This window comes from Ranitomeya variabilis, chromosome 2 (genome assembly GCF_051348905.1).
Source record: "Ranitomeya variabilis isolate aRanVar5 chromosome 2, aRanVar5.hap1, whole genome shotgun sequence".
Taxonomy (NCBI): domain Eukaryota; kingdom Metazoa; phylum Chordata; class Amphibia; order Anura; family Dendrobatidae; genus Ranitomeya; species Ranitomeya variabilis.
In genome coordinates this window covers 426,841,219-427,051,858 of record NC_135233.1, presented here as the reverse complement: position 1 = coordinate 427,051,858, position 210,640 = coordinate 426,841,219, and the positions used below count along the sequence as shown (strand labels likewise).

The 210,640-nt window shown below is 45.3% G+C and overlaps 2 protein-coding genes across 11 annotated transcripts in view; both read left to right on the top strand.

Moving 5' to 3' along the window:
- Nucleotides 1-10,181: 10,181 nt before the first annotated feature.
- Nucleotides 10,182-183,255, top strand: DGKZ (diacylglycerol kinase zeta). Of its 10 annotated transcripts, XM_077286900.1 has the most exons (33): nt 106,661-106,791; nt 117,876-118,443; nt 123,980-124,085; nt 126,917-127,012; nt 130,789-130,866; nt 130,944-131,000; nt 132,146-132,214; nt 134,594-134,665; nt 137,298-137,414; nt 137,491-137,562; nt 139,001-139,096; nt 139,428-139,510; nt 141,454-141,514; nt 141,818-141,931; nt 147,697-147,837; nt 147,978-148,056; nt 152,654-152,709; nt 152,786-152,848; nt 153,885-153,958; nt 155,160-155,271; nt 155,909-156,108; nt 156,467-156,567; nt 157,669-157,748; nt 159,392-159,436; nt 160,325-160,394; nt 163,093-163,133; nt 163,530-163,807; nt 166,092-166,123; nt 166,208-166,251; nt 166,701-166,821; nt 167,480-167,516; nt 176,024-176,123; nt 182,316-182,574. In XM_077286900.1, exons 2-33 carry the CDS (start codon nt 117,929-117,931, stop codon nt 182,430-182,432), a joined length of 3,327 nt encoding a protein of 1,108 aa, XP_077143015.1. In that variant the 5' UTR covers nt 106,661-106,791; nt 117,876-117,928; the 3' UTR covers nt 182,433-182,574. The 10 variants fall into 10 exon arrangements, with proteins under 10 accessions (XP_077143021.1, XP_077143018.1, XP_077143016.1 ...); XM_077286906.1 differs by lacking the exons at nt 106,661-106,791; nt 117,876-118,443 and adding an exon at nt 10,182-10,596; XM_077286903.1 differs by lacking the exons at nt 106,661-106,791; nt 117,876-118,443 and adding an exon at nt 53,985-54,171.
- A 23,854-nt stretch (nt 183,256-207,109) lies between these two features.
- The window catches only part of MDK (midkine), a 10,423-nt gene continuing 6,892 nt past the window's right edge, over nt 207,110-210,640 (top strand). Inside the window, exon 1 of the mRNA XM_077286907.1 lies at nt 207,110-207,253. The gene's annotated coding sequence lies outside the window, so the exon portion shown is untranslated. The remainder of the gene's footprint in view (nt 207,254-210,640) is intronic.

Sequence of the window (210,640 nt, the reverse complement as noted above, 5' to 3'; positions counted from 1 at the left end):
ATACCATCATATAGTGCTGACATAATACTGACATACAGTGCTGAAATAGTGTCATATGATGCACAAATACACACAGTGTTCAAATACCATCATATAGGGCTCACATAATACTGACATACAGTGCTGAAATAGTGTCATATGAAGCACAAATACACACAGTGCTCAAATACCATCATACAGTGCTCACATAATACTGACATACAGTGCTGAAATAGTGTCATATGAAGCACAAATACACACAGTGCTCAAATACCATCATACAGTGCTAAAATAATACCACCATTCAGTCCTGAAATAGTGTCATATGATGCACAAATACCATCATACAGTGCTAAAATAATACCACCATTCAGTGTTGAAAGAGTGTCATATGATGCACAAATATACACAGTGCTCAAATACCATCATACAATGATCAAGTAATACTACCATACAGTGCTGAAATAGTGTAATATGATGCACAAATACACACAGTGCTCAAATACCATCATACAGTGATCAAGTAATGCTACCATACAGTGCTGAAATAGTGTCATATGATGCTCAAATACACACAGTGCTCAAATACCATCATACAGTGCTAAAATAGTACAATCATTCAGTGCTGAAATAGTCATATGATGCACAAATACGCACAGTGCTCAAATACCATCATACAGTGCTAAAATATTATCATACAATGCTCAAGTAATACTACCATACAGTGCTGACAGTGTCATATGATGCACAAATACACACAGTGCTCAAATATTATCATACGGTGCTCAAGTAATACTACCATACAGTGCTGAAATTGTGTCATATGATGCACAAATACACACAGCGCTCAAATACCATCATACAGTGCTCAAGTAATACTACCAGACAGTGCACAAATAACACACACATATTGTGGGAAAATAATACCACCACACAGAGCTCAACTAAATAGCAACATGCAGTGCTGAAATAATGCATAGATTTGAACCACAAATAATAATACCATATGGTGCTCAAATACTTTCATACAGTACTCAAACATACCACCACACAGTGCTTAAATGATTTCAAAGTATATTTCTCAAATAATACAGACATACGTTGCTCAAATAATACCACCATACAGTGCTCGAATAATGCGAACATATGGTGGAAAAAGAATACCACCATGCACTGCTGAAATAATACCACCATACTCTGCTCAATAAATTACCAACATATACTGCAAACGTAATAGACTCTACAATGATTATAATACTTGTTTCACGCCATGCTACCATACAGTGTTTAATTAATGCACCTAATGCACCTATACATTGCTGAAATTATACTATCATACAGTGCTTAAGTACCGTAATACAAATATACAGTGCTCAGGTATTACCACCATGCAGTGCTTAAATAGTACCAACATATAGTGCTGAAGTAATACCACCATGCAGTGCTTAAATACCATCATATAAAACTCAATACCAACTTAGTACTCATCTAATACCACTGAAAAAAACAGTGCTCGGATAATAACCACCATACTGTGCTCAGAGAATACAAATATACAGTGGTCAAATAATACCACTATACTGTTGTGAAGTAATGTGAGTGAACAAAAAACAGTGCTCAGATAATACAAACAACTATCACCACAAAATACTGCAATATACTGAGAAATAGTGTACTTTACACAAGAGGTAGTGCCACACATTGCAACTCCACAGGGCCATACCACCGCACATACCTGTGCCATACCACCGCACATACTTGTGCCATAACCCTGCACATACTTGTGCCATACCACCTCACATAGTTGAGTTGTGCCATACCACCGCACATAGTTGTGCCATACCACCGCACATAGTTGTGCCATAACCCTACACATACTTGTGCCATACCACTGCACATACTTGTGCCATACCATCACACATACTTGTGCCATACCACCACACATACTTGTGCCATACCGCCGCACATACCTGTGCCATACCGCCGCACATACCTGTGCCATACCTCCGCACATACCTGTGCCATACCTCCGCACATACTTGTGCTGTACCGCCACACATACCTGTGCCGTACTGCCGCACTTACGTGTGCCACACCGCCGCACATACCTGTGCCGTACCACCGGACAAAATGTACCGTACCACCGGACATACTTGTGGCATACCACCGAACATACTTGTGCCATACCTCCGTACATACCTGTGCCATACCAATGCACATACTTGTGCCATACCTCCGGACATACTTGTGCCATACCTCCGCACATACCTGTACCAAACCACCGCACATACCTGTATCATACCACCGCACATAGTTGTGCCATACCGCCGCACATTGTTGTGCCATGCCGCCGCACATAGTTGTGCCATACCGCCGCACATACTTGTGCCATACCTCCACACATACCTGTGCCATACCACTGCACATACTTGTGCCATACCACCGCACATACTTGTGCCATACCACCGCACATACCTGTGCCATACCACCACACATACCTGTGCCATACCACCGCACATACCTGTGCCATACCACCGCACATACTTGTGCCATACCACAACACATACCTGTGCCATACCACCGCACATACCTGTGCCATACCACCGCACATACTTGTGCCATACCTCCGCAAATACCCGTGCCATACCACCGCACATACCTGTGCCATACCACCACACATACTTGTGCCATACCACCGCAAATACTTGTACCATACCACCGCACATACCTGTGCCATACCACCGCACATACCTGTGCCATACGCTGCACATACCTGTGCCATACCACCGCACATACCTGTGCCATACCACCGCATATACTTGTGCCATATCACCGCACATACTTATGCCATACCACCGCACATACTTGTGCCATACCACCGCACATACCTGTGCCATACCACCGCACATACCTGTGCCATACCACCGCACATACTTGTGCCATACCACCGCACATACCTGTGCCATACCACCACACATACTTGTGCCATACCACCGCACATACCTGTGCCATACCACCGCACATACTTGTGCGCCATACCACAACACATACCTGTGCCATACCACCGCACATACCTGTGCCATACCACCGCACATACTTGTGCCATACCTCCGCAAATACCCGTGCCATACCACCGCACATACCTGTGCCATACCACCACACATACTTGTGCCATACCACCGCAAATACTTGTACCATACCACCGCACATACCTGTGCCATACCACCGCACATACCTGTGCCATACCACCGCATATACTTGTGCCATACCACCGCACATACTTATGCCATACCACCGCACATACTTGTGCCATACCACCGCACATACCTGTGCCATACCACCGCACATACCTGTGCCATACCACCGCATATACTTGTGCCATACCACCGCACATACCTGTGCCATACCACCGCACATACCTGTGCCATACCACCGCATATACTTGTGCCATACCACCGCACATACCTGTGCCATACCACCGCACATACTTGTGCCATACCACCGCACATGCTTGTGCCATACCACCGCACATGCTTGTGCCATACTACCGCACATACTTGAATAATAGCAATGTACGGTGGTGTAATAACCGCCCCATACACACAGCAGCCTAATACTGGTGCTGCTATACAATGCCTCAGTAGTTGTGCTATACAGTTAATATAAAGGTTCATTATAGGCACAAGCCTCGAGGGTCCTCAGCAGCCACTCACGCTCCAGCTCTTGAAAAAAAATGAATGCACTAGTTGATCCGTTTTTAATAAGTCTCTCCCCATGTGTCTCTCAGCTGCACTCAGCCCCCTGTGTGCACCGGCCGCTCTAATCTTCACCATTGTGAGAAGGATCATAGCAAAAATTCCTACTGTATAACTGCACCCGATGGGGGAGATGCGGAGAACCCCAAACATGTGTATTTACTTCCTCTGGAGGGTCCCCATATTCTCCCCTCGTTTATTATACAAATTGTCACCACCTTGTGACGACCGAGAGTTACTGCAGGTCCAGCCGAAAAGTGTGAATGTATTTATTATCACTTATATATCGCCACTAACGGCCTATCAGTCTGTGATAGATGTGTGGGAGGAAACCCAAGTATTATTATTAATCATTATGCTTTGTTTATACAGCAGCACCATCATATACCGCAGCGCTTTACAGACATCATCATCACCGTTCCCATTGGGGCTCACAATCTTTGTATGTTCTCCCCGTGTTTGTGTGCGTTTCTTCCAGGTTCTCCAGTTTCCTCCCAAACTCCAAAGATTGACAGAGAATCTACAAGTGCTTCTCACAAAATTAGAATATCATCAAAAAGTTAATTTATTTCATTTCTTCGATAGAAAAGGTGAATCTCCTATATTCTATAGAGTCATTACACACAGAGTGATCTATTTCACGTGTTTATTATTTGTGTTAATGTTGATGATTATGGCTTACAGCCAATGAAAACCCAAAAGTCATTATCTCAGTAAATTAGAATACTTTATATCACCAGCTTGAAAAATGATTTTAAAATCTGAAATGTTGGCCTCCTGAAATGTATGTTCAGTAAATGCACTCAAAACTTGGTCGGTCTCCTTTTGCATCAATTACTGCATCAATGCAGCGTGGCATGGAGACGATCAGCCTGTGGCACTGCTGAGGGGTTATGGAAGCCCAGGTTGCTTTGATAGCAGCCTTCAGCTCATCTGCATTGTTGGGTCTGGTGTCTCTGATCTTCCTCTTGACAATACTCCATAGATTCTCTATGGGGTTAGGGTCAGGCGAGTTTGCTGCCAATCAAGCCCAGTGATACTGTTGTTTTTACACCAGGTATTGGTACTTTTGGCAGTGTGGACAGGAGCCAAGTCCTGCTGGAGAATGACATTTCCATCTCCAAAAAGCTTGTCGGCAGAGGGAAGCATGAAGTGCTCTAAAATGTCCTGGTAGACGGCTGCGCTGACTTTGGTCTTGATAAAACACAGTGGACCTACACCAGATGACATGGCTCCCCAAACCATCACTGATTGTGGAGACTTCACACTAGACCTCCAGCAGCTTGGATTGTGGCCTCTCCACTCGTCCTCCAGGCTCTGGGACCTTGATTTCCAAATGAAATGCAAAATGTACTTTCATCTGGAAACAACACCTTGGACCACTGAGCAACAGTCCAGTTCTTCTTCTCCTTGGCCCAGGTAAGACGCGTCTGGTATTGTCTATTGTCATGAGAGGCTGACACAAGGAATGTGACACTTGTAGCCCATGTCCTGGATACGTCTGTGTGTCGTGGCACTTGAAGCAGTGACTCCAGTAGCAGTCCACTCCTTGTCAATCTCCCCCAAATTTTTGAATGGCCCTTTCTTAACCTTTTCAAGACTGCTGTTATCCCAGTTGCTTGTGCACCTTTTTCTACCACACTTTTTCCTTCCACTCCACTTTCCATTAGTAGGCTTGGATACAGCACTCTGTGAACAGCTGGCTTCTTTAGCAATGACCTTTTGTGGCTTACCCTCCTTGTGGAGTGTGTCAACTGCCTTCTAGACATCTGTCAGGTCAGCAGTCTTCCCCATGATTGTGGAGCTACTGAAACAGACTAAGGGACCTTTCTAAATGCTTAGGAAGCCTTTGCAGGTGTTTTTTGTTAATTATTCAAAGTTACTGAGATAATGACTTTTGGGTTTTCATTGGCTGTAAGCCATAATCATCAACATTAACAGAAATAAACACGTGAAATAGATCACTCTGTGTATAATGACTCTATAGAATAGAGAAGATATTCACTTGTATTCAAGAACTGAAATAAATTCACTTTTTGATGATATGCTAATATTGTGAGAAGAACCTGTAGATAAATAGATAATAAAAAGATATATATGTTATCAATAGATATAGATGTAAATAAAAAGATCGATACAGGATATTAACATAAATAGAAATAAGTTAGATAATGGTATATACATAAAATACGTAGATGAGAGAAATAGATATAGGATATAGAGCTAACTAGATAGAATAAATAGAGAATAGATATTACATAGATAATGATGTATACATAAAATATATGAATCCTGAGATATACGATCATTAAATAAGAGAAGCCTTTTTCGGCGTTTTTATGTTTCAACTGTTTATTGACCCATTATGTAATGAGAAGTAGAGAAGCAAATGGAAATGAGGACAGAAGACCTCAGGGCGTAATAAACAGTGACAAATTAGATAGTGACAATGAGCGCGGAGAAAACCATGGTATCAGATCTTCATAATGATGGGAAACAACAGAAAGAAGAGACGTCCAAGACCTTGAAACGAGACTTTATGTTGGATAGAATATGAGGCTTTAAGTATAATGTATGATAGACCGAGGGCAACATCTCTGCCACACAAAGGCGGCCTACGTAATGAGAGTAGCCCGTACACTCCGCTCCACTGACACCAAGTAGGGCAAACGGAGTCTCCAGATAACAATAGAATAAGAACAAATATATATCAGAATATAGAAGAGTGTTTAAAAGAAGAAAAAAAAAGTAGAGAAGAAAGGACTAGGAAGCAAGAAGGAACATTTACAAAGAGTATTCTTCAAGTCCCCAACTCCACTGGGAACAAAACCTGTCCCATCAGTTGTCACATCCTCCGAATATTGCACCCATGGTAGTAACCACGTCTTCTCCAGAGCTTGTGGTTACTGATTAACCATGCTCGCTTCTAATGTTCCTCCTCTTCACAGCTCCTGCAGTAGTAATCCTGGTGACCTATATCAGATCCATAGCATCTCCTGTGTGTAAAGGAGTCATAGGTGACTGTCTGTATCAGGGAAAAACAGCCAATCCAGACCACCAGAAATGTGAGAGCAAACCTGCACCCCCCATAACACCTAAAACAAAGGGGGGAGGATCCTGGAAAAATCTGTGCCAGCCCCCGAGGAGTTTATACCGGGGTTCCTCCAAAGATGTATTTATAAACACGTTTAGCCATATCATGCCAATGCTTCACACAATTAAACGCAATTTTGCCAGTTAGATTTGTTTCTCATTACTGCGTTTACTGATCAGAATAATTTTATATTTTGGTAGATTGGACTTGTACAGACGCGGTGACACCAAATGTTTTTTTATTTATATTTAAAAGGGGAATGAAGGGTCATTCAAATTTTTAGATTTTGGTTATTTTTACAAACGTTTTTTATATTTTTACTTTATTTTAGTAGACTTGAACCTGCGATCGTCCGATTGCTTATAATATATACTGCAATATGATAGTATTGCAGTATATAAGAACAATCTTTGTTTCCTGTGAAGCTAAGCCTGTGAGCTGAGCTTCACAGGAGTACCAAGATGGCAGTGACCGGGGCAGTCCCCTGGCTGACATAGTACTCATTGGCGCCCATGATAGAATCTCGGTGGGCTGATGGTAGCTGTCAGTACGACCAAGTGACAGAGTCAAAGGCTTTTCCTAGAGCCATACTTAATGACATACTCTTTACATGTATTTTTTTCTCTTTATTTTTCACCTCTCCTTTGGATCCATTCACTGAGCTAAACTGATATCAGGTCCACGACGCCATCTGCCCGCTAATACTATGCAACCATCACTGCCATATACTCTGCGGCTACGAATATTGTCCAATCACTAACCATTTTTATTATGATCCAACTACATTGACAGATCCACCATTATTCATTACTCTAATGCTGGTCACTAAATCAGCCCAAATTCTTCCTCACTAAACCAAACGTGGAGCAAGGAGCTTGAACTCGATCTGTTTATCACTATCTACAGGAGATGATTATCTGCTGTGTATTTTATTTTTTTTGCAGCTTTGCTGTTTTATATTAACTCATTACTTTCCAGAGCTGTGATCTATGACTACAGTTTATCTCCGGTGTCTGTAGGGAGTCTGAGGTGATCTGGGACACGCCCCGTCTTTTCATTGGTTCGTACTGCTGTTCTCTGTGCCTGTAGGAAGTCTGAGGTGGTCTTGGACACACCCCCTCACTCATCATAGGTTCGTGCTGCAGTTCTCGTCGGTGTCTGTAGGGAGTCTGAGGTGGTCTGGGACACGCCCCCTCTCTCATCATTGGTTCGTGCTGCTGTTCTCTCTGGTTTCTGTAGGTAGCCTGAGGTGGTCTGGGACACGCCCTCTCTCTCATCATTGGTTCGTGCTGCTGTTCTCTGCAGTGTCTGTAGGGAGTCTGAGGTGGTCTGAGACACGCCCCCTTCTCTCGTTATTGGTTTGGGCTGCTGTTCTCCGAGGTGTCTGTAGGGAGTCTGAGGTGGTCTGGGACACACCCCCTCTCTCGTCATTGGTTCATGCTGCTGTTCTCTCCAGTGCCTGTAGGGAGTCTGAGGTGGTCTGGGACACGCCCACTGTCTCGTTATTGGTTCGTGCTGCTGTTCTCTGCAGTGTCTGTAGGGAGTCTGAGGTGGTCTGAGACACGCCCCCTCTCTCGTTATTGGTTCGTGCTGCTGTTCTCTGCAGTGTCTGTAGGGAGTCTGAGGTGGTCTGAGACACGCCCCCTCTCTCGTTATTGGTTCGTGCTGCTGTTCTCTGCAGTGTCTGTAGGGAGTCTGAGGTAGTCTGAGACACGCCCCCTCTCTCGTTATTGGTTCGTGCTGCTGTTCTCTGCAGTGTCTGTAGGGAGTCTGAGGTGGTCTGAGACACGCCCCCTCTCTCGTTATTGGTTTGGGCTGCTGTTCTCTGCAGCGTCTGTAGGGAGTCTGAGGTGGTCTGAGACACGCCCCTCTCTCGTTATTGGTTCGTGCTGCTGTTCTCTGCAGTGTCTGTAGGGAGTCTGAGGTGGTCTGAGACACGCCCCCTCTCTCGTTATTGGTTTGGGCTGCTGTTCTCTGCAGTGTCTGTAGGGAGTCTGAGGTGGTCTGAGACACGCCCCCTCTCTCGTTATTGGTTTGGGCTGCTGTTCTCTGCAGCGTCTGTAGGGAGTCTGAGGTGGTCTGAGACACGCCCCCTTCTCTTGTCATTGGTTCGTGCTGCTGTTCTCTGCAGTGTCTGTAGGGAGTCTGAGGTGGTCTCGGACACGCCCCCTGTCTAGTCATTGGTTCGGGCTGCTGTTCTCTGCAGTGTCTATAGGGAGTCTGAGGTGGTCTGAGACACGCCCCCGTCTCTCGTTATTGGTTCATGCTGCTGTTCTCTGCAGTGTCTGTAGGGAGTCAGAGGTGGTCTGGGACACACCCCCTCTCGTCATTGCTTCTCTCCCTTTCCTTTGCAGCTCTGCAGTACATAAACACAAGTGGAGGTTTTGATGGAGTCCAGCAAATCGGAAATCTCTTCTGGAAGTCGTAGAGGATCCAGGTCATTCGGCCAGCATGCGCTATGTGTGAACTATCACAGAGCACTCTATTCATGAGGCATCTCTGAGCAGTGGAGTAGCGTGGCGGAGTCACAGGGGTGGTTGACCCATGCAACCAAACTATGGGGGTGCAGAATTTCAGGGCCCATACTCCTTCCCCCACAGCCGCTTCAGTGACTGCTGCCTGGCAGCTGCTTTGTGACCTCAGTCACTGCCTCCAGTGGCCATGCAGAGCAGCAGTTGAGATGAGTTTGTTATCAGCTGCTGCGCTCTGCAGAGACCAAGATGACAACGATGGAGCCAAGCAGTATGGAATGATGTGCATTGCACGTGTTCACGTGTCCACAGTGGGCCGGAAGAAGCCGTGAGTGTTATTTGGCCTCTGTCTCACGTGCAGAGGACAAAAGTCCCGAAATACCACAAAACGTACATTTTTTTTAAAGATGGAAGCCTATTGATGATAAACCTTCTTTTAGACGACATCCATCGCTCTCTGTGTAGCATAAATGCCAGGAGCTGCGAGAAAAAAAAATAGAGCAAACAAAAAAAAAGTCTCCAGGGATGATGATGGTTCATGTATAAGTGCGTGCAATTCTCCCAGTGCAATGTTATATAGCCCCCAGACATGTCCCCACCTCCTCGCATATCTGGCAGCGCAGGGTTAATTACAGTCTCTGCGGTGACACGATGAGCATTATTATATTAGCTGGTCTCCTCCTTCCTCCACAGGGCACAGGCTGACGGTCACACCGCCTCTCACCGCCCTGGCGCTCTTCGTAGCCAGACGTCTATTCCTGCCAGCCTGAACTTAGTCTTGACTTTCGCCTCTTCCTCTGCTCCTGCATCGCCTCTAGTGCACTCCTCTATTTCCCTCTTTCCTTATCTTTGCTGCTCCGCCCCTCGGCTCCATCCTTCCTTCTCTCTCCTCTTTGCTGTACACTTCTCCTTCCTCCCAGATACATTGTATCTTTATTCTTTCCCATTGTTGTCAGTGTATCCAAGTTTTCCTTGTTCCCTTCTCCACTGTCTCACTTCATCCGTCTTCTCTCTCTCCGTCCATCACATTTCCTTCTTCTTTCCTCCCGGTCTCCCTGGTTGAACTTCCGTCATCATTTCCCACCATCCTTACCAGACTGCAGGTAAACCCCAGCATGGCCGAGGGAGGGCACGAAGAAGCGCGCCTGGAGGACGGACGGGTACCCAGCCTGCAAGTCTTGGATGAGGAAGAAGAGCTGAGAGCTGGCACCGCTCCCATGGCACAAAGTAAAGAGGCCACACTGGCAAACGCAGACACCCTGCTGCCGCTGTACATGAAGAAGCAGCTGTCCTACAGGTGAGTGACGACACTTTCTACACATCCGCGGTAACATTATTCCTAGATGGCAGAATTATCGCTACATGAATGGAGGATTGGCTGGAGATGTAGCAGAGCTGATTTCATCACAACTCATGAACGTGTCGCAAAAGTAGAATGTAGAATGTAAGCCCGCAAGGGCAGGGTCCTCGCCCCTCTGTATCAGTCTGTCATTGTAAGTTTACTGTAAGTGATATCTGTAACTTGTATGTAACCCCTTCTCATGTACAGCACCATGGAATCAATGGGGCTATAGAAATAATAATAATAAAAAAGTGCAGGGAAAGGTGGCAAAACCGTGACAGTGAATCCTGACACCAAGTACCGGGATAGGGACTGTCAGTCCTATAGCACTTGTCGCCAGCTGTCACTAAACTACAACTCCCAGCATGCCATGACAGACACATACAGGTACGACCCAGCTGATGGTGATCGATGCCCTATATGAGATTGCTGGATCTTTCTATAGTAATTATTATCAACAGAGTCTGCGCTATTATCTTAATGATCTGTTATCTATCTATGTTATCTATCTATTTATCTATGTATCTATCATCTATCTACAGTAACTACTATCTGTCCATTGTTCATAGTGATCCATCTATCATCTATTACCTATCATCTATCTATTATCTATCATCTATTATAGATCTATTATCTATGTTATCGATCTAGCAATTTATCTATGTATCTATCATCTACAGTAACTATCTGTCCATTGTTCATAGTGATCCATCTATCTATCTATCATCTGTTATCTATTATCTGTTATCTATTATCTATCTACTATCTATTTATTATCTATTATCTATCATCCATCTATCAGTGTATAATCTATTATCTATTATCTATATATGGTCTATCATCTATTATCCATCTATCATCTATGTATAATCTATTATTATCTATCTATTATCTATTTATTATTTAGGTATTTATTAATCTATCATCTTCCTTTTTCCCTTTGCTTATTTAAGGTGTACAATGTTTCTCTCCATAATTCAGATACAATTCCGCCTCTGAGATTGATGTTCGTTCAGTGTCCAGTTATCTAATAGGATTGTCTCAGGCTGATTTTATACCAATGTCATTTTTGGTTTTACCAGCTGGCCCCAATACAGAGGGAATTTCTGTGTCATTATTAAATAATCTACATCTGATGAATTCGACATGAATTCCCATCCTTCAGGCCAGGACTTATTCGTATTGCTGCAGCTCTGGGCATGGTGGTCTGCGGCACCAGCCAGATGGGTTCACATACATGGAAGGGTTAAGGCTGATGATTGTGCTCCATCTCTGAGCTGCAGCCTGGCGCCCCTGCTGCATCTGTGCATGCCTCTAACAATCAATGGCGCTGCAAGAAACTCTCATTCATGGGTAGTCCTGCTTTCCTAAAACCCTGAAAGCAATAAGAGAAAGGGATATAAAGCCTTGTAGCCAGAAGTCAAAGAAGTCAACCCCCACGGGGGCCAGCGGTGCTTGTGCCAACCTGTCCCTCTCGATATTACTTAGGAACTGTATTGCGGTATTATTAGAGCACTACAGCGCACTGTTTTTACATGTTCACTACAAGGCACTATTGTTTACATATATTTGGCCCTATTATATAGAGCGTAACTTGCAGTATTATTGGAGCACTACAGTGGACTGTTTAACACGTTTATTATATAGCACTGTTATTTATTTATATATGCCACTGTTATATAGAGAGTATATGGCAGTATTATTGGAGCACTACAGTGGAGTGTTTTACATGTTTACTATATAGCACTGTTAATTATTTATATATGGCACTATTATATAGCGAGTATATGGCAGTATTATTAGAGCACTACAGCGCACTGTTTTACATGTTCACTACAAGGCACTATTGTTTACATATATTTGGCACTATTATATAGAGTAACTTGCAGTATTATTGGAGCACCACAGTGGACTGTTTAACATGTTTACTATAGTGCACTGTTATTTATATATGGCACTATTATATAGAGAATATATGGAGGTATTATTGGAGTACTATAATTGAGTGTTTTATATGTTTACTATATAGCACTGTTATTTATACATGGCACCATTATATAGCGATTATATGGCAGTATTATTAGAGCACTACAGCGGATTGTTTTACATGTTTACTATATAGCACTGTTATTTATACATGGAACTATTATATAGAGAGTATATGGAGGTATTATTGGAGCACTACAGCGGACTGTTTTATATGTTTACTATATAGCACTGTTATTTATTTATATATGGCACTATTATATAGAGAGTATATGGCGGTATCATTGGAGCAGTACAGTGGACTGTTTTATATGTTTACTATATAGCACTGTTATTTATTTATACATGGCACTATTATATAGAGAGTATATGGAGGTATTATTGGAGCACTACAGCGGACTGTTTTATATGTTTACGGTATGACACTGGTATTTACTCCTATATGATACTGTTATTTTGACACAGTTACAGTGTTTACTATATAGCACTGTTATTTATCTATATATGGCACTATTATATAGAGAGTATATGGCGGTATCATTGGAGCAGTACAGTGGACTGTTTTATATGTTTACTATATAGCACTGTTATTTATTTATACATGGCACTATTATATAGAGAGTATATGGAGGTATTATTGGAGCACTACAGCGGACTGTTTTATATGTTTACTATATAGCACTGTTATTTATCTATATATGGCACTATTATATAGAGAGTATATGGCGGTATCATTGGAGCAGTACAGTGGACTGTTTTACATGTTTACAGTATGACACTGGTATTTACTCCTATATGATACTGTTATTTTGACACAGTTACAGTGTTTACTATATGGCACTATTATTGATGCATATATGGTACTATTCTATAGGAAGCATATGATGGCATTACATGAGCTCTGTGTAGTACCATTTTTTTAACATTGTATCACCTAGATGCTACATAGCATTGCCCTTATGTTCCTTTTTTACAAACCTAATGGCGGGGTGCCCCTTTAGGTTCCCTCAAAGATCTCAGCCCATAATAGGAATGGGTGATAAATTTGGGTCTGCATTTGTCTATTGTCATGTTTACATACATCTATATTCTCGAAGTCTTCCTCGGGCGATTAAAGGGTGCTGGCGTTCTCTCCGCATGGATACATCAGCACAATGCCGCTTACATGGCTGTGTACACAAACTTCAGGGACTATACTTTAACAAGAAAGGCAGAAAACAATGCAAGATTGACTGGGTTGTGCCAGGCTCCTGCCGTGTTAATAACCTGTAAGTGTGCTTAGTATCATTGTATAGACCCAGCTGTGAGTGGCAGTATTACACCAAGTCACGTGTGGCTGCTGAATGCCGCGCTCAGATCTGGATCTTGCAGGAAAGGTTACGTGTCAATTATCAAACAACAATCGGGTCTTAGCGCAATTATAGCTGGGAACAGCTCCTTTATTCTGCGGCCGCCTGTTACAGTTATCTGTAGGTAGTAGTTTGGTATTGTTTCAACCATTGCGTGTGATATGGCATATCTTTCTCTCAAACTTAAAAAAATGTCCATTAAATATATGTAATCAGTTATCAAATTGGTAAAATGGTACTTACTGGGCAAACTGGGTGACAAACAAGATGGTGGCCACTACAACAGCCACAGAAGTAAACAAGGTGATATGGGGATAGTGGATGCTAACTAGTAGTTAATTATATTTGGCGCTATTATAAAGGGAGTATATGGCGGTATTATGTGAGCACTGCGGTACCACTTTTAAGCACTGTATCGTTTAGCACAACCTGCCATTGATACAAGGGTAATATTACACTTCTATGCCTTGTTTTTCCAAGCAAAATGGTTGGCTGCCCCTTTGTATTGGACAGGCCCATGATAGGGAACACATAACGTAATGGTCTTAAATTCCTGGCCGCGTTGTCTATTGGCCCAACAATGGGTGCTTCTGTCCTCGCTTTGATCACTCGCTTAGATGTCTCAATTTTGGTAATTGCCGTGTTGATAAGTGTGCTTCTCTTGGCAGGTTTAGGAAATTCTAATGTAAAACCTTTTGGGAACAGTAATGGGCACCCTGTTTACCACCATTCTTTCCTACTCACCCAGAATAGATTATATAAACCCCCTAGAGAACCTAAGCCTAGGAAGAGAAGGCATTGCCAACTTATCAAAAATTATAAACATTGGACTCGCTGTAATAATCAGAACTGATGGAAGATAGAATCAGCAACGCAACTTTGAGACAGAAGTGAGTTCAGAAAACAGTTCTTTAATGAAGGAATAAAAACAGCTAGAAACCATTCTGTGCAAGGCAAGAGGGACTGCTGATTCACTGAGGGATCAGATTACATCTACCTATAAAGGGGGAATGACTGCTTTATCATACACCAAAGCTGGACTCACAGCTACATTGCCCAGTACTGCTGTATAATGTCTTCCATTTTACTGTTTTCTTGCGTAGATCAAATACACATGCTTCATTTATTAGCACAGACATATGCTTATCTACTTAAAATCCACTTCTTCTGCTCTATCTCCTGAACTCATCATTCACTCTTAAATACTACTAAATAGGAAAAAGGGAACAAATCCGGCACCAACATCAAATAAATAAGTTCCTGTGCAGTCAAATGGGTCCACACCTGTATGTACAAGCGACAGGGTGCGCACCGAGAAAAACACATAATAACAATTCAAGAAAAGGAGAACAAGAAGGTGCCACCTTCTTTTTCTCATTTTCATTAAATACTACTAAAATCTGCCCTGTACAAGGCAAGAGAAACTGAGGTATCAGATTAAAGCTCCCTATTAAAGTATCTGGAGAAGCGGAAGAGTGAGGAGAAAGACACACCAAGATGGTGCAGCTGCTTTCTAGTAAGTATTTTATCTGACACTAGTGCTGGATTCACAGCTACACAGATCAGTACTGCTCTCATTAGTGTCATCCGTGCTCCTGCTTTCTAGTAAGCGTTTATCTCACCCCAGAACTGGATTCACTGCTACACTGTCTAGTACTGCTGTATAATGCTCGTCATGATGCTGCTTTCTGGTATGGGTCTTATCCCACACCAGACCTGGATTCACAGTTATGCTTAGTACTGTTAATGTCTTCCATGCTCAATTTTTTTTTAATTACTGAAAGTTTGCCCACTACGTGTCTTCCTGACTTCCATAGTCTTAGGAGAACATGACTTTTCATAGATTGCTGTGCTGTTAATAAATACACCTGGATAGTCATCAGATTGTTGGGAGAAAGGACTTCATCCTTGGACATCTGTCGGGTTGTGTAAGAGCCAGTTGATGTGTTTTCGTCCTCTCCAATTCTTATCTTGTATCCTAGTTATGAGGAGTGATCAGATCAGCCACATAATGGACATGCAGAATACAATGTTTGCTTTTCTCCATTGTTGCTTCCAGGTGAGTCCTAGCAGCTCAGCACAAGCTCCGAGTGTCATACGCATAGTACTCCCCTTCCTCTGCCTTTGGTACAGGTATAGAAATTGGGTACTGTTGCTATTTTTGGGCATCATGGTGATACCGTTACATGGTCATAATGGACAATGCTATTACATGGGCACTTCCATGTCTGATGTCACATGGGTTGATACATCTTATGACTTTAGTATGGGTCGTATTATATAAGCTGTAGTTTTTATCATTACCATTTTGGTGTACATATGACTTTCTTATCTTTTTCCGTTCCATTTTTTTGGAAGCAAAGTGACCATAAAAAAACCCAATTCTTTTGTTTTATTAATTGTCATTCTCTGTATTTAGATAAATATTATTAGTTCGGACAATTAGGCACAGCAGTATCAAATACAAATATGTTATGTGATTTTTGTAGATTTTATCTGTATTCTAACATATAAACAAAGTATCCCACTGCGCTAAACACACCTAGAGGAAGATGATACAGCAAACTTCACGTGATCCACGTTTCCATCCTACAAATTGTGGCACTTTCATGTGTTCCTATATGTAAATTAAGTTGCCATAGTCAAGAGAAATAGAAATTTTTCCTATATTTATACCATTATTATATTACCTAGTATTATGTAACATTTTATGTAAGAGATTATGTTCAGTTACCAACCACGCTCCCAACAATCAGGGCAGCAGGAAGCCGCCAATGTGAGCAAAGGCCATTGTTCTATGCGTCGAGCTGAAATATGCTTTTTTTTTCAGTTTCAATCACGCACATAATGGCATATATTGTATCTGACATTCAGCTCGTTTTTTTTATTATTATCATTGCTTAAATCACATGAAAATTTCATTATTTTAATGTTATAAAATTGCCGTTTTCCATGCCTCCACATTAAAGAATGAAACTAAATATATGTACTGAAAAAAATACAACCTGACAGTTGATTCAAACAATCAAAACTTCATAGATCGCACAAAAGTGATGCATTCTCCTCCAATAACATCTTTTAATTTAAGAAAAGTACAAAAACATAAAAGACTTCCACCTTCTTATTACTATAGTTAGAAGGTTAAGATGATGTAAAATATATTGCAAGAAAAAAAAAGAACAGGAAAAAAAAAACTAAATTTAAAGAATTAATGGCAGAATTTCTGCTTTATTTTCATTCTCGCTCCCCTCCCAAAAAAATAAAACTATGCTGATAAAAGTAATTTTAAAAATGATAGGTACAAGTGCCTAAATGTGGTACCAATAAAAAGTACAACATGCAAAACTTATTCTCCATTACATGCAGAGGACACTTTTCTCATAGCCGTTTTTATCGCTGGCTAAGATGATAACTGCCCATGATCAGAGATAAGAAGCTGCCACTGAGTGACCTCACGTTGCCTCACTGCTTGGCTTGTGCCCCGATATTACCCATCCTACCTGCTGGCTCACTATAGTCCCTATGCTTTCATATATAATTTTGGGGATCAATATTGGTGCATCAGAGAGCCACATATACAACACCCCTGCAAAAAAATGTGCTAATACAAGGATATTTGGCTACATTTGTGTTACATAGTTGCTGTGGTTTCATGAATCAATTGGGCAAGTGAGTATAAGAAACTTTGTAATATATCTTATAAAAGAAATCTGCTACTCTCTCCAGCTATGGGGTGAGGAAAAACACTTACTTGAAAGCATCTGCAGAATGTAGGACATTATAAAACAGTACTGAGCAGTGTAGTGGTGAATCCAGCTCTGGGACGACATACAACATTTATAGATTGTTCCCTACCTCTTCTCACAACAAAAAAGTTTTATTGTTTATTCATAGGATAGAGGATCATTTGTTGATGAGTGGAATCCCCGGTGATGCCAAGATTGAGACTCTGAAAGCCTGAGAATGCTACATCCTGAGTGGAGCAGAGGTGCGCCGCTCGTCATCTGCTCTATTCATTGTCTACGGGACTGTTGGAAATTATTGAGTTTTACACTTATCCGTCGCATAGACAATGAATGCAACGAAGGTTGAGCTTGTGCACCTCGGCACTTTTCACGACGGGGCTGCTGATACCCTTTCAATTTGCAGCAGAAACTGGTGAAAACTACAGCAGAAATCTACCCCACAACTGGCATAGATTCTTTTTGTGGTGCACCGGGGGCCAAAGATGCTCCAAATCTAATAAGAGGCAATTGCATCTTAATATTTTTGACGGTTTAAGGATTAAGACTGAAGAACTGTATATAACATCTAGTGTATTCCCACCTCCAAACGCTATTGCTCGATGCGATGGTGGGTGCACGGACAACTCTTCATTATATGGGGACAGCTGCGGAGGGAGTGCCTTTTTTATTCATCCTTATCTTATGACAGCTATGTGGTTGCTTTGTGATGAAGACCACGCCATCTTTCTTACACTTCTCCCTTATTCCTTATCCTCCTTTTCCCCATGACATCTCCTCGGCTGCCTCTTACCTACATTATCGTCTAACCTGCTTTTCAGCCTGGATCTAATCAGCCGGCTTCCTGACTTTCTGCTCTCAAAGGCATCGTGCTAATGAATTATGTTTATCAAGTGTCTAAATATAAATCTTGAGGCTGTGCGGCTGACTTGTCATTTAAATACCAACAGGAGGGAAAAGCGAACATTGTGTACCCAATTAGTAAAGAGAGAGACAGAAAAGGGGCTCTGGAGGTGGTCCGCAAGGCAAGTAAGAACCGGGGACTGTTGTCTAGTTCCCTATGTATAAAGGAGGTGGACCGTATTAATGCAGATTGCTCAGGGATTTCTAGACTTTTTTTTTTAAAGTAGCACTCCAGCAATATATTTTTTTGCACTTATAATGTTACTTCTCCAGTAATATTCTATATGTGTCATTTGTTTTATCCCAGCTCTATTGTATCTGCACATTTCACCCTTTACTACAGGCAGCTGGATCATGTGATCTCCTGTCTGACCACCAGTCCAGTACATGCTCTCGTGTGCAGACAGGAAGTCAGTCTGGGACTTCCTGTGAACTACAGGATGACATCATCACCTATCAAATTCCTCCTGGAAGCTTAAACCTCTCCCTAATGAGCCGTACCCTCCTTGTTCTACTACATATCCTCCTGCTTTAACTTTGACCACTGAGTCAACTTGTATAGGAATTGCTTCTTAGCAATCATCCCATTATCTTCGCAGACAGGATTACGATATCAGGTGCATATACATTGTATAGCTCACCTTCTCACCATCCCAGAATAACTATCCCTGCACAGGTGACAAGCATGCCCACAACACTCTCCCATAGAAGTCAATGGACATCTGCACAATATTGCCATTTAGGCTCCAAATGGCTGCAGTAAAGCACATCCCTAAATGCTCTTAAAGGAGACCTTTCAGTAGATTTAGCTATTTTAATGGAGTGCCTCCTCCAATTGCCACTGCTCCACTCATTCTGGAATAATTTTTATTTTTCTTCTGCGCCCCTCTGTTCCAATGGTATGACTCCAGTAATAAAGATACAAATTTTCCCTTTAACCAACTGGGCGTATACCGCTGAACTTCTCTGTGGGTACGGCCATGTTTTGGTTGGCCAGAGTCAGAGTAGAATAAAATAAGAGAAGTTTGATGTTACACACCCACTTGGTTAACGGAAAAATTTACATTTTTATTGCAGAGGAGCATAACATTGGAACACAGGGGCATAGAAAAATAAGAAAAAATGATCCGGAAATAGTGGAGCAGAGGCAATTGGAGAGAGGTACAGAGATTAAATCTTAAAAATCCAGTGAAAAGCCCTCTAAAACAGCAGTGCTGGCAAGATGGCCACCCTTATACTCATGTGCTTGCCACCCTGACCTCTTGCTATACTTTTACACTCGGTTGTATCAATGCCACAGCTAGGAATGCCAATAAGTTCCAAGAACTGCATTGGAATTTCTTTGTCTGTTTTGCTGACACTTCTACATACCTATGGAGTAAGATTCACCTTTAAAAAAAAAAAAATTAAACTTTTTTTTGTACTACATTTCCTAGCCTGTCACTTAGCATTCTCAGCTGAGAAAGAAAGGAGTCCCCAGGGTGGCTCCTCCACCATGATGGAACCATGCATCACAATAAAGCATCGGAGATGTCTCAGCACCGATCTTCCCCCTTTCTGATTACATGCTGTCCCAGGGTACCCTTGAAGGTAGAGGGGTCCGAGTCTCTGACCTTACTATGCTCCTGTTAATGTCCTAAGCTGTCCCATCCCCCTCCCCTAGGAGGCCTGGGACATATATGTTAGCGTATAAACACATAAGACAAACAGGGATAACAAAAAGCAACTTACAAAAACCCTCACCAAGGGTAGAGAGGAATAAAGGGAAGGATAGGAAGGTACAAACCAAATGGGAATAGGATAATGGAGAAAGCATACACCCAAAAAACAGCAGACAACAATCTCCAGCAGCAACTACGAAGTCCAACTTCAGCACACCAACTCCAGCAAGCCAGGAAGTAAACTTTCACAGGCAGGGATGAGAAGGTCTGACTAGGTTTTATAGAGAGGGAAAGTGAGCAGGTCAGGAGGAGCTGTGACATGGAGCTGTATGTCTCTAACCAGCATACAAAGAGTCCTTAACCTCTTCAGTACTAAAGGAAATGAAGTCCATTTAATATGAGCCACGAAACACACAGACTAAATGAAAGACCTGCGATTTCCAATGTGTAATGATCGCCTAACCCCAGATCTCCCAGGAGGACGTGACACACTTGTGACAGCTGGCCAATCAGAGGCCCTGCAGCTGACTTCGGCATGCAAGTCAATGGCAGCACATGGCGCCTACACTCAGCTTTCACCCTGAAGTCATCTGCTGGCTTCTGCGCCAGCTGTGCAAGAAGACGTCACACATCGTGGGAGTAGAATCGTCTAATATTTATTTGTTGGAGAAGAGCTGCAGAACAGGGATATTATTACTGGGGAAAGTCCAGGATGGGAAGCATTATACCAGGATGGGGGACATATATACCAAGAAGGGACTCAGGATGAGGGACATTATACCAGGATGGGGGACATATATTGCTGGAAGCAGCCCAAGATGGGGGGTAATATACCAGGAAGGGGCCTAGGATGGAGACATTATACCAGGATGGGGAACATTATTACTGGGGGAAGCCCAGGATGTGAGGCATTATAAGAAGATGGGGGGCATATATTAATGGAAGGGGCACAGGATGGGAGGCATTATATTAGTATATCATATATACTAGGAAGGGGCCAAAGATGGGAGCATTATACCAGGATGGGGGACAAATATACGAGGAAGGGGCCCTGGATGAAGGCCATTATACCAGGATGGGGGACATATATTACTGGAAAAGGCAGGATCGGAGCATTATATCAGGATGGAGGACATATATACCAAGAAGGGGCTCAGGACTATATTACTATATTACCAGAATGTCACGATCCATGTTTGGATCTGTGGCAGATCTGGTTTCCCCCTGATTTAAACCTTTTTTCCTTTCTGGTCATTGGGGGTTAATGCAGTCCCCCCCCCCCGGTGGCCGCAGTTGTTATTGCATTGCATTGCTGCTGGGTCAGCTGATGTTTGTGACCACTCCCACCATCCTTTATAAGGTCACCTGGTGCATCAGCTGATTGTTGGTTATACAGTTTCTTTCAGGAGACCAACCTCGCAGTAGCAGCTCCCTGGTGTCAGCCAAGTCTGGTGTTTGGAGCTCAGTTGCTGTACTATCTGTGTTGTGGAGTCTGCAGCGGCATGCACAAGCTAAGTTCTGAGTTTTGTTACTTTGTAGTTTGTGCATTCACCTTTTGGTATCGTGTTCCCCTCACTCTCATATTGTTTATTTGCTTTGTGGTGCTGTTTACACTGTTCACCTCCTGGGGTGGGGGTTGGGGGTTTAGTTCAGGGTTTAACAGGAGACAGGGACAGGTCGGTGACTTGGTCCTCCCTACCTTCAAGGGTACCCCCAAGTTAACCCCTTCCCGACCTTTGACGCCACGTAGGCGTCATGAAAGTCGGTGCCAATCCAACCCATGACGCCTATGTGGCGTCATGGAATGATCGCGTCCCTGCAGATCGGGTGAAAGGGTTAACTCCTATTTCACCCGATCTGCAGGGAGAGGGGGAGTTGTACTTCAGCCCAGGGGGGGTGGCTTTGCCCCCACGTGGCTACGATCGCTCTGATTGGCTGTTGAAAGTGCAACAGCCAATCAGAGCAATTTGCAATATTTCACCTATGAAAATGGTGAAATATTGCAATCCAGCCATGGCCGATGCTGCAATAGCATCTGCCATGGCTGGAAATCATGTTCTGCCCCCCCCCCCCACCGCCCCCGATCTCCTCCCCAGTCCTCCGTTCTGTCCGGTACCCCCCTCCATCCCCCTGTCCGCTCCCCCGTGCTCCTGTCCGCTCCCCCCGTCCTCCGATCCCCCCCGTCCTCCGATCCCCCCCCTGTGCTCCGATCCACCCCCCCCACCACCCCCTCATACTTACCGAGCCTCCTGAAGTCGGTCCGTCTTCTCCCTGGGCGCCGCCATCTTCCAAAATGGCGGGCGCATGCGCAGTGCGCCCGCCGAATCTGCCGGCCGGCAGATTCATTACAAAGTACATTTTGATCACTGTGGTAGGTTCTATCACAGCGATCAAAATAAAAAAATAATAAATAAACCCCCCCTTTATCACCCCCATAGGTAGGGACAATAATAAAATAAAGAAAATTTTTCCACTAGGGTTAGGGTTAGAACTAGGGTTAGAACTAGGGTTAGGGTTAGGGGTAGGGTTAGGGGTAGGGTTAGGGTTATGGCATGTGCACACAGTGCGGATTTGGCCGCGGATCTGCAGCGGATTGGCCGCGGATCCGCAGCGGATTGGCCGCTGCGAATTCGTAGCAGTTTTCCATCAGGTTTACAGTACCATGTACACCTATGGAAAACCAAATCCGCTGTGCGCATGGTGCGGAAAATTCTGTGCAGAAACGCTGCGTTGTATTTTCTCCAAACGTGACATGGTGTCTGCTAGCGATGGAGATAATTTTTCATTCAAAAAGTCAAATGGCGCTCCTTCCCTTCCGAGCCTTACCATGTGCCCAAACAGTGGTTTACCCCCACATGTGAGGTATCGGTATACTCAGGAGAAATTGTCCAACAAATATTAGGATCCATTTTATCCTGTTGCCCATGTGAAAATGAAAAAACTGAGGCTAAAATAATTTTTTGGTGAAAAAAAAGTACTGTTTCATTTTTACGGATCGATTTGTGAAGCACCTGGGGGTTTAAAGTGCTCACTATGCTTCTAGATAAGTTCCTTGGGGGGTCTAGTTTCCAAAATGGGGTCACTTGTGGGGGAGCTCCAATGTTTAGGCACACGGGGGCTCTCCAAACGCGACATGGTGTCCGCTAAAGATTGGAGCCAATTTTTCATTGAAAAAGTCAAATGGCGCTCCTTCCCTTCCGAGCCCTGCCGTGCGCCCAAACACTGGTTTACCCCCACATATGAGGTATCAGCGTACTCAGGACAAATTGGACAACAACGTTCGTGGTCCAGTTTCTCCTTTTACCCTTGGGAAAATAAAAAAAATGTCGCTAAAAGATCATTTTTGTGACTAAAAAGTTAAATGTTAATTTGTTACTTCCATGTTGCTTCTGCTGCTGTGAAACACCTGAAGGGTTAATAAACTTCTTGAATGTGGTTTTGAGCACCTTGAGGGGTGCAGTTTTTAGAATGGTGTCACTTTTGGGTATTTTCAGCCATATAGAACCCTCAAACTTACTTCAAATGTGATGTGGTCCCTAAAAAAAATGGTTTTGTAAATTTTGTTGTAAAAATGAGAAATCACTGGTCAAATTTTAACCCTTATAACTTCCTAGCAAAAAAAAAATGTGTTTCCAAAATTGTGCTGATGTAAAGTAGACATGTGGGAAATGTTATTTATTAACTATTTTGTGTCACATAACTCTCTGGTTTAACGGAATAAAAATTAAAAATGTGAAAATTGCGAAATTTTCAAAATTTTTGCCAAATTTCCGTTTTTTTCACAAATAAACTCAGAAATTATCGACTTAAATTTACCACTAACATGAAGCCCAATATGTCACGAAAAAACAATCTCAGAATCGCTAGGATCCGTTGAAGCGTTCCTGAGTTATTACCTCATAAAGGGACACTGGTCAGAATTGCAAAAAACGGCAAGGTCATTAAGGCCAAAATAGGCTGGGTCATGAAGGGGTTAAGGAAATACAGGGCTTCCCCTAGCCTGAGGGGCAGTTAAGGGGCCCAGATTCCACATCTCCTGTTTTCCTATTTTTGCCCCGTGACATAGAAGCTGCCCAGGATGGGGGGACATTATTACTGGAAGGGACCAGGATGGGGAACATTATTAAAGGAAGGGGAAAATTGTTACATGAGAGAGAACAAGTATGTATTCATAGGAATAGAAACACTACAAAGGCCCATACATCTGATTAACATGCAGGGGGGCCCAGGTCCAAATTTTGTACCGGGCTATAGTTATGCCACTGACTAATGGGTATCTAAGAAAACCCAAATATGTTACAAAAACAATACAAATGCCAATTTTATGTTTCCCCTGGCTGTATTTAAAGCCAAAAGCTGATCCCAGTGCTGCGAGGCAAAATGATCACGCATTACACCGCAGTACCACTGACTCTACTGCTTATAAGGTGCTGGAAGTTTAAGTTTATTTGTACCCAAACGTATATAGATGAATGTGTTCCAAATGACTGGATCCATAAACAGGAGCTATAATGCAACACGACCTCCGTTTACTTTGCCGCTTAACACATTGATCCTGCACAGTTAATGGGACTCACTACAAGAAGCCGTTATTAAGGAGAACGCTAATTATTATTAATGCAGCTCCACAAGGCAATAAAGTCAATGTTATTAGTTTGGTCCATTTTCCATGTGAGTCAGAGGATGCAGGCACAAATGTAACTCAATTAGGAGGAAATGTGACCGGGCGCAGTGGTTACTACAGAGATAATGCCGAGATGTGGGGAGAGAGGTCATCGCTCAATTACCAGGGAGATATCAATATCTAACATGTCAGGTCGCCCTCTGCATCTTCAAAGCCAACGGTAAAGACGTAAATGCAGATTATTTTAGATAAATAATAAAAATTCCAGAAAAAAATGTCTGCACCCTCCTCAGAAACTCCTCATATTCTGTATCTCTATTTTTTTTTTAATTTTTAAAACCTTTTTACTCGTGTCTCTTCGATTTCCCAATATCGCTCCAAAATCTCTCAAAAAATACGTTTGACTTGAATTGTCCTAAAATTTCCAAAAAGCAAAGTGGTCGCAATGTGTCATATACATAAATAAAGGGGAACCTCATAAAAAAGGGGTCCCTTTCAGGTTGTTCTAGTCGTCAGTACACCCCTACACATCTTGGACAGGAGGTCATGGTGCCATTATTGAATTTTTCAACTATATTTTGCACCTGCATTGAAAATATCCTTATACAAGATCTTCCCACCCAGTAAAATGGGGACGAGTTCATCCTTAAAGAAGCCTCTTCTCTCTTTCTGGAGGCCCTATAAAAGCCAAAGTTACTGCTGTGGTTGAGTTTTTTTTTTTTTTTTTTAAACAATACATTTTTATTCAATTAAATCTTATAACAGAAACAACTTATTTACACAATTATATCAGTATAACAGTCATGTTCAAATAATCACCACTAGTACTTGTGGTTGAGATTTTGAGAGGACATGGGGCCGACCATTTGAAGATCTCTGGGGGGTTCAATGCAGGGATGTAACCATAGGAGGTGCCTCCGAAGCAGTCGTACCCAAGTGATTTACATTTTTCCATGGGCCTTCTTTCCTCCATTACTAATATATTAGGAATTTGGTTTATATGTAATTACTTATTATACAAGAACAGCCTCAAAGAGTTATTCCCATGTTCATAAGCAGATATTGTCTGATATCGCTTGAAAAAAAACAAAACAAGCAATTTTGCAATGTACTGCTCATTAAAATTAGCACCTGTTATTGACATATTGCTTTTCTTTTGTTTACAGCTCGTTACCTAGGAGACCGACCACCGCAGCTGTCTAGCTTGCACTGAAGTTAGCCAGGATTAGGAGGCAGTAACCGACTCTAGTGATCCCAGCAAGCGTAAAAACAGTGCCCACAAGCTCAATAGAAAAAGAGCTTGCAAGCACTGCGCATGTTCTGCTGTCCAACAGCGGTGGTCGGACTCCAAGGCAACAAGCTATAAAAACAAAAGTAAAGGGTTAATATCTCAAGAACAGCTGACCATTTTAAAAAGCAGTATATTGCAAAATTGCTTTTTTTTTTTTTTTTACCAGCAGTATCTGACATTTATGAAGATGGGAATAGCACTTTAATAAAACGTATGGTAATATACGAGGAAGCGCACAACCAGTAGTTCCCTAAAATAATCTATTAATAGAATCAATATCTTTGCAGGCGAACCGATAGAAGAGCAGATTAACACCATGAAGTCTAATATGTGACATTACCCCATGAAGATGCAGACATTTTCATATTTTTAGTTGTTTTTTTTTGCTTTAGTTTATTGCTCCTCTTTTTATGAAAAGCCATTTTTATTTTCACGTTATCATTGCCACATGAGGATAGTTTTTTTTTTCCGCAGGACGAATTATATTTTTTAGAATGACACCATTCATTTTACCAAATAATGAAAATAAAATATAATAAAGTCCTAGTCAAGTGAATAAAAAAAAACAACACAGTAATTGTACTGTAGTGTTTTGGGTGTTGTGATGATGCTCCAAAAATTGCATATTAGCTTATTTTTATTCTACAGGTCAGTACAGTTATGACGATACAAATTTTAAACAGGTTTTTAAAAAACGGTGAAAATGTCACCACATTCTGAGAGTTAGAACTTTTCTGTTTTACATTTCCGTCGATAAAGGATTAACTTTTTTTTTTTTTTTGCTACATGAGCTGTAGATTTTATTGGGGTCCATAACACTTTCTGATCTCTTTTTAGTCCATTTTTTTTCTAGGGGAGGTAAATGGGATCAAACAACATTAATTGTACCAGCTACTGTAGATTACTTTTTTCTGTTTCTGCATTTCACCATATGGAATAAATATATTAACATTTTATTAGCTTTTACATCATGCAATCGACGATACCAAATAATTAACTTTTCTTTTTTTTTTTTTTAATTTCAGCTATTTGCGGATTTAAATATTTTTTTTATAGTAATTTCTGCTTTTTACATTTTTTTAATTAAATTGTTATTAGTTTTATTAGTTTATGCTGCATATTTTCCTTGCGTGTAAGAGTATGTGTCCATGGGCCGGATTAGCTGCGGATTGAACGCTGCGTTCAACCTGCAGCATCCAGATGTTACAGCATAGTGGAGGGGATTTTATGAAACCCCGTCAATACTATGCGTGCAAACACGCATCCGGCGGCCCTGCGTTTCCGGACATGCGGAGCGTCTATTTAGACTGCAGCATGTCTGTTTACATTGCGGTGACGCTCCGTCTCCACAAGGTAAATAACAGTGTCCTATGTATGGGGTGCGGAGATTCCGGATGTGTGCAATAAACACATCCGGAATCACCGCGTGTACAGAATTGGGCGGCGCTTTGGCGGAGAGGATTTTCTGCTCCGTCGAAAGCGCCGACAATCCGGACCGTGCACACGCACCCTTACAGCTCCAGCAAAGTGGATGGGATTTATAGAGATCTCCCGCCCACTGTTTTTGTTTTTTTTTACTAATTATAAAATCACCTGCCGTGCCTCTTTTAAGTCCACAACATGTCACTTTCTCATGTGGATACGCTGAGTTTTCAGTGAGCGCCAGCACAGGCCACATCTAGCTCTGTCGTGTCTAGAATGGAGTTGCTCCCTTGAGGCATGACGTCAAGGGAAAGGGAGAAACCTCTTGGATTACACTGCTGTGCTCATAACAGGAATGTGCTGTGCACATGTGAGGGGATTAGGAGTGAGGGGAAAATGAGAGGAGTGAGGGGAAAATGAGAGGAGTGAGGGGAAAATGAGAGGAGTGAAGGGAAAATGAGAGTGTAAGAGGGTGAACTGTAGTCCCACTGAGAGAGCACTAGGACCGTGTGGTTTTTGCCTGCTGCAGCAAGGGACAGACACTGCCAGACTCCCGGAGACAATGTGTGCTGGTGGGTGGGGTCTGGTGTCCTGTGTGTAAAGTGTCAGATAAGGAAGTGAGAAAAAAAAGAAGAAAAGGCGGGAAGAGAAGAAGCAGCTGCAGTGATATAGAAAGAGACTGTGTGGATTTACTGCGAGTGTGTTGGAGAAAAAGCTGTTGAGAGGAATTAACTCTGTGAGAGACTTTTGTTGCTAACGTTTTCTGGAGAAGAGCTAACCTTTTATCTAACTCTGTGAGAGACTTTTTGTTGCTAACGTTTTCTGGAGAAGAGCTAACCTTTTATTTTGTAAGACTGAGACTTTACTGAAAACCCAGTACGTATTTGAGAGTCTGTGGATTCTCGGTGCATTGAGTGGAGAAACAAGTTTGGACAGACTGCTGATATAGAGACGGACGGGTTGTTGTGGAGCATTTCTAGGAGCTACAGAAGCAGAGACAACATCGTGAGACCACCAAACTAAGTCCCCGTCGTTTGGGCTCGGCATCGGCCGACAAGACAGAGGAGCTTGCTGTAATTTATTGGCGCTGAAGATATGGACTGGCTGCAGCCTGTGCAGATTCCTGCCTGAGACGAGATCTATCTCAGGATACGGTACCATAGTCATAGATACCCGGGTATCCCTGTTCAGAGTATTTAATCGTTAATATTAGATGTGTATAAGTTATACTCAGTGTGCCATTCCAGGGGCTCCCTTGATTGCATTACAATCAATTTACACTTGTTCTTGTATTGAGTTGTTCTGTTAGGTAAATTGATTATTAGTCTGTTGGAGCATACACTTCTCAGGAGACCTTGGAGTGGCACAGTGATTTCAGCTGATGCTGAATTGGTGTATCTTTGGGGTGCATCTGCCTTGATATTCTCCATACTACCTTAGTTATTTTGCCTTTGAGTAAACAACTGTTGGAGATTTCTGCCTTAGTCTTGGTTTGTGACTCACTGGATCTTATTCGGTTTCCATTAGGATATGGGTGTATCCTATTTAGCCTTGCTGCTCAGTTATTCTAGTGCCGGCCATCAATGTAACCAGAGCCTTTCTGTTGCATGTTCCTGCTTCTAGACTACTATCAGCTAAGTTGGACTCTTAGTCCTATGTTTGTTTTGCATTTTTGTTCCAGTTCACAGTTATGTTATTTTTCTGTAGCTGGAAGCTCTTGTGGGCCGAAATTGCCACTCCGGTGTCATGAGTTGACACATGAGTCTTAAAGTAATTTCGGGATGGTATTTTAATAGGGTTTTCAGCTGACCTTGAAGTTCCCTATTGTATCTTCTTGCTATCTAGTAAGCGGACCTCGCTTTGCTGAACCTACCTTCATACTGCGTATGTCTTTTCCTCTGAACTCACCGTCAATATATGTGGGGGGCTTCTGTCTCCTTTTTGGGGGAATTTCCCTAGAGGTAAGCCAGGTCTGTCTTTTCCTCTATTAGGGTTAGTTAGTCCTCCGGCTGGCGCTAGGCGTCTAGGGATAAAACGTAGGTACGCCACCCGGCCACTGTTAGTTGTGTGGTAGGTTTAGCTCACGGTCAGCTCGAGATTCCATCACCCAAGAGCTGTTCTGTTATTTATGTTCTCTGACGTTTCCTTGCCATTGGGAACCATGACAGTATGGCCGGCCCAGTGTTAAAACCGTTGGCAGAAGAAAGGAGAGAAAAAGAAGTCTGCAGATTTTTTTTTTTTTTTTTTTCCTCTGAGCTTGCGCTATAGTGGACTTAGTTGCATTTCTGCTCTAATTGCAGCCTTTGTCTCTCTCTCTCCTTCTAATCCTTGAATGGCTCTGATCTCACCTGATTAAAATGGATCCTCAGAGTTTGGCTACAGGTTTGAATAATCTTGCTACGAAGGTTCAAAATTTACAGGATTTTGTTATTCATGCTCCTATATCTGAACCTAGAATTCCTATACCAGAATTTTTCTCCGGGGATAGATCTCGTTTCCTGAATTTCAAAAATAATTGTAAATTATTTCTTTCCCTGAGATCTCGCTCCGTTGGAGATCCCGCACAGCAGGTTAGGATAGTAATTTCCTTGCTGCGGGGTGACCCTCAAGACTGGGCATTTGCATTGGCACCCGGGGATCCTGCGTTGCTCAATGTGGATGCGTTTTTTCTGGCTTTGGGGTTGCTTTATGAGGAACCTAACTTAGAGATTCAGGCTGAAAAAGCCTTGATGGCCCTATCTCAAGGGCAAGATGAAGCTGAAATATACTGCCAAAAATTTCGTAAATGGTCTGTGCTTACTCAGTGGAATGAGTGCGCCCTGGCGGCGAATTTCAGAGAGGGTCTCTCTGATGCCGTTAAAGATGTTATGGTGGGGTTCCCTGCACCTACAGGTCTGAATGAGTCCATGACAATGGCTGTTCAGATTGATCGGCGTTTGCGGGAGCGCAAACCTGTGCACCATTTGGCGGTGTCTTCTAAGAAGGCTCCAGAAAATATGCAATGTGATAGAATTCTGTCCAGAAGCGAACGGCAGAATTTTAGGCGAAAAAATGGGTTGTGCTTCTATTGTGGTGATTCAACTCATGTTATATCAGCATGCTCTAAACGTACAAAAAAGGTTGATAAGTCTATTTCAATTTGCACTTTACAGTCTAAGTTTATTCTGTCTGTGACCTTGATTTGTTCATTATCGTCAATTACCGCGGATGCCTATGTCGACTCTGGCGCCGCTTTGAGTCTAATGGATTGGTCCTTTGCCAGGCGCTGTGGGTTTGATCTAGAGCCTCTGGAAGTTCCTATACCTCTGAAGGGTATTGACTCTACACCATTGGCTAGTAATAAACCACAATACTGGACACAAGTGACTATGCGTATGAATCCAGACCATCAGGAGATGATTCGCTTCCTTGTGTTGTACAATCTACATGACGTTTTGGTGCTCGGATTACCATGGTTACAATCTCATAACCCAGTCCTGGACTGGAAAGCAATGTCTGTGTTAAGCTGGGGATGTCAGGGGGCTCATGGGGACGTACCTTTGGTTTCCATTTCGTCATCTATTCCCTCTGAGATTCCGGAATTTTTATCTGATTATCGTGATGTTTTTGAGGAGCCTAAGCTTGGTTCACTACCTCCTCACAGAGATTGCGATTGTACCATAGATCTGATTCCGGGCAGTAAATTTCCAAAGGGTCGTTTATTTAATCTATCTGTACCTGAACATGCTGCTATGCGAGAATATATTAAGGAGTCCCTGGAAAAGGGACATATTCGTCCTTCTTCATCTCCCTTAGGAGCTGGTTTTTTCTTTGTATCTAAAAAAGATGGCTCTTTGAGGCCGTGTATTGATTATCGACTCTTGAATAAAATTACAGTCAAATATCAGTATCCTCTGCCACTGCTGACTGATTTGTTTGCTCGAATAAAAGGGGCTAAGTGGTTCTCTAAGATTGATCTCCGTGGGGCGTATAATTTGGTGCGAATTAAGCAGGGGGATGAGTGGAAAACCGCATTTAATACGCCCGAGGGCCATTTTGAGTATTTAGTAATGCCTTTTGGTCTTTCAAATGCCCCTTCAGTCTTTCAGTCCTTTATGCATGACATTTTCCGTGAATATTTGGATAAATTTATGATCGTGTATCTGGATGATATTTTGATTTTTTCGGATGACTGGGATTCTCATGTCCAACAGGTCAGGAGGGTTTTTCAGGTTTTGCGGGCTAATTCCTTGTGTGTGAAGGGTTCTAAGTGTATTTTTGGGGTTCAAAAGATTTTTTTTTTGGGGTACATTTTTTCCCCCTCTTCCATTGAGATGGATCCTGTCAAGGTTCGGGCTATTTGTGATTGGACGCAGCCTTCTTCTCTTAAGAGCCTTCAGAAATTTTTGGGCTTTGCTAATTTTTATCGTCGATTTATAACTGGTTTTTCTGATGTTGCTAAACCTTTGACTGATTTGACCAAAAAGGGTGCTGATGTTGCTGATTGGTCCCCTGCTGCTGTGGAGGCCTTTCGGGAGCTTAAGCGCCGCTTTTCTTCCGCCCCTGTGTTGCGTCAGCCTGATGTTACTCTTCCTTTTCAGGTTGAGGTCGATGCTTCCGAGATCGGAGCTGGGGCGGTCTTGTCGCAGAAAAGTTCCGACTGCTCCGTGATGAGACCTTGTGCGTTCTTTTCTCGAAAATTTTCGCCCGCCGAGCGAAATTATGATATTGGTAATCGGGAGCTTTTGGCTATGAAGTGGGCTTTTGAGGAGTGGCGTCATTGGCTTGAGGGGGCTAGACATCAGGTGGTGGTATTGACCGATCACAAGAATTTGATTTATCTTGAGTCTGCCAGGCGCCTGAATCCTAGACAGGCGCGCTGGTCGTTGTTTTTCTCTCGGTTTAATTTTGTGGTCTCATACTTACCAGGTTCTAAAAATGTGAAGGCGGATGCCCTTTCTAGGAGTTTTGAGCCTGATTCCCCTGGTGATTCGGAACCTACAGGTATCCTTAAGGATGGGGTGATATTATCTGCTGTTTCCCCAGACCTGCGACGGGCTTTGCAGGAGTTTCAGGCGGATAGACCTGATCGTTGCCCGCCTGGTAGACTGTTTGTTCCTGATGATTGGACCAGTAGAGTCATCTCGGAGGTTCATTCTTCTGTGTTGGCGGGTCATCCCGGGATCTTTGGTACCAGGGATTTGGTGGCTAGGTCCTTCTGGTGGCCTTCCCTGTCTCGAGATGTACAAGTTTTTGTGCAGTCTTGTGATGTTTGTGCTCGGGCCAAACCTTGTTGTTCTCGGGCTAGCGGATTGTTGTTATCTTTGCCTATTCCGAAGAGGCCTTGGACTCACATCTCTATGGATTTTATTTCTGATCTCCCTGTTTCTCAGAAAATGTCTGTCATCTGGGTGGTGTGTGACCGTTTTTCAAAGATGGTTCATTTGGTGCCCTTGCCTAAGTTGCCTTCCTCATCCGAGTTGGTTCCTCTGTTTTTTCAAAATGTGGTTCGCTTGCATGGTATTCCGGAGAATATCGTTTCTGACAGGGGGACCCAGTTCGTGTCTAGATTTTGGCGGGCGTTCTGTGCTAGGATGGGCATTGATTTGTCTTTTTCGTCTGCGTTCCATCCTCAGACTAATGGCCAGACTGAGCGAACTAATCAGACCTTGGAGACTTATTTGAGGTGCTTTGTGTCTGCGGATCAGGATGACTGGGTTGCCTTTTTGCCGTTGGCGGAGTTTGCCCTCAATAATCGGGCTAGTTCTGCCACTTTGGTTTCTCCTTTCTTTTGCAATTCGGGGTTTCATCCTCGTTTTTCTTCCGGTCAGGTGGAGTCTTCGGATTGTCCTGGAGTGGATACTGTGGTGGATAGGTTGCATCGGATTTGGGGACAGGTGGTGGACAATTTGGAGTTGTCCCAGGAGAAGACTCGGCATTTTGCTAACCGCCGTCGTCGTGTTGGTCCTCGTCTTCGTGTTGGGGACTTGGTGTGGTTGTCTTCTCGTTTTGTCCCTATGAGGGTTTCTTCTCCTAAGTTTAAGCCTCGGTTCATCGGCCCGTATAAGATTTTGGAGATTCTTAACCCCGTGTCCTTTCGATTGGACCTCCCAGCATCTTTTTCTATCCATAATGTCTTCCATCGGTCATTATTGCGCAGGTATGAGGTACCGGTTGTGCCTTCCGTTGAGCCTCCCGCTCCGGTGTTGGTTGAGGGTGAATTGGAGTACGTTGTGGAGAAGATCTTGGACTCCCGTGTTTCCAGACGGAAACTTCAGTATCTGGTCAAGTGGAAGGGCTACGGTCAAGAGGATAATTCTTGGGTGACAGCCTCTGATGTTCATGCCTCTGATTTGGTCCGTGCCTTTCATAGGGCTCATCCTGATCGCCCTGGTGGTTCTTGTGAGGGTTCGGTGCCCCCTCCTTGAGGGGGGGGTACTGTTGTGAATTTGGTTTTTGGGCTCCCCCGGTGGTCACTGGTGGTACTGGACTTGTGTGCTTCACTTTCTCTGTTCACCTGTTTCCATTAGGATATGGGTGTATCCTATTTAGCCTTGCTGCTCAGTTATTCTAGTGCCGGCCATCAATGTAACCAGAGCCTTTCTGTTGCATGTTCCTGCTTCTAGACTACTATCAGCTAAGTTGGACTCTTAGTCCTATGTTTGTTTTGCATTTTTGTTCCAGTTCACAGTTATGTTATTTTTCTGTAGCTGGAAGCTCTTGTGGGCCGAAATTGCCACTCCGGTGTCATGAGTTGACACATGAGTCTTAAAGTAATTTCGGGATGGTATTTTAATAGGGTTTTCAGCTGACCTTGAAGTTCCCTATTGTATCTTCTTGCTATCTAGTAAGCGGACCTCGCTTTGCTGAACCTACCTTCATACTGCGTATGTCTTTTCCTCTGAACTCACCGTCAATATATGTGGGGGCTTCTGTCTCCTTTTTGGGGGAATTTCCCTAGAGGTAAGCCAGGTCTGTCTTTTCCTCTATTAGGGTTAGTTAGTCCTCCGGCTGGCGCTAGGCGTCTAGGGATAAAACGTAGGTACGCCACCCGGCCACTGTTAGTTGTGTGGTAGGTTTAGCTCACGGTCAGCTCGAGATTCCATCACCCAAGAGCTGTTCTGTTATTTATGTTCTCTGACGTTTCCTTGCCATTGGGAACCATGACACACATCTCTCGTTACTGCCGGACGCTTGCAGCCCCAGAAACCCCGTCGCCGGCTTTAAACTTCCGGCCGCTGCCATGAGAGGGCAAGCAGCAGCGTCCCCACCCGCACAAAGCCCTCAACGGGATGAGCAAGACTTGTTTGCATGTAGTCCAGTGATAGAAGCAGAGTTTGAAGGGCGGAAGATGAGGTGCTTGGTTGACACGGGATCCGAATGTACTATAATGCCTCTAGAAGTATATGAGAGATACTTCAGTCGCCTAGTGATTCCAGAGGATGGCCGAGTGATACGACTGACCGTCGCAAATAATGGTCAACTTTCAGTCAAGGGGATCGTGTGGATGCAACTAAAAATGTTTGGTCAAGAGCTGGGGCAGAAAGGGGTAGTACTGGTGGATCACTCCCCTAGAAGAGGGATGGAGGTGACGCTCGGAATGAACGTGCTGCGAGACTTGAATCACCAGATGTATGCCAGTGAAGGACCCCGATACTGGGCCCGTGCGACAAGACACCGACCCACACAGAGAAATCTACACCGTCTAGTGCTGAGTTGCGACTTGCTGAAAAGTGCGGTCCCAGGTGGCCGGGTGGGCCGGGTCCGAGTGCCATCGTGGGCCCCGATCCTGCTGGGACCCAGACAAGAGGAACTCTTAATGCTGCCGGTGGGAGCTGCACAGAGATTGAATGGGCTTGAAGTGCTACTTGAACCCGCCCAAGAGAGTTCCTCATTTGCCAAGGTACATGTGGCCCGGTCTTTGGCGATTGTGAAGAATGGACGAGTGCCGGTCCGATGCATCAATGTTTTAGATGAAGCTGTTGCAATTCCCGCTGGAACCATACTGGCTGAACTGTTTGTGCCGGCAGAGAAGGTGCCGGAAAATGCAGGATTCGAACTGCGACCAGACCAACAGTCATCCTGGACATTTGCGGTCGAGGTAGGCCGGACTGAGCCCCCTACGGAGGAATGGAATGGTCATGTGATCATGGAGCAGATGGGAGTGGATCGGGAGAAGCTGACCCCCGTACAGTTGGAGCAGTTGGAGAGAGTTTTGTGGGAACATCAAGAGACCTTTTCCCGACATGGAGAGGACTTCGGGTGTACCCAGACGATTGAGCATGAGATTCCAACGGGGGATACTCCACCCATTAGAGAAAGATATCGTCAAATTCCTCCGGCGCTCTATCAAGAGGTGAAGAGCATGGTGGCCAGTATGCTGGACAACCAAGTGATCCGAGAGAGCCGGAGTCCCTGGGCGGCCCCTGTAGTCTTGGTCCGCAAGAAGGATGGGACACTCCGATTTTGTGTGGACTATCGAAAATTGAATGCCCACACCGTACGGGACGCATATCCTTTACCCCGTATTGAAGAATCCCTGTCGGCCCTGGGTCGGGCCAAGTATTTCTCAACGTTGGATTTGGCAAGCGGGTACTGGCAGGTCCCAATGGCTGAAAAAGATCGGGCCAAGACGGCGTTTGTCTTGCCAATGGGGCTCTTTGAGTTCAACCGGATGCCCTTTGGCCTCGCTACCGCCCCGGGAACCTTCCAATGCCTGATGGAACATTGCTTAGGCGATCTAAATTTTGAATCAGTCCTGATATATCTAGACGACATTGTGGTGTTCGGAACCTCATTTGAAGATCATCTGGAGAAGCTGCGTCAAGTTCTCCGGCGGCTAAAGAGCTACGGCCTGAAAATAAAGCCAAAAAAATGTCAACTGTTACGAAACCAGATTGAATATTTGGGGCATCTGGTGACTCTGGACGGGGTACTACCGATAGCCAGTAAGATTAAGGTGGTACAAGAGTGGCCACCTCCTTGTGACCTGCGAGAAGTGCGGGCCTTCCTGGGCCTAGCAGGATACTATCGGCGGTTTGTGCCTAAATTCTCACAAGTGGTGAGTCCCTTGAACGAACTTTTGAGAGGGACAGCGCTGGGTCCTCGAAACCACCCCATTCCATGGGGACCCCTACAGAAAAAGGCATTTGATGAAGTGAAAACCGCCCTAACAAGTGCCCCATTGCTGGCATACGCCCGGTTTGACACCCCTTTTTTGTTATATACCGATGGTAGTCTTCATGGGTTGGGGGCAGTACTAGCACAGGTGCAGGACGGCCGAGAGCGAGTGATTTCTTATGGCAGCAGGTCTTTAAGAGACTCCGAGCGAAATCCGGCTAACTACAGCTCATTCCGGCTGGAATTGCTGGCCCTGGTGTGGGCAATGACAGAACGCTTCGCCGAGTATCTTACCGGGGCTGAGGTGCTAGTCATGACAGATAACCCGCTAGCTCACTTTGAGAATGCAAAGCTGGGAGCGTTGGAGCAGCGGTGGGTAGCCAGGCTAGCCAAGTTCAATTACCGCATTAAATTTCGCTCTGGTCGAGAAAACGGCAATGCAGATGCATTGTCAAGAGTGCCCCTTGGGTCATCAGGGGAAGATGTTGGCGAGCAACTTGAGGACACTGAAACTCCAGCTTTGGGGCAGATACCTATCTTCCAAAGTGTGGTACACTCAAGTGGGGTGGCCACCGGGATGCCCTGTGTCATGGGTAAAACACCCTCAGATTGGACAAAAGTCCAGGATGAGTGTCCGGACGTTGCACTTGTGCGCCGTTGGGTACAAAACAAGGTCTGGCCCAGTGCAGAGGACAAGGCTCAGTTGTCCATGGAAGGAATGAAACTCCTTCGACAATGGGATAAATTGTGTGTGGAACAAGGTCTTTTGTATCGTAAGGTGTACCTGCCATCGGAGCTGCAGCATCGGTACCAACTGATAATTCCTGTGGGGATGGGTCCAGTGGTCGCTCGTGAGGCGCATGAGAAGGGTGCCCATTTTGGAAGTGAAAAGACACTTCAGTGGTTGCAGCGAGTCCTCTACTGCCCTGAGTTGGGAGGGATGGTGGCCGACGCGTGTCGGCAGTGCCGAATTTGTGGGCTCAACAAAAGCCCTGAGCAGCGGGCTCCCACACAGTCTATTAAGACTTCAGCTCCGCCGGAGCTACTCATGATTGACTACGTGTTGATAGGGTACTCTACGTCAGGGTACTCCTATTGCCTGGTGATGACAGATCACTTTACCAAGTATGCTGTAGCGGTGCCGACAAGAGATCAGATGGCCAAGTCGGCGGCTGAGGCCGTGTGCCGACATTTCTTCCAAGTGTTCGGGTGTCCGCAGAGAGTACATTCAGATCAAGGGGCCTGCTTTCAGGGGACGCTGATGAAGGAGTTGCACCAGCTCTATGGTATCGAGCAGTCGAGAACAACGCCTTACCACCCTCAGGGTAACGGGGCGTGTGAGCGTTTTAATCGGACCTTGTTGCAAATGTTGAGGTCCTTAGAGAGTCAGCAACAGCCACGCTGGCCTGAGTATCTCCCCGAATTGATGTGGGCTTACAATAACAGGGTGCACAGTACTACTGGTTATTCGTCACACATGTTGATGTTTGGTAGACCTGGCTGAGACATTGAGGATTTGAACATGCCAGATCCCTCCTCCATCCCCCTTCGGACTGCATCCGAGTGGGTACGAGAGCATCGGCGGCGGTTGAGGGTGGTGCATCAGGTGGTGGGCGACCGCCTTCGCCAGGTGGTTCATAGGGACACGCGACCCGTACAAACAGAATTGTTCTCTCCGGGAGACAGACTGTTGGTGAGGACAAAACGACGGTCAGGAAAGCTGAGTGACCGATGGGAGGCGATACCGTATCTGATAAAAAAACAGGTGAATCCTGAGATTCCAGTGTACGAGGTCGAACCGGTGGGGACAGGGGGGCCAACCCGTAATTTACACCGTAACATGCTACAACGGTGCTGGTTTGAAGATTCAGCGCCTATCCCCCTAGAGCCAGAGGCCATGTCCCAAGGGGCGGGAACTCTGAATGATCTTTAATTTGATGGTGTGCTTACTCCTGCGCCTGCTTATTTGCCCCCTGTGACCAATCTGGCCTTGTGTGATGAGAATGTTGGGAATGTGGAGGATGCTGTTGAGGAGAGCGCATCAGGCCAACTGCTGGGTCCTGACGAGCCGCAGGAGGAGACAACTCCACTTGCGTCCACTAACACGACCACGGAAGAGACTTTAGCTCCCTCTAGGGTTGCACCTGCTGATGTAGGACTCAGGAGAACTACACGATCTACGGCAGGAATACCGCCTCAGCGATATGCTCAGGATGAATTTGAGTGGGAAGGTGTGTCGAGGACGCCAACCTCTAGTGGGGTGCCATGTAAGAGGGTGAACTGTAGTCCCACTGAGAGAGCACTAGGACCCTGTGGTTTTTGCCTGCTGCAGCAAGGGACAGACACTGCCAGACTACCGGAGACAATGTGTGCTGGTGGGTGGGGTCTGGTGTCCTGTGTGTAAAGTGTCAGATAAGGAAGTGAGAAAAAAAAGAAGAAAAGGCGGGAAGAGAAGAAGCAGCTGCAGTGGTATAGAAAGAGACTGTGTGGATTTACTGCGAGTGTGTTGGAGAAAAAGCTGTTGAGAGGAATTAACTCTGTGAGAGACTTTTGTTGCTAACGTTTTCTGGAGAAGAGCTAACCTTTTATCTAACTCTGTGAGAGACTTTTTGTTGCTAACGTTTTCTGGAGAAGAGCTAACCTTTTATTTTGTAAGACTGAGACTTTACTGAAAACCCAGTACGTATTTGAGAGTCTGTGGAGTCTCGGTGCATTGAGTGGAGAAACAAGTTTGGACAGACTGCTGATATAGAGACGGACGGGTTGTTGTGGAGCATTTCTAGGAGCTACAGAAGCAGAGACAACATCGTGAGACCACCAAACTAAGTCCCCGTCGTTTGGGCTCGGCATCGGCCGACAAGACAGAGGAGCTTGCTGTAATTTATTGGTGCTGAAGATATGGACTGGCTGCAGCCTGTGCAGATTCCTGCCTGAGACGAGATCTATCTCAGGATACGGTACCATAGTCATAGATACCCGGGTATCACTGTTCAGAGTGTTTAAAGGGAACCTGTCACCTGAATTTGGCGGGACCAGTTTTGGGTCATATGGGCGGGGTTTTCGGGTGTTTGATTCACCCTTTCCTTACACGCTGGCTGCATGCTGGCCGCAATATTGGATTGAAGTTCATTCTCTGTCCTCCGGAGTACATGCCAGCGCAAGGCAATATTGCCTTGCGCTGGCGTGTACTCCAGGGGACAGAGAATGAACTTCAAAACAATATTGCGGCCAGCATGCAGCCAGCGGGTAAGGAAAGGGTGAATCAAACACCCGAAAACCCCGCCCATATGACCCAAAACTGGTCCCGCCAAATTCAGGTGACAGGTTCCCTTTAATCGTTAATATTAGATGTGTATACGTTATACTCAGTGTGCCATTCCAGGGTCTCCCTTGATTGCATTACAATCAATTTACACTTGTTCTTGTATTGAGTTGTTCTGTTAGGTAAATTGATTATTAGTCTGTTGGAGCATACACTTCTCAGGAGACCTTGGAGTGGCACAGTGATTTCAGCTGATGCTGAATTGGTGTATCTTTGGGGTGCATCTGCCTTGATATTCTCCATACTACCTTAGTTATTTTGCCTTTGAGTAAACAACTGTTGGAGATTTCTGCCTTAGTCTTGGTTTGTGACTCACTGGATCTTATTCGGACCTCTGGTCATTACAAGAGGAGTGAGGGGAAAATGAGAGGAGTGATGGAAAAATAGTGGAGTGAGGTGAAAATGAGAGGTGTGAGGTGAAAATGAGAGGAGTGAGGTGAAAATGAGAGGAGTGAGGTGAAAATGAGGGGAAAATAGTGGAGTAAGGGGAAAATGAGAGGAGGGGAAAATGAGAGAAGTGAGGTGAAAATGAGAGGAGTGATGGTAAAATGAGAAGAATGAGGGGAAAATGAGAGGAGTGAGGGGAAAATGAGAGGAGGGAGAGGAAAATGAGAGGAGTGAGGGAGGGGAAAATGAGAGGAGTGAGGGAGGGGAAAATGAGAGGAGTGAGGGAGGGGAAAATGAGAGGAGTGAGGGAGGGGAAAATGAGAGGAGTGAGGAAGGGGAAAATGAGAGGAGTGAGGAAGGGGAAAATGAGAGGAGTGAGGAGAAAATAGTGGAGTGAGGTGAAAACGAGAGGAGTGAGGAGAAAATAGGAGTGAGGTGAAAATGAGAGTGCTGTATATAAAGGAGGAGCGTGAGGTGCAGCAGAATTACAGGCAATGTTATACACTAAAGAGAACTGCATACACCACAGACAACTGCTTAACAAGGCAATGCTATACTCCAAAAACAACTGCTTAACCCCTTCATGACCCAGCCTATTTTGACCTTAATGACATGGCCGTGTTTTGCAATTCTGTGTCCCTTTATGAGGTAATAGCTCAGGAACGCTTCAACGGATCCTAGCGGTTCTGAGATTGTTTTTTTCGTGACATATTGGGCTTCATGTTAGTGGTAAATTTAGGTCGATAATTTTTGCATTTATTTGTGAAAAAAATGGAAATTTAGAGAAAAATTTGAAAATTTTGCAATTTTCATATTTTGAATTTTTATTCTGTTAAACGAGAGAGTTATGTGACACAAAACAGTTAATAAATAACATTACCCACATGTCTACTTTACATCAGAACAATTTTGAAAACAAGATTTTTTTTTTTGCTAGGAAGTTATAAGGGTTAAAATTTGACCAGCGATTTCTCATTTTTACAACGAAATTTACAAAACCATTTTTTTTAGGGACCACCTCACATTTGAAGTCAGTTTGAGGGTTCTATATGGCTGAAAATACCCAAAAGTGACACCATTCTAAAAACTGCACCCCTCAAGGTGCTCAAAACCACATTCAAAAAGTTTATTAACCCTTCAGGTGCTTCACAGCAGCAGAAGCAACATGGAAGGAAAAAATGAACATTTAACTTTTTAGTCACAAAAATGATCTTTTAGCAACAATTTTTTTTATTTTCCCAAGGGTAAAAAGAGAAACTGGAACCCAAAAGGTATTGTACAATATGTCCTGAGTACGCCGATACCCCATATGGGGGGGAACCACTGTTTGGGCGCACAACAGGGCTCGGAAGGGAAGGAGCCATTTGACTTTTTCAATGAAAAATTGGCTCCAATCTTTAGCGGACACCATGTCGCGTTTGGAGAGCCCCTGTGTGCCTAAACATTGGAGCTCCCACACAAGTGACCCCATTTTGGAAACTAGACCCCCCAAGGAGCTTATCTAGATGCATAGTGAGCACTTTGAACCCCCAGGTGATTCACAAATTGATCCGTAAAAATGAAAAAGTACTTTTTTTTCACAAAAAAATTCTTTTAGCCTCAATTTTTTCATTTTCACATGGGCAACAGGATAAAATGGATCCTAAAATGTGTTGGGCAATTTCTCCTGAGTACACTGATACCTCATATGTGGTCACAAACCACTGCTGGTGCACACGGCAAGGCTCGGAAGGGAAGGAGCGCCATTTGACTTTTTGAATGACAAATTAGCTCCAATCGTTAGCGGACACCATGTCGCGTTTGGAGAGCCCCTGTGTGCCTAAACATTGGAGCTCCCCCACATTTGACCCCATTTTGGAAACTAGACCTCCCATGGAACTAATCTAGATGTGCGGTGACAACTTTATACCCCCAAGTGCTTCACAGAAGTTTATAACGCAGAGCCGTGAAAATAAAAAATCATTTTTCTTTCCTCAAAAATTATGGTTCAGTAAGCAATTTTTTATTTTCACAAGGGTAACAGGAGAAATTAGACCCCAATAGTTGCTGCCCAGTTTGTCCTGAGTATGCTGGTACCCCACATGTGGGGGTAAAACACTGTTTTGGAATACGTCGGGGCTCAGAAGGGAAGTAGTGACGTTTTGAAATGCAGACTTTGATGGAATGGTCTGCGGGCGTCACGTTGCGTTTGCAGAGCCCCTGATGTGCCTAAACAGTAGAAACCCCCCACAAGTGACCCCATTTTGGAAACTAGACCCCCCCCCAAGGAACTTATCTAGACATGTGGTGAGCACTTTGAACCCCCAAGTGCTTCACAGAAGTTTACAATGCAGAGCCGTGAAAATAAAAAATCATTTTTCTTTCCTCAAAAATTATGTTTTAGTAAGTAATTTTTTATTTTCACAAGGGTAAGAGGAGAAGTGGACCCCAATATTTGTTGCCCTTTTTGTCCTGAGTATGCTGATACCCCATATGTGGGGGTAAACCACTGCTTGGGCACACGTTGGGGCTCGGAAGGGAAGTAGTGACGTTTTGAAATGCAGACTTTGATGGAATGGTCTGCGGGCGTCACGTTGTGTTTGCAGAGCCCCTGATCTGCCTAAACAGTAGAAACTCCCCACAAGTGACCCCATTTTGGAAACTAGACCCCCCAAGGAACTTATCCAGATGTGTGGTGAGCACTTTGAACCCCCAAGTGCTTCACAGAAGTTTATAACGCAGAGCCATGAAAATAAAAAATAATTTTTCTTTCCTCAAAAATTGTTTTAACAAGCAATTTTTTGTTTTTGCAAGGGTAACAGGAGAAATTGGACCCCAATAGTTGTTGCCCAGTTTGTCCTGAGTATGTTGGTACCTCATATGTGGGGGTAAACCACTGTTTGGGCGCACATCAAAGCTCGGAAGGGAGGGAGCACCATTTGACTTTTTGAACGCAAGATTGGCTGGAATCAATGGTGGCGCCATGTTGCGTTTGGAGACCCCTGATGTGCCTAAACAGTGGAAACCCCTCAATTCTAACTCCAACACTAACCCCAACACACCCCTAACCCCAACTCTAGCCATAACCCTAATCACAACCCTAACCCCAACACACCCCTAACCACAACCCTAACCCTGACACACCCCTAACCCTATTCCCAACCCTAATCCTAATCCCAACCCTAACCACAACCCTAACCCCAACACACCCCTAATAACTCTAACCACAAGCCTAATCTTAACCCTATTTCTAACCCTAGTCCTAATTCCAACCCTAACTCTAATTCCAACCCTAACCCTAAGGCTATGTGCCCACGTTGCAGATTCGTGTGAGATTTTTCCGCACCATTTTTGAAAAATCCGCAGGTAAAATGCACTGTGTTTTACCTGCGGATTTACAGCGGATTTCCAGTGTTTTTTTGTGCGGATTTCACCTGCGGATTCCTGTTGAGGAACAGGTGTAAAACGCTGCGGAATCCGCACAAAGAATTGACATGCTGCGGAAAATACAATGCAGCGTTTCTGTGCGGTATTTTCCACACCATGGGCACAGCGGATTTGGTTTTCCATAGGTTTACATGGTACTGTAAACCTGATAGAAAACTGCTACGAATCCGCAGCGGCCAATCCGCTGCGGATCCACAGCCAAATCCGCACCGTGTGCACATAGCCTTAGGGTATGTGCCCACGCTGCGGATTCCATTGCAGAATTTTCCGCAGCGGAATTGATAAATCCGCAGTGCAAAACCGCTGCGGATTTTACTGCGGACTTATCGCGGTTTAGTGCGGTTTCCGCTGCGGGTTTACACCTGCAGTTTTCTATTGGAGCAGGTGTAAACCCGCAGCGGAATCTGCACAAAGAATTGACATGCTGCGGAATATAAACCGCTGCGTTTCCGCGCATTTTTTTTCCGCAGCATGTGCACTGCGGATTTCGTTTCCCATAGGTTTACATTGTACTGTAAACTTATGGGAAACCGCTGCGGACCCGCAGCTGCGGAAACGCTGCGGTTCCGCAGCGAAATCCGCAGCATTTGCACATGCCCTAACCCTAACCCTAATTCTAACCCTAACCCTAGTGTAAAAATAAAAGTAAATATATTTTCTTTATTTTTATTATTGTCCCTACCTATGGGGGTGATAAAGGGGGGGTTCATTTACTATTTTTTTTTATTTTGATCACTGTGATAGGTTTTATCACAGTGATCAAAATGTACCTAGAACAAATCTGCCGGCCAGCAGATTCAGCGGGCGCACTGCGCATGCGCCCGCCATTTTGGAAGATGGCGGCGCCCATGGAACAGACGGACGGACACCGGGAGGCTCGGTAAGTATGAGGGGGGGATCGGAGCACGGGAGGGATCGGAGCACGGGGGGTGGGATCGGAGCACGGGGGAGCGGACAGGAGGACGGGAGAGCGGACAGGCGGACGGAGGGGAGCGGAGCACAGGACGGAGGACTGAGGAGGCGATCGGTGGCTGTGGGCAGATCAGGGTTTCCAGCCATGGCCGATGATATTGCAGCATCGGCCATGGCTGGATTGTAATATTTCACCATTTTCATAGGTGAAATATTACAAATCGCTCTGATTGGCTGTTGAAAGTTAAACAGCCAATCAGAACGATCGTAGCCACGAGGAGGTGAAGCCACCCCCCCTGGGCTGAAGTACCACTCCCCCTGTCCCTGCAGATCGGGTGAAATTGGAGTTAACCCTTTCACCCGATCTGCAGGGACGCGATCCATCCATGACGCCACATAGGCGTCACAGGTCGGAATGGCACCGACTTTCATGACGCCTACGTGGCGTCACAGGTTGGGAAGGGGTTAATAGACAATGCCATACACCAAAGACAACTGCTTAATAGGCAATGCTATACTCCAAAGACAACTGCTTAATAGGCAATGCCATACACCAAGGACAATTGCTTAATAGGCAATGTTCATCTTTGCACCGGAGGGAAAAGCAAAAAAAATGTTTACCAAAAGGTTCTTGAATTAGTTGAAAATAACATACTATCTCATTTAGTTAATTTGTGTTGCAAATCTGTAGTGTTGAATATATGATGTGAAATGTTTTTATGTGCAATATAATCATTATAATTTGTTATAACTAACCACAGTTAGTTACTATGCCCAGGCAACGCCGTGCTCTTCAGCTAGTTGTTATATTAATTTGTGATTGAGGATAATGTCACATTTGCATGTAACTGAAAAGTGGGGCCCGGAGTTTGTTACTGGTGGGCCCTTGGCATCCCAGTCCTACACTGATTTCATTCACATGTGGACGGATAGTTCGTGCTGACACTGATGCCCCCTGAGCCTGCAGGACAGCTTGAATTTCTTTGGAAATTGGGGCTGCTTATCCATCATCCGGACTGTCCTGCATTGCAACCTTTCATCAATTTTTCTCTGCCGTCCACGTCCAGGGAGATTAGCTATGGGTTGTAAACTTCTTGATTATGTTGCCCACCATGGACAAAGCAACATGAAGATCTCTGGAGATGGACTTGTAACCTTGAGATTGTTGATATTTGTCAACAATTTTGGTTCTCCAGTCCTCAGACTGTTTTCTTCTCCTCTTTCTGTTCTCCATGCTTATTGTGACACACAGACACACAATGCAAAGATTTAGTAAACTTCTCCACTTTTATTCTGGTTTCAGGTGTCATTTTCATATTGCCCACACCTGTTACTTGCCACAGGTGAGTGTGATCGAGCATCATATGCTGGAAACAAAGTTGTTTACCCACAATTTTTGAAAGGTGCCAACAATTTTGTCAGGCCCATCTTTGATATTGTGTGTGAAATTATGTCCAATTTACCTTTTTTTCTCTGTTTTTTTGTTGTTGTTCCAATATGAGCAATGTAAATAAATGTGTGTAATTTACCCTCATAAAATCCAATCCAGTAAATGGCTACACATATAAAACAATCCACCCACTTTCTAAGAATATAAACCAATTGGTTCAAGTGCCGCAACTTTGTCAGCAATACAACAAATAAATTTAAATATAATGGCTACACATATAAAACAATCTTCTGAGGATATGGACCAATTAGTTCAAGTACCGCAAGTTTGTCAGCAGTTCAATATGATAAGGTGCATAGTGCCGGCAGGTACCTTATTAAGCGATGATGTCAGTCTCACAAACGGAGGTGCAGTCTCAAATGGTGTCCAGATGAAGTCTGTGGTAAGAAGATTATGGAGATCTCTTCAGGAGTGTAGTCCCAGCCGGTGACATACACCCCCTAGGCGTCCTCACTGATGGTACGCAACAGAAGCCAATACACGCTTGAAGCCTGTGGTGCTGCAGATGCCGAACAGGACCTTGCGTGACGTAGGTAGTCACGTGACCAACCGGAGTAAGGAACGCTGTGTGGACCAGTTCCTACGCGTTTCGAAGATCACGGTCTTCAGGGGATCTTGCTGATCCCAACACTATTACCGAATGGGACACACTTTTTAAGGATTTTTCTAAACGTACTGTTTGCTTTATTATTGAAAAAAGAAAGGAGCAATTATTAAAGGGTAAAACACAAATTTCAAAACTCTTTAAAGAAATTGAACCGTACCAGTTACATCCTGATATTGTAAGATTATCTACCAATATTCAGAAAAGAATCCAATCAAAAGAAAAAGAGATTATTGAAAGAAAACGTCATAAATTTGGTAGAGATGCTATACCGGAGGGCCATTTTGAAAATTTACCCATTAGGGAATCACAATTAGAAATAATTGATGGAACTCTAGGGTGTCCTATCTCAACCACCCCCTCTGAGGATAGATTCTCCATTCACCCTGTGTCAGATGTAGAATGCTTTTCCCTTGACCAAAGTATTGTCAATATAAATGAGATTAATGAAAGTGATGAATTTAATAGAGAGACTGTCAGGACTCTGAACATTTTTTATTACCTTTTTGTGCATTACTGCCCTTTTCCAAGATGGCGTCTTTGGTCTCATGTGCACTGTGTCTTCCTGCTATAAAACTCCACCCCAGCCTTCAGTCTGTGCTAGAGTACTCTGCCTTGCATCCAGCTCCTGACTCTGGTGACTCCCTGGCTATATACCTGCTCCTGTGAACCTGTGTGGTGATCCTGCTACTCTGCTCTGAGTTCCTGCTGCATACACCAGTTCCAGTAATCCTCCTTCATCTGCTGCTCATGTTTACTTCCATCTGCATTTGCTGGACATGTAAGCTGTTTCTGCTCTGCAAGAACCTGAGACTATTACCCAGACCTCCCTGGTTGAGCTAAGATATTATTTGAACTGCCTTATAAGCATATCTATCTGTGTTTTGGACTAAGCAAGGACTTATTCGTGTCAAGTATCCTCAAGAATAATTGTGCTTCATAGACTTTCTGCGTGATTGCATTTTCCTCTGAAGTTTCCTATAGACTGCTGAGCTGCATTTGATATTTGCACCAAGTGTTGTGGACTTGAGTTTCTCTCTGCACCTGTTTATATCACCGTGTGATAATATAGACTTTACCACTTATAAAACTGTGTCCTGTAGTTGTCATCTTCCACGCAAAGAGTCTCCTGAGTTATCTCCTATAATTATTACAGAGACATTAAACGACCAGGGGGATCCTCCACCCCCACAAGTAACATCAACCATCACACAAAATAGATTCAAATGTCTCAGTGATTTAGACAATCTGCTATCTACAAGTGACACTAATGTGACAAATCCGGTGCAGGGAACTAGGAAAAATACAGGTAGATGTAAACAAATCCGCAAAAGAGTAAGTAACATTCCGTTTTTTCAAGTTGCTTCACGAAAAAATGACGGATGGGCTGTAGGGGGGGGGGGGGCAACTCACCCAAAAAAAGAATAGGAAAAAGCAACAAAAAAACATAACGAATGATGAACAAAAATTTTTTTTATTTAAGTAATTATACCCTTGATCAAAATGAAACAAACCTATTAAACAAAGAATTAAAATTTGCTCCGGCCGCAAAATTTAACAAATTCCAGGCTTTCATCGGTATTAAACTGTTCATGAGGAAATTGGCAATGAAAAAATATTTTCAGAAAAAGAGTGCTATCATATCTAATCATGAAGAAAATGAAGCCCTTAAGGGTATGTGCACACGATGCAGATTTAGTGCAGAATTGGTGCAGAACTGCAGCAGATTTTTCTGCTGCAGAAATGCTGCAGAACTGCACTGTGATTTACAGTACAATGTAAATCAATGTGAAAAAAAAAGCTGGGCAGAAAAATCTGCGCAGAAACGCTGCAGATTTCAAAGAAGTGCATGTCACTACTTTTGTGCGTTTTTGCAGTGTTTCTGCACCCCTCCATTAATAGAAATCTGCAGTGATAAAATCTGCACAAAAACTGCACAAAAAACACACTAAAAAACGCACCTACGGATTCTGCCAGGAGATGCAGATTTAGTGCAGAAAATTCTGCACCACATTTCCTACGTGTGCACATAGCCTAAATATACTCATACTAATTTACAAAATAAATCCAATTTTAATCCATTAAGTGAATACTCGGAATCATTTGAGGCCTTCCAGAAAAATGTTATAAGAGACATTAGAAAAACTAGTGAGAAAAAGTGCTCAAATGTTAGATACAATCTAAATTTTAATGAGCGAAAAGCTATAAAAACTCTCCAAGCGAATAAAAATATAGTGATTCGACCGGCCGATAAAGGCGGCGGAATAGTTATTCTAAATACATTTGACTACCAGGAAGAAGCCATGAGGCTCCTCAATGATGGACAGACTTATAAAAAGCTAGAAGGGGACCCAACATTATCCTTTACGAAAGAAATGCAGACTCTGATTAAAATGGACTAGATGTGGGAATATTAAATAAACGTGAGTATGATTTAATTAATACTCCACACCCTAGGATTGCCATCTTTTACTACCTACCAAAGGTACACACAAATCTAATCAACCCTCCCGGCTGGCCGATAATTTCAGGCATTCAATGCCTAACAGCAAATCTTTCTAAATATGTTGATACTCACTTGCAAGATATCGTACCCTCATTGCCTTCCTATTTGAAAGATAGTGCCCATATTTTGAAAATTCTGGAGGAGGTTCAATGGCAGGAGCATTACATTTTGGGTACATTAGATATAACCTCACTCTATACCGCGATTCAGCATACGAAAGGTTGCGAGGCAGTAACGTATTTTTTAAATAAAACAGGATCTTTTCCTCAAGAACAAGTGATGTTCATTAAAGATTGTATTTATTTTATTTTAACTCATAATTATTTTTATTTCGAGGCGAACTACTACTCCCAGCAGTGGGGTACTGCTATGGGGACCAGGTTCGCGCCCAGCTACGCCAATCTTTATGTTGGCAAATGGGAGGACTCTACCATCTACACGGATGGTGAGCTGCACGAGAACCTGGTCCTCTGGCATCATTTTATTGACGATATTATGTTTATTTGATCTGGAGGTTTAGACTCCTTGAACGACTTTTTAGTTGAGATAAATACAAATTCATTTTTTTAAAATTTTACTGCGGTTACCAGCAAAGAATCAATCAACTTTTTGGATTTAAATGTTTTTGTCCAAGATGGTACTATTCATACCCGCACATATTTTAAACCCACGGACTCTAAGAATTATATATCTAGGGAGAGCTGCCACCTTCCTAGTTGGCTTTTAAATATACCAAAAAGCCAGTTCACTCGTTTGCATAGAAACTGTTCACGCCCACAGGACTTTGAGCTAGAGGCGGACATATTAACCACCAAATTTCTAAAAAGGGGCTATGACGAGTCCCATCTCTCAAATATGAGAGAAACAGTAAGGGTACTGTCACACAGTGCCATTTTCATCGCTACGACGGCACGATCCGTGACGTCGCAGCGTCGTATGATTATCGCTCCAGCGTCGTAGACTGTGGTCACACTTTGCAATCACGGCGCTGGAGCGATGCCGAAGTCCCCGGGTAACCAGGGTAAACATCGGGTTACTAAGCGCAGGGCCGCGCTTAGTAACCCGATGTTTACCCTGGTTACCAGCGTAAACGTAAAAAAAACAAACAGTACATACTTACATTCCGGTGTCTGTCCCCCGGCGTTCTGCTTCTCTCCACTGTGTAAGCACCATAGCCGGAAAGCAGAGCGGTGACGTCACCGCGTCACCGCTGTGCTCGCTTTCCGGCCGGCAGGCGCTCACAGTGCAGAGAAGCTGAGACGCCGGAGGACAGACACCGGAATGTGAGTATGTACTGTTTGGTTTTTTTTACGTTTACGCTGGTAACCAGGGTAAACATCGGGTTACTAAGCGCGGCCCTGCGCTTAGTTACCCGATGTTTACCCTGGTTACAAGCGAACACATCGCTGGATCGGTGTCACACACAACGATCCAGCGATGTCAGCGGGTGATCAAGCGACGAAAGAAAGTTCCAAACGATCTGCTACGACGTACGATTCTCAGCAGGGTCCCTGATCGCTGCTGCGTGTCAGACACTGCGATATCGTAACGATATCGCTAGAACGTCACGAATCGTACCGTCGTAGCGATGAAAATGGCACTGTGTGACAGTACCCTAAGGTGTAAACCACGAGCAGAGTTGCTTCAGGGCAACAGGAGCAACAGAGATAATAACAATGTCCTAAATGATATTCCCATTATCACCCAGTACAACACCAATGTACACATTTAAAAAAAAAAAATTGTTGGAAAACACTGGGATTTGCTTAAAGGGGATAAAATAATTGGGGACCAGATACCACCTAACCCCAGGTTTATTTTCACTAAAAGTCAAAATCTGGGGAATGCAATTGCTCCCTCAATACCTACCTATAATCAAAAAGTAGGTTCCATCTTTTCCACTGGGAGTAAGAAACCTGGCTTTGTCCCATGTTATAATTGCGGAATGTGTAAAGTACTAAAATTCATAAAACAATATACCATCTCAAACGGTAAGATACGTAGAATTTAAAATCCGCGATTTTATCACCTGTACCACTATGGGGGTGATTTACTCTCTGAAATGCCCTTGCGGTAAATTGTACGTGGGGCGCACGAAACGCCCACTGAAATTAAGAGTGAACGAACACCTTAGAAATATTCAAAAAATTTTTTGTGGACATCCATTATCTAAGCATTATATTAATCATCATGATGGACGGGTTAAAGGTACTATAATTCCTGGCTTAGACATCATTAAACAAGATTGGCGGAAAAGTGATTTTATTAAAAAAAAGCTGAGAGCAAGTGGATCTTCAATCTAGACAGTTTGAGGCCAATGGGCTTAAACAGTGAGGTTGAACTGTTTGCATTCACTTAAATTCTGCTGCTTGAATTCTTGTTTGAAGTGGATAAAGAAACTGTATATAAGAAAGCCTTTGCTGATAGTGGACCATCCCTGACGAAGAAGACCGTGATCTTCGAAACACGTAGGAACTGGTCCACACAGCGTTCCTTACTCCGGTTGGTCACGTGACTACCTACGTCACGCAAGGTCCTGTTCGGCATCTGCAGCACCACAGGCTTCAAGCGTGTATCGGCTTCTGTTGCGTACCATCAGTGAGGACGCCTAGGGGGTGTATGTCACAGGCTGGGACTACACTCCTGAAGAGATCCCCATAATCTTCTTACCACAGACTTCATCTGGACACCATTTGAGACTGCACCTGCAGGCACTATGCACCTTATCATATTGAACTGCTGACAAACTTGCGGTACTTGAACTAATTGGTCCATATCCTCAGAAGATTGTTTTATATGTGTAGCCATTATATTTATATTTATTTGTTGTATTGCTGACAAACTTGCGGCACTTGAACCAATTGGTTTATATTCTTAGAAAGTGGGTGGATTGTTTTATATGTGTAGCCATTTAATGGATTGGATTTTATGAGGGTGGATTTCCTGTTATTTGTTGTATGTTATTTGTATTAAAGAAGTAGTAGGTCCTATTGAACATAGGGAGTCATGTCATCCTAAGGTGGAGATTGCATGCATAGCGCGAGACAACCTAAGGTTTTATATATTTAATTGTTGACAACATTTGTGGTTTTTCTCCTGTTTTGCAACTGCATTTTTCTCCCCCAATACTGTTGCTTCTGCGCCAACCGCTATATACTTGTAAAATGTGTGTAATTGCAATAAATACTTAGGCTACTTTCACACTAGCGTCGGTACGGGGCCGTCGCGCTGCATCGGCCCGACGTACCGACGCATACTGTGCAAGCGCCGCACAACGGGGGCAGCGGATGGTGTTTTTCCACGCATCCGCTGCCCCATTGTGAGGTGCGGGGAGGTGGGGGCGGAGTTCCGGCCGCGCATGCGCGGTCGGAAATGGCGGACCGTCGGCACTAAAAAACGTTACATGTAACGTTTTTTGCGGCCGGCGGTCCGTGCGACGGTTGCGACGTGTGTCAATACGTCGCAATTTGTCGCTAATGTTATTCTATGGGGAAAAAACGCATCCTGCAGACGACTTTGCAGGATGCGTATTTTCACCAAAACGACGCATTGCGACGTATGCAAAAAAACGCTAGTGTGAAAGTAGCCTTAATCTTCTGGAACAATTTTAAGGGTGCCAACACTTTCAGCTATATATATATATATATATATATATATATATATATATATATATATATATATATATATATATATATATTGCTTTGAAGTTTTAGAAAGGTGAATACCGTACTTCTGAAAGGCACTGTCTTTTCCAAGCCTGTATGAAAGGAGATCTAGAAAGCATCTTGAGATTCACTTAATAAAGCCCTAAATAAAATACACTGAATTTCCGTTGTTTTTCACACATGGTAAATGACTGTTTTCACATCGTATCATTGCACTGCAACATTGCAAACATTGCACTGCTCAGAAGTTTCATACAAAGACTGGCATGGCCGTACCAGAGTCAAAGACCCCCCCCCCCAGGTGGCACCCTTTTGGTTATGATTGAATATAGGTGCTGTCTCCATGTACTGGTGCTGAAGTCTGACATCCTGTCATCTCACACTTTGAGCACCCTGTTAACCCGCTCTGTTGGGGGTGGAGGGGTGGCCGGAGAAAGCGACGTAGAGAAACAAGACAAATTCAAGAAGGAAGTATTTAAAAACAGGAAGGATCTACAAAAATATCAGTCGTAGAAGAGCCGGGAACATCGAAGCTAAAGAGGGAAAAGGCATGCAGGGTCAAGGTAGGATGAGCTGTCAGGAAAAAGGCTAAGTGAAGTGGAGAGGGCCGCATCGAGAAGAGATAGAGCAGCGAGGAAAAGGAGGACACAGTCTCCGAGAGGAAGGGACATCCCTGAGAGGAAAGAAGGCCACAACTGCAAGGAGACACGGGCACAGCTGTGAAGAGAAGGGAAACGGACAGAGGGTGGGCCTCGAAAGGAATACTGCAAAAAACATAGATGTCAAAACTGCTTCAAGGCTTGCAAAAAAAATAAAAAGAATGCAGTAAGTCGAGAAAAGTGAAGTGTGGTTGAGGTGGTGAAGAAAAGCTAGGGTGCGAGAGGTTAGGAGAACGTTGCAGGAGGTGGTCGAGAAAAGAGAAGTGACATGTTTTTAAGAAGAGTGGTGGATACATATGTGAGAAAAGAGAGAAGTGAAGTGTGCTCAGAAGTGACTATGAGGCGCTGGGTGTGAGCATGTAAGACCACAGATCAGTGAAGACCACCTTAATGGGGACCACATATGAGTAAGAAACCAGAGACATCAACTACATAAAAGACCTGCGGAGACAGAAAGCAGGACCCATGTGGAAGAGACATTCCTGGGATGTGCCACAGATTCTGCCGGAGAATGTGCCAAGGTCAGTGGGTATCAGTGCCATATTACCATGCTGCATTTATCGCTCTCCATTACGCCGTGGTCACACGTGGCAGATTTACGCTGTAGAATTTACTGGAGCGTTCTGCAGTACAATAATAATTGATGGGACTTTTAAGATCCCATCTATATGAAGCAGAAAGAAATTTGCAGAGAATTCAAAGCACGTATGTAATAATGTGGAAAACAGAACCTGGGGATTCCCAGGCAGTCACCCATGCTGGTACAGGCCCGGCCTTAAGCTGCATAATGGCTGCCGTCTGATGAGGGCAAGAACACTCAGTTTAGCAGGCCGTCGTACTATGTGGAAAAGCAGATTTCAACTTCTGCAATACAATCAGGTGAAATCTGCTGTGAATCCACAGACAATTCTGCATGCAGATTCTGCAGCACAAATATTCTGCAGCATCTGAACGTACTGAGAGCTTTATCCTGGTGGAAAAAAAAGGGGAACAGGGGTCTTGTATAATGTGATTTTGTTGTGCAGAACATAGTAGAATATGTCAGTGTTATAATCCTATAAAGACGGGGCCTAATGGAATAGCTGTGGGGCCCCTTCAGGTTTCAGAACCTTTGCACTTCCTACAGTATATTTGCACCGCTGTTGATTCATGTCATTATAATAATAATTTTTATTTATATAGCGCCAACATATTCCGCAGCACTTTACAATTAAGCGGGACCAGGGATCAGGGAGAGCGAAGGGTCCCAGGTGCTGAGTGCTTTGCCAAATCAGCGCGGATATATCTGCAGATCCCCGGACCAATGCTGATGGTGCCAATACACCGTCAAAAGTCTCCCTCTCCCCACTGAACTAAGCATGCATGCTCAGCTGATAGGAGTATGCATGTCTTATGAGCAGGTTTGAGATCTCGTCGTGGCCAGCATTTTTGTGCAGTTCTAAGAAACTTTCACAATACAGTATATAAGTCAGACGGTTCAAAATGCTTAATAAATTCTTATTGCAAAAATGCTTTTTTTATACCCCAAAAATACCCACAAAAGCGTCCAAATCTTTTAAATACAATTTACGCAATTTTTATATATTAATCGTTCTCCTATCATACTCCTCTTGTGCGCTCAGCGTTATTGCCTATCTCCAGAATACATCACACATTCCTACTGAGCTCATCGGTGACCTTATAATAAAGTAGTCATCTATTTTTCCTTTGTTCTGAAAATATGTTCTACAATGGAAGAAAGCGGACTTTGTCTGAAAGTGTATAATTTAAAGGTTTTGATGCTTTGTATTTTCACATCACAAAATACGCAGCGTCTTATAGTTCCAGCTTAGTTCATTGGATTTATAAAAATCTCATGGCTATTAAACTTTTTTTTTCTAAGCAGTGTAAAGTGACCTGCAGTGTCTGCTGGAAATCCGCAGCATGTCAAATCTCTTGTGGGTACGCTGAGTTTTATGTGTGGAATTTCTGGAGCGCCCTCAGACGCAGGGCCGCGGGGTACTCGATGCCGGGCCTCTCTGTCTCAGTCCTGGGGTTGTCACGGTGGCTAGACCCGGTCCGTGACCCTGCTAAGGGGCGTCCAATGAAAGGTGTGATGGTGGTGCGTGGTGCAAGTCGCGTTGAATAACAAGGACACAGGGTTGCAGTCTCTTTACCTCTTTACTGAAGGCTTCAGGGTCCGCAATCCAGAGCACTGCTAACAGGGCTGGCTGAGACCGGCCGGTCCGAAGGCACATCCAGAGTTCCCTTTGCAGGTGGAAATCAGTGCCTACCTTCTAGCGCCTGTGTGTTGTAGTACCTCCCTGCTGAGCACCACGGGATAGTCCTCACAACTGTTGTGTCTGTTTCTGATGTTCTTTCTCACAACTCTCGTATCTGTTCTGATGTTCTTCTCCGTCCCCCAGATGATATGGCTAGGACGCACCCGTATGACGGGTAGACCTGGAGTTCTTCCGGGACCCTAGAGTCGCCCCCTCTCCCACAATTGCCTCCTATGTCTGCTTAGGTGATTTAGGTGAGACAGCCAACCTAAAGTCAACTGCCCTGCCGCTGTTTGAAGTACTGCTTGGAGCCCAATACTTCCTCGGCGTTCCGGCCACCGGCTACGCGCCTCAGTAGGATGTTGCCACGATCTTAAGGCACGACTCCTACTGGTTCTATTCTCCTTTGTGCTGTGATCTCGTTTCTCACTTCTCCACAATAAACCTCACTTCTTATCCTTTCTTAAGATACCGCCGCAATCAGGTGCAGGCGCGGTTCCGTAACGATCTGTCCTTTTCGCTAGGCCTCTGTCAGGGTCCCACCCCTGACAGGGACCCCCCTGAATCTTCCCCTGCAACACCCTCTGCCACAGGATGTTGCCTGGATCAAACCCAGTCAGCTTCTCTTTGTATTATGTGCGTAAAATCCACAGGTTGACAAAACTTTATTGATACAGTCATGTGCGGATTACATGTGTTTTTTTAAATACCAGGAAGGATCAACAGCAAAGCAGCTATGTTTAAAATATAACATACCAAAAAGAGTCAAAAAGCTCAGTGTCAAAAATGTGATAAAAATGCAAGTAACCAAGTTTACCTAATAAGTTTAGAAATGTAACAGAAAATCTGCAACATCAAAAACTCACCATATTCTCATTGTGGGAAATTTGCTGAGTTTTCAGCGCAGAAGCTGAGCACAGCCTCCATAGGGGAATAGTTTTGGTCCTTATTTGTCCATTTGTGAACCTTTCAACATTTTTAAATAGGAAACAGTTGCACCCCCACAGGATACAAAGTAACTGTTGTAAGATCCCCATAATGGATTTCTTCATATGTGCTTGTTCTCGATGACACAGATCCTTCCATAAAACCTCTAGCCTCTATTAACCTCTTGCATTGGGCTAGGGGCATCAGTGACAATGAGTAGTCTGAGGAGGCCATTTCTCAAAATTAGCTGGAATTTTTGTTAAGGTTTTCCAGTTTAGCCACTAAATTCAGCAGCGTTGCAGAAAATGACAAACTGCTCTACTTTTCAAGTTCACTTGGAGGATCACATTGGTTGAATACACATGTCAGTGGGGAATTGTAGAAGATATCCATATGTCAGTGGGGAATTGTAGAAGATATCCGTATGTCAGTGGGGAATTGGAGAAGATATCCATATGTCAGTGGGGAATTGGAGAAGATATCCGTATGTCAGTGGGGAATTGGAGAAGATATCCATGTCAGTGGGGAATTGGAGAAGATATCCATATGTCAGTGGGGAATTGGAGAAGATATCCGTATGTCAGTGGGGAATTGGAGAAGATATCCATATGTCAGTGGGGAATTGGAGAAGATATCCATATGTCAGTGGGGAATTGGAGAAGATATCCATATGTCAGTGGGGAATTGGAGAAGATATCAGTATATCAGTGGGGAATTGGAGAAGATATCAGTATATCAGTGGGGAATTGGAGAAGATATCAGTATGTCAGTGGGAAATTGGAGAAGATATCCGTATGTCAGTGGGGAATTGGAGAAGATATCCATATATCAGTGGGGGATTGGAGAAGATATCCGTATGTCAGTGGGAAATTGGAGAAGATATCCATATGTCATTGGGAAATTGGAGAAGATATCCATATGTCAGTGGGGAATTGGAGAAGATATCCGTATGTCAGTGGGAAATTGGAGAAGATATCCATATGTCATTGGGAAATTGGAGAAGATATCCATATGTCAGTGGGGAATTGGAGAAGATATCCGTATGTCAGTGGGGAATTGGAGAAGATGTCCGTATGTCAGTGGGGAATTGGAGAAGATATCAGTATATCAGTGGGGAATTGGAGAAGATATCAGTATGTCAGTGGGAAATTGGAGAAGATATCCGTATGTCAGAGGGAAATTGGAGAAGATATCCATATATCAGTGGGGAATTGGAGAAGATATCCGTATGTCAGTGGGAAATTGGAGAAGATATCCATATGTCATTGGGAAATTGGAGAAGATATCCATATGTCAGTGGGAAATTGGAGAAAATATCCATATGTCAGTGGGAAATTGGAGAAGATATCCATATATCAGTGGGGAATTGGAGAAGATATCCGTATGTCAGTGGGGAATTGGAGAAGATATCCATATGTCAGTGGGGAATTGTAGAAGATATCCATATGTCAGTGGGGAATTGGAGAAGATGTCCGTATGTCAGTGGGGAATTGGAGAAGATATCCATATGTCAGTGGGGAATTGGAGAAGATATCCATATGTCAGTGGGGAATTGTAGAAGATATCCGTATGTCAGTGGGGAATTGGAGAAGATATCCATATGTCAGTGGGGAATTGTAGAAGATATCCATATGTCAGTGGGGAATTGGAGAAGATATCCATATGTCAGTGGGGAATTGGAGAAGATGTCCGTATGTCAGTGGGGAATTGGAGAAGATATCAGTGTATCAGTGGGGAATTGGAGAAGATATCAGTATGTCAGTGGGAAATTGGAGAAGATATCCGTATGTCAGAGGGAAATTGGAGAAGATATCCATATATCAGTGGGGAATTGGAGAAGATATCCATATATGTCAGTGGGGAATTGTAGAAGATATCCATATGTCAGTGGGGAATTGTAGAAGATGTCCGTATGTCAGTGGGAAATTGTAGAAGATATCTGAATGTCAGTGGGGAATTGGAGATGATCAATGGAAGCCTCAGATTTTAAGTTTCATAACACAGACTGAAATAAAACAGTCATGTAAAGGTGACGGTTCCACAGATGCAACAAATTTTTTAAGCAAAGACCTGTGAAAAACATTATGGATATTGAGAGTCGGCAGAAGCTTGAGATGAAAAGCTACCGGGTTGATTACGGCGACCAACTTATAAGGACTAGTGATGAGCAAATCTACTCGTCACTCGAGATTTCTCGAGCACGCTCGGGGGTCCTCCGAGTATTTTTTAGTGCTTGGAAATTTAGTTTTTCTTGCCGCAGCTGAAGGATTTACATCTGTTAGCCAGCATAAGTACATGTGGGGGTTGCCTGGTTGCTAGAGAACCCCCACATGTACTTATGCTGGCTAACAGATGTAAATCATTTAGCTGAGGCAAGAAAAACTAAATCTCCGAGCACTAAAAAAAACTCGGAGGACACCCGACCGTGCTCGAGAAATCTCGAGTAACGAGTATATTCGCTCATCACTAATAAGGACCAATAAACCTCGGACATAATTTCCAAGAAGGAACCTTTAGTTTAATATAGTGATAAAATATAGACAGATTAAGTCACAGAGAAGTGAATGCAGGGAAGTTTATAGTTCCTCCCATTAGTAAGGAGAAGTTTGAGTAAATGTCAGCTGTGAATTTGCTACCCAAAATTACTATGCTAAAACTGTGTCATTACCAGGATAGGCTGACAAATTCTGAGATCCTAAACAGATATGGCCGCACTTTCTATAGTTATTTTTTGCAACAATGGCCAAAATGACAAAACTGAAAAATTCCAATATGTCAAAGGCCGGGATCACACATACGCGAGATACGGCCGAGTCTCGCAGGTGAAAACCCAGCTCTGGCGCCGGCACTCCGGAGCGGAGCGTGCAGCTGCACAGCAATACATGGAGCTGCACGATCCGCTCCAGAGCTGGGTTTTCACCTGCGAGACTCGGCCGTATCTCGCGTATGTGTGATCCCGGCCTAAACAAAATAAATCTTAGACATTGATGACAGGTAACATAGCTGAGATCTGTGCCATCAGCTGAAATATGTAGGAAATCCAGAAGTAAGTGTTCAATTTCCCTGCAGCACCCCCCTCAGGGGATAAATAGCATTACCGAAGCAAATAGCATCACTGCATGTCTGTAAAGGCATCTTTAGACGAGCATTAATTAATTCCACGCGTTGTTCATACTCTATTCTGGTCAACAATAGCATATGCTGCACTAGCACATAGGCTACAATTGGTCTGTTTGCTGTCCGTCTGCAGTCTGGTGTGTGCACAGACCAAAAATACGTTTGAGCATATGTAAGCCTTGGTTGGGATCATCAGACGGGCATATGAAATGTTGGCCAAGGCAGACAGGAGCATACACTAGATTTTTTTCCATGCAGACCACCGTCCGTAGAGAGAAACTCTCATGCACTAGCACTTACACACTGCTTAGTGAGCTGTGCATGTGTGGTCCGTCACTTACAGCGCTGTACGACGGATAGCAAAATGGTGAAGCGGTAACAGGTGTAGGGTGGCATTACAGAACGGTGGGACGTGTCACAATACTGCAATGTCCTCCTAGGGGATCCCAAACAAAATCCCAACATAAATTTATGCTAAAATAAAGTGAATATGGTGCAAATATTTATAGCAATAAGATGAATACAAAAGAATTCTCAGTTGCGGAAAATCACATCATTATCAAGGATCGTAAAGCAGCTGAATGTCAGGAAATCTGGTCTCATAGTAGTTGAAATCCCTCCGTCATGCAATGGAGCTGGGCCATGGGCTCACTATCCTTCCCCTTCCTTAGCCCTCACAATGCGCCTCATAGTTTTCCTAGCCAGTGTGAGTGACATCCCCAATGCGTCTGCGCCGTCCTCTGCTATGGCCGTCTACCAAATCTGAAAATGACAAAAATGTCCCGTCAGACAATTACATTTTTAACATTCTCATTTACATGCGGCATAGAAAATTTGCAGCTTTTCCCGCTGTGGCTTTTGGTACGTCACTTCCGCTGTGGGGCGATTGTGTTTTTGTTCATTTTTTTTATGGTAAGAAAAAGAAACTGCAGTCAGATGTTTGCCGAGAATGAAAGAAACTATAAAACGCCAGAGACCCCTGCATTTACATTCGGGCAGCGTTTATTTTTGTACAAAACTGCAGAATTTTTTTCTCTGCAATTTTGGGGTGTTTTTTTTTTCTACAATAGAACTCTATTTTTAATTGTTAAAAAAAATACAGGCGATGATTTGACTTTTTTGTTGCTTTTTAGCATTAAAACCAAAGCACAATTACTAAAATAAACTTCGGGACAATTAAATTTTTTTATTGTCTTGTGGTATTTGTTGTGTTTTTTTGCATCAAATTCTTCAAGATGGTGCCATCTGAAAAAAATAATTTTTTAGTGGAAAACCTGGAAAGCAAAAATACTGCTCAGAGCAAGAATGAAAAACAGGCTAAAAAGCACCTAAATCTAAACATGAAAGCAGGCATAAATGCAATAATGAATGAGCTTTTTTTTTTTTTTACATGCAAATTTTTCTACCTTAATTTTGGAAAAGATTATATTGAAATCAATTGGAAAAACTGGCCGGAGAGCACATGGTGTTATTTTTCATGAATATTCTCGAGACATTTCTGCTTCAAAGTTGGAATGGATTTAAGCAGAAAAAAAAAATCTCATCTACAAAAAAAAAACCACACACAAAAAAAAGACTCTTTTTTTCCCAGCCAGAAAAATCAACAACTTAAAACTTTGTGAACCCAGCGAGACACTGTTAGGGTTGGCTGATTGCACTAAATAAATATAATAATAAAGTGCAATCGCAAGCCGAGGCCACCGTGCAGAGATGTTAAACTGCTGCTAGTGTGAGCAAGGACCTAACACACAGCGAGCAAATGCTTGCACACACTGAGTTAAACGCCACTCAGTGTGAACGGGAAGCTGAATTTCAAGCTCTTACTCCACAGAGAGGAACAGTACTAAAGTGTACTAAGTGCTATGCCCTGTTAATCATCTCAAGACAAGCACATGGAATGTGTTGGCGTTATATAAATAAAATTATTATTATTATTATTATTATGGACTGAACACGCACTGCAACTGAATTGTGTCACTTGCCCACAGGATCAAAACAAATGCTCTGCAACTGAGGTGTGTCATTCGCACACAGAAATGAAAAACAGATGCTCTGCAACTGAGCTGAGTCAATTGCACACAGATACAAAACAAATGCTCAGCATCTGTGCTGTGTCATTCGCACACAGAAACGAAACAGATGCTCAGCAACTGAGCCGTGTCATTCGCACACAAACAAAACAGATGCTCAGCAACTGAGTTGTGTCATTCGCACACAGAAATTAAACAGATGCTCAGCAACGGAGCTGTGTCATTCGCACAGAGAAACAAAACAGATGCTCTGCAACTGAGCTGAGTCATTCACACTCAGAAACAAAACAGATGCTCAGCAACTGAGCTGTGTCACTCGCACACAAAAATGAAACATGCTCAGCAACTGAGCTGTGTCATTCGCACAGAGAAACAAAACAAATGCTCTGCATCTGAGCTGTCATTCGCACACAGAAACGAAACAGATGATGGACATAATACCCTGACTAGGGTTGTGCTTGCTCTGAGACTCTACTGTGCTAACCGCACACATGTAGGTAACAGATGCTAAGCCAAACGGTTAACTGACCCCACTGATGCTAGTTGCCTGGGTGTACAGTCCCAAGATTAGACAGACACACAACACATGCAGAAAGAGTGGCCACGTCTCACTCACATAGCCACACATAAAGGATACTAACACATCGGCGTGCACCTCAGAGAGCCTTTTATACACTAGGCTCATGTCCAGTCGGACAGGAACTTGCCTGTGGACCAATCCGGCACTGTCACATCCCCAGAGCAGCTGACGTCCGACCACCAATGAGAAGACCCCCACCTCACAGACATGCTCAGTATGGTGATTTCTGGACTTAGGCTCCAGAGCACAAGACTGCACCGATGCAACACTGGTTACTATAGGTTTGGCTGGAGAGCAAGCAGTAACCAAGCACATACCAGGAGCCTGAGCAAGACGCTGGGAATGACGTCTATGCTGATCGGTCGAAGCTGAATGGAAGACCGCAGAGGCAGATAAGGCTTGGGATCTCTCCCGTACAGTGGGAGAACCCTGACGCCTAACAGACACTTAGGCTATGTGCACGCGTTGCGGATTCATGTGCGAATTTTTTTGTGAAGAATCTGAAAAATCTGCAGGTAAAACGCCCTGTGTTTAACCGCGGTTTTTGTGTGGTTTTCACATGCAGATTCCAATTATGGAGCAGGTGTAAAACGCTGCGGAATCAGCAAAAAGAATTGACATGCTGCGGAAGATACAGCGTTTCCATGCGGTATTTTCTGCAGCATGTGCACTGCGGATTTGGTTTTCCATACGTTTACATGGTACTGTACAATGCATGGAAAACTGCTGCGAATCCGCAGCATCGAATCCACAATCCACATCCAAGAAAATTCGTCTGATTGTTTGTGATCAGAGAGTGATTCGATTTTCTTGGAGGTGGAGAGAAAAAAAAGTTTCTCCACCTTCTCCAATAGGAAAATCAGACTTGATCACACTTGGGTCCAATTTTTTCCATGGACCCATAAAGTTGAATGTGCCATCCAATTATCAAAGGCAAATTGTGCACACTGCGATTTTTTTTCCTTGGACTGCTCGATCACATGCATAGCCCCATAGGATAACATTAGTACGAGTGCTATCCATCAAAACCATAGATAGCATTCGTCTGAGTTATACGGTCGTCTGCACATGTTGCTGTACATTTTGCTTTTTTTGCACTTGTTTCCCTGGTCACACTGCTCCTTCCTCCCATCACACACGTTGCTGTACATTTTCCTTTTTTTGCACTTGTTTCCCTGGTCACACTGCTCCTTCATCCCATTACACATGTTGCTGTACATTTTCCTTTTTTTGCACTTGTTTCCCTGGTCACTCTGCTCCTTCCTCCCATCACACATGTTGCTGTATTTTTCCTTTTTTTGCACTTGTTTCCCTGGTCACACTGCTCCTTCCTCCCATCACACATGTTGCTGTACATTTTCCTTTTTTGCACTTATTTCCCTGGTCACTCTGCTCCTTCCTCCCATCACACATGTTGCTGTACATTTTCCTTTTTTTGCACTTGTTTCCCTGGTCACTCTGCTCCTTCCTCCCATCACACATGTTGCTGTACTTTTCCTTTTTTTGCACTTGTTTCCCTGGTCACACTGCTCCTTCCTCCCATCACACATGTTGCTGTACTTTTCCTTTATTTTGCACTTGTTTCCCTGGTCACACTGCTCCATCCTCCCATCACACATGTTGCTGCACATTTTCCTTTTTTTTGCACTTGTTTCCCTGGTCACTCTGCTCCTTCCTCCCATCACACATGTTGCTGTATTTTTCCTTTTTTTGCACTTGTTTCCCTGGTCACACTGCTCCTTCCTCCCATCACACATGTTGCTGCACATTTTCCTTTTTTTTGCACTTGTTTCCCTGGTCACTCTGCTCCTTCCTCCCATCACACATGTTGCTGTATTTTTCCTTTTTTTGCACTTGTTTCCCTGGTCACTCTGCTCCTTCCTCCCATCACACATGTTGCTGTATTTTTCCTTTTTTTGCACTTGTTTCCTTGGTCACACTGCTCCTTCCTCCCATCACACATGTTGCTGCACATTTTCCTTTTTTGCACTTGTTTCCCTGGTCACACTGCTCCTTCCTCCCATCACACATGTTGCTGCACATTTTCCTTTTTTGCACTTGTTTCCCTGGTCACACTGCTCCTTCCTCCCATCACACATGTTGCTGTACTTTTCCTTTATTTTGCACTTGTTTCCCTGGTCACACTGCTCCTTCCTGCCATCACACATGTTGCTGCACATTTTCCTTTTTTTTGCACTTGTTTCCCTGGTCACTCTGCTCCTTCCTCCCATCACACATGTTGCTGTATTTTTCCTTTTTTTGCACTTGTTTCCCTGGTCACACTGCTCCTTCCTCCCATCACACATGTTGCTGCACATTTTCCTTTTTTTTGCACTTGTTTCCCTGGTCACTCTGCTCCTTCCTCCCATCACACATGTTGCTGTATTTTTCCTTTTTTTGCACTTGTTTCCCTGGTCACTCTGCTCCTTCCTCCCATCACACATGTTGCTGTATTTTTCCTTTTTTTGCACTTGTTTCCCTGGTCACTCTGCTCCTTCCTCCCATCACACATGTTGCTGCACATTTTCCTTTTTTGCACTTGTTTCCCTGGTCACACTGCTCCTTCCTCCCATCACACATGTTGCTGTACTTTTCCTTTATTTTGCACTTGTTTCCCTGGTCACACTGCTCCTTCCTCCCATCACACATGTTGCTGCACATTTTCCTTTTTTTGCACTTGTTTCCCTGGTCACTCTGCTCCTTCCTCCCATCACACATGTTGCTGTATTTTTCCTTTTTTTGCACTTGTTTCCCTGGTCACACTGCTCCTTCCTCCCATCACACATGTTGCTGCACATTTTCCTTTTTTTGCACTTGTTTCCCTGGTCACTCTGCTCCTTCCTCCCATCACACATGTTGCTGTATTTTTCCTTTTTTTGCACTTGTTTCCCTGGTCACTCTGCTCCTTCTTCCCATCACACATGTTGCTGTATTTTTCCTTTTTTTGCACTTGTTTCCCTGGTCACACTGCTCCTTCCTCCCATCACACATGTTGCTGTATTTTTCCTTTTTTTGCACTTGTTTCCCTGGTCACACTGCTCCTTCCTCCCATCACACATGTTGCTGCACATTTTCCTTTTTTTTGCACTTGTTTCCCTGGTCACTCTGCTCCTTCCTCCCATCACACATGTTGCTGTATTTTTCCTTTTTTTGCACTTGTTTCCCTGGTCACACTGCTCCTTCCTCCCATCACACATGTTGCTGCACATTTTCCTTTTTTTGCACTTGTTTCCCTGGTCACTCTGCTCCTTCCTCCCATCACACATGTTGCTGTATTTTTCCTTATTTTGCACTTGTTTCCCTGGTCACTCTGCTCCTTCCTCCCATCACACATGTTGCTGTATTTTTCCTTTTTTTGCACTTGTTTCCCTGGTCACTCTGCTCCTTCCTCCCATCACACATGTTGCTGTATTTTTCCTTTTTTTGCACTTGTTTCCCTGGTCACTCTGCTCCTTCCTCCCATCACACATGTTGCTGTATTTTTCCTTTTTTTGCACTTGTTTCCCTGGTCACTCTGCTCCTTCCTCCCATCACACATGTTGCTGTATTTTTCCTTTTTTTGCACTTGTTTCCCTGGTCACTCTGCTCCTTCCTCCCATCACACATGTTGCTGTATTTTTCCTTTTTTTGCACTTGTTTCCCTGGTCACTCTGCTCCTTCCTCCCATCACACATGTTGCTGTATTTTTCCTTTTTTTGCACTTGTTTCCCTGGTCACTCTGCTCCTTCCTCCCATCACACATGTTGCTGTATTTTTCCTTTTTTTGCACTTGTTTCCCTGGTCACACTGCTCCTTCCTCCCATCACACATGTTGCTGTACTTTTCCTTTTTTTGCACTTGTTTCCCTGGTCACACTGCTCCTTCCTCCCATCACACATGTTGCTGCACATTTTCCTTTTTTTGCACTTGTTTCCCTGGTCACTCTGCTCCTTCCTCCCATCACACATGTTGCTGTATTTTTCCTTTTTTTGCACTTGTTTCCCTGGTCACTCTGCTCCTTCCTCCCATCACACATGTTGCTGTATTTTTCCTTTTTTTGCACTTGTTTCCCTGGTCACACTGCTCCTTCCTCCCATCACACATGTTGCTGTACTTTTCCTTTTTTTGCACTTGTTTCCCTGGTCACACTGCTCCTTCCTCCCATCACACATGTTGCTGCACATTTTCCTTTTTTTGCACTTGTTTCCCTGGTCACTCTGCTCCTTCCTCCCATCACACATGTTGCTGTATTTTTCCTTTTTTTGCACTTGTTTCCCTGGTCACACTGCTCCTTCCTCCCATCACACATGTTGCTGTATTTTTCCTTTTTTTGCACTTGTTTCCCTGGTCACTCTGCTCCTTCCTCCCATCACACATGTTGCTGTATTTTTCCTTTTTTTGCACTTGTTTCCCTGGTCACACTGCTCCTTCCTCCCATCACACATGTTGCTGTATTTTTCCTTTTTTTGCACTTGTTTCCCTGGTCACACTGCTCCTTCCTCCCATCACACATGTTGCTGTATTTTTCCTTTTTTTGCACTTGTTTCCCTGGTCACACTGCTCCTTCCTCCCATCACACATGTTGCTGTATTTTTCCTTTTTTTGCACTTGTTTCCCTGGTCACTCTGCTCCTTCCTCCTATTACACATGTTGCTGCACATTTTCCTTTTTTTGCACTTGTTTCCCTGGTCACTCTGCTCCTTCCTCCCAGCACACATGTTGCTGTATTTTTCCTTTTTTTGCACTTGTTTCCCTGGTCACTCTGCTCCTTCCTCCTATTACACATGTTGCTGCACATTTTCCTTTTTTGCACTTGTTTCCCTGGTCACACTGCTCCTTCCTCCCATCACACATGTTGCTGCACATTTTCCTTTTTTTGCACTTGTTTCCCTGGTCACTCTGCTCCTTCCTCCCATCACACATGTTGCTGTATTTTTCCTTTTTTTGCACTTGTTTCCCTGGTCACACTGCTCCTTCCTCCCATCACACATGTTGCTGTATTTTTCCTTTTTTTGCACTTGTTTCCCTGGTCACTCTGCTCCTTCCTCCCATCACACATGTTGCTGTATTTTTCCTTTTTTTGCACTTGTTTCCCTGGTCACACTGCTCCTTCCTCCCATCACACATGTTGCTGTATTTTTCCTTTTTTTGCACTTGTTTCCCTGGTCACACTGCTCCTTCCTCCCATCACACATGTTGCTGTATTTTTCCTTTTTTTGCACTTGTTTCCCTGGTCACTCTGCTCCTTCCTCCTATTACACATGTTGCTGCACATTTTCCTTTTTTTGCACTTGTTTCCCTGGTCACTCTGCTCCTTCCTCCCATCACACATGTTGCTGCACATTTTCCTTTTTTGCACTTGTTTCCCTGGTCACACTGCTCCTTCCTCCCATCACACATGTTGCTGTACTTTTCCTTTATTTTGCACTTGTTTCCCTGGTCACACTGCTCCTTCCTCCCATCACACATGTTGCTGCACATTTTCCTTTTTTTTGCACTTGTTTCCCCGGTCACTCTGCTCCTTCCTCCCATCACACATGTTGCTGTATTTTTCCTTTTTTTGCACTTGTTTCCCTGGTCACTCTGCTCCTTCCTCCCATCACACATGTTGCTGTATTTTTCCTTTTTTTGCACTTGTTTCCCTGGTCACTCTGCTCCTTCCTCCCATCACACATGTTGCTGTATTTTTCCTTTTTTTGCACTTGTTTCCCTGGTCACACTGCTCCTTCCTCCCATCACACATGTTGCTGCACATTTTCCTTTTTTTTGCACTTGTTTCCCTGGTCACTCTGCTCCTTCCTCCCATCACACATGTTGCTGTATTTTTCCTTTTTTTGCACTTGTTTCCCTGGTCACTCTGCTCCTTCCTCCCATCACACATGTTGCTGTACTTTTCCTTTTTTTGCACTTGTTTCCCTGGTCACACTGCTCCTTCCTCCCATCACACATGTTGCTGTACTTTTCCTTTATTTTGCACTTGTTTCCCTGGTCACACTGCTCCTTCCTCCCATCACACATGTTGCTGCACATTTTCCCTTTTTTTGCACTTGTTTCCCTGGTCACTCTGCTCCTTCCTCCCATCACACATGTTGCTGTATTTTTCCTTTTTTTGCACTTGTTTCCCTGGTCACACTGCTCCTTCCTCCCATCACACATGTTGCTGCACATTTTCCTTTTTTTTGCACTTGTTTCCCTGGTCACTCTGCTCCTTCCTCCCATCACACATGTTGCTGTATTTTTCCTTTTTTTGCACTTGTTTCCCTGGTCACTCTGCTCCTTCCTCCCATCACACATGTTGCTGTATTTTTCCTTTTTTTGCACTTGTTTCCTTGGTCACACTGCTCCTTCCTCCCATCACACATGTTGCTGCACATTTTCCTTTTTTGCACTTGTTTCCCTGGTCACACTGCTCCTTCCTCCCATCACACATGTTGCTGCACATTTTCCTTTTTTGCACTTGTTTCCCTGGTCACACTGCTCCTTCCTCCCATCACACATGTTGCTGTACTTTTCCTTTATTTTGCACTTGTTTCCCTGGTCACACTGCTCCTTCCTGCCATCACACATGTTGCTGCACATTTTCCTTTTTTTTGCACTTGTTTCCCTGGTCACTCTGCTCCTTCCTCCCATCACACATGTTGCTGTATTTTTCCTTTTTTTGCACTTGTTTCCCTGGTCACACTGCTCCTTCCTCCCATCACACATGTTGCTGCACATTTTCCTTTTTTTTGCACTTGTTTCCCTGGTCACTCTGCTCCTTCCTCCCATCACACATGTTGCTGTATTTTTCCTTTTTTTGCACTTGTTTCCCTGGTCACTCTGCTCCTTCCTCCCATCACACATGTTGCTGTATTTTTCCTTTTTTTGCACTTGTTTCCCTGGTCACTCTGCTCCTTCCTCCCATCACACATGTTGCTGCACATTTTCCTTTTTTGCACTTGTTTCCCTGGTCACACTGCTCCTTCCTCCCATCACACATGTTGCTGTACTTTTCCTTTATTTTGCACTTGTTTCCCTGGTCACACTGCTCCTTCCTCCCATCACACATGTTGCTGCACATTTTCCTTTTTTTGCACTTGTTTCCCTGGTCACTCTGCTCCTTCCTCCCATCACACATGTTGCTGTATTTTTCCTTTTTTTGCACTTGTTTCCCTGGTCACACTGCTCCTTCCTCCCATCACACATGTTGCTGCACATTTTCCTTTTTTTGCACTTGTTTCCCTGGTCACTCTGCTCCTTCCTCCCATCACACATGTTGCTGTATTTTTCCTTTTTTTGCACTTGTTTCCCTGGTCACTCTGCTCCTTCTTCCCATCACACATGTTGCTGTATTTTTCCTTTTTTTGCACTTGTTTCCCTGGTCACACTGCTCCTTCCTCCCATCACACATGTTGCTGTATTTTTCCTTTTTTTGCACTTGTTTCCCTGGTCACACTGCTCCTTCCTCCCATCACACATGTTGCTGCACATTTTCCTTTTTTTTGCACTTGTTTCCCTGGTCACTCTGCTCCTTCCTCCCATCACACATGTTGCTGTATTTTTCCTTTTTTTGCACTTGTTTCCCTGGTCACACTGCTCCTTCCTCCCATCACACATGTTGCTGCACATTTTCCTTTTTTTGCACTTGTTTCCCTGGTCACTCTGCTCCTTCCTCCCATCACACATGTTGCTGTATTTTTCCTTATTTTGCACTTGTTTCCCTGGTCACTCTGCTCCTTCCTCCCATCACACATGTTGCTGTATTTTTCCTTTTTTTGCACTTGTTTCCCTGGTCACTCTGCTCCTTCCTCCCATCACACATGTTGCTGTATTTTTCCTTTTTTTGCACTTGTTTCCCTGGTCACTCTGCTCCTTCCTCCCATCACACATGTTGCTGTATTTTTCCTTTTTTTGCACTTGTTTCCCTGGTCACTCTGCTCCTTCCTCCCATCACACATGTTGCTGTATTTTTCCTTATTTTGCACTTGTTTCCCTGGTCACTCTGCTCCTTCCTCCCATCACACATGTTGCTGCACATTTTCCTTTTTTGCACTTGTTTCCCTGGTCACACTGCTCCTTCCTCCCATCACACATGTTGCTGCACATTTTCCTTTTTTGCACTTGTTTCCCTGGTCACACTGCTCCTTCCTCCCATCACACATGTTGCTGTACTTTTCCTTTATTTTGCACTTGTTTCCCTGGTCACACTGCTCCTTCCTGCCATCACACATGTTGCTGCACATTTTCCTTTTTTTTGCACTTGTTTCCCTGGTCACTCTGCTCCTTCCTCCCATCACACATGTTGCTGTATTTTTCCTTTTTTTGCACTTGTTTCCCTGGTCACACTGCTCCTTCCTCCCATCACACATGTTGCTGCACATTTTCCTTTTTTTTGCACTTGTTTCCCTGGTCACTCTGCTCCTTCCTCCCATCACACATGTTGCTGTATTTTTCCTTTTTTTGCACTTGTTTCCCTGGTCACTCTGCTCCTTCCTCCCATCACACATGTTGCTGTATTTTTCCTTTTTTTGCACTTGTTTCCCTGGTCACTCTGCTCCTTCCTCCCATCACACATGTTGCTGCACATTTTCCTTTTTTGCACTTGTTTCCCTGGTCACACTGCTCCTTCCTCCCATCACACATGTTGCTGTACTTTTCCTTTATTTTGCACTTGTTTCCCTGGTCACACTGCTCCTTCCTCCCATCACACATGTTGCTGCACATTTTCCTTTTTTTGCACTTGTTTCCCTGGTCACTCTGCTCCTTCCTCCCATCACACATGTTGCTGTATTTTTCCTTTTTTTGCACTTGTTTCCCTGGTCACACTGCTCCTTCCTCCCATCACACATGTTGCTGCACATTTTCCTTTTTTTGCACTTGTTTCCCTGGTCACTCTGCTCCTTCCTCCCATCACACATGTTGCTGTATTTTTCCTTTTTTTGCACTTGTTTCCCTGGTCACTCTGCTCCTTCTTCCCATCACACATGTTGCTGTATTTTTCCTTTTTTTGCACTTGTTTCCCTGGTCACACTGCTCCTTCCTCCCATCACACATGTTGCTGTATTTTTCCTTTTTTTGCACTTGTTTCCCTGGTCACACTGCTCCTTCCTCCCATCACACATGTTGCTGCACATTTTCCTTTTTTTTGCACTTGTTTCCCTGGTCACTCTGCTCCTTCCTCCCATCACACATGTTGCTGTATTTTTCCTTTTTTTGCACTTGTTTCCCTGGTCACACTGCTCCTTCCTCCCATCACACATGTTGCTGCACATTTTCCTTTTTTTGCACTTGTTTCCCTGGTCACTCTGCTCCTTCCTCCCATCACACATGTTGCTGTATTTTTCCTTATTTTGCACTTGTTTCCCTGGTCACTCTGCTCCTTCCTCCCATCACACATGTTGCTGTATTTTTCCTTTTTTTGCACTTGTTTCCCTGGTCACTCTGCTCCTTCCTCCCATCACACATGTTGCTGTATTTTTCCTTTTTTTGCACTTGTTTCCCTGGTCACTCTGCTCCTTCCTCCCATCACACATGTTGCTGTATTTTTCCTTTTTTTGCACTTGTTTCCCTGGTCACTCTGCTCCTTCCTCCCATCACACATGTTGCTGTATTTTATCTTTTTTTGCACTTGTTTCCCTGGTCACTCTGCTCCTTCCTCCCATCACACATGTTGCTGTATTTTTCCTTTTTTTGCACTTGTTTCCCTGGTCACTCTGCTCCTTCCTCCCATCACACATGTTGCTGTATTTTTCCTTTTTTTGCACTTGTTTCCCTGGTCACTCTGCTCCTTCCTCCCATCACACATGTTGCTGTATTTTTCCTTTTTTTGCACTTGTTTCCCTGGTCACACTGCTCCTTCCTCCCATCACACATGTTGCTGCACATTTTCCTTTTTTTGCACTTGTTTCCCTGGTCACTCTGCTCCTTCCTCCCATCACACATGTTGCTGTATTTTTCCTTTTTTTGCACTTGTTTCCCTGGTCACTCTGCTCCTTCTTCCCATCACACATGTTGCTGTATTTTTCCTTTTTTTGCACTTGTTTCCCTGGTCACACTGCTCCTTCCTCCCATCACACATGTTGCTGTATTTTTCCTTTTTTTGCACTTGTTTCCCTGGTCACACTGCTCCTTCCTCCCATCACACATGTTGCTGCACATTTTCCTTTTTTTTGCACTTGTTTCCCTGGTCACTCTGCTCCTTCCTCCCATCACACATGTTGCTGTATTTTTCCTTTTTTTGCACTTGTTTCCCTGGTCACACTGCTCCTTCCTCCCATCACACATGTTGCTGCACATTTTCCTTTTTTTGCACTTGTTTCCCTGGTCACTCTGCTCCTTCCTCCCATCACACATGTTGCTGTATTTTTCCTTATTTTGCACTTGTTTCCCTGGTCACTCTGCTCCTTCCTCCCATCACACATGTTGCTGTATTTTTCCTTTTTTTGCACTTGTTTCCCTGGTCACTCTGCTCCTTCCTCCCATCACACATGTTGCTGTATTTTTCCTTTTTTTGCACTTGTTTCCCTGGTCACTCTGCTCCTTCCTCCCATCACACATGTTGCTGTATTTTTCCTTTTTTTGCACTTGTTTCCCTGGTCACTCTGCTCCTTCCTCCCATCACACATGTTGCTGTATTTTTCCTTTTTTTGCACTTGTTTCCCTGGTCACTCTGCTCCTTCCTCCCATCACACATGTTGCTGTATTTTTCCTTTTTTTGCACTTGTTTCCCTGGTCACTCTGCTCCTTCCTCCCATCACACATGTTGCTGTATTTTTCCTTTTTTTGCACTTGTTTCCCTGGTCACTCTGCTCCTTCCTCCCATCACACATGTTGCTGTATTTTTCCTTTTTTTGCACTTGTTTCCCTGGTCACTCTGCTCCTTCCTCCCATCACACATGTTGCTGTATTTTTCCTTTTTTTGCACTTGTTTCCCTGGTCACTCTGCTCCTTCCTCCCATCACACATGTTGCTGTATTTTTCCTTTTTTTGCACTTGTTTCCCTGGTCACTCTGCTCCTTCCTCCCATCACACATGTTGCTGTATTTTTCCTTTTTTTGCACTTGTTTCCCTGGTCACACTGCTCCTTCCTCCCATCACACATGTTGCTGTACTTTTCCTTTTTTTGCACTTGTTTCCCTGGTCACACTGCTCCTTCCTCCCATCACACATGTTGCTGCACATTTTCCTTTTTTTGCACTTGTTTCCCTGGTCACTCTGCTCCTTCCTCCCATCACACATGTTGCTGTATTTTTCCTTTTTTTGCACTTGTTTCCCTGGTCACTCTGCTCCTTCCTCCCATCACACATGTTGCTGTATTTTTCCTTTTTTTGCACTTGTTTCCCTGGTCACACTGCTCCTTCCTCCCAGCACACATGTTGCTGCCTGCTCCAGTGCAGTATCAGTCTGCACCAACAGGTGGCTCCCCAGGACCCTGTGCTGGGCCACCTCCGAGCAGGCAGCGGCGCAGACACCTAGGCGGGGGTCCTGAGAGGACACACTGCTCTGCAGACACTTCCTGGTGGGGAAGAGTCCTGTTGTTGTGAGCTGGGAAGTGACAGCCAGGAAGGAAGAGCTGAGAGCATTGTGCTGCTGCCCGGCACTGTGAGGCAGGCTGCTGTGCCAGCTACAGGTGAGGGTGTGCATGGCTGCCCCTGATACTTGTGAGGCACCACATTCTCTACCTGGGCATTGCTTGCTGCTACTTTGTCCACTGGATGTTCTAATGGGGCTTAGACTTGTGCAGTAAGGCATCCATTATAGTAATATGCTGCCTGTATTGTGCCTGGGCAGGTGGTGACAGCTACACTGTGTATACTAATGCAATCTCCTGCATGAAGTGCTGGTGGGCGTCTGTGTAGCAATTTTTGCTCTGCTGTTTGCAAAATACAGAGTGTAGACTTGTGCAACTCCCCACAGAGTCACTGTGTAAAGTTCTCTCTTTGGCCTGGTATAATTTAGCTTGTGTGCATATGTTTGCACACAGTAGTCATTAGGGGGTGCATATACTTGTTTTGCCCTGGGTATTATCAATATGGAGTACATATATATTGTTTACAGGTTATTGTCATGAGAGGGTGCATATACTTGTGCACAGGGTGTTATTAGGGGGTGCGTATATTTATTTTGCACTGTATATTGTCATGATGGATGCATGTACTTGATTATACTGCGATTAGGGGGTGCATATACTTGTTCTATGGTTAGGGGGTGCATACACTTGTCTTCCCAGGACATTTGCCATTAGGGGGTGCATACACTTGTTCTGTGGTTAGGGGGTGCATACACTTGTTCTGTGGTTAGGGGGTGCATACACTTGTTCTGTGGTTAGGGGGTGCATACGCTTGTTCTGTGGTTAGGGGGTGCATACGCTTGTTCTGTGGTTAGGGGGTGCATACGCTTGTTCTGTGGTTAGGGGGTGCATACACTTGTTCTGTGGTTAGGGGGTGCATACGCTTGTTCTGTGGTTAGGGGGTGCATACGCTTGTTCTGTGGTTAGGGGGTGCATACGCTTGTTCTGTGGTTAGGGGGTGCATACGCTTGTTCTGTGGTTAGGGGGTGCATACGCTTGTTCTGTGGTTAGGGGGTGCATACGCTTGTTCTGTGGTTAGGGGGTGCATACGCTTGTTCTGTGGTTAGGGGGTGCATACGCTTGTTCTGTGGTTAGGGGGTACACATACTTGTCCGCCTAGGACATTTGCCATTAGGGGGTGCAGTTCCCTCATTGTATAAAGTGCATGTATAGTGGATTGTCAGAGGCAGTAGAAGTTGTCAGGCTGCTCTATCCTATAGGCTTGAGCAATGCGTGGGTGTGTACACATGTGCCACATTTGAATACATTGACGGTAATGTTTGCATAGTCATTGCAATGCTTGCTGTCCTGTGTAGGAATCCTTGCTTCTTCATTAGTAGTATAGGCAGGAGAGTAGCATTCAGTCAATTACCTCGGGAGCATGACTTGAGGAAGCCCTGAGCTGCCTGGATTTTGGGGGTCCGGCTGGGATGGACGGGGAAGTGGAGTTTGCCAACACCAGCTCGGCAGCCTCCAGCGGCTCGGAGAGGACCCCTGAATCTGACAGAGCCGTCATCAGCCGGAGACACAGCGTCAAGACCTTCAGTGGGCTCCGCTTCTTCAGACGCAGGTGAGATGATAACTATTGATTGTCCGACCATGCTGACTGTCTCCATCTCCCATAGCAGTGTATGGAGCAGCAGGCCAGCGCTTTGCACTGATGTGGCAGCAGGTGACTGGGATCTAGGCAGGCGATGAATGTTTTCCGCTGAAATCCCCTTTCATGTATTTTTTCCGCACAGTGGCGCCCCACGGTGATTTTTGTAGAGTACACAGAACTGAGCCGGCATTGCACCTTCTTCATTTTTAGGACTGTTGGGATCCAATGATCATAAAGTGATGGAATATTGTAGCATTTTTATAAAAATAGGACTACCCCTTATACCTTTACAAGATCTCTGCTTGTTGTAAGTAAATGGAAACGTTGGAGGCTGGAAACCTTGTCTTGTTCGGAGAGTAATTAAGTGCTATCCAAATACTTCAGCAGCGCAGATCATGGTTTGCTACGTGGTATCAGTTATCTAACATAATAGTATTGAAGCAAACATGCCAGCCATATAGAAAAAGGATACATTTTTCCTCAATGGAGAAACATAACAAGCATGTATAAAGGACTAATAGAGACCAGCTGCCAGTAGCAATAACCCAGACTAAAGAAAAGAAAAAGCAGCCATATAGTCCTATAAAATATAAACTTTATTAAACAGTATTAAAACCACCAAATAGGAACACAATGGTACAAAATGGGGGAATAAACATGTGCTAAATGACCATAGCTGAATGGTAGGAACACCATGAAACCCTGCTATACCATACTAATCAGTCTCAATAAAGTGAATACCCATAGCTGTACAGATAAATAATGGACCAGTGCCACAGGGTTCGGGTCTGGTCATCTGCTTATCCTGCATTTACCTGGTATGTACTGAGGCCTGATGGCCGATACTATTTCCATCAAAGCGGTGGCAGTGGTCCATTATTTATCTGTACAGCTATGGGTATTCGCTTTATTGAGACTGATTAGTATGGTATAGCAGGGTTTCATGGTGTTCCTACCCGTCAGCTATGGTCATTTAGCACATGTTTATTCCCCCATTTTGTACCATTGTGTTCCTATTTGGTGGTTTTAATACTGTTTAATAAAGTTTATATTTTATGGGACTATATGGCTGCTTTTTCTTTTCTTTAGTCTTGGTTACATTGTATCAGTGCAGCAGAAATGTATTCTGGAGATTCACAGGGGATAGCCTCCAGATGTGTCAGGGCTGTAGCCATGCCTTGTTTCAATGCCAGCAAGAGGAAATTGGGGAAATAATTTCATGTTCTCCTCCCACATCTTAAAGGGGATTTCCAGGAACAATGAAAATTAGCCCAAAGGAAGTAAAAGGCATAAAATAGCAAAATATGCATTACTTAACTGAAAAATCCGCTGTGGCTCTAGGGCTGCTCCGTGCCGGTCTCACATGCCGTCTAATGGCCTCTGCAGCAGTCTCCACTATAGCAACACGGCAGAGAGGCGAAAAGCACAGTAGAGCATTAATCAGATAAGTTATGTCTGTTCTTTTATGGTATTTATTGCTCTAATTAAATGTTTTCATCCCCCAGACTCTATAGGAAAAGACCTGTCTTCTCTCCTGCCATATCCGTAAACACTTGTATGTTCGATATGTATCAGTTCTAAAGCATCCATTATAGCTCTGCTGTTCCTCCTGGAAATGCATGAATAAATTGACAACTGGGCGTTACAAGTTGGAGGCGTGTCCAAGGACAATATCCCATTGTCTAGTCAGAGCGGATAGTGCTGGATTGTGTAGAACTCGCCCCTGTGACCAGAGGAACGGGAATACCCTCTTGGAAATGTATCAAGCAGAATTCTAGGAAAAGAGGCTCCAGAATTTTTATATTAGGGGGGTGCAAGATTTTAGTAAAATGATCTTGTCAGGAGAGTGGACAGGGCCCCTTTAATAGTAGTAGCATTAATGACACTGCTCCCTGTTGATCACAGTGGGTGCACAGATTTCTGCAAGCTCCATTTAGATAAATATTACAACTTTCTGTAATAAAACTGACGATAAGAAACGCTCAATACTGCGCTTAGTTTTCTTTGAAATCTCGGTGCAATGACCCGATCCTTCCATCTTCTTCACACCCTGGAACATTGGACTTCTGTCTTCAGAGGAAATTCCCTGAGGCTTTTTATTGTATTTCTATTCTGTGCAGAGCGATTGCTACAACAGACACTTTACAGATTCTCTTACAGAATTGCATAAATCATTATGCCTTAAAGGGGTTGTCCATTACTCAGACAACCACCGCTTAAATACTATAAAAAATACCTTATACTCCCCTCCGCACCCACGTTCCAGGGGTGTCTGCACCTCGTTTCCCAAGGTTTGTGTGACATTATGCCATGTGAGCCCGGAACCACACCGACGTCCTTGATCGGGCTGCTGTGCAATTAGGAAACATGGCGCCGACGTCGCTGGAATGGCGCCTGTATAGGGTATTTTTATTTTACAATGGGGAATATAGTACTTAAGAAGGGGTTGTCCAAATAGTTTACAATCCATTTTAATCCCTTTAAAACAAAAGAAAGAGAAAACGTTCCTGAACATTCTTGACACAGGCTCGTAATTGAATGATATCAGATTGATGCCGTTATAACCAGAAGTGTATGATATAATCAAGGAATTGTTTAGTCAAACCTAAAAAATAAGGATTTATTGGCCTTAAAGGAAACTTGTGATTTGCATTAAATTATTAATTTTTGTGCCTGATGTAAATGCTGCTGTTCTCCTGAATCTGGCGATGTTTTTCTTCCTGCGCCTCTCCGTTCCTGAGATCCGGCCCTCTTATCTCGGTTTATAAATCTAGTCTTCTTAGCTAAGTGGGTGTGGTCTTCAGTGGTTTATTGTTGACCACGCCCTTTTGACTAACAAGACTAGATTTATATACAGGGAAGAGAGGACCATATCTCAGGAACACAGAGGCGCAGGAAGAAAAGAAAAACATTGCCGGATTCTGGAGATTATTGACATTTACACTAGGTAAAAAAACCCATATTTATGACAAGTGACAGGTCTTCTCTATAGCGGTTATTCATAGATAGCTTGTTTCCTTTCCGTAGAGTAATTCTAAATGTGTGGTTGCTGAGAATCTGACTGCTCAGACCGCTACCAATCCTATGATTGAGGATCGCAAAGTCCGCTATGCGAAAGGAGCAGCAGTGAACGTGTGCAATGACCGCGGCTGTTTTCCATCCTGACTTGCTGTTTTAGATTTGTCACTCTCTCTAGTGACCATCTTGGTCATTCCATGTCATGCACGTTGAAGTATCCTTGGCCTCCGCTTCCCTTTCTGAATATAAGATTGGTGAATGTGAGCTTGTAATTCAGAAAGACAAATCATGATCTTGGCCGATTGCTCCTGATCTATCGCTCGGATGCGTTTTATAAGTGTTTTGCACTTTACAAGATGTAAAAAAAAAAAAAGACCATCACGCCGAAACGCGCGCCGGGGCGGGTGCACTCGGTGGGTGTTTGATTCCCTAACCTGCTCAGGTAATTATTCAATTAATAAATTTGATATGAATTGATTGTATTGAAAATTTATACCTTTGATTGCGTATAATAGGGTTGGACTTGTAATATGATTATACATGGTTGGACTCACACTGCCAGTATTTTACAGGCTGTGATACCCATCCAATTTATGCGTATACTGTCACCCATGGACGTGCACCCTTGCGTTTCCCACATGTGTAACATGGCATGAACCTTGTTTCCCTATGCTCTATACCCTGGAAATATTTAATAACGTTTTTCACCTTTTATGATCTTGGGTGTTGTTTGATCGCTTTTTGCTGCGGTTTGTATATAAGATGTAAAAAAAAAAATGTAGAGTTCAATGTAACAAAACCCGGGAAGTAAATGACCTCTCATAAGTAATAATGGAAGATCTGACAATCGGCAAAGTGTGTCTGCAGCAAACTCCAGCGCTCCCTTTCTATCGCTGATCACTTCTGCAGGAGTCCAGGTAGCTGAGATTTAAGGTGCTGTTTGTTGGGGTTCTTAGATGTCTAAAGAGGTTGTATGGGATGGGCTGAACATGGCTTTTTTTTTTGTTGTTGTTGAAACCTCACCACCCCTGTTTCTGGAATTGCACCCCAGCTCCATTGAAGCGAAATGCCACATGCAACCTTAAAACAGTCATTTTTATTGTTTTCTATGCAACACCTTTATAAGAGCCCGTAGCGTTAAGGTGACTTTTTTTTACCTTACACTTTAGAATATGTTTCTGGCCTTCCCAACAAACTCTTCTAATTGTGTAGAGCGACTGCAAAATGTTTCTGTAGTTTGGAGGACCTGTCATGTTTATGCATTACACAGGCAGTCTGTTTTTATAATTGGACAGGGTGTAATGCTTTATTTTCCCTGTGGGGGCACTGTAGGCTGAATAACCAGTGACATACTGCGATCTGATCGTCTCTTCTCACGGGCTGTTACAAGAATATCTGTCTAAGGCCATGTTCACACGTTCAGTATATGGACAGTATTTTATCCCAGTATTTGTAAGCCAAAACCAGGAGTGGACCAGTCAGAGGAAAAGTATAATAGAAACACGTCACCACTCCTGGTTTTGGCTTATAAATACTGATGTAAAATACTGACCAAATACTGATAGTGTGACGGCAGCCTAAAGTGAAGTCTGTCTTTGTGGGTGAATTTTCTTCTCCTATTACTTTGGCGCCCCGAGTCTTGGGACAGTTTCTTGGTCGGCTCCATTGTATGTTGATGGTGCTCAGTCCTTGACGTTTCCCGATATTAATTGTCTTTACGCTGGACCTGAAAAAGTCCCAAGATTTCTGCCCTTTAGGGGCAGGAACAAAGAAATAGACTGTGGTATTCTGATTTAGTAAAATCGTGGCTTATTGCTATGATATGCCACCACTTTACTATGGGGGTCTAACATCTGGAACCCCCACCGATCCTGGGATCAAAGGATCGACAGTGATGTTTCTCTTCCTAGTCTGTTCCTGCAGATTGGGGCCTGGATTTCCTGCTGTGTGGGTGGAACTATAGCACGGCTCTACTCGAGAGCCATTTTTCAATATGGCCTCTTGAACCCGGCCTAAGTGGTGGTTAGGAGTGATGGCTGACATGTCTCAGGGGCACCTTTTACACAACATTGCAGGCAGGATTCGACTACATAAGTTTGGATTGTAGTCTGTTACCATGCAGACAGATAACTGCATAGAAACTGTAAGCACAAAAGATAGGAGTTTTTTTTTTTTTTTCAATGGAGGAAATAATAAAAAAAAAGTTTAAAAAGGAACATACCCTTTTACACCCGTCAAAGGGATTGTATACCTCTAAATATAAACATTTTTGTACATGTGTTTGAAATCATCACTGAGTCAGCCCCCTTTTCTAATCATGGGACAGGATGGAGAAGGGGGCTGGTTTGGCTATTGAAGCGATAAGCCAGCCCCTTCTCTATTCACAGGACAGAAAAGGGGGCTTCTTTGTCTATAGAAATGAAGTCAGACAGCCCCCATTTATGTTACTGGCCAGAATGGAAAAGGGGTCTTGCTTGGCTATGGAAATAAAGTCAGCCCCCTTCATCACTAGACAGGACAGAGAAGGGGGCTGGTTTGGGCGTTGATAAGGGCAGCCATCCCCATTCTCTATTCACAGGACAGAAAAGAGGGAAGGTTTGGCTGTAGAAATGAAGTCAGCTAGCCCCCATTTATGTTACTGGCCAGGATGGAAAAGGGGGCTGGCTTGGCTATTGAAATAATCAGTCAGCCCTTTCACATACACAGAACTGATGATGTTGTGATTCAGGAAACGCTGGGACTTGTAGTTTTGCAAAGGATTGGCTTGTCACTCCCTTGCTTTTGGGCTTCTTTCTTAATAAGTTGGTCCTTTGGTTCAGGTCCAGTGATATTCACGGTGATCTCTAGACATGTTACTGAATTTTTCCAGGTATCTTTGTAGAATTTCGGAGGCGGCAGCACATTGAGTTTAGTATTTAGTGTTTCAGAACTTGACTTTTTAGGGGGTTGCTGAAACTTTTGCAAGCACAGACATGTCTGGTGATCCGTCACGGGGTCAGGTGTGTAGGAATCATGTTTTCTTGTTCAGCGATCACTCATAAAGCCTGATGTGAATTAGTCAGTCTCTCCAACGACTTCTATTGTTCCGCCTGTCACGGCGCTTCCTGTTTCTTCAGGGCGACACACGTGGGGGTCGGAATGACCCTGTTTACTCTGCACAGACCTCTCGTCTCCTCTGTCTTTTTAGGAGAACAGGTGCATGTGAGAGGTCGTCCTAGTTCCCTTCCACAAAACCTCTCCAGCCCAGGACTTCCTCATGGGCAGTGTCTTTAGGTATATTTAGGGAACTGGTACTGATCATGGGGGAAGGACATTTGCTGGATGGCTGGCCTCCATCCCAGAGCAAACTTTCTTTTAACTCTATAACTTTGAAATAAACTTTTTTTTTCATATTCTGCATCTAAAACAAAATAACAAAAAAATTGTAAATAGTTTTCATAAAACATATCCTTTTGTTTTGTGTATACAGCTCCTGCGCATAATTATGTGTCTCCATGGGAGCAGACTACGAGCGGATGTTGTGTAGTCTGAGTCTGCAGTCATCCTCTCCCCAGATATCTTCTATAGCGAGCTCATGGAATATGTTGGCGGGAGTCTGACTACACGAGGTTTGTTTGTAGTCTGTCACCCCCGGAGACGCACAGGTCTGCTTAGGAACTGAAGGCACAAAACGTTTATTTTTTTTAGGTGCATCGAAGCAATAAAATGATTGCAAATGACCTGTAAATTGTAATTATTTCTTTATCTGAGAAGTCTGTCTGACAACCTTTCTGTAATGGCGGCCACGTGCGTTGTCACCCAGTCTTCCTATTTGTGCCGCTGCCCCGTGGATACATCCACATGGGACTGAGATATGCCGAGCAGCGTGGAACTGGCACAAGCTGTTGCTGTACAGTGGAGTCCTCGCTTGCCCCCGCGCCGTCACAACTCAGGCTCAGCTCATCTGTTCCTTTACTTCTGTGCTTTTAGGGATTTTTATTTTGCACGACTTTTTTTCTTTCTACCCTACTATTAGCAGTCTATACGAAAACACAGAAACAACGCATCATCCCCTGTGGCGACCCACGTGGCGATATTTCGTCAGCTCGCTGTATGTGCCTGATCTGTGGGTTTTCTTTGTGGTTTTTTTTTGGCTTAGGACCTACATTACAATAAAGAGGAGGGTCTGGCTTCACATTTGCCAAGCTGTGTCTTAGGCCGGCGTCACACTGGCGTTTTAAACGGCCGAGTGCAATGCGATAAAAAATCGCATTGCACTCGGACCAATGTTCAGCTATGGGGCAGCTCCCACCAGCCGACTTTTTGTCAGCCGTTTTCCTCGGTCCGAGACAATCGCAGCATGCTCTCGGCTCACTCGCACCCATATAAGCCTATGGGTGCGAGTGAGACAGCGCACACCACTCGGATATCATCCAAGTGCTGTGCGTTATAAGCTGTGATGAGGGAACAGCCGCCATCTTGGATGGGCATACTAACACAGATAGGCTTGACTCCATTTTGTCTCCTGGCCACAGGTCTGCAGAGAGGAGTGCTCCTGGCCCCCACCTTTTCTAATGAACATAGTGCCTATTAGTATGGTAATCGGCTGACCTCAGTGTAGATTGCAGAAGGTACTTCAAAGCTCAGGGAGGAAGCCACACCAGCAGGGGGCTTGGAAATGCCTGGGGGCTTAATTAAACCACGCATGTCAAGTGGCCACTGGATACACATCTCTTATGGCTGTCCAGTCAAACCGTCTCAAACATGGAATCGTGAATTATGGACGCATCGTCCGAGGTACCGGCTCATAAAAAATATTCCCCTCGTCCTAAAGAAATTGTGCATCTAATAGTGCGACTCCTGTGTCTGTGGGAGGTCTGAAACCCGAGATATAGAGATCCGCCTCCCACAGGGACCGAATGGGTCCAGGTTTGATCCCTGTACGACCGGCAGAACAAACCACAGGCGCTGGTACTGCCCGGGTACTGATCCGATCATCCTGAGAGAAGTTATCCCATTTATTAGATATTGGAATAAATCTTGCAGGGAGGCAGAGGGGTGGAGATTGCTAAGCCCACCCAGCTACAGGGGGAGGGACACGGCAGGGTTAAGAGCTGGAACATGTGGAGAGTGGGACACACAGAAGATGACCACTTAAGAAACAGGGCATGCCAGCCAGAGGGGGGCAAGCACACGCTTTCTGGGGGCTGCCCGGCAACTAAAGTTTTGGACCTGCGGAACGCTGCGCCCCCCGGCTTCCACAAGCGACCTCTAACCTGGTAAAGTGACCTCCAGCTTTATACCTTAAGCCTTGTATCATTGTTGTTATATTGTACTCTGACTGTAACTCTTGGTATATTGTGATTGTATATTTTTTGTAATTACCTAGTGCGCCCTTAAGGCAATTAAATCATAAATTAATTTTGGGCTGATCCTTTTACTCTGATTGCGAATCCTAGAATACCCAGCGTGGGTAACAGGGCAGTCTCCCCGGCGGCCATTTGCTCTAGGTGCCGTTCCCTTACTGACCTGAGAGACAAAGGGGGCGCCGGAGAGCTGTGCCTGTGTAGTGACGTCACGGATTGGTGACGTGGGAGGAACAGGGGCTTCCTTCACAGTGGTGGCAGCGTACGTGGGATCAGAGTAATAGTGTGCGTGGGACTCCTACTCCCAGACACTAAAGACTACCAGTGGTAACTTTCACTCCTGGGGTCTTAAGGTCAGCCCAGCACTAGACGGTCAGAGTGTAAATATAATAAGTTGTGTGCAAGGTCAGGGTTACAGCTGTGTCAGTAACCAGAGGTTCCAAAGATGGCGGAGGGCACCAGGAGTGCAGTGAGGGCGCAGGCCAGTGCTATGGTCGATGAGGAGGTGGTGGTGGACTTTACTGTTCAAGGCGAGGGGGAGCTCAGCCCAGACTCCCCAAGGAGCCAGCCACCTGTGCTTAGTCCGGCAAGGGACTACCCACCACCTACCCGCCCCAGCCTGTCCACATCAGAGGCCCTTGTTGCAGCGGCAGTGGCACGTCTCGAGGCGGGTAATGAAGACGCCTATATGAGACTCATGGCAGCTGCAGAGAAGGCAGCGGAGGCCGAGCGTGCAGAACGCCGTGAAGCGGCGGAGCAAGAGCGTGCAGAACGCCGTGAGGCAGCGGAGCGGGCCGAGAAAGCTGCAGAGCGGGCCGAGAAAGCTGCAGAGCGGGCAGCAGAGCAAGCAGCGGCAGAGAGAGCAGCGGAGCGCCAGCACCGACTGGAGATGGCTCAACACGGGCTCCTTCTGGACGCCCCAGCATCACCCTAGTCCAGGGTTTCCAAAGTCCGGGCCGAGGACTTCCCTCTGCTTGAGAAGGATGGAGACCTGGATTCCTTCTTGCTGGCCTTTGAAAGGACCTGCCTTCAACACCATCTGGCCCCGGCTCAGTGGGCAAGATACCTGACCCCCCGTTTGAGGGGTAAGTCCCTGGAAGTTTTGGGGGACTTACCTGCCGGGGCGGAGCAGGACTACAGCAGCATCAAGCGGGCCCTGATCCAACACTACAACCTCACCCTGGAGTCCTACCGCAAGAAGTTCCGGAGCCTGCAGCGGGGCCCAAAGGACACCTGGACCGACCACATGCGGGCGTTGCTGAGAGCTGCAGAGCACTGGACCTCCGGTCTAGCGCTCACCACCCGCCAGGAGGTCCAGGAACTGTTCGTCACGGAGCAGTTCTTGTGGAACTGCTCAGAGGACCTCCAGCAGTTCCTTCGTGACCGGAACCCGAAGGGGGCTTCTGCTACAGCCGCCCTGGCAGATGAGTATGCCAATAACAGGGCGCCTGAGCCGAAGAAGCCTGCCAGCTGCACCTGGAGAGGGGGTAAGCCCAATCCTGCCCCTGTTTCCCCAGCCCCCAGAGTGCAAGGGGTGTACCCCCCTGCTGCCCTCTCCAGGCCAGGCGCAGAACCCAGACGTTGTCATCACTGCAACCAGCTGGGACACTTCAAGTCTGCATGTCCCCAGCGTCTTAAGGCCCCATCCCTGTCCCTGGAACCGTCCACTGTTTTATGTGTGGGAGGGGGTGGTGGGAGGTCCCTGGACAATTACCAACCCGTCACTATCGGCCGCTCAGCGGTCATGGGACTGCGGGACACAGGCGCTGAACGAACCCTGGTACGTCCTGAGGTGGTGTCCCCTCAAGACTTGGTGCCGGGGAGAACCCTTTCCGTCTCCGGAATTGGAGGCGTGGAACCGGCGCTGCCTGTCGCCAAGGTGTTTTTGGACTGGGGTGCCGGGAGGGGAGTGCGGGAGGTGGGAGTAACGTCAAATATTCCTGCCAATGTATTACTTGGGACCGATTTGGGGCGGATAGTGTCTCAGTATGTGGCCACTGAACCCCCAAGTTCGGCTCCCCAAGAATGTCATGACTCTACTGTGGATGTTGATGTGTTGAATGTGCCTCCAACAGTGGAGGAGGGATTGAAACCTGAGGGTAATCCATACACTGACACCACACACACAGGGCTCACAGGGAGGACAGGTGAGGAGACTGTAGGGGAGAGCTCAGAGGTGGAGGGAGGGGCTGCTATGGGCAGTGTAGGGCCCCTAAGTGAATCCAGCCTGCTGAGTCTAGGGCCCCTGCAGGAAGAGGAACAGGCCATGGGGGGAGGAGGCGTCCCGGGAGAGGAGCCACCAGGTAAGACCCCAGGGCAGGAGTTCCCCACACCCGGGATGTCAGGAGGGCAGGGAAGTCTGCCTGACCCGGCGACTTGGTCAGGAGCCGGGGGGAAGCAGGCGCTACCCATGGGCACAGCGGTCGTGGCCGCTGTCACCAGGAGTGGGAGCGCCGGAGCCCAAGGAGCCTTGCAGAGGTCTGAAGGCTTCCCCCCTCTCTGACCAAGTGGCGGCCGAGTCAGACAGCGGCCAGGAGACAGATCCCGGGGAGCTGACAGCGGATGTGGCAGTGTCGTCCATTCTCGCCACATCGAGTCAGGGATTTCAGGCAGCGTTGGAAGCTGATGCTAGCCTGAAAGCTCTCAAGGAGCAGGCGGCACAGCCTCCTGGGGAGTCAGACCGCGAGCGGGTGGTCTGGGACCAGGGATGGCTGTTCCAGGTAACGGTCCAGCAGGGTTCACCGGAGGCGTGGCCCAGGGACCGACAGTTAGGGGTACCCTATCCGCTCAGAGACAGAGGAGGAGGCAGGGACAGCCTCAGAGAGAGAGAGAGGAGGGGGCAGGGACAGCCTCAGAAAGAGAGAGGGAGAGGCAGAGACAGCCTCAGAGAGAGAGGGAGAGGCAGAGACAGCCTCAGAGAGAGACAGAGGAGGAGGCAGAGACTGCCTCAGAGAGACAGAGGAGGAGGCAGAGACAGCCTCGGAGAGAGACAGAGGAGGGGGCAGAGACCATGGTAATGCTGATGGGTTGTCCCGGCAAGGAGAAGGTGCGGAAGGGCGCACGGGGGAACACAGGAATGTGATGCCCCCTAGCGCCCTCTAAAGCAGGGAGGTGTGATGAGGGAACAGCCGCCATCTTGGATGGGCATACTAACACAGATTGGCTTGACTCCATTTTGTCTCCTGGTCACAGGTCTGCAGAGAGGAGTGCTCCTGGCCGCCACCTTTTCTAATGAACATAGTGCCTATTAGTATGGTAATCGGCTGACCTCAGTGTAGATTGCAGAAGGTACTTCAGAGCTCAGGGAGGAAGCCACACCAGCAGGGGGCTTGGAAATGCCTGGGGGCTTAATTAAACCACGCATGTCAAGTGGCCACTGGATACACATCTCTTATGGCTGTCCAGTCAAACCGTCTCAAACATGGAATCGTGAATTATGGACGCATCGTCCGAGGTACCGGCTCATAAAAAATATTCCCCTCGTCCTAAAGAAATTGTGCATCTAATAGTGCGACTCCTGTGTCTGTGGGAGGTCTGAAACCCGAGATATAGAGATCCGCCTCCCACAGGGACCGAATGGGTCCAGGTTTGATCCCTGTACGACCGGCAGAACAAACCACAGGCGCTGGTACTGCCCGGGTACTGATCCGATCATCCTGAGAGAAGTTATCCCATTTATTAGATATTGGAATAAATCTTGCAGGGAGGCAGAGGGGTGGAGATTGCTAAGCCCACCCAGCTACAGGGGGAGGGACACGGCAGGGTTAAGAGCTGGAACATGTGGAGAGTGGGACACACAGAAGATGACCACTTAAGAAACAGGGCATGCCAGCCAGAGGGGGGCAAGCACACGCTTTCTGGGGGCTGCCCGGCAACTAAAGTTTTGGACCTGCGGAACGCTGCGCCCCCCGGCTTCCACAAGCGACCTCTAACCTGGTAAAGTGACCTCCAGCTTTATACCTTAAGCCTTGTATCATTGTTGTTATATTGTACTCTGACTGTAACTCTTGGTATATTGTGATTGTATATTTTTTGTAATTACCTAGTGCGCCCTTAAGGCAATTAAATCATAAATTAATTTTGGGCTGATCCTTTTACTCTGATTGCGAATCCTAGAATACCCAGCGTGGGTAACAGGGCAGTCTCCCCGGCGGCCATTTGCTCTAGGTGCCGTTCCCTTACTGACCTGAGAGACAAAGGGGGCGCCGGAGAGCTGTGCCTGTGTAGTGACGTCACGGATTAGTGACGTCACGGATTGGTGACGTGGGAGGAACAGGGGCTTCCTTCACATAAGCGGACCCCAGCAAAGGAGGAGATGGAGAAATTCATTTTGTCATTAACATATCGCATCCGATGCTCTCCCATCGGATGCAATACGCCAGTGTGACGCCAACCTTAAAGGGGTTGACCTTCATGGCATCTGGAAGCCATATAATGGGGTTATGGTGGATCATCTCTCCGGAGAACTACAAGGGCGGCCATTCATCCTTTCTTCTGGATGCCACATGTATGCTGCAGCGGCACCCATCGCTTCGCCCAGCATGTCAATGTATTACCTATTCACAGGATAGTATCTCCGACAACTGGGACCAGCACAGATTCCCACTCCCCTTTTTTGATGGTCGAGCATGCTCTCTTTTGCTCCGTTCATGGTCTACAGGACTAGTGACCGGTTCCACGTATTTAAAGGTGTATTCCTGTCCTAGTAAATGATGGCGTTTCGTCAAGCTTTAACATCCCTTCCAATCTTCGGTCACATGCTGACTAGTCTCACACGGCTTCTCTCAAAACAAGAGAATTAAAGAGAAGTTTCCGGGTTCAGATTTTTCTTCTGAAACTGGACAGCCCCTTTAAGAATCACTGGGAGTTCTTCTTTGCTGGCCAAAACTTTAAGGCTGTGTGCACACGTTGCAGATTTTTCACCTTTTTTGTGTTTTTTTTTCGCTATAAAAACACGAAAAAACGCATACATTATGCATCCCATCATTTAGAATGCATTCTGCAATTTTTGTGCACATGATGCGTTTTTTTTCATGAAAAAAACGCATCGCGGTAAAAAATGCAGCATGTTCATTAATTTTGCTGATTTTTTGCGAATTTCTCACTATATTATTGCATTGGGAACCTCCGGAAAAATCTGCAAAAAAAACCGCACCAAAAAAACGCGGTAAAACGCATGCGGATTTCTTGCAGAAAATGTCCGGTTTTGCTCAGGAAATTTCTGCAAGAAATCCTGAACTTGTGCACATAGCCTAAAGAGGACACAGTGTTAGACTTAAAGCTGGGTCCGATTCATTCTTAGGATTTGCGGGGTCTGAAATCTCAGACACTGTCAACGATCATTAGGGGTGAACGCCCCTTTAATTTGCCCTAATTTTGAGTTTGTCACTTGGGAATATGTACAGGAGAAGAAATTTCTCCTACCGCCAGCTACATTTCCCCCTCAATTTTTTTTTTTTGCCTGCAGTAACCAACATCGGTGATGTCTGCATGTAGCAATAGTTGTTACATTTATTTCACAGAGAATGCGATGACTATCAAAAAATCTAAGTCAAGCCGGAGTTAAAAATGGCGCTATATGTTTGGTGCACCCTTACATATTAATAAATGGGGGCACCCATCACCTATCACGCCCGGACCCCAAATAGGACACATTGGAAATCGGTAATTAGCCCGTATGTTTACTGCGGCTTCGTTAAAGGGGTATTCCAACCATGGATGGTTATGGTACCAGATATCCCAGAAATGTCTGATAGACACAAGTCATCTCTCTTTTTATTTCAATGGGGGTTGCGGAAATAAAAATGGATGCCCCTCCAGCAGGATTGGTGGTCTGGAGACCCTCATTTTCTGCATAGGTGTGACTTGCAGCTATGGATATGCCATGAATTGTCCAAGGTGGTTGAATTCTGCCAGAAATTTAACTTATGATGGGCACCAACATTTTTGCTTTCCTTCTTTTATCCAGACACTTTTCAAAAAGGTGTTTTCCTGTCTCACAATATGACACCAAGTTTTGTAAGGTGCGGGCGGTGTAACGCGTGCACACAGTTTGCGCCATTATTGCCGTCTACTACAATATCGATCATCCTTGCTACAGAAGCTTTTCATTCTCCAATGTTACGTGATGCGTTTCCAGGTGTCGGGCATTGCGCCATTGTCTCGCTTCAGCCTCAGCACCAATCTGAAAGCCGCTGCGTGTGGTTTGCGTGTAAGATCTGTCCTGTGTGATGAGTTATGATGTGTGAGGATCCACCGGTGTTTACACCACATTCCTGCATGTCCTGGCAGCGCGGATTCACTTGCAGATTGGGTTACGCTATTACTCAGCGTTCTCCTCTGGTTACACACCGTACCAGTCACTACTCCTCTACCCTTCATCAGGACGATGCTTGTGCATGGAGCAGCCGCCGTCAGTCCTGATCCAGGACACAACACTTGAGGAGCTTTCATCTAAGAAATGCTGGAAGGCTTCAGAGTTTGCTCTGTCTATATAGGCGGTGCTCAGACCCCTCCATAAACATCATTTTGCCGGAGGGGAGCCGCCCAGCGGACACTTCTCGCTGCACTTAATGCAACCTGTCCTGGTCTACATGCCATCTCATCTGCGGGCAAGAGAAGATGAGCTTTTCTTGTTAGATAAGATTTAGGAGTCCAGTGGGCGGTCTTACTAGTGTATGATAGCCATCCCTGTAGGAGGGTGCAGCGATGGGTGTCATGGACCGCAGTCGGTCTCTCTCGGATTTCTATCCTCCGTGTTTATCTGATACATTGTCTTACATATAGTGATGCTCCGTAGCAAATAAACAACTTTCTATTTCCCATCCGTACGACGTCTTGTTTAGTCGGGGACCCATTGGTGATGGTCTGATCCTCGGCGATCAGCGGTCATTGCTTCCTATGTCTCTGAATCCTATTGCTCGTCTTCAGGTTTGCAGTCTTACGCCTTGAAGGGCTCTTCGAGTCTTGATGCGATTTGTACATCTTGGCGACATTTCCCCATAGATTGTGTAAAGGAACCGTTGCTGTAAGGGAACTCCGCTTGGAATGGCCACACAACATCATGTAATTTCCTGCTGTATGGGTGAATGCTACAGCTGTAGTACCATCGGTGGGGGCAGGGATCCCATTATGTAGGTCAGAGGAAGCTAAGCTGTACAATGTGCAATATTATCCTAGCCATATTCAGAAGGAGCAGTATATGATCACTGCAGGCCGATGTATTGGCCCCGGAAAGGCCAGCGTTGCATCTGAAGGCTGATTATCGCAAGTCCTGCAGTAATATATGGGCCAGGTGCTGCGGGCACACTGACAATGCAGCACAGCAATGGTGTGTCTGCTCTGCGGAGCCTTCTCCTCTTCTTTGTTACAGACCCAGGAGCTGCTGGTTTTGCAAAAACAAGGAAGCGCTAATCCCTATAGAGATGCAGAATGGGCAATAAAAAAAAAAAAAACGGCTCCGGATTTCCTGCACATTTCACCCTTTACTTTGTAGAAGGGGGAAAAAAAAAAAACAGGTGGTGAAATCTGTCTTCATCTGCGGTTCTTAAATCTGCAGCTCAGGTCAATTTCCCCTGCAAGTTTTCTCTTCAGCGTGTGGATGAGATTTCTTGAAATATTATCAGCATTAATGGAAAATGTGCTGCCGATGCGTCCCTTGTGCACGTCCCTAAAAGTATCTGGCAAAAACAGTGTGAAGCCAGATCCTGTTGTCTTTAACGTGGATGACGCCTGTTAAATTCTCCCCAGGCTGCAGTGCAGGGTGGATAAAAATCAATGTTTTTTTAAAAAAATCAAAAAAATCGGATTTTTTTGATTTAAATCGGATTTTTTTCAATAAACTGCTTTTTGAGGAAAATATTTTACCATCCAAAGGTTCTTCCATCATGAGATAAAGCTGAGTTGTTTAACTCAGTAGAATAAAGGCTGTATATGTGTAACATTCACAATGCCATGCTCTTCCAGAGGTTTCTGTAGGATGCTGACTATCCAACAAGTTTGGGCATGTCAACTGAATGGAAAAAGAAACTAAACCAAAAGTGAAACCAAGCTAGAAGTGTGGAATTAAAGGGGCAGTATGAACAAAATGTGGAGGCTATTAATAGTTTATACAATTAAGACATGCTGCTTTTAAACACCTACCTATTGCCATATAGTAAAACAAAAAAGATTTTTACTTACTTTGGGGTCCCCCCCTCACCCTGGCGTTAGATCGTTGCCCCTAGTTTCGTCCGTGTAACTATGGGCGCACATGCGCACTGCTCTCACTTCTCATTTTAATCGTGATTTATATTAAAAAAAACCTTTTGATTTAAATCAGTGATTTAAATCATGATTAAAATCATGATTTAAATCGATCCGATTTAAATAGAAAAAAATCTTTTGATTTAAATCGTGATTTAAATCGGCGTGATTTAAATCAATCCACCCTGCTGCAGTGCGGACGTCGCCGCTCTCCATCTCACTTTAGGGGATCCTTATCCTGAAATATCAGTGATTAAAACTAATGGCTGAGGGTCAGGTGAAGACTGGGGCATGTGCAGCACAAAATGATTCCTCCGTCCACAACGGCGCGTTGCACATGTGCTGGTGACTAATGTAGTGGGGATCAATAACTAAAGGTTTAGAAAGACTTTTCCAAAATTATAAATGTGATCTGTCAGGTTGGAAAAATGTCTGCTGTGGTTGGTTTAAATTGATCTTGGTGAATCAAGCCCGTAGTGACCCGGCGCATGCGCCTTGTCTTTTTCACTTTTATTGGCGCAGAAGTACATTTTGTTAAGGTTCCCATCTAACTTTTGGGAATCATTATCCTGACTCTATAATAAAGCTGATGACCTTGGAAATTTGATGGAGGCTGGTGCATGTGCAGCAGGAAGGACACTGCAAAAAAGTCTCTGTGCGTGTGTAGCACGTAGGACACTGAAAAAAAAGACTCAGTGCATGTGCAGCACAAAGGACACTGCGAAAAAGACTCTCTGCATGCGCAGCACGAAGGACACTGTGAAAGACTCTCTGCATGCGCAGCACAAAGGACACTGAAAAAGACTCTCTGCAAGCGCAGCACGAAGGACACTGTGAAAAGGACTCTCTGCATGCGCAGCACGAAGGACACTGTGAAAAGGACTCTGGGCATGTGCAGCACAAAGGACACTCTCACGATCCATGTTTGGATCTGTGGCAGATCTGGCCTCTCAGATTAAAACCTTTTTCATTTCAGGCTATCGGGGGTTAATGCAGTTTTTTCCCCCGGTGACCGCTGGTGTAATTGCATTGCTGCTAGTTCTGCTGATGTGGGTGGTGACCACTCCAACCTTCCTTTAAAAGGTCACCTTATGCATCTGCTGACTGTTGGTTATACAGGTCCTTTTGGAGACCAACCTAGCTGGAGCAGGAGCTTGCTGAGTGCAGTGTTTCTTCAGCTGATTACTGAAATCTGGTGCCTAACTCAGCTGTTCGGTGCATTGCAGCAGAGAAAGCTAAGTGTGGTGTTTATTGCTGCTTTGTCGCTTTTTTGTCTGTAACTTTCCCCTGTGTTGTATTAGTGTAGCGGTGGAAACATTGCTCTCACCTGCCAGTTCCCAACGTAGGGATAGGAGCAGGGTGAGTGAGGAATTAGGTATCCTGCTCGGCGACGGGGTGAAAGAACTCATACAGGTACACTAGTAAGAGCAGGGCACATCCTCAGGTGAGTGCAGGAGGTGTCCATTCACCGTTCCCTTTCGCAGGGCCCATCGTTATTAAAGTGTCCCCAGTGTACCCTTGTGTGTTTCGCTGTTTGGTGACCGACCACTCATCGGGTTGTGTCACGCTAGGACAGTCACTTCGTGACAGACACTGTGAAAAGGACTCCATGCATGTGCAGCACGAAGGACACTGCGAAAAAGACTCTGCATGTGCAGCACGAAGGACACTACGAAAAGGACTCAGTGCATGTGCAGCACGAAGGACACAGCGAAAAGGACTGTGCTTGTGCAGCACAAAGGACACTACGAAAAGGACTGTGCATGTGCAGCACAAAGGACACTACGAAAAGGACTGTGCATGTGCAGCACAAAGGATACTACGAAAAGGACTCAGTGCATGTGCAGCACGAAAGACACAGCGAAAAAGACTCTGCATGTGCAGCACGAAGGACACTACGAAAAGGACTGTGCATGTGCAGCACAAAGGACACTACGAAAAGGACTGTGCATGTGCAGCACAAAGGACACCGCGAAAAGGACTGTGCATGCGCAGCACAAAGGACACTGCGAAAAGGACTCAGAGCATTTGCAGCATGAAGAACACTGCGAAAAAGACTGTGCATGCGCAGCACGAAGGACGAAAGACACTGCATGCACAGAATGAAGAACAACTGCGAAAAAGACTCCATTCAAGCAATGTATACTGCTTGTAGTTTGGATTGATAAATATACCGTAAGTTTAAAAAATATATTTGCATGTCATTGTGGAAGAGTTTTATTGGGTAACATCCAGTGACAGGTTTTGAGGTCTGCCGGTTACGGCATGCGTGGCTGTGCCCCGAGTGATCTCTGTTTTACGTCCCTTCACTCCTCCATCAACTCTTGCAACCATTTGATCATTGAAGTGTTTGGGTCGTATTCTACCTTTGCCTCACTAGGGGTAGCAGCTTCCAAACCTAGATATAAGAAGAAATCACTGCTCAGATGTAGACCAGCGGCCCTTGCCCCCTTCTTCTATAGCCGCCATCTCTAGCCAGGTCTCATCCATTAGATTGCAGCGGAGAAATAAATCTCCGGATGTTTTTACAATTACGGACGTTTCATGGCTCAGAATAGATTCTTCCCAGAGTACATGACGTTAATGTAAAACCTGAGTAATTGACTGAGTGCGGCCTTTGCATACCGCTGATGGATTTGGATGTAATTTCCATAACTGCTTGCATTTTCGTGATCGCCCGCAGGGGTTACCTCTTATCCAGCTGTTCTGGTTTCTTTCCCGGATTCCCGCTCGCACCTGTCTCTTGCTCCTCGTGACTCTGGTGCGGCTCGCGGCCATTCTTCATATTGCCGTCATTGTTTCTGGTGAAATATGCCTTTATGTGATGGAACAATGGAGTCTATAGAGGATCTGCCCGCTCTGCTGACGCTTCTGTTGTAGTAAATACCTGATACATTGTAACTATTCTGCAACATCTTTTCTTAGAATGTTGTCTTGTTCCGATCCTCTGTTTATTCTTCCTGGAAATGTATGAAGACATTTACAAGTGAAAATTGCCGTTCCCTTAGAGGGTATACTCCAGGAAGAACAAGTTATCACCTAGGATGAGTGATCATTTCTAGGTCAGTAGGAAAGAATCAACCACTGAGACCCCCAGTGATTGCCAGAACTTGGAATTCGAGCCCCAAACTTGAATGGTCAGTGGGCTCGACTAAATTCGGAACTTCCCCTTGCGGCAAATAAAGCGACGCACGTGCGATCATCTCTCCTGTCACTGCAGATCGGGCATCAGTCGGAATGGGATATTGGGGCACCCCCTTAATGGACATGTGTGCCTATCCCATTTATCGGTCATTTATGACATATCCTAATTAAAGGGGAGCTTCAGTGTCAGATTACATTTGGATTTTGCCTTGCTAAAGATAAGGTTTGTCAGCACCTCCTAAAATAAATGTGCAGATGCAAATCTGCTGTAACTGCGATGCAAAAGCAAAAATAGCCACCTGATGTAACAGCCCCCTGCGGGCGTCCGGTAAGGTGCAGGTAGTCATGTATATTTTATATTGCATCATTGCTGCATGATTGTTTGTTTTTTGGTGCAAATTTTGATCAGATTGTATGAGCCCATCTGCCATTTCTGCAAACTCCTAGGGATATTGATAAAGCAGTAATGCAGTGGTAAAGTCTGCGCACATTTGCTTTTGCAGCGGCACATCATGAATCTGATTTTGACATATGGGTCCACATAATTTGATCAAAATGTGCAGTAGGAAGCTCGTATGAAAATAATGCAATGTAAAATACTTAATTTGCACATCTTGGCGTCCTCATGGTGCTGCACTCTTGCATATTTTTGTGTTTTGTGAGTTATTTTTTCTTCCTGCTCAGAAAATTGCTATAAAGCGGACTCATAAAAGGTTTTACCACATTCAAGTAACAAATGTTACCCTATGTATAGTGTTTGTCGTCCTACCAGTTTTACGACTTTACATGTCAGTCCCTTTTTTTTTCCTTGGAAACAACACAGATGTATTTTCTCTTCACTATTTTAGTGACATTTCCCCATTTGGCTGGTCCTGGATGGAGGGGAGTCGTGACGGCCATGTGCTCATACTGTTCAGAGATGTTTGGCTTCTCGGCCAAAGTTTTACTTTAAATGGTCACTGATGTTCCAACAAACTTCACATCAATCCTACAAGCAAATATAATAAACCTTGTAATATATCTCATCAGAGAAATATCCGTCTTTCTCCATTTATCAGGCACGTCTTCTACCCACCCCTCTTTTGCCTCCTGAACTTTTCAGTTTGAAAAACTGCTAAAATCCATCTTTCTCAAAGGAAGATATACTGTCTACTCACTGAGGGATCATATTACAGCTAGTCTGTGAGGAGGGGAAGAGAGACACAGACCATGCTGCTTCTTTCCAGTAAGTGTTTTATCTCTTCCAAAGCTGGATTCAGAGCAACATAACACAGTACTGTTGTATAATGTTTTCCATTTTTCTGCTGCTTTCTAGTAAACATTTGTAGCACCTCAGAGCTGGATTCAAAGCTATGTTGCTCCATAATGATGTATAACGTCCTCTATTCTAATGCTTTCTAGTAAGTGTTTAATCTCACGCAAAGCTGGATTCAAAGCAAGACTGCTCAGTACTGCTGTATAATGTTTTTCATACTGCTGCTACTTTCTAGTAAGTGTTTTATTACAGCCCTGAGCTATCCTGCTTAGTACAGCTGCAATATTTAATCTCTGTTGGTATTACTTTCTAGTAAATATTTCTCTCACACCAGATCTGGATTCACATTTACATTGCTCATTTCTTCATAATGTTCGTTCCTTGGAAGTGTCTACCTCACGTCAGACCCGGATTCACATCTACACTGCTGAGTACGAGATGTGCTGCATCTCACCTACTGTATTCTCACCCATCCCTTGTAGATTGTGAGCCTTCACGGGCAGGGTCCTCACTCCTCCTGTACCAGTTATGACTTGTATTGTTTAAGATTATTGTACTTGTTTTTATTATGTATACCCCTCCTCACTTGTAAAGCGCCATGGAATAAATGGCGCTATAACAATAAATAATAATAATAATAGAGACAGGGGAGCAGGAATCCCTCGTGTCTTTTTGTGCTCTATGCGGTATATATCAAAGCAGACAGTCGTTACTAACTAGGTCAGAGGCAGCTGAAAGTTGGAGATAATGCCTGAAATGGGTAAAACTGAAAATACCGTATAGTCATATAATGGCCGTAAATTGTGTTCTTCCTCATGTGAGCATTTCCTTCATACATTGCACCATTGCTCTGCCACCGCAGATGCCAGAGTACTATCAATATTATTATAGCTGTGTGGAGCATGTAGTCACCTGTTATGACTGGAGACCGCAGGAATGGGCCGCGCCGTGCGGTTAGATGCCATTCGGTCTGCGGAGATCGTCCGCAGCTCGGTGTGAATTTGTAATATTTTCTGTTATTACACTTTATGAAGCTTCTTATAAACAGAATTACTCGCACTTCGTTTTATTACCCAGTGGAAGCTGAATAGGTCGCCGATCCAAGAAGTGACGGGGAGAGCTGCGAACGCTACCTGCTTCTCTCTACCACTTAGCGATTACAGGGTAGCAGCCAATTTTCGGAGTTCCCATTGGCCGTGAGCCAGGGAAGATTTCAGCATTGTCTATGTAGTTTTGCATCGCTAGGAATGTAGTTCATGCCTGACTTTTGATTATTGACGTGGCACTGATTAGAGTTGGCTCCAGAAACACTAGATATGGTGTTTTTTTTTTTTGGATAGATGGATCTGCAAGAAGAACCACCTGCAGGAAAGCGATGCAGTCTGTTAATTCTTACTGCAGCCCTCCTGATAATGGGGTTGTTCTTGGGACATATTATCCTCATTCAGGGGGGATACAAGCTCTACTAACCAAAGTGGAGAGCCCCTAAAAGCGGCCATGCTAGGGATGTCAGCGGCAGGTGGACAGAGGCAAAATGTGGGATGGATAATATCTTATAACACTTATCCACACGCTCAGAAATTAACCTGCCGTGTTGTGGCCATTGCAGATTTGTTTTGCAATTACCATATTTTTTGTTTCAAATTTGTCTATCAAAGCCAGTTGGAAAGTCAAAATCTGCAGCAGATTTTACATCCAAAGACTTTATTGTTTTTCCAATTCAGATTCAGGAGGAAAATCCACAATAGATCTTAAAATCTCAAATTTGTGCGAATTCTTTTTGCAGATTAATTCTACCCTATATGGATGATGGGAGTCGTAGCTGACAGAACGAGCAGCAATGTTGCCAAAAACATTTTACAACTCTTGCATTAAAACTTTCCAGGAGAGGTTTCCAGCGCTATATTGGTTCCTAGTCAGCTGACTTTTTCCCCTTTCGGGATTTGACCGACAGTGACGTAACAGGCGTCCTGTATTCTGCCGACAGTGACGTAACGGGTGTCCTGCATTCTGCCGACAGTGAAGTAACAGGCGTCCTGTATTCTGCCAACAGTGACGTAACTGGCGTCCTGCATTCTGCCGACAGTGATGTAACTGGCGTCCTGCATTCTGCCGACAGTGACGTAACTGGCGTCCTGCATTCTGCCGACAGTGACGTAACTGGCGTCCTGCATTCTGCCGACAGTGACGTAACTGGCGTCCTGCATTCTGCCGACAGTGACGTAACTGGCGTCCTGCATTCTGCCGACAGTGATGTAACTGGCGTCCTGCATTCTGCCGACAGTGACGTAACTGGCGTCCTGCATTCTGCCGACAGTGACGTAACTGGCGTCCTGCATTCTGCCGACAGTGACGTAACTGGCGTCCTGCATTCTGCCGACAGTGACGTAACTGGCGTCCTGCATTCTGCCGACAGTGACGTAACTGGCGTCCTGCATTCTGCCGACAGTGACGTAACTGGCGTCCTGCATTCTGCCGACCGTGACGTAACCGGCGTCCTGGATTCTGCCGACAGTGACGGCATCCAGCAGAGGAAACTTTTCGGTTCAGACTCCTGGGACACACAAAATAATGCTGGTCTGTCAGGACTGGAGATATCAGAGGGGAATCTCCAAATCCACCTGGAACAAGGAAGTAAAACTTTAGATAAACTTTAATAAAGTTTTTCATTCCTCTGTACCACAGGACGGCTCGCTGCTTTTGTAGATACTATTACATGCCTTCACCTTGTTGGGATTTTTTTTTCTTTTTTTTTCCCCACCAGATTTCTTTAAATGGCAGTTTTTTACGTGTCCTATATCAGGGCAGTAGCGGATACTGATACTTACATCATGGCTCAAGTATTCTCTCCTTTAGTTGGAGAAGGGTGAACATTAAAACATCAGCCAGTTCCCCGAACTGCTGACATGTAAAAATGTCTCTTACTTTGAAAGGTTGATGCTGCGGAAAACTATGCAAAAAAAAAAATCTGGGTATGAATCTACTTTTCAGGAATGGTCCTCACAGGATGGAACTTTCCAGTGCAAAATCTGCAAATGTTACATGCTTTTGGCTGCAAATTCACAACATATTTTACCCTGCAATGTCAAATAGAATTGGCTCAGAAGGATCTTCTATTGGCTTACAGCCGTCATGTTATGAAAATGTGTGCATGCGTAGCCAAGATGAGTGTCCATATATATGTATGAGGCAGGCAGGGGTAATATCTAACAGATATAATGGATATCTAAGCGTATGGAGACTTTTATCGGACCTTTGTGGGTAGTTTCATTAAGATCCTAGAAGGCGCAGAAGCAAGTGTAATACCAGGTTCTCACCTGTAGATGTCACCGGTGCTTTCCATGTCATTTTTTGTGCCTTGCAGCAGAGCAAAATCCACAACGGCAGGGAATTACTGCGCAGCGGCACCATGGACTATTCACTGAGCATTTACGTCTCCGGCTGCAAGAAACCTCCACCAAACCCCTAAGTACGAATCACGTCTTCTAGGACTCCTAACGTTTGTCACCTGGGCATTGTCATTTCTCACTTAAAGGGAGTGTATACGTTAAAATAAAAACAAAAAGTAAAACTTTTCTGCTTCTTAACTCTCCCACCCATTCTGCTAAATATACTGGACAGGCCTTATTTATGATGGGGTTGTCTAAAGTAGACTGCCGTGTTCTAAAAGTCAGAATTATTCAGTGTTTTGGATACTATAGTCAGATTGCAAATCCCAGCAGCAAAAAGTAGGGAAATGTTCCTCAAATGCCCCTTTATAATTCAGTTCTTTATAAACAGCCACCTTTAAAAATGGGCCCTTCACTTGGCATAAATACATAATTTATTGTACTTGGTGTAAACGCCGCAGTTCTTCTGAATCCAGCGATGTTTTCCTTTTTTTCCTGCGCCTCTCTGTTCCTGAGATATGGCCTCCTCTTCCCTGTATATAAATCTAGTCTTGTTAGCCAAATGGGTGTGGGCCTCCGCTCTTCTCTATCGGAGTCTTCTCGGGGTCAACGCACACTTGGCTAAAAAAGACTAGATTTTTATACAAGGAAGAGAGGGCAATATCTTAGGAATGGAGAGGCGCAGGAACAAAAGGAAAACATCACCGGATTCAGGAGATCAGCGGCATTTACACCAGGTAAAGTGATTACATATTTATGTCAGACGACAAGTCGTCTTTAACTCTGGCTTCATTTACATTCTGAACAAATCTTGCGTTAATAGAGTAATCCCCTGGTCTATAAAATGAGCATATTTTGCTTGTAGCAGCCAATGTACAGCACCTGTGCGTTACATTGATTTAAATAAAAATGGTGTAATACCTCTTTCTACCTGCGGGGGTGCTGTAATGAAATTAAACACTTACTAAGAGTTTCTCTATATTATAGCTGTTCTCTGGGACCATCTATGATCATCTTATTGTTGGTGACAACAATGAATTGTCCGGAGAGGAAAACCCCCTTCACGTCTCTTTCATAGCATAATCTACAGTTGCGGTTTTGCGACATTTTGTGCAATGTTTAATAGCGCGCTGGCGTACAGTGAATGAATACCTCTCTTATACTCCGTGCACGACTCCGTCAATGGCCGTTATTGTATCGTATGAATGTTTTTGGCAGAGGTCGTTCTGCATTTTAATAGTCACAAAAAACAATGCAGACATAATGGTCTTTTGTTGTCATTGCTCTAAAGAAGGAGTGAAATCCAGGAATGAAAAGATCCGAAGAATAGGAAATAAAGAAGACGACCTTGCGTATTACATATTTCTCGCTGTGATATTTTGGCGCTGAGTCGGGACAGAATTTGTATTTTCACCCTCTAGACGACCTATCACCGGTCAAAAGTGGCCATTTTCTGTTCTTACTTTATTCCTGCTGCTCCTCTGAGTGTGTACTTTTTTTTTTTTTTTTTTTATTCTAATGTACAGTTGTAATTGAATGCTATTTTTCTTGGTGTTTTCCAAGAGGGCGTGGCTCATAGGATCCTCTGGGGCGTGTCTTTAGGCTGCTCTGCATAATTACCCTGTGAGCCACGCCCCTTTGTAAAGACCATAAAATTAGCAGTAAATGGAAGGCTTATATCTCTGCAAGCATATGGCTAATTTAATAAAAAAATAAAACACAAACTCCGGTGAGCAGCGAGAATAAAATAAGAGCAAAAACTGCCCACTAATGACAGGTCCTCTTTAAAGGGCTTCTCCACTTTCTTACTGAGTAGAAGTGTCTGAAAGGGATTTCCCATCCCACCACTGGTGAGTTCTAAAATAATGAAAGAAGCTATAAATAATTTTCCCTTTTAAACTGAGTTGCTACAAAGCTTTTTGCTCTCGTTTTCTCCACCAGAGCCAGAAGTTTGATGTTCCGTTCGTCAGTCACCTGACACCTGAGGTCTGTGATTGGCTGCAGCTGACTGGATGGGTATTGGATGATGTCCCTTATCGGTCACCTGACGCTGGCAACCAATCACAGACCTCAGAAGTCAAATAAAAGATGAGATTTTTATCTCTTCATGCCTGAGAGAACCAGATTGAACGAGGATTCAGCCAAGGATTATAACACTGTTTTTTTTTTTTTTGTTTGTTTTTACTTATTTTAAACAATTACTGTCTTTTAGAAAAAAAATTTAAGACACGAGTAGCTGAGCAGCTCCTTTACAATTAGAAAGTGTCTTAGAATTGTATCAGAGATCAGCTGCAGAAACCTGGCAATAAGTGATCGACTTCCCAGCAGCGCCGCCGCAGGCCAAATGAGGAATTACACAGTGTCCATGTACATCCCATGAGCTGTGCTGCAGGCACACGGGCAGTGCTGTCATGGGGTCGAGTCCGTCATTGTCCCTGATTTCTGGCAGCATGACTTGCTTTGTGCACATATCTAGATGGGAGTAAGTGATGTGAAGATTTGGGATGTAGGGTAGTGATCACGGGGTGAAATGGCTGATAACATGGAATAGTAGAGGTAATGCTCCGGGGCTACACAGGCAGGAGAGGGGCCCTGTGCGAGATCAGATTCCTGGCCCTTCACAGTCCCAGAACGCCTCGTAATGCCCACAACTGTCTGTAACAGAAGCTGATGTGGGGGCAGTTGTGGCCTCTGTTGGACCAGGGCATTGTTCGGTGGGTGTCATTGGCAGAAGTGTCAGCGAGTCTTCTCTCCCCGTGTTTCTCGCTGTCTCTGGGTTCATGACTGTAGTAAAGCCAGGCATTTAGTGACATTTTCAGCCTCAGGCGCCGGGGATGTTACATTGCTGGAGCCGTGTGATTGGCCGAGGGCCGAGGGGGCCCGGGCGACCCTGCATGATAACGGCTTATACACACTGTGCTGCTAATCTCCTTATAGTCTTCTCAACAGCTAACTGGAGCCCCCTCATCCACCGCAGCTGTCCGCCCTACACCAGTGAGATACTATCTATCTATCTTTTATCTATCTTTTATCTATTATCTTTTTTCTATTTTTTTCTATTATCCATTGCATTTCTATTTATCTTTCATACCTACATATCGCCTTTCTTTAGTTCTTTCTTTTTCTTTCTATTTCTTTTGCTTTTTCTTCTTTCCTTCCCTTTTCCTCCCTCTTTCCTTCTCTTCCCTTTCACTTTCCTCCCCATTTTCCTACTTTTCTTTGCCTTTCCCTCCTTCTTTCCTTCCCCTTTCCTTCCCTTTTCCTTCCCTTTTCCTTCCCCTTTCCTTCCCCTTTCCTTCCCTTTTCCTTCCCTTTTCCTTCCCCTTTCCTTCCCTTTTTCTTATCTTTTTCTCCCTCTTTCCTTCCTTTCCCTTTCCTCCCCCTTTTCCTCCCTCGTTCCTTCCCTTTTCCTCCCTCGTTCCTTCCCTTTTCCTCCCTCGTTCCTTCCCATTTCCTACCCCTGTGCAGTTATATATTCAGCTTTCTGTGACACATTCCTGCTTTCTTCTCCTCCTCTGAGCCACCTTCACCTTCCAATGTTTTGTCTCTTCCATTATCTGTTTCTCCATGGCATGGACCCTGCCAATCCCCCCCCCCCTCCCCCCAGGTTATCTAGGAGTTGGGCGCTGCTCTCCCTCTCTATCAGGGCCGTTGCATGGATGATTCTGACAGTGACTCCCTCTTAATGTTGGGGTATGTGAGGTGACTGGCGGGGGGCTTCATAGGTTATGGTTGGTCTAGGGTTACTCTTCCCAGATGCTTCTTGTTCCTGGGTTGGATATTTCGCAGATGATATTTTGCTGATCTCAGCAAAAGTAGTAATGCTGCTGTACTTGTTTGTCTTCCTCCTAACGCCATGTTGTGTTAAGTTCCAAAATCCTGACCTTAGTTTCCTAATCTCAGTGCTGAATCATGAACTCCTTACTACCTGCAGCCACCACTAGAGGGAGCTCCCTGCATATAGTTTATACATTGAGCTTAGTATCTGCGCAGGAGGCAAAGTTGGCTCCCTCTAGTGGCAGCTGCTGGTAACTAGGGGTTTCTAAGGGTCATGTTGGTCTGTTTTCATTTCTTTTTTTCTTTTTTTTTTTTTTCTAAACAGATCCAGTAAAAAAATCAATAAATTTCAATGGGGCTTGAACAGAACCCAGTATAATCAATGCAGTCTGCCAGGTGCCAGTCACCAGCTGGTGGACAATATTCAGGCAGTGAGTGATGACCATTGGTTCAGGTTAAGGTTCCCGGACTGTTTTTGAGCTTATTTTAGGAAGTGATGACCCTCGAGGTGTCACATTATTTAACTCCCCATTGTCTGGATGTTCCTGCGACATAATGTTGTTTTTGGGGACCTGGAAGGATCTGAGGATCGGTGTGTGCCCATCCGGCGCCTCCGCTCACCCCGGTGATGCCCAGCGAGCTCTGCGCTTACAAAGCGTTTTCTTCTGGCAAAGCAGTTCACCCTTGGACTTTGTTCCACCGTAATAGATCCGTTCTGCTGAAGACATTTTCTGCCTCATTGGAAGGTTTTTCTGGCTGCAGCAAAATGCAAATTAACTCAATTTTAACCCCTCCATGATAGGGCGAATCTCCTTGTTTTTGCGCTCTTTCTTTTTACCTCCCCTTTATCATAACTGATCATACTTTTTTCTTCATTTCTGTGCCGGCACAGCCGGACGAGGGCTTGGTTGTTGCAGGACGAGTTCTAGTTTTGAATTTCACCGTTTTTTACCATTAATGAAAAACGGGAAAAAAATGCAATTCTGTTATTCTTGCGTTTTATGTTTAGGTGTAGGTGTTTAGTTTTTGGTAAAAAAATGTCCTGGTGGCAAAATTCTCCAGGATGGAGCCTCATCAGGGCTGATTGTTTTTTATGTGCTAAGCTGTTGCTTACTTCTTTGGGGACCGTACATACGTTGGGGTACGATGATTGAAAAATGGCAATTCTGGCCGTTGCGATTTAAAAAAAAAAAAATTTTTTGTGCCATTTATCATATGGGCTAATTGTATATGGTCACAGATTGGACTTATATTCTAGGGTTACACGGTGACGTGTATCCCAGCCATACTGGAATCGCAGGGACGCTTTGCAACATTGATTGTAATGATTTCCTCTGGTCGCCTATGTGTCGCTGATCACAAGTTGCTCGCTGCCATAGACTCCAATACAACTCACATGCGACTTGTCTACAACTGGGCGGTTTTATTTACAGTGAAATGCCAGTAATATAATGGTCGCAGACAATTAGCACAAATATTCTTGATCGCGTGACTTATTGTGTGACACATGTTGCCCCAGTCTCAGTGATGCAGTGATTTTTTTTTTTCCATTCTTTTTGGCTTTTTGGATTGGGATGAGTCTATTTTTTGTATTTGCTGAAATATATATTTATATATATATTTTTTTTAAAGTCCCGCTAGGGGACTTGAACCTTCCATGATTTGATCACTAGTTCTATTTAGTGTGCAGTAACCATCACAATCTGTTATGACGCCACCTGCTGGCCTCTGTGGGGCAGGACAATGTGATTGGTCGTTATGATATATCTGATATGACGGCTATTTTTTCCCATAGCTCCTTTATTTTGTCCCATTTCTATAGTCCGGTCCTAAATGCCCGAAAACTGACTTTCTCCCCTTTGATCAGTTACTTTTCCAGGGAGTTGCACAGGATTTTAAAAATGTAAAACTATGCTACGTTCTTCCAAGAACAGCGACACCACTGTCTCTAGGTTTTGTCTGGTATTGCAGTTCAGCTCCATTGAAGTGAATGTTGCACTTGACGACTGCAGGACTTTTTGACTTTCTTCTCGTTGCATGGAGCTTAGGGGACTTTGGTCACCGGATGGTTAACAGTTAAGTTGTACTTTGGAGACCCTACGTCGTCCTATTCTTCCTGCAGCAGCACCCCTCGCTGTCCCCTGTCCGGCTATGCTCGCTTTCTTCCTCTCTCGTACCCTGCAGGGTCCTTCCACCTTGCCCTCCAACCTTCCCCGTCCGGTGTTTTGGACCCCTTGGCAGGCGGTTTGGTGTCTGTCGTGCTCACCTGCTCCTTCATCTCCTCCTCCTCCTCCTCCTCCCTTCCATGCTCCTCCTCGCTGTTCTCTCTGTTTCTTACCAATGAGGCTTCTGTGTCCTCCTGCGCTGGAGGGGGGAACCTCATAACCCAAACTCCAAACTAGGATTGAAGTCCGGTGCCTGCGAGCCGGGAGATGGGCAGCGTCCTCCTCTCTCCCCTATACACTCTCACACCGCGCACCTTGTATATACCCTGTATACCCTGCACCCAGGTGCATTGTGGGGAACTTCTATATAACACACTAAACTTTTTTTCAGACCTCACAGTTGGCAAGCTTGACCCCATCTCTGCCCTTCACATCTGACACATCGCCCCACATCACCATCTGTAGTGCCCCCCACCTACGCCCCTATGAACACTTTAGTCATCGTTTGCCGCAGCTTTGCTCCCCGGACGCTGGCTGTTGCACGCCTACATGACACACTCACCTTTCATTTTGACATTGTGGCACAGACATGCTGACGGTTTCCTCGTTCTCACGCTGACACTCGGCGGGGCTCACACGGGTGCACTCGCACACTCGTCTCACTAGCTCACGCTTCCTTATGACTAATCCTCCTCGTCTCTTCTTGCACAGTGGATCGCTCCCGCTCTCTGACTGCGCTGAATCTCCTGCCCAGCGGATCAGGTCACAGACTTTTATTTCTTAACCAGGTTCTTTATTTAGGGGCGGCAGAGCGGGGGTGAGGGGCTTTATGTATATTTAAAAGTAATTGATGAAAGTGCCGGGTAGAGGGGGGATGAGGGGTGTTGGTATTTTGGAGTCGGAAACATTTCTGAAGCAATAGTTTGTAACTATCCAGCATGGAATTGGGAGTCGTTAATGGAGATAAGGATGGGATGGGGATCGTGTCGGTGTGGGGTCACATTGGGAGGACTTTTTGTTTGACCTGAATATTCTGTAAACTCCTTTATTGGTGGAAATCTGTCAATATCCTCTCTGAAAACTGGATGTGCTGATAATGTATGTGTGAACGGTGCATGTATGATTATATGTCTGTGAATGTATGCTGTGATCATGTGTATGTATTTTATGTGTGTACTGTGTATATATACATGCATTTGTGTATATAAAAGGTGCTTACTCTGTGTTTGTACCGTGTGTATGTGTGTTTTTATATAGAAGTGTATATACATGCATTTGTGTATATATGTAAAATTTATTTACTGTGTGTGTGCATTATGTATATATATGGACGTATAACGTGTGCATCTATATAGAAGTGTATATTTTATCTGTTTGTGTATATACATGCATGTATGTATGTATGTAAAATATGTATACTGTGTGAGTATCTATATAGAAGTGTATATTTTATATGTGTGGTAATGGCTAAAAATCCGGCACCAAATATCCAAATCTGCCCAAGTGTCCTGTTACTTATGGACGTGTTTTTCCGACAGACTATTGGAATCTCCGGTGCAGCACCAAAATAAAGTCAATCCAAAATTCGCCAAAGAGAAAAAGAAAGATCGTCACCGTCCCCCCCGAAAGATCCTTTATTTCACTAAAAGATGGCCGCACATGTGCCATGTATATGTATGGATGTATAATGTGTGTGTATCTATATAGAAGTGTATGTGTTGTGTGTACTGTGTATATACATGCATTTGTGTATGTATGTAAAATGTTTATATTGTGTGTGTGTGTGTGTGTGTGTGTGTGTGTGTGTGTGTACATGTGCGTACATGTGCATATATAAATATATATGTCCCACATATATGTATGGGTGTTTGTGTGTGTGTATGTATATATAGTATGCTTTGTATGAGTAAATATATAGTGTGTGTGTGTGTATGTGTGTGTGTATATATGTATATATATATTAATGTATGTATATGTATATAATTTCACAAATGTTACAATCTAGATTTAAAGCGGTCAAGTGTCAATAAATTACAATTTCCAGATTATTTATTCTTCTTTTGGGTTTTTTGCATTTACATTTTTTGGACAATTAAATGCAAGCTATTGCTCCCTGTTATCAGCCATGCCAGGAGAGTCTGGGTACAATACTCTTCGATGCGATTGCTGACCGGTTTGGTCACTGCTTTATCTCCGCTTACAAGTAGGAACCTGAGATTACCAATGGTTGACTTTGGGGTCCAGTGAACCTAAACCAAGAAGACCCCATTCTCAGATCTGCGGCAGCTGAAAAGAATATTCTTTATTCGCTGAGTGGCCTGGACTTCCCCGGCTGCCATACTTCTGTTATACCATCTATACCCTTCTCTCTGCTGCTTTGCATGAATTTTCATGACTTTATCTTGTAGCGCCGATTCCCACCGGCGACGTCATCGTTTTCCATTTATACAAATATTCCTGACGGGGCCTCCTAAGCGTCATTGTGAGCATGACCCAAGTGCAGCGAGACGCTTGATGTCCGTGGCAGTAATGGGCCGAGCCTTTATCTGTTGTATACGGCTCCTGTACTATGTGACCATGTATGTACATTGCGCTTCATGAGTAGAGACACGGAGGAAAATTTGGGGAGTTGCAAAAAGAAAAAGTATTCTCATTTTTGCATTTTTAGTTTGGTGAACTCTCCTTTCTGTTTTGTTTTTTGTTTTGGTTATGACTCAGATGGCATTTGAGGTCCCAAACCAGTGTAACATTTAAAACTATGGGGGGCGGGCGGCAGTATGCAACACTGACTGCTGAAGTCTGCAAATATGGCAATTCTGACTGCTAGGGAACATGAAAATAGCACAATGCTGAAAATTGGGGTCTGCAAAACAATGTTCTGGCTACATAGGGAGAGAATAACTGCTACATCGGTGACCGGGGTCTGCAAGCAGTGCAACACTGACTACTGGAGGGGTAGGGGGCAGCAAGCTGCATCATTATCACCGTACTATGGAAACCTCCTCATCACTGACTACCAGACTCTACAGACCACCTCACTGACTACCGGACCCTACAGACCACCTCACTGACTACCGGACTCTACAGACCACTTCAGTGACTACCAGACTCTACAGACCACCTCACTGACTACTGGACTCTACAGACCACCTCACTGACTACCGTACTCTACAGACCACCTCACTGACTACCAGACTCTACAGACCACCTCACTGACTACCAGACTCTACAGACCACCTCACTGACTACTGGAGGGGTAGGGGACAGCAAGCTGCATCATTATCATCGTGCTATGGAAACATCATCACTGACTACTGGAGGGGTAGGGGGCAGCAAGCTGCATCATTATCACCGCACTATGGAAACCTCCTCATCACTGACTACCAGACTCTACAGACCACCTCACTGACTACCGGACTCTACAGACCACTTCAGTGACTACCAGACTCTACAGACCACGTCACTGACTACTGGACTCTACAGACCACCTCACTGACTACCGTACTCTACAGACCACCTCACTGACTACCAGACTCTACAGACCACCTCACTGACTACCAGACTCTACAGACCACCTCACTGACTACCAGACTCTACAGACCACCTCACTGACTACCAGACTCTACAGACCACCTCACTGACTACCAGACTCTACAGACCACCTCACTGACTACCAGACTCTACAGACCACCTCACTGACTACCGGACTCTACAGACCACCTCAGTGACTACCAGATTCTGCAGACCACCTTACTGTCTACCGGACTCTACAGACCACTTCACTGACTACTGGAGGGGTAGGGGACAGCAAGCTGCATCATTATCATCGTGCTATGGAAACATCATCACTGACTACTAGACTCTACAGACCACCTCACTGACTACCAGACTGCGTCCCCATCAACCGGACTGCGTGGGCAGCTTCCCCATCAACCGGACAGCGTGGGCGGCATCCCCGTCTACTGGACTGCGTGGGCGGCATCCCCGTCTACTGGACTGCGCGGGCGGCGTCCCCTACTACACAGGGGTCAACAAACTTTGCAACACTGACCACAGGGATCTGTGAGAAATACATTGCTAACTCCATTCATTGATCAATTAACAATCGCCATTATGAGGTCTGCGAACAGCGCAAAACAAGGCAACACTGACACTTCTCAATCAGAGAATGCAAATTTTTACATTTAGGACCCCTTTTTCACCCCCAACCTTTGGAAACGGAGATTCCAGCATGTACTGTGGTATGCAAAAGTTTTGGTACCCCTGGTCAAAATTACTGCTATTGTGAACAGCTAGCTGAAAATGAAATAATCTTTTAAAAATGCCTAAAGTTAAAGATGACACATTTCCTTTGTATTTTAGCAAAATATATTTATATTGTTTTCATTTTAAAAATTACTGAAAGGAAAATGGGCTGATGCAGACGTTTGTGCACCCTTGGAGATTTGTGTGCTCAGGTAACTTTGACCAAGGTTTCAGACATTGATCGACCTGTTAGGGTTATGTCTTGTTCACTATCATCATTAGGAAAGGCCAGATGATGCAAATTTCTATTCTAAAAACCCAGCCGCCTCTAGCCTTGTGCCAAAAAACAGCAGCCATGGGTTCTTCTACACTATGTTCCAAATTATTATGCAAATTACATTTTTATCGGATTTTCCTAAATGGTTGGTGCAAATGACAGTCAGTCTAATAAAAGTCATCACCCGTTAGATTATACATCGAATTTTATTGAAGAAACCTCCCAATGATAACAGTATAATCTCCAAAATGAATAAAAACGTAAAATGTACTGTTCCAAATTATTATGCACAGTAGAATTTCTAAACATTTGATATGTTTTAAAGAACTGAAAATGCTCATTTGTGGAATTTGCAGCATTAGGAGGTCACATTCACTGAACAAAAAAGCTATTTGACTCCAAAACCTCCTAACAGGCCAAGTTACATGATAACATAGGACCCTTTCTTTGATATCACCTTCACAATTCTTGCCTCCATTGAACTTGTGAGTTTTTGGAGAGTTTCTGCTTGTATTTCTTTGCATGAAGTCAGAATAGCCTCCCAGAGCTGCTGTTTTGATGTGATCGGCCTCCCACCCTCATAGATCTTTTGCTTGATGATACTCCAAAGGTTCTCTATAGGGTTGAGGTCAGGGGAAGATGGCGGCCGCACCATGAGTTTATCTCCTTTTATGCCCATAGCAGCCAATGACTCAGAGGTATTCTTTGCAGCATGAGATGGTGCATTGTCAGCATGAAGAAGATTTTGCTCCTGAAGGCACGTTTCTGCTTTTTATACCGTGGAAGAACGTTGTCAGTCAGAAACTCTATATACTTTGCAGAGGTCATTTTCACATCTTCAGGAACTTTAAAGGGCCCTACCAGCTGTTTCCCCATGACTCCTTCACATCCTTGCTGACGTCACAGCCCTGTTGGGACATGGTGGCCATCTACCAACCATCCACTACTCCATCCAGGGTTGCTCAACACTTATCAGTAAACAAGACTGTTTGGAAATTAGTCTTCATGTATGTCTGGGTCCACTGCAACCATTTCTGCTTGAGAACACTGTTTAAGGGTGGCCGAATAGCAGGTTTATGCACCACAGCAAGCCTTTGAAGGAGCCTACACCTTGAGGTTCGAGGGACTCCAGAGGCACCAGCAGCTTCAAATATCTGTTTGCTGCTTTGTAATGGCTTTTTAGCAGCTGCTCTCTTAATCCGATGAACTTGCCTGGCAGAAATCTTCCTCATTATGCCTTTATCAGCACAAACACATTTGTGCTCAGATACAGCTACAAATCTCTTAATAGTATGATGATCACGCTTAAATTTTCGGGAAATTTCTAATGTTCTCATCCCTTCACCAAGGCATTGCACTATTTGATGCTTTTCAGCAGCAGAGAGATCCTTTTTCTTTCCCATGTTACTTGAAAACTGTGACCTGCTTAATAATGTGGAACATCATTTATAAGTAGTTTTCCTTTAATTAGAATCACCTGGAAAACCAATTATCCCATGTGTTTAAGATTGATTTCAGTGATCCATTGAGCCCTGAGACACAATACCATCCACGAGTTTATTTGAAAAACAAAACAATTAAATCTTTGACACTTAAATCCAATCTGCATAATAATTTGGAACACAGTGTAAGCAGCTGCCTAGCACTCTGAATATGAAAATGATGGAGGACTACAAAGCAGGAGAAGGCTATAAGAAGATAACCAAGTGTTTTCAAGTTGTCCTTTCCTCAGTTTGAAATGTAATTAAGAAATGGCAATAACCAGGAACAGTGGAGGTCAAGATAAGGTCTGGAAGACCAAGCAAAATTTCAGTGAGAGCTATTCGTAGGATTGCGAGAGAGGCAAATCAGAACCCCAGCTTGACTGCAAAATACCTTCAGAAAGATTTATCAGACTCTGGAGTTGTGGTACATTGTTCTACTATTCAGAGACACCTGCACAAATATGGCCTTCATGGAAGTCATCAGAAGAAAACCTCTCCTGCATCCTCACCATAAAATTGAGTGTCAGAAGTATGTAAAAGAACATCTAAACAAGCCTGATGCATTTTGGAAACAAGTCCTGTGGACTGATGAGGTTAAAATAGAACTCTGTGGCCACTATGATGAAAGGTATGTGTGGGGGAAAAAATGCACAGAATTTCAGGAAAAGAACATCTCGCCAACCATTAAGCCTGGTGGTGGATCAATCATGTCTTGGGGTTGTGTTGCAGCCAATGGCACGGGGAACGTTTCACGGGTAGAGGGAAGAATGGATTCAATTAAATTTCAACAAATTCTTCATGCAAACATAACACCATCTGTAAAAAGGCTGAAGGTGAAAAGAGGAAGAGGATGGCTGCTACACATGGATAATGATCCACGTCACAATCCACAATAAAGGACCTCAAAAGGTGCAAGATGAAGGTTTTACAGTGGCCCTCACAGTGCCCTGATCTGAACATAATTGAAAATTTGTGGGTAGACCTGAAAATAGCAGAGGAAGCAAGACGACCCAGGAATCTCACAGGACTGGAAGAATGGAGGAAAATCCCTCAGAGATTAATTGAAAGACTCTTGTCTGGCTACAAAAAGCATTTACAAGCTGTGACACTTGCATAAGGGGGCAAATGTAAAGATGAACAGAAATAAGCATTTATTGCCTAAAATACAAAGGAAATGTGTCATCTGTAACTTCAGACCTTTTTACAGATCATTTCATCTTCAACTTGCTGTCTTATACCAGCGGTGCCCGGACTTTTCCATGCCACTGTAAATGTATAAGGCTATTCGTGCATACTGCTTGTCACCAGCCGTATCCATCAGTCCCTCAGTAATCCATGATTTTCCGGCTGATTTTAGCTCCGTTAATCTTGTATTTTCTTCTGAAGCATTCTCCCCGTGACTCGGTCCTGTGCGTCTCCCATCAGACGGAGCAGCGGAGTGTGGATGTCGCCGCCGGGTCCTTACTGTTTGTGGTTTTTTTTGGGCAGAGGGGTCGGCCGCGGCGCTGTGTACGCGGTGACTTTTGGCTTTCTGGCGGTTCCGCGTCATCTCGGGCTCTGCACCTGCACTATTAATAGCCGTCCGTGTATCTGAGATCTGCTCCCTATAAATAGCCGGGGTTGCTTTTTTTTTTTTTTCCCCCCCCCCCGCGGCTTCCAGGTTAACCCCTCTCTTGTTCTCCAGCACAAACTCGTTTTTTTCTTGCGGTCGCCAGCATCCGGTTACTCTTCCTCGTCTCCGTGTAATGCAATAAGTGACATTGTATCCCCGGCCGATAGCTGACACTGTGTGTGTGTAGGAGACGTTATCCCGCACGGACGAGACACCAGATTAATGAGATTCCAGCTTATCACGTAACGGTCGGCGAATAATGGAGGATAATTAAAACCGGCGCTGAGATCGAGGAGACCGCGCACAGGAAATGCTTGTTACAAGTGGTTTCCTGCTCATTCTTTGCTGGGAGACGACCTTTGACCTGTGTCCTTTTGGATGTTTCTGGGCTGCAATCCAATATGGCCTTAGGAAAAAAGGCCGAGAACGTCCCTGCAACCCGGACACAGGATTATCCTCCAATACATCGCCGAGTGCCAGGGAGCCGTGACTAGGGAAGGTCACAGCTAATCTATGGCGGCACTATAGTGATACATTGTGTATGTCCAGAGCCCTGCTCATCTATGGTGGCACTATAGTGATACATTGTGTATGTCCAGAGCCCTGCTCATCTATGGCGGCACTATAGTGATACATTGTGTATGTCCAGAGCCCTGCTCATCTATGGCAGCACTATAGTGATACATTGTGTATGTCCGGAGCCCTGCTCATCTATGGCAGCACTATAGTGCTACATTGTGTGTGTCCGGACCCCCTGCTCATCTATGGCAGCACTATAGTGCTACATTGTGTGTGTCCGGACCCCCTGCTCATCTATGACGGCACTATAGTGATACATTGTGTATGTCCAGAGCCCTGCTCATCTATGGCGGCACTATAGTGATACATTGTGTATGTCCAGAGCCCTGCTCATCTATGGCGGCACTATAGTGATACATTGTGTATGTCCAGAGCCCTGCTCATCTATGGCAGCACTATAGTGATACATTGTGTATGTCCAGAGCCCTGCTCATCTATGGCAGCACTATAGTGATACACGGTGTATGTCCGGAGCCCTGCTCATCTATGGCAGCACTATAGTGCTACATTGTGTGTGTCCGGACCCCCTGCTCATCTATGACGGCACTATAGTGCTACATTGTGTATGTACGGACCCCCCTGCTCATCTATGGCAGCACTATAGTGATACATTGTGTATGTCCAGAGCCCTGCTCATCTATGGCAGCACTATAGTGATACACGGTGTATGTCCGGAGCCCTGCTCATCTATGGCGGCACTATAGTGATACATTGTGTATGTCCAGAGCCCTGCTCATCTATGGCGGCACTATAGTGATATAAGGTGTATGTCCAGAGCCCTGCTCATCCATGGCGGCACTATAGTGATACATTGTGTATGTCCGGAGCCCTGCTCATCTGTGACGGCACTATAGTGCTACATTGTGTGTGTCCGGACCCCCTGCTCATCTATGACGGCACTATAGTGCTACATTGTGTATGTACGGAGCCCTGCTCATCTATGACAGCACTATAGTGATACATTGTGTATGTCCAGAGCCCTGCTAATCTATGGCAGCACTATAGTGATACACGGTGTATGTCCGGAGCCCTGCTCATCTATGGCAGCACTATAGTGATACACGGTGTATGTCCAGAGCCCTGCTCATCTATGGCGGCACTATAGTGATACATTGTGTATGTCCGGAGCCCTGCTCATCTATGGCAGCACTATAGTGATACACGGTGTATGTCCGGAGCCCTGCTCATCTATGGCGGCACTATAGTGATACACGGTGTATGTCCAGAGCCCTGCTCATCTATGGCGGCACTATAGTGATACACGGTGTATGTCCAGAGCCCTGCTCATCTATGGCGGCACTATAGTGATACACGGTGTATGTCCAGAGCCCTGCTCATCTATGGCAGCACTATAGTGATACACGGTGTATGTCCGGAGCCCTGCTCATCTATGGCGGCACTATAGTGATACACGGTGTATGTCCGGAGCCCTGCTCATCTATGGCGGCACTATAGTGATACACGGTGTATGTCCGGACCCCCTGCTCATCTATGGCGGCACTATAGTGATACATTGTGTATGTCCGGAGCCCTGCTCATCTATGGCAGCACTATAGTGATACACGGTGTATGTCCAGAGCCCTGCTCATCTATGGCGGCACTATAGTGATACACGGTGTATGTCCAGAGCCCTGCTCATCTATGGCAGCACTATAGTGATACACGGTGTATGTCCAGAGCCCTGCTCATCTATGGCGGCACTATAGTGATACATTGTGTATGTCCAGAGCCCTGCTCATCTATGGCGGCACTATAGTGATACACGGTGTATGTCCGGAGCCCTGCTCATCTATGGCGGCACTATAGTGATACACGGTGTATGTCCGGAGCCCTGCTCATCTATGGCGGCACTATAGTGTATGGCCGGAGCCCTGCTCATCTATGGCGGCACTATAGTGATACACGGTGTATGTCCAGAGCCCTGCTCATCTATTGCGGCACTATAGTGATACATTGTGTATGTCCGGAGCCCTGCTCATCTATGGCGGCACTATAGTGATACATTGTGTATGTACGGACCCCCTGCTCATCTATGACAGCACTATAGCGATACATTGTGTATGTCCGGACCCCCTGCTCATCTATGACAGCACTATAGTGATACATTGTGTATGTCCGGACCCCCTGCTCATCTCTCGCCTGATATTTGGGGAGCTGAACCTAATCCCCCCCCCCCCTCCTCTGCCAGCATGTCGGATTTGGGCACTAGACCCCTCCTCTCCAGATGTTCTGCTTGCAAAAGAGATCCGTGAGATAATGCATGTCACATTAGCGTTGGGCGTTTTATGAGATGGGTGTGAAGATCTTTGCACGCGGTGCCACTTTACCTGGATTTCTTCATGACCTCTGCTCGTCTGACATGGCGGTTTTAGCTAATTCTTGAATCCCCCCCCCCCTTTCAAATTTGCAAAAAAATTGCGGATAATCTTTTCTTTTTGTTCCTCTATTATTCTTCCTGGATACTGATAAGTACATATAGAAGAGGTGCTCCAATAAAACATCATAGGGGAGGTGATGGGTCCTCTTCCCATCATAGACCTGACCACCTGACTGGTGACCCACTTACCCTGCTCAGGAGACCCTGCACGTGATGTAAGTGCACAGCGCGTCTGTTCTGCTGCACTCCCTAAAGTTTTAATTTGGACAGCACTGTTCCTTTAAGAGAACAGCAGCTCTGAAGATCACAGTGAAGACTTTTATAGTTGCAGATTTTTGGAGCCGAACGTTCGATAGTCACGATGTCAGCATAAAATGTGGGTGAGAATCCCCCTCTGGATGCCTCCTCCCTCCCTGCGCAGGCACCGCTGGGGGGTCTCACACTGATTTACCATATGAAAGGCCCTCATTAATATATACATAAATGCATCTCCTCAGGCCACTTATCACCTACATGAAAGGCCCATGAAGCCTGTGCTGACACTCAGAAGCATGAGCGGCAGAGAAGGGTTAACCCTTTCATGACACTTAGGCCAGTTCCTTACCCCCTTACAGTGCAGGTCCTTTTTTGAGGGGAGTCCTACACAGCGGCCAATGGCAATTGTTAGCATGATCATTTGGCCGCCATGCAACATGCGTATTGTCGGCAGCACATTTACAGCGGGAGATATGCTGCTGACAATGATTTCGGTCCTGCATAGAAGTTGTGATCATTTGCTCCATCAGCTGATCGCCATCTTTTTTTACACTGGATAGTGATCGAGAACAATCGGCTTTTACTCCTGCTGAAAGCCATTAGATAAAAGCAGGAGCAATGTATACTGTTAAGTGAAAGAACGGACGTCCCAGCACCTTTGGTGCTGACAGAGTGATGAAGAGCTGTAAGTGTCAGGGACTATAGCTATTACAATGCTGAGCAATGCCATAGGTCCCTGGCACATAAGGGACTGCTTTATTACATGGAGTATGTCTATGAACCAGGAGGCACTGGATAAACAGTACAAGCATTGCTGTAGGTCATTGAATGGTGGTGATGCATCCGTGTTGCTGGATAGTTTACAGATCATTGGTTCATGTAATCCTGACTTTATGGGGTCTTTATATAGTGCGTCTGTATTTGGTATATTTTCTGTGCTTGGGGTTTTACGCTCCTCTGTATAAGTGACAGCTTAGCGTCTTCTGAATTCTAACATGGCGGTTTGTACGTTAACAGCCCCCTCCTCCGCTGACCAGTCCGTACCGTACCCCCTCCACGACGGGAACAATATGGAAACCTTTTTTAAAAGGCACTTCAAGAAGAAACCTGCTCCTCCTCCTTCGGAAACATATTGCCCCCCGGCTTTGCGGAGGAGCAACGTTGTGATAACCACTGGCAAAGCCCGCCGCAGGTCCAGCGCTGGGTCGGCGTCTACCACCCTCTCTATGCAGAGACGTTGCTCTGTGACGCAGCCGCCACCTCTCCCCCTCGGGACTGCCACGCCGGGACACGGGGGAAGAAAGGATGGGCGTCGGAGGTCAAGTACGACCACACCGGGCCTGAGTCCGCGGTTTGCTGTTCAGAAGAGACGTGGGGGGAAGCTACACTGCATAGATCGTCAGCTCTTGGGGCCTTCCATGTTACTTGCAAGCCTTATCCAAATGAAAGAAGGGGCAGAGACCAAAGAGGTAAACTCTGACAAAGAGGAGATGGAAGAGACATCAGAGGAAGGAAGTGACCAGGAAAACATGGAGATCTGTGACCCACCACCCTGCACCAACTCCACCACCGACCAACGAAAACTGTACGCAGGGGACTAGTAAAGGTGGGGTAGGGGGGCAGCGTTTTACATTGTTTTTAAATGATATACCCCCTAGTGATATACAACCATTGAAGGTGATGGTTACGACACTTACCAACATATTATAAAGGGTTGGCACCTACCAACAGGAGAGGTAATAACTAGCTGCTCGCTGGTGGTCCAACAGCTGGGACCCCTGTTGATCCCAGAGAATTGGGCTGTGTTAGAAAGGAGCAATGTGCGCTGTAGTTGCTTTCATTCTCTTTAGGACCGTCGAAGATGGGAGAACTTTGTACTGCACTCTGCAGTCCTATAGAAAGTGAATGGAGCAGAGCTGTGCATGTGTACCATACTCCCATTCATTGTCTATATGATAGGTGAGCGCTGTACTGCACTTAGCAATCTTCAGTCCTATAGACAGTGAATGGAGCAGAGCTGCGCATGCTCGCCATACTCCCATTCATTGTCTATGGGATAGGTGAGCGCTGTATTGCACTTAGCAATCTTCAGTCCTGTAAACAGTGAATGTAGCAGAGCTGCTCATGTGCACCACACTACCATTCATTGTCTATGGGATAGGTGAGCTCTGTACTGCACTCTGAAAACTTCAGTCCCATAGACAGTGAATGGAGAAGAGCTGCGCATGTGCACCATACTCCCATTTATTGTCTATATGATAGGTGAGCGCTGTATTGCACTTAGGAATCATCAGTCCTATAAACAGTGAATGGAGCAGAGCTGCGCATGGGCGCCATACTCCCATTCATTATCTATGGGATTGGTTAGCTCTGTATTGCACTTAGCAATCTTTAGTCCTATAGACAGTGAATGGAGCAGAGCTGTGCATGCACGCCATCCTTCCATTCATTGTCTGTGAGATAGGTGAACTCTGTATTGCACTTGGCAGTCTTCAGTCCTATAGACAGTGAATGGAGCAGAGTTGCGCATGTGTACCATACTCCCATTCATTGTCTATGGGCTAGGCGAGCTCTATACTGCACTTGGTAATATTCAATGCTATAGACAGTGAATGGAGCAGAGTTGCACATGCGCGCCATACTCCCATTCATTGTCTATGGGCTAGGCGAGCTCTATACTCCACTCCGTAATATTCAGTGCTATAGACAGTGAATAGAGCAGAGTTGCGCATGTGCATCATACTCCCATTCATTGTCTATGGACTGGGTGAGTTCTGTACTGCACTCGGTAATATTCAGTGCAATAGACAGTGATTAGAGCAGAGTTGCACATGCGCGCCATACTCCCATTCATTGTCTGTGGGATAGGTGAGCGCTGTACTGCACTTAGCAGTCTTCAGTCCTATAGACAGTGAATGCATAAGAACTTCACGTGTGCGGCAAATACCTCTTTCTAAAAAAAAAAAAACAACTTTGCCATAAATTGTTTGGAGAAACCACTTTGTGTATGCGCAGCCCTGTATATCTCCTTTATAGCTCTGGATAAATCTTTGGAGGTTACTACAGTTTTAGAGCCCCATTACTGAGATCAGGGGGGTCCCAGTGGCTGTCCTGTGGACAGATGACAACAACTTGCCAACTTTGGAATAACGTACTGGACCATACGAATACACTAGATAATTGCTAGAATGTAGCAGCCGTCAGCAGTGGCTGACTACAGGCCACCATAAACCGCAGCCTGTAGTCTGTTAACGGTTTTACAGGCCAGTAACAGAAATTATACTGTGTTTTCTTGTTCATTGTGCAAAAGGGCGTGATTGTAGCAAATAAAGAGAAACATATATCCGCATCGTGTGGCGGATTTTAGGAAGACAAAAAAAACTCAGAATTTTTGGGGGCAGCGCGAACAAAATAAGAATTAAAAAAGGACCGTTTTGACCTCTTTTAAGAGTCAACTGGTCAGGCTGATTTTCTGCTACCCTTACTTGCCAAAAGTTCCAATTTTAGTGATTCAGTCTCAAATAAAACAATTTGTGGCGGCGCTTATGTTAATTTTCATTAAAGGTTTAGTACAACTTTCCTGTTCAATGTGTATGGGGCTTAAATATCCTTTAAGTTGGGATTTAGATACAGTGGGGAAAATAAGTATTTTGAAAGTTTTGCAAGTTCCCCCACCTACAAAGAATGGAGAGGTCTGTATTTTTTTTAGCATAAGTAAACTTAACCTGTGAGAGACCGAATCTTCAAAAAAAATCCAGAAAATCACATTATATTATTTTTTACGTAATTATTTGCATTTTATTGCATGAAATAATTATTTGATACAATAGAAAAACAGAACTTAATATTTGGGTGCAGAAAACTTTGTTTGCAATTACAGAGGTCAGACGTTTCCTGTAGTTCCTGGCCAGGTTTGCAGACACTGCGGCAGTGATTTTGGCCCCCTACTCCATGCAGATCTTCTCCAGATCTTTCAGGTCCTGGGGCTGTCGCTGGGCATTGCTAAATTTCAGCTCCTCAAAGGTTTTTTTATTGGTTTCAAGTCTGGAGATTGACTAGGCCTCTCCAGGTCCTTGAAAAGATTCTTACAGAGCCACTCTTTTGTTGCCCTGGCTGTGTGTTTCGGGTCATTCTCATGCTGGAAGACCCAGCCACGACCCATCTTCAATACTCTTACTGAGGGAAGGAGGTTGTTTTCCAAAATCTCACGTTACATTACCCCATCCATCCTCCCTTCAATACAGTGCAGTCGTCCTGTCCTCTTTACAGAAAAGAACCCCCAAAGTATGTTTCCCCCACCATGCTTTACGGTTGGGATGGTGTTCTTGGGGTTGCACTCATCCTTCTTCCTCCAAACACAGTGAGTGGACTTGATACCAAAAAGTTCTATTTTGGCCTCATCTGACCCCATGACCTTCTCCTATGCCTTCTCTGGATCATCCAGATGGTCATTGGCCAACTTCAAACCAGCCTGGACATGTGCTGGTGTGAGCAGAGGGACCTTGTGTGCCCTGCAGGATTTTAATCCATGACTGCGTGGTGTGTTATTAACGGTAATGTTTGACACTGTGGTCCCAGCTCTCTTCAGGTCATTGACCAGGTCCTCCGTGTAGTTCTGGGCTGATTCCTGACCTTTCTCAGAATTATCCCTACCCCACGAGGCGAGATTTTGCATGGAGCCACAGACCGAGGAAGACTGACAGTCATCTTGTGTTTCTTCCATTTTCTAATAATTGTGCTAACAGTTGTCGCCCTCTCACCAAGCTGCTTGTCTATTGTCCTCTAGCCCATCCCAGCCTTGTGCAGGTCTACAATTTTGTCCCTGTTGTCCTTAGACAGCTCTTTGGTCTTGGCCATGGTGGAGAGGTTGGAGTGTGATTGATTGTGTGGACAGGTGTCTTTTATACAGGTAATGAGTGCAGAGTAAAAGGCTTCTTACAGGAAAACTAACAGGTCTGTGAGAGGCAGAATTCTTGCTGGTTGGTCGCTGATCAAATACTTATTTCATGTAATAAAATGCAAATTAATTATGTAACAATCCTACAATGTGATTTACTGGTTTTAATTTTTAGATTCTGTCTTTCACAGGTGAAGTGTACCTACGCTAAAAAATTACAGGTCTCTCCATTCTTTGTAGGAGGAAAAATGTGCAAATAGGGCATATATCAAATACTTATTTCATGCAATAAAATGCAAATTAATTATGTAAAAATCCTACAATGTGATTTTCTGGATTTTATTTTTAGATTCTGTCTCTCACAGGTGAAGTCTATGTACGATAAAAATTACAGGTCTCTCCATTCCGTGTAGGTGGGAAAACTGGTAAAAATTGTCAGTGCATCAAATACTTACTTTCCCCACTGTATGTGTGAACGTTCTTCTCATTGGCGGTATTTCAAGGGGACATTTATTTAGCACCATTGTACCCACTCGTTACAAGGCTGGACACTAGTGAGGGCCAATTGTGGTGTTCTAGTTGCCCGTCCACTGAGGTGAAAGCCATATTGGCCCCTCTACTGGTCGTATTGGCCCTTCTACTGGTCGTATTGGCACCTGACTCCTCGGTAATGGCAGATTAGTGTACGCGATGATCACCGTTATATAAGGCACCGGCTGTGTGAGAGGTGATACAACCCCTTTAAAGGAAGTGCGATGTGTTCCCCTCTGGGTTCCCGCTCGGGGAGTGCCGATATTTGTGTATACAGAGCGTTCATATTGGGGTTTGGCAAAGCATTTTCTCCGCTCAACCTTTAGCTTTGTTTGGCCTGGTCCTATCTTTAGAAAGTGATATTTGAGCGTGTTTTCCCCCCGCCATGTATAACTCAAGGCAGGGATTGGTGCTTTGTTTATCTTGGCTTCAGAACGTGTTCTGCGCTGGCAGCATTAATGGGCACCTGTGTAATATCTCGTGCAGAAGCAGGAATGTTCTCCCCTGACACCCGCGCTCTGTACACGATACCGAGGTGTCCCGTCACAGAAGGCATCGTATCAATCTCATCGAATGGTGAAAATACCCTCAAGTAATCGGGCCTAGTCCATCAAAAGGGTGAATTTGGTTTGGCTGCCCATAGCAACCAATCACAGAGCAGCTCTCATGTTTCCAAAGCAGTGTTACAAATGAAAGCTCAGCTCTGATTGGTTGCTATGGGAAACACCTTTTTTTTTTTTTTGAGGCCTAGTGGCACACAAGAAAATAAATAATGAAGAATATGGCAGATGTTTGTTTATATGACGATAATTAGATTGGCTTTGTTGTAAGAGTTGTCTCAATATCATTGTAAAGTTATATATATATATTTTGCTTGGGGTCACATCTTTTTTTTTTTTTTCTTCTCCTTATCGGGGCCTGATCCTGATAATGATGGGGATGCAGCATTGTTTTAGCTTTGCGCAGACTTCGCTGAGGAAGGAAATGCAGGAGGGCCACATTCAAGTGCTGCTGTGCACAATGAAGGGCCGCAATGCTATACCAGTGAGAATCAATGGCCGGACCTCTGACTGATCAGGAAGCCATGGCTTCTCCTTACATTGATGGAAGTATTAGCACCATAACTTACATTGTGGCTTCTTTGGCCAAGACATGTGTTACATGGCAGAAGACAGCCCTATGGTGGGGCTGCTGCGTCTCCACGTCATAAGTGAAGGTGGTCCCGTGTTGCTGCTCGCACCCAGACTGCATTCACAGCGCTATGTCGCATCGCTGTTGTGCAATCTTTGGTCGCGTGTAGCAGCCACAGTTGTCGGGGTAAGTCCACCTGATGTGTGGCCCCATCTCTGCAGTCAGCTGAGATCAGGGTCCCTAGTACTTCAACCCAGAGACCCTCAGGCCCAAACTTGAGGCTTCTGAAGTCTGTCCTGGTGGACACATCTGATAAATCACATGTATATTTCCGATCCCTTATGGTCTAATAAATATATGAAGGCCTTAATGGGTCAGCCATGTTTTTGTGATCACCAGGCATCTTGTAAATCTGCCATTGAGATAACTCACTCGATTGTTGGCCTCATGGCCACTTTTGCCCAGCGGAGATCTCCCGTCTGGTCGTTAGACTGTGTAGGCCACGTGAGCCGGACGTTTAGTATCGCTTACACAATCTCAGATGCGTCTTTATGTTTTGCAGAAAAGCTATTGCCAAATCTGGAGCCCAGCATCTCACACCGTCATCGTCATCCAGCGTGGTGCACATCGACTCGGAAACACAAATCCGCAGTACTGTGGACTGGACCGTGAGTATCCGCCATTATATTCCCATCCAATGATATGCCATCACGTGAGTCCTGGATGCCAGAACCCCCACGAATTCTGGGTGTTCGATTCGCAGCATCCACCGGCATTACCGGGAGCATAGTGGATGGCTGGGGTTCGCTGCTGAGCAGGGAGAAACAGACTGCAGCCCCTAAAAGCGCATGGATTGGTGGGCATCTCAGAAGTTAAACCCACATCAAAGTAATGGTATATGTCGTCACTTTGGGCGATGGGGAACCTTTACCAACCTGTCACATATATTTTCTTCACAGACCGGGACCTTTTATATGGTGTGAGTTCAGCGAATACCCAACTCTAACTGGACCAGAACTAGCTTCCATTGCTGCTGTTTAACTAGTTAGATGCTGGTCTCGAGCAGCATTTAATTAAATAGTTGTGAATTTGTGGCGGCCCCATCAGCTGCGCCTCCCTTGACACAATTACAGGGCGCTGATATTTTATCATGGCAGCCGAGAGCCATGTGATGTGTACACCCCCCATTGCTGCCATCCTGGTACACCTATGAACCCCGGCCTCTGCCCACATAGATCATTATTTTGGATATATCTGCAATATATGTATGCTACAACACTGAAGTATAGTAGTATATTGTACAAACAATCAAGTTTTAAGAAAGGTAAAGCAAAAACATTTTTTTAAGTATATTTGGAATCGCTGCAGCTGTAAACGTTGGATATTTGAAAACATAAAATTATTTAACAACATAAACTAAATACGTAAAACAAAAACTAATCAAAAGGCCAAGGAGGGAAAAAATGAGAGTACAAAATGAAAAATTATCCTGGTCTTTAGGTGATTAAATAACCACTCGTACATTTTCCACCTGCTTTGGGCAGAACAGGAGAAATGTGTGCGTAGCCGCACTGCCACAAGGTTGATGTTCAGCCACTCGTAGTTTAAAAAAAAAATTAAAACGTTTTATAATTGTAAAAAATAATAAAGTAAAACTCGCCTTGCCGCTACTCCATTATTCCCGTGCCTTAAATTCCTGCTTCCTCTACACAGAGGCACCTCTGCAGCCAATCACTGGCTGCAGTGGTGACTAATTCAAAGCAGGAAATGCTGGGATCTTCCAGGCAGTGGGGATTGGTGTTATTGCTGTTAGTTTTACACTTTTTAATTATTGATTCACATTCACTGGCACTGGACAGGGGCAAAGATGACATGGAGCAATAGTTTTAATTATTATTATTATATTTTTAATGCCCACAATTGAAAATCTTTCTTATTCCGTTTCCTTTTAGTTCTTGTTTGATCTTGTTTTGATTGTTATCTTGTCCCCTGGAGCAGTTCACACGGTCCATCCTTCCTCCATAGGGAGCATGAGTTCTGTTGTGTGGCTTCTACTGGATACTAATCTTTTGGCTGCTCTTAGACAATCTCGGACTTTGTGTTTTCCCCTCCAGTTCTTCTCTGTTATTTTACTCCTTCCTCTCTGGGGACCGCTGCTGAACGTCTTGTCGTTACCCTGAGTGTTTGGCTGGTGGTGGGCTTCTCTGGGGCAGGATTTTCCTTCCTTATCGGACCAGTGGCCCAGGTTGCCAGGGAGTAACGTTTATCTCCAGACAGCTTCAGGTTGTGGTTTCCTGTGGCGTTTGCTGTTACTCCTATTTCCTGTTTGTATTTTTGCCATAATTTTATTATAAGTTTACACGGTCCCATGTCGGTCGTTCTAACAAAGGAAGCAAAGAGATTTTAATATTCCATTTTTTTTATTCCAATTCTTTAATGTCAAGTGGTTAGTCTCTTGCTGCTTTCTTAATGGTTTCCTTCTCTGGTTCCAGTTATAATTAACAATACTTCCTCTTAGATTGCTTTCTGCATTTTTTAGGTAGCAATGTTTTAAGAAGGGGGATATAGTAACTGTGGATATCTGGCCTGTAATAATGCTGCACTGTAACACTCCAGAGCTGAACTCCTTATTCTTTCAGATAGGTCACACTGTACGTATATTAAATTGCCTATCCTGAACTGATCCTGAGTTACCTCCTGTATTATACTCCAGAGCTGCACTCACTATTCTGCTGGTGCAGTCACTGTGTACATACATTACATTACTGACCCTGAGTTACATCCTGTATTATACTCCAGAGCTGCACTCACTATTCTGTTGGTGCAGTCACTGTGTTACATACATTACATTATTGATCCTGAGTTACATCCGGTATTATACTCCAGAGCTGTGCTCACTATTCTGCTGGTGCAGTCACTGTGTACATACATTACATTACTGATCCTGAGTTACATCTTGTATTATACTCCAGAGCTGCGCTCACTATTCTGCTGGTGCAGTCACTGTGTACATACATTACATTACCTCCTGTATTATACCCCAGAGCTGCACTCACTATTCTGCTGGTGCAGTCACTGTGTACATACATTACATTACTGATCCTGAGTTACATCTTGTATTATACTCCAGAGCTGCGCTCACTATTCTGCTGGTGCAGTCACTGTGTACATACATTACATTACCTCCTGTATTATACCCCAGAGCTGCACTCACTATTCTGCTGGTGCAGTCACTGTGTACATACATTACATTACTGATCCTGAGTTACATGCTGTATTATACTCCAGAGCTGCGCTCACTATTCTGCTGTGTACATACATTATTTACTTTACTGTCATGTGAGGTGTAGCTTACATTTCCGTCTGTCACCATTTTTGTCAGTAGTGTGTGCCTTTGTAAGGTGACCCTGGTCCCATTTGCTCCTCATTACTGGTACAGACCGTTGATATTGGTGATTATTGCCTGGAAGTAATTTCATGATCTCTTCTCTCGTTGCAGGAGGCGGCTTTGTACGGCGATCACCTCTGGTTTGAGACCAGCGTGTCTGGAGATTTCTGTTACGTTGGTGAGCAATATTGCACAGCTAAAATCCAGGTATGTGCACTGCAGGGAGCACTACAGGGGGCACTTTATTCTGGTTGTGGAAAATGAATTGTGAAGGCGCTGTTATTGCTATGATAATGGTCTTCTGATTAGTGACTCCAGCTCATTTATTGTGTGTCTAATGGAATCAGTACTCTGCCTATCCGATAATGTCAGGCGTTCATAAGGTCTCTCTTTTTTTCTGCCCCTTTGCTTTAGGCCCATTTCACACATCAGTTTTTTGCCGTCAGTCACAATCCGTTGGCTTGACGGATCTGTCGCAGATTGTGAAAAACTGATGCGACGGATTCGTTTTTTTCGACGGATCTGACTAGTGGATCTGGCGAATTGGATCGGAGCATGATCAGTTAAATAAATGGAATCCTTCTCTGGATTCCGTCACTTGACGGATCTGGCGCCATAGGCTTCCATTCTAGCAAACGACTGACTGCAGCGCATCTGTCGCTGTCTGTTTTTTTGAACGTACACAAAAAACGTTACTTTGTCCGTTGTCTCCGGCCGCCAGACTAATAATTTTCGACGGATCTGGCGAACGACAGATGAAACGTGAGGACATCCATCACTAACACAAGTCTTTGAGAAAAAAACGGAAACGGTGGCATCAGTTGCCGGATCTGTTTCTTTCAAAATTCGACGAATTGCGACTGATAGCAAAAAGCTGATGTGTGAAAGGGGCCTTACACTGCAGTTCACCTTTTTTCTTTTTTTTTTTTTTCAAATTGCCATCTGTGTCTACACAGTATCCCGATGTAAATACTTTACGGAGCCGAACAACATGACTGTATACTTTGCAGTGGCCTTTTTTATTCTTATTCAAATCAATGGATTCTGTACTGGATCATTTTAGTTACATTTGTATCATCCTAAAAAGGATCCAAAACCGGAAATATCTGCTGTCCGTGTGAACAGAGCCTCAGACTTCTGGATCACCCATAGACTCAGTTCCCGGCTGAGTGGCTCTGAACTAATGTGATAGAGTTAAACCGTCTCAATCCATTTTAGAGAATTCTCTTACACGGATTGTTCTATTACACGGGGTCACGCCCCGGTTAATTCTGTGTTTGATGGATGCATTTAGTCGTAGAACAAGTGCCTGTATTAAAAGCCATTTATCATGAATCCGGCCTCCTAGAAGTGTTTGGTGTGTATTGTAGACACTTGTAAATTATCCTTCTGTGCAGGCAGCGATCTCCGACATCAGTGATCGTCTGTATCTTAACAATACAATGAAATAGTGCGCAAAGCCGCCATATTCCTGTACATTGTCAGATTTGTCAGCCCATGTTCCACTCTGACTTGCTCTCATTTACATTGCCCTTATACCGCTGTGTGGCACAGAGGTCACGCTTCCCCGGAGTCACTTCCCACTGGTCACCTTTCTGTAATGAGAGAGCGACGGTCCACAGTCAGGGTTCATCCCTCCCACTGTGAAGTCTATTTTAGCCCACGCTCCATGGGAAGCCTTTTGATATTTTTTTTCTGTTTGCACAATTGTGTCAGTGGAGAAGTGCAGAACTGAGTTTCTCATTATGCTGCCTCAATGAAGGATGCATGGCAGGGTGGGTGGATGGCAGGGTGGGTGGATGGCAGGGTGGGTGGACGGCAGGGTGGGTGGACGGCAGGGTGGAGGGGCAGTTAAATTGGATGGACGGCAGGGTGGATGGACGGCAGGGTGGATGGACGGCAGGGTGGATGGACGGCAGGGTGGATGGACGGCAGGGTGGGTGGACGGCAGGGTGGGTGGACGGCAGGGTGGGTGGACGGACGGCAGGGTGGACGGACGGCAGGGTGGGTGGACGGCAGGGTGGGTGAACGGCAGGGTGGAGGGGCAGTTAAATTGGATGGACGGCAGGGTGGATGGACGGCAGGGTGGATGGACGGCAGGGTGGATGGACGGCAGGGTGGGTGGACGGCAGGGTGGATGGACGGCAGGGTGGGTGGACGGCAGGGTGGGTGGACGGCAGGGTGGGTGGACGGCAGGGTGGGTGGACGGCAGGGTGGGTGAACGGCAGGGTGGAGGGGCAGTTAAATTGGATGGACGGCAGGGTGGATGGACGGCAGGGTGGATGGACGGCAGGGTGGATGGACGGCAGGGTGGGTGGACGGCAGGGTGGATGGACGGCAGGGTGGGTGGACGGCAGGGTGGGTGGACGGCAGGGTGGGTGGACGGCAGGATGGAGGGGCAGTTAAATTGGATGGACGGCAGGGTGGATGGACGGCAGGGTGGGTGGACGGCAGGGTGGGTGGACGGCAGGGTGGGTGGACGGTTAAATTGGATGGATGGCAGGGTGGAGGGACGGTTAGATTGGATGGATGGATAAATGATAGCATAGATGGATGGATGTTAGAATAGCTTTGCCTGCCTGCTTGCCTGTCTGTATGTCTGCCTATCTGCCTGGCTTTGTCTGCCTGCCTGTCAATTCATCCATCCATCCCATCTGTCACAATTTGTCCTAAACATAGATAAATATATATAAATCTGAATTTTGCTGTTATTACAATAATTGCAGATGACATTAGGCTTCACGCTGTGCCGCAGTAGAACATAGAGTGCCCCTGTGTCCTGTGCCCGGTGCGGCAGAGGGCATATAGTGTCAGCCGTGCTGGAAGCGGCCACTTCACGATAATGACTGCGCCTGATGAGGGGAAACGCACATCCCTTCTGTTCATCCACAAAGCTTCTTCCTCCAATTACATCTTGTGCCTTCTGTTCCTCTGAGAGATATGAGACGAGATGTCTGTGCTGCGCCGTCTCTGTGAGTCCCAATCACTTCTATGGAAGCTATGAAGCGGGGCATAACAACCCTCTGACGTGTATCCAAAGACCTGCCCTCCTGTACCCGGCGCACTGAACAAACAGTCCTGTCTCAGCCAAAATCTGCAGTGGGGTCCGCCCATAACACATGCAGATTTTGGTGTGGATTTTACTACTTTCAGCTTGCTGGGGCGGCGGTGCACACCTGACTGTTCACACTATCGGCAAAACGGCTTCTGCTGATGTTCAGCTACTCCAGGGAGAACGCAGCAGTGGTCGGATACTAGGCAATGAGCCAGAAAGAATAAAACGGTCCTGTTCGCCTTGGCAGCAGCCGCCTGGCACTGGGCGCTTACGTTCACTTTGCACATCTTTTGCTAAACGTCCAAATTCGTTTTTTTGCCAAATGTAGGTTTGTTAAAAATAATTCTGCCTCCCCCCAAGAAAAGTCTTAAGTTCTAATGCAAAATAGTATCCAAAAAACAATGGGCTGCAGCGCTCGCACCTCCACCGGACGTCCGCATTTCATCCTATGTAAGTGACAGTGAGCAGCCCTTTGGGGGCTTCTGATTGGCTGCAGCGCTCACACCTCCACCGGACGTCCACATTTCATCCTATGTAAGTGACAATGAGCAGCCCTTTGGGGGCTTCTGATTGGCTGCAGCGCTCACACCTCCACCTGATGTCCGCATTTCATATGTAAGTGACAGTGAGCAGTCCTTTGGGGCCTGCTGATTGGCTGCAGCGTTCACGCAGCATAACAATGTCAATTAGACGCTTTTTATACAGGCCGATGCAAGGGGCTCGGACGATTCTTATGATGATGCCGGTGACGGAGAGCGATCGGCCCATTGACGGCCGGCACAGAGGCCATTTTTCTGTGCTTTTCCCACACACTGGTTCTTGCTGTGATTTATAGTTCTCTGAGTCTTTACAGTACAGGTATTCTCTGTGGATTCTGCCATTGTGTTGCCTTTTTTTTCCATTAATGATATTTTTGTCTTTTCAACAGCAGAAGTCGGCGTCCCGGAGGAAGTGCGCGGCGTGTAAGATCGTGGTTCACACTCCTTGCATTGAGCAGCTGGAGAAGGTGAGTGGTTTTCTAATTTCTCATCTAATCCCTGCGGAGACTTGTGTCTTTAGCTCAACTTGTGCTTTCCTTTCCAGATAAATTTCCGATGTAAGCCATCATTCCGCGAGTCTGGGTCTCGCAATATACGGGAGGTAAGGGCAACCGCTTATTCTCCTCCTTTCTGTTCTAGGCTGTCAGAAATCCTTTTTAAGAGTGATCATAGCGCTGAGATCCCCAGTGATCATCTGCAATCAGCGGCAAGTGGTCATTTTCCCTGCAGCGCCACCACAGGAGAAATGAAGCATTACACAGTTCTGATGTAAATCAATTGTACTTGTATTGCAGAGACATGTCAGAACCTGCAGCGTATACAAAGTTTTTTTGGGGGGCAACTATATGCCCACTTAAACCTATTGGCAAAATTTGATGTATATCATATATGTCACACATTGAGTTTGGGCGTATGGAGTGGACGCAGAAGCTGAGCCTGCTTCATATGGGCCATGTATCGGCTGTTGCTAACAGATTTGATCACTAAGTACCGATGGGATGCCATTACATCCAGGTATCTACAGAGGACCCCCATTACTGCTATCTTGCAATCCTATCATAGGAGTTAAATCTCCCCTATTGGTACTGAAACATAAACCTAAATGAAAAGTACTGAAAAAAAAAGTTTCAAAAATTAACAATACAAGAAGAAACCTAAAAATGTATCAGTTTTAAAGTAAGGAAAATATTTGGTATCTCCACAGCTGTAAAAGTCTGATGTATCAAAATATATACATTTAATCAACCCATACGTATAGAAAAAAAAAGAATTAAAAGGAGAGAATTGTAGGAATTGATCCTGTTTTTCAGTTCATTCTATGGTAAAATGAATACTGATTCTCATAACTACAATTTGTCCCACAAACAACAAACTGTCGAATTGCTAAATAGATGCAAAAATAAAAACCTTATATCTCTTGGATAAAGGGGTGTGATATAATCTGGGCAGAAGGATTGCATCTGTTTTGTAGTAAAGGCATTTTAATTACAGGTAACTATGAGAAGTCCTTAAAGGGTTAAATCCGTCATTATATATGCTGGGCTATATAAGGGGCAGGGTGTTGGCATGACGGGCACTGTTGGTGGTTGCACCATTTACCATGGAAGCTCCTTCCGCACCCCTCACTGGTCATGGACAACCCCCGATGAGTATGAGCGTAAATATCTGCACCTGAAATACAATGAATATGATCATTTTTATTACTGATAAACATGTTTTTTTCCCCATTTTTTACCTGTCTCGTAGCCAGTGATTGTTCGGCATCATTGGGTGCACCGCAGACGGCAGGCGGGGAAATGCCGGCAGTGCGGGAAGGTGAGCCGCAGCAGCAATATGCACTTGTCTATAGAGATTCAGAGCTGGGGCTGTTTTTTGAGCATACATGTTTCTTAATTTCGTGTTTGAGTAATTAGGACCACGACTTGCTGTCATTGAATAGAGGCATTATTATTATACACATTATTGATATCGGTGTCCTTGTCCTGTTTATGCATTTGACCGTCTGTTGCAATGTATCCGCATAGGTAAGCGTTTTCAGCCAGTGATCTGGCCAGCTGCAGAGCAGCGCTTACATATGGCAAACTGCATGCAAGTGCTGCACTTCTTGCCTCTGCTGATAGACTGCAGAGTTGGCTGGTAACCGAGTGTTGTGGGCGTGCTCTGTGACCCTCATTTATTGAATTCTATAGTGGAGTGTTGTAGGCATGCTCTGTGACCCTCATCCATTGATTTCTATGGTGAAGTGTTGTGAGCATGCTCTGTGACTCTCGTTCACTGATTTCTATGGTGAAGTGTTGTGAGCATGCTCTGTGACCCTCATCCATAGATTTTTATGGTGGATTGTTGTCAGCATGCTCTGTGACCCTCATTTATTGAATTCTATAGTGGAGTGTTGTGAGCATGCTCTGTGACCCTCATCCATTGAATTCTATGGTGGAGTGTTGTAAGCATGCTCTGTGACCCTCATCCGTTCATTTCTATAGTGGAGTGTTGTGGGCATGCTCTGTGATCCTCGTTCACTGATTTCTATGGTGAAGTGTTGTGAGCATGCTCTGTGACTCTCGTTCACTGATTTCTATGGTGAAGTGTTGTGGGCATGCTCTGTGACCCTCATCCGTTCATTTCTATAGTGGAGTGTTGTGGGCATGCTCTGTGACCCTCATCCATTGAATTCTATAGTGGAGTGTTGTAGGCATGCTCTGTGACCCTCATCCATTGATTTCTATGGTGAAGTGTTGTGAGCATGCTCTGTGACTCTCGTTCACTGATTTCTATGGTGAAGTGTTGTGAGCATGCTCTTGACCCTCATTTATTGAACTCTATAGTTGAGTGTTGTGAGCATGCTCTGTGACCCTCATCCATAGATTTTTATGGTGGATTGTTGTCAGCATGCTCTGTGACCCTCATTTATTGAATTCTATAGTGGAGTGTTGTGAGCATGCTCTGTGACCCTCATCCATTGAATTCTATGGTGGAGTGTTGTAAGCATGCTCTGTGACCCTCATCCGTTCATTTCTATAGTGGAGTGTTGTGGGCATGCTCTGTGATCCTCGTTCACTGATTTCTATGGTGAAGTGTTGTGAGCATGCTCTGTGACTCTCGTTCACTGATTTCTATGGTGAAGTGTTGTGGGCATGCTCTGTGACCATCGGCAGAGAGGAGCTCAGAAAAAGTCAGATAAAAGCATTGCGGGATCTCCGTTAACTCCTTCAGGTGCCAGCAATGCACAGAACATCTCGGAGGCCATAGAACACAAGCAGTGCACAATTTTTAATTAAACACAACTGAAAAAAATGATACATTCATTTATGTAGGAAGAAAAATTGTTCCCAAAGTTGGAAACCCCTTTAAATGCTCAGTAATATTGTGCAGGTATACACAGGATTTCCTTTTTTTGCAGTATGTGGTGGCGTGGTAGAGGACAATTTTTACAATGGAAGCCCAGTATCTGTGTTACTTTACATTTCCTGTGCTCGGCTTTTCACTGAACAGATTCATTACGACGACGCTGATGAGAGCGGATCATTTGCTTGTGATGCATTGTTGTTTTCCGGAGTCGCAGGGAGCAGGTGTGAATTTGTCTCACCACTTCCTCCTACACGCGACATTACGACAGTGATGGGATTAATCACATTGTCTCCATGGCGTATTATCTGCAGATGTGTGAAATGTGTGTGAAGGTCAATTATTGCAATGCACTCACCTTGACGGTCTCCTAAATTCCAAAGCCTCGTGCACACATCCGTATTATAGATCCTTGCTATACAGATGTGTAGTATGGAACCTATAGGCAGCCATGGGCCCAGACTGGACCTTTGGGCTCCATTGCATGCTGTACTATCTGTACTATGGAGGTATTGTCTCCTGTACGGATTGCTAGAATATGGTGCATTAGAAGTCATGTGCAGCAGCCGAGGTAAACCTCATGGGGCACACAATAGTTATTGCGATTCCATATAATTTGCAATAACTTTTAGGTCCACGTAAAATATGCGATCAGCTGATGAATGAACTTTTACTTGTTTATACGGGTCAGTTCTTTTGAATAACTTTTCTTGCCAATAGGCCTTTGCCATTTTTTCTCCACAACCACAGAAGCTGGCCAGGAGTAATGGAGCCGCCGCAGTCTTGTAGACGTGATCGGTTTGTTTTTTATGGCATTTCAGCTCACTGAGTTTCCTTTGCTCTTTTCAGGGGTTCCAGCAGAAATTTGCCTTTCACAGCAAAGAGATTGTTGCTATCAGCTGCTCATGGTGCAAATTGGCGGTGAGTATTTCTGTCTCTTGTGTCATCGTTCTAATCTATATTGTAGCATAGCTGGGAAGGACCTGGTTAAATCCTAGCTCTGCAGGGTCTGGATTAGTTGCCCCTGTAGGGTTTTGCTAAGAACCAGATAGTAGCTTCATGGAGTGTCAGTCTGTTGGATGTTGAGTGGTTTAGTGTGCTATTGGTGAGTCACCAGCCAAAATGTGAGCTGTAGCTGAGAGAGAGAGACATGCCAAGGTCTGTCTCTGAATGGAGACTGCATGGGTCCTTTAGGAGAGCTGAGCAGTCTGTGTGTTGGCGCTTCAGAGAAACTTGAGTAAGCCTCAGCCTGTTCGGTGTGAACTGTGCCTGGAGTTGAACACTTCTGTTTAGCGCTGGAAGCTGCTGGAGCTCAGGCTGAAGGTGAAAACGAGACATGGTAGGATTGTACCTGCTCTGTGTGTAAAGTTTGCTCCTGGGCTTTGATTTTGGCTCTGCAGTTGATGAGTGGTTTAAATCCATCTTGTAGAGCCTGGATTGAGCTGGTTAATTCCATTATACCCTATGAGCGAACCTTGTATCAGAATAGAGGGTGCCTGGGGAAGTTTAATAAAATATGGGACGCATGGAATTCATCACATCTTACTATACTAACAAATGCAGTGGTCTGATATCATTTATTAGCGGTGGTATAGAGTACATTGATTCACACTTTATTCCAGTATAAGGGACATCAATAATTTGGTTGTTGGTTCTCGGCAGCAAGGTGGTTGTTGTTTAGTTGTAACTTTAGTTTTTCCTATCTAAGATTTATTGTATCATTCTCTGTTATTCATGACCATACCTGTGTATACACGTATAATTCTGAACCGTGTTTAAAAAATTTTCATGATCATTTTGTATGCAGGATGTGGTTATACGCCAATGTGTGCTTGTTTTCTTTTTTTGATGTTTAATAAACGAATTTAAAAAAAAAGTTTGCTCCTGGGGAAAGGACTGTACTGTGTTCGGGTGAGTCCGCACTGACATAATAGCTGTTTTGTGTGACCGAGCCGGGGCTAGCTCAGCCGTGTATGAGTAGCCAGGGTCTGTTCTGTTTAGTTAACGCCTGGACAAGGCCTGGATTTATGTTTGAGTTTGTTGTTTTGGTGCTGGGCAACCTGTGGAAAGCAGAAGAAACTGCACGTGTTTGGACCAAATCTGTATTGCTTGTGTGAACGCAGCTCAGGGGAGCACTGAGATATGAGAGCCATCTATTTAAATGAAGTTGTGAGAAGGAGAACTGGGCTTCACAATGTCGGGGGCAGGTGGACTGCAGCATTGGCCGACGCTGCTCCTACTTCGCCTGTCCTGAGGGACCTAAGGAACGCCAGGTGACTGTGAACGGTGTCCTAGTCATTCGACTTAGGAAGTTTGGTGACCCTGGAAAGGGCCACACTTCTCCATGTGCTAGTCCCTTGGGTGGGAGTAAGGTGTATCCGATGGAGACGCCAAGAGCTGTCCCATGGCCCCGGGTCAACATATGCACAGACTTCGTTTCTGTGTCCCACCAAGTGTAAATGGTCAAGGACTTGTTGCCTGCTGTGGGCGGAAGTGGTAGTGTCAGGTATGCTTCCAGTAGTCGGCTGTGGTGACAAGGTCACATGATGTGCGGTGATGTACACATGACGTAGCAGTCTGTAGGACTGTGTGCAGTCATTTTGCAGCCTTTGATGTGTCAGCATTGGTAGTGCAGTGTGCACTGTGTGAGGCTGTGTATCTGCAGAGCAGGATGGTGATGTGCAGGTGGCAGAGCTTTATGTGTAGTCTGTATATAGCAGAGCCGTGAGTGAATGTTGTTTCCCAGGATCTGGGAGCCAATAAGTTCTTGTAGAGTGACCCCCTGTTGGCACTGTGGGTTGGCAGATGGTGCCCAATCCTTGGCTTTGGGCAAAGGATGGGGATATGTATCATAGCTGGAAGGACAGGGTTAAATCTGGATTAGATGCCCCTGTAGGGTTTGCTAAGAACCAGGAAGTAGCTTCATGGAGTGTCAGTCTGCTGGATGATGAGCATAGTTGAGTGTGCTATTGCTGACCAGCTAAAATGTGAGCTGTAACTGACAGCCAGAGACATGCTGGGTCTCTCCCTGAATGGAGACTGCATGGGTCAGCTAGGAAAGCTGAGCAGTCTGTGAGAGCAGCAGATGAAGGGGTGGAAGCTGCAGCCTGTTCTGTGTGTCTGTTCTGTTTATTTAGTGCCTGGACAAGGCCAGGATCTATGTTTCAGTTTGTTGTTTTGGTGCATTGCCTGTGTGAACACTACCTAATGCCTACTTGAGAGAGGAATTCCCTTCAAATTATATATATATATGTAAATGTGTGTGTGTATTATATTGGGGGTGATCATATGCACAATGTTGGGGCTTCTACATTGCCAAGATTTGCGTTCAGTTTGGCTAGATTTTCCTGTCCGCATGCTGTGGCACTATTTGTAGAAAGGCCTCATTTTACTCGATAACCATCATAGGCGGCTGTGGCTTTGGCGGTAGTATGGATTTCCAAACTATTAGTATGCAGTACCCTTTCTTTAATGTTATGTCTTAATGGAATTGTCTCAACTTGATAAATGGGTAAAGTTGCAAAGTTCTTACTTGTCTTTTCTCCTCCTGCAGTACCACAACAAGATCTCGTGCTTCATGCTCCACCACATAGAGGAGCCCTGCTCTTTAGGGGCTCACGCTGCTGTCATCGTGCCCCCCACGTGGATAATCCGCGTGCGGCGACCGCAGGTAAGTGACATCGTACTCCCTCCTTCTTGTCCTTTGCATTTCTCCAGTCTTTATGTTGTTCCCCAATTCCTTGCAGAGTTCAATCAAATCAAGTAAGAAAAAGAAGAGGCCATCTTTCAAGAGGAAGCCCAGCAAGAAGGGAGCAGAGGTGGGTTCATACTATAAAATGGGGGTGCACAATCTGCAGAATGGAGGCATTAAGTGTCTCACGGTTCATTTTGTGTGATCCCAACCTTCTGGTCACACATAGCGGCTGTGTCTGGGGGTCTGCTGCTACAGTCATGGCCAAAAGTATTGACACCCCTGCAATTCTGTCAGATAATACTCAGTTTCTTCCTGAAAATGATTGCAAACACAAATTCTTTGGTATTATCTTCATTTAATTTGTCTTAAATGAAAAAACACAAAAAGAATTGTCCTAAAGCCAAATTGGATATAATTCCACACCAAACATAAAAAAGGGAGTGGACAAAAGTATTGGCACTGTTCGAGAAATCATATGATGCTTCTCTAATGTGTGTAATTAACAGCACCTGTAACTTACCTGTGGCACCTAACAGGTGTTGGCAATAACTAAATCACACTTGCAGCCAGTTGACATGGATTAAAGTTGACTCAACCTCTGTCCTGTGTCCTTGTGTGTACCACATTGAGCATGGAGAAAAGAAAGAAGACCAAAGAACTGTCTGAGGACTTTTCAGGAAGAAACTGAGTATTATCTGACAGAATTGCAGGGGTGTCAATACTTTTGGCCATGACTGTACATCGGAAGAGGAGCAGAGACTAATAATAAGTATTACTGCTGCACGGGGGCCATGCATCATCAGAATGGGGGTGTATAACATGTTATGGAGGCCAATCATGAACACGACTATCTTCATTGGAAGTTTTCATGAGAACAGTGAAACTATCGGCTATTTTCAGAATTCCCATAAAGTACAATGGAGGAAGTTGCATGTATATTCTCTACCTGGAGCGTAAATGGGGTGCTCCCAATTGGCTGAAGTTGTGCTGCCACCTGTCTTATGCTTAAGGCATGTGACTTTAAAGTGTCATAAGTGTACTGCGGCCATTGGAATTGGCTATAAGACTATAACTAATGCTATAAAATATAGGGGCGATTCGCAGCAGTCCTCTACTTGAATAACCGTCAAAAAGGAGCAATCATCTCACCTGTCCAGATTCACAACAAAATACTTCAGTAATCGCAACTGTCCAAATGATAGCTGGCACTCAAATCTTATAAGAATTGCTTCATTGATCCAGTAGGTCAAAAGGCTCAAAAAATGGCTGAGCACAACAGCACAAAACTTAAGGCATAAAAGGAATATCCGCAGTGGTTCCAGGCATCATGTGTCAGACCTGCATGGTCCTCAGGATTGACAAAGGACCATACATGTCTGAAACATGTTGCTTGGGAGCACAGCGGACATTTCTTTTCTGCCTTTTTAATTTTTGTGCTGTTGTGCTCAGCCATTTTTTTGTGCTTTTTGTACTACTGGTTAATAAAGCAATAATAAGTTGTGAGTGCCGGCCATCATTTCAACTGTTGTAACTTGAATAACTGTAATACTTTGGTCTTTTAGGAGCCCAGGATGCGACCGTTCATCATCAGACCCGCTCCGTGCCCTCTCATGAAACCTGTGCTGGTATTCGTCAACCCAAAAAGTGGAGGAAATCAAGTGAGGAGCCTTATTATACCATCACAGTACCCCATTGTCCTCTCTGCCAAATCCTTTTTTAAAAATCCTCTCGGGTCATTGTGAATTACCGGTGTGGGGTCCCTCATTCGGGACTCCTACTTGTCTCCCCAGGGTAGAGATAGCGACTACAAAATCTTTGGTTTTGACGTGGTATTGATTTCAGTTTACTTTTAATTCTGGGGGGTCCCGGAGCTGAGACCACCACCGATTAGTATATGACTGGCCAAGCTGCGGGGGGTACGTCCAGGTATCCTGTCAGTCTGGGTGAATAATGTGTGCTGTCTGATGTATTTGGTGTCTATCCCCCTAGGGTGTGAAGATCCTTCAGTCCTTCATGTGGTATCTGAATCCGCGGCAAGTGTTTGACCTCAGTCAGGGTGGTCCTAAGGATGCGTGAGTACACAGATTCGACTTTTGCATATCCTTTTCTTCCCACCGTGTGCAAGTGACTGTCATTTAATATTGAAGGGTAGTTTGTAAGTCACCTTTACCTTTTGTGGGGCACAAGGAATTTGACTATGGAGTGAAAAGTGTATTAGACGTGATCGAGCGATGGAGGAGCATCACGTGTGGTTTGGTCACAATGGACGCTCTCCAGCTGTCTGGGGATTGGATCTGAACCACTCGCTGTTCCTTACATGGAACATTTTGCTCACCAAACACCTCCCCGTTATATAACGAGCTGTTCACCCCTCTGACAACATTTCTTCAGGGTGTGATTTCACTTCCAACTATAGAAATAGGTATTGCTCACTTTACTGCAAAAATAACGTATGACTCAGGCGCCTCTGCGGATAAGCGCTGGGTGTCTGTGCCGCATGCTCGGCTGCGTGACTTCTGGAGGAAGTGTATGTCCCTCTGGGGGGAAGCTCTAGATTGGGGTCACATACCTGCCCGAGATCCAGCTCTGCTTTCCTTTACCCTTTTAAGACCAGCAGGGGGGTTAAACTTTTTATATTCAGCTAAATTTAATTTGCTTTATTTTCTATGCTCAGAATTTTTTTTAAAGGAGATGGTGGTGGGGTAGAACAGGGTAAAGTTTGCAGTCGGGGGTGATTATTTTATGTTCTGCCCGATAGGAATATAAGAATGCCGGAGCATCAGACTTCCATGCAAAATGTATTTGTTCAAAATTGTACCTTGTGGATATGGAGAAGTCTTTTTGTTTTTATTGTTTTGTTATTTGTACTCAAAGGGGCATTCTCAGCACATAAGATTTTCCCCTATCCATAGGATAGGGAGTATACTTGGTGATCTCTTGGCATCCAAATCCTGGGTCCCCCAGCGATCGTAAGCATGGGGCTCAGGTAATCTGGAACCAGGCTACTAGGAGAAAGCCAAACACCGCGCTCTGATATTTCCGCCATCAATCCTGTAGACAATGAATGGAGTGGAAACCGAGGCTATGCTCACCTCTGCTCCATAGAGGATGGGGAACTCCAGAGAGAAGTTCTCCGGATCCAGATCCCCATCGATATATCCCCCTCTGATATATTTATTTGACAAGTAGGACTATCCGCCGGTTGCATGCATGAGCAGACGGTTTCGTTCACTTGAAGTATCTCAATCTAAAGAAAACTCGATTAATAGGGTAATCCGGCTCCGTTCATCTCATCGGAAGGTGACGTCACATGTCCGATTTATTCCGATACGGAACAGATTGGAGCCACTTTACCCCTCGTAAATAGGATTTCATTAGATTTGGATTCTTATACTGTTCCCAATCAGAGCTGAAACATTGAAGTTAAGATGTAGCCACGTAATAGGCGCCCACACACAAAGTGGTGGTATAAAATCACGCAGTGAGTACAGGTGACACAAATGGGTTTATATGCAGAATACTGGAGCAATTTGTGGTAAAACCATGGGCAGTAACTGCCATGGATATCTTGACTTCATAGCCCAAACTGCGCTGTTTCCGGGCGCTCGTATCGCACCTGGTACGGCACTTCAGTGTCACTTTTGAGCTGAGTGCTGCCATTTATGCACATGTGTTTTCCTGCATCCTTAGCCTGTGGTGTCAGGTTATACTGGGAGTTACAATGCCTGGATGGTGCCTCAGGTCCCGACCCTCGGTCCGGGGTATCATTGGCCGATCTGCATGATGTGATAGATCTGAATGAAAAAAAAAATGTCTTTCTTCATAGATGTAGGTTGTCTGGTATTGCATCTCGGCCCAGTTGAGATCAATGTGACAGAGCTGCAATACCGCACACACCGTGATGACTGGGGGGTGCTATGGTTTTATAATGTTGCATAACTCTGTAAATATGGAAACCATACTCCTGTATCATGGCTGCAGCGCGCTCACATCCACCCCATTGTATCTCTGGCAGGTTAGAAATGTTTCGGAAAGTTCCTTCGTTGCGTATCCTGGCGTGTGGAGGTGACGGCACGGTGAGTCTTGTGTTTCTCTCTGGCTAGGGGGCTTTGGTCAGGGACGACATGTGCTGTGGACCATCTTGTTTTCTTCCTCCGGATGTATCTGTGATTCAGGCTGGTAAATGCAGCCGGACAGACGGACTGCGGAGCGAGACACTTCCCGGATCCGCATCTTCTGCCTTCTGCTCCCGGATAAATCATCACTTACAATCAGCATCCTTCATTTTATCTAGAAATTGAACCCCAGCCGCATCATGATGCCACCACTACACTATTATTTTGTCCGTAAGTTTGTAAAGAAATATTTTATTTCTCCAGGTTGGCTGGATTCTCTCTGTACTGGATCAGCTGCACCTTTTTCCTCCTCCGCCTGTCGCCATCCTCCCTCTCGGCACCGGAAATGACCTCGCTCGGACCCTCAACTGGGGTGGGGTAAGTTCTCTTCACAATCAGGAGTGATCGGCATTTAAACTTTTAAAGTTTTAAAATTTCCAAAAATCATATTTACTTGCCTCTTGCGACTCTCCTGCTGCCCGCATGACTTGGTAGTCTGCAGCGGTGATATCACTGCTGCAGCCAATCACTGGCTGATGTTTTCATACCAACTAACTCTGCATGATCGCTGAACCCAGTGATCAGCTTAGACAGTGTTCAGACCTACCACTGTGCTATTCCAGTCACCTGACCGCTGCAGCCGATAACAAAGCCCAGTGGTCACGTGACTGTAAATGGGATGATGCATTTGGAGAACACTGAAGCAGCCTGCACTGGAGTGATGTGGGTTCACCCTGACAAACAAAATTGCATTTGTAATTATATTCCGTTATCTGCTATCACGGCAATTTTTTTAGGTTGTCCCATATCTTCTATGAAGGTTAAGGCTTTGGAGATTATAGTTTAAAAATGGATCATCCCTTTAAATATGTACTCCCAGCTTGAGCATGTATGGCATATCTACTAGATGGTGCCACCCCAATCTTTAGGCTCTGTCGTTATCAGAAGAAGCAGGCCGAGTGTCCGCTATAAATGGCTGCCAGTGACCGTGCTTGCAAACCTACAGATTAGGACTAATCTCAGGAGATCCGTGTTCCAGTAATTGGCTTATGATCAGGAAACACTTCTAAAAGGGATTGTCCAGTTTGGAGCATCCTTTTAAGAGTCGGTCCCCTGTGCTTTTAGTCCATGAGCCGGGCCAGATATCGGTACCACCCGGAGTGACTAATTTTCTTTGGTATTTTTAGGTAGATGCATGTCTGTAGTTTATTTTTTGATATGATAGCCCTTACATATACGTAGCTTATTAACCCCTTCAGCCCTAGGCCTATTTGTACCCAAGTGCCTAAGCCAATCTGACCTGTGCCACTTCATGGGCTAATAACTTTGGAACGCTTTCACCTATCCAAGCCATTCTGAGATTGTTTTCTCGTGACATATTGTACTTCACGTCAGTGCTAAATGGGAGTCAATATATTTTACCTTTCTATATAAAAAAATGCTAAATATTCGGAAATTTTGGAAAAATCGGCAATTTTTTAACTTTGAAATTCTCTGCTTTTTACAAAAATACTGATACCCCCCATAATAGTTATTAATTTACACTCCCCACATGTTTACTTCATATTGGCATCATTTTGAAAATGAAACCTTATTGTTTTACGACGTAATAGGGCTTATAGTTTTATGCGCAATTTTTCACATTTACAGCAAAACCCACTTTTCAAAGGACCAAGTCACTTCTGAAGTCACTTTAAGGGGCTTACATAACAGAAACCACCCATAAATTACCCCATTTTGCAAACTACACCCCTCAAGCTGTTCAAAACTCATTTTTAAAAACTGTTAACCCTTTAGGTGTTCCACAGGAATTTTAGCAGAATGAAGGCGAAATTTCAAAATTTCATTTTTTTTCCAGATATTACATTGTAATCCAATTTTACCTGCAACCTAGCAAGGGTTAACGGCAAACCCAAACTTGGTTACCCTAATTCTGCAGTTTATAGAAACACCCCACATGTACTCGTAAACTAAAGTATGGGCACACAGCACAGCTCAACACGGAAGGAGCGCTATGTGGTTTTTGGGTGGCGGATTCACTGGAAGAAATCTAGGGGGCCATGTCACATTTGAAGGCTGCCTGAGGTACACCCACAGTGGAAACCCCAAAAAGTGACCCTATTTTGGAAACTACACCCCCAAGGAATCTTTTAGGGGGTATAGTGACCACTTTGACCCAACCAGTGTTTCACAGTAGTTGGAAACACTTGGTTGAGAAAATGGAAAAAGTGCATTTTTTACATGAAGGTGTCATTTTAGGCTCATTTTTTTATTTTTAAGAGGTGTACCAGCAAAAAATGCACCCCACTATTTGTTCACCAATCTCTCCCGAACACAACAACACCCGATATGTTGTCGTACACTGCAGTATTGGGGAACGGCAGGCCTCGGAAGGGAAGGAGCGCCAAATGACTTTTGGAGTGCAAATTTTACTGGAAGAAATCTAGGGGGCTATGTCACATTTGAAGACACCCTGAGGTGCCCCAACACACGCACACACACTGACACATACACGTTCTGTGCTGAACAGGACTCTCCGGTCTTCTCTGCAGAGCTCCTATCTCCCTCTGCTTGCATGGAAAAACTTCCTTCCATGGCTAGAAGAAAACCATGCAAGGGACCTTCACCATCTGGATGAAACACTGAAGAACATCACAAACTTTCGCATCAGTGTGTCGCAGGGATCCTTCGAAAAGCTCTTGGATAATGAATCTTGCACACTTACCCTGAAGCTCTTTCAAGTTTATCTTGAGACCCTCAGAAATGAACAACTCTCAGCATTCTGGATGTCATACTTGGACATGGTCGAGACCATGCTGGCCCTGGTTCGAGCTTCAAGAGAAGGCAACTGGATGCTTCACCTAGGAGCAATCCGACAGATGATACCATGGTGTTTTGCCTATGACAAGGTCAACTATGCCCGATACCTAACCTATTACTATGCCACAATGTCTCGGCTGCCCATAGAACACCCAGAGGTCCATGAATACTTCATGCAAGGTGGCTTTTCGGTCCAGATCGGTAGCAAGAATCCTTTTGGACGAATTCCTGTGGACCAGACCATTGAAGAGACAATCAACAAAGACACCCAGACACCAGGGGGCACAAAAGGCTTCAGCCTCAAAGTTGGAGCTGTTTCCAGGTTCTACCTGACATCAGAGTACCGCAGTATGTACTTGAGGCAGCTGAGGGCCCTGGTAGGCCAACAATATACTGACTTCAGCCATTCAGACCTACAGGTGTCTAGGATTAGAAGAGATGAAGCCGATGTCCAATCTTTCGTTCAACTGCTGGAGACAGGTTGGGTGAACCCCTTCAACAAAGAGCATAATGGTGAACTTATCAGTTTGTCAACAGCGACTGTAGCACCACCAGATGTAGCCAAAGACCTTCAAGGGGCATACAGTATAGGAGAGGATGCATATCAAACATTCAAGGATGAGCGTTTGGGTACCGATAAGCCAACTACATTGTTTCATGACAAGATGACGAAGAACAAACTTAAAACGTTCTCTAACATCCAAATGAAGACACGCAGACAAGGTCTTGGCAAGGAGGTAATTTTGAAGGCTGACAGAAACCTATTTGGCCAGATGATACTTGTAGCTGAGAACAGAAAGCTACAAATGAGTGATGTCTTGACTCATCCCCTGGGTCCATTGCCATGGGCACTTGCCAATGGTGATGGGTCTATCCGCAAGACCAACAAGGCTGCCCTCGCAAGGGAGTTGGAGAGGAATGCTCGTCCTGCAGAAGTGATCCCCGAGCCCTCTGCAACCATCATTGATGGGATGAGCCTGGTTCAGAAACTGAAGGGAAACAATGCAACATTTGGCCAGCTAGCAGGCACAGCAATGAGTCGCGCTATCCATGAGGGTGCTAAGAGCAAGCGCATTGATATTGTCTTTGACGTCTACAAGGAGACATCCATCAAAGATACAGAAAGAGTCAACAGATATGAAGGCACAGGGATCCATTTCAAGAACATTCAACATGGGCACAACATCCAGCAGTGGAAAAAGCTTCTAAGTAGTTCCTCCAACAAGGCAAGTCTCATAAAGTTTCTGGTAGAAGAATGGAAGGCGAAACACCACAGGGAGAAGCTTGAGGAGAAGGAGCTGTATGTCACATGTGAGCAGCTCTGCTTTAAGATCACCAAAGAACAGTGGGAAGAGGCTGCTGACCTTAAGTCAAATCAAGAAGAAGCAGACACACGCCTCCTTCTCCATGCTCTTCATGCAGCAGAATCTGGTTACAAGTCGGTCATCATCACTTCGGAGGATACTGATGTCATGGTCCTGTGTCTGGGCATGTGCCACAAAATCCCATCCCACCTGTTCCAGAAATGCGGTACACAGAACCGGACAAGATTCCTGGATATCACCACTCTGAGCCGAACATTGGGAGGCAGCGTATGTGATTCATTGATTGGTATGCATGCATTTACAGGCTGTGACACCGTCAGTGCATTCGCTGGCCGTGGGAAGATGACGACACTCAAGCAGTTGAAGATGAACAAGACATACCAGGATGCCTTTCAGGAAGTTGGTCGTTCATGGGAAGTGTCTACCGAACTTTTTGAGAAGTTACAGGAAATCACCTGCCACATGTACCTGCCAACTACCCAAACAACTGAGGTAAACAGGCTCCGTTATCAGCTGTTCTGTGCCAGACGTGGAGTGGTAGAGTCAAGTCAACTCCCTCCTTGCCAGGACTGCCTTTTCATGCATGCACTGCGTGCAAACTACCAGGCTGCGATCTGGAGGAGAAGTCTGCAGAGCCAGCCATGGGTTGCAAACCCAACAGACTGCGGTTGGATGATAGATAACGACGGAAAGCTTGTTGTCAAGTGGATGCAAGGGGCACCAGCACCAGAAGCTATTATACAGCTACTGTCCTGCAAGTGTGTGCGGTCATGTGAACTTCCTCAGTGTACTTGCCTCAGCAATGGCCTGAAGTGCACAGACATGTGCAGATTACAGACATGCCAGAACAAGGGTACTGAAGACGAGCCAGTAGAACAACAGTCAGATTCAGAGTCCGATGTTGAAGATATTATGGAGTAACATATATATATATATATATATATATATATATATATATATATATATATATATATATATATATATATATATATATGCACATGACATGTTCAGTGTGTATTTACATAACTTGGATTAAATTTTGTTACAAATACTACATCTAGTCACTCCGGGTGGTACCGATATCGTCATATTTGGTTCTTGGCTCATGCTAAAATTCCTGTGGAACACCTAAAGGGTTAACAGTTTTTAAAAATGAGTTTTGAACAGCTTGAGGGGTGTAGTTTGCAAAATGGGGTAATTTATGGGTGGTTTCTGTTATGTAAGCCCCTTAAAGTGACTTCAGAAGTGACTTGGTCCTTTGAAAAGTGGGTTTTGCTGTAAATGTGAAAAATTGCGCATAAAACTATAAGCCCTATTACGTCGTAAAACAATAAGGTTTCATTTTCAAAATGATGCCAATATGAAGTAAACATGTGGGGAGTGTAAATTAATAACTATTATGGGGGGTATCAGTATTTTTGTAAAAAGCAGAGAATTTCAAAGTTAAAAAATTGCCGATTTTTCCAAAATTTCCGAATATTTAGCATTTTTTTATATAGAAAGGTAAAATATATTGACTCCCATTTAGCACTGACGTGAAGTACAATATGTCACGAGAAAACAATCTCAGAATGGCTTGGATAGGTGAAAGCGTTCCAAAGTTATTAGCCCATGAAGTGGCACAGGTCAGATTGGCTTAGGCACTTGGGTACAAATAGGCCTAGGGCTGAAGGGGTTAATAAGCTACGTATATGTAAGGGCTATCATATCAAAAAATAAACTACAGACATGCATCTACCTAAAAATACCAAAGAGAATTAGTCACTCCGCTTGGTACCGATATCGTCAAATTTGGTTCTTGGCTCATGGACTATTTAGGTTGAATTGTGATCCCGCTCTTCCTGAGTCCTGGATCTTTAATCTCTCGACGTTCTCCTATATGTCAGCATCGGCCTTCATCCTGCGCGGTGTTGCGTGCTGGAACGAGCTGCGATCCCACAGATTAAGCTTTGCCTTATTCTTTCTTTTCTTGTTTTGCATGTTCCATCTTCCCTCTAGGGTTACACAGATGAGCCCCTCTCTAAAATCCTGAGCCACGTGGAGGAGGGATCCGTGGTCCAGCTCGACAGGTGGAATTTAGAAGTGGATCGAAACCTTGAAGCCTGCGAAGAGGACCGAGGAGAAGGAGCAACCGATAAAGTGAGTAATGCAGGATAGAGGCCGGGTTACTGAAAGCTAGTCTGTGGGAATCTGTCAGCCCAGCGTATAAGTACAGGCTGTATCCCCTACAAGACCTTATGGAAGTCCTAGAGTTTAACCTTCTGCCTCTTTTCCCGCAGCTGCCTCTAGATGTGTTCAATAATTATTTCAGCCTGGGATTTGACGCTCGGGTCACCTTGGAATTCCACGAGTCCAGAGGTAATTCACCGTTATGTGCATTGTGGGGGAGCGCAGGCTGCATTCGGAGATGTTGCGTACACCGGTGGTCCACAACCTGTTTTACCTTGAGCCACATTTTGCTCTGAGCCGCAATCTGTGTGAAGAAATTTTTTATAAAAAATAACAGATAACTAGTTGTCACTGGTTGTTGAAGGGTTATTCTCGTTATTTTGGGTCAGAGGGTGAGTGTATCTACTATTTTATGTTATGTTCATATTTCGTATAGCCATTGTAAAACTTGGGCCAGTCACATCCACACATGGCGGACGGTCCACATAGCGGATGGTGCAGGAACGGTCTCCTAATGATATGCACTAGTCTGGCCCGTAAATCGGAGCAGACTACAGCGTGCTGACCTTTATTACCCCGCACATGGGCTGACATCTGGCAATACACAGGCTGAAAACAAGTTCCTTTCAGCCTACGCTATAAGATATCCGCATACCACAGTTCCAGCACAGACCATGATTTTTTGGACTGATCCCTGGACTCTCATAGTTGGAGACCTGAAGTCAGTCCTTAAATCGCAGGTTCAGACCCTGATACATAAATGTCTGAATGACACACACACACCGTGATGGACGGAGTTATCGTGGGTCTCCCGAGCCCAGCCTCATAGGGATATACATAGCTCTCAACTATGAAAGACAAGACTGAGGGACACATACTGCGGCGACACTAAGTCAGGACCCTAACTTCACCCTTCTCTATATACACCACACGGGAATATTGCTCCTAGTGAAGCCAGTTAGTATTCCCGCACAGTATGGGGCCATTTTCATGTCTCCACCATGTCCCCACGTACAGTATGATGTCCGCAGAGTTGCACGCACAGCTCTGCTACATCAACACACCTTGAATGTGCCCCCGTCTCTGCTGACAGCCATTGGATCTTTCCACCACTGTTCAGTCTATGCAGAAACTGAAAATGCTGCCAGGACCTTCATGTCACATGGGAACGGAATCCACTGTGAGAAAAGCACAATGCGGATGTTCTGCTTTTGTTTGTTGTTGTTACGTGATAACCAGAGCCGCCAATTTAAATATTTATTTTTTCTGGACGTCTTATCAAAATATTACAGGCAGACAATATTTTTACAGACACATTGGAAAACCATAATAATTATTAATCAATCATTAATCATTCTGATTATCAATGCTCTGTGTCTGCAGCCTATAATTCTGATATGAGGCATCAGCTGCAGTCGAGGTAAAATAATGATAATTTTATAGTAAAAAAAAAAAATAATAATAATAATTTACAGACAGGGCAGAAAAGTGCCTATCCTGGAATTTCTGGATGGTTAGAAACCTTGATTCCAAGCACCAAAAGGCCTGGCAGGCTGCCCAGTCTCTGCATAGACTGAATGGTGGAGTAGGATGTGAGTGGCGTTAACCTTCCCGCGCAGGCAGTGAGTGGCGGTAACCTTCCGTGCAGGCAGTGAGTGGCGTTAACCTCCCCGTGCAGGCAGTGAGTGGCAGTAACCTCCCTGCCCAGGCAGTAAGTGGAAGTAACCTCCCCTCACAGGCAGTAAGTGGAAGTAACCTCCCCTCGCAGGCAGTAAGTGGAAGTAACCTCCCTGCACAGGCAGTAAGTGGAAGTAACCTCCCTGCACAGGCAGTAAGTGGAAGTAACCTCCCTGCACAGGCAGTAAGTGGAAGTAACCTCCCCTCGCAGGCAGTAAGTGGAAGTAACCTCCCTGCACAGGCAGTAAGTGGAAGTAACCTCCCTGCACAGGCAGTAAGTGGAAGTAACCTCCCTGCACAGGCAGTAAGTGGAAGTAACCTCCCTGCACAGGCAGTAAGTGGAAGTAACCTCCCTGCACAGGCAGTAAGTGGAAGTAACCTCCCCTCACAGGCAGTAAGTGGAAGTAACCTCCCTGCACAGGCAGTAAGTGGAAGTAACCTCCCCTCGCAGGCAGTAAGTGGAAGTAACCTCCCTGCACAGGCAGTAAGTGGAAGTAACCTCCCCTCACAGGCAGTAAGTGGAAGTAACCTCCCCTCGCAGGCAGTAAGTGGAAGTAACCTCCCTGCACAGGCAGTAAGTGGAAGTAACCTCCCTGCACAGGCAGTAAGTGGAAGTAACCTCCCTGCACAGGCAGTAAGTGGAAGTAACCTCCCTGCACAGGCAGTAAGTGGAAGTAACCTCCCTGCACAGGCAGTAAGTGGAAGTAACCTCCCTGCACAGGCAGTAAGTGGAAGTAACCTCCCCGCGCAGGCAGTGAGTGGAAGTAAACTCCCTCGTGCATTGTAATGATCTGTGCTTTCCTCTCACTCTGCTGCAATGCTGAGGGGAATCACCAGCAAGAAGGAGGCAGCCTTAACTTCTTCAAGGCTCGTCTTCCTCCTCCTGCACTTCGTCCTGCTCCTGGCTGTCTGCTTTACATCGCAATAACACGCTGATTAAGTAGCTACTGTAGTATGTGACAATAGGGGGCGCCATAACTAGTATGTGACAGTAGGGGGTGCTATAACTAGTATGTGACAGTAGGGGGCGCCATTACTAGCATGTGATTGTAGGGGGCGCCATAACTAGTATGTAACAGTAGGGGCGCCATTACTAGTATATGACAGTAGGGGCACCATTACTAGTATATGACAGTAGGGGCACAATTACTAGTATGTGACAGTAGGGGGCGCCATTACTAGCATGTGATAGTAGGAGCGCAATAACTAGTATGTGACAGTAGGGGCGCCATAACTAGTATGTGACAGTAGGCAGTAGGGGTGCCATAACTAGCATGTGACAGTAGGGGCGCCATAACTAGTATGTGACAGTAGGGGCGCCATAACTAGTATGTGACAGTAGGGGCGCCATAACTAGTATGTGACAGTAGGGGCGCCATTACTAGTATGTGACAGTAGGCAGTAGGGGTGCCATAACTAGCATGTGACAGTAGGGGCGCCATAACTAGTATGTGACAGTAGGGGCGCCATAACTAGTATGTGACAGTAGGGGCGCCATTACTAGTATGTGACAGTAGTGGGTGCCATAACTAGTATGTGACAGTAGGGGTGCCATAACTAGTATGTGACAGTAGGGGCGCCATTACTAGTATGTGACAGTAGTGGGTGCCATAACTAGTATGTGACAGTAGTGGGTGCCATAACTAGTATGTGACAGTAGGGGTGCCATAACTAGTATGTGACCGTAGGGGTGCCATAACTAGTATGTGACCGTAGGGGCACCATAACTAGTATGTGACAGTAGGGGCGCCATAACTAGTATGTGACAGTAGGGGCGCCATTACTAGTATGTGACAGTAGGGGCGCCATAACTAGTATGCGACAGTAGGGGCGCCATAACTAGTATGTGACAGTAGGGGCGCCATTACTAGTATGTGACAGTAGTGGGTGCCATAGCTAGTATGTGACAGTAGGGGCGCCATAACTAGTATGTGACTGTAGGGGCGCCATTACTAGTATGTGACAGTAGGGGCGCCATTACTAGTATGTGACAGTAGGGGCGCCATTACTAGTATGTGACAGTAGTGGGTGCCATAACTAGTATGTGACAGTAGTGGGTGCCATAACTAGTATGTGACAGTAGGGGTGCCATAACTAGTATGTGACCGTAGGGGTGCCATAACTAGTATGTGACCGTAGGGGCACCATAACTAGTATGTGACAGTAGGGGCGCCATAACTAGTATGTGACAGTAGGGGCGCCATTACTAGTATGTGACAGTAGGGGCGCCATAACTAGTATGCGACAGTAGGGGCGCCATAACTAGTATGTGACAGTAGGGGCGCCATTACTAGTATGTGACAGTAGTGGGTGCCATAGCTAGTATGTGACAGTAGGGGCGCCATAACTAGTATGTGACTGTAGGGGCGCCATTACTAGTATGTGACAGTAGGGGCGCCATTACTAGTATGTGACAGTAGTGGGTGCCATAACTAGTATGTGACAGTAGGGGCGCCATAACTAGTATGTGACAGTAGGGGTGCCATAACTAGTATGTGACAGTAGGGGCGCCATTACTAGTATGTGACAGTAGTGGGTGCCATAACTAGTATGTGACAGTAGCGGCGCCATAACTAGTATGTGACAGTAGGGGCGCCATAACTAGTATGTGACAGTAGGGGTGCCATAACTAGTATGTGACAGTAGGGGCGCCATTACTAGTATGTGACAGAAGTGGGTGCTATAACTAGTATGTGACAGTAGGGGTGCCATAACTAGTATGTGACCGTAGGGGTGCCATAACTAGTATGTGACCGTAGGGGCGCCATAACTAGTATGTGACAGTAGGGGCGCCATTACTAGTATGTGACAGTAGGGGCGCCATAACTAGTATGCGACAGTAGGGGCGCCATAACTAGTATGCGACAGTAGGGGCGCCATAACTAGTATGTGACAGTAGGGGCGCCATTACTAGTATGTGACAGTAGGGTCACCATTACTAGTATGTGACTGGAGTACAGGAGTTTTATTTTGTTACTGAATTATTGCAGAAATCTTCCATGTATCACTTTGATGTGACGAGGACCTGTAATGGCCGCACACATTATACATTAACATTAGCTTTCTGCAGAAAAACTGTGACTATTTTTGGTGTTTTTTCTCTCTGCAGAAGCGAACCCCGAGAAGTTTAACAGCCGATTTCGCAATAAGATGTTCTATGCTGGAGTGAGTATCTGTTCACATTGTTTGGTTTTACTCATGTCCTGCAAGTTCTTATCAGCTTTTCCCTCTTTCCACCCAGACCGCATTCTCTGACTTTTTGACCGGCAGCTCCCGAGATTTGGCCAAACACATCCGAGTTGTTGTAAGTAGCCTGATCGTTTCTTGTACTGTGCATTGGCTCATATTAATAGTCATTAAAGGGGAAGCTTCAACAGTGGGAAAAGATGAAACAGTTCTACCAGCAAAAGTGGAAAAAAAAAAGCATCCTGTATTATACTCCAGAGCTGCACTCCCTATTCTGTTGGTGCAGTCACTGTGTAAATACATTACATTACTGATCCTGAGTGACCTCCTGTATTATACTTTAGAGCTGCACTCACTGTTCTGCTGGTGCAGTCACTGTGTACATACATTACATTACTGATCCTGAGTTACATCCTGTATTATACCCCAGAGCTGCACTCCCTATTCTGCTGGTGCAGTCACTGTGTACATACATTACATTACTGATCCTGAGTTACATCCTGTATTATACTCCAGAGCAGCACTCACTATTCTGCTGATGCAGTCACTGTGTACATACATTACATTACTGATCCTGAGTTACCTCCTGTATTATACTCCAGAGCTGCACTCACTATTCTGCTGGTGCAGTCACTGTGTACATACATTACATTACTGATCCTGAGTTACATCCTGTATTATACCCCAGAGCTGCACTCACTATTCTGCTGGTGCAGGCACTGTGTACATACATTACATTACTGATCCTGAGTTACATCCTGTATTATACTCCAGAGCTGCACTCACTATTCTGCTTGTGCAGGCACTGTGTACATACATTACATTACTGATCCTGAGTTACATCCTGTATTATACTCCAGAGCTGCACTCACTATTACTATTCTGCTGGTGTAGTCACTGTGTGCATACATTACTGATCCTGAGTTACATCCTGTATTATACCCCAGAGCTGCACTCACTATTCTGCTGGTGCAGTCACGGTGTACATACATTACATTACTGATCTGGGGTTACCTCCTGTATTATACCCCAGAGCTGCCCTCTCATACATTATTATATATCCTAATTTGCGGTATATTTGCTCTTTGCCAAATTATTACATTTTTATCTTTTTCCATTTTTCGTGACTTGTATTTTTTTTTATATACTTGCAGTGTGACGGCACTGACCTGACTTCTAAAATTCAGGAGCTGAAGTTACAGTGTTTGGTGTTCCTAAACATCCCTCGGTAAGTGGTGATACGTGGCGCCATGTGGCGGCACACGGAGTAACAATGACTGCTGCCTTACAGGGTCCGTGGCTTTGCCATATTCATGTGCCCTTGTGAATAATGACAGTCACACTTACTGGAAGTAGCGCAGTGTAAATCCTTTCGTGGGACTAAATTATTAAAAAAAAGAAATGAAACTTTTGTTAAGTAAAAATCTGCATTTATTGCAAACATTGTGAATAGTGGGGATGGGGATTACATTGATCATTGATGTCTACTATGGACAAAGGGCAAACAAAAGAAGCTGAAACCTTCCCTCCAGGGCAGGCACGCTGTTCCTGTGATGTCAGTGCTGAGTCTTACCGCCAGTGACTGCTGCTGATCAGCAGCCTGTGATTGACTGCAGTGGTCCCATGACACAGCACCATCACATGTTCACTGAGAGACACAAGGCCAGTATTGAAGGAACAGCTCCAGTCCAGGAGTTAAGTATTTACTTTTTTTTTTCATACAGATAAGTGCTCAAAAAGTCCCGTGCACCCCAAAACGGTGGCAAATAATTCCTCTAATTCCTCCTGCAAAATATATGCAAGCCCATTTATAAAGCCATAACAATGTGCAGACTAAACAGAAGCACATTGTTTATTTTAATCTATCTATTTATTTATTTATTTATTTAAAGTTTTTATTTATTTGTTATTGTTCCATAGAAGGAAAACATAAAAAAATGTATTTATTTATTATCGCCATAGTCGTACCGATCTGTAGATTTAATTCCGGAAATCAGTAACATCTTATTATGGCTCTTGGAATATAGTGTCGAAATTAAAAAGCAGAACACAAAGTGTCTGTGTGCGTCTTCAGTTCGGACGTCCCGGGGGTTAGACAGAAGCGGATTTTCTGTGACGTCCTGGGTGGGTTAGACAGAAGCGGATTTTCCGTGACGTCCTGGGGGGATAGACTGAAGCGGATTTTCTGTGACGTCCTGGGTGGGTTAGACAGAAGCGGATTTTCCGTGACGTCCTGGGGGGATAGACTGAAGCGGATTTTCTGTGACGTCCTGGGTGGGTTAGACAGAAGCGGATTTTCCGTGACGTCCTGGGGGGATAGACTGAAGCGGATTTTCTGTGCCGTCCCTCGTTCTTACGTCGTATGGTAATTGCTGCTTTGTACATTTGCGCTCAGTCTGTTGGTTTTGGTGTTTTTTTGCTCCGTCTAGGTACTGTGCTGGCACTATGCCGTGGGGCAACCCTGGTGAGCACCATGACTTTGAACCTCAGAGGCATGATGACGGATGTATTGAAGTGATTGGCTTCACTATGGCATCATTGGTACTGTACATATCCCTGCGACCGTCACCTTGTTATGTTTGTTCCTTCGTGCCTTTTTTGACCTGTAATCTATACTCTCAGCACGTCGTTCAGGTCGCAGCTTGCACGCCTGTAGTGTAATGTAGCGCCCGTGCCTGATATAATGGTGCAGGACCATCCTGCCTGGCTATTACACGTTGTCTCCACAAGGTGGCAGCACAGTCTTACATGGAAACTATTGCATGCCCTTCCTGTGCCCGTCCTCCTGGCTGCAGTGATGGCGGACGTTGCACTGCATGTGTATAGTAGATAATTCTGCCAGTGCATTGTGCTATATAACACTCCTATGTAATCCACATTCTCTAGTAATGCCAGGCATCATTTCAATAATACCCTCTGAATCTATATGCTGCCACCAACAATATAGTCACAGCACTCCTCTATAACTATGCTCTGACATACCCCAGGAGGTTTCATTACTTCCCAGTGTAAGCCATCTTTTCTGGCTTTGCCGTATATCTTGGAGCATGACTACACAGTTGCTTTCTCTGTCTGTACACACACTGTATTCTGTCCTATCTTCGGCCTTTACACTGTGACCTATTCCTTCATTGGCTTTGCTATGCCGCTCACGTCCTTGTGATCCTCTGTGCCGCAGGCTGCTCTCCAGGTTGGAGGACACGGCGAGCGCCTGCACCAGTGTCGGGAGGTCCTGTTACGGACGTACAAGTCGATTCCCATGCAGGTTGACGGTGAACCGTGCAAGTTGGGTCCCTCTGTAGTGAAAATCACTCTGCGCAACCAAGCTAACCTCGTACAGAAAACCAAGCGGCGGACGTCCGTCACTCCGCTGAATGAGTAAGGATTGGTGCATGTTGCATATCTTACATTGGTGCTATGCCCAGACTTTTGGGAATGGCATTATGAGCAGTTTTCCCTATGATGACAGCAGCGGTACTTCTGTAGCAGGTGGAGTGCTGCGGCAGCGAGGTCATCACCCTCATCGTCCTCGCAGATGCTGGTTTTGGCAGCCTGTGATTCGGTATTGCACACATTGACTTTTTCAATGTGCTGCTGAGAAAAACCATGAACCTTAGAGAATCCTTTCCACTTCCTTTTTACACTAGGGGATCGCTCATGATGCCTTATCAGAAGTGCAGTTACTTTCCTTCATGGACGGTCATGTGGTCTTGTAACTTTCGTACTTGTCTTTCAGTCAGCAGACCGTCCCGGACAGATTGCGTCTGCGCGTCAGCCGTATTTCGATGCACGACTACGAGGCTTTGCACTATGACAAGGAGAAGCTGCGGGAAGCCTGTGAGTATTGCATGTACATAACCTGCCATTCTCGTGCTGTAAACCTGACGTTTAAGAGTTGGGGGTTTTATTAACCCTGCTCATTATTAATTTACAGCAGCCATTTACTGTGCAGTTTATATTTATGAGCCGTGAGCGGTCACATAAAACTCTATAGCCGGAGAGCTGTGACCTCATCCCCGCAGTATTCAGTAACAGAAGCAATGAAAAAGTGTGACATAATGTATATGAGACGAAGGTGGAAGGTCCCACAGCTGCTGAGATCACAGAGAAGCCGCAGGTCACAGACGTGATATATCTGTATAATAAATGGCCGATGCACTCGTCAGGTTACATGTGGGATGTGGTGGGCTGGATGAATTGGAGCACAGGCCAGATATCTATAGAAATATGGAGAATTGGGCCAGTCAAGGGTGCATGGCATTATTATTGAAATTAGGGGGGGATAAGTGATTGCCTGTCCTAGTAATCTGGCATCACGGGGCAGGGGTAGTCCATCTTGTAAAGGGTTGTTTCCTGGATTGCTGTTCAGGAGCATATCGCTCTCCTGCCTCCCAAATTGACTATTCGGACCAGGAGCACAGTTCCGGCACCTGTGTGAAAGCTCCATTACAGAGCTCGCAAGCCCCCATGGCAGAGCTTGTAATCACTGTGCTTCTTGTATAGGAGATTGTCAGCCGCTGTTAGATTTCAGAGGTGGCTGGGAATTTATACAGCAAAGAATAAACTATAAAATTAAAAATATCTGTCTTCTTGGGAACGGGGAGAATTTTTAATGACCGGTAAATTGCAAAGTTGCTTAATGTTACAGTCACTTTTCAATTTTAGCCATTTAAGATGATGAAGAGCAACAACTTTAAGGCCTATAAGATTGTTGTGTAATATACCTGTGATTTATTGCACCAGGATCATCTTCTAATCATGCCTCCAATATGCTACATGGAGATTGTGTGTTGACCTCTTATTTTCCGTGCTTTCCCCCTTCTTTATGCCCCCTTTGTCCTCATCATGGACCCCCACCATCACTCCCTGTCCCCTATTTATTCCACCCGCCCCTTCCTTTTCTTCCTCTGTATAATTCTCTCTTTTTGGTGATTGCAGCTCTCCCACTGGGAGTTATTGTGGTCCCTGGAGACAGTGATCTTGAGACGTGTCGTGTACACATACAGCAGCTCCAGGAGGTAAGAACACGCTGTACACACACTAATCAGCCATGCATTTACTGTACGCTCTGGAGTAGGCATTGATGGGTATATATGAGCACCGCTATGTTGGCATCAAGGCTTTTGGCTTAGAGACCTAAGAAATTTTAACTATGTATTGGCCGGATCTAGAGTTTGCAAAAGGCGCTTGTGTGGGCGTCTAATCGGCTCCAACAGGTCAGACAAGTGCCGCTTATACCTCGCACTGAATCCCCCCTCAAATTATTGCACCATGACACTGATCCCTATTGGATTCTCATCTCACCGTGAGGCTGAGAAGGGGTCGCTGGGGTCCATATATACCAGGCTTCCTGTAAAGTAGGAGGCTTCTGCTGGAAAGCAAACTAAAATGCCTAGAAATTGCACTTATTGTGCAGCCGATGCCAGGGCCCCTCCATGCCCAGTAATTTCACAGCAGTGGTTGCAGATTGCGATGGCTGCACATCGGAGCACATAGACACAAACACTACAAGTACTACAACCACTTCTCAACTGCCTGCACCAACTACCCCCATGCACTACTACCTCCCTCATGTATTACCAATGACACCCACTGCCGATACTGCTGCTGCTTACGTTTCCTATTACTCCACCAGTCAGGGGTAATGCCTGGCTCCCTGCAGTGTTCCCCAGCAAAATAGTCTTATCAGGACCTTGGACCATCATCTGATCTCCACAGGGGCCACATTTGTCAGCGGCGTGTGCACAGTTGCATTGCGCGGTGTCTCTGCAGGAGAGAACATAGTGTCCGGGCATGTTCCGCAGCAGCTGTAAAGCCTCTGACCTCTGCTTACATCATTAGACTGCAGCTTCTTTCTGTCCTGCTGTGACACAACTCCCATCATCCCCTGACTGGCTGGTCGTAGTTGTGCTGTCAGTCTTTGGATTTTCCGCTGTGTTCCCGGACACCACACTTGCTTTTGCAGGATGACGTATGCCCCGTAAGCTCTATGTCACCCCCTGCAGGGAGCCGCCGCAGGTTCCTGCTTCCCGAGTTGCGCACATGTCGCTCCGGAACACGTTGACATCATGGAAATACTTTGTATTGCGCGTTATTCCAGACTGAGCTGTTTTATGTGGCAGAATCCCAAAACCGCCACTTTATTTCTGCCATCAATCCCCCCTCTCCCTCCTGAGCGCTGAGGTCATCTCAAAACGGATTTAGATTTATTTGATTTGGCGCCTAATCCCGAGCGCTCGACGGGGAACCGGCTGCAGCGACACCTTCTCCTTCACATCCACGGAAATATGCCCTATAGAAACCATCGCTCTTCTAAGGAAACACTTTTTCCTTTTTTTTCCTGAAAAGCAGATTTTTTTTTTTTTTAAAAGACTTTGACGAACTTTTAAGCGTTGTCTTTCAGACTATTAGACTTCCCATAACCCCCTCTGTGTTCCCCCAAAAGTCTGATTATTTGCTTTATGACATGAAGTTACTGGTTTACCTATAGCCCCAGAGCTGCTACCATATGCACCGACACTATGCGCCCACCGTGCCCCGAAATATGTGAATTCAGCTCTGCTACATCTGTAGTCGATCATCCAAAAGCAGACGTTAAGATTGCTGCAGGTTGTCCTGTCCGGACTCTGAGGGTTAAGGCGACATCACTTTCTGTTCCCAGGACTTTCCCGAGTACCCCACAATCTTGCAGCGTCTCGACCTGAAGGTGTGTGGAGCTGTGCGCCATGTCGTGCATTGTGTACACGTGTCGTGTGTGTCGTGTGTGATATGTGACTAGACGTGGCTAGTGCTGTCTGCATGCTTTTATTCCACCCCCTAGTACTTGGACTTTCCTTATTGTTAGAGGATACGATCATTTACTTAGATATAAAACAGTTACATCTTACATCAGACCTTCAAAGAAAGTCTATTGTAAAGCCCAGAGCTGCATTCATAATTCTGCTTGGTGGATGGATTAGAAGGCTAGAAATGGCGGTCTGCTTTTATTTTATATGGCGCCACTCTTGGGCTAGGTTTTGCACGGTATTGCAGCCAACCCTGCTCACTTGCAATACCAGACCTTACACAACTGCAGGACTTCTATATGGATTGGTGGATGTCCAAGACTCAGTCCTCCCCTAATCGGCTGCTTGTAGCGTCCCGATGTACATATTATGCAGAACAGGAACAGCGCAGCTCAGTGCACCGTGTAGTGGCCGCTCTCCTATTGAAGAGAATGGGATCTGAGCTGCAGTACTGAGAACAGCCACTACTCGGTGTGGCGCTGTGCTGTTCCAGCATTACACCCGGTTACTTGCCGCTGCTGATAACTGATCAGTTGGACTGTCAGCTGCCGGATCCCCACCGATCTGATATAATCAGTCCTAAGTATAATTCCTGGATGGTCTCTATACAAGATGCTTCCGCTGATATTGCAGCTGTCCGTTTTCGTGCAGTCTGTGTCCTGTCTGTCCGATTCCCAGTCTATGGTCATCATACCAATCAGCCTTTCATGTTGGCATCTTCTCGGGACCCCCTTATATACGGGTGACCGTCCTATAGAGAAAGCTACCGGGGCTGCGCTCTTATGACACACTTGTTTTTGATTCTTCAGGAGGATGGAACGAGCCGACCTCAGACCGTGTCCTCGCAGAAACTCTCACCCAAATGGTGCTTCTTGGATTGTGAGTGCCTCGTATATCCGTGCATTATCACACACACAGACACATCCCCTAAGGACTCCTCTGGGGTCACTTTGTTGCCTGTATATTTGGCTAAAATCAGTTTTTTCAATTGGGATTTATTCATTTGTTAATTTAGAACGGAGATTAGATGATCGTTCAGGAGCCATCGTAGGCCGCTGTGTCTGGCGGATCCGGCTAGGATTGTCACTATGTTTTATGGTACATACAGGCTAAACGGAGCAGCATTTTTGTAAAAAAAAATCTATATATATATATATATATATATATATATATATATATATATATATATATATATATATATATATATATATATATATATATATATATATATATATACATACACGGTGTTCCAAATTATTATGCACAAAGAGTTTAGGAGTGATAAGGTTAGAATTTTTTTTGTTTATCATTTAAACTCATTGCTGGTGATGTGTGTCAGGGCTCTTTATATCACTGAAAGCAATTGCAGATACCTGTGCAAATTAGTTTGGCAGGTGTGTGCAAATAAAGGCAAGACGACTTAAGAAGGCTGTTCCACATTATTAAGCAGCCTACATTTTTTGCCAAAATGGGAAAGAAAAAGGATGTGTCGGCTGCTGAGAAGCAACAAATTGTGGAGTATTTTGGTCAAGGCATGACTACAATCAACATTGCCAAGACACTTCATCATGATCATCGCACAATCAAGAAGTATGTAGCTGATTCCCAGCACACACGTGTGCGTGCTGATAAGGAAAAATTGAGGACTCTTTCCAACAGGCAATTGCGTAAGGTTAAAAGAGCAGCTGCAAAAATGCCTTGTCATAGCAGCAGACAAGTTTTTGAAGCTGCTGGTGCCTCCAACGTCCCCAGAACCACAAGATGCAGGGTCCTTCAGAGGTTTGCAGCTGTGCGTAAGCCGTCCTGTCGACCACCTCTATCCACTGCACACAAGCAGAAACGGCTCCAGTGGGCCAAACAATACATGAAGACTGACTTCCAAACTGTTTTGTTCACCGATGAGTGCCGTGCAACGCTCGATGGTCCAGATGGATGGAGTGGAGGATGGCTGGTTGATGGACACCCCATGAAAAACGGCTAAGGCGCCAACAAGGAGGAGGTGGAGTAATGTTTTGGGCTGGAATCATGGGGAGAGAGATTGTCGGCCCCTTTATGATCCCTGAAGGGGTAAAGATGAACTCCATAATCTATGTGGAGTTTCTAAAACAACAATTCCTGCCATGGTTCAAGAGGAAGAACCGTGCTTTCCGCAGCAAGATCATTTTCATGCATGATAATGCACCGTCTCATGCTGCAAAAAACACATCTGCATCTCTGGCTGCTATGGGCATAAAAGAGGACAAACTTATGGTGTGGCCACCATCTTCCCCTGACCTCAACCCTATTGAGAACCTCTGGAGCATCATCAAAAGGAGTGTCTATGATGGCGGGAGGCAGTTCACATCTAAGCAACAGCTCTGGGAGGGTATTCTGTCCACATGCAAAACAATTGAAGCAGAAACCATCCAAAAACTGACAAATTCAATGGACGAGAGAGTTCAGAAGCTTCTTTCAAACAAGGGGTCCTATGTGCAAATGTAACATCACCTAGAATAAAGTTTTCACTTGAAAACTGTGTGATTTCATTTTGTGATAAGCTGATAATGCTTATAACTTCACAATTGACCATTTTTTTGTTCAAAGTAAAAAAAAGGTTGAAAACTCTGCTGTGCATAATAATTTGGAACATGCATATATTGTTTATTTTTTTTTTAAAAGATACTGTTTTCATAGGCAGTTTGTTCCAAAACATTGCAATTATACTAGAATAGTAGATGACTGGAAAATTACAATGACTGCAATTCAGATAGGTACTTTAGAGAAAATATGAGGAAATATTATTTGCATAATAATTTAGAACACAGTGTACATACATACATACATACATATTTATTTATTTTTTGCCAAAAATACATGCAAAATCATTTTCAAAAATGTTGCCCTAAGGGGAGCATGACTTTTACCTTTAATATAGGTTGTAAATCGGGATCAGTATATTTCAGAGCTGTATTCACAATTCTGCGAGCGACTCAGATGAAAGTTCCCAGGATTCCCTCCCGACTCGGTATGTGCACAGATCTTGCACTGGTGATTTGCATTATGGGGAATGTCGTCTTTATATCTGGCGCCCTCCTGTAATTTAAAGGTGGCCATACACACGAGAGCCATCAGACAAACGCTGAGTCTTCAGGGGGTGGAAAGGGGAGAAAGCTGCTGTCAGACTCCAGTGATGGCTGAGAGAAAGGATAGACCGCCGGATCCTTCTCACCACAACATCCTCTTTGAGGGCGAGCTGGTGGCCGCCTACCTCAGATGATTGGCTGACCACTCTGAAATTGATGAGATCCTCCACCTTTCATCTAATGTATATGGATCTATGGGATCAGCTGCAATAAGCTGTTAGCAATGTGTCCGAAGGCAAACTTGCTGACTGATTCCCATGGGCTGCAAACCGAATCGTGAATGCAGCTCTGGAGAAACTGCATGCTTTAATTCTTCATAGACAAGTAATGCAGGGTGGCCCATTTTATGCAGATTACATGTCGTAGTTTATCTACACATAGAGATGCATTTTCATGTGTTTTGTGCCTTTTTAATACTATAAAGCAATCGTGTGTCTGCCCCTTCCTCCCGCCAGCCACCACCGCTGATCGCTTCTATAGGATCGACCGCGCACAGGTAACGTGGAGATGTCGTGTCTGTGATTTCTGAGAAGCAGGGGTTGTCAGCCTATCATTATGTAGGACTCCCGGACGGCGATATCTCCAGACGTAGTTTTCGCTGCTCAGCCATGGAGGATGCACATATAGATCCACATGACAGATGTCGGTTTCCTAAGGCTTCAGGACTATTCTTTTTTTTTTTTTTTCTTCAAGAAAAAGACATGATGTTTTTTTTTTTTCACATTTTTTGTTACGGTGGATCAGCCCCGTCACTGGGAAAAGTTCATTTGGCAGATGTTGCTTCTGATTTATTCAGCGGCTATATCACTTTTCTCAGTGAGGGGCCTGATACACCGCACCTAGGAAGGTGTCCGTGTTTTTGTGCTTCTCCCACGTGTTTGTGTCTTTATAGGAACACTTGAACTATGTGCTGGAGATCTGCCAGGACGAGCTCTATGTCCTGGACCCGGAGCTGATCATTACACAGTCCGTGGGCACTTCCCCCGCAATGCCTGACTCCAAGGACCACTCTGCAAACTCAACTAGTCAACATTTCCAGTTTCCACTACAACCACCATCCTCTCCACTGGACTCCCCCGCTGTTTCTCATGATCAGCAAGGATCTGCTTGTCTGGGCAGGGCGAGTAGCAATGGCTCCTTGACCAAAATAGAAGTGTCATCTGGACATAGGTATGTTGTGGCTCGATGGCACTGACTACACAAAACATGTCAAGTGGCATCTTATAATTTTATTGGGTTTGTCACTGACCCGCCATCTACCTGCAGACATATACCTAACCTTCACATGCCTCTCGGCCAGGTCTTATCATGAATATCTGCATCCCCTCCGCCTGCTCCTTGGCCTTATGTACATCTCTGCCCCAATCATAAAACCTAAATCCTAGTAAAAGTCAATAATAAACCAAGTTTTATAGGATTGTGTTCAGTGCAGCAGACAGAGCTTCTAATACTATGAAAAGGCAGATTTTTTTTTTTTGTTTTACCAGCCAAGGACTGGGACAAAGAATAAGATGAGTGCCCAGTGCATTCTTCAGTGCTCCATTCTGAAACTAATATACGGTATTTATTTCCACAAAAATGAGATATGGCAAAGCAAAGAGATGTGCAGGACCGTGGTACATCAGTCACGTTGATGGTTGATGGCCCAGAGCCCTGCGAACCCCCTGCTAGCTGGCGCATACCCACCACCTTCTCTAATTATCAGGCCCGGTGTGACTTCTTTTTTGCACTGCGATGCCCACATTATATCAGCGCAGATAGGACGAGGTTCACAGAGGAGGTTAGTACATTTGGGATACATCACCCTCTAAGGTTTTGGGGGTTTTAAGGCTGCCTGGCTGACAACTTTAATGTCAGAAATAAAGGTTATCAGTAGCGCTCCAAGAACCCAATAAATAATTGTTAATTTTGTCTTTTTTTTAGTACTTATATCTGTCTCCATCCACAGGATAGGTGATAAATGTGTGATTGTTGGGGGTCCAACTACTGGGACCCCCATGTATCATAAAAAAAAAACAGGGAGTCTGAAAGCTCTCTAAGTGGAACTTTGTGGAACAGGTATCTTATATAGCCCGATAAAAGTTAATGGTGCAGTGGTCACACATACTCACTACTGCTGCGTTCACACAGTGGGGTTTGGGAACTCCTATCCATGAGATCAGTGGGGGTCCAGTATTTGTACCCTCAACAATTGCACATTTATCTCCTACCCTCTGGATAGGCAGTAAATGCATTTGTCATTCCCCGTTATTTATCAGTGGGGTCTGTACGGCTAGTTGTCCCAGATTCCAACAGGGCAGAATACAGGGGGACAACCCTCAAATAATGTTAAGGACTAAATATCCCAAAATGGGGGTTTTCCAACTTTGTAGCAGTTCTCTGCTCCGACTCTGAGCATTTTCTATCCCTGCAGAAAACTTGAGATTCTTTTAATCTCCCTGCAGATGAGCAGCCACCAAAGGTGTCTGGCAGCAGCTTACTCTCCTCTCCCAATAGAAAACACTTCGGCTGGGGCTACATGGTGGCATTGGCTGTGACATCCGTTGTGCGACCAAAGTTTCAGGTGTTGTCCTGTTGCAGCAGATGTAGCAGGGAACTTTGGTCATACGACAGGTGTTACCACCAAAGTCGCTATGTAGCCCCGGCCAAAGTGTCTAGCTAAGCGGTCACGTGTATGACGGACAACCACGTAAGATCGCCCGATGATACAACAGTCACACCCGATCACCTTTGTTTAGAGAATTGTTATATTATCATCCTGCTTTTCCACAAACCTCTATAATACTGTAAACATGAGATTTTTTAGGGACTCGCTGGCCGCTACTGGGGAAATGATTTGTAATCCCTGGTATAATGCACTGACCCTTCTCTCTGGGATCCCTATGGATATTCTGCTTGCATCTCATAATCCCGTACATGAGGATTGTGGCCTGTAAGTACCAGCAGCACGCACACGTGGGATCGCTCCTAAGTACGGACATACAAAGGGAACATCTGGCTTTAATAAAAATGTAAAAACCACACAAAGCGTCCATCGGATCCATTACACCAGCGAGCAATAAACCCCTCTGGGCGCCTGCAGAGCATCTCTCCCGGAGGCTGCACGGACTAGAATGGGACGGTCAGTCGGTAAAATGCACTTGAATATGCAGGAAAGTCTCCAGTTTTTTGTTCGTACAGTATTTTGCTGACGTACTGGATCATCACATCCCCGATTATTGGGAAAGCAAGAGAATCATCCTGCCATGAACCACTATGCGAGGATAAGAAGCAATGTGGTTAGTTAGGCAGCCATTTTTGCAGATGCCTGCAGCTGTCAGTGCTTGCTGGGAGTTGTAGTTTCACTACATCAGGAGTGCCCAAAGCTGCCCCCCCATGCTACAATCAGGATGCAGTTTTTTATTTTCACACTTGAAGTATGTGATATATAATAGAAATATATTTTTGTTTTTAGGAACGGAAATGGCATCTCTGATTGTAACCCCGGTGAGTGTAACCTCACATCTGCTTACGAAATGACCAATTTTTGCAGTTTTGCTTTGTTTTTATCCTTTTTTTTATTTTTTCTAGATGAAACTTTATTGGATTCTGCAAAAAATGACAACCCTGTCAAGGTACGTGGAGGATTTTAAAAGAAGGGTTGGGTAATTGCAGGTAATATCTAGACCGGGGGAGGCACAAACATTTTTTAGGCCGTGGGCCACGTTTTCCAGAGGCCACCAAAGCATGAATAGGATAGCAGCGTCCCGGCATCACTCCGCCTGCGCATGGACGCTAAAGGGACTTTGTTTCTTTAGGGCAGATTATTAAACAGTAATAACGCACAAAGTGCCCCCTTTTATAAGGGGCATTATAATCTTTGCAAGGACCACTCAAGGGCTTCTGAGATTCCTTTGCTTTCAATATGTCTCTTAGAGGTTAATATGGCCCCTGTGTCTGTAGAGAAAGTTAAAAGGATTGGCGTTTGTGGGCTGCCCCATTGCCGCTTTTGTTTCGTACCTGCACTATAATATGGACATGACTGGCTGGCGCTTTCTAGTACATTTCTTCTCATTGATATCAGTTCAGAGACGCACACCGTGCTGGTGGGAACCTGGCTCAGAAGGACTTCAGCGGCTGCACGCTGTTACATCACGCAGTAAATGCCGGGAGCAAGGAGATTGTCAGATATATTATTGACAATGGTGAGTGTCTGTGGCATCAATGGGGTGTTTTCATCTCAGCCATTTTTGCATCGGTCACAGGCGGTCGGGACTCACTGTCCGACACTGTTTCTATCGCTCTCATCCACTTCTATGGGAATTATAGACCCAGCATTGCGCAGCCCACTCTTTCTAAAGTCCCAGCCTCCTGTGATTACCTTTAACTTTCAACCATTGCTAAGTGTACCCCTGGTGATGATCACATTTAATCGCTGCAGAAGGAAACTGCAGCGATTAGCCTATCCAGGGACTGACTGCTGGAATCCACAAGATAAAATGTGGACAAGCCCTTTAAGGATTAGCTTTGTATATCACTCACTTTTTCTGCTGGAGGTTATGAGACCCCCCACACTTGGCTGAATTCATCAGGTCTGTCCTCTGTCAGCCAGATGGGTGGAATGTAGTATATCTGAGCAACCCTCCTAATGGATGGCCTTCCAAGTAATATATGGACGGCCAGGGGGCTCCTGAGCACAGGACCCTCCTCTAAGATGTCCATGGGCCATATAGGCAGGGGCCGTCCTGATTGAGCATCCCCTTTAAAGCCCGTCACACGCAGATATGATCTGTGTAGCCTCAGGCTGTATCCAGTTCTGCCATAATAACATTTGTCTTTTTTTTTCTCTCCTCCTTTGTCAAGCTCCCTCTGAAATCCTGGATGTTGCTGAGCTGAAGAAGTAAGTTTCACAAGCGAACGCCTGCCAAGCTTCATTATGGCCGAGGCGCTGAGTCATGACGAGGCATTAATGTAAAAAATAACTCAGAAGAGGAATGTTACTGATAAAAAAGGCCAAAAAGTGGCCTCCGCTGAGGACCGTCCAGTAATCTGCCCCCCCGCCTGCAAACTATAGGACGGCCACAGCCGCAAGCAGCAGAGGATAAGTCCGTGTAGGCTCGGCCAGCACAAAGTCTCATGGGGTGTGTAGGAAACTTCAGAAAGCTACATGTGACCTTGTATAGTTCCTACATTATCCAAAATGGGGAACTTTTTATTAAATGGTTATTCCTAAAATCACAAGTAATCCCCTCCCCACAAGGTAGTAGATAACTTGCAATTCGTTCGTGATCCACCTTTTTTGGAATAGGAGATAACTTGTGATTTTTGGGAATGAGCCTCTAAAGTGCGAGAAATCCCGAGTGTCTCACAACTCTTACATTTTAAGGGGGTTATCCCAGGACTAAGACTTATCACGTGTCCAAGGGATGAGTAATTTTCTATACATACTCATCACAAATACGCATAACTAGTCAATGGCACCCCCGCATGTTAATAGAATGGGGTCCCGAGCCCCCATTTTTTTTAAGATTTGGAGTATAGTGGACATTGAGCATTCACTATTTAAAGGCATTGTCCAGGATTAGAAAAACATGGCTGCCCTTTTATTCTATAAAACCCACTGGTTTACAGGTTGTCTGCAATACCACAGACAACCTGTAGACATGGTTGGCGCTGTTTTCAGAAGGCAGTCATGTTTTTAGGAGTGAACAACTCTTGTTTTTACATATGAGATAAACTGGCAAGGAGTCGGTAGTTAAGTAAAAGAAGTTTGCTAAAGTTAAAATTGAGGGTATGTGCACACGTCAGGTTTTCTTGCAGAAATTTCCTGAAGAAAACCGGAAATTTTCTGCAAGAAATCCGCATTTTTTTTTTTTGCGTTTTTTCCTGGTTTTTTTGCGTTTTTTTTAGCATTTTGCAAGCGAAATTAGCTTGCAGAATGCTAAAGTTTTCCAAGCGATCTGTAGCATCGCTTGGAAAACTGACAGGTTGGTCACACTTGTCAAACATAGTGTTTGACAAGTGTGACCAACTTTTTACTATAGATGCTGCCTATGCAGCATCAATAGTAAAAGATAGAATGTTTAAAAATAATAAAAAAAATGCTTATACTCACCTGCAGACAGCCGATCTCCTCAGAGGTGTCCGTTCCTATAGATGGTGTGTGTGTGCTGGACCTTCCATGACGTCGCAGTCACGTGAGCGGTCACATGAGCGGTCACGCGACCAATCACAAGACCGCGACGTCATCGCAGGTCCTTCACACACACCATCTATAGGAACGGAAGCGGCAGCATGCACCGATGAGAGGCGGGAAGACTCCGGGGCCATCAAAGGTGAGTATATCACTATTTTTTATTTTAATTCTTTTTTTTTTTTTTTTTTTAACCAATTATATGGTGCCCAGTCCGTGGAGGAGAGTCTCCTCTCCTCCACCCTGGGTACCAAGCGCACATGATCTGCTTACTTCCCGCATGGTGTGCACAGCAACATGCAGAAAGTAAGCAAATCAATGCATTCCTAGGTGTGCGGAATCCCCGCAATTCCGCAAATTTAATGAACATGTTGCTTTTTTTTCCGCGATGCGATTTTTTCGCGGTAAAAAATGCAACATTTGCACAAGAAATGCGGAATACACTGAAAATAATGGGAGGCATATGTAAGCGTTTTTTTCGCGTTTTTATCACGTTTTTATAGCAAAAAAACGCGAAAAATGCTGAACGTGTGCACATGGCCTTAAAGGAACCTTATAGAAATCTTGAAAATACTTGACTCTGTCGCCTCATTGGGGGACACAGGACCATGGGTGTTATGCTGCTGTCCACTAGGAGGCGACACTATGCATAATCTGAAAAAGATTAACTGTGGCTCCTCCTGTGCAGTATACACCCCTGGACGGCATCAGCCTTCTCCAGTTTTTGCTTAGTGTCGCAAAGGAGGCACACCTAAAGATTTTTACTCCGTTTTACTCCGTTTCCCGTTTTCCGACGGGATTACAGATGAAGAAAAGAGGGTCTCCTGTGAGACCCCCGGCATGGCTCCTTCCTCGGCCCCCTATTATGGGGTGCCCAGTTGAAGTTGAGATGGCTATTCCCCATGCTGCTCCTTCCCCAACCTCTCGGGTGTTGGTTCGAAGTCGAGACCCCCCTCCTTCCCCAATTCCTTTTGGTTTCTGGGTTGAGGTCGAGGCGAGGATAAAGGCCCCTGAAGGTGTGTGACAAAAGCACCCTCCCTATCCCCCTCTGGGGGTATTAGGTTGAGACACCTCAGGTAAGGCCTGTACAGGCAGCATCCTACAGCTCCCAGCAATGGGCCAGCACACTGCGCCTGCATCCAGGGACCCCAGCCCAGCTGCGGGCTCCTGTTGGGGCCGGGGGGAGTGCAGGCAGGCATGGCACATACAGACACAGGGTTCCCTGCGTCCCTGTCTCTGCGGCAGCACCAGCTCTATACTGCCTCAGGGGGACCCCAGCCGGGCTCCCCCTTCCGCTTATAGCCCCACCGCCATCCTGCCTTCAAATCCGGAGGGGTCCGGTTCAGATCCGACCCCCTCCCGGACTTTCGCGCCGGCCTGGAGCCCTTCTGGGCCTCAGGCATCTAATTTAGGCCCCGGCTTCGGCCTAGCTGAAGCAGCAGCCTCCTCTCCGCCCCCCGGCCCGCCCCCCGGATGACAAATATGACACTCTACAGTGTCATACAAGGGGCGGATCGAGACAGAAAGGGCGGGTTTTTTATAGCCTTGCCGCCTTTTTCCAGCTCTCCGCCCCCTTCTCCTCCTCTCTCCTCTGTCTCTGCAGCCATTTTCGGCTGCAGATTAACCCTGCATCTCCCGGTCTGCAGGACCAGGCAGCCAGTCTCCGGGGGGCACAGGACTGTGGATTTTCGGCGCTGGACCTAGGGGTACACTGGTGGGGTAAGATCACAGCTGGGTTATCTTTACTCAGCTGTGAATCCATATTACCTATAAGGCTCCCCTGTAGGTTCTCTACCCCTGTAAGGTCCATCTGCTGGCAGCACTTCTGCACTCTGTGCACTATGCCGGGCTCAAGGTCTAAGAGAACCAGGCAGAACTGCTATTATGCATTCTGCACAGCCTGCGGGACCGCTCTCCCCAGTAGCAGCACGTACCCGCATTGTCAGAACTGTATACAAACTACTGTGTCACAGCCTCAAGAAGCCCCTGCCAATGCCTCGGTGTCTAATGCCACACCGGAATGGGCTACTCAGTTATCGCAATCTATGACGCAGTCTATAGATAACCTAACTTCCACATTGCTTCAGGCTCTGCAGGGTCATGCCCCGGCTATGACCGTTACCCAACAACGGGAGAGCTTGACTCAGGAACAAGATGCCCCTGGCACATCCACGTCTAGGTCAGGACGCAAGCGGATCCATAGATCAAGTCCATCTGCGTCATCCCATAGCACACGGTCATCCCCCTCTAGGGAGAGACACCGTTGCTCCAGGTCATCTAGACCGTCCCATTCCAGGGACAGACAATGCAGATCTCCGCAATCCCCAACCAGAGAAGGCCTCCTCCCCAGCTCACCCAGCAGGGGACGCCTCAGTGATACACAGAATTCGGAAGGCATCTGCGACTCTGACTCAGACAGAGAAACTGAGGGGTCCCTGATCCCAATCCCTCCTAGCAATACAGCGCTAGTTGAGGACATAATATCGTCCATCCATCGGGTGCTGGACATTTCTGATCCGCCACCAGAGGCCCCAGAACATCAGATTTCCTTTGAAGGACCTCTGAAGCCGCCTAAGGTTTTTTTCTAACCACCCAGAGTTTAAGGCGATCCTTAAAAAACAGCTCTCACAGCCTGAGAAAAAATTCGCTAATCGCAAATATCTGGAGGCGAGGTACCCCTTCCCACAGAAGGACACCAAGGAATGGACAGATCCACCTGAAGTGGATCCCCCAGTCTCCAGGCTAGCAGCACAAACCCTCCTTTCACTGCCAGATAGCTCAACCCTAAGGGACGCAGCAGACCGGCAGGTAGAACGCATGGCTCGTTCAATTTTCGAGGCTGCAGGGGCATCCCTGGCTCCCGCGTTCGCCTCAGTTTGGGCTGCCAAGGCCATCCTGGCCTGGGCAAACAATTTACAAGCCTTCCAAGCATCCGCTCCTGAACCAAGCGGTTCAAATTGCTGTTGTAGCAGATTACATGCTCCATGCAGCTCTGGATTCAGCAAGGGGAGTCGCGGGGATACCATCAAACGCCATCACGATTCGGCGTATCCTCTGGCTGCGGGAATGGAAAGCGGACGCAGCCTCAAAGAAGTCCCTCACGCACCTCCCCTACCTCAGTGGGAGACTTTTCGGTGAACAGTTGGACACTATGATATCCAACGCCACAGGGGGTAAGAGTACTTCTCTTCCCCAACTGAAACCTAAACACACTTACAAGAAGCGTAACCAAACTCGATTCCGATCCTTTCGGAATTCCTCCGGCTGGTCCGTCTCGCGTCCAGTACAAAATCGTAACCGTTCCCCACGCAGGGACAACTCACGATCGACGCAAAGGTCGGACAAGACCTGGCAGTCAAAAGCAGGCCAGTCTAAGCCCAGAGGAGGAAAATCTCAGACCTTCTCCTCCTCATGACTCACGGACTCCGGAAGACACCACACCAGTAGGCGGCCGACTTTTGCTCTTTCATCAAGTCTGGCTGCCTATTACAGAAGACAGGTGGGTCACGGAACTAGTGTCTTCCGGATACAAAATAGACTTCACCTCCAACCCACCGGACCGGTTCTTCCTCTCTGTCCCCCCAAAACCGCCAGCCAAGGCTCGAGCCTACCACCAAGCGGTCTCCTCGCTTTGTCAATCAGGAGTCATAGTACCGGTACCCACGACCGACCGTTTCCGAGGGTTCTACTCCAATCTGTTCGTAGTTCCCAAGAAAGGAGGCAGTGTACGGCCCATACTAGACCTAAAACAGCTCAACAAATATGTACGGGTCCGTCATTTCCGCATGGAGTCCCTTCGGTCCATCATTGCGTCCATGGAGAAGGGAGAATATCTCGCCTCCATAGACATACAAGACGCATACCTGCATATACCCATTGCACCTGCCCATCAGAGGTTTCTCAGGTTCGCAATAGGCCAGGACCACTACCAATTCGTGGCTCTCCCCTTTGGACTCGCCACGGCTCCCAGAGTGTTCACCAAGGTCATGGCAGCCACCATGGACGTCCTGCACTCCAGAGGCATAGTAGTCGTTCCATACCTGGACGATCTACTCATCAAGGCTCCCACCTTCAAGGACTGCGAGCTTAGCGTCTCAATCACAACCGATACTCTCAGTCGCATGGGCTGGTTAATCAACCTACAAAAGTCATCACCAACCCCGAGTCAGTCCCTGACCTTCCTGGGAATGTTATTCAACACCTCCAGGGGTCTAGTGCTCCTTCCCAAGGACAAGGCACTGGCTCTCCGACTAGCAGTTCGCACCCTCCTCCGCAAACCCCCTCGATCTCTCCGGTTTGCCATGAGAGTTCTCGGCAAGATGGCAGCGGCAATAGAAGCTGTCCCATTTGCCCAGTTTCACCTCAGACCTCTCCAACTAGCCATTCTCAAGTCCTGGGACCGGAATCCCTTTTCTCTCGACAGGGAGTTCCAGCTAACGTCGTCAACCAGGAGGTCCCTGCACTGGTGGCTCAAGCCAACCTCGCTAGCAAAGGGGAAATCCTTTCTCTCAGGTCAATGGAAGGTCCTGACCACCGACGCGAGCCTGACGGGTTGGGGTGCGGTGCACCTACACCACAGGGCACAGGGCAAATGGTCCCCAGCGGAAGCGACCATGCCCATCAACATCCTGGAAATTCGTACCATCCTACTGGCATTGAGGGCCTTCCATCACTTACTGGCAGCCTCTCACATCAGGATACAGTCGGACAATGCCACGGCTGTGGCATATGTGAATCATCAAGGGGGGACCCGCAGTACCCAGGCGATGCGGGAAGTGTCACATATCCTCCGCTGGGCGGAGGACACAGGGTCGGTTCTTTCGGCGGTCCACATTCCGGGTGTGGACAACTGGGAAGCAGACTTCCTCAGCCGACAAGGAATAGACTCGGGAGAGTGGTCTCTCCATCCCGAAATTTTTCAACAGATCTGTCTCCGCTGGGGGACCCCGGATGTGGACCTAATGGCATCCCATTTCAATGCCAAGGTCTCCAACTTCATTGCCAGAACACACGATCCGCGGTCGCTCGGAGCAGACGCTCTGGTTCAGGACTGGACCCAGTTCCAGCTTCTGTACATTTTTCCACCTCTCCCCCTGATATCCAGAGTGGTGAGGAAGATCAAACAAGAGGGAGTTCCAACCATCCTCATTGCACCAGACTGGCCCAGACGCACATGGTACGCCGACATCGTACAACTCACAGCAGACGCCCCTTGGCGTCTCCCCGACCGCCACGATCTTCTATCACAAGGGCCGTTCTACCACCAGAACTCAGGGGCTCTCAATTTGACGGCGTGGCCCTTGAGACCTGGGTTCTAACCCAGGCAGGGCTCTCGGCAGATGTCATTGGAACCATGATCAGAGCACGGAAACCAGCCTCTGCCAAGATTTATTACCGTACCTGGAAAGCTTTCTTTACCTGGTGCGAATCTCGTGGCCAGATCCCACTCCCTTATTCCATACCCAAAGTACTTGGTTTTCTCCAATCGGGTCTGGAGGCCAGGCTGTCCTTGGGCTCGCTTAAGAGCCAGGTGTCAGCCCTCTCAGTGCTTTTCCAAAGGCGCATTGCTACCAAGCCGCAAGTAAGGACTTTCCTTCAGGGGGTTTCCCGATTGGTTCCCCCCTACAGACGACCACTAGAAACGTGGGACCTCAACCTGGTCCTGACAGCATTGCAGGAACCACCCTTCGAACCTCTTAAGGAGGTCCCGCTCCGCCTTCTTTCCCAGAAGGTGGTTTTCCTGGTGGCAATCACCTCGCTACGCAGGGTGTCTGAACTGACAGCACTTTCCTGCAGACGGCCTTTCCTGGCATTTCACCAGGACAAGGTAGTTCTTCGTACGGTCCCATCCTTCCTCCCGAAGGTTGTGTCCGACTTCCACCTCAATGAGGAAATTTCACTACCATCCCTTTGTCCGGTTCCGGTTCATAGAGTGGAGAAGGCTCTGCATACGCTTGACCTTGTCAGGGCTTTGCGTATATACGTGTCTAGGACTGCGTCCTTCCGGAGGTCTGATTCCCTTTTCCTCCTTCCGGAAGGCGGCCACAAGGGTATGCCAGCTTCCAAAGCTACTCTTGCCAGGTGGATCAAATCCACCATACAAGAGGCGTATCGCCTTAAGAATTCTCCTCTTCCAGCCGGCATTACGGCACACTCTACACGGGCGGTAGGGGCCTCCTGGGCCATTCGGCACCAGGCTTCGGCACAACAAGTGTGTAAGGCGGCCACTTGGACTAGCTTACACACGTTTACTAAACACTACAGGGTTCATACCCAGTCCTCAGCGGACGCGAGCCTGGGTAGACGTGTCCTGCAGGCGGCGGTGCCCTAAGTGTACGGGCCTGTCTGCACAATATTCGTCCATTGCTTCCCACCCAGGGACTGCTTTAGGACGTCCCATGGTCCTGTGTCCCCCAATGAGGCGACAGAGTAAAGGAGATTTTTGTGTACTCACCGTAAAATCTCTTTCTCTTAGCCTCTAATTGGGGGACACAGCTCCCACCCTGTTGCCCTTTCCGGGCTGTTGTAACTGTTGAGTTCTCATATTGTTTCTTGAGCTCGTACATAGTTGCCTTCTTACAGGCATAATTATGTTATTCATGTTACGTTCCTCCTACTGCTTTTGCACAAAACTGGAGAAGGCTGATGCCGTCCAGGGGTATATACTGCACAGGAGGAGCCACAGTTAATCTTTTTCAGATTATGCATAGTGTCGCCTCCTAGTGGACAGCAGCATAACACCCATGGTCCTGTGTCCCCCAATTAGAGGCTAAGAGAAAGAGATTTTACGGTGAGTACACAAAAATCTCCTTATCTCCTGCCAGATACTGACCGGCACCATAGAGGCCGGAGTTTGATGTGTCCTGGTGATATGTTCCCCTATAAAAGTGGTATCCAGACCACAAGGACGATTCGCTGGCTAAATGATCATTTTAACCTAAGTCCCCCATTCGGGTGATCGGACCCTGATTGATATCGTTCACCCATCATCACCCCCAGTCTGGTGTGACCAGAAGAGGACGGAGGACCCTCATTCCAACGATTGTTTGGGGTCCTGGTGTAAATATGATCATTTTCATGCCCCTTAAATCTACAGACCCCAAAGATTTCTAAAGTAACAACATACAGATTGCTCCAGGATTACTGATCAGGTTCTGGAAGCCAAAGGATTAAAGTTCTGACTCCACTTTTTATCTTCTTTCCTCGTCTTTCAGCGGGGAGACGGGTCTGCACCTCGCGGCATCTCTACGTCAGCGCACCATCTGTCATTACATCGTAGAGGCCGGGGCATCACTCATGAAAACCGATCTACAGGTGTGGTCTTACTGTGGAATTTTGGGGGAGGAGATTAGAATAATAATAAAAAAATAGTGTATTCCTTATTGGTGACGATATTACCTTGTCTTTCTTGGTTTTATGACTTTTTTTAAATTTTATATTTTTTTGTTTTTAAAGGGGTATTCCTACTTAGTTCAGTTCATTTGTAGCATACCCACAACGTACTCATTTATATGGAACTTTCAAAAATTGCATGTTTGGCAGTTTTCTAAACTCCCTCACAAATGGATATAGAGAGCCACGCATGCGCAGCCACCTCTCCACTATTATCGGCGCATGACGGCGCCATTTTCTTGAGACAGATGCAGATTCTAATTTCACATTTCTTATACTTTGTGGAAATGCCTTACATGCACTAAATGGGACTACCCCTTTAAGGCATAGCTCAATGTGTCGATATTGAACTATGCCTTCTGATACCTGATGGTGTTAAAGGGGTTGTCCACCTCATTGTTAAAATGAAAGCAGATCGCATGGTTTCCTGCCACTGCAATCCCCAACAATCAGCTATGATCTGTGGGGGGAACGCAGCAGCAAGAGCTTCATTTTCCTGCAGCGCCCCCACAGGTGAAGAAAATAATGACTCTGTATGGACATGCCGGGTCCTCCAGGGACAGATTTATTTTTTTTTCTATTACAGCCCGTCTGTTCTAGCTAACAGGATGGAATAATCATCCAGCGGCTCTACCAGTACAGCAGAGGGCAGTGAACCCAGCAGCCGGTCACAGGTGCTGGTGACACCTCTGTGTATTGTTAATTCCCTTTTTTTAATTCTATATTTTTTATCTGTTTTGCACAAATTATTGTGACTAAATCAGGTTTACTTATCCAAAGTACTCCGGATCCCGTGAATTACAGGTGTGCTCCACTGCTGGGAATCACATGGTTATTATGAGCTCAGCTGTACCCCTCTGCCTTAAATCCTCTACCCCCCCTTACCCTTTGTTCCTTGCCCCCACCAGACAGCTGGAAATACAGAGGTGCCTGGCAGGAATGGCAGAGGGTGTAAAGCTGATGAGGAGGGGGGCCATAGAGCGAGGGGTGGACTGTTAGCATAGGGGATAAGACAGAAGCTGAGGAATTCCAGACAGCTGCCGGCAGCCTCGCCGCCCCCTCCCTCTCACATTGCCCCCTGCCCTGCAGCTGCAGGTTTTAATGTGCATTCCTTCCCCCGGCTGGTCCCGAGTCGGCTCCTCTAATGATGGGGCAGTGGGACATGATCTGCCTGCTCTGCACGGCCTTACTTTAATATCTGGGGGCAGCGGTGTTAGTATTGGGTTAACCCTGGACCCTTTACGCACTTAAATTTTGCCTAAAAGAACAACACTCTTAACATTTTGTGAATAGGAATTTATTAAACGTTATGTCGGCATTACAGATATCAACTGATCAATGTTTAGAGTCCAGTTATATGTTGCTGATGTTCTTTGAAAATAAAGCGATGTTGTTCTCTATAATCACACATGTATCAATTCCGCTTGGGTCTAAAAATACCATCTATGAGGACAGTAAGCACCTACAAAGTATGGTTAAATTCTTAAGGACCCCTTTAAGGTGCTAAAGTTGCATCTCGCTAACCGTATGTAAGATTTGCAGCCACCACTAGAGGGAGCTCCCTGCATACTGTGCTATTATGGAGTTTAATGCGTACATTTGTATGCAGGGAGCTCCCTCTAGTGGTGACTGTATGAAGGCAGTAAGAACAGTATTTCAGCTGTATGTCTATGCAGGGGTCTGTATACAAAAATTCTTTTCTCTATCGCCTCGTTGGGGGACACAGGAAACCATGGGTGTATGCTGCTAAAAAAATTATTTTTGACCATTAAAGAGAGATTAATTATAAGTGACTTGGAACATAATTTTGGAGCCATTCTGCAGTAGTAAGGTGAGGTTTTTATGTTTTATCTTCCTCAAAAAATCTTTCCCATCACAAACAAATAAAACCTAGCCTAATGGAGATCATCAGGTCCCAATTATCCCCTCCATTGATCTCTGATTAATGTCCATAATACTGTGGGGATCAGCCATTATTGGTCCACACATAGACACCATAGGTCCGGCACTTTCAGTCCTTCCCCCAAGTTTTCCCTGTTCTGGGAATGGGATGACTCATTTTGTTTCTCAGTAATGAGTGAAAATAGGACAGATTAGCGGCCAGAACAAAGAGGGGGCTCCTGGATGTGTCTGCAGTTATCCTCTAGTGTGGCACAAAGGTGATGAGACGGAGAAATGATAAAACTGAATCTGTCAAATACTGAACTCCTTGTGTTTCCTCCCTCCACTAACCTACCTATGCCCGACATTGCCATTTCCGTTTGTGGTTCTATCACTACTCCCCAACAACATGCCTCTGCTGTCTCAGGGTCACACTTGATTCAGATCTTTCCGTCACTCCCCACATCCGATCACTGGCTCGTTCATGTCACCTGCACCTCAAAACATTTCTAGAATTTGACCTTTTCTTACCTTTGACTCTGCAAAAACTCTTACTGTCGCTCTTGTTCAATCTCATCTGGACTATTGCAACTCTCTACTAATCTGTCTCCCTCTTACTAAACTCTTCCCTCTCCAATCCGTCCTGAATGTAGCATCCAGGATCATATTCCTCACCAGCCGTTAAACCGATTACACCATTACCATTGCACTGGTTACCCATCCACTACACCAATACCTTTTCCCTGTGCCAGTCGTTGCACTGGTTATCCATCCGCTACACCGATACCTTTACCCTGTGCCAGTCATTGCACTGGTTACCCATCCGTAACACTGATGTCTCTACCCTGTGCCAGTCGTTGCACTGGTTACCCATCCGTAACACTGATGTGTCTACCCTGTGCCAGTCGCTGCACTGGTTACCCATCCGTTACACCGATGCCTCTACCCTGTGCCAGTCATTGCACTGCTTACCCATCCGCTACAGAGTTCAATATAAACGTGTCACTCTCACCCACAAAGCACTCCACAGTTCTGCACCACCCTACATATCCTCCCTCATCTGTCTACAACCCTGCCTGTGCCCTCCCTTCTGCTAATGACATAAAGCTTAAATCCTCTATAATCTGAACCTCCCACTCCCGTCTCCAGGACTTCCCTAGCCTGAACACTTTGATTTGTTCCCAACACCCCACACTTTCAAGTGTGGCCTAAAAACGCATTTTTTTTTTTTTTTAGACTGGCCGATCGCCCCACCTCACTTATCTAACTATCTGTTTCACCCATACAAATTTATTTTTCAAAATCCTGACCCTCGTAGCATCTGTTCACACCCTGCATACACTTCATAGCCCTCTGTTCACTGTACTGTACACACTGGCTGCTGACCGGTTCATGCAGCGTTATGTGCAGACCCTGGTTAGTATATTATTGATATCATTATCCCCTATTTCCTCATAGATTGTAAGCTTGCGAGCAGTCGGACCCCCACTGATTTTGGTATCTGAGTTTTACAAACTATAAAGACATTACAGAATAAGTAGAAGTTCCCTCTACACAAAAGCTGAGTGGAAAGAATAGTGCAAAAATAGGGTCTTATCTGGTAGATAAATATCAGGAATCGTACCAATATATTCTGACCTGATCCAGGATTATGTGACTGCTGCGGATCCAATCACCAAAAGAGCATAAAAACATGGAGGGTTTGGGGGGCATATCCGCGCTGGTGGAGAAATCGTCAAATGTCAGAGATAATGTAAAATAAGCGGTTTCTTTATTTATTTTTTTTCCTATACGATAAGTAAAAAACCTTAACAATAAAAAAAAACAATGTTTTTTATTCCCTGAATAAGGAGTAGGTTACACTTGGAAATGCGTAGAAAAAAATAACCGTTAATTTTACATTGTTTGACAATTTGTCCACCAGCTGGCAGCGCCGATATGAACCACAAACTCCCCATGTTTTCACTGTCCCTTTAAAAGCAAGCAACTTTGCAATTTATCTTTTTTAAAAGTTGCTTTTGTTCCCCAACCACCACTGCAGTGTATCAGAGGTGGCCGGTTTCTTGGGCAGCAGTGCTACGCTTACAAGCTCTTTGCTTTAGAACTTGTAAATGCTGATCTTACACTCCTCCGATGATGCAGAGGCAAATCCGCAACCTAAATGTGTTAAATCTACAGCGTCGCTCTTTTTAATTTGTGTACAGTTGTGGCCAAAAGTAATGACACCCCTGCAATTATGGCAGATAATACTCAGTTTCTTCCTGAAAATGATTGCAATCACAAATTCTTTGGTATTATCTTCATTTAATTTGTCTTAAATGAAAAAAACACAAAAGCGAATGAAGCAAAAAGCAAAACATTGATCATTTCACACAAAACTCCAAAAATGGGCCAGACAAAAGTATTGGCACCCTCAGCCTAATACTTGGTTGCACAACCTTTAGCCAACATAACTGCTACCAACCGCTTCCGGTAACCATCAATGAGTTTCTTACAATGCTCTGCTGGAATTTTAGACCATTCTTCTTTGGCAAACTGCTCCAGGTCCCTGATATTTGAAGGGTGCCTTCTCCAAACTGCCATTTTTAGATCTCTCCACAGGTGTTCTATGGGATTCAGGTCTGGACTCATTGCCACCTTAGAAGTCTCCAATGCTTCCTCTCAACCATTTTCTAGTGCTTTTTGAAGTGTGTTTTGGGTCATTGTCCTGCTGGAAGACCTATGACCTCTGAGGGAGATCCAGCTTTCTCACACTGGGCCCTACATTATGCTGCAAAATTTGTTGATAGTCTTCAGACTTCATAATGCCATGCACACGGTCAAGCAGTCCAGTGCCAGAGGCAGCAAAGCAACCCCAAAACATCAGGGAACCTCCGCCATGTTTGACTGTAGGGACTGTGTTCTTTTCTTTGATTGCCTCTTTTTTTTCTCCTGTAAACTCTATGTTGATGCCTTTGCCCAAAAAGCTCTACTTTTGTCTCATCTGACCAGAGAACATTCTTCCAAAACGTTTTAGGCTTTTTCAGGTAAGTTTTGGCAAACTCCAGCCTGGCTTTTTTATGTCTCGGGGTAAGAAGTGGGGTCTTCCTGGGTCTAATACCATACAGTCCCTTTTCATTCAGACACCGACTTATAGTACGGGTTGACACTGTTGTACCCTCGGACTGCAGGGCAGCTTGAACTTGTTTGGATGTTAGTCGAGGTTCTTTATCCAACATCCGCACAATCTTGCGTTGAAATCTCTTGTCAATTTTTCTTTTCCGTCCACATCTAGGGAGGTTAGCCACAGTGCCATGGGCTTTAAACTTCTTGATGACACTGCGCACGGTAAACACAGGAACATTCAGGTCTTTGGAGATGGACTTGTAGCCTTGAGATTGCTCATGCTTCCTCACAATTTGGTTTCTCAAGTCCTCAGACAGTTCTTTGGTCTTCTTTCTTTTCTCCATGCTCAATGTGGTACACACAAGGACACAGGACAGAGGTTGAGTCAACTTTAATCCATGTCAACTGGCTGCAAAAGTGATTTAGTTATTGCCAACACCTGTTAGGGGCCACAGGTAAGTTACAGGTGCTGTTAATTACACAAATTAGAGAAGCATCACATGATTTTTCGAACAGTTCCAATACTTTTGTCCACCCCCTTTTTTATGTTTGGTGTGGAATTATATCCAATTTGGCTTTAGGACAATTCTTTTTGTGTTTTTTCATTTAAGACAAATTAAATGAAGATAATAATACCAAAGAATTTGTGTTTGCAATCATTTTCAGGAAGAAACTGAGTATTATCTGACAGAATTGCAGGGGGGGTGTCAATACTTTTGGCCACAACTGTATTTTCTCCTCTGTGAGTAGATGAGATATAATAAAAAGTCATTCAAAAATTTCTGTCCAGAAAATACACTGTTTGGATGACCCATGTGAACAGGACGCACCACAATTTGGCGAAAGCTAGTGGCCCAAAATAAGCCAACTAACAGAAGAAGACCTTTTAGTCCAGACAGTCTGTACATGCGCCAAACGGCATGAGCCACTTTTGCCGCTAAGTTTGCTCCGTCTAAAAGCGTTTGTAAATCCGCCCCACTGTGTCACTCCTAGTGCTGGAGAGGAGCCGGCGAAACTTGAGGCATGGAGGTTATGGAGAGATGTGACTTATTACAATCTGTGTACAGCAATGCAGTAAAAAATAAAATATACAAACTATAAAAAAAAAAAATTCTATCTGTATTTCAGGGAGACACTCCAAAAAATCGGGCCGAGAAGGCGAAGGACTCGGAGCTTGCTGCATACCTGGAGAACAGGCAGCACTATCAGATGATCCAGAGAGAGGATCAGGAAACGGCCGTGTAACAAGAGGACTCTTCCCCACAAAAACTTTTATTTGCTCCTTTTTAAAAAACAAAAAAAATCCTAAACTTCCTTACCCCCTGTTCTGGGGGGAAACCTGCACCTTTCTTACCCCCCATCTAACTTACAGGAAGCCTTACTGTACCTCTCCTGGAAGCCCCGCAAGGTGGACTCAACACTTGCTGGAACCACTAGCTATGTATGGACCCCTTACCTGCTATGGGGGCGTCCTCATGACCCCGCAAGCTGTGGACGACCTACAGAGACTATGGCTCTAACTTAAGTAATTCCTTCCCCTCTGCAATATGCTTCCATGGTAGAACCTTCCTCCTCTAGCGACCTGCTCACTGTGCTTGGCCCCCGCTGTAGCTGTATTTTTGGATTCCCTCCTGTCCGGCCATCTAGGGCCCGTAGGCCGCGCTGTCCTCCTGGTCTTTTCTAAGGATTCCCCTGGGATCCGCTAGGGCACACCACTGCCCTGATCTTGCACATATGGTCTCCGCAGCCGGGGCTAGTTTACATGCGTTTTTGACGTTCACCTCTCATTCGATGGCTCTCATCGATTATTATTTTCTCTCGGTAAAGATGCATATGTTGGGTTGTTGTTTTTTTTTTAATTATTTTACGTTTTTTTAAATCCACATTAGTCGTGTGCGGTGTAGAAATGTATATACATATGTACATGTCGTAGAACAGCGAGTCCTGCCTTCTCCGCAGATACAATCGTATTTATCGACCTGGTAGCAGTAGACTTGTTGTGAATTGGAGCAGTAGGAATTTTTTTACATTTTTTTTTCTTTTGTACATAAAATGTGCAACTCGTTTATGTCCAGGGTGTTATTCAAGTGTTTACACTGGATCGTAACGTCATCATGGTGTAAGCCATTGCTTGGTGTTCAGCGTCACTTGCCGGTATCGTTCTGTCGACCCCGGTTCATACATTTTGCTTACTCCCAGCCATTTTGAAGTTCTTCATGTTGGGAGTCCCTGTCACAAGGACTATCCCTCATCCCAAGTGTGGCTTTGGCCTTGTACTGACTGTTTGCATGCATAGACTCAGAAAATGGCGGCCTTCGATACGAGTGGTTTTATGGGTTCACTGTAAGGCTGTCGGCGCAGCAGCCGTGTCATCTATTTCCTCTCACCGAGACGTCCTGTTCAGTGTGATTTTAGTTATTTTATTTAATTTATTTCTTTTTATTAATGTTTTAATTCATCATTTTGTACTGAGACCGAAGCCTCTGATCGCGAAGCGACACGACCCGATCAACTCCACTGACTTTATTCTCCCCGATCTCTGTTGCTCGACAATCAAAGATATGTTTTAGGGGTGAAGGCAAGTTGTCCTCAGTCTCCCGTATGGATCTGGATACAAACGGAAATTGCGCCTTTTTTTGGATCTCTGCCTCTGTCCTGAGCACTTTACCATTAAAGTACACAAACTCCAAGCAATATGTCTGCTGTGCGCAGAATTAAGTGCATCGAGACCTGAACGTTTAATGTCTAATAAGCAGATTACGTGACGACCAACCAACTCCAACATTTGTGCGTTTGATGGCCAGTCAGACCCAAAATGTTTTTTTTATTTATAATGGTGGTTTGTGTTTTTTTTTCGGCATTTCGTGTTTCTGTGAGAACACAACTGAGAAGTAAGAAACTTTCAGGGCTTAAATGGGTGTAGGAAAGCAAAGAGGTGGTCTTGCCCATAGCAGCCAACCAGTTACCAACATTTCTGCTCGCTTTTGTCCCATCTTTTGCGGGAATGCCTCCCTGGGGTTTACATTGACGAGGCATGGAGGGACGGTGAAGATATGCGGACCTGAAAAGGGAACGTTGTCCCGTGGCGATGTTTGGCATCACACTAAGCGCCAACTAATTAAAGACGGCAAGTTCAGTGTAACGTAGAAAATGAGACATCTACTGATTGGTTACCATATTGTTGGCCCTGAACTAGTACAGTCGTGAAGGAGAGACTTGCCCGTAGCAACCGATCAGATTGCAGCTCTCATTTAACCAGTGCAGGATTGATGGTGAATGAGGAGATCTGATTGGTTGCTGTGGGCCAAGTATGGTGGTCGATGCACTAGAACAACGTGGTTTTATTGAATTTTGAGAAAAATCTAATTTTCATGGATATTAAAGAAAAGTATATATTATATTGTATTCTATTTTAATGAGAAAATATGACTCGCTTTTATTATATATTACAGGGTAAATACCCATGGATGTCATAGTATTCATGTGTACTTGTTACCCACAAAAAACTGGGAGCCATTTTGTGGGAAATCATAAGGTCATCATTCAGAAGTAACAAAAGTAACAGAAGTAAAGGTACCGTCACACTAAACGATATCGCTAGCGAACCGTGACGTTGCAGCGTCCTCGCTAGCGATATCGTTTAGTTTGACACGCAGCAGCGATCAGGATCCTGCTGTGATGTCGCTGGTCGCTGAATAAAGTCCAGAACTTTATTTGGTCGTCCGATCGCCGTGTATCGTTGTGTTTGACACCAAAAGCAACGATACCAGTGATGTTTTACACTGGTAACCAGGGTAAACATCGGGTTACTAAGCGCAGGGCCGCGCTTAGTAACCCGATGTTTACCCTGGTTACCAGCGTAAAAGTAAAAAAAACAAACAGTACATGCTCACCTGCGCGTCCCCCAGCGTCTGCTTCCTGACACTTACTGAGCGCCGGCCCTAAAGTGAAAGTGAAAGCACAGCGGTGACGTCACCGCTGTGCTGTTAGGGCCGGAGCTCAGTCAGTGTCAGGAAGCAGACGCTGGGAGACGCGCAGGTGAGCATGTACTGTTTGTTTTTTTTACTTTTACGCTGGTAACCAGGGTAAACATCGGGTTACTAAGCGCGGCCCTGCGCTTAGCAACCCGATGTTTACCCTGGCTACCCGGGGACCTCGGCATCGTTGGTCGCTGGAGAGCGGTCTGTGTGACAGCTCTCCAGCGACCAAACAGCGACGCTGCAGCGATCGGCATCGTTGTCGCTGTCGCTGCAGCGTCGCTTAATGTGACGGTACCTTAACAATTTTTGAAGAAGGGCCAGATCACACGACCGCCATACACAACAAAGTATATGAAAACACCAGCGCGCTTTGCTCTGATCTCCATTACCCATGAGAATCTGTCAAGGCGAGGGTCTTCTTCTAATTGGGGCTTCTATTAGACCAACCCAGCAGGTACGCCAGCACTCGCTCCCGGTCTCGGCAGACTTAGTCCACACCACATTACATGGCCAATTGTGTAGCATCTATATAATGGACCCTGACCAGGAGCGCAAAAGCAAACGTATACATGTGTCATTGTGAAGCTGGGCTAAGGGTACCGTCACACAGTGCCATTTTCATCGCTACGACGGCACGATTCATGACGTTCTAGCGATATCGTTACGATATCGTTGTGTCTGACACGCTACTGCGATCCGGATCCCCGCTGAGAATCGTACGTCGTAGCAGATCGTTTGAAACTTTCTTTCGTCGTCTAGTGTCCCGCTGTGGCGGCATGATTGCATCGTGTGACACAGGTTGTATACGATGTGCGCACAGTAACCAACGGCTTCTACATCGCAAATACGCCATGAAATTATCGCTCCAGCGCCGTGTATTGCAACGTGTGACCGCAGTATACGACGCTGGAGCGATAATCATACGACACTGCAACGTCACGAATCGTGCCGTCGTAGCGATGAAAATATACTAGGTATGGAGATCACTGCACACGTACAAATAGAGAGTATGCTTAAAGTGGAAATTTATTTATAGTGATTTTCAGAAAAAAAGCGACTGGTGAGCGTTAACGCTCACCAGTCGCTTTTTTTCTGAAAATCACTATAAATAAATTTCCACTTTAAGCATACTCTCTATTTGTACGTGTGCAGTGATCTCCATACCTAGTATATTAGGAACCTCTGGCTCCTTTCACTAGCACCGTCACTCTCAATTTTGTCGTGTGCGGGCCATCACAGCTACATAGTAGCGATGAAAATGGCACTGTGTGACGGTACCCTAAGGGTGGGTAATGAATGAAACCCCCTGTAATGGAGCATTTCATTGTCCTCCTTTAGCCTTGCCACACAGCAACACATACAAACTTATACCGCGCATGTGCAAAATAACACCGTACGTGTGCGAAATCATGCCATGCATGTGAGAACTTATACTATATATGTGTGAACTTAGTTCAGATGCACAACAGCACATGCACGGTATAACAGTGGGCAATGAATGTGCCCCTTAAAGGAACATTTTTGTGGATTTTACAGTGATGGACTATTTTTTGACAGACCCTCCCAGGTGATGAGTGGCCGTCCCTACGCTGCAGTACTGACGGTAACGGACTCACTTCTTGCACAATGGTTTGGCGGTTGTATTATACAGCTGACTCCCGTCTCTCACCTGCCGGACAAGAGAGAGTCCTCTCCTGGGATCTTAAAAATTGTTATACACAAATTAGTCTGGAAATAAAACCTGAAATTTTAAAATACCTCTTGAATTTACCAACACTTTAAATGGCATTAAAATCCCAACCCTCCATACTCCCCTTTTATTGTCACCTCACTTCCCCTAACAAATGAAGCAGAAAGCGATCAGAATTGACGTGTACCTTAAAATGGCGCCAATTAAAACTCCAATTCTTCCTGCAAAAAAAAAACACAAAAACAAACAAGCCCTAACAACATACAAAAAAAAAAGTTTACTTTATTCTTTTTTTGAGGCCTATTATTTTTTATTAATATTCTAAGCCTTATAATAACATATAGCAAAAAATACTACGGTGATGTTCAAAACAACCCTTCTAGCAATAAAATATGGCTTTAGGGCAGAACTTTAAGGAAAATACAAAAATTGGTTGTAGTGGAAAGGGGTTAAAAGATGAGCTTGATTTATTATGACCCACAAAATGGCTGCCTCCACCAAGTGGGGTAACGGGTCCACTTTATGTCCGGATGTCGGGCAGACCTGAAGCACACAGGGACTCCGCCGTTATTCTGTATTGTCACGTTTTACCTTTCTACTGTTACAGCTGTTTTATGTTTCTCAGGGTGCCGGATGGTGGGGATTAATCTCACTAACCCGGCGCCCATCCCTGACACCACCGTGTGTGCGCAATACTGGGTTTCTGTATCAGAACATGAGTGTGACCTCTGTTTTTATAGCAGTCGTGTTAGTGATCGTCTCACTCGTCACCATCGCGCTCACGTTGCGTTTGCCTCCTCTTTCCGTCCGGAGAGACGGTGGCATACCACTTGCCACAACTACGTATTGTTTTCTTGCCATTGAAATAAAATATTTACGGATTAACGTTGTTGCTTGCTGCATTTTGTGCTTGTCCTACCAGTTAATCTTAAAGGGGTTGTTATGTAGGTGTGTCAGTGCATGGAGCATGTGCAACGCCATAGTTTGGGTCTGTACAGTCTCCATACATACTCCCCGTGTGTAAGAAGATATTCTCTCTTGGAAGCATTGCTCCTTACATATGGCGTCCACTGGATTTTTCTGTCTGATTTATGCAGATTTCCCTCCGTACACAATTGGACGTACAAAAAAAAGTTCTGTTGAAGGCACATACACCTCTATGGAAGCGGTAGTAAGGCTCTATGGACAGCGTATGTGCTCTACTGCAGAGTGCAGCTTTTACCCGTGCCACCAAACATGTTGTATTCTGCTATATCCCCTAATGAAAAGCCTGTACCCAGTGATATTTGTATCAGGATTTTTTTGCACCCACTTATTGTAAAGGGAACAATATCTTTTTTTAGCTGGAACCCAATTCTGGCACAAATGTGAATGGGAATTATGGCAGTCACACCCATATTCATCATGATTGAAGTGGGACTCAGGTGGAAACGTTGCACGGCACAAATACAGCGTGAGGGCAGATGGCCGTGACGTAACAGCGGGCTCTGGACACAGGTCAGTGTTTCTGAACCCAGATTTTGTTAAACCATCGTGTTCTCTTGACGCTGGTTGGCGTCTCCCCAGATGAAGGCCTCAAGACCTGTAAGGAAATAGCGCACGTTATATGTTCCTACAAACTATTGTTGAAAAGCAAGAGTTGGGAATCCAAAAATATCATTGCTCTAAATCCAACGCCTTGACGTTACCATCCATGTGATTCTGGTCTTATTGGCAGTACCGGCCAGGCCATGCTGTCTACGGATACAGCCAAAGTTCACATCTTGTGTTCTGCAGTTCTTACTTGACCGGTTTATAACCCTGTAATTGGACTTTGATCAGTTCATCCTGAGCTTCTTGGAGACCATCCCAGATTTTTAAAGGAAAATTGCAATATGATTTTTAGAATAATCTGAATAAAAACATGGATGAGGCTGCTTCTTCATAAAATTGGTCAGGCTGTTTGCCATGAGTTGGCTCGAATTCTGTATGTTTCCTGCAAAAACAAATATCTATGGCACTCCATTATTCCAAATCCGCTTTCTGTCATATTAGGCAAGGGCTAAACAAGTTTGGGATGTCCACCAGTCCAGCAGTGCAAAAATCACAACCCATTATTGATGTGGCCACATGCCCACCCATTGGATTCGGCCTTAGAAGCAACTTTATGCCCCCTGGATCGCCATATCTCCTTCTTGTGACACACTACTGGAATGAATTAAGTAATGGATTGCATAGAATGACCACCATCTTCCTTTTCCAATATAATTACAAGATTTCAACTTTATCCTATCAAATGTTTTCGAAATACAAGATGAAAGTTTGCAGTAACCCTGAAGACCTTTTGAACCAATATAAAGGATCTTTTTTGAATTTTTTAATTGGTATCTTATCACTTCCTGAGCTGAGATTTGGAAATTTGTCTAGATTGAAATTGGAAGGTGATTCGGCACCAAAGTGTTCGATGATGAAACAATGGCTCTCAGGACGCTCAGAGTTGTGGTTTCCAATAATCGGAGAGCCTCAAGCAGGAGACAATTGCTGTAGAGCATCATAGGTTGTCCTCAAAGGATGTAAATGTTTTCCGGGCTTTAGGCTGCAGGAACATTCATCTGTGAGCTCCTTGAATGTCTACTGCTCGCTCTATTCACACCGGCTGTAGAAGGGAAGTGTCACTTCTGTGATCCAGGAAAAGAAAGAAAATGACGGGACACCGGCAGCATCTATTGACTACAATGGCCAACTGTGGGATTTCTCCTTCACCTCATTGGGGGACACAGACCGTGGCCAGTTAAGCTGATGGCTGACCGTGGGTGTATGCTGCTGCCACTAGGAGGCTGACACTAAAGGTACCGTTACACTAAACAACTTACCAACGATCACGACCAGCGATACGACCTGGCCGTGATCGTTGGTAAGTCGTTGTGTGGTCGCTGGGGAGCTGTCACACAGACAGCTCTCTCCAGCGACCAACGATCAGGGGAACGACTTCGGCATCATTGAAACTGTCTTCAACGATGCCGAAGTCCCCGGGTAACCAGGGTAAACATCGGGTTACTAAGTGCAGGGCCGCGCTTAGTAACCCGATATTTACCCTGGTTACCATTGTAAAAGTTAAAAAAAAAAAAAACACTACATACTCACATTCCGATGTCTGTCACGTCCCCCGCCGTCAGCTTCCCGCACTGACTGTCAGCGCCAGCCGTAAAGCAGAGCACAGCGGTGACGTTGGTCTTCTTTACGGCCGGCACTGACAGTCAGTGCGGGAAGCTGACGGCGGGGGACGTGACAGACATCGGAATGTGAGTAGTGTTTTTTTTTTTTTTTAACTTTTACAATGGTAACCAGGGTAAATATCGGGTTACTAAGCGCGGCCCTGCGCTTAGTAACCCGATGTTTACCCTGGTTACAAGTAAATTCATCGCTGGATCGGCGTCGATCCAGCGATGACAGCGGGTGATCAGCGACCAAAAAAAGGTCCTGATCATTCCCTACGACCAACGATCTCCCAGCAGAGGCCTGATCGTTGGTCGCTGTCACACATAACGAGATCGTTAGCGGGATCGTTGCTACGTCACAAAAAAGCGTGACGTTGCAACAATATCGTTAACGAAATCGTTATGTGTGAAGGTACCTTAAGTGATACAAAGAAAGTTAGCTCCTCCACTGCAGTATACACCCTCCTGCCGGCTCTCAGCTAACCAGTTCTTGCTTAGTGTCCGTAGGAGGCACACGGACTGGTCTGCTATTCAGACCCAAAAACTCTTTTTACCTTTTACAACGGACGAAGGGGGCGACGGATTCTTTCATGTTCCGATCTCCCCGAGCCAACAACAGGCGAGCATGGGAGTGTTACCTCTCCGTATCCTCTCCTGCGACGTGGGAAGCCACACTGCCTGAGCTGATTCTAGGGGCGACGGGCCCCTTCAAGGGCACCGATCTCCCCCCAACGTTATCAGACGAGCACTGGAGTGTCACCTTCAGTATCCTCTTCTGCAGCCAGGCCTATTGCCGGACATTCAGCCCTGCCCACCAGGTTTTACCCTCGGCTGTTCAGAGGCACTCTCCAGCGTGGCGTCCGAGCAGCCCCCACTGCACCACCACTATTAAGAGCGGATGGTACAAGGAGGCGGACGGTTCCTCTCCACCTCTCTGCTAAAGGGACAATGGATTGAGGACTTTTCTTATCCCTGCACCGTCCAAACAGCAGCAACTGCACAGGATCTTTTTCTACCTTCTGACCTGCTGAACAAAGCTGCATACTGGGGTAAGTGCCGGGACTTGAGCGGTTGGAGGGCTCTGCGCATCCGGCGTTTTTTTCCCTCGTTCGGCGCCAGCTGGCTTAAAAAATTTAGCCCCCGGCTTCAGGCTTGTGTAGGCCGCAACCCGGAACTCCGCCCATGCTAGGCTGCGCTTCAGGCTCCGCCCCCCTATTCAGGCACCTTTCATTCGGGACGAGAACTCTATTCTCGGCGGCCATCTTCATCCTCCTGCCATTTCCGGACACGAGCTCATCCGGAAGTGGCTGCTACATCACACCAGCGGTACTCAGCACTGAAGACAGCGCTATTCCAGATGGGGGACTCAGAATCTCGGTAAGGAGAATCCTCCCTCTGCACCCCTCCCCCGCACGCACCCCGGCAGCATAAAGGGACTAGCGTTCCCTGTTTTTAACCTGCAATCTCTGGTTGCCCAGCAAGCTCTGGTCTTAAAGACGCATGCCCAGTAGTCGCTGGGCTTATAGTTACATGTCCAGCTTTCCCTGGCTTTGTAAAAACACATGACCAGCATTCCCAAGTCTTAAAGGTTCCCTAGTTTAAAAGGGGCACATTACCAGCATTCTCTGCTCTTTGTCATGACCAGCCAGAAGCCGGCCACCTTTCCCAGAGTACTTAATTCAAATGCGCTCAGGAGCCCTCCGCCGCCGCCGATCCCGGCTCTTCCCAGAGTACCTAGTTCCCCTCAAGGGGCTTCACCTCTGGCGTAATCCTTGAAAAATGCCCTGGTCTTAAAGGCACATGACCAGTATGCCCTGGTCTTAAAGGCACATGACCAGTATGCCCTGGTCTTAAAGGCACATGACCAGTATGCCCTGGTCTTAAAGGCACATGACCAGTATGTCCTGGTCTTAAAGGCACATGACCAGTATGCCCTGGTCTTAAAGGCACATGACCAGTATGCCCTGGTGTTACGCACATGGCCAGTATGCCCTGGTCTTAAAGGCACATGGCCAGTATGCCCTGGTCTTAAAGGCACATGACCAGTATGCCCTGGTCTTAAAGGCACATGACCAGTATAAAGGCACATGACCAGTATGCCCTGGTCTTAAAGGCACATGACCAGTAGGCCCTGGTTCTTAAAGGCACATGACCAGTAGGCCCTGGTTCTTAAAGGCACATGACCAGTATGCCCTTGTCTTAAAGGCACATGACCAGTATTCACTGGTCTTAAGGGCACATGATCAATCCGAAGCTGGTCACCCTAACTGAGCTCTGGAGCCCTCCGCCGCTGATCCCAGTTGATCTCAGAGTACCTAGTCCCCCTCAGTGGGCTTTGTCACTAACCGCAACCCATGGTTTCTCTGACCAAGAGATTGAATCCCTCTGTGAACCCTCTGTGGCTCGGAGTGCTCGCAGGACCGATATACATGGTCCCTCTCCTACAATGGGAGCCGTCGGCTAGCAGGGGCCGCAAGTATTCTAGAAAAACGTACAGGTGTCTAGAAAACGGAAGTTTAATTTCCTGATCTCTCCCCTATGATTTGTTGACAACAATGCTCTGAATATGGACCGGATATTGCCTTGGATTGCCAGAGCTTCAGAAAGAGGGACTAGCCTATTTATATCATCAACAAATTGATGAGCGATTCACTGGACAAAAGCCTCTACGTGGGATGCCATACCTGGTCTGATTTTTAAGGGCGACGGGTCCTTTAAAGGGCACCGATTTACACCCCCCCCCCCCACACCATTAACAGACGAGCACATGCAGTGTCGCCTCCATGTTTCCTCTTCTGCATCCAGGCCTAACGCCAGACAACCTGCCCTGTCCACCCGGGGACCTCAACTCTGGGGATGTACAGAGGCACCCCTTTTTGGCGTCCGAGCACCCCCCTTTGTATCACCAATATTTAGCGGATGATGCAAGAAAGCGGATCGAGGATCCATCACGAGGATGGTGGATCGAGGGTTCCTAACTTTTCTACTCTGCACGACGATGGCAAGAGACGGTTTTTTCCTGACCTGCTGGATGCAGCCCCGCATTCTGCTACTTGGCAGACTAACCGGGTAGAATTTCTTGTGGTTTACCTACCAGTATCCCTGCCCGATGTATCATCAATTAAAATACCACAGACGGTCGGATAGCAAATCTGGTTTGTTCCGTCTTGTGGCTTCGGGTTCAGCGCTCTACCCTTAGCCGCCACATGGGTTGCTGGACCAATAGTCTCCTGGTCAGAGACCTTAACTACTTCGATTCACACAAGTAACCTTTCCCCGAAGACAGTACAGCTGGCCAATCAAATCTTCTGAGCAGGAGACTAACAAGGGATCGTATCTTTTCTACAGACCCAACCAGCAGTGGAAGTGTTGTCCAGGACATTCTAGATCTAAGGGATCTTGGTTCCAAAAAGGGGCAATGAAAAGTAAGACCATTCCTGGACCTCAAATTTCTAACAACCTTTGACAAGGTCCTCCTTTTTTCAGATGGAGTTCCTCCGCTCAGCCATTACTTCAACAGAAAAAGGTGGAGTTTCTGGCATCCATCGACATTCGGGATTCTTACCCTCACATTTCTATTTTTCCCCTCTACTTTTCCCCTCTACAATAATCCCTTCGCCTTTCCATTCGCGAACAGCATTTTCAAGTCACGACCTTGCCCTTCGGCCTGGCTACCACAAGAGTGGTCGCAAGGGTTATGGCGGTTGTCATGTGCCTCTTGCACCCTAGAAGCGTGGTCGTCCTGCCCTATTTGGTCAACTTTCTAGCCGCTCTTCCAGGACTACGCTGAGTCGTCTATATCACTTGCAATACCCTCTCACTTGGGCTAGCAGCTAAACTTAGACAAGTTTTTCCTCATTTACAGTCCAGCAGATCGAGGATGATCCTGCACAAGAAGGATGGTAATTCTCTCTCGAGTCAAGGTCGTGGCCCTTCAACAGGGAGCTCGTGCACTTGATCATTCATTCCCTCGGTTCATTCAATTCGCTAGGAGGGTTCTGAGGAGAAAGACGACAATGTCAGCCGTTTCTATCACTCCGCTCGTTTTCAGCAAGTCAATCAGGATTTCAAAGGGTAGTCTCTGAGCTCCTTCCTCATCCAGAGCCTTCTCCCGGTCCAATGGTTATTAGGGAATACCAATGCCAGTCTTCTTCTCCGGATCATTGCTCTGGGGATCCGAACGGTACGGCTAATCCTACAGCAGGTATACTGCCTTCAGGCCAGTCAACCATCCGTCTTCAATTGGATAATGCCACGGCTGTGTCATACGTCAACCATCTAGCTGGTACCCACAGTCAAGCGCCATGGCCGAGGTACCTCGCACTCTCTGATGGGCCGAGATCTATCATTCGGTGATCTCAGCAGTACATTTCCCTGGAGTAGAACACTGGGCAGCAGACATATTCAGCCGTCAGGGTTTCTCCTCAAGTAAGTGGGAACTTCACTCGGAAGTCTTCCATCAGATCTGCCTTCACTGGAGTACTCCAGATGTAGGTCGGATGGCGTCCAAACTGAACGCCAATGTACTCCAGTTCATAGTTTGGCCTCGAGATCCAAGACCACCGCAGTGCCTGCTCTGTTCTTCCATGGTACCAATTTCCATAACCCCTCTTCCACTAATTCTGAGATCTTTTTGGAAGCAGGAAGGGCCCCAGTGATCCCGGGAGACCCGCACTGACTATGTCAGGTTTTCTCGCTTGCGGTACTAGTATTTTTCCATCTTATTGCGACAAAACTGCAAATATGGACTTTCTCGCAGGGAGTCTTCACCTGTAGTTCTTCCCTACCCCGTACCGTTAGATCTGTGGGACCTTAATGGTCCTGGGGATCTTACAGTAGACTCCTTTTTTACGATCCGGACAGACTTTACTATCAGGGAAGGTCGCTCCCCTTTTTCCTCTGCGTTCTTGTCATCCTGATGAGTATTCCGAGCTCGCCGCTCTGTTCTTTCAGACTTTTTTCCTTATTACCATCAAGGCAAGGTTGCCCTCAGGCCATCCCCTTCCCTCGTTACCAAGGTGGTATTGTATTCCCACTGTTGCAGGGGCATCGTCCTTCTCTCATCTCTTTCGGCTCCAGTCCACAAAACGGAATGGGTTCTCCATAATCTGGAAGTCAGTGCTCCGAGTGGGTATGTATCGAGGACTGCGTCCTTCCGAAGGTTGGACACTTTACTTGGGCTTCCCGATGGTAAGAAGGCTTCCTGACGGTCACAGGAAGGATTTAGCCGTTTCATCAGCCATGTTAGCCTGGTGGATTCTTTTCACCATCCAGGAGTCCTTCCGTGCAAGATGTCAGCCTATCTCCCTGTCTGAGGGCTCTAGGCACCAGACGTCGGCAAGCACGGCTGCAAGCTAGCGAATTCCTCCAGTCCGCATGCATTCTTGAAGCACTATAATTCCCACACTTTCACAGATGTGAGTCTGGGCAGGCGGACTCTGCAGGCCGCGGTGGCGCACTTGTAAGTAGCGGTTACACGGCCTGATCTGATGTTGTCCCCACCCAGGGACTGCTTTGGGACGTCCCACGGTCTGTGTCCCCCAATGAGGCGAAGGAGAAATAGGGATTTTTGTGTACTCACCGTAAAATCCTTTTCTCCGAGCCATTCATTGGGGGACACAGCTCCCTCCCTATTATTAGTTTGTGCTTGTTTTATAATTTGACATGCTATACTCTCATATATAATGTGACATGCTATACACTCATATGTTATTGATCTCCTACTGCTTTTGCACCGAACTGGTTAGCTGAGAGCCAGCAGGAGGGTGTTTACTGCAGGGGAGGAGCTAACTTTTTTTGTATCACTTAGTGTCAGCCTCCTAGTGGCAGCAGCATACACCCACGGTCAGCCATCAGCTTAACTGGCCACGGTCTGTGTCCCCCAATGAATGGCTCGGAGAAAAGGATTTTACGGTGAGTACACAAAAATCCCTATTTCTCGAAGCCTCTATTGTGGAAGTAAACACATGCAAAGTGGAGAGTAAGCGGGCCAATATTATGATATACAGTATCAAAAAAGTAAAAATGACAGACATCACCAGCGCCTGACAGACCCTATTGCTATAAAGGCCTTCTGTCGTGGTGTTTTGAATCTGCAAATAAGCTTCCAATACAGAAGTGAACACAGCCTAAAATGTGAACACAGCCTAAAACGCATGCAAGCTGAACAATAAGCGCATCAGTGTTTCATCCAGATTTTATGGTCTAAGATGCCATCTTGCACACTCCATTGGCCCTTACACCCTCTCTGAAGCAACTCCAGCTAAGTAGGATTCCTCTCCAGCCATCTTTTCGAACCATGGAGTGACAGTAAGCAGTTTTGGGTGGAACATTGGACCTTTAAACCCTCGGGGCTGCTACATATTCTCTATAACCGCATGAGTCACTCTGTCAGACACGATCATACGCCCTATTGAGAAATCTTCAAAACCCTTCACTTTTGTTTCTTTACTGGATAATGCTCCAGCTGGAAAAATTTTCAGCTCTTTCAAGCTCTGCGTGCCATTGTTCTTTCCAATTCTGCTCATTTGCCATCCATAACTCACACTACTTGTTGCTGAGAATCAAGACTACAATAATATAAAAAACTTACCCTCATATTGCTGTTTTTAATATTCTTCATTATTTTGCACTTTTTTTTACTCTTTACTTGAAGATTAGGATAGGACATGAATGATTTTGCTGCATTGCGACACATAACGAAGTGTGTGGGGTCTGCTCCGCAGGACCTCTTTTATGGGGTCATTGCTCGCCACCTTCTGTGTGAGCAGACTCTTAATTTGAGCGATTATTAAACATGGCCGTGTTCATTCCTCTTCCTGAGCAAATATCGGGCATGCACCTGGAGATCAAAGTGTGATCCTGGCCATTATGTAGATTGCAGCTCTTTGTAATTAGCGTCTCTGCTATGATAGATAACGGCTGCTGCAAAAATTCCTACACGCATTTTTGATAATTATACATTATAAAAGACTTTTTGGGTTCTTTTACAATGGTTTTTCCCCACTTAGACAAGTTATCCCCTATCCATCTTATTAAGCTTGCACCAGCTCCGAGAATGGGGCTCTAAAATTCCCCATAACAGTGGAAGCGCCACCACTCAGTTGATTGTCTATGGGACTGCGGTAAAAGATTTCGCTATCGCTGGCAATCACATGGGATCATCAAGGATATTAAGAACTGGGCTCTGAATTGCCCCAAGCTCGGACCCCCATCAATAAGCAATTTATCCCCTTATTCTGTGGATAAAGCCTTATTCCCAACTGGGCAAATTAAGGGCTGATACTTTTGCTTCTTTTTTGCCCCTTGATATTAGAATTTTCCATCCTAAGCCGAGTATTTGTAGTAAAATATGGCGACTTTGATTTTTCTAAAATGTGCATCTTAAGACCGTGCCGATAATTACATCCAGTCCATAGATTTCTGACTTGAAATATCATCTGCTCCCCTCTACCTCCCCTTTATGATTGTTTTTTAATTAGAAAAACCAATATAAGGAACAATTACAGGACCGTGCCCCGGACGTGCATTCAGAATAAAACTATTGATTTCAGTGAATAGAAATGCAAATTCTCTGACAAGGAGCAAGACTGTGGCTCCCACACATGGTCACAATTATCACTCTGTCATTTGCATATTGACAAGGGCTGGAATTTTCTCACCAGGTGTAAGGAACAAATGAAGACAATCATGGTTATGAATAGAGAGCCGCGCGTGCTGGGCCAGGCCTTCTGCAAAGGTCATTGATCGCCATTTTTTGGGAACATTTGGTAGCTTTTGTTTAGGAGCACCTGTCGTGTGCTGCCGTGGAATGCTTCTGATGTCACTAACCAATATCGACATCATTGATGAAACCTATAAAATGGAGCAGTGTGTTAGGGGGAGAGTGACGGGGAACTTATATGGGGTATACGAGTTCCATTATTTTTCTATAGTCAAGTTCTCTTAGCATTTTGGACCCACATAGATTCGGATCCAGGGCTGGCTTTATTATGGTGGTAACCGATGTAGTTAGAGGTCTCTGCTGCCTCCCCTGCTGATGGGACCTTTACAGAAGTCTCTGCTGCCATCCCCTGCTGATAGGGTGGTTACAGAGGTCTCTGCCGCCTCCCCTGCTGATAGGATGGTTACAGAGGTCTCTGCCGCCTCCCCTGCTGATAGGGTGGTTACAGAGGTCTCTGCTGTCTCCCCAGCTGATGGGACCTTTACAGAGGTCTGCCATCCCTGCTGATGGGATGGTTACAGAGGTCTCTGCCGCCTCCCCTGCTGATAGGGTGGTTACAGAGGTCTCTGCCGCCTCCCCTGCTAATAAGGTGGTTACAGAGGTCTCTGCCGCCTCCCCTGCTGATAGGATGGTTACAGAGGTCTCTGCCGCCTCCCCTGCTGATAGGGTGGTTACAGAGGTCTCTGCCGCCTCCCCAGCTGATGGGACCTTTACAGAGGTCTCTGCTGCCATCCCTGCTGATGGGACATTTACAGAGGTCTCTGCCGCCTCCCCTGCTGATAGGGTGGTTACAGAGGTCTCTGCCGCCTCCCCTGCTGATAGGGTGGTTACAGAGGTCTCTGCCGCCTCCCCTGCTGATAGGGTGGTTACAAAGGTCTCTGCCGCCTCCCCTGCTGATAGGGTGCTTACAGAGGTCTCTGCCGCCTCCCCTGCTGATAGGATGGTTACAGAGGTCTCTGCTGCCTCCCCAGCTGATGGGATGGTTACAGAGGTCTCTGACGCCTCCCCTGCTGATAGGGTGGTTACAGAGGTCTCTGCCGCCTCCCCTGCTGATAGGGTGCTTACAGAGGTCTCTGCCGCCTCCCCTGCTGATAGGGTGGTTACAGAGGTCTCTGCCGCCTCCCCTGCTGATAGGGTGCTTACAGAGGTCTCTGCCGCCTCCCCTGCTGATAGGGTGGTTACAGAGGTCTCTGAGGCCTCCCACGCTGATAGGGTGGTTGCAGAGGTAATTGCAGCTACCTCTGCTCGTGGGATGGTTACAGATGTCTCTGCCGCCATCTCTGCTGATGGGACTTTTACAGAGGTCTCTGCTGCCATCCCTGCTGACCTGACACCTCAGATGACCTTAAATGAAGCTTTGAGTTCCGTATGGTGGTGCCACTTCCAGCATATGTGGTACTGTACATTTATTTTTTTGCTGTAAAAAGCACTGTATTGAGGTGTTTTTGGACCAGAGTATGGCTCCGTTATTTCGGCACCATGCTGTAGAGTGCTTACAGTAAGACACTGTATGGTTATTTGTACACCATATGATAGCTCACCTTTATGGTGGTGGGAGCATAAAAAAGGTACCTTATTGGCCCTATCCAGTGAAACACTCGCCATATTTGCATTTGTTTTTGCTGTAAAGACTGGTGACACCACTTTACTCTGCAGGGACTGATGGTACCAGTTGATGATTAATAACAAAACCTCTGGCCCCCAGGACTTGGGTGCAAAACATGGTGACCAATCTTATTTTCAGTTTTTATTGTTGATGCATCTCATATATTTCTATGGCCTTAAAATAATTTAAAAAAAAGTTACCAGGGAGGTTTGTACAATAGTTTGTAAAGCGTGCCACTAAACCTGGGATTTTAGGGGCCCAATGATCTCCCAACCCCAAGGTTAAAAAAACAAATCTGGAATTTATTTCCATTGCTCACGCAGTGGCAACATATTCCACGGCGCTGTACAACTCTCCAAATGATGAATGTGGGGGGAAAACTGCAAACATGGGGAGAGGTATGGTACAGCAGGAGCCCTATAGTACAGCAGGAGCCCTATGGTACACCAGGAACCCTATGGTACACCAGGGGCCCTACGGTACAGCAGGGGCCCTACGGTACAGCAGGGGCCCTACGGTACAGCAGGGGCCCTACGGTACAGCAGGAGCCCTACAGTACAGCAGGAGCCCTATGGTACACCAGGAACCCTATGGTACAGCAGGGGCCCTACGGTACAGCAGGGGCCCTATGGTATAGCAGGGGCCCTATGGTATAGCAGGGGCCCTCTTGCACATTGTGAATTGGTGTCCAGAAGATTTAAGTTACACTAAACTTTGTTTTCGTCTGTATTTTTCAGATTGCAATTTTGAAGAGTATTCTATAAATTGTGTGATATATACATAGCACACACGTGACTGCCCGAGCCTGGTGCTACCAGCAATCCTGTGCCGTCCGGGAGCGTTACTGCCTGTTCTCTGGTTTATGTATATAGGCTGCTGTGTATGACAGTCGGTTTATCTTGTGTATACAATCTCTTATTGCCTGCCTCATTTTACCACCTTTGTATATGACCTTAATCTGCCAGACACAACACAAGGATTTTCTACTGTTGTGCAACCATCGACACCACAACCACCGACTAGGCCTCAGCAGGAAAGGCTGTGTAAGAAGAACAGGCCCTGTTGGCCATAGCAACCAATCAGCGCTCAGCTGACATCTCTGAAACTGCTGTGGTGTAATGAAAGATGCACCGTGATTGGTTGCTATGGACAACAAGGACGGTTTGAAACTCTAGAATTAGGCTAGTTTCACACTAGCGTTAACTGCAATACGTCGCAAATGCGTCGTTTTGCCGAAAATACGCATCCAGCAAAAGTTCTTGCTGGATACGTTTTTTCGTCATAGACTAACATTAGCGACGCATTTGCGACGCATTGCAAAACGTCGCGTCCGTTTTGCGACGCTTGGGCGTGTTAGCGGACCGTCGGGAAAAAAAAACGTTACATGTAACGTTTTTTGCTCCCGACGGTCCGCTTTTTCCGACCGCGCATGCGCGGACGGAACTCCGCCCCCACCTTCCCCGCACTTCCCCGCACCTCACAATGGGGCAGCGGATGCGTGGGAAAAATGCATCCGCTGCCCCCGTTGTGCGGCGGAGACCACGCTAGCGTCGGGAACCTCGGCCCGACGCACAGCGACGGGTTGTTCCCGACGCTAGTGTGAAAGTAGCCTTACCCTTCATTAGTCACTGCACTCTTCCACCTTCACGCCCAAGAAAAAAATATAACAAAAAGCACTAAAATCCTATCCTATATAACCCAAAATGGTATCGATAAAACTAACTCATCACACTCAAAAAAAAAAAAAAAACAAGCCCCCCAGAGCTCCAGCAACCAAAAAAAAAAAAAAAGTTACAGGTCTCATAAAATGTAAAAAACAAAATTAGGTTTGTATGGCCAAAGCTCTGATTTTTTTTTTTGCCACTAAAATACTAAAAATAAAACGTACAAGTTTGGTATCGGCGTAGTCATGCAGACCTGAAAAATCATGTTACCATTGCAAAAAAAAAAAAAATGAAACAATGGCAGAATTTTTTTTTTTTTTTTTACGTTTTTCAGTACATTATATGGTAAAAATGAATAGGGTCATTAAAAACTGCAACTTGTCCCTTAAAAAAAAAAAAAAAAAAGGCTGCATGTCGATGGGGTCATAAAAATATATATATATATATATATATATATATATATATATATATATATAATTTATTATTATTATTATTCATTTTTATAGCGCCATTTATTCCATGGCGCTGTACATGTGAAATACGGGGCAAATATAGACAAATACATTAGACATGAGCAAAAATAAAACAAGGCACACGGGTACATAAGGAGGAAGGACCCTGCCCGCGAGGGCTCACAATCTGCAGGGGATGGGTGTGGATACACTAGGAGAGGGCAGAGCTGGTTGTGCGGCGGTTCAGTAGGTTCAGGATCACTGCAGGCTGTAGGCTTGTCGGAAGAGGTGAGTCTTCAGGTTCTTTTTGAAAGTTTCTATGGTAGGCGAGAGTCTGATGTGCTGGGGTAGAGAGTTCCAGAGTATGGGGGAAGCACGGGAGAAGTCTTGGATGCGGTTGTGGGAAGAAGAGATGAGAGGGGAGTAGAGAAGGAGGTCTTGAGAGGATCGGAGGTTGCGTGTTGGTAGGTACCGGGAGATCATGTCACAGATGTATGGAGGAGATAGGTTGTGGATGGCTTTGTAGGTCATTGTGAGGGTTTTGAACTGGAGTCTCTGGGCAATAGGAAGCCAGTGAAGGGCTTGGCATAGGGGAGAGGCTGGGGAATAGCGGGGAAACAGGTAGATTAGTCGAGCAGCAGAGTGTAGGATGGATTGGAGTGGTGCCAGAGTGCTAGAGGGGAGTCCAGAGAGTAGGAGGTTGCAGTAGTCGAGGCGGGAGATGATAAGGGCATGCACTAGTGTTTTTGTGGTGTCACGGTCAAGGAATGCGCGGATCCGGGAAATGTTTTTGAGTTTGAGGCGGCAGGAGGAGGCAAGGGCTTGGATATGTGGCTTATGGGTATATAAAAAACAACTCTTAAAAAAAATGGAAAATAAATAAAAAAAAATCTTAAAAGCATAGTTTTATAGTGCATTATTTAAAAAAAATGAAATTAGTACTCCTCGCCGGACAAAAGCGAGACATTTTCCAGCCTGCAGCAGGAGAAGGGTTAACCCGGGGCCTGGAGTAACATCCTGCAGTAAGACATTACTCACAGCTCAACACTCAGACGCCAGGGACTGAATCAGGCTGCTCCAGGTCAAGAGAAGGACCCCCTCCATCCGCTGGCCCTCAGCCCCCATTGGAGTAGGGGCTGTAATCGGATCCGCGCTCGTCCCCCTCACTCTGCTGTTTCTCAAGGCACAAAGGTTTAACTGCAGGGGAGACAGAGCTGTTTGTAAACCACTCAAGATGCAGTTCATTAAAAGAGAGCAGAGGGGGGTAGAGAATGGGCAAGCCATCAAGTCTGACATAAAGCGGGTCTCAGTGCCCCCTTTCCCCTCACCCCCGCATACTCCTCAACCAGCTTCACCCAAAAACATGCGGATGAGAAAAGTTTATTGACCACCAAAATCATCGATACGGCAAAATGTGATTCCCGAAAAGTAGAAAGAAATATTAAGATTTGAGTCTTTTACTGCTGAACTGAAAAGATGGTAACAAATATGGAGTTTGCGACACTACTCGGGCAGACACCGCCTAATGAAGAGTGCTCACTAATTTGTTTGTTACTATTGATGTAAATACTTTTATTCCCAACGATGACGAAACGATTCTCGGGGTGATACCTTTTTAATGGAAACCATTTTTCAGGATGGCCAATAAAGGTATCAACCATCGAGACTCTCAAATTATATTTTTCTATCTACTGGCTAAAAAGGTACAATACATTTTTCCCGTTCCAAAAAGTATTAACTATCTATAAAGAAAATATATAGAAAAAAATATATCCACATTAAGGGGTGAAGAGTTGAAAGGACAGGAACTTCTAGATCGGTGCAAAAAAAAATGGGCACCTAATGTTTGGCCTCATGTAATAAAACGGGAATTGCAGTGACTACCAAATCTTCTCAATAGAATGAGTTATTCATAAAAGCGTAATAATGTGCTGAATGGCACTGAGACCCCTCCAATTCTGAAAATTGGCCCCTAAGATGCCCCTTAGGGATAGAGCGAAGTCCGCACATGTGCGGCTCCACTCAATCATCCACATAGCTGAATAAACTTGTTTATGGCAGCGCCGGAGACGGCAAATCAGGTTTCCTGTGCTATGTCCGCCATAGACAATGAATGGAGCTGCGCATGCGCGGCCTTTGCAGTATTCCAAAGAGGCATTTTGGAGCCCCATTGTCAGGATCCAAGGGGGTCCCAGTATTCGCTCAGGAAGGCAAGACTAAGTGGAATAGGTAATAACATCCTGAACAAGTACTGAGACCCTGTCCCATCCTGTGAATGGGGCTATACACTGCCCCTTTGGCGCGGCGGTGCACAAGTGCGGCCTCTGCTCTATTCCATTCATTGTCTATGGTGAAGATGGCGGAGTAAACTTGTTGCCTCCGGCAGTCCTAGACAGTTTTACTTTGCTATCTCCGCCGTATACAATGAATGGAGTGGAACTGCGCATGCGCGACCCCTGCTCTATCATGACGGGGCATTTTAGAGCATCGTTCTTGGGACTGACGGAATATGAGTGGTCGGACCCCCAGTGATTGACACCTTAGCATTTTGCTCAGTGCTCATTTGGAAGACGTCCATATCTCCCCCATAAACATGAAAAATTGCTTCAGTGTTTTAATGGGGAGGATAGAGTAAACTGCTGCCGGACAGCTCTGACAACAAACTGATCAGGCAGTGAAAATCAACATGCCCAGTCATTTTATCTTCAACACTGTCTGTTGTGATAGTGTCGAGAGTCCCCTATAAAGTTTAGACATAATGGCAGTGCCTCCAAATTTAGTGTTTAGACAATTTTTTTACTCCAAGGTCCATAATGGCTATAAGTCATCAACCTTATTACCAGGTGGGAGCGATGACCACGAATGGAGAAGCCAGCCAGTCCTACCTGGGACACGTTTCGGGGTCCTTCAGGGACTGACGTTTCGGGTCTCCTCTGTTAGTAGGGATTTGTACTGAATCTCCAGTTTATGGGCGCAGGTCGTGTAAAGCTGGAGCTATAGTGGAATGTGATGCATGGATCATCGTGTGACTGAGGCTTGGGGGGCTCCCAGATAATTAATTCCATCTATGTCTACTATTCTAGCATCATATGTGCAGAACAGTTCAACGATCAGGAATATCAGGTGATGCTTGCATCCTGCCATAAGTAATAGGCCCTGGTGATAAAGGATTGCTGTAAAGTCACCTCCAAATGGGGCGGTCTTCTGCAGGACCTATGGGCCCTATAATTATGTCAGAGCCCGGGCCCACTACAATATCTTGCAATTAATTATATCTGTTATAACAATTTAAGCTACATGCATCAATAAATAGATCTTAGACCTGTTGAGGTTGTTGTACTTACGATGAGAATTTATGCCAGCTGTATAATCCTAACATTAGGGTAAGTGGTTTAGGTGTCTAGCTAGAAGCAGGTAAATTTCCCCCAAAAAAATCTACTATACGGCCATTCAGACATGGATTATCTGAATAAATATACCAGCCTCATCAGGATTAATAGACCTACTTATAATATTTGTACTGTGAAATCCGTTCTAAGTAATCTAGTGTATTCGATACCGCGCTAATTCCCGTCACCTGGCAGTCTGAGTCTGACCACAAAAACAGCTCATCTTCATAGCTGTGAGCATGTGCCGGCCATGTACGGACTTGCCATCGTGATGTACAGTAATCCTACAGACTCGTGGTTATCTGCTTCGTCATGACTGGCAGATCCCAGGTGTGGATATTTGCATTTTTCTAGTATATGTGTGGTCAGATCAATCAGATCGTCTTACTGCGATCAGATTGTGGCGGGCTATCTGTAAATCATGGGTTTTTGCCAGAGGGACTACTACTTTTTAGGGTCCAATGTTTCCACTTAATGCTGAATCATGGAAAGACAACAATACCCATGCAGGTGAACACCTGACCCTTGGGAACAGTCTAAAGTGATCCATTTTGAAGGTTCTTAGATTATCGGCCCAAACTGCAATTTTCCGGGGTTTAGGTTTGCAGAATCTTATGTTTTTCATCTGTGACACATGGGGGAATACACTGTAACGTATGATGAGTTCCTCCAATGTGGTCATGATCGGAAGGAGGTGCGGGATTAGCCGTAGCGCTGGATTTATTAGATCCGTCTTTATTTCCATATAACAGGTAGTAAATAGGGCAGGGATCATGGGCCGGGGTCATGCCATCCACCTTAACGAAAGGGGGAAAAGAAACTAGAAAAAAAAGGAGCAGGCTCAGATGCTCTTCGGCTGATGTCCCAGTCCACCGATACTCCACAAGACAAGTGGACTCTACATTTGTACTTTTTGTGATTTTTTTTTTTTTTTTTGTAATTCCCTTTGAGAAGAAAAACCTAACAGACAGAAGAACAAGCTTTCATTTGCAACGTTTTCTTACTTTCACCTACTGGTATCTATTGCCATTTTCCCTTTTTTTATGCCAAAAATTATATTTATCTGCTGGACAACAAAGTCTGAACCCATCCAAAGTGACACTCTGCAGCTCCTGTCCTGACACTGACCCAGTCCTCATTGTGGCCAATGACCTGTGATTGACCAAGCTGGCATTTCTTGCCTTTTCTGGTGAGTCAATACAGGACCAGATGGAACCTTCTTTTTAAAACCCCAAGAAAAATATGGTTTTCCAACAAAAGTGTGATTTGTCACATCAAGCCTCTACAGAGAAATTGTGGCAGTACGTTACTCGTTGAAATAATGAGGTGACCACATATAATATGGCCTGACCAAGTCCACCAAAACAGGAGCTTATTGTGCTTGCTCATGAACAGAGGTCCCAAGTGGAGACTCCCATTCATTTATGACATCCATATATCCTAGAACAGTATATGGGTAAATGTTGTCTTGATGTTAGGTAGAAGCCTTCGACTTGATCTCGATCCATGGCGACTAGATGGATGAACGCTCTGTTGGAACATCGTTCTTGTGCAGCCTAGATAGGTCACCAGGGTCTTCTCCGTTATCTTGATAGTATCAAGCCATCAGGTAGGTTTCTGGTGTTCTTCTTCACCTTGTTCCTTCTATTTTTTCGACCATAATGTCCTTCTCCAGTGATTGTCTTGATGAGACCACCCAAAAGGCATAGCTATACGGGGTGCAGAGGACACACACAACACAATAGATAAGAACATTTTTTTCATTATATTTTTGTGTCCATATGACAGAAGTAACACATGGACCCCCACCATGACAAACCATACAGACTTCATAGGGTTCTATGGTGATACGTTTGGTTCAGTAAAACCTCTCGTCTGTCTGGGGCCATAATGCAAAAGTAAAACGCAGTTCAATATGGATGTCTGAGACCGTCCTTGGTTTGTAGCTAAGAGGTTAACATTTGCTTCCCCAATGTCTTCAGTTTTGGAGAAGGGGCTCACAAGTTTGACACATTCCAGCACACAGCAACTAAGGGCTTCAAGGTAAAGAGCCAAATCCCCAGATTTGCAGAGTCCAGATTTGGCGCAGCTGGCTAATGTGAAATGGCTAGCATAGCCCACCCCTCCTCTTTCACCACCTCCTCCCCTCTTCTTTATACTTTAGGGGGAGGGTTGGAGCCGGGCAGAGTTTGGGAAAACTCCCTACTGGTGTCAGCTGAGCAGATAATTGAAAAGTTTCTGTCCGACTAGCTGAAACTAGTTGGGAAACACAAAGGAAGAGATAAGAACACTGTGCTCCTTGTACTTCTACTCCATCCGACCCAACAACCAGGACCAGGAGGCTGCGACTAAAGCCACGGCACAGGTAGGAATCACCTCTACTTCTATTCTAAGCTAAAGGGACTCAGGACGGGTGCAAAAAGTTTTGAAAAAGTTTAGAAGTAGTTTAGTTCTTTAGCAATAGAAACCAAGTCTTTGGATGTAGTAGAGAACTTTTGTCCTACAACGGATTGTAGGTCCTTGGAATATACTTGGCGATGGTTTCGTTGCCCCCTAGATCTTACAATCTAAAGGAATCCATCTCTTTAGCATGTAGATGAATGCATGTGTAACTTGCCTGAACAAGATGCTTCCTCCCAAGACAACCCGCAATCCTTAGAGCCGCTTATTGAAGGTCACAAGGGTCTTAACCCCAGAGATGCACAAATCACCCCTCCCCCCAAATTGCTGCAGGAGGTTAGTATATTAGTGAGAAGTTAAGTTTTGGGGTGAAAGAGTATTAAAGTAAAGATGGTAAGATGAAGGATGCTGGTATGTGCAGGAAATGGGAGAAGAGCTGGTGCCACCGAGAAGGAAAACTTCAGAAAGTTTTTATATTCAAAAAGTTCTGTGATATTTAATAATGTTCTCTTTGTCTGGTGGAACGCGTCCCCCCCTCTCCATACCCTTCTTTCTTCCCCTGTAAAGGCCCCATGGCATCGTTTAAATGACAAAAGCGGTCGTATAATTCATAAATCAGTATGATCCTTTCCTATGCAGTGAGGGGACAAAAACTTTCTTTATTCCGGTACCTACAAAAGAATGTTCCCCTCAAATTCCACCCACTTTATCTAAAAAGTGCACCCTGGGGAGCATAAGAATAAATTCACTCTTCCAGTCGTAGAGGACAACAACGACCCAGGGGGAGTTACCTACCAAATCAACTTCTCAAATAGCCATTGATTAAAAAAAAAAAGAAAAAAAATATAAACTTCTACAAAGTTTTTTTTTAACTATTAAATTATATTGACATTTTCCTTTTTTTTTTTTTTTTTTTTTTTTTACATGATTTGCTGTACTATCATTAAAATACACTTCAGTAACTGATTAAAAAAATATTGTTTTAAGAAGCTTTATGGCAAAAAAAAGACCTCCTGGAGTACAGTGATCACAAAAAGCAAATTGAAAGAAATGTCTAGATTTTGGGATAGGACTGACAACAACTGAGTACTGCGACAGAATTTATTAGACCATATATATAATGTACTTTGGGACAATTTTAGAGAACATTTTTGGACGTTTTTTGTTTTTCTCCTTAATCTAAAAATGTCACTTATAAATCGACAACAAGTTTCCCAAATTAATTTGGCTTCAAAATATCATTACACAAATCTTCACCTTCTCTTAGTTTCCTGGCCTCTTAAGTATTCATCCCTCTCTTGTTAACCTCCATGGCTCTTCCCCACTCCATTAAACTCCATTAAACCCTCTCTTGTGGCTTCTCAAATATTTATGCAGCTTTTATTATGCTGTATTTGACCGACATCCAAAAGCTCTCGACCTGCGGAATCCCTAACGAGCAAGAGTTCCCCATTTCCTTAAGCACCGCGATCCAGTTAAAGTTAATTGGGCAATTAATGCGTAATCCTGAATTTGGAGACGTGAACACGACATGAAATGCTGGGATTGAACCTGTGTGCGCTTTAAATCCCCAGAAGTTGTGGCTCTCGGCCAATGCTAACATTAGATTATTGACTTTAAGAGGGAAAAAAAGAGAACCGAAGATCGAGACTATTCTACGAGGTTACTTCTAAAAGCCTCAACTGCGAGAAGTGCAGAGGTATAAACTGTGATGGAGGAGATATAAATGGAGATATGAGATGAAAACAATTAGCAGCACATATAAAGTTATATGTTGGGGTCCCAAGAATGGTGAGCGGTGGCCCCCTTTATAACCTAGGCAGTTGGTGGAGCAGCCAGTGTTCAACAATGGCAAAACTTAACTCATATTGGAAGCTCGCTCTTTAACGATGTGTACAGTCCTAGTTCACATGTACACGGGCCCTCGCTGGGTCCTGGGCCGCCAACATCGGAGGTCCATCCTTTGGACGGTCATTCTTTTCATTCTCCATGTTGGTCACACTTCTTACAATTCAGGCCCTGGTGGTGGGACATTATCTTCACGTGCAGTCTCTCTTGGGTCTGGCTGTCCTTGCCGTGAGCTTCTTCAGGCAGCGGACACTCGCCTCCTTCTTGGCGACAACTTGCTCACTCTCAGTTGTCAGGTTTACCATGCTGTTCCTTGGAGCTCTGTCTTTCTCAGAGACACTTATAAATTATAGGAATACTGTCTTAACAGGCAAGTTTTCTCCTCTATTCCCTGTAGGTGGTCCAATATTCCTCTGTCAGAGACACCCGCAGAGACTATTTCCCCTCTGTGACATAGCCTGCCCCTATCTGACCAATGTGCCTTTTCCAAAACTATAAACATGCTGACCAAGATTAATGTTGGGGGAACAGACGTTTGAGTCTCGTTTGAGTCTCGCTCTCCAAACCCTCCTGGTAAAGCCCAACGCCTATTCCAAGAATGGTATCTATGGGAAAGGGTTTACACAAACTCTGCCCCCTTTCAGCCTAGCATGTTCACAATTTGCCAAGATTGGGTGTCAAAATATAGGACTATCTCTGGAAAATTTGGGGCAGATGGCAGTTATGTCTACGAGGGTCAGGCACCACAGGATTCAGAGCTCCAATCTACTGAACGAAACCTCTGCAAGTGACCCCAATGGAGGGAACCTGGGCCATATCTCCAGTTTGTACCTAAGCTACCCTTGACACGCTAAATACACAAGTAAATCTGCCCTATCAGAGCTGGGTTGTAGGGTGTTTTCTCCAGGAAAAGCAAGGATTGAACAACAAACTTATTAATATAAAGATATACGGCAAGAACAAGTGATGCTCAAAGACCCCTCTATTTCATGAGAAGACCCCAATATGGTAGACCAGGGACCCCGTTACTGGTTTTGTAATGTGGCTCAGGAGGTGTGACTATGGTGGGTAGCCTTCCGTAATGGGCACTGGTTGGCATCCTGGCTCTTCAGACTGGTCATAGCTGACGCGAGCGATGCCGGACTTTTTTTTATCTGAAGCTGTGATTTGGGGATACTACTTCCATGTATGCATTACATACAGATGGAGCTGAGCTGAGCTTGTCAGTGCAAATGGTTGTCATTGTGCATTTTCCGTTGTTACAGCCGGCTCTGCATCAGCCAAACGCACCATGATGAAGGGGTTTGTCGTGGGAAATCTGGATATAGTGATGATGAACCGTGAATGCAGTGGAGTTGAGCTCCTCAGATACAGCAGAGCTGTTTTTGTCATTATGAACTCATGAATTTCTGTGTGACACTAGGATTAAGGGATCTTGAGCACATGACTGGCTGTAGTGTGCAGTGAAGCCCCCAGGTGGGAATTTTCCCCCTGGGGGAAAGCA

Coding starts and splice junctions, on each gene's coding strand:
- DGKZ (XM_077286896.1), top strand. CDS start 117,854: ATGGCGGTTTGTACGTTAACAGCCCCCTCCTCCGCTGACCAGTCCGTA. Junction 130,867..130,943: donor GCATTGAGCAGCTGGAGAAG/GTGAGTGGTTTT, acceptor TTTCCTTTCCAG/ATAAATTTCCGATGTAAGCC. Junction 155,272..155,908: donor GCTTCACTATGGCATCATTG/GTACTGTACATA, acceptor TCTGTGCCGCAG/GCTGCTCTCCAGGTTGGAGG.